The sequence below is a fragment of the Talpa europaea genome, assembly GCF_964194135.1.
Source record: "Talpa europaea genome assembly, chromosome: X".
In the NCBI taxonomy this organism is placed as follows: domain Eukaryota; kingdom Metazoa; phylum Chordata; class Mammalia; order Eulipotyphla; family Talpidae; genus Talpa; species Talpa europaea.
The window spans coordinates 7,488,512-7,760,338 of record NC_140081.1 but is presented as its reverse complement, the minus strand read 5'-3'; the positions used below and the strand labels follow the sequence as shown (position 1 = coordinate 7,760,338).

The following is a 271,827-nucleotide window of genomic DNA, read 5'->3' as shown; positions in this document are numbered from 1 at the left end:
CAGAGAAAATGTATGTAAAAAGCCACACCAAAATGAAATATAGTGAGGAGTCAGATTTTCTATTTCAAATAGCCCTGAATTTCCAGAGAGAAATTTCCAATTTCACAAGTCAAGTAGAAGGCTATTCTTGGAGTAACCCTGTCCTCTACCATAAGTGAACAATCTCTGGGACACTGGACAATGACTAAGTCATTCGTTCCCTGAAACAAAGCGAGGTTACAGTGCCAGGATTGCTACAGAACAGCTTTGGAATCAGACTCCCTGAGTTCAAATCCAAGCCCTGCCACTTACTTGGGCACATTTTTTTTTAAAGAAGCACATTTTATTTTTTTTTTTTAAGAATTATTTATTTATTTACACAAGAACTGGGGTACAGGCCAGATGCGTGGGAGGGTGAGAAGATTCACCAGAGACAGAGCGGGAACAGAACAGGCAGACTGATGAAATACACTGCTGAGGAGAGCAGCGGGCCCGACAGGAGAGTTCTGCCGTGCCATGTGGGACCCTCGCCGGGTTGGCTGGGATAGAACCCACGCTACAGAGGCTGCGGACTGCTTCCCAGCACGGCGCTTAACCGCCTGCGCCACCAGGGGAGGCCCACTTGGGCACATTTTTTAAACCTCTTGGAATCTGTTTTGTGTCTAGAAAATGGGGTTATTCACACCACACCACGGGTTATCTTTGCAGATTAGCTGTAAGTGAAAGCACCCTGCACAAGGTTGGTGTCCAGGACTACCAGGGGGCTAAGATTTTATCCTGCTTGCAAATGAGCTAGCCCAGCGCAGGTGGATGGGTGCGGGCCGGAGACATGAGGCTCCTGGGTCAGATTTGGAGGACAGATTGTTACAGCCATAACAGTTGTCAAATCAGCAGCATTTTTGCATCCTTTTCCCAACCCCCTACTCCCACAGGGGATGTGAAGAAGGTCAGAGACACCTGCATATGCAAGTGGCTTTTATCACAGGAGAGACGCTCTGAGCTTAGGAAACCTCCATCTGTTACCAGGGACAGTCAGCGCGCCCTCCTCTCGCTCCAGAGGGAGACATTGCCCGTATTATTACACTAGACGGCAAGCTGGCCCTTTGGTCTGGAGGGAGATACAATCTCAGTCTTCAAGGCTGGTTGCTGTACAAACATCCTTGAAAGGACAGTCAAGAATAAAGGGCAGCCAGGGTCTCTGCTTGCAAGATGCATAGAAATATGAGAGACCCACAGAGAATAATCTCCCGATGGCAGGTTCGCAATAAATAGTGGTTGGCATTGTAGGTGGGAAAGGGATGATAAAGAATGATAACCATTTCCCTGGGCTGTGTAGTGATGCCATTTTTCAGGCCCTCAAGCAACAGAGAACTATGCAAATCTTATAAATGAGGTTCAGTGTGATGCTATGGGGGAAAGGCTTTAAATCACATAGACGTGGGTTGAGACACTAGCTTAGCCACTCACCAGTGGGCAATCTTAATCGTTTCTTCTGCGATTCTCTCTTTCCATATCTGTAAAAAGGGGGTCCTAAAACAAGCTAAGGGCACTAAGGGCATGAATGTGTCAGACATAGAAAGAACATGATAAATGGTAGCTATTAGCCTTTGTGCCAGAAGTGGGCATTTATTAAATATTCATTATGTGTTCTTCATTCATTCATTTGGCAAATAATGCTTGCAAACGTACCCTGTGCCTGGCGTTGGGCTGGTCAGTGATGATACACAGATGAGCCGAGAGTGGTCACTGACCTTGAGGACAGCACAATCCAAGGGTGGACGCACTAATTATAGTAACAGGCAGCAGGTGACAAAGCAGAGGGCCGAACCAAGTGCTCTGAGAACTCAGGTGAAAGCCAACTCCAGAGAAGGCTGAGGAAGCTTCCAGAGAGATGATATTTGAATTTGGTTCTGACCACCCAAATTTAGCTTCAATCTGAAGAGCGGAAGAAAGATCCTGAGATAATTTGATATCCCCACATTCCCTGAAACCCAGACCGATCATCAGTCAGTCTTTACAAAGGGAGAAGGAAAGAGAAGGGAAGGAAGTGGAGGGAGAGAACACACCACTCGCAGCGGGGTGTCGAGAGTTGAGTGCCGAGAGTGTCCGGGGCTCATCAGTGACACCCTCTCCCCTGGGTTGATCTCAACCAAATGGGAACTAAGGCCAAAGAGCGAGCGTGCGGTGGTGAAAACATCACATTTACTACTGATAAAGCTGAGGTGAGAGATCATTCAGGCACCCGGTGCTGGCAAATTCTGTGTCCGGTGAGGGCCCACTTCCTGGCTCATCGGTGGCCACTGTGTCCTCACAAGACAGGAGGGGCAAGGGCCTCTCTGGGTCTCTTTTATAAGGCACTAATCTCACTCAAACAGGCTCCATTCTCAAGATCTAATCACCTCCCAAAGGCCCCGCCTCCTGCTACCGCCATATTGGGGGAGCGGTTTCAACAACATATGAACGTTGAAGGACGCAAACATTCAGTCTACAATAGGTGTTTTTAAAATGGCCGCCATCATTCCCCTCTCCCTATCCGTAGCCTTTGTAACGTGACTTTGCAATTTCTTCCATTAACAGATGAAATCTGTTTCCCTTCCCTTGAATCTGAGGGGTTTTTTTTGACTTGCTCCGACCAAGAGAATGAGGCGGGAGTGATGTTGTGCCAGTTCTGCATCTAGGCCTTCCTTGTGCATTTCTACTCACTCTCTTGGAACTCTGCCAGCTGCCGTGTGAACATGTCAGGCCAGCCTGGGGAGAACGAGAGACCAAGCAGGGCAGAAACAAGCCGTCACAGCTGATACCATACTGGGCCAGATGGCCCTGAAGCAACACAGCCACTGACTGAAAGTGCACGAGTGAGCCCAGCTGAGACCAGAAGAACCACACAACTGAGCCAGCCCGAATGCCAACGTACAGAATCATGGGCTAAATAAAGGATTGCTGCTTTAAGTCATTAAGAATTTTTTTCCTAAGTTTTGAAGTAGCTTGTTATGCAGCAAAAACTAACTGATACATAAAACAATGACTTCCCAAATAATCTCCCTGCCTCTAAGCTCACCAACTTCCCTCCATAACTACTAGCAATACAGCATACATTCTCGCAAACCCATCAAAAACTCAAATCTGAATTGTGCACTTCCCTACTTAAAAATCTATCAATGTCTCCCATCCACCACAGGATAAACTCAACTTTCCTAGACTTAGGAATAATTAACACCTCTTTAAAATTTAGTCCCAAACTCATTTCCCAGAATTCCTCACCTCCCAGCCCTCTCCACCTCCAACTTACCATCTGGACATGCTGTGCTCTCCACAGTACACGTTTCTCTGGGTTTTCCCTCTACTGTCCTCTCTACTAAGAAATTCCTCCTCCGTCTTCTACATATTTATGCCTCCAGAGCCTAACACTGTTCCTGGCAGAAGAGGTGCTTCATATATGTTGAAATGAGTGGCCAAATTACATTCCAAGAGAGTGCTATGAGCTAATTATAGTTACCATTTAAGAAGTTCTTATTCTTTGGCCAAGTACTGTGCACATGGCTTACATGCATGAATTTTGTTGTCATGGCAACCCTATAATATGTCATCACTATCATCATTCCCATTTTGCAGCTGAAGAAACTGAGACTGGCAGAAGTGACACAACTTCTCGAAAGATACTCTGCTAAAAAATGGCAGAGCTGGTACTGGAAGACCTGGGTACCAGGTCTGAACTGCTTTCCAGGACCAGCCCCAGCTCTACCATCCTCTATGCACCTGCTCCTGTTTACCTTTTACCTTATCCGCCCTCCCTGACCTTTTCTTTTTTTTTTTTTTATAGAGGCATGTTTATTTATTTATTTATTTGTTTGTTTGTTCTGTTTACACATGCACTGGGTACAGTCAGAAGCGCGGGAGGGTGAGAGAATTCACCAGAGCCAGAGTGGGGAGCAGAGCAGGCAGAAGGACCGAAGTACACTGCTGAGGGGAGCAGCGGGCGGCAGGAGAGGTCTGCACACCATGTGGGACCCTCCTCCAGTGGCCGGGGAGCAGCCGGGGATCGAACCTGCGCCACAGAGGCCGCGGGCAGCTTCGCAACCCAGCGCTCAACCGCTGAGCCACCGGGGAGGCCCTCCCTGACCTTTTCGATCTTGAACTTGTAATTAAATATTTAAAGCGTTTGTCACTGGTTAGTTCCCACTCATCTTATTTCATTTAAAAGGTGCCTTTCAAAGGGAAATTGGAAACAAATCCAAACGTATATTGAGGACCAGAATTTTAGGCACTGAGCTAAAGGATCTTCCCTGGAATCTAGAATCTTTACCTGGAAGAGCTTCTTCTCTTAGAGTTGGCAAACTACACCTTATGGGCCAAATCTGGTCCCCAGTCTGTTTTTCCAAATCCCTGAAGCTAGGGGGAAAATTTACATTTTTTAGAAGGTGTAAAAAAAGAATATGCAACCAAAATCTATATGTGACCCAAGAAGCCTAAATGTTTACTATCTGGCGTTTTGCAGACAAGGTTTGCCAAGCCCTAGATTCGACCATTCTTCGATCCATATTCTCCCCTGACTTGATTTGGGTTCCCCTACAGCAGACTCAGTAAAGGATTTAAATGCAAGACATTTGCTCAGGTGCTCATCCACCAGGACTGGGGTGGGGGATTGAAACAGAGAAGGGACGAGAAGGCAGTGAGTAAATTGGGCATTGTCAAACAAGGGGACCAGCTGTGGGCAACCAGAGCATGGACCTCAGAGGAGCTGTGGATGACAGTGCAGACGCAAAGCTTAGAGTCACCCCACCCTATCAGTCATCGGCTAAGGGCTACTCCCTGAAGGGTGTGAATTCCCTTGCACTTCCTGCCTGCCCAGAGCAAGGGTGGAGCAGGTTCCAATTATCAGGAAAACCGTCAGGCAAAGAGTGTGCAGGTGCTGGCACCAAGGCTTGCATATGCAGAAATGGTAAATGCCTGGGAGATACAGGTGGGGCATCTTGACAGCATCCTTTGCCCAGTCTTCTTTGAATAAATTATACTTCAAATTAAAAATTTAAATAAATTATACTTTTTTAAGTGCACCACAACTCACAAACTGTGTATAGGGAAACAGAACTGCCTTTGTTTCTTGCTCTAGAGCTCTGATCGCTATTGATGGTGCTAATTATACACATCTCAGTTTCTTCTTGTCTGAATTGCTTCTTTCGGGTACTTACAGTTCAGGCGTTCTGCTCCCGGATCAAGGATTCTTCCTCCCTTTTTCCCCATTATGGTGATGAGGTGCATTTTTATAGTTGGGTGAAGATGAGCTGGTCCTTCTGCTGCCCTCTAGGGATGGCCTGGGCCCCTGATCTCTTGCCAGCCTGCCCTGGGCTCCACTGAGGTGAGACTTGGTCTTTTGGGCATGAGGCTGGCGCCCCCTGCTGTTAATTGTGGCCCTTGCCATTGCCTGGATTCCAAGGTCCCCAGATTCTACTGTCTTCTCAAATACATCTGCCCTCTCAACGTTCCAGGGGGGCCAGGAGTTCTCTTCCGCCCTCTGAAGTAGGCAGAACTAGGAGGCTGCGGTTGCTTCACTTCTCCCCCATCAGCAATCAAAAAAGATAAACTCATGCCATTCGCAGCAACGTGGATGGAGCTAGAAGGAATGATGCTCAGTGAAATAAGCCAGAAGGAAAAAGAAAAATATCGGATGGTTTCATTTATAGCAGGAATATAGGGGAACCCAATGAGACATCAGGGAAAAAATAATAACGATACAAAATACAACAAAACAAAAACAAACCGACAATTATAAACCAGAGCCATCCTGCAGGGGAGGCGGAGGGAGAGGCCGCAGGAGGAGGGAGGGAGGAGCACAGGGGACTGAGGTGACGGTGCCCGGGTGCCTTGGGGAAGGAAACTCTATGGGGACGACACCTGAGCGGGGGGGAGCAAACATTGCTTAAAAATGAACAATGATGTAATATATATATATATATATATATAAATAAATAATTTTTTTAAAAAAGAAGGATGAAATGCGAGGCTGCCAGGTTTCCCTGAGATGCTTGTTCTCTTGGTGGGTGTGCCAGGCCAGGCGGCCACTTAGCCTGCCTTTGTGGCAGAATCCCAAGCCTTTGTGGGTGTCACTCCCACCCCTTCTGCCCCCAAGGCCTATTTGGAAAGGTGGGGGGTAGGGGGTGGAGGGGTGGGGGGTAGGGGGTGGAGGAGGCATTTGCATCTTTCTTCCTCTGTGCAGCTTCTTCTCCGAACTGGAAGTGTGTTCCCTCCGGGGTGGAGGCGTCTCCCTGACCACCCTGTGTCCCAAGCCTTCCTGCTCTGTGGCTTTTCCGTGGGCGACACTCTAAACTTTGATTTCTATTTTATAAAGGCCCAATTTGGGGGATCCTGAGAAAACCCTGTTCTTTCCCTTGTCAAGACTAGTGTCCCCATAGGGCTTTTAAAGCTTTTATTGAAAGTTCAATCTAAGCAATGATTACTTTGGAAGCCCCATCTAGGGGCCCGATCTTCACGACAAAAGAACAGACCGAGATTCTTTTTCTTTCTCTTTAATAAAAACTACCTACCAAAATGAGAAAAACAGACTTGGATAATATTTTAAAACATTGTCCTGGTATCTAAGCTAAGTTGGAGAATCAAGTCAGGGGAGTATTGGCTTTATTTATTTTTTTTTAGGTTTTAAAACTTTTTATTTGCATATTAAAAAAATTGTGCATTCCAATAATTAAAATCATTTGAACAAAAAAATGGCACTCTGATTAAACTGCATTGGACAGGCTGCAGGACACCGTGGACCAACGGGGTGTTTACGCTGGATTTCACTGTCGTCCCACGAGCTTCTTCCTTCGCCAACATGCCAGTTCTTTCCCTTCCCCGCAGCCTGACAGGCAGATGGGAGAGGCAGGCGCGCCTTCCTTGTCAGTAGTTCTCTTCGATGTGAAAAGGGGCAGCACAGTCATTCAAACTCGATCCAACTGCTTTCATGTTACAAAGTTAAACAGCTAAAAGAAGTGAACTAAGAAGGCAATGCTTGTGGAATGTACAGTGCATGCTGGTGGCCCAGGCCTCATTACGATTTGCCTGCTCGCTTCTCCTGTTCAATCGTTTCTTTCGAAGGCAGTGGGTTTTTCTCTTGCGTTTCTGTCTTCTTCAATTTCGACTTGTCGAATTTCTCAGTCTCGGCCATATCGGGTTTGTCAGTCATGGTTGCAGAGGAAGCGAGCGAGGCGCAGGCTGCGAGGAGCGTTGGAGCCGGGGTCGCTGTGGAGTCTATTGGCTTCTATTTTTTTTTTTTAAGATTTATTTTTATTTATTTATTTATACAAGCACTGGGCACAGTCAGAAGCACGGGAGGGTGAGAGAATTCACCAGAGCCAGAGCGGGGAGCAGAGCAGGCAGAGGGACCGAAGTACACTGCTGAGGGGAGCAGCGGGCGGCAGGAGAGGTCTGCGTGCCATGTGGGACCCTCCTCCGGTGGCCGGGGAGCAGCCGGGGATCGAACCAGCGCAGCTGAGGCTGTGGGCAGCTTCACAACCCAGCGCTCAACCTCTGCGCCACCAGGGAGGCCCCGGCTTCTATTTTTTAATGACATCTTCTCTGAGTAAATGAACATTGGTTTGCCAGTTATGAAAATATTGAATTATTTTCCAAGTAAATTATTGTTATCCAGAGGGGACTTTTGAAGGCGGAAGAAGAAAAAAATTTTGTAAATCCCTATTAGGTGTCTATTATTACTATCAAACACATTGTCGATAGCATTTTAAAAGTGTTTTCCCAAGATAGAAGATCATGAATTTAGAAGACAAAATTCTCATCACCAGTCATCATCCGATAGATCTAGAACAGCCACCAGAAGTCACATTTGCGTTCGTGGCAATTTGACAATGTGCACATGCCCTTACAATTTGAAATTGATTTTTTTTTTTTTTACTTAGAACACAATTTGAAGAAAGATGGGCTCTTTGTGTGGATGAGATTAGAGTGAGCAGGAGGTCCTGCTGAGCTATTTGAACAGCCAGAAAAGGTCCTTCACTACCTTCCCCAAGAAGGTGCAAAAGCGCTGAATATTTCACCACTAGCGAGTCATTTCTCTAACTTAGAAATTACCCTAATCAGCAATCCTCGTTTAAAGTCCTTTCATTTGTGTTACCAAATCTTTAAAGAGCACTATGTACAGATCATTGTACTAGGGCTCAAAGATAAGTTGGGGGTGGGAGTGGGGATAGATGAGGGAGAAGCAACAAATTAATCAACTGGTCAAGTCTGCAATACTTTAGTGTGACTTGATTTTTCCAGAAGATTTTCCTTTCTTCAGAATTAGGGATTAAATAAGAGCCTTGGATAGCTGCAGACAGAATAGGAAGCAGAAAGAGAAATAGAAGATGGAATTTGAGGGATGGGTAGAGAAGGTGCTAGAAACTATCATATAGAGTTCCTTGATTTAAGTTGTGATGTCTCCTCCCTCACATGCACACACATTTTAATATTTCTCAAGTCAGGATTTATCCTGCAATCTATAAATAGATTTAATGAGGCAGTGTATTTCCTTTTTTGTAAGTTATTACATTGAACTTATTATTAAATAGTGCTACTGTTTAATAGTACTACTAATGTAGTACTACCATTTAATAGTAGTACTACATCCCTGGCATGTAGTACCTAGAGATCAGTAATGTTTTGAGTTGAAATTTTTATTGAGATAATTGTAGATTTACATGAAATCATAAGCTATAAATCAGAGAGATCCTGTGAACTCTTTATCCAGTTTCCTTTAATGGAAACATTTTACAGAACCATAATACACTACCACAACCAAGACATTAACACCCACGCCGGGTACAGACCATTGGATTTCCTGGTTTTACTTGTACTTGTTGGGGTGGGGGTGCCCTTTTGACTCTGCAAGCAGCACCAGGGTGGTCGGCAAAAACAATTGGCTTACAAAGAGTGGGAAAAGGGAGAAAATGGTATGGTGTGAAGGTGATACCGTAATTACAGATTTTCAGGCCTAGTCTCCCAGCCAAGAACGATCCCAGGCTGCAGGGGCAGCGCTGAGTCCCAGCCACTAGACCCCCACGGGTTGGTGTCTCAGGAAGCCGCAGCAGGAACTTCATAGACGCTCAGGCCAGCAAGCGAGAAGAGGCAGGTTTGTTTAGAGAAAGAAAAAGTTTATTGAGGAGAAAAGGAACAGAAATAAAGTGGGACTCCCAGGCCATGAAACCAGGCCAGGGAGGGGCAAGGAAGCCCAAGTGGAGTCGTGTCTCAGGGAATATAGACCTTCTTTCCCTGATTATTCTAAGGCTCCACCAGTCTCTTTGTGATTGGTTAGTTCTCGTCTGTCTCACTTAATCTGCTACTGAGCAGCGGATCTTCACATTCCTTATCTTTCATTGTACTCCTTACGGAATGTCTTGTTGACCTTAGTCCTGGGATGTTTGTTATTCCCACCGGAGCCTTCCTTAACTCTCCTGAAGTCCCTGCACTGTCCTTGAGGCTGCCTAATTATCCCTAATTTTGCCTAGGATTCAAAAGCACCAGCAATGTTTGATATAAGAAATATTGGAAAAACACTAGTCACAAGATCTCAAGCAAACAAAATCACCCCTGACAGCCTCAAGGGTCATGTTTTTGAAGTGAGCCCGGTTGACCTGCCGGATGATGATGTTGCCTTTAGAAAACTCAAGCGAATCACTGAGGACTCTCAGGGTCAAGACTGCTTGACTAACTTTCATGGCCTGGATCTTACCCAAGATTAGATGTGCTCCATAGTCAACACATGGCAGACAGTGACAGAAATCATCTTGATGCCAAGACTACCGCTGCTTATTTACCAAAAAACAATCAGGTTGGAAGGGCTCTTCTGCTTGGCACCCACAGTTCCCCCAACCCGGACAACAATGATGGAAACTATGACCTGCCCAAGAGGGACACACAAGTGACTTGGGAGAGTAAATGGATCGCAAAGGGCCTTGGGGAGGACACCGCAAGGGTGAGCCCACCTACTTACCTGCTCCGTGATGTCTTGTTAGAAAAGTGAAAGTGGTGAAGAACCTTCATGGAAAAGCTACTGGGGATGAGACAGGTGCTAAGGTTGAACGAGCTAACGGGAATGAGCCGCCAGTCCAAGAGTCATTAAAATTCAGACTTTCAGTGGTGACAAATAAAAAGTCTTATTTGTGATTTTTTTTAAAAAAGATCAATCTACAGTGATAGAAGTTAAGAGTAGTGGTGGCGCATACAGGGAATGGGAGATGGTTACTGACGGAAAGGGGCCTCGAGGAACCATCTAGGTTGCTGGGACTGGTTCGCTATCTTGGTCGGGTGAGGGCTATTTGAGTATATACAGGTAAAAATTCATCAAGCAAACTCCTAATATGTGTACATCTTATGCCCTCTACTATAGAAATGCTATCAAATGTTTAAGTTTTTTAAAACAAACATACAAAGGAGAGTTGGTCCCTCATTCAACTCAGGGGACACTGGACCAGATCAATCTTCTTTCCTGTTCTTCTCCTCCTCATCGATGGATCTACAGACCCCACACGTGACAGAGCCAGTTGGCTGCTCCACCCAATGATTATTTGGGGGAGTGAAATTGATACAATAGTAGGCATAATTAGCGGGAAAGCAGTGAGATTGGCACTGCAATCTGAGGCAGGATAAGCACTTCACGCTAAAATGCCTCCAGAGACTTTTCCTGTCTCCTGTTAACAAAAGGGTGACTCATGCTGAGGCGGAGATGGAGGAATTATTTGAGCATGGATGATTTCCGCTCCCTTGGAAACTTGAGTTCAGGAGAGACAGAAACGCACGCGCACCCTCACACTCGCACGCACTTGCACACACCTACTTGTGACAGGCCCTGGTTCCAGAGGGATTTAAATACTCAAAATGAGAACTAGATAGAGATGTTAAGAAAAATTAGCAGGTGTATGTACGAAACACACAACACATGCATTTATTGGTTTCATTTGTCTATTTCTAATCTGAATGCAGTAAAATTCACTCTTCGAGGTCTGCAGTCCTATATGCTTGAACAAATGCATATGGTCATGAAACCAGCTCCACTATCAAGACACAGAATAGTTCCATCACCCCCAAAATTCCCTTGAGGTGCTCCTCTGTCATCAAGCCTTTGTCCCACGCAACCCTGGCAACAGCTGATCTGTTCTCCATCCCTATCTTGCCTATACTTTTGGAATCAGATAGTGTGTTGCCTTCGCGGTCTGAATTTTTTCACTTAGCATAAATCATCCATGTCGGTATGTGTATCAATAGTTCATTTGTTTTGTTGCCGAATAGTATTCTATGGTATGGATGTCCACAGTTTTTTAACCATTCACCAGTTGAAGGACATTTGGGCTATCCCTCATTTGGAGCAATTATGACTAAAGCTGCTATAAATGCTCATGTACAGGTTTTTTCGTGAACATAGGCTTTCATTTCTCCAGCAAATACCTAGAAGTGGGATTGCTACAAAGTGTAGGTTTAACTGTATGGTACACTAGCACACTATGCTCCAAAGTGTTGGGACCATTTGCCTTCCCGAGAGCCACGTATGAGAGTTGCATTGTTCCTTGTCAACATCGGTGATTTCACCTTTAAAGAATGTCAGCCATTGTGAAAAGCACAAAGTAGTACGGTGCTGTGGTTTTAAGCACATTTCCCTAATGGCAGGTGAAGGCAAGCAGGCTCTCATGTGCTCATAGCCATCCTCCTATCTTCTTTGGTGATGTGTCTGTTTCCTCATCTATAAAATGAGGTCACCCATCGTGCTGGCTTCATAGATGGTTGAGAGGGTGAAATGAGTCAGCATTTGTAAGCCCTAGAGAGTTTTAAATGCAGAGAGTGGAGTTTTAAAAAATAGAAAATTAGTTGTCTGTGGTGAAATTTACCCTGGCTCCGGCGAGCAGGGGCTGCCTACTGACAAAGGAGTTCATTCACCACCCCCTTGGCGCCGAGGCGCTGAGTGGGGCTCCTCCTTCCACTTCACACCAGAAAGTCCCATCGGATCGCTCAGCTGGAGGGCGGCGTCTCCACCCGGGAGACTTAAACTCTGCTTGGGAAAGTCTCTTCACCGCGATGTGTGAAAAGAAACCTTCCCTCCTCTCAGGCCTGGGCAGGTCTTTGAGCACCGGGGAGGAGAGAGCCACCAGGACCGGTAAGCCCCGGGCCGTAAGGGGTTTGCTCAGACACCCCTTCCAAGAACAGGATGGGAGCACAAGGAGCCGCCGACCCAACGCCCCCACCATCGGCGGGGAAGTAATAAATCTCACTGACCTGCCTCGGTGGCCACACTGCGAACACCTACTGGGTGAGCTTATCTGGATGAACGCAGCTCGCGCCCGCAGATTCGCATGTTCGATTCTCATAACGACCCGCTCAGGGACGCAGAGCGGGGCTTGGCATTCCCTCCTGTCGCACCGACAGGGAAACCGGGCCTGGGGAAGGGGAGGAGACGCCGGCCCTGGACTTTGTAGCTGAGAAGCGACAGACGAGAGGCTGGAGCTCCGAGCGCCTTCGACCCCCATCGCGTTGTCCCTCATGCCCTGTTTCCAAAAAGGCAGAAGGCATCCCGCCAGGGGGTGCGAGATGATTTAATCTGACATTTGCTGTATTCATTAGCAAAATGTAAAACCGGAGCAAGCTAGTCATTCGAAGCTTCCCTTTTCAATAAATTTTATTTGTTTAAAAATTAGTCAAGTTAAGGAAAATCTTAAGCAATTAGCAGCACAGATGGCAGATGGAAATGACGACGCTCCCCTCAGGACAGGAGGCTGGACACTGCTGTAAGGTGGCTGCAGAGAACACGCCCGGGCGAAGGGTGCCCGAGGCCTGGCTCTGTCCCTGAAGGGCTGCGTGACCTTGTACTGGCCGAGTCCTCTCGGGGTTTCAGCCTTACTCCTGCACCACCGGAGGGTGACTTCCAGTCACTTCTGGAGCCTCTCCAGCTGGAATCTGCTAAGATAGAAGCTTGGTGTTGTGTCCAGGAAGTGTGAAGGGCTGGTTTCTCTGGCCCCTTCTTCTGCCGTCAGCTTTAATTTGCCTGAAATAAAACCGACAGGAGGCCGCTGGATGCAGGGCACATTCCTCTGTGTCTGCTGCTCGGGAGCTTTCCTCAGGAGCGTGTGAGGAGGCCCCTTCTGCAGCCAGGATTCTCGTGTCCTCCCTCTCCTTGGCTCTGCACCCTGGGCCTGCAGCCTGCTCGCTTGGGAGGGGAGGCCGCGGCCGCTTGCGGGGTGGGGGGGACATGCCGCATGTGGACAAAGGAGGAGGCCGGGCATCTGCAGAGCCATCCTCCAGCAACGGAGGGGCAAAGGAAAGACTCGTAAGAATTCCGGCAGGGAGGGGCTCGGGGCAGCCCAAGGAAAGGGATTCATGACAGGCACACTCTGAATGAGATCAGGGTCAGTGGAAGGGCTTCTGGAAAGAGCCAAGATCCCCACTTGACTGTGTCTGACAGAACCTGCGGCTCGGTGCGTGGCAGCCGTCCCACCACTGGAGCAGATCGGCACTGGGACAAGAAGGCACAGGAGAGTCACCATGAGCTCAAGAAAATAGGAAGACACCCAGGGACCCCTCGATCTGCTTTGTGATCTTGGGGATGAATTTAATCTCTCTGTGCCTCAGTTGCCCTATCTATGAAATAGACATCATAACTGACACGCCCACAAGGTTACGGTGGCGGGAAAATAATACATGTAAAGCCTGGCACATGGGAAGACTAGCTGTTACCTTTTATGTTTTATATGTTTATACGGATCATTTCAGACCGGGAAACCAGTGTTCCAGTTTGGGCTTCAGTTTCCACTGGCGAAACGGTGATACTAACAGCATTCCCGAGACAAGAGCCGTGCAAAGATTCAATTGCATGAGAAGAGAAAGCTCAGAGGGCCCGCACCTTGAGGCCGCTCAATAAACACCAGCTGTGCTAGCCAAGGAGCCGCCCCACCCGCCCTCAACGAAAGCCTCGTTGCCCTGGCTACGGGGAGTGCGGCCAGCAGACGGGTCCACTGCCAGTGCCTTTGGGGGGCTGTATGTTTCTAGCAAGTTCTCCGGAGGCAGAGCCTCCCACGTCTTGGGCATCCCCAAGATCTTCAGCGCAGCACTGCCAATAGAGCAGGTCAGGTCGAAGCCTCGGTTGATGGACTAATTTGATGACATATTCTGGAAGGGTCTGGATGGAGGACACTTTGAAACACTTCAGGTGACGTAGCCTAACTCCAAGTTCACAGCAGGGGTGAGGCTGCCCTCGCCAGCATCTCTGGCCAACTTCAGAGGGATTTTTTTTGTTTTTAAGAGCACCGGCTTTGGGGGATCCAATTTAGTTCACATCAAAATCCGCGCCCCTCCCAGGCCTGGCTGGGAAGGTGGACACTGGCTTCGCGCTGACCTTGTTTCCAGTCAAGGCTGCCAGTGAAAATGCAGTCTTGGCAGATGTGCCCTTTCGAGAAGATTTTTATCTTACAGCACTTGACAGATTTTTCAGCCTCACTCTTCAATTTGAAGTTTCTCATATTACCCCCTCCCCTCCCGCCATTCGAGCTTGGGTAATTTTTCTCTAAAGTGACCGTTTCTCAGTTGGTGGTTGCATTCCAGGCTGGGTTAATGGGAAAGGCAGAATCGCCACATCTTGAATAACTTAAAGCCAAGTGAGGACCGAATATGGGATTGACCAGAACGTAGCACAGTCCTGGGCGGTGAGCAGGAGTTTCCACACCGCAGTCCGTGGAGCAGGGCCCAGGTCCAGCCCCCCGCGGAGCTGCATTGGGGGGGGGGGTGTGGGAAGATGCCTGCTGTGAGGCATCACACTGTGCGGCTCCTCTCAGGAGGTGGGGCCCATTTCCACACCCCTCGAATCAGGCTGGCCTTGTGACTCGTCTGACCAACAGAAGGCAATGGAAGTGTTTCTGCTGACTGCTAGCGCGGCACTCCAGAAGTCTTGAAACTTCCACTCTCTGACTCATGTGGACAGGCCTGGGCTAACCTGCCACGGGACAGGAGGACATGGGGAGAGTGACCCCAGGGCCCCAACAAAGGCAAGTACACATCAGTCCGTCCCAGCTGACCCAGCGGCTGAGGCAGATGCATGAAAGCCCCACCCAAGTCAGCCCTGCCTGGCCAAGAGCAGCCCAGCCGGGCTTCCGCCACATTGGCATCCTACACAACCAGGGCAATTAAATAAGTGAGGTTCATGCCACGGAGTTTCGGGTAGTTTGTTTTATAAGAAGATGGTAAAGGGAGAGCCAGACACTGGAGAGGCAAACAAGTAGAAGACCCACGTAACACAAACGTGACGAGTATGATTAAAGGGAAAAACCAGGGCGAGGAGCCAAGAGGTGCCGTGGATAGACTGGGAAACGCGCGTCAAGGGGAGACCTGTGTAAAGAGGCGTCATCTTTGTTGAGACCCGAAGGAGGGGCAGGCGTCAGCTCGGGGTATTCAAGCCAAAGGCGCTTCAGTGCGGGTTTAATTCCGAGCTCTCGACTCGTTGCGCTGGTCTGTGTCTATTTGCGAAAACATGGAGGGGGCCGGAGGTGGTTACGCTGCGCGAAGGAAACCGGAGGGAGAAAGACCGACGCCAGGTGATGTCACTCGTATATGGACGAGAAGGAAAGAAAGCAAAGGAACGCGCAGATCTAAACCAAAACAAACCCTAGAAATCTGACTGCAGAATCGAGACTACCAGAGGGGGAGCTGGAAAGGCGGAGCAAAGCAGGAGGGGCGGGTGGAGGGTGGTGGAGGACTGTGGGTGATGTGGTGGCGGGTGCGGTGTGCTAACATACACTGAAGAGGTGCGAACCTGCACCCCTAAATCACGTGAACACAGTGTTGTGAACCATTGTTAACCTCAGTAAAAAATACAATTTTTAAGGGCCTCCCCTGGTGGCGCAGCGGTTGAGCGCTGGGTTGCGAAGCTGCCCGCAGCGTCTGCGGCGCCGGTTCAATCCCCGACTGCTCCCCGGCCACCGGAGGAGGGTCCCACATGGCGCGCAGACCTCTCCTGCCGCCCGCTGCTCCCCTCAGCAGTGTCCTTCGGTCCTTCTGCCTGCTCTGCTCCCCGCTCTGGCTCTGGTGAATCCTCTCACCCTCCCGCGCTTCTGACTGTACCCAGTGCTCGTATACATAAATAAATAAATAAAAATCTTTAAAAAAATACAATTTTTAAGATGAAACAAAAGAAAAACAAAAAGCCTGTAAGGTGTGTTTTCAAGAAAGAAAACGAAGGCCAAAGAAAGTCAGAGATGGGGCAAATCAAGAGGAACCACTGTAGGGCTTTAAACAGGAGAGGGCCCAGCTAAGTTCCACCTTTCAGAGGTCACTGGCTGAACGCGGAGGACCAGCTGTGGGGAGCCCAGAGGGGCAGCCAGGTCTGCCGAGGGGGCTGTTGCAAAGTCTGGGCGAGAGAAGATAGTTCTCTTAGATGAGGGAGGTGGCTGCGCTGGTCGTGAGAAGGGGTCGGATTCTGGAATAATCTGGGAGGGCAAGCTTCTTTACAGCACATAGGCTGACTTGAAACCAAAGTCTGTCTTATCGTCCATCTGTCTAATAAACTTTCATTCGCTGGTATTGCTTTACTCTCCATATATTTCTTTCAAAATGTTTATTAAGGTGTTGTTAATAAGCATATAATTTACTCAGATTTTATGCCAGCTTCTTTTAGTTAATAGGTGTGTGAGGTTTTCCCCACACTTCAGAAAAAGAAGATCAGACAGAAATCCAGAATTTTGTTGTACGTAGAATAGAGTGTTTGGCTCACAATTCTTATATTCACAATTTTGTGACTAAGATTAAGATCTTATTCGGAAATTATTTTAACATTTTGCACCAGAATTCCCATTACAGTCTCCCAAGATGTCAATGTTTACGTATAAACCATTGACTTAAAATCTTATTTTTCTTAGAGGTTGGTTTGGAAACATTTGTTTGCTTAACAATTACTGAGAAACAGTATAGTTTGGTGATTAAAATCGTGGACTCTGGCGCCAGCTTCACATTTTCCCCCAGCCATGCATGGAGTGTGCGACCTTTGCATTGTTTTTCACTGAGGTGATAATAGCGCGTCCTTTAGGGCAGTGTCATGATTACGTTATTTACATGGAGGGTGCTTATAACAGCCCCTTGCGCATCGCTGCCATTCTTTTTTCACATCAAATGCTGTTAGGATGCTACTCCCAGGCCGGGCGTCTCTGTTAGTGTGATTATTTAAAAGGTGCCACATAGGGTTTCATTTAAACATTAACAAAAAGATGATTTTTTAGATTCCCACGAATCCAGCCTTCCCTTCCTCACTTCTGTCTCTGTGGGTGCCCACACAGGTCCGCTAGTGGCGCTCAGGCTCCTGCCCTGGGCCCACACCAGCCAGGCCGCGTCAGCTGTGGGCAGCGTGCGCACTGCAGGCCTCCACTGTGGGACAGTTGCTCTGCTCCCAAAGAGCCGGTGCTTGGTTATTCATGAGGTTGCACAGGGGGTTGGGGGGAGAGAGAGAGCAAGAGCTGGTTTGTCTCTTATGACCCAGCCTTGGAAGTCACATATTAACCACAACCAATATTGTACACTCTTAGCTGTCTGTCACAAAGGCCTCGCTGATATTCAAGGGGGAGCAACAACGTGCCCCCTTGATGGGATGGGACGGTCATAGTCCTGGAAAAGCATACAGAAAATAAGCTCATTCACAGATGCTAAGAGCCAGTCGGTCCAAGCCTGACTTGAGCCGGCCAAGGAGGCCACAGCCTCCACAAACAAAAGCCATAGGTCCACCTGAGCTGCTTTGATGCGGAGCTTTACCTGAATGGCCGTGCCTTCATCGGGTGGACCGAGTGATGCTGAGGGCCTGGGGGAGAAGGAAGCTCATGCTAATTGAGTGCCTAGCAGGCCCCGAATGCTTTACACGGAGCCGGCTGTGTGGATCAACCACCGTTCAGCTCGTGATTCTGTGGGACGACAATGTGAACGGGAGTCAGCTGGCCCGTTTTCTCTGATCCATGCACCAGCCAGCTGCGGCACTTTGGTTCTGCCAACCCCCCCCCCCCACCCACCCACCTTGGTCTCAAGCCCTTGCAGCAGGCTGGCCCAGGCTTGTTCATACAGAGCAGCAAAGCCCCTGCTGCAAGGCACTTTCGAAGTCTCTTCTTCTGTCACCATTGCTATCACCCCACTGACCAAATCACGTCACGTGGCCAGAGAAGATCCACAAGCATTGCGAGAGTGTGGGTACAGGGAAGGGAAGAAGTTGGGGCCATGGGTGGACTTACCACAGCATGAAATGTAAACATTTGGTGACCAACTTCTCCACAATTATTTCTCAGAGAAAAGAGGCATAGAGAGAGAAGCATCATGCTAGAGATGGTTTCTGCTTCCCCTCAGGGAGGCCAGTGAGGACCAGGAGCAAAGGGTCTCCAGGACTTGTCATCACACTAGAACAGCCCCACCTGTTCCATGAGCAGAACGAGAAGTCTAGGGACCATTTCCAGGCTGGAATGAAGGCAGCATGCCTGAGACAGGAAGAGCAGAATGGAAGAAGTGTGAGGGGGAAATTGTGTGACCCTGGGGGTTGGAGAAGGGTGAGTTTGGGTGTGTGACTGAGAGGCAGTCTGCTTAAGAAAACTGGATCCACAGCAAGGCTGCATGAGCAACAATTCTGGTGCTCAGCTACTTATCTATTTTTTACCTTGGGAGAGAGGAGAGAGGATTTTGATGAAGTTTTACAACACTTCACTTACCCACCCACCCAATTCCCTTTTGACATTTCCTCAAGAGAAAAAAGCCTGAAGTAGTCATTTCTTTTTTGTCTGTGTTTCTTCAACTGGGATGTCAGCCAAGACTGGATGTGCAGAACCGACGCTTACATCGGGGTTCCTCATACCAAATGATGATCCTATTTAATCCTCACCATCACTCCATAAGGTAGGGATCGTTATTCTTCCTTTGCAGGGGAGGGGGGGCAGAAACCAGGGAGGTTGGTGTGCTCGAGGTCACTTAGTATGCAGCAGATCCAGGATTCAAGTCTAGAACAATCTGATCCAAAGGCCATGCCCTTCCTTCCTGTCTCAAACCTACTAGAGGGTCCTTTCCTCTACAGCATTTCTTTTCTTTCAAAAACAGGACATGCTCATCATACCCAGAGATATAATCCAACGACGTATAAATATAAAGTTAATATTTTTATCCCAAGACCCTCGCTCCTCAATGTCACCATCAGGACTATGTTCCCTGCCTGCCCGACCCCATCTTATCAAGACAGTATGCATCTTTCTACACAATTCTCCACAATCCTATAAACATAGATAGGTTCAGAGCGGGTTAAATTGCTGTTCATTTTTGCAAATGTTAGATCATATTATAAATTACTCTGCAACTTGCTTTTCAACCTTAATGATACGCCACAGACATTTTTCTAAGGCAATTAATATAGATCTAATTGATCCCTTGGGGGAACTGTGCTGGTCACAGTATGGCTCAGATACACCATTTATGCAACCATTTTTCTGCTAAATGGATGATCTGGTGGCCCAAGTTCTTCTCCCCTACAGAAGCAGCACACAGACATTCTCATGCACCAACTTAGATGATGACAACTGTGTATCTATCTATAGGATAGATTCTGAAATGCAGGAGTTCAGGTTACCTATTACTGTGCAGCAAGCCCCTCCAAGCTAGTGGCTTAAAAAATAATTTATATTTTACCTCAGGTCATTTTCAATTTAGGAAGCAGTCAGCAGAGATGGACACCTCTTTTCTCAGTGCTGTCAGGTGGGACAGCTTGACTGGGGGCTGGAAGATTCACTTTCAAGATGGCTCACTCAGTAGGTAAGCTGGTGTCAACCACCAGTTGGGAGCTCAGTCGAAACTGGGACCTCTCCACTTAGGCCACTCGCAGGCTGCTAGGGCATCCTAACAGCATGGTGGCTGGGTTATAAGCTGAGTGCCTCGAAAGAACCTGGTGGACATTGCCTGACTTTTTTCCTAACCTAACTCAGAAATCATGTCCAGTACATTCTATTTGTGCAAGAAGTCACAAGCCTACCCAGAGACAAGGAGAGACTCCACCTTCTGATGGGGACAGTAAGGTTCTAGAAGAGCATGTGGGAATTACGAGATGGCTGCAACCATCTTTGGAAAACACAGCCCTGCCAGACAAAGCCCACGTAAGTAACGAGTGACAGCGCTAAGACTCCAACCTGAGCCTGTTTTCATTCCATAATGTCACATTGTGTTTCAGTGGTATTTGGGCAGAGTCATCTCCTGAGGGTTGAAACTGGGGTATGGAAACCAAGTCAAGGAAGGGGTGAACAGGGGAGCCAACTGTGCCTTCAACCTTAGGGAAATCAACCTAACAGGATCACCCAATGACTCCTGTTTCCAGTGAGTGCCCCTTCTGTCCAAAGCATGGCCAGATTAAAGATGAGGTTGCAAGGGGCCCACAGGCACTGCCTCACAGCCTTGGCAGCCAAGCCCCTTCCAGATGTCAGTCTAGCTCTGCTGCTCCCATTCATCACTTACTTACCACCTATTCCAGAAGGGAGATATCACTCAACTTTAATAGTTATATTATCATCCGCAAAAAAAAAAAAGTAAAAAAAAACAACTCAGATCTGCTTTTTGTTCTATGTTTTCCTTCTTTGCACATTATTTTGAAAGAACAGAGCAGTTCAAACCCAGAGACTGAAAGAACAAAAGGTCAGTGGGGGGCGGGAAAACTACCTACCACATAGACAAGGTTACACGGTCAGACAAAGCCCCAGAAGTAAATGCGTTATTGTGCAAAGTAAGGCCATGAGTATGCTGCAGGATATGAATTCCTCTAATGTCCTTGGGTTTTGGGCCTTGTTTATTTCTTCTATGATTTCTTCAAATGATGCCTCATTTGCCCAAAACATAAGCCATGCCTTTCCTCGGTTAGTATATAACTAAGTTATGAACATTTTGCCTCCAAAGAACAATCTCTGGCCTCCCCTTCGATTCTCCTACCCCACTCGAGTCAACTCCACAGCTTGACAGTTAACCCCTTACTGGAGTCCCAAATGTCTGTTTGTCCTTCATTCAAGAGGAGGAGGCGCAGGAACTGGACCCAGACCCTGAGAGCAGACACCTTCTTGGCCCATCTTCTCCCCTGCCTCCCTTGCTCCCCTGAAGCCCTCGCTGGAGCCAGCAGGAGAAGGTGAACAAGCCGAGGAGGAGACGCAGAAGGAACAGCAGCCAGGGCTTCCGGCCCCAGAGACGCAAATTCATGATCATTAGCCCAGCAAGAAGTTAAGCCAAAGGTCACCAACCTCTGCGTTACTGACTCTGCACACTTCGGGGCTGGCAGGTGGGCCCAGGAGGGCTTTGGAAAGGCCCACAGCTTGTGGCCCGGGTGCCACTTGGGTGCCCCTGGGATATGAGCTGGCTTCGTGAAGGTTTTCGGCCAAGCTGTGGCCGGCACCCTGGGTGCTCCTGTCTGGGCCTGTTCACTCTGGGCAGATTTTGGTAGAAGGTACTTGGGACTCAGAGGGGAGCCGACACGGAGCACAAGATGGGTTCTGAAGAGGGTTGACAGGGTGAGGTCTAGGGAGCAGAGATACTTCAGGGACTTATGGGGCCGTGGCCAGGACTGCTTTATGTTCCCTGAAATCCAACTGCCATCTTCATGGACATACAGCTAGATACATTTCCCAGCCTCCCTTGCAGCAGGTGTTGACATGACTGAGTTTGGGCTGATGGAACATGGACAGGAGTGAGCGCACGGTGCTGCCTTGCCCGAGCCAGGAAACCTCCCACAGGCCCTGCCCTCCCTTCCCCTGCCCGCCTCCCACAGGCAGAGGGTCTAGCGGACGCACGGAAGCCCGAGGAGGGCGACCGCAGGCGGGAAGAACCTGAGTCCCTCGTGACTGCAGGGCCGGGCCCCACACGGCGCGGGGAGCCTCGCGACAGCAGAGTCAGTATCTGGGTTCAGGCCCCGAGACGAACGGGGCGACAGCAGCAAACATTATCCACGTTACCTCAGCGGGAAACAACCCCCTGCCCTCTCACAGTGGGGCCGCCGACGGGCCTGCTGGCAACATCCTAATGACAAACCAGCCCACTCAGAAGCAGCCGCCTGGGATCCAGAACGTCCCTTCCCGGGTGAGAAGCCGGGGGTGAAGAACAAGGGCTCCCGGGCGGACAGGCCAACACGGGAGCTCCGGCTTTGCCACTGGCTCGTCGTGTGGCCTCGCGAGGAGGCGTCACCGGCGAGACTCAATCTCCTCCCCTTTAAAAGGGGGATAACCACATCTAGCTCCTGGGGTTACTGGGACCCTCGCGTTCCAAGAGGTTGCCATTCTGGCGTCCACGCCTCCCCGCACGCAAATGGATCCACCTTCAACAGGAGGCTTCCGTCGTCTTCCTTGTCCTTCTCGGGAAACGGGTGCACACTACCAGATGGCCCCATCATCGCCGGACAGTGTCTGACCTCGGGAAAATGTCAGACACGTAACTGACCAGGTGCAGGAGCAAGATGGGCCGGGCCGGCTGCCCTTCCGCCTCACACCGGGGCCGCTTGACCAAGGCCTTCACGCCACTGGCTGATCATGTTCATTTCCAGCTGCGTTTGGCTGCTCGGAGAACTTCATCCGCAGCCCTCGCTGGGAGCTGGAAGGCTGGCCTGGCCCCAAAGACACCTCAGCAAATCTGCTACCCGGCTCCAGTGGCGGGCAGCCAGGCACCTGGTCCCCGAGCCTCAGTCGTGCAGCTGTGAGTGACAGGCAGCGGGGAGCCGAAGCTCTGATGTGAGCATCTGCTTCTGCTTCCAGAAATGCAGCAGCGGCGGCAGCAGCAGCAGCAGCCTCCGCTGAAAGCAGCCGGCCAGCACGCTCATGCTGACGCCCCGCTGCCCGGGGCCCGCACCAGAGGGCAGACGCCAGGGAATGGATGGCTTCCCGGGAGAACTTAGCGGACTCAGTTGACGCCGGCGTTTGAGACGATTTGACTCCAGCCTGACCCTCGTGAGCCACTTCCGGAGCGCTGCGAGCAGAGAGCTGGGACGGCACGTTGCTTCCCCATCTGTAGACAGAAGGGCGCCCCCTCCAGGGTGGGCGGCTGAGCGAGGGGTCTCCGCCCTGGCTGCCCACTGGAATCCCCTGGGAGCTTTCGAAACTCCCGGTGCCCAGGCCACAACCCAGACCGATGGCATCAGAATTTCCAGGACAGGCACCCGGAGTCCCTAAAGCTCCCACGTGACTGCCCTGTGGCCAAGGGCGAGGGGTGCTAGACCGCAGCTGCCAAGCATGTGCCTTGGCAGGAGCCAGATGGCATGGCAGGGTTGGTGCACTTGACAGAGCAGGCACTCAACTCAGGAAAACGAAGCTGCTTAAAGCCTGTGCGTGGTAAGTGAAGGAGCTGGACACACTCCCTCCGTAACCCTTCCAGCCTCGTCTTCCTCCTCTGTAAAATGGGAATACTCTTAGCCTACTTCACAGGATTGTTGTGAGGATGAAACGACTCGATTTTATTTTTTTGCTTTTTACTTAATATGTGCATCTGGCTTCCAGCATGCCCGGCGGCTCTGCAAGCACTTTACAAATACAAACTTGTCTTGGTTCACTACACCAGCCTCCCCCGTTCCTCCCACCCCCAATACTGCCTGGGGGGATGGCTCTGGGGAGTGAATTAGTGATACTAGCCATCGCCTTTAAAATGTGTGAATTTTTTGACCTAGCAGAATCTTGTAAGTCACAAAAAGGAAATAATTCTGGGCATATGAAAAAAACGAATCACAAGTGTGATCACTGTAGTTTTACTTATAATGACAAAAAAAATGGAAACACTAATGTTCAGATACAAGGGATTCATTCAACAAACTATAGCACATCAGAAAAAAACCCTGAACTAGTGTAGCTCAGTTGTTTTATTGTTTTTGAGGGTGAATAGTTACAATTTGGATATTTATTATACCTTAAGAGACAAAGCACAATTGTTCATTTCTTGTGAAATTCTCTTGCCTCACTCTGAGTTCATGCTTGAGAAAAACAACAAAAACAGATTTGGTTTTACTGGTTATTGTCCATGTATGAAAGCAGCACTCCCAGCTGGGTGAGGTCATCAGGTGCTCATTCTGTCGTGCCTCTAGCAGACGTCCTGGCAGCAGCTGAATGCCTGGTGAATACTTTTTTTTTTTTTTTAATGGTCTGTGACTCTGATTCTAGGAGAGCTACTTTTCAGCTCTGTACACCAAGCAAAATATCTCTTGGTCAGAGACATGCAAATCTGGTCCAGTCCAGTCGAGGTTCAAATGGCTGCCCACCCCACAGTGGAAGAAGCTAGTTTTGCCTCCATCTGCACATTCACTACAGTCTTCATGATCCGTAAATGTGTCTGTACTTTGAATTTTCTTTTTCACTGACTGTACCATCCCCCTGTTTCCCTCAATGATTAATGAGTTAAATAAAATCTTTAACAGGTGTCAAGTTCAATTTTTTTAATTATGGAAAGTATAAATAAATGGTGTGTGGCAGGTAGATCTGATGGTGGCCCCAGGTTCATACCCTACACACTCCCTTCTCCTTGAGTGTGTGCAGAACCTGGGCGTTCCTCTAGCCAGGAGAATCCAGCAAAGGTGATGGGATGTCATGGAAGGCCACTCCCGTGTTAGAGCATAATAATTGCAGAGCTAGAAACCTACACATGGACATACATGGCTAGCCACACCAGGGAGACTCCTGCTGGTCTTGAGAAACAATTGCCATTTTGCAAACTGCCTATGGACAGAGCTATGCAGCAGGGAACTATAGACCACCTCTAGGCTGGAAGGGCAGCTTTCAGCCAACAGGAAGAAGCCAGGCCTTTGGCCTCAGGAGAAGGAATTCTGCCGGAAACCTGAGCGAGCTTGAATGTGTCTTTTTACCTATTTGAGCCTCTAGATGAGAATGCAGCCTGCCGAAAGCAAGATTCATCTTGGGAGACACTGAGACTCAAGCTAAACCAGGCCTGAATTCTTGACCCATGGAAACTGTGAGATAAGAAATGGGTGTTGTGTGAAGTCCTTGCATGCATGGTTACATGTTACCCTGAAATAGAAACTAATAGAGGTGTCATGGGAAAATCTTTTATAAGAAAGACATTTACAAAACATCATTGAATTACAAGCTCTGATTATAAAACAATATGATCTGACACTCATTCACACACACACACACACACACAAAACTCATATACTGGAAAGCTAATAATATTGTAGATCTTGGGATGACTTTTATTTCCTTCTTTTTGATTCTTTGTACTTTCTAAATTTACTTGCATTGTTACTAAAATATTAGAAAACATTGGAAATAAAAATACTGAATAAAAAGTAAAATAGTCAAGTGTGAATAGTGGTTACCTCATATGGGTATAATTATAATTCAGTCTGACATTCCAGGATTCTAAAAAGTTGTTTCATTTTTTTCGATGTTGAAGACCTGACGACTGGTGTCATTAAAGAGACTAAATAATCCTACTTAGTGTTTTTAATGATTGAAAAAAAAATCCCACTATCCTTGCTCCCGGATTTGAGAAGGAAAAATCACCCCCGTGGGGTCTGTCACATGTACAGATGAGGAGACCACACAGCGCTAACAGCACAGACTCTGGGACCTGGGGACCTGCATCTCAGCCTGGCCATGCAATTGGCGCATTTTCTGAAATTGGATCAATTACTTTTCCTCTCCTATAAGGTGGGAGGGTAAATCTACCTCATAGGATAAGGTGTTGTATTCATTAAGCTAGTGTACATAATTAATTATGTAGGTGTTCAATAAATGCTAGTTACTGTCACCATCACCATCAGTACTGACAACCAACCTCCGACTGTAAGCCAAAGCCAGTATTTCAGTCCTGGGGTTCTTTATTCGGCTGTTCTTAGGCTTTAAAATGAGTGCAAAGGAACGACATAAAAGTTATAATTATGGCATCTTAATTCGGATGTTAGAAGGAATAGCACGTCCCTTGCAAGGCCCAAAGCAGACGCCGCAGACACTGTGCCTGCTCACACACTAGCAAGAATAACAGGAGCCCTGAGCTTCTGCGGAGGTGATGCGGGCAGGGTGGAACCAGCCCTTTAAGGATCCAGGTCAAGCTGGTTTGAGATTTGTTACATGCTATAATAAGCTGATTAGTTATGGTATGTGGGGGGCCAGGTCTAGGTCACAGCTCTCTCTCAACATTCCGGGGGGGGGGGGGGTCTGGGCACCAGGTGGGAGGTGGATGCGCTCCAAGGCCACTGGGAAGGAAGCACAGCAGAGAAGCCACAGCTGCCGTTGGGGTAGCGTCAAGATCCAGGGAGCCTGGGCAGGCTGGAGGGAGGAGACATGGCACACTGGCTGGAGCAAGGAAGGGGCAGTGTCAGGGAATGGCCACCCCGGCTGCCGGGCAAGTGGCCAGACGTGCAGATGGAGTTGGGGCATCCTATAGCGTTTTCCATGCCTGGGACAGACCTGACCTGGGGGCTTTGTGGGGTGGAGGTGGGGGGAGTTTGCAGAGACTATGTCGACCACTGTTGCATTGGGCAACACCACACTGATAAAGAAACGGGAGTCGTGGAACAGGCTACATAATGCAAGATGCTGCTGGAGAGCAAGATCTTGGCCCTTTTATTGACACACGTAATTGGTTGTAAGGGGGAGGAGCAAAAGGAGATCAAGAGGAAGGAGATTAAAGAAAGGGGAAGGGTGTAGAAGATTAGGGATTGTGAGTCTGCCCTCCAGGCACTTCTTATCTATCTGATGACACACCCTAATCCCCAGCCATGGTTCTAATCTTATCAACAAGGTGCTCCACTGATCAGCTTCTGGGGTCCCTTGTCATACATCGGTCCTTGGCCCCCAGGGCGTTCCAGGTCATACCTCGTGATGTATAAGTCAGGAGTACGTGTTATGCATCGGTCCTCAGCCCCCTGGGCATTCCGGACATACCGCGTGAGGTACAAGTTATGCATCGGTCCTCAGCCCCCCAGGCATTCTGGACATACCTTGTGAGGTACACATTATGCATCGGTCCTCGGCCCCCCGGGTGTACCGGACATACCGTGTGATGTACAACCTTCCCAGTGTGGTCCAGCTTTGTGCTCTTGTTGGATTTGAAGGGCTGAAGGTTTGAGCTCCTGTTCCTAACTGGTTGGGCCATTTTGACCTTGTTTAGGTGACAAAATGGCAGCCGAATAGGCTGCCGAGGAGGAGCAGACCCACAGACCACCTGGGGAGCCGGCACAGCTGACTTCTCATGCCCTTTCCCTCATCCTCCAGCCTCAGTAGACAAGCTCTGTGTAGGATAAGGAAAAATGTCAGGCTTTTCTGCCCTCCCGCCATCAGGATAGATGATGGATCCTTGCGGTCCTGAACGCATGCCTGATGGCGGCACCTGGAGTGGGGTGTGGGCACAGGTAGATGGGAGTCACCTGGGCTGAGACTGAGCTTTTAAGGGCGGCGTCACGGGGACGCCAGGAGAAGCAGAGACGCAGAGAAGAGAAGTAGTAGAAGCAGAAGCAGAAGCCGAGAGAAGGCCGGAGAGCCCAGAGTGAAGACCTGCTGGGGCCCAGGAGGCCTGCCAGCCCACCGGCCCCCCAACACCCCTGCCTGCCGTGTGCCTGGTAATCTAAATAAAGAACCTGCAAAAGCCACTGAGGACTCCGACTCCAACTCCTCCTTTACCCGGTCTGCTGGATATTAGAAAACCTGCCCTGTGTCCATTCCTGACCCTACACACTGGTTCCTAAATGCAGCGGCAGCCAGTGAGAATGAGGGCAGACTCGGGCAGTGCTGGAGGGGTTGTGAACTCAAACAGAATAAGGGGAAGACCTCATCTCCCCAATCTTGAGACTTTTTATTATTTATTTTTTACATAATTGTTCATTTTTAAGCAATATTTGCTTCCCCCACCCCGCTCAGGTGTAGTCCCGAGTTTCCTTCCCAAGGCACCCGTGCACCGTCACCTCAGTCCCCCGTGCTCCTCCCTCCCTCCCCGATTCCTCTCCCTCCTCCTCCCTTGCAGGATGTCTCTACTTTATAATTGTATTTTTGCTTTGTTGTGTTTTGTACTGTTATTATTTTTCCCCCTGATATCTTATTGGGTTCCCCTATATTCCTGCTATAAGTGAAACCATCCGATATTTTTCTTCTTCCTTCTGGCTTATTTCACTGAGCATCATTCCTTCCAGCTCCATCCACGTTGCTGCGAATGGCATGAGTTTACCATATCTTCTTGATCCAGTCTTCTATTTTGGGGCATTTGGGTTGTTTCTTGAGACTTTTTAAATCCACTGGGGGACATAAACAATACGCATACACTAGAGTTGGTGACGCCAGGCCCCTGAGGTGGTGACTCCTGAGGAAGGCCCCTGAGGAGGTCTATCAGGAGGAGATAATGCCGTAAAGAAGGAGGCGCCAACTGCACCCAGTGGTTCAATATATTTCCATCTCCCTTCTGATCATAAATATGACAGGTGTGGATTGTAAAAGTCAGAGGACGCCGAAAAGAACAAAGAATGGTTAGTGCTCCCTCATCACTCTGCCCCCCAAAGGTGACCACTGAAAACATGGCAGCATTTCCTTTCTGCCTTCTTGCTATATTTTTATGTCACATGGCTGAGGTCACCCTGGATATTGATTCCTGGAGATCTAGAAGAGGCAGAGAAAATGGGGTCCAACTTCCTTGCTTATAGAGAAATGCAAGGCCCCAGGGAATCCTGGGATAGAGCTGAGCCCAGATGCAGCTGCCCCAACCTCGACCCCAGGCTGCCTTTACTTACCTCTTCTTCCTCACCACATACCGTGAATGCAGATGAGAAACTTTTGTTGGGGGCTGAGTGTTGTGGGGAGAAGACTGGGGTGAGGCCAGGAGTGTGACTGGGGGTGAAAAATTCACCATGAACAGAGTAGAGAACAGAACGGGGGCTTTATTGAAATACACTGCTGAGGAGAGCGGCGGGCGAGACAGGAGAGGTCTGCACGCGGAAGATTTAAGGCTTTCTTTTATAACCAGTTTTCGTGGCTTTCCATGACTGGGGAGACGATTTGGGCTGGTCAGTGCTGGGATGTCTGGTCTTCAGCATCGACCTTGGATAGAATGTGTCCTGGCCCTGCTTCCCCATTCAGGGTCAAAGTGATCAGCCTTAAGGCCTGGTTCCCATAGCAACCTTATCACTTCCCTTTATTTATGCAAATCTCCCAAATCTTCCTGCTTGGCCAGGGGTAGGGGCTGCATTTTAGCCTTATTAAATGATGCCCTGACACTGTGGATTTCCCAAATCAGTATGTGTACTAAAAACACTCTCTCCAGAAGTGTGCACTGTTGTGCAAGGAGGGAGTCACCCACAGGGCCACGTGGGAATGCAGGGAGTAACCGGGGCGCATCGAGAGGGCAGACAGAACCTCCAGCTCTGTTTTCTCCACGTGTCCTCAGGAACAGGCTCCCAATGTTCTGCGGGCCACCCCCCACCCCAGGCATGAGATTCCAGACTCCTCAGCCAGGAAGGTGGTTCTGCCAGGTCTCCTCCTGTGAACCTGATGGTCCACTGCAAAGGAGGGTGGCAGATGTCCCAGGCTCCTGTGAGCAGATGCTCAGGACTATAAAGATCTCCACTGAAGTCACACCTCAGTCCTTTACATTGAAGAGCAAAAACCCAACATCACCCTGTGGGTTCACTGATAATTTTGCCCCCATACAGCAAACTGGATGAGTGGCAGGAAGCTGTTGTGGGTATTCTGAGTTTCCATATGAATTTTGGAAAACATCTGCCAATTTATGCAAGAAAGGCAGCTGAGGTTTTTATAAGAATTGCATTGAACCTGTAGGTCGACTTGGAAAGTCTTAGCTTAATAATATTGTCTTTGAATTTGTAACAGGGGGGTCCCCAGGAAAAGGGGAGGTTCCAGGTTCCCTGTCCCACCCAAGGGAGGGTGGAGCTGAGCAGGGAGAGAAGAAGCTGCAGAGGAGACTGAGGAAGGAAGGAAGTAGGATGGAGAGCAAGAAGGAGACCTGGAGGAGGCACATGGAGCCGAGACACATGAAGAAACGGTGCTTGCCTTTTGGGCCTGGACCGGATGACACAGATGTGGGTGAGATCCGTGGGGAGGTGACAGTGGCAGCTTTTATCTTGATCTTGATTTTGCTCTTTTCCTCCCAGACTTGTCTGGTTGTTTCTGATCCTTTTCTGTGGGTCCCCACTAGAAGATGCTTTAGACTTGTGGCAGGCTTTGGGGCCTTTGTCTGGGCCAATCCTCTTGGGTGGAATTTTACCCACGAGGGGACGGGTAACTTTGGGTGCTTGATTTAGAAACTAGATTCTTTGCCTTTCCTGTGTTGTTCTCTAATTGTATTAAAGTTCCTTCCCATTAAAGGTCTTATATGTTTTGTCTTGATGGGGCAGATGGCAGAACATAGAGTAGGCAGGTTTGGGGGTTCTGGGGGTGCCCCTCTCCCTGCCCTGTAACAAATTCATAAACATGAGGTGTCCATTTAAGTCTTCATTACTTTCAATAGTGTTTTGTAGTGCGCAGGGTATAAACTTGCACAGCTCTTGTCCAGTTTATTACTAAGTATTTTATCCTTTTGCTTTTGTAAATGCAAGTTTTTAAATTTCACTTTCAGATTCTTCACTGCTAATGGATTGATCTTGTGTCCTGCAACTTTGCTGAATTTATTTAGCTCTAAGTGTGTGTGTATGTAAGAGACAGAGACAGAGAGAGACCACCTAAAGATTTTCTATATACAAGATGTTATCATATGCAAGTAGACAGTTCTAATTCTTCCTTTCCAACCTGGATACCTTTTCTGTTACTTGCCTAACTGCCCTGGCTAGAACAGTTAAATGTTGTCCAGTTAAATGTTGCCTAGAAAGAGCAAGAAGGGGACATCCTTGTCTTGTTTCTATTTTTAGGGAGAACAGTTTCAGCCTGAAGTATGATGTGTACTGGGTTTTCTACAAATGCCCTTTTTCAAGTTAAGACTGTTCCCTTCTATTGTTAGTTTGAGTGTCTTTATCATGAAAAGAGGTTGGATTTTGTCAAATGCTTCTTTTTCTACTGAGGTGATCATGCAGGGTATGTCCTTTATTAATATACTACATTGTTATACATTGAGACAGTCTCGCATCCATGGGATAAATCTCACATGGTCATGGTTTATAATGCTTTTTATATGTCAATTTGGTCTGCCATGTATTGGTGAGGATATGTGCACCTGTAATCCTGATAGATACTGCTTTGTAGTTTTCCTCCCTTGTAATGTCTTTGTCTGCTCTTGGTGTCAGCTACATGGTTGCAGAGGAATGAATTGCTGTTTGTAATTATCACCGCCCCCCCCCCCATTCATGCCCTCTGCCTGTGGCTTTGCAGCGCCTCCATCTAGAGGTGCGATAGACCTCCCTGATCCACTGACAATGTTGCTTATGCGCGTGGCTTTCTCTCACCGAGGAATGTGAATGAAAGTGAAGGTGCCAGTTCTGAGCATAGACCAGGAAGCTGCTGATGCTTCCACCTCATGCTTGTGCCCCTGCCATCACCACGAGAACATGCCCAGCCAGCCTGCTGGCCCAGAAAGGAGAGGGGAGACAGGGAGCCGACCTGGACTCAGCCTAGAGCTTACAGCCAAGTTCAGTCAAGCCCAGTCCATATCATCCAAAGTCAGCCAACCCACGGGTGTGTGGAGAAGAATAAATGATTTAAGCCACTAAGTTTCCCGCTGGTTTATTAGGCAACATTATTGACGTGCTAGCTGACCAACACAATATACGTTTTGATCATACCTTCGAGTCTGCCTATTCTGACACCTGGACCTCAAATGCATCTGCCAGTTATTTGTGCAACCACCACTTCCTTTCGCTTTCTCTTACAAATGGAAGTTTGCACACACACCCCTTCTGGACTACAAAGCCATTTTAGATTTTCGTCAGCTGTGGAACGAGTATCTGATAAGAAAGGCAACAACTACATTAGATTCAGCACGCTCCAGACAGCCCTCCTTTCAGGCAACCAGCCAGAAAAATTCTCCTCCAGACAACAGAATCTCAGAGTCAAAAGATCGGGCCTGTTTTGCAAAAGAGAAATGATCGGTTGTTCCCTCACTGAGAGAAGAGTCTGCAACAGGGAAAATGGTAATGGGAACCCCAGTTTCCACTCCCAGGATCTTCCTGCAGGCAGCTGGGGGTTTCCTGCGGAGCAACTTTCAGATCACACTTTTCTTACTGGACGACATTACTTGTGTGGAAAAAAATGTTTTCTGCCTCAGTATCTTTGTGGTCAAAACCTGCTCAGCTGCCTAGAGGTTCTTGGCCCTGAAAAACTGTAGACTGTGAGAAAGATATATGGGAGAATGGGCGTGAAGGTACTTGGTAACTTAATAGTTATTTCTAAAAGTGCTGGTGATTTTTCTGTGAACCACTGTATCCTGCTCAGTTAAATTTGTATGCTTTGATAAACTCTAATCACAGATGAAGATCGTTTACCTGATCATTAAAACAATGTTCAAAATGGAAGTAAGTATAGAAGGCCTGCTAATTCTTTTCTGGCTATAGGAAAGACTGTTTTCTGTGGTAAATAGATGTACATGAATGAATGTTTAAACACAGCAGCTCACCGTTCGATGCCCCTGCCCTCAATCTTAAGACATGTTTTATTTATGTAATTCTTTTCAAGAGGAGATTACATACATCAAAGAAGCGTTGATTTTTTTTTTTTCAATGAAAAATGAGCACGTTTTCTTGTGACCCAAAGGGAAAACCACCTACAACTGTTTGCGTGGGGACTGGCCGTCTATGCCCAATTCAGAATTCCTGTGAGTTTGTTTCTGTGAGGCAAACTGATATCTGCCTGTCCCAACTCCTATCATACCCTACTTTTTAGTTATCAGACCCCAATTTTATTCAATACAACTATGGTTTAGCTTAAAGATTACATTTCCCCATTGCTCTGGGGGCCAGTTGTAGCCAAGTGGCCAATTATTGGCCAATGAAATGTAAAAGGATATACGTAGAGCTTACAGGAAGTCTCCTAAGGCAGTTCCTTGAATTACCTCTCTCTTCTTCCTACTGCCTGAAGAAGAATGTGATGATTGGAGTCCCAAGTCACTGTACTGGACCACGAAATGATTGAGAGGAGGCCACATGCCAAGGATTAGAAAAGAAAATGAGCCTTACCAGATTTTCATGACAACGTGAAACCACCATACTAACCCTAGACTATTACCTCCATGTTTCTTTAACACGAGAAATAATTTTCCTTAAAGCTAGCTTTATTGTATATCATACATTAACCTTTTCTAGGTGCATGGTTCGATGAGTTCTGATTTATACAGTCATGTAGTCACCACCACATTCAAGATGTGGAGCATTTCTATTCCACCCCAAAGAGTTCCTGCAGGTTCCTTTGTGTTCAATCCCTTGTCCTATACCCAGCTGTTAGCAACCACTGGTTTGATTTCTGTCCAAATAGTTTGTCCAGAATGTCACATCATTGGAGTCAAACAGTATGTGGGTTTTTGTGCTTAGCTTTTTTCACTGAGCATAATGCTTTTGAGAATTGTCATTGCTTGCATCAGTAGTTCATGCCTTTTTATGGCTCAGTCACTATAATTTTACTCAGTCACCAGCTGATGGATATTAGGTAATTATAAATCAAGTTACTCTAATCATTTGTATACAAGTCCTTGCACTGACATAGTTCATTTCTCTTGAGTGGGATTGATGAGTTGTATAAATGTTTGTTTAATAGTATAAGAATCTGTCAAAACTGTTTTCACCCACCAGTAATTGCTCTGCCTCTATGCCAGCATCTGATAGTGTCAGAAGTTTTCCTTTCACCCATTCTCCAGGAGTGTAGTGGTATCTTGTGGCTTTAATGGGCATTTCTCTAATGACTAATAATGTTGGACATCTTTTTGTGTGTTTATATGTCATCTGTATTTCTTCTTTTGTAAAAAGTGTGTTAAATCTTTGGCCCATTTTTATAGTCTTCTTAGTACTGAGTTGTTATTGGGATATAAGTCATTCATGAAATGTGTCCTTTGTAAACATTTTTCCCCCTAAGTTCAACTTGTCTATTCATTTTCTCAGTGTCCTTAAAAAAAAAAAAAAAACAAGAATTTTACATTTTGATGAAGTTTAATTTACTAGATGTTTTTATGGCTTGTGCTTTCTGTTTTTGTATCCTACTAAGTGTTAAGAATACTTTGCCTACTCTAAGACCCCAAAGATTTTTCTATAATTTTTATATTTTAATCCTTACACTATGGTTTATGATATATTTTAATTTAGTTTTTACATGTGGTGCAAGGTAAGGGTTGAAGTTCACTTTTTTTTTGCATGTAGTTATCCAGTTATTCAAGCACTATTTCTTGAATGACTTCTTTCCACATTGAGTTAACTTGGCAACACAGTTAAAAATTAATTGACTATATATGTAGTGGACTATTTCTGGACTCTATAATGTTTCATTGATCTCTATGTCTATACCTATGCCAATGCCATGCTATCTTGATTACAGTAGCTATAACATATGTCTTATAATCAGGTGGTGTCTTCCAACTTTGACCTTTTGTCAAAATTGTATTGGCTATTTTAGTTCCTTTAATTTTCTATATGCATTTTAGAGTTAATCTATCAGTTTCTACAAAAAAAGAACTCCAGGATTTTGACTATAATTGATTTGAAACTACAGATAATTTGAGAAGTACTGACAACCTAACAATTTTAAAGCATCTGATCAATGAACATGGTGAATCAAGAGTTTGTTGTTACATGCAGTCAAGCCTAATGTTAACCAATACACAGGCATTCACAACTCTTTATGAATGCAGCAGTTACTCAATGAAAATAACTGGAGGTGTCAAAAGAACACTGGAGTCAACCTGAAAGAGCTTTCAACCACCAAAGGTGAAACAATTTGAGCAACAAAATAATCACCTCATCAGATTATAGTCAAAGAATAAAATAAATATCCATGAGTATATATTGATATAAATAACAGACTAAATTAATGGGGAAGACAAACATTCCTTATATTAGAATTCCAATTAATAAAGGCAGAAAGAATGAAGGAAATAGAAAATCACCCTTAGAACATTAGTAATCACTCCTGCCGGCACAACTCGGTGATGTGTGTGCACGTACCAACAGTCATCAGTATAGGCACAATAAGTGTGTTACACCTGTGCAGTTCACTAAATGTCCATCACACCATACTGTTAAGAATAAGATGTTTAGAACCACTACAGCCACTTGTGATCAGGAAAAGACAATTCTGAGGAATAACAACCTTCTAAAGATGGCAGAGCAAACAGATGGAAGGAACCTGGGTTCTGGATGGGTTAGCTTGCCAGAGAGCGAATCTGCCACAAATCACTCCTCAGGACTTTCTATTTTGCAAGAATAATAAGTTCGCCTATTAAGAAACCCTAAGGATGGATGCTTGCCAATTGCTTTTTATTTTGTTCTCTTTTATTTATATTAGCTGCCTGGAAGCTGCAAGGCTTCTGGAAATTTCCCTGAATGATTCCAGATACTCCCATAAACATTTTCAGGTAGCACAGCTTTGAAAACACCCCTCTTCTACCTGCAGAAACCAGACACACACTATTTCTATTATAAAAGCCAAGTCATGCGACTCAAGCATCCTAGAATTCCCAAAAATAGAGGGCAGAACAGAACACAGATCTTATCTGCAGTCCATGGGCACTTGGGATGCTAATGTCAGAAGGAATCTGACATTCAAAGGAGTGGCTTGCTTTCTCTAGTCCCAACAGCACTTCAATTAATTTAGCTTTTCTGTATATGCTGTTTAGGCCTCTTTTCACTCCTATGTCCACACACACACATGCACACACTCACAACATGTTCCTGAAAAAATGCTTTTTACCTTAAAAATCACCCAGAAATCACAAATCCCTTAGTTGTACAAACTTCCAGTTGTAAAATATCTCGTGGGAATATAATGTATAGCACGGGGACTACGGTTAATACGAATATCGTATATTGGCAAGTTGCTAAACAGCTCTTAAAGCTCTCATGGCAAGACAACGAATTTCGACAACAAAGACAACAAAAACTATGAATGGGGATAGTTGCTAAGGAGACTCAGTGGTGATCGTGATATGTATTGCGATCATCTCACAACCTCTACAAGTATCAAATCATTATGCTATAAACATGAAATTAGTCATGTTAATTATATCTCAATAAAATAGTGATAACCTCATTAAAAAAAAAAAACTAAACTCAGTTTAACCAAGCATCAAGGGGGAAATGCCTATTACGGAGAAATAGATCTCTATATCGTCTCTTCCCTTCACAGAGGCAGGCAAGGGACAAAGCAAAAACAGGGCAACAGGGAAGGCCTGTGCGCCCTCGGAGGTCTCAGGCGTGTGGCCACATGGCTCAAGTGCTGCAATTGGCCTGTGAGTGTTTTTCCCGTCGGTGATCTGAGTTGGAAATAACTGCCAACACATTAAAAGAGAGGCAAGAATTCTCTGACCAATGCTTTGCAAGTGAGTTCTGCTGTTCCTCAGCTCACCAAAACTCTTAGGTGTGAGCTTTGGTAACACAAAAGTTCTTAATTTTAATGAAATCCAACTTATCAGCCTTTTCCCTTTATGGTGATTTATATGCCCTGTTTTTTTTTTAAAAAAAAAAAAAAACAACTATGAAAGTCATGAAGATATTGTCTTTTGCTTTCTTCTAGAAGTTTTATTGTCTTACCTTTCATATTTAGATCTATGACCCATATTGAATTGATTTTTGTGCATGGCAGGGATCCAGCTCGATTTTTTTTTCCACGTGGCTATCCAATCGCTCCGGCACCATTTACTGGAAAGACCGTCTCCTCCCCGCTGAATTACGATGGCATCTGTATTGTAAATCAAGGGGCTGTATGTGTGTGGATGTGGATCTGGGCTCTCTTCGGTAACTTGATCTAGTTGTGTAATGTTTGCGACAATACCGCACACTTAATTACTGGAGCTTGATAATATGTCTTGAAATCTAGTGAAGTAAATCCTCCAACTTCGTTCTTCCTCAGGATGAACACTCAAAGTCGGTGCCTGTCCATTGTGCCTCAACAAAAAAGAAAACATCACAAAAGGGACCTTCTGGGGGCGGTTAGGAAGGCGTGATAATGAGCTTTGCTCAAGGCATCAGAAACCCAGCGAGACAGAAGCCACAGTGACGGAGGGCTCCCTTCAGAGACAGCACAGAAGCGTCCTCTGGGCGGCCCACGCCCATTGCTCCCCAGCACCGAGGCGGATGGGCCGACGCCAGGACTCACTTTCCTCCTGATTTGTGTCGCTCATTTACACTGCGGATCCTGGAGGTGTTCAAATAAATGGACTCTCGCATCAGGGCCTGTTGCAGTGGCTTTGGCCCCAGGACGGGGCGTCCCTGGGAGCGGCAAGGAGAAGCTATGCTGCTGTAACAGGGGCAAGTGGAGAGAAGCCCAGGGCATGCCAGGCCGGGTCACTCTTTGTGGGGGGGCCGCCCATGCCCTGTGGGATGCTGAGCAGCAGCCTCAGCCCACAGGATAACCTAGTTGCAACAATCAGAAGTTTCTAGATGTTGCCAAATGTTCTCCTGGGCACCGGGCAGAATGGCGCCCAGTGGAGAACTACCGACTTACACCTGGTATAGAAACAGAAAAGGTGCAGGAGCCGCACTGGGGCTCAAATGACTGGCAGGGCCCCCCCGGCTCCACCTCCCCTCAACCGAAGAAGAACCATGTCTACAGAGTGTGGGGGGAGGGCCACTTTGAGGGCGGCCTAGGCAGCAGGGAGCTGGAGCCAGCAGAGCAGCACCACACTCCCGGGACATCTCTCACATTGAGTACAAGGCCCGGTGTCCCCTGGAGCTGTGCGACAGGTGGCCTGGAAATGACCTGTTTACAAGCACCATCATCCTGGTCTCTAAATTCTGCCCATTCCCCCCCACACTGCCCACTACCCCCCGCCCCGCATCTTCCACACACATACACAATGTCAGCCTTGTGTAAACAACATTCAGGGAGAAACATTCAGGTCCCTCTAAGCAATTCCTAACAAGCTCACCAGAGCCAAAGAGATGAGGAAAAGACCTCAGCCCCTGAACCATGACCCCTGCCTCTCAGAACCCCACAAGGACTGAGATGCAGGCTCCCACCACACATGGGTTGAGGTTCAAGCCAATTTCATTTACATTTCAAAGGCCTGAATCACAATTCTCTGTATCTGTATTTAATTTGCATTGCTTTCCTTTATTTCATCCCCCAAGCATTATCTTTCTTCCCCTTGGCTTTCCTTCAGCCCTGGAGCTTTGAATAAATCTAACACAGGGTGGGAGGCTGAGCTCTGTTCCTCGGTGCTGGACCAAGAATGGGAGTGGTCTGTCCGAGGTAGAAAGGGGTGCGTTCTCTGTAAAAATTTAAAAATGATAAACAAAAAAAAAAAATCAGTCTGCTTTGATTATCACCATGCACCAGCAACACTAAAATTGTTTAGACATTGGTCAGTGATAAAATGCTCCTCTCAACCCTCCAAATAATGTCGGCCTATGTTTTAAACAATTACTGTGGTTACGACTGTTTTAAAAATAAATATCATAAGCTTAAGCAACATCAGCAGAAGACATAAATCCACACATAGATACATGTAATATTTATGTCTTCTTGCTGATGTTGCTTTTGCTTCTGTTACTACAGGGTACTCACAGGTGAATCTTAAAACTTTCACACAATTTCTGTGTCAATTCCTTTTTTCTGCCCAATCTGCCAAGAAAATCTCAGGGGACATAAAAGGATGGTACGGCTTGGTTATAGTACAATCACACACAATCTTATCCTCAAAGGTAAAGATCAATTTTAAGTTTGAAAGAAAAATGCGATGAGCGGGGAAATCAGCTAGCTGCAAACACAAACCACACTTCCAGATCACCTGATATTTGAAAAACAATATGGCAGGACTCTGGAGTTTGCCATGAGGATGCTACACTTGGGGGATTCTCTCCCCTGGGCTCAGGGATATTTCAGAAATGTAAATTCAACTGAGAACTCTTGTTCAAAAAAGTTGGGAGTTTCACACTTTCAATTTCTGAGCTCTTCATTTCTACATTCTTACAAGTCTTCTGGCCAAAGAAACAGAACATCCCTGTACTGCTTGGCTTTTCGGGGGCCCCTGATATCTTCCCCCAAAAGGGCGAGCCGCGGGTGGAAAGTCTCACGTCATCTACTCAGACTCCTGCCTACCAGGGTTTGGTCCCTTGTGTTCTGGGCTTCGGTCCTTCCTCCAAACATACGCCAGAAGATGTGTAACAAATCAAACTAAGAGGTTTGGTTCATGTCAGAAACACTAGTTTACAATCTTCCAGTGAAGCATTTCCTTTCTAGGGGGTAGGAAAAAATTGGGAGAACACAAATCACTCCTTGAATATCAGTGACTTCATGCATTTGTGCTTACATTTTGAAAGGAGCCTAATCTCAGGGTGCTTTCTGCTTCTCACGACACTGCAAGGCCTTCTATCTGGCCTTCGGCCCAATTCTTGCCACATCCTCTCCCCCACGCCACCCCCACCACTCTGTCTCCACCCATTTCAGCCAGAGGAGAATGTTTTGCAGTCCTCAGAATACACCATGCTTACCCTGTCTTCCCTTAGCATACACAGTCTCCACAGCCCAGAACACACCCTTCTTAGTTGATGCCTACACCTCTGCTAAGACTTTTCCATGAAGTCTTCCTGGATCTCCACAGTCTGAATTAGCTGCCCCTCCTATATGTTCTCAGAGTGACCAGGCCTTGTGTCTTCTGGTGGACACTGTGCTCACCACAACTTTTTTTCATGAGCTGAAGCTAGACTACATTTCCCAGTCTGCCTTGCACTTATAACTGCTATCATGTGACCAAGTTCCAGGAAATTAAACATGCATAGTGTCACTACTGTGAAGAGAAACTATTCTTTCTAGTCTCTTTTCTCCACACATGGGTTAAAAGGAGAAAACTTTTTAGCTCTAGAGGGAGAAGTCTGGGTCCCTGCATAACCACAAAGAAAATGGTACAATGAATACCCATTCACCCTGGACTGTAAGGTAAGAAAAATACTTTCATTATATCAAGCCAATGAACTCTTGGGGCTCCTTGTTATAGCAGTTTACCTATCCTAGTACATCCTAACACCTACCCTACACTGCACTGCAATTCATTTTAGGTCTCTGTGAACTCCTAAAGGGAAGGGTTTCTATTTTACAGGTCTCATTTCTGGCTCCTAACATAGTGCTAAATACATGGTAGGGACAGAGTAAGTATATATGGAAGGCAGGTCATTTCAGAGGGTACAAAAGCATGAACAGACACCGTAGCACAGCAGAAAGTCTGCCCTGGGAGCATTTTTATCCTTTGTTCTGAATTAGCAGAGACCTTAGATGAGTCAGTTTCACCTCATGCACCACAGTTTCCTTGGCCATAAAATGAAGTTGGCTAGATCAGTAGTTCAACTTTAGTAAGCACTGGCATCATTCAGAGGGCCTATGAACACAAAGTCAGTTAGGCCCACACAGAGCAATCCTGATTCAACTGGCTTTGGGTGCGTCTCAAGAAACGCATTTCAACTAAGTTCCCAGATGATGCTGACACTGTTGGTTGTGGGACCACACTTTGCTAACTACTTGCCTAGATGATCCCAGATCTCTTATCTCTAAAGTGAGTGACCCAGTGACCCACCAATGCTTTGGAATCCCCAACATCCAAGCTTATGAGCTAAATAATGGATAATTTTTCCAGAGTTAGTTTGGCCTTTAGATCTACCAGATTGGAAATACACTATTTGTAGCCTACCATTTACATCCACAAAGTGGAATAAAACCCCACCAGAGATAAGACTGGTACCTCCTAAGTCATTCAAATTTTAAAGGTAAGAAACTGCAACTGGGGTACCAGATCACTGGGTCAGGATTTCAAGCCAGCTCTTCCTGTTGCCTCCTCCTTCACCCTCCACGCCAGCAAAGAACATTGTTATGGAGATATTTTTGTGTAAAAAGAATACTGACAAATAACCTAGTCCCACATTAATCCAAGTTTTCAATTCGGTGGATCTTTACACTGTGAATTGGCCATGACATCCCATGATTGCCTGGTGTTGGCTGTGTACAGACACTGAAGGACCTAGCTCAGGTCACCAGGAAGTAAAAATAACCAACTCTCAGACTTTGATTTAATGGGAAAGACCTCCAATTCCTTTTCATGTCACCTGCATTTAGTGCACCCGATCAAATGCAGATCACAATGACACTAAGACTCCATAAAAGCCACACTTTGTTATCATACATTTATTTTTAACATAGCACCCCAGTTCACATCATGTACATTTTCCAAAGTTGGCGATTTTTAGCCTACTATGTTCTTCATAGAGTTACCAACAAGTGTGAAAAGAGGCAGTAAGGTTAGCTTGAGTCTACAAGTCACAATCGAAATATAGGAAACCCTGTATTTATGTTTAAGACCAGTATACATAATGTTCCCAGTGCTTAGCAAACAAACGAGACTGAGTAAAATATTAACACAACTTGTTAGCACATTATCATGAAAAGACAGTAGGCATCAAATATATACTTTGCCATTACTCATTTTACTGTTCATTGTACCTGTAGTGAAAAAATATACATTTTTTTACTTTCAAGGTTAAAATAGACCATCAGCTCATCTGTCCTGGCCCATAGCTACAAAGGTGAAAATGGCCCTTCCTGCCCCTGGCTCACTTGAACATCTTATTTGTGCTGAAGACAAAAGCAATGGTGCTAAAGAAAGGGTAGAGTCAGCTCCCGAGGTGGACGCAATGGAAGCTCTCACACAAGACGCCTTCAAACAAAACAACACAACACAACACAGCTCAGTTGAACCAAACTCCACCTGATGGGGCTATCACACCCACTTTTCCATCCTGCTAACTGAAGGAGTGTTAGGATCTAGTCTTGTCCACAGAGTGCTTTCAGGTTTTAAGTTTCCCTATGAGTTCAGCATCCTTCGGTCTTCAGGTACAAACCCACTTTCCCCAACCTCCCATGGCCATGAATTTAGCTTAGAACAAGAGAACTCACAAAACACAAAAAATAAATATTCTCCAACTGTTGAGAGCAGAACAAGGTTTCTGTCACTAGAACAAGTTCTTTTAATCAAAATCCTACAATGCCATTGTAGAAAATGTTCCTTTATCATCATTTGTTAGTCAACGTAGGAAGTAACTATACACACACCTAGAAGCAATGGTATGCCTGGGACGAGCGGCTTCCACTTGTGGATGGGCCATTTCGGGGGGCACTTGGAAGGCAGTCTCTGAAAGCCTATTTGGGGAAGGGAAGCAGCTCTTATGTTGCGCTTGCTTTGAAAAGCCTGGTCCTCCATGCCTGCTGTTCTCAGTTGCTCTTGGGAGGGTCTTCCCGGATGCACTTCTCACAAAGAAGCAAGCAGGGTGGCTCACGGGTAAGACTCACATTCCAATTGCCATGAATGACTGCTGCATTGGCACGGCTGGGCAGTCTTCCTTAGCCTATGCCGAAGGAGCAGCAAGGTATGCCAACCCAGAATCCAAAACCCAAATCCCCAATCTTTACTGGGAATTGGGCCCCACTGAGTCATGAAGACATAAAAAAAAAAATGAAATACCCATAACTCAAAATAAATTCAAGTGTTCCTTTTGAAATCAGAGTTTTAAAAAAGTTCACTCAAAACAGAGTAAACCAGTTGGAAAGAGAAACCAAAGCTACTAGTGTTCCGTTTAACTAGAAGAGAAAACGGCCTTTCAAGTGATAACTCATTTTGTCCCTATTCACAATGTTTAAACCACAGCCTACAGAATCCTCCTTGTCAACATGGGAAGATCTGGGTGCTATGACATTTCAAATTCTTTTTTCTTATATTTAAGAAATCACAGTCCCTTGGTGATACCTAGTCAGGAGGTGTGACTCCAGCGTGTGTGGAAAGAATGCTTTCAGCACCGAGGCGCTACACTGCGATGGAGGTCCTGCCGGGCTCAGAAGACGACATTGGCAATGAGCGTCTTAACTGCAAGAAACACGTCCATTTTTCATTCTCCCCTTATTGATCTTCTACACATCTATGATTACCTCGGTTGTGAGATCATTTAAGAAACAGGCTATAGAATCAAGTCACATATGAAGAGAACAATGCTTTATGATAGTTCAGACATTGGTAGGATATCAAAGGAAAATTCATGTTTCTGATTACTCACCCTAAAATATGCTGAAATTGAACAATCTGTGATCCAAGTAACCAAAGATATATTGAAGAAAACTATGACTTACTACACATTGAGTTCATTTCGATCACAGTAGTCTATTTTAAAAACAAACTCCCATCAGGAATACAGGAATGGAATCCATTCAAAGCAACAGCTGTCAAAAGTTCTGCCAACAAACTCAGAGTAATATATTGCATCATGAAAGGTGAGGTGTTCAGAAGAACAAATAGCTTAATCATATTCTTTCCCTTCAGATTTTATTTTTTGTTTCAGTCCAAGAGAAATACCTAAAACTCATTAAAAACATGTTTTCATATTTTAAAGCTGACTAAGTCAACAGAATTCAATATGGTAAATAGAAGAAACCCTTCTAAACAATTTTCAGTACTGCTAGGGGCTAAAAGACTTAACTTAGAATCGGGCTGACATCCCAGTTCTGCCACTAGCTACATCTCTCTCTCTTTCTGCATTCGTGGACCAGACCTGTGGCTTCTTAGGGCACACATGCAACCCGCAGGAGATAGGTGCAGGTCCCCAGCCTGGCACTCCATTTTCCAGTGAGAGCAAAATGGACATAGCTTCCAGTTAAGCTGCTTCCTCTCCCATTTAGGCCCAAAGCACTTTTCTAATATTTTGATAAAGCAGTTAGATCCTTCTAACTAATGCCAATACCTGCCTTGATGACATCATGCACCTCCATTCCAGATGGCCTACCTCTTGGTTCTGCAGGATAGGGGTACTACAAAAGCTACACAGCTATACAGGAAACACTATACAGGAAACACTCAGTCCACTAACAGCTCTGACTGCGTTTTCTTCCTTGGGACTACAGGACCCCTGTGGGGGAAGACACTTAAATAACAAGGTCATTGAACCGTCATGGTTGATTTACAGAAGAGGTATAATAGTGATTTCAAAAATCCAGCCATCCCATAAATCACATAAAAGACTCACAGACCGATTATCAGGAGTGATAATCCTAAATTCCAAATGCACACTCTAAGACAAGAGAAACAGAGGATGACCACGAGTTAGGTGATAATAAAGCTATAAGGATAGGTGTACGTGCCTATGTATTTGAATGTCTTCTAAAAATCTTCTAAGCAACTAATAAACGGTAGCTACTATTAAGTGTCATCAAGAAGGTTGAGTACAGGTATTCCCGGTGTGTGCTTTAATGCAATGCCTATCTGAAATTATTGGTGAGACTATGCAACTCATAGGACTTTCACTGTCCAATGCAAATTTTTCCCTTCAATGGTCTTCATCGAAAACCATTAGCTTGGTTTTCAAGCTGATGGAACAAAACCCCAACCTCCTCATTTGGCTCACTCTGGCATTGGCTTGATGGGGGAAAACATGTCAAAAGTTCTCATGCACAATACAGACTAACATTCCTTAGTGCCTATGTCTGCTGAATGGATGTGAAGTGCTATCCCGAGCGAGCACATACGCATAGAGAACAAGATAAAGCGCATACGCCAGCCGTGTCTGGACTGACTGTCCCAGAAGGCAAACATGCCGTGAAATGCCTGCCACGAGGACACTGCTGCACACTGTTGCAGCCCCTGATCTCAGCACGTGGGAAAAGAGGTTACTTTAAAAAATTTGCACGGATCTATTCCTGATCTTGGGAAGGGCTTGCACTTATCCAAAACCCTTCCCACAGAGCCTGGGGGGGGAAAAAATGCTTAAAGGGAAGGAAATCCAAGTTTTGTGATTTTCAAAATCAATCTCTCAAAATCCTTTAATATGCACAGAATAGAGTCAACAATTTGTTTTTCCTTGGAAAAACATCATCTGTTTGAGTCCTCCCCTTCTGCCATTAGAAGATTTGACGTGAAAGCATTAAATAAACGCCTACTTTTTCTAAAAGCTCTCCACTCGACTGAAATCAAGGCTCAATCCTCCATATTGCAAGCCTGTCCTAAGCCACTTGAAAAAGGAGCCTTGGCACACCCACCTGCTACCCTAAACATGCATAAGTGAGCAAAACGCACAAGAGACAGCGCTTCCTGCATGTGTCACATGTCACAGTGCCGGTGAAGCTGCTGTGCGCGTCCCTGCGAGGGGCGCTGAGTCCTGGCTCAGCGTAGGCTCGTGCAGAAGCAGCAGCTCTCTGCACTGCTGCAGGGCACCATGTCTGTGATTGGAGCTTTTGTTTTACAACATTTACACCGGAGTCGGTTGGGCTCCTCTGGACAGCCCACGAGCCAACGGCTCCCCAAGGATACACTTCACAGAGAACAAACTGTTATTTCTTCACACCCAATATACTCATCCTCACAATCCACGTTAAAATAACAAAGACAACAATAATTACCTAAGATTGTTAAATTGGTGGTAACCATCATTTCCCCCTCTTTCCCTGTTTGAATACATGGGTTCAGACAACAAATATTTATCGGTCCAAACAGTCTCATCAGCCTTTCCTATTTGATGGTGGTTCCCAGACTCATGCATTTACAGATATGCTGTCCCATGCAGGGTAAGAGTAGAGACCCGACAACTATGTCCTTACTCTGACTGGGCGAGGCAGTTAAAGCGGAATGGGCTTACCCAAAAGCTTATGTGAAAGCACTGAGTTGTCTGGCTCGATGGCCTAGTCTGGCTAAGTTAAACAGATCATTGGCAAAATGTCCACTTTACAGAGGTGGAAAGACCCAATAAGTCTTTGACATTCCATAGAAAACAATAGCCATGTATTATTTATAGCTAGACTGAGTATCAAAATGGCACTGGAGAAGCAATTTTTGGCATATAGGGGTGGGAGGACACAGTGCCAGTCTGAATCTGATGCTTTTGTTTTATTTTAGCTTTAGTTTTTATTATCATCATGCCAAAGACTATCTGGCAGGAATTCCAAATATGCAGGAAACCAACCTACTATATAGGATACATATACAAAAATAAAACAAGCATCCTGAAAGTACTGGATTATAAGGTTTTCTAAAAATTATAAAGTCTTTAAATAAATAATGCTCTAAATTATTTTTATTTCCTAGAAGACTGATTTTTTTGGTAAGGAGCAACATCTAACACCTTGAGAATTGGAGATAAATTCCACTGATAATTACAATTTCAAGTGTGAAAATCAGCTGTATTCTTTTCCACCACAATAAAATGCACACGTGAAGTACAAGAGAAAGGGTGATGTGGATTATATGCCATTGCTCACAGCTTTTGACACAATCAGACATCTATGACAAGTAGTTGGGTGGAAACATTCAAAGGAAAGATCTTGGCAGAAAAGGTCACCCACTGTTACTTGAATCTCGGGGGTCACAACACGGTGACAGGACGAAGTTGTTCCAACTGGTTTTCCAATGCAATCCGTTCTTGATGAACCTCCTGCACGACACAAATCAGAAAGAAGAAAAACAAAAAAGCAAAGGGGTCACTTCGTGGGTTCACCCCTACTTCACCAGGTATTAGAAAGAGACATAACCAGACCCACAAACACTTATGTGCCATGTGACTTGAGGACAAGCGGACTGGATGGCGGCATATTTAAAGCGGGTGACTAGACAAAGGAGGCTTCGTAGCGCGTGATCTCTGAAGCCCTTCCTGAGGATACGCCAATGAAACTGACACACAACTCCACCCTCTCCTGCCACTCTAATCTCACCTTCGGTTTTAACAGGACCAGTGGCTGGCAGAGGCTGACATTAGAATTTTAAACAACTGAGTGGGAGGGAGAGGAAAAGCAAAAGCAGACTCCTAGTACTGAGAGGCACGCACCAGGACTCAATTTTTATCTGCAACCCCTCCTTTATCTAGCCGAGCACCATACTCGGGCAGCACGAAGGACGGAAGGGTGCACTGGCCATCACACCACACAAGTTTCGTCCAGGTTCCTGCACAAAATATGGCTGAAGGCATGATTTCCTGGCTAAAGGCAGAAAACGGGATCAGCAACGTGCTACTGGAGAATTCACACGTCCAGCCCTAAAAGACTTACCAGCAGAGAGACTGGGGACACCGATTCTTACGTAGAATTGGTCAAGGTGGGAAAGAATTTCATATAAAGTCTCAATTCCAAGAGGCCCTGAAAGAACTAACGAGCTAATCAAGCAGAGCTCAGCAAGTGTTTATTCGCCCGCCCTCCTGCCCACCCTGCCAACAGCCTCTGAGCATCTACCATGGGCCAGATTCTGCTTGAGGTGGGATGTTCCCAGCAAAGCACAGGAGAGATCAGACCCATCCCCCCACAGCCGCGATACCCAAATGGCTAGAGAAAAACAATCAAGGTAAAAAAGTGGATACTCCCAGGAGAAAATAGATCAGAGGTGGGACAGAGAGCAATGGGGGATCCGGGAGAAAGGCAGAGAGGGTGGGAAGTGGAGGCTTCTCAGAGGTGATGCCATTTGAACGGAGACTTGAATGAAGTGAGGGGAGAGCCATGTGAAGATGTTGGGGGAAGATACTCAGGAAAGCAAAATGGCAACTGCACAGGCCGCAGGGGGAGCACGAACTCGGCATGTCTGATGAACGAAAGGCCTGTGTGATAGATAGAGCAGAGGCTGACATCAGAGTTCAGCGGGGGCTTGAAGAGCAGAATAAGGAGATTCATGATTCAAAGTGTGAGTGTGTGTGCGTGTGTGCAGTGGGGGGGTGGGGGAGACTGAGGGTTCTGAATCAGGAAAGGCATGTGATGTGATAAAGGTGCCAACGAACAATACCGCAATGATTATATTGCAATACATAAGTGTATGAAATCAACATGCTATACGCCTTAAAATTACACAAGCTGTACTATCAATTATATCTCAATAAAGCTGAAAAAACCAGTGAACTACCACAGGATCCAAGAGCCCCACTTCTGGGCACATATCCAAAGGATTTGAAATCAAAGAGCTACCCGCACACCCCTATTCACTGCAGCATTAGCCACGAGAGCCAAGACATGGAAGCAGAAAAACATACACACATGCAATGCAATATTATTCAGCTTAAAAAATAAAGGAAATCCTGCCACTGTGACAACATGGATGACCCTGGAGGGCGTTATGCTATGTGAAATAGCAACACCCAAAAGGACACCATTTCCGCGAGGAACCCAAAGTAGCCAAAACTCTGACAAGCACAGCAGCCCCAACGTAGTGTGCACAAGACAAAACCCCAATTTCAAAAATGATCGAATTGTTTCAAGAGACTTCAGAAGATAAAATATACAAAAGGTAAATAACCACAGAGAAAAGCGCTCCACATAATTAAGAAAAAGTAAAAATTGCATCACCATAGAACAGGCGAAATATAAAGACTAAAAACAGCCGATGCTGGTAAGAATGTGGGGCGAGGGGAGACCCCTACATGAGTGGTGGGAGTACGGAATGCTACAACCGCTGGAAAAAATGAGCAGTTTCTAATAAAACTGATCACACACACCACATCACCTACTAATCTTAATCCTAGATATTTACCCCAGAGAAAGAACATTATTCCCAGGTAAAGACTTACGCAAGAACACCGTGTTACTCAAAATAGCCAAAACCTGGATGTACATTGATAGAGTTGACGACCGAGCTGGCACGGTCACACAATGGAACGCCACTCAGCAAGAAGAGCGGATTCCTGACACGTGAGACAACAAATACAACTGTCAAAAGCATATTTCTAAGTGAAAGAAGCTTTGCGCAAAAGTACATGTTAAAGGACATCATTTACGATAAACTTAGGGAACAGCCAACACTGTGGTCTAAGAAACTGAGAACAGTGGTCGCCTCTGCGTACGTGGGGCAGGGCCTGAGTGGGAACATGAAAGCGTTCCCAGGGGTGACTGCAATGTTCCTGACTGGGATCTGGATTCTGGAAGCACATGCACTCGCTAACAACGCAGCGAATGCACCCTGGAGAGGTGTGCGTTCGTTGCATGCAAAATTTATATCATAAGCCCATAACAAGATGTGTGCTAAGGTAGTTAGGGGAAACACACAGGTGACGGCCATTTACTTGCAAACATGTCAAGCGCCAGACGGCCTGATGGACAGAGGAGCGGCCAGACAACGGGGGAGCACAAGCAGGGGAAAGTGCCGAGGGCAGAACCGAGCTGATGGCTGTGAAAGGGTTCACTGCATGGTTTCTCTCAGCTGTCTTTTCTGTTTGAAATGCTTCTTAATAAAACGCTGGGCCAAAGAAAGGACTATACAAGAAATCAAAGAAGAGAGAGCTGAGCGTGCTAAGGAGGAAGCGCAAGGAAAGCAGCAGGAAGTGAGGAAAGTACAGTGTCCCCAAAGCCAGTGAGCGAAGCGACTTCAGAGGAGGAATGGCTGGTTGTGCAGGATCCTTCCGAAAAGCCAACAGTATTAAAACCGGTCCGCTGGGCTTGGCCTTGAGGGGGCTGTCAGGGGAGGAAAGTGAAGTCACGCTGAAGTGGAGGAAAGAAAACTGCTGGCAAAAAAGTAAAGACAGTAAGTGAAAATGGTGCCGAAGAAACTAAGAGACCAGAGACCTGGGGCAGTGGCTGGAGGAGGCTGTGGGGTGAAGGCCAGTGGGCAATGCGGGGGCCTGTGTCTGTGCAGACGGGAACAATCAGAGAAACGGGATGTAATAGACAGACCTAGGGCCCCTGAAAAGAAAGGCTTAGGCGCCAACCCTCAGGACCTGCGGATGCGACCTCACATGGAATCATGGCAGACATCATCCAGCCAACCCGAAGTGATGCAACTACAGGCTAAGAAATGCCAAGGATTGCCAGCATCTACCAGAAGTGGGAAGAAGAAAGAAGTGTCGTTCTTGAGAGTGTTCAGAGAGCACGCACGGCTCTGCTGACACATGCCTGCAGACTCTGGCCTCCAGAGCCGTGAGAGACTAAACGCCTGTTACTTGAAGTCACCGAGTCTGTGGCACTGTGCCACAGCTGCCCGGGGACACTAATGTAGGAGAGCGTGACGGGGATGAGGAATCGGGGAGAGGTGATGTCCCCGAGGGCAGAGGTGATGTCCTTGAGAAGGTGATATGGAACCACTGCGCGGTACCAAGTGAGGGGCTGGGCTTCGATAGTACCAGGGTCACCTGCTTGCTCTGAGCAGCACAGCGTCGCTCAGAGAGGACCGAAAGAAAGGGCTTACCCAAAAGCTTTGAGTAGCAGAGAATACTTCAAACAGCCTTTGAAGGTGGGTGTTCACACCTCGCCCTCCTTTCAACTAACACACCCTATGCAGCCCACACATTAAAGTGTCCAGTCTCCCTCTAAGCATGTAAGAACCAGCCCATGGAAGTTAAAACACAGCCATCCTCGGCCTTCCAAATGAGAACAGAGGGGCAAGTCTGACCTACAGGGATGGAACCAGACGCTCAGCCAATGTTTGTCTAAACAAAACTAAGCGGCCAGATGAAAGGGCCAGGATGTAATAGACAGACCTCGGACCCCTGAAAAGAAAGGCTTAGGTGCCAACCCTCAGGACCTGCGGATGTGACCTCACATGGAATCCTGGCAGACATCATCCAGCCATGTCCAAATCCACGACACTCCTTACCTTGAGCTGCTGCTGGAGCTCACTGTTCAGCCGCGCCAGCACCGCGTTCGCCTCCTTGTTTTTGCGGATAGCCGTCTGGATGGCCTTCTTCTGTTTGGAGGACTGCCTGCGGGAGGACAGGCGGCTTAGTGGGACAGAACTCGGAGGTCCAGACCCTCGCAGGCCAGACCTCAACGATTCATGGGAAGTGCTAAACTAACAAGAGGCTAATGTCACAGGACTCCAAAAATAAAATCGTATATTCAGCGGCAGGCAGGCAGGCCCCACATGAAACAAATTTGTTGGGATGAATTATTTACACCTGCAGAAGTTTTTATTTTGTCACTTGAAGAAAAGCTATGAATTGGGCCTTTTCAAACACTTTGAATTCCATTTAGCCAAGACATTCTAATAAATATTTCTTCCAGGGCAGGTGGCCCCTGTGGAAAGTGCAAAGAAAACAGAATAGAAGAACATTCTCTTTAGCAAAATGTCTATGTTAATTTAGCCAGCCTACATAACTCTGCTCTGTTTCTGTTATTAGGCACGAATAACCGAGCATGAGTGTGAGGACATGCAAGTCCCGTCACCAGCACACACGTGCAGCAATAGAGAAAAACACAGACTCTTTTAACATCTATACCCCCAAGCCCAGTCACAGCAAATTCATAGAACAGGCCTAACCAGGGTAACCGCAGGTCGCCCTTTGCCCACTAGTCTCTGCTGCTACTGTTTGTGCAGCCCTGGATATTCCTGGCATCCTCTTTGCCCCACAAAACTGTCTACGGTTGGGATGATAAATCAACATGGTGTTAACACTATATCCTCATGCCCCACAACAAGAGTCATGAATTCTCAGAGGAAAATGGAAATGAAACCCCCTAGAAAGACAGACATGTTCGCAATCACTGGAAGACACTGACCGCAGCAGAGGCGGTGGGTGTTCACACCGCGCCAGGTGCCCTGCCAGGCTGCACACCGCACCCTCCCTTTCCACAACAAGTGTTGAGTTAAAGGTTGATTTTTCATACACATAGGCAGGGAAGAGACTTCAAAACATACTTTCAAAAAGATGAAGTCTGGACACCTGGTTTTAGGGTAAGACAGAGTAGACGCACTGCCTTCTACCCTGCCCACCAACAGCTGAACCCTGGACGGTGTATGTAAAATGACCCCAACCAAGGTGTGATAAAGTCACACAAGCTAGGGAGCTCAGTAGCCGGGGAGACACACAGCAGTAAATTTCCCGGGTTTTCTTTTTTGCCTCATATATTCCAAACTGGATATGGAGAAGTCAGCAGTCCAGAAATGCCAATGAGGACAGATGAGAAACATCCCTCCAAGATCTCCTCTCTCTAGCCAGAGGACTTGGAAGGAAGCAGCCATAGCAAAACAGAATTAGACACAACACCCCTCATGAATATAGATGTAAAATCTTTAACAAAATATTAGCAAACAGAATTCAGCAATATATAAAAAGAATTCTATACCCATGACCTAGAGAAGCTTACTCTGGGGGTACAAGACTGGCTCAGTATTCAAAAATCAATCAATGTAATCCACCCCAATAGCAGGTAAAAGGACAAAAGTCATATGACAGTGTAACTGATGCGGAAAAAGCATCTCATAAAATTCAATACCCATTTATGATTTAAAAAAAAGAACCACTCAGAAAGCTATGAATGAGGTGAACCTCCTCAAGTTGAACTTTTTTTTTAAGACTTATTTATTTATGCATATAAGAGCTGGGGTACAGGCCAGAGGTGCGGTGGGTGAGAGGATTCACCAGAGACAGAGTGGGGAAAACAACAGGCAGATCCACTAAAACACACTGCTGAGGGGAGCAGCAGGCGAGACAGGAGAGGTCTGCTGCACCATGTGGGTTGCTCCTGCGGCAGATGGAACTTGTGCTGCGGTGGCTGCGGTTGAGTCTTAACCCTCTGCGCCACCAGGGAGACCCTCCTCAAGTTTAACTTTTACCAAAAAAAAAAGTTAACATCATACTTAATGAAAAATTGAATGGTTCCCCTGAGATTAGACAAAGCAAGGATTTCTCTTCTCATCACTATTTTCAGCACAATCTGGAAGTCCTAGCCAGCACAGTCGTGTAAGAAAAAGAAACAAAAGGTACAGACATTGAGAACAAAGATATGACATTGTTCCTACTTGCAGATAACATGACAGTCTATGTAGAAAATCCCAAAGAATCTATAAAAAATGCCTAGATCTAATAAGTGATTTCGGTAAGAATCAAAGTGAGTTTGCAGGACAGATTAACACATGAAAATCAGCAGTATTTTGACATACTGACAATGAAACCTGGAAATCCAAATTTAAAATACAATATCATTTACAAAGACTCCAAATGAAATCATTATCAAAACATGTAAAGAACTTGCATGCTGAAAACTATACAATACTAATGAGAGAAATAAAATGGGATCTAAATAATGGAGAAATAGATCATATTCATGATCGGAAGACTCAGTAAAGCCATCAACTCTCCCCAGACTGGTACACAATTCCTAGTAATATCCCAGCTCAAGACAAAATTATTCTAAAACTTAGATTGAAAGTCAAAGGAATTACAAATACCGAAAACAATTTTGAAAAAGAACAAAGTAGGAGAATTAAAACTCTATAGCTAGAATACCCAGCAATCAAGTAGTAAAGACAGCAACAAGACCGTGTGGTATTGGCAAAGACACACAAACCAATGGAACAGAACAGAGAGCCCCAAAACAGACTTACACAAGTATAATCTATTTACTTTTGACAGGGGTGCAATAGTAAGCCAAGGGGGAAAGAAGAGCCTCTTCAAACGGTGAAGCAAGTCTATGGACAAAAAATAATAAACCTTGACCCAAATCTCATGTTACATAAAAATTAAACTGGTCACCGACTTAAATGTACAACATAAAACTATAAAATTTTAGAAGAAAACTTAAGAGAAAAACTACGGAACCAGGCGCTTGGTGAAGAGTCCGTAGGTGTGATACCAAAAGCACAATCCAGAAAAGAAAAAGAAATAAATAAATTAGACTTCATCAAAATTTTAAAAGTGTCTGCTCTGTGCAAGAGGATAAAAAGACAAGAGACAGACTGGGAGAAAATATTTGCCATCCACAGATCTGACAATTGCTTTACATGTAGAACATATAAAGACCTCTCAACACTCAACAGCAACCAAAAAAAAAAAAACCAATTTGATTAGAAAACAGGTTAAGGACATGAAGAACATGTCACCCAAGAGGATGGATGATGGCAAATACACACATGAAAAGATGGTCAACATCACAAGCCTTGGGGAAATGCAAATTAAGATCATGAAGGGGCCGCACTACCTATTAGGATCACTAGAATGAAAATAGTGATAATCCCAAATGGTGGTAAGAATGTGGGAGAAACTGAATCTGTCAAACACTGCTGGTGGAAATGTACGATGGTGCAGCCATTTTGAAAAACAACTTGGCAATTTCTTTAAAAACTAAACACGCACTTAGCACATAACTCAACAATCACACCCCTGGACATTCATCCCAGAGAAAGGGAAACATACGTTTACACAAGAACCTGTACACAGATGCTAACGGCGGCTGTAACTGCTGTTATACTGTCACACTGTTTGTTATACTTAACAACTAGACACGACCAAAATGTCTCCCCACAGGCGAATGGCTAAACAGACATGGTATATCCCTGCCGCTGAACAGTGCTTAGCAGTACTGACCGGACATGCGCGCAACTGCTTGGATGGACAACAAGGACGTTATGCCCCTTGTGAACCAAACACAAAGGGTCACATGCTGTGTGCTTCTACTTACATGACATTCTCAAAATGACAGGCATGGGAAACAGAACGATGGTTGCCAGGGGGGTAAGGAAGGGTGGGGAGGAGGGGTGGACGTGACTTCTGTCTCTTGACTACAGTGGTAGCTACAAGACGCCACACGTGGGATCGAATGACACAGACCCATACACAGGTACTGTCTTAATTCATTTTCTTGGAGTTTATATTGGTTAGGTAAAATGTAATTCCTGGGCCTCCCCGGTGGCGAAGCGGTTGAGCGCTGGGTTGGGAAGCTGCCTGCGACCTCTGCGGTGCCAGTTTGATCCCCGGCTGCTCCCCGGCCACCAGAGGAGGGTCCCACATGGCGCAGACCTCTCCTGCCGCCTGCTGCTCCCCTCAGCAGTGTACTTCGCTTCTGCCTGCTCTGCTCCTCGCTCTGGCTCTGGTGAATTCTCTCACCCTCCCGCGCTTCTGACTGTACCCAGTGCATGTATAAACAAGCAAAACAAACAAACAAATAAATAAATAAAACATGCCTCTATAAAAAAAAATGTAATTCCTGATTAAAAAAAAATGTAATTCCTGAGAGAAGCTAAGTGTAAGATACTCAGGACTTTCTTGCACTATTTCCTCAACTTGAATCCATGATTATTTCAAAATAGAAAGCTCTTTTAAAAGATGTTGATCATTACTCGATGCCCCACCATAAGCACTCATCAGGGTTCGTGTGTCCAGCTTACAACAGTGGCAGTACCTCCACCAAGAACCTCCACCCCAGACCGAGGGAGGGGCAAGAGCAGGCCCTCCTGCTCTGCAGGGACTGCGTTGATCCCCGACAAAGCTGGGAACAACTGTAAACATAGCTTCTAGAACTGCAGCACCGTGAGGCACTGGACACTCAAGCTTCTGTGGCAGACTATGCTCCAAAACCTATTCTTACACCTTCCTTCTAACACCATCCTCTGTTTGAGCTGGTCACACGGTATCCAACGAGAAACTGCCATTTCCCTGCTCCCCTTGCAGGTAGTCAGGTGAGGCCGCCTGACTGTGCGGCGTGTGCCACTGCCGAGTTAGGCCCTTGAAGGTAACCTGTGTTCTCTCCCTTCATCCTTCCTCCCTTTCTGGGGCCTGGAACGTGCTCGTGGTGAGCCATCTTCCCCCACAAGGATGAATGCAACACCCGGGCTGATCTAGAAGACCACAAGAAAACTGCCTCTGCCGCTGGACTACGTACCAAGTCAGACTTTCACATAAGAAAGAAATCAATTTCTGCGTTCTCTGAGTGCAGATGACTTAGGTTTTCTTCAAACAGCTGCACAATATTTTAAGGACTATACACTGGGACCTCTGGGTCCCAGTCAAGATGGGAAAAATCTTAACGTTCAGCCGGGGCCCTAACTTCTTCCTAGGAATGCCAAGGGCAGCTTCTAAACTCAACTTGCACTATCTTTCTCTACTTGGCAACGGTAGGTGAGTCCAGTTAGCAACACCATAGCCGCCCCAAGGTTGCCACGCGGGAGGAAGGGAAACAGACTGCCAACCACACTGCGCGTTTGACACAGGCCGGCAGACGGTGCCTACTGGCTCCTGGGAATGCCCCGGGCTGTCCAGGACAACTCCTGGCTCACAGAGCAGAGCAGCAGTCCGAGGCTGACAGCAGTTGAGGCACAGTACTGCCACACAGCATGCTCTGTCTCCAAGCTGCTCCAGCAACTCTCTTTTCCCAAAGTCCGTCCTCACAGACACCCGAGCCGTGGGGGGAGAAACCCACCACACCAACTTCTTCCTAAGAAAAACCCACTTATGTGCTTCTCGGCAGCTCACACTGATGATGAAACCTTAGAGTTGCTTATTACTCATATCCTGGACTCAGCAGCTCACCTGGAGAGAACATTTTATTTTATTAGTTACTGCGCCCTAAATGGAGCAGACAATGATGTTATTCAAAAGAGGGGTCGAAAGGCAAGGAAGGAAATCAAGCCAGCCCGAAGCCAACCATAGCCCGTTGGCTCACGTTAGGTCCTAGTGCTTAGAAAACCTCTTCCTATGTAAAAGCTCCATTAAGGAGATGAATCCGGTGTGACGACAGCCCGCAAGGGACGCTCCCCAAGGGTGTGAGTGTAAATGCAAGGCCTGACCCTGACATACGCCGCGGATTTAAAAGGAAGTTTCTGCCTCCCTCTCATTTGCGTGTCCTACTCACTTCTGGACGGTTGGATGAGGCTTCACATTTGCTACAGGAGTCGGCCCGCTGACAGGGGCAGAAGGTTCTTGGCTTTCTGTAACTTGATTTTCAGTTCGAAATTTCCTACGGATGGGCTTTGATGGAGGCTGAGAATACGGCATGTCCTGTGGATTAAAGACAGAACAAAAAAATCAAAAAGTTAAAGCAAATGTTCTCCGCCACCATGTCAATCCCCGTGGCCCTCTGGCCCCTTGCTCAGGGTCGGGGTGCTCTACCCACAGCCGGAGATACAGGGCTGATTCGCGGCTGGGCAAGAACTAGGCGCCTCCCCCCTGTGAGAAGGGGCCATATAGAAAAGCCTGGCAACAGCAGCTGTTGGCGAGGAGGTGGAGAAAAGGACCCTCATCCACGGCTGCTGGGAACGTCACTTGGTGCTGCCTCTATAGAGAAGAGTATGGAGATTCCTCAAAAAAAAAAAAAAACCCTGAAAACGGGAATACCATACTACCAGGTATCTACCCCCAAAATATGTAAACACTAACTCAAAAAAACTTATTCACACTTCTGTTTATAGCAGCATTATTCAAAATAGCCAGCGCCAGAATCAGCGAAATGCCCGTGGCCAGACGACTGGCTAAAGAAACTATGGACTACATACCGGATGGAATACCACTCAGCTCTTAAAAATGATGAAATAGTGCCTTTTGGGACAAAAAAAAATAAATGAATCTTGGGACATTTTGGTCAGTTAAGATTATACTAAGTGAAATAAGAAAGTGAAAGAGATAATGGATGGCCTCAGTCACTCGTGGGATGTAAATAACCAGAGAAAACAAGCGAGCGAAACAAGAATGATTCTTCGGATTATGAAAAATAAACTGTTTCCCAGACTGGACGAAGGGGCAGGGGAGAGCCTGGGGGGATGGAGCTGTGGCCCTGGACAGTGTGGGAGGGTGAGTGAGGCACATGCACACGTGGAGGGGTGAAGTTGTGCTCCCCAAGCTAGACAGTTCTGCAATCTAGCAGCAAATCAATCAAACATGAAGAAAGCAAAGCAGCGGAGGGACTTGGGCATCAGATTCCAGCGGGTCTTCACGCCTGCAGTCTAGGACCTCTTTTTGTCACTGGAAGTACACTGAGGTTGCTCCTGCGTACTTTGCGTGGCGTGCCTTTGCGTGATCCCAGTCTTTTTCAAATGCTGCGTGGGTCTCACCCACTGGGCCTTCTCTAACTGAAGACAAAACCGGCTCTGGTCTCAGTTTGGGGCATGTGGAAGTTTTCAAGTTTTCAAGTCTGTAATGGTCTTGTAGCGCGCTCGTCGTTCCCCGACCCCCTCTTTCAACATGAAGTCAAGCAAAAGAGCCAGTGTCTTCCGAAGGAGAGAGCTGACCTACTTCCCCGGAGGCCCTGCCTCGCCTGGGCTCCGGGGCCCAGGGCCCACTGCTTTTGATGGGAAGGACAAGAGGAGGGTGAGGTGGCGACGAGAGTGAGTGTGGTGCTTGCTGAGCAGGTGACAGGTGACTCAGTGACATGAGTGGGCTGAGGTGAAGGTGATGGGATGCAAGAGGAGACCATGGTACAAAGACAGAAAGGGGGAGACTACCCCTCCCCCAGGGTGCTCCTGGAGGCTCATCAGCAGGAGTGTGGAGTTTTGCTAAAAGCATCTGACCTGCCCCCACTGCACCTCTTCATCCTGTCAAAAGCAAGGCCACCACGTGTAGCTAGGAGGTTGAAGGCGGAAATACAAACTGTCAGTAACATCAAGATCAGGACCCTAATCTTCACAAAGAACCAAATTCCATGAGCTCTGGATCTTGCACACTCACGTCAGGATGTAAAAACCCTTGAACGGTAGATTTGCTAAGAGAGGCGACAAGCCCAGGACGGGCGCCTCAGCACACCACAGCGGCGCCCTCATGCTGGCCTTACCTTCTTTGCAGGACTACCTTCGGCGGCTTGGGAGGGGGCTCTGTTCAGCTGGGGGTGCAACTCAGCCTCCGAGGCCTGTTCAGACTGTAGCAAAAGATCACAAAGAGGATAAAAATGCATAAACAGAAGAACTGACATAAAAAGGAGCATGTGGGAAAACGGTCACCAACAGAAAGGATTCAGACCAACGAGCAGCCAAGCATGGTCAGACCCGCTCAGCCTTGTGGGTCCTACTCTTCCCTCTCACCCCTTTTGAGAATTACTCAACTTGAGGGAACGGAATCATGGCACCTTCTTCTATAACTGGACATACACTGCACTAAAAAATACCCAACACTTCTCAAGTTCAAACTCTTAAAAAAAGCAAGCTTATCGGAAAAAACAGGGCTGAGAAGTAACTTAAAAGTTTAGCGTGAACACTAACGAAAACATTACTCGCAATTTTAAGACTTCAATTTGAATAATCAATAATAAAGAAGCACTCTAGGGGAAGCGACTCCTTACCTTTAAAAAGGTGTGCATGTGGGGGAGCATGCGAGAGCAAGGGCTGAGGCTGCTGAGGGCGCGCAGCCTGGCGAGGCCTGCCCTCAAAGCCCTCTGGACACACGGCACCCGCAGCCTGCACACAGCACGGGCAGGCCACATGACGTGCTACTCCCCAAGTCCCCCACGCCCTAAAGCTTTGTGCACGTAGCTTGCCACACTACACTAGGCTGCAGTGTTAGCCGACCTTGCTTTCAGCTGCTGTTAGCCAGAGATGCGAAATGTTACCAGGCTGAGAAAAACCCTCCCTACGAGCTAACGTGACTTCCACATTCTAGTGAGCTTCATCCTCCATTTGCCCGCAAACTAGTCTGCACAATAGAAACACACACCACAGCACGTCACAGGGCCTGGGACAACATGCCCTTGTCCCAAGTTTTGCTAGTTTCGTTCACTTGTCTGAAAGCCAACGCTTGAATCTTGTGAAGGAAACAAATGTGCGGATTACAATCAAGAATGCAAGTGGCGGTCCTCTCCCACCTATCACCCCCCCACCTCCATGTGTGACAGCGTGTGCCCAGCCAGGATATGGCAAACCAGGATAATGACTGTTGGGACAAGGCTCACTGAGGTTGACTATAAGATGCCTTTAAAAATACATACAGGGCCTCCCCGGTGGTGCAGCAGTTGAGCGCTGGGTTGGGAAGCTGCCCGCAGCCTCTGCAGCGCCGGTTCAATCCCCAGCTGCCGGGCGAGAGTCCCACATGGCGCGCAGACCTCTCCTGCCGCCCGCTGCTCCCCTCAGCAGTGTACTTCGGTCCTTCTGCCTGCTCTGCTCCCCGCTCTGGCTCTGGTGAATTCTCTCACCCTCCCGTGCTTCTGCCTGTACCCAGTGCATGTATAAATAAATAAATAAATCTTTTAAATAAATAAATAAATAAAAATACATACACCTCAAGTTAGAAAGCTTCTGTACAGCAAAAGAAAATACAAGATGATTCAACAGACCCTACTGAGTGGGAGAAAATATACAATATAGTATGGATAAGGAATGACTATCCAAGATACATAAAAAAGCCTCATACACTTCAATAAAAAACCAAAATAACCCAATTAATAAATGGGCAGCAGATACAAACAGACAAGTCACCAAAGAGGACATCCAGAAGGCCAAAAGACACAAAAAAATGTCTATCATTGCTTCTTAAAAGAGAGGTGCAGTTTAAAACTGCAATGAGGGACCACCTGACACCCATGAGAACAGTTCATATAAAGACCCCCAACAAGTGCTGGAGAGCATGTAGAGAAAAAGGAACTCTATTACACTGTTGGTGGGAATGTGAGCTGGTGAAATCATTATGGAAAGGAATCTAGATTTATCTTAAACTAAGAATGGAAGTACCATACGATCTGGCCATTCCATTCTTGGGCAGCTGTCCACAGAAACCATCAACACAAAAACCCACAGCTTCCACAATACTCACAGCGGCATTATGCACAATAGTGTGGACATGGAAGTAGCCTACAGCTCCTTCCACAGACGAATGGATCAAGAAGATGTGGCACATACATACCACGGAGTACTTATACAGCCATAAGAAAGGGTGAAATGCATCTGTTTTCAACAAAATGGTGGGAATTTGAGAGATTATATGCAGCAAAGTCAGAACATTAAAAACAAACGCTGAACATTCACACAGCAGATAACATGACAACATCAAGCACTTCCAAAAACTAGTGGACATCAGTAAACATTCTGGGGGCTCTGGGTTAAGAGGGAGGGGGGAGAGGAAGGAAGAAGGGTGGTGAGGGGAAAAAACATAAGTATTAATATTAAAATATGAGCTCTCTATATGCATATATGTGTGTGTTTTAATATTTATGCTCCCCTGCCCACAAATGAGACATATTTTCATTCTAATCTTACAGTGAAAAGCATGGCTAGGTCATAAGCACTTGGAAGGCACTGCCCCATAGGATGTGGAGAACCTTCCTGGGGTTCTGTCTGTTCCCATGGTTGCTGGGACAGTATGGCCCCTGCTCAGTTGGCTTCTCACAAATGGGTATAGGTCCTCGAAAGCCTGAGCATCGTGGCTCACCACCAGAAGAAGGGTTCATTCTCTCATTCAATTATACAGATATTCTTTCCTATAGCTGATGTGTCACTTTCCAAGAATCCTCATCTCAGGTTCTGCTGCTAGGGAGCCAGACCTGATACACCAGGCAATACACTCCCCAAAGAGGGGAAGCACTTGAGTATGCGCCTCCTTGACTGGTCGGCATCTGCCTGTCTCTCTCTCTCCTCGCTTGTTCTGGACAAAAACAGCTGCTGTGCTGGGAGGACATTCAAGCAGTCCTAACATGGGTCCCCGAGCAAGAAAGTAAGGTCTTCTGTCAAGAGTCATGTGTCAGGGCCTCCCCTGGTGGCGCAGCGGTTGAGCGCTGGGCTTGCGAGGCTGCCCGCAGCCTCTGCACCGAGCACGGGTTCATTCCCTGGCCGCCAGCGAGGGTCTCACAAAAAAAAAAAAAAAAAGAGTCTTGTGTCAGAACCATCCCAGAGGCGATCGTCCTGCCCTGGTTGAGCCCTCAGATGACGATGGCCCTGGCTGACATTCTGCCCGCAGGCCAATGACAGACCCTGAGCCAGAACTGCCGAGATTAGATCAGTTGCTCCTCAATCTCTGACGCACAAACACTTAGAGATGATGCTAGTTGTTCTGGGCTGCTTAAAAGACCCACCAGTATGTCTACAGTATGCATCTACAGCAGGGCAGGATAAGGGTGAAAGTGGGGAGAGGAGCAGAAGAGCCGAAACTGGAGACAGGCAGTGGAGGGGATCACATGTGGTCTCACAGACGACGCACTTCCTTTTACTGCAGGGGGTGGAGGCCAGGAACTGCATTTACAGAATCTCCTCCCCACAGGGTTCCTGGCTGCTATGGAGAGTCACTCAGATGAAATCAAGAAGATGAAAGAAAACAGAAGCCATGTTATTACTTCCCTGGCAGTGACAGGAAGAAAATCATGGGTTTCTGCAGTCAGGAGATCTTGTAATGACTTCAGGCGACCCAAGCATCTTCAGCTGGTTCCTTTAGTTCTTACAGTGTCTTTATTTTCAGAAAGTTGTGGCACACCTGACTGTGGCCATGTTCCCTCCTGTTTGCTCCTCGAGCCCATTGAGTTCTTTCCATAAAGTACCTCATTGAACGAAATCGTTTCCAATGTGAGGTATCGAGAGTGGTTTCTGTTTTCCTGATCCTTGGCAGACACATTCATGTTGAGTATTTGAACTTTATCCTGAGGGTCATAGGGGCCACTGAGGATTCTGAGTAGGGAACTGATCTGGCTAGATTTGCCTCTTAGAAAGATTATTCTAGAGCCAGTGAGCAAAACAGGTTGGGAGCAACCCACCTGGGGTAAGGAAATTCAATCAGAGAGCTGAAGAAGAAAACAAGATGAGAGGAGATGATCATCTAAACCAGTCTGGTAGGAATGAGGGCGGGCAGATTTGAGAGCTATTTAGAGTGGTGACTGAACCATGCTCGGTGACTGATGGAATGCGATTAAGGGAAAGAATAATGACACGTGGAAGCCAAGTTTTGATCTTGGACAATGAATAAATGATTGAGAGAGAAAATAGTTTAGAGCAAGAGGGAAGAAATGTGGATGCACAAAAGCTGAATAAAATGAAGCAGATCCATCACAAAGAAGTGCTAGGATAACCCATCTATATTTTCTTACAGCAGTATCCCTCAAATAGGGGTTCCAGGGAATACCAGTTCCATGAATTACTTAGAACAGAGATTGGCAAATACACTTTGTAAAGAGCCAGGTAGGAAATGTTCTGCTTTAAAGTCATTCATTCTGTCTCCCTTGCAAACATGTAACTCTCTGGCTGAAAGCTAAAGTGGCCACAGACAACACAGTAAGTGGGCATGGCTGTGTTCCAATAAACTGTTATTTACAAAACAGGTGCTGGGATACAGTGGGACTACGGGTCACAGTTTGCCAGCCCCTGGTTCAGAGGGGAGAAGACTCTACAGATAAGCTCAGGAGACACTGGCGGTCTACTTCCCTCTTGGAAATTCACAGAACACACAGCGCCTCACTTGCTCGGAGGTTGTGTGAGGTAAAGGGAGGTGCCTGCTTTTGCTTACCCAGCAGTTCCAAATATACTCCCTTCAACTCCGTATTCTCATGTAATTTCTCTAAATATCCAGCAGAACTAATGTTCTGTGCAACTGAGTGGGAAACACTGACCTATAGTTTTAGAACAAAGGGAAAATATTCCGTTTGACTTGAATGCCAAATGCACGTTCCACACCCAGTCCTTCCGAGGAGCCTTCTTCACGGTGTTTGCAGCTCCAACTCCAGGGCCCCTGCTGTACTTTCCTCTCGACGGGGCCCAGAGTAAGGAGGCAGGGAGAAGTGGGGTGCTGCCCAGCAAGGAAGAGCTTCCTTCCTTCCCACCCCCCGCCGCTCTCAGCCACAGCAGCTGTTGTTGCTGCTGCCAACTACTTCTCTGCATGAATTTATTTACTGGGCGCCTTTAAAACCTTCTGGACACAAACACAATAGAAATCATTCATTATAATGGTTAAAGCAGATGAACACAACACTGATAAATTGCGGATTTTTAAAAAGTAGCTTAAAATAACATGTCCCAGATTTCCCGTCCATCCAGGCAGGCTGGCTCCATCAAGGCCCCACAGCGCCCAGCTGAGCCCAGGTGCGCATCTGGGCCACTGCAAAAACTTCAATGGGTCTTTTTCAGCCTTCAGCTTGTTCCCTGGTCCAATCCACCCTGCAGATTACCGAGGAATGCATTTTCTCATCAAAACACTATTTCCTCAAAGCCCCTTAATGGGTCCTTAAGCCCCCTGGTGCACAACAACCCTTCAACCAGTGAAAGATCGCCCATCATCTGGCGTCAGTGCACCCATGTAGGGCCTACTTCAGGCACAGAACTAGTGCCTGAATCTTCAACTAGATCAGGAATTTCCTCCCAACTCAATTCTGTGTGTTCTACCCCTTCTTGTCCAGCAGTTCCCAGATATAGCTGCACAGAATTAGCTGGGGAATTTTTATAAATTACAGACTTTTTGATAACTAAACCAGACTTCCCTAATTAAAATCTCCAAGGAGTAGAGTGTTAGAAACTTCTATTATAGCAAACTCCCTGGGAGATTTTATGTAGCCACCCCAAAACCAGTAGAAACCACTGGTGGTCCAAACTCTTCATTGAAGAGACAAGAACACCCAGGTACTCATCTGGAAAAGGCCACAGGTGGTCCAGCAAAAACTCAGTAGGCATCTTAATTGTTTTCTTGTCCATTTACTATGGAGGGGGTAGGGAGGTGGATGCCATATGGTTCCATCAATCAACAAATGAGTATGTGAGGCTGGGCAAAATCATCAGCAATTAGATTTTTGTTTACAAATCAAAAGAATCGACTCTCCTTTAAAAAATAAGTCGTCTAGTTGCAGAACTAACCGGTAAGGATTGGTGACTTAAAGTTTGTAATATTCATACAACTAACAGATTAAAAAAAGAAACTGTCGGCTACGTGTGGAATCTATAGAAACAAAACAAAGGGTCAGATAAAGTCAAACTAAGAACTAACCCTAGAAATCTGACTACAGAATTGAGGCTCCAGAGGGGGGCAGGCAAGAACAAGGTGGGAGGGCGCACCATGGACTAGGATGAAGGACTACGGGTGTTTTGGGGGTGGGTGGTAACAACACCTGAAGGGAGTGATCCTATACTTCTAAAACACAATGATGTAAGTAAGCCAAATTCGCCACAATTTTAAAAAGAAAAGGAAAAAAAACTACAGATTCCTTTATCACCAGATAATCCAAGCAGATTCCAAGACTGGGAATCCCAAAGGTACTGGCTAGATTCTAGGCAGATGAACAGAAAGTCCCCGGAGATCTTCTAGGGGATCTCCAACACCCTTTTGGTATGCTAAGTGTCGTTCAGTGCCTTTCACCTCACCCCCGGCTCTGCTATGTGAGGGAACACGGGAAAGTCACAGGCAGAGAAGATGAAGAGCCAACAGCACACTAGCTACAACAAACCCCAAGAGTCCATAACCAGTCTGAGAGAGTCCAAAGGGCAGAACAGCCTGCAGGGATGATTACCAAAATCCATGACCCATGTCACCTGTGAGAGACAGAAATAGAGCCAAAGTCTCAGTACCTGGAGGGCAGGGTCCATGTCTTGCTTCACTATCATTTCCCAATACCTATGCTGCATGCCAGCGAACAGCATGTCCTCTGACCAATGTGTGGAATGAGCTAATAATGAAGCCGATCCTGTTTCAGATTCAACTGGACAAGTCCCATGTAAACTGAGCCACAGAGCCCAGCAGTTAGAGGGCACAGGATTTGGAGTCAAATCCAGGCTTTGAACTTGCTTGGTATCTAATCAGGCATGTGCTTAACCTCCCCGAGCCACAATTTCTTCATCCACGTGAGGGAAAAATCCACCTGACTCCTAGCATTACTAAAGTTAAGGGAAACATCTGTCTAGAGTGCTCAGCACAATTATACAGTAACTGTTCAACGGTGGCAGTTACTATCATAACTAGGAGTGAAATTACAATTGGTGTCCTCAGGCATCATTTCTGCTATTGCAAGTAGCAGTCAATTCAACCTAAGAGACTTTTCCCCTCTTGTCAAAGAGATGAAAACCAAGACTGAGAAAGTCCCGATTCCAGTTTAGATTATAAACAGATCCCATAAAGCAGGCGATCCACAATCCAAACCCTTGCCACTGGCTATTTACTGCTACCAATATTCGCGAGCAGAATTTTTTTTTTAAATACAACCCCTTTCAGACTTTCAGCTTTCATGGCCGCCTCAGCACAGAAGTGTTGTGGCTCCCTACGGCAGGCCAATTCAACATTGGAGACACCCAGGGGAACACTGACAGAGGAGCTCAGGGAAATTTCGATGAAAGTAGATAATCAGTAACTATAGTGGACAACCAGTCCCTGGATAGAGCAGTCACGTAGCACAGTCCCCCAGGGATTCCTGGACCCTACTGGATTCTGGCAACATCCATGAAACAGACTTACTGTTACAACTAAAGGATTCTGGGCACTTTGGTCTGACAACAAATACTTTGACCATGACTAGGGTTTTGTCCTTCTAGTTTCAATTTCTAGTAATAAGCAGAGATCTAAGACAAGTTTGAGCACCAGTTTCTGCTCATCACATGCCTGAAACTAAATTCTGACACCGTCTGAAGAACCAGGGCCCTCACAGGTAAAGTGACTATGGCAGGAATCTCTTAGGATTCATGTTCCTCATTGCACAGGGCTGGAGAGACGCCGCACCATGCTTACGCCACACCAAACAACTCCCCAAACAGGCACCCTCTGCCACCACAGTTCAAAAGCATCTAGTTATGAGGCCTTTAGAAATCCTTTTTGCTAGTGCCTAACCTGACATCTATGGGCCTGGCAACAATAGCAAAAGTATATAAAAATTCCAAAGGGTCTCAAAGTCCTAGCCCCACTGTTATTTTACTACACTTGTAATGTTCAATTTCCTTTCCAGTTCCATTGTTCTGTATCAGTGATGGAGTGTTGGAATAACATCTTTCCTAACTACTGCTAGCTTTTACTTAGACTGTTATAAATATCCCCTTTGGGGTGACCAGCCCTTCCTGCATGTGCTATGTCCATCAGAGGAAGGTGGTTTTTAAAAACCTCCATTAGAAATAGCTGGCTAGAAAGAGAGCTATTAAAATTATGTAAGAAGTAGGAACCAGCCATAAAATTAATTCAGTATTGATGAGGATATGGGAACTGGAATGTGAACACAACTGATGGCACATAAATCAGTACAAACAGTTTGCAAAACTGTTTGGCAGTTGGGCCTCCCCGGTGGCGCAGCGGTTGAGCGCTGGGTTGCGAAGCTGTCCGCGGCCTCTGCAGCGCCGGTTCCATCCCCAGCTGCTCCCCGGCCCCCGGAGGAGGGTCCCACAGGGCGCGCAGACCTCTCCTGCCGCCCGCTGCTCCCCTCAGCAGTGTACTTCGGTCCTTCTGCCTGCTCTGCTCCCTACTCTGCCTCTGGTGAATTCTCTCACCCTCCCGCACTTCTGACTGTACCCGGTGCTTGTATAAACAGAACAAACAAATAAATAAATAAATAACATGCCTCTATAAAAAAAAAAACTGTTTGGCAGCATTCACTAAAGCTGAACATTTGCTTACCCTATGGCCCAGAAATTCTACTCCTAGGTATACACCCAAGAGAAATGAAATCATACATTTACTCCCAAACTTACACATGAATATGCATAGAAGCATTATTCTTAAATAACAAAATTTGGAAACTACCCAAATCTATCAACAGTAACAAACAGGGATCTATTTGCACATACAATGGAATACTACACAGCCATGATCTACAATTATACAAGATGCATGAATCATATTCCATATTTAAGCAGAAGTAGTCAGACACAAGAGTACATAGTGCATGGTTCTACTTATATAAGGTAGAAAACAAGCCTATGTTGTTAAAAGTCAGAATAGTGGTAACCCCAAGAATTAGGGCTAGAAACTAGAAAACTGCATTAAAAAGGCTTTCTGTGGTGTTAGCAATATTCTGCTTGGTTTCAGTCTTGATTACACACATTTAGCTTGTGAAAATTCACTGTGTTGTTTTTCAATGAACACTTTGCAATATGCATGTTATCATCCTTCAATAATAAAAAAAAAAAAAATCCAGTCAATTTCCTGTAATGTCCTTAAAGTGCCACCTAGTGGTGCAAGTTAAATAGGAACAAGCGGGAAGTTGCCAGAGACTTCAAAAATATGGCCCCATTACTTCTACATTTTTATGACCCCATTTCTAAGAGCATATTCTGGGATTGAGCTGGAACAGAGCCCTAGACTTAAAAAGGAAAAATAAAACCAAAATGCCCTCGTCTGCAAGGCAATCCTTACAGAGGACTGAGCAGCAGGTCTAGCATGGTGTATGCTCACCCCACCCTTCCCCATCCACCACCACCAGCCACGGTGAGTCCACGACACAGAGGTTGGCAAAGCGCACAAGTGGGGCTTGTTCTGTTGGGGGAGCTTTGCCAGCACACCAGTAGGTGAGGCCTACGGAATTTGCTGGGCAGGCACTTAGGCGAGTTGGGAAGAAAGAAACTATTTATCCTGTTTTCCCTGGACAGGACTGTTTTCCGCTTCCTTACCTTGAAGACAAGGCCTCAATTTGGTTCCTTCTAAATATGCTTGAGAAACAGATGGAAAAGAGCGCCCACTGCAAGCCTGTGAAGATGCGGGTTGAATAAAGGTTGTGTGCTCAAGACACTTTGGTAAAGCCCGAAAGACGGACTTGGGTCACAGGGAGCCCTCAAGGCAAAGCCACCAACTCTAGACACAGGCCTTGAGGTATGTGAGTGAGTTAAACAGCTCAGGGGGAGGCTTATCTGTCTTTCCATTGATTCTTCTCATTTCCATTATTTATGGAAACAAGTGATGATCTGGCTCTGGCCTGAAGGCTGTCGTGTGCTGACCCCTGATGAAGGCCAGCCTGTGAGAGGCCACAGGAGTGGGAAAGAGCACGATCCCACCACCTGTGGTTTAGTATGCCAGTCGGCCAGCGCTCACTCTGGCTTTTGACCACTAATATCTGGCTTTTTTGAGTCTGTTCTGTGTTTGCTAACTAGGCTGCCTTTTTCACTGGGCCTGTGGTAACAAATAATTATAACAGCTAATTTTCCTTGAGGGCTGGCCATCTGCCAGGAGCTTTCTAAATGCTTATGCATATTAACTTAATCACCACAACAACCCTGTGAAAGTAGATACTACCATTATCCCCATTTTATAGATGATGAAATTGAGAAACTTTGTTCAAAGACACACAACCAGCAAATGTCAGTGACAGGCTTTGAACTCCGAGTTCATGCTCTTGACTAGTCTGTCACGCTGCCTCCCTGGACACAAGCCTTTCCTGTTAACACCATAGCACATTTGAGTGCCCAGCCTGCTGCCCCACTTCCACGCTTGTTCTCCTCCCTGGTTACTTAGGAGTGCTTCCTGGTTTCTGTCACCGTGGCAGGGGTCAATGACAACAGACCCCGGGGGTAAACTGGGCTATTTTGTTAGTGACAGGAAACACGGTGTCTAGCTACTGCCTACAACCCTTGACAATAAATCATGCCGCAGTGTTTAACTGTGGCACCTGGAAAACAGGAGTTCTAGATATGCTAGGCGAGAGTTAGGCGTAACTGCTCTTTAGAGGGGGAGGAAGGAGGTAGGCCCTATGGGTGATGAACACATCACCCCCTTTGTGCTGCCATGGCTCTCAGCAAAATGTGGGCCCACATAAGCACATTCCATTAACACCTGATAAACTGATTAGATGAACTGTGGCATCTTCCAGAAAAATGATGCTAGCAAAAATAAGCTTCACACAATAATATGAGCACAAAATAATAAGTGTCTTCCACAATGCAGGTTTACATTTATATGGGCCAAAGGGAATCCAAAGGAAGAAAACAAGTCATTAGTAGAGGGGTGAGGCTAATTTTTAAAGAGGTTTCATAACATAAAATGCATTAACTCAGTTGTTAAGAAGAGAGAAGTTAAGAAAATAATTTTGAGAGGCCACAGCACAACAGAGCAAAAGAGGAGGAACTGGCACTCTGGGGCTAGACAAGCCAGGGTTAGAATCACAGTTTAAACTCTTATTTGTTCTGGGTGACCTTGGACAAATTCATGAAATTCTCTGTGCCTTAGTTTACTCATTAGCAAAATGAAGATAGCAATAGAACCTATTGCACATGGTTTGTGATGAGCATTATAAATGAGCTAATAGCTAGAAAGCCTCTGGCATGTAAGCACTGTACTGAAGGCTTGATAAATTAAGTGAAGAATCACAAAGTCTCTGTGGTTTGTATACCTTAAAAATCAACAATGAAATGCACAAATAATAGTGATTTATTATGTAAAAGTTCTTTTTGCTACCTTTTAGCAGGCAGGCTGAGGTTTGCACTTGGCCTTTTGCTATCCCAAATCTGGCCCACTGATCAAAATAAGTAGGCTATTTTGGTCAAGATAAATGTAAATCTATATTGTGGATGACACTTTTTAAAAATAAGCATTTTACCTTTATATAGGGAAATAATTCATATTCAGAAAATTATTGGTGGGCACAGACTGAAATTCTTATTAACCTTTGCTAAGTCAATCTATAATTATGTGTAATGAATGATTTTTTTTGCTCTTTAAACGGTTATTATTAAATTTCTTGCACCTCCCCAGAAATCTTTCCCAGCTCTCCCTTCTATAACAACTGGTTCTGTTACTTATACCTCTGATGCTCCAAGTAGTTTACTTCCACATTCTGAACCTCAATTTACTCTTTTATAAAATGATGTGCAATGACAGATGTGAGAGCACAAGCGCTGGAACAAGGATGCCCACTGTCACCACTTCTATTTAATTTAGTATTAGCGGCTTTGGCTAGAACAATCAGATGACAACAGGAAATATAAGGAATCCAGGTCAGAAAAGAAGTGAAACTATCATTATTCCTATATTGTATGTAGGAAACTCTAAAGACTCCACCAAAAAGCTTTAAGAAAATATAAGTGAATACAGCAAAGTGACCAATTACAAAAATTTGTTACATGTTTATATACAAACAATGAATGGGCAGAAAAAGAAATTAAGAAAATAATTACACTTACAACCACTTCAAAAAGAATCAAATACCTAGGAACTAACCTAACCACAGAGGTGGAGGACTTAGACAATGAAACTGTATGGCATTACTAAAAGATATAGATTGCAACATAAGGAGATGGAAAGATAGCCCATGTCCATGGATGGGAGAATCAATATAGTCAAAATGACTATTCTACCAAAAGCTATATATAAATTTCATGCAATCCCTATCAAAATGCCAATATTCCTCAAAGAAAGTGAACAAAAACAAATTATATATAACCATTTATTTATATGTAACCATAAGTTATGGTAACATAAATATGTAACCATAAAAGATCTTGAATAGCAAAGGAATTCTGAGGAAAAATAAGAAAAATGGAAGCACCATATTACTTATAAAGCAACACGAGTTAAAAACATGGTATTAGTGTTAAAATAGAAACATGGGTCAATGTAACGGAACTGAAAGCCCAGAGAAAAATCCATGTATATATTAATACTTAATTCAGGATAAAGGAGCCACAACCATAAAATGGGGAGAGTCTTTTTAACAAATGGTGCTGGAAAAACTGGACTGTCAATGTGAAAGAATGAAACTATGTCACTCTCTAACTCCATGCACAAAAATACATTCCAAACACATTAAAGACTTAAGTATAAGATCTGCAACAATAAAATATGTTAAGGAAAACATTTGTAATATGTTTCATGATGTCAGAGGGAGGTGGTCAAAACCACAATGAGATACCTCACACCCGTGAGAATGGTACATATTAAAAAGACCCCCAACAACAAGTACTGGAGAGGATGCAGAGTAAGAGGAACCCCATTACACTGCCGGTGAAAATGTAAACTGGTACAGCCATTGTGGAAAGCAATTTGGATTTACTTTTAAAAACTAAAAATGGAAATACTGTATTACCTAGCAATCCCACTCTTGGGCATCTATCCAAAGAACATGAAACCATCAGCTCCAAAAACTACATACTCTACAGCGTTTGCTATTATTTTCGCATTATTTACAATAGCTACAACATGAAAACAACCTAAGTGTCCACGGACAGAGGACTGGATCAAGAAGATGTAGTCTAGCCACACAATGGAATACTCTTCTGTCATAAAGAGAATGTTATTTATAGCAAAATGGAAAGAGTTTGAGAACTTTTGTGTGGTAAAATCAGAATAACAAATATTAAACATTTAGATTGCAGATAATTCAATAAAATACTTATAAAAAGTAGCAGACACTAACCAAGACAGGTATCTGGGGTTAAGAGGAAAAGGGAAGGAAGAATGAGATGGTGATGAGGAAAAAGAATTTTTAAGGGTCCAGCTACAGCTAAAAGTATGGTGTTTGGATTTCCTTATGTTACAGAAGAAAATGAATTTCACTAGTAGTAATCAACGATACATGCTTGTGATTTGTCATTTTTGTGCATAGTAATTATGATATAGATGTCTTAAGAATGTGGAAATTGGGCCTCCCCGGTGGCGCAGCGGTTGAGCACTGGGTTGCAAGGCTGCCCGTGGCCTCTACGGCGCCGGTTCGATCCCCGGCTGCTCCCCGGCCACCTGAGGAGGGTCCCACATGGCGCGCAGACCTCTCCTGCCGCCCGCTGCTCCCCTCAGCAGTGTCCTTCGGTCCTTCTGCCTGCTCTGCTCCCCGCTCTGGCTCTGGTGAATTCTCTCACCCTCCCGCGCTTCTGACTGTACCCAGTGCATGTATAAACAAAACAAACAAACAAACAAACAAAGCATGCCTCTATAAAAAAAATAAATAAAATTAAAATTAAAATTTAAAAAAAAAAGAATGTGGAAATTTCTGAAATTTTGTTAAGGAGGTTTTAGTTTAAAAACATAGGGAATACAACCTTAAAAAGAAGAGTATGGAACAGGGCCTCCCCTGGTGGCACAGGCAGTTGAGCTCGCTGTGAAGTGTCCACAGCCTCTGCAGCGCCGGTTCGATCCTGGCCGGCTGGGGAGGGTCCCACATGGCGCGGAGACCTCTCCTGCCACCCGCTGCTCCCCTCAGCAGTGTATTTCATCAGTCTGCCTGTTCTGTTCCCCGCTCTGTCTCCGGTGAATCCTCTCACCCTCCCGCGCATCTGGCCTGTACCCCAGCTCTTGGATAAATAAATAAATCTTAAAAAAAAAAAAAAACAGAAGAGTATGAAGCAGAAATTAGGAAAAATGAAACAAGAACATACTGATCTAGGAAAGAATGGAGTATGAAACCTGGAATCATACAGGGTTATTCAAAAATAATTTCAAAGATGATGATTTCACCCAGAGCCATCTAGATACATCATGATATAAAAAGATGAAACAGAGATTCAAGGTGTGTTAACAGGTATATAAACATAGCTAATTGGAGGGAAGGAGGGAGGGAGGGAGGGAGGGAGGGAGGGAGGGAGGGAGGGAGGGAGGGAGGGAGGGAGGGAGGGAGGAAGGAAGGAAGGAAGGAAGGAAGGAAGGAAGGAAGGAAGGAAGGAAGGAAGGAAGGAAGGAAGGAAGGAAGGAAGGAAGGAAGGAAGGAAGGAAGGAAGGAAGGAAGGAAGGAAGGAAGGAAGGAAGACCTGCAGGGATATGACAATGAGTGTTCTAAAGCCAAAGTCATGATTTTCCAGATGGAAAATGCACACCCCAGGAATAAATTTAAATCAATGCCCAGTCACATCACAGTGAAATTGAAACAGAACATCAAAAATAAAGTTTTAAAAGCCACGCTAGAGAAAAGAGAGTAGACTGACAACAAAATTCTCAGCAGCAACTACTACAAATGCCCAAGGAGAAAGTGGTAATACAGTCAAAATGCTGAGGAAAAATAGTCTTCAACCCCGAATTCTGCACACAGTAAAATTACCCTGGAAGAGAAGGGGCAATAGGGTTTACTATGCAGAGGAAACAGATGAAAAACATTCCTAGATAATATATTTCAGTACATTGTTTATTTGAACTTCATAATTGCTAGAGTTAAACTAACTATAGGATTATGCAATATTGCACGTCTTAGCACAAGTTCTGAGAACATGGTCTCTTAAAAGTAGCTTCCAAAGGTCATCTTATACTTACACAGCTTTGGATTTTATTCCTATAAAACTGTGGAGTAGAAGTGAATGTTTTTTAAAATTGTAGTTCTCATATCGGAGACTTTTTTCCCTTTATCCCAATCCTTAATGGAAAGAGGAAATCTTTCAAAGAAAAACTGCATAATTTCCCCACCAAAATAGCTATTTAAAAGTCTGCCAATTGCTTTGTAGTCTACCTCCAAAAGATACTTGACATTTAGGACTGAAATGTCTGGAACCCTTTTATGGGTACCTCAATTCACACACATGCTATTCATGTGTCTCCAAAATAGAGAATGTATCTGTACAAACATATTATCATAATATGAGATAGGTAAATTATAATTAATTACTTAGGTGACTTTAGACCCCTAGAAAGAGTTAGTGGAAATTCACTAAGGAGTTAAGAGCCTCAAAAGCCTCAGGGAAGGGGCACTGGCCAAAATAATGGCCAGTAAGTAATTCAAAAGCTAATCGCAGCAAAAGGCCGATGCCCGTGTTCCATGAACCTTCCAGATCGCCCTCAGTGAGCAGAGCACCTTACTGTCCAAAGTCTTCTGCATACTTTCATGCAATAAAATCAGGAAACATTTCTGTATTTGGCTTTCGCCACTCTTTTCTATTATTTTTCATGTAAGCATTTAAATGGGTTTCTAATATTCTCTTTGGTGGATACGCAATACACTTAACCAGAGCCTTCTCCATGGACATTTATGTTGTCTGTATTGGTTTTTTATTTTTATCAATACTACTAAAATAAATGTTACCATAGAACTTTTCATTTCTTTTGAAGTAGTTCTTAGGATGAAGTTTAACGGCATTTGTTGATAGCTGGCAAAACTTTGAGTGCTCCTTTTAGAAAAGGGGATTTATACTTAATCTTTTCTCCTCTATTCCAATGCCAGTATTTCATCACTATTTCCCACTCTCTCTTCTCCTTGAACTTATCACTATGGCCATTTCCTTTGCCTTTTGAATTTCTCACTCAGTGCCAACTATTCAAGAATAGTAGTTTTCAAATTACTTTAATAAATCCTTAAAAGAGAACTTGCAGAACTCTTGAGATTCAATCAACAGAGGTTGCTCCAAACCACAATTGTTTCTTCATGCTACATCAACCTGAAGCTATGATTAACTCTTTGAGTAATCTACGAACCAATTCTACAACTAGGGAACATCCAGTAAAATGTGCTGCCAAAGTTAATCTAGGGAAAATATCTTACACAAAACAGATGCATTCTATTTGAATACTCCACCTTGATAAATTCAAAACAATGATCTCTAAAACAAGAGATACATTTATCAGAACGTAAGTTTAATTTAAAAGAGAGACTTATTTTTGACCTGAGGTAACACAAACTTACACTCTCAGTTGGTCTAATTTAAGGCTTGTTAATTTTACTGGTCTTTTCAAAAAGACCCCCTTTAGTTTCATGATTTCTCTACTGTTTTCTATTCTCTATTGCATTTTCTCTACTCTTATTTCCTTCTGTTGGTTTGGGTATAGCTTGCTCTTCTTTTGACAGTTTCTTACAGTGAAAAGTTATTCATTTGGGATGCCTACTTTTGGTTCTAGTTCTATTGAGATATAACTGACACGCCATTCTGTTGACGGTTCAGGTGTGGCACATGCCTTGCTGTACAGACACTGTGACATGATTACCACAGAATGTTTAACTAACATCCATTTCCACCCATACAGTAAAAAGTTCCCTTGTTACTTTAAAACTCATCTCATGGGTCACCTTAGCCCTCCCATGAAGTCCTCTTGGTCTCTCGAAACTGAAAACCATGAACAAACTGCCTCCTCCACAAGGAGCCCCTCCTCCAGGGCTAGTTCAGTGCCCACTACGCCGCCAGTGAGGCGTGCTTGCAGTTATAAGGTGAGTGATTAGCAGTGTAAGTGGGAAAATTCTGAGCACTTTAGTCTACAGAGAGCCCCAATTCATCCAAAGTGGTAGTAACACAAAACTTAAAAGATAATCCTTTGTACCGGTAAAAAAAAGCTTTATTAAAGATAATTACAGAAGCTGTGGCTCTATCACATTTGCCTTAAGAAATGTGGCATAAGCGTGGCCCTATTAAAGGGATTAGCTAATAAAGCACCAAACAGGCCCTTAGCACAGACCAGCCCACTGGACGAGCACTAACTCTGTGGACGGTGTTTTGCTCCGCTTACGTGCACCCTAACAGCGAGCAGGCAACCCCACCAACTCTTGTTCTCCAGCGAAAGTTAACTCTAATCAGCTTTTAGTCATTTATGCTATCAATCAGTCTTTTCAAAAAATGCATCACCTCTTCAGAATGGAGCCAAAAATACCACGCCCTGGCCCAGGATCTCCACAGGGAAACATGGGGCGCACACTACCTGGCTGAATATATTCACGGGGTGCTTCATGAGCTTCCTCGAGCATAAGAAAGAAAAAGATCGGTTTCTCTGAATGTATTCCTTTTCCTAACTGCAGGGCCCCGTTTGTATAACTTAATCCAGATGTTCATGTCATAGCGCTACTCGGGACAAGCAGGGCTGGCTAAACTGCCTTCTATGCTGAAAACCTATACCTCATGTCTCTCACTTGGTAAAAGCAGAGATACACATTAGGTGTATATAGAAACCATCTATATGTACCTTGGTGCATCTGTCTGTACAAATTCTTCTCTCTTACATACTTAACACCTGCAAATAAATCATGATTGACCACATAGTTGTTCAACTAGTGTTCCTTTTTAGGGAATAAAATATTTTCTGGTTTACTACAATCTAGTCTCACCCATTTATCAACTGAAATAATATGAAAGTTTTAAATCCAAAATGATCTTACTATCTTCTCAGAGTCAGTAACAATTTAGTAATTTTAATTATACCAGGCTTCCTGGTTTCTGGCCTGGACCACAGTTTAAGCCCCATAAAAGATGGCTTTGTCATGAAAATATTTTTTTTCGAAAGTCAGGCTGGTTGTCTACATATGCCAAAGAACATTCAAAAAAAAAATTTTTAAGAGAGCAAGAAAGAATTCAGAGTGTTTCAGTTCTCTAAGGCGTGTTGAGAGGTGGCAAAAATGACCTCATGAGAGGGGCCTCCCTGGTGGCGCAAGGGACTGAGCGTCACACTATGAAGCAATCTGCAGTCTCTGCAGCACGAGTTCGATCCCTGGCCAGACAGGGAGAAACCACATGGCGCAGCAGACCTCTCCTGTCTCGCCTGCTGCTCCCCTCAGCAGTGTATTTCAGTCAGTCTGCCTGTTCTGTTCCCCGCTCTATCTCTGGTGTATCCTTTCACCCCCCACATCTCTGGCCTGTGCCCTAGCTCTTGTATGCATAAATAAATAAATCTTTAAAAAAAAAATGACCTCATGAGAAAGTAAGCAAGAAGGAACAGAAAAACAAGGAAGAAAACACATCAAATCATGACAATTTGAAATCCCAAGCTAAGTGCAGTAAACTTTAATTTTCAGCTCTTCTAGGGAAAACTATTGGCATAAGATAAAAATTTAACTTTCATCACACAATGGAGAGATGAGGTGACAGACGAAGGTTTGTAAATATTCTTACCAAAACCTTCAGGCTGGTGTATGGCATTGTTTCCTAGTGTGTGGCATTGTTTCCTAGGCACCAAGCCCTCTGGATAGCAATAGGTATTTTATGAATAAAGCAATGGTCACACAAGCTAGGAAATTGCCAATTTTGACAAAATGGACCAGGTTTGTGTACTATAGGACTTCAAAGCCTTTAATGGGCTCATATGCACCGTGATGCTCCCAGAGGGGGGTACAGCAGCTGCAGCCTGCAAATCTCTTACCACAGAGCCCTATTCATAGCTCCCAGAAGACTGATGTATCAGGAGCCACCTGGGAAAGCCCAGAATACATAGGTGTCCCATACAGATGGTCAGGGGAGCATCTCCTGGGGCCAATATGAGGAATCTGACATGGCAGAGACTACATTCAATCATGTTCTTCACCCATGGCCTCATATGTGGCATCTGTGTTCCACTTACAGTGGGGGAAAGGAGTGGCCCAGGGGTTTTCTGCCAGCATTTCTTACACACTGTTCTTGTAGTCTGAAATGGCCATAGTTAAGCAGCTGAGACAGAGGCTTGAGCTGCATGCTGGACTCACTGCTTACACTGTGATGGGAAATCTGGCTGGTTGACACAGAGGCCCATTCATTAACTGTGACTTGGGAATTCCAGGTCCCCCTGTCAGATCCTAGTCACTAAGTCCCCAAGCAGGCAGGAAGCCCACTTCAAGCAGCTCAGACGGGGACTGCCAAGAGCTGGAGGGCTTTTCACAACCAGAAAGGAACTTCTGCTGCTTGCACTGCAGAAAGTAAGACAGGTCTACCACATTTTCATCCAGGTGGCTAACCCATTGCCCTGCCCCAGTTCGAACTCAGCAGCGCCAGAATGTCCACCAATTCTGTTGTGACAAAATCTGGATTTGCCATAGGTATAACTCAGGAGCCTCGTCCGGTCTAGCTGCTTCTCAGGGGCATGTCCTTAACTGCAAGCACAATGGCACAATGGAAGCACCTTGGAGATGGGCCTTGGTTGGGGCACTGGGTATGTCACTTTGGCCAACCTGCTTAACCCCAGCATGCCTCACTTCCTCACCCGTTTAAAAAAAAAAAGAGTATCAGAACATCTCAAAGACTGCTGTGAAGACTGCACACAGAGGGCATTTGGCACGCTGCCCAGTCCACCATCAAAGCTTGGTACACACCACTATAGGAAATGGGCAGAATTACAATCAAGGAAATTCAGCTTGGGCAGAACCACTGCTTTGGCATCAGGAATCTAGCAGGGACTCAATAAATACTTGTTGACTAATGAACCACGATCTCTTACAGTCAATGCTGAGGTACTGAAAAGGGTTCTCACACGTTTATAGTATAAGTGGCTCAGGCTTTTAGTACCTTCAAATTGAAGCAAGAAGCCAATTCCTCATAGTATTTGCATCTCTAGGTTGAGTGGACACTAAAGGCCATTTAATTCTCTAAAAGAAGTACAAGCAAATGTAAAAAGATACTTCAGTGACTAAGCAACTCCATTCGCAAAGTGTACTGCGAACCCAGGGCAGTGAAGTAGAACTAGGCTGTTTAGAGAGAAATCTCTCAAAAATTTCTGCCAAAAGTCAGAGGGTCTTCCTAAAGATAGTTTCCCTCAGTAACAACTACCGAAAGGAAGGCTCTGTTGCAGCTTCACCCCACTCCCGACTGCGGCTTGCTTCCCATTTTCAATGCCACAAAAAGTGTCAATGATTAAGGCCACAGTATGTGTGTAAATAAGACAGAATTTATTAGCACAGGTTTGGGTGACACTCTCCTGCTCCTACCGTTCCTACCTGTAGTTCCAAGGGAAAATACTGTAACAGGGGCTAAATGGTTAAATTTATTTCCAACCCTACAGCACAAAAGAAAACAAACTCACCTAGCTTGCACTCTGAGGTTTGCCTTCACGGCAGAACTTGGGCCTTGTTTACAAATAATACAGTCTGAGAAAGCAGAAGGGACTAACCTTGAGCTGAGTCCCAAGCCAGCTAGACCCAAGAGGCTGCAAAGGCAGAGGAGGGGGCCACCCAGAGGCAGGGTCCCTCCAACAGAAGATCAGAACCCCAGTTATCTGAAGACTTCTTCATCTATGAACTACCCTGTGACTAGCCAATAAACTTCAACCCAGTCCATACTGCTTTGCCTTTAGTCCATTCCTTAGCCAGTACACTTAACTCCTTTTGATCTCAATCCAGTACCCCAAAATGTATATATAATCTCACTCCTTTTCTTAATCGGGGAGTCAGACTTCAGTTTATCTCCTGTCTTGAGGCCAATTGACTCACCATAAAGCTTCCCTCTTTTCTCAAAACCCAGTGTCATGGTATTTTGGCCTTGACACATGTCTGGGAGGAAGCCCATGGCTTGGCAACAATACTATTTGGGAGAGAACACAACAGGCTGAAACCCCAGCACTAAGCCCATGTTGATGACCACCCGTTTTTAGTTTATGCAGAATGAACACAGCTCCTAAGACACTGATAAAGCCTATGCACCCAGACTACACATACTATAGATTCCCTGCCCTCACCTGGAGAAATGTCCCTTCTTCTAGTCCTTTCTCTGAATGAAAATCACATGCAATTCTCTACAGTGAAAAGTCAAGTAGGACATCTTCTTGGTTGCTTACTAAGGGAATTTTCCCTTTCCACATGAGGTTAGGGGCCTGGCTAGATTACAAAGAAGTCAATCACTCTCTGCATCCAGATGTCATCTTGGGCATCTGACCTGTCAGTTCTGTGGCAATCAGCCCTTGCAAAGGAAGCACAGTGGTAGGACAACCTCCTTACTACCAAAGACTTTAGAAAATCAACATCTGTTTCTTACCTGTGATGGACAAGGTCTTGGAGGGAGTGCAGGTGGTGGAGGTAACAATCCTGACTTAGTAGCTAAAAATAAAAAAAAAAAACATACTGTTAAGGCACACCAAAGTGAAGTGAAACAAAACACCCTTCCACCTGTTAACTAGGAACAGCAATAGAATTTAACATGCTTAAGTTTTTTAAATCCACCTGAAGGCTTCATTTTTAAAAAGGAATACATATTGTCTCTAATTCCTTTTTATTTTCATTCTACCCAAAACTCAAGTATTGATGTAAGCTGTTGTCATTAAGAGAGTATGAACAAGGGAGACAGATATCCTTTGACCAAAAGACTGGAATCTACCACCCAAAAGACGGTCAACCCTCCCCCCACTATTGTGATGTTAACTATTTTGCTTCAAATAGTGTAGGCCTCTTGGCTTCTCCCCTATCTCTCCTGACCTCCTGGCTATCACACTGCTCACTGGCTCAGGGACAAGGGTACACAAACTAAGGGAGCCAGAATCCCAATGAGGCAGCTCAGCAACACTGTAAGTGAAGGGAGAAAAAGCAGTAGGGAAGGCTCAATGTGACAGACAAATATGTTACTTAGGGAGTCTTCGAAGTGTTCCATTTCCTTCTCTCTCCCTGATTCCCATTACCAGGAATAACTAAATCTGTTTCTAAAAAAAATATGGCCCCGTTTGAATGATCTTTTGAAAGAAAGCTTTAGTTCAGTTTTTTCAACTTTGGGAGATAAAGAAAAAAACTGAAATAAGCAAAGAACATCTGAATTGCAAATTAATAATGAAAATAAGCAACTGGTATGGAATTATAAATAAAGCTTAAAACCACACACAAGAAATAAATTTATTATCACACTCTAGCAAGTTAAACCACATTCTTTACAAACTCCTTAGAAAAATACACCATGATCTATATACCTCTATGTTGTTTATTTGCAAAATTGTAATGTGCGCTAATATTTGGGCAATTTTCTGTGCCTTAAAAATAAATCATAGCAATGTGCCAAGAACATGAAAGATTTTTCAAATCACTTTTGATTTAACCTAGCAGGATCAGACAAGCTAGAAGATGGAGTTCAGGGCTCTTTACAAAAGTAACTCAGAATAATTTCATAGACATTTCATTCTGAGCCAGTACACAGACAAAGTATATCCATGTGGGCCCATCAATGATTTCTCTCAATCTGTCTTTCATTAAAATTTATGAAACATGGGCTTTCTTGGTGGCCCAGGGGTTAAGTCTCAGCACTATCATTGCTGTAGGCTAGGCCTGAGTTCGATTCCCGGCAAGGAAGCTGACCTACATGGCGCAGCAGACCTCTCCTGTCTGCCTCCGCTGCTCCCCTCAGCAGTGTATTTCAGTCAATCTGCCTGTTCTGTTCCCCACTCTGTCTCTGGTGAATCCTCTCACCCCCCCACACCTCTGGCCTCCACCCCTGTTCTTCTACATAAAAATTTTTAAAAAATTTATGAAACACATCAATGTGTCAAAACTTTAGAGGTACCAAGACCTAGAACGGTCTTTGACTGCAAATCATGAAACAACAATGACAAAAGTCTCCAGAATTATCCATCTCAGGGCCCTCTCTCACAGGCTGTCATAGATTGGGCATTTAAATTACCAAGTACTTTAAAAACAAAATGAAATAAAACCAACAAACCAATCAGCGAACGCTTTTATGGGAAAAGGCTTGCACCAGAATGAAGTGTTAAAAATAACACTTTATTGACAAAAAAGGACTAAGAAATGGCAAGCCATTTAATCAAATTAACTTCAGCTTCCAGCCAGGATGGAGTAACAGCAACCAAGTTACCCTTCCACTTAAAACAGTCAAAATCAGAGGGAAAAAAAAAAACATAAGAAACTACTCTTCAAGACACTGGAAAAAAATATATGTTTTCAAAACACTAGAAAATTAGGGAACAAAAGATGGTAACCCCGAGACAGGAAGCAAACAAGGTGAGCCATGTGATTAAATATCCTGCTTTTGCCATGAGTTACTAAAAGCAGCACCTACATCCAGATTCATGTCTAATTAATTTCATTTACTGTTTTTTTTTAAAACAAATGTACTGACTTTATAAAAAATGATGTGCGTCAGCTTCTGAATATACTTTTGGATAAAATGATATCACCTATATTAACAGTAATTTTGTTTTTCTTTTCAGTACTTCATGTATTTACTTTTGGTCCTACAAAACAGGCAAGAACATCTACTGTGAAAAAAAATTATAATGGTTATATGGGCATTCTTACCTTCTCTGGATCTCAAAGGGAAGGCTTTTGCTATTCTACCCTTAAGTATGGTAACTGCTGTGTGGGTTTGCTACGGATACCTTTCAATGGATTATGAAAATCCCCATCTCCTTTTGAGACTTCTTGACATGATAATTTACTGCTGATTTTAACCAACGCTGCACCTGTCTCCACTGAGATGGTAATATTTCCTTATGTTAATATGATAAATTACATTGTGATTTTTTTAATGGGTTCCTTCTCTCTCTCATTTCTTGTGCCAGAAACCTGAAGGCATCATCAACCTGGGACCACTTTATACTAAAACTTTGGCTTGGTGTTGTGTAGGAATCCTACTTTCTGCTGTTGTGATATTTTGTTCAATGTTCAACAGTCAGACTTTTGAGCATACCCCACTTTACCTGGATAACTCAGAATACAGTAAGTGACTGGCAAGCATTTGTTTAAAGTAATATAAGTAATACTGGGTCATACTCCAGCCCCATATTAAAAAAAAAACAGAAAGATTAAAGCGGTTTAGAAGCAGTCAGATCCTCAGATTTCTTCCCACATTCTTCACAGCTTCAGCATGTTTCCTACTTCAGCCAAAGGCTAGAATGATTTTTTTTCTCCAGGGACGCCAGGTCCACCAAGGTGCAGGAACCATACTAAAAACAGGGGTATCTCTCTCTGTTCCTGCCCAGTGGCATCCCAAGATTAGAAGAATGTGTTACAGGGAATTGGACTGGTCAGGAAGATTCAGATACCAATGTCTGAATCTTGGTAGAGATCTCCACCAAGATGGAGATCCCTGCCAGATCATTCTACCATGAAGCCAACAGTTGACAAGTACCATCCATGATTCATATATTCCAAATCAATTTTTGAAGCCCTCATTCTTAAATGGATGCAGTTGGTAAAGTACTACCAAGTATCTGCAGAAAATTTTCTAATCCATGCTAGAGTATTAAAAATAGAAAACATTAACCTCAAGTCAACAGATCAAATTCTAGGAGAAAAAAATGTTTAATGTGTATTATTGATGTCACTGGAATGATCTTTCACTTTATTCCAGAAATATTTAAACATTTACCATATATTTGAGGTGTTGGGGGAAATATCAATGAAAAAGTAAGCAGGAAATAAAACTCAACTTTCATGAAACTTTCATCCTATTGATTAGACAGATAATGGAGTGGAATTTAGGGATGAAACTAAGGGAAAACCTTTTTTAAAAAAATATTTTATTTATTTATGCATACAAGAGCTGGGGTACAGGCCAGAGGTATGGGGGGGGTGAGAGGATTCACCAGAGACAGAGTGGGGAGCAGAAAAGGCAGACTGAGTGAAATACAATGCTGAGGGGAGCAGCAGGCGAGACAGGAGAGGTCTGCTGCACCATATGGGTCAGCTCCCTGGCCAGGAATCAAACTCATGCTGCAGTGGCGGTGGATAGCTTCATAGTGCTGAGACTTAAACCCTTGCACCACCAGGGAGGCCCTAGGGGAAAACCTTAATAAAAGATGAGATGCTATTTGCAAAGAGAAATTAATGGGTTGTTGTTGCAATGTTGTTGCAACATTCAAAAAAATTAAAAAGAACACTTGGAGATTAAAAACATGACACAGAAAGGATAAGCTTCATAGAAAGACAGATTCAAAGATAATCTGAGGAAATCTCCCAGAGAGTAATAATATCCAAATAAGTTCAACAAAAAGATCTACGAAAAATAACAAGAACTCAAATAGTCCAAGAAAATTTCCCATAAATGTGTTCCTAAATTAAAGGGGCCCACTGTGTACCCAAGACAATGGAAAAAAGCAAGGCACATAACAATTTCAAAATACCGGAATCAGAAGATTCTACAAATTTCCAGCAGGGGGCAGGAGAGAAGAGCAGGTCACATACAGAATATCAGGAATCCAAATGGTTTTAGACTTAATATACCACTGGGGCTAGAATTTACTGCAGCAATGCCACCAGAACTATTAAGAAAGCATTTCTAACCAGTGACTGTCTAATGCACACTAGCAGCCCATATGGTGGTCAAATAAAGGATATTTTTAGACATTTAAGGTCTCAAATTAAGCTCCATGCACGCTTCCAACAATCTACAAAATGATATCCTCTATAAAAAAAAAAAAAAAAGAGTAAACAAAGAAAGAGCAATACATGGGACACAGGGTAAAAGAGATACAGCGTGGGAGAAAGGGGAAGAGGTTCCTTGGATGACAGGTAGGTGCCGTGATCAAAATGATGTACCAGGCATAAGGACAATCACTTTAGATTTCTTCAAAAAGATGAAACTAGTATCATATCTCATGTGTCAGAATTTAATAAGAGAAACTTTAGAAAATTGAGGGAGTCTGAAACAACTCATTGAAAAGAAATGGATTGATTATTCTCTCCAAGTCAAATGAAAATCTGTGCAAGCAGATCATTTACTATATGGTTTACATAACCATAATAACAAACTAATTAAATGTTAATATAACCCAAATTATAGCTCTAGTGGGAAGGTGGAAGAAGCAAAGGGTACTGGGGGTGGGGAAACAGATGATGACTAAAATTTAAAAGTCAAGGGTCTCCCTGGTGGCGCAAGGGGTTAATAAGCACCGCACTATGAAGCAATCTGCAGCCTCTGCAGCACGAGTTCAATCCCCGGTTGGCCAAGGAGCAACCCACATGGCACAGCAGACCTCTCCTGTCTCGCCCTCTGCTCCCCTCCGCAGTGTATTTCAGTCAGTCTGCCTGTTCTGCTCCCCGCTCTGTCTCTGGTGAATCCTCTCACCGCCCCCACCCCCGCGCCTCTGGCCTGTACCCCAGCTCTTGTATGCATAAATAAATAAATCTTTAAAAAAATAATAAAATAAAATTTAAAAGTCAAGAAGAGGTGATAAAAATGTTACCTTTAAAATATGAAAGAAAGCAAAATAGTTAACATTTGAAAAATGCTGTGACAGAGCACATTCTCCCAAGTCTTGAGAATTATCAATGGCCTTGGAGGAACAACCCCCAGACTTCAGTTTGCCCCCTCAGTTCAGCATGGACCTCCACCACAGCAAAATATCAGTTGTGATTATTCACTTTTCCAGAGTCTTCCCTCTTTCCAGAAATCATCTCCCCTAACCTTCAGTCAACTAAGAGTACCCATTCATTTCATTTCACTCTGGATTTGGAGTAGCAGTAAGAAATTTCAGGATCTGGCCTACTTGCACACACAACTTCTAGAAGGACATAGGCGGAGTGGAGAGTGTGCCAAACCTCAGGTTTTCCCTCTGCTCTACACTGTTTTTATAAAATGGCATTTAGTTCATCCATCTTTTTTTGGTGGGCTGTTGCTGAAAACTCTCTTCCAAGTGTTTATGATTCTGTATTCATTTTCTTTAATGGTGAGAGATATTAATCTAGCTTCGTTCTACCGATTTGATGTCTAATTAATCTTCTGTCTCCCTTAACACCTAGGCACGCTGCCTTGTGTTTGGTAGCACTCACACAGTGGGGAAAATAATTGGAACTGCATTTAGTAAAATCCCTCCGCTTATAACATTTTCAATGATTTCAATCAAATATGACCAAACCAGATTTATGTATTTTATGCCACATGCACTCATTAACAGAAAAAGTACACCTTCACGTAAAGCGAAATTGAAAAAGTACTTTGGCTGAATAATCTAGTGTACACACGCATAAGATAACACACCTGTTGATAGCAACAGCTGCCTTCCCAAGGAAGGGGGGAGAGCACTTTTTCTACATACATTAAAAGCAACCCTACCCCGTGAAGCTATTATAGGTTTACTCCCAAAGTCTTACAGTTGATTTAATAAGGTAGGGTACTAGATAACAGCAAAGCTTTGTCTAATCAAAAACTTTTTATAACTGCAACTTGGGGTAAAATAATAAATACCCAAATCTTGAAAAAGATTTAAAAGTTCATGAAAAGAAATTGCCATTAATCCTAAATTCAAAAAACAGTAGTAATTGTCAGTGTTTATTAGATTTACTGACGATGTGCATATTCAGACACTGATCTCTGAATCTCAGCTTCTTTGTATTTTCATCCAAAACTCTAGTCACTAATTTTTTTAATCTTTTTACTTCATTATACTTAGAAATTACCAGGCAATTCAGATATTACTGTCTATTTACTAATTTCCCTCAGATTTTTACAAAGCCTCAAATCAATGAGTAAATGAAAACATGTTCCAATTTACTGAGAGGAAATAAAGCAGCAGATGTGGTAACAGAAAGCTCCAAGGAACAGAAAGCTGATTCTTAGGGGAGTGAAACTTGGAAACACTTCAGCTGTGGTAAGGGCCCCCCTCCCCAAATGAGGAATATTTTAAGAAGAAAACAAAAGCATTCAAATTCCAAAGTGGGGGGGGGGACACTTAAAAATGGAAAATGTTGAAAGGAGCCTGCCAGTGGGACCGCCTCTTTTTAAGCATCAATCAACTTGAAAGTAAGCCATATGCAAAGCTTCAAGGATTTCATCAGTAAGGCCCAATCCAATTCTTGGCAAGTTTGTAAAACTCGGTATTTCTTTGTAATAAACATAGCTCTTTCCTTGTCTCCTTTCTAATCACAAAAGCATGTATGAGCCCACGCTCATGCCCTGGCACCGAGCTGCCCTCAGGTGGGTGTATATGTCATGGACGCCTCTGCATTTGATCAGATGCCCTCCAGGAGTAGCGGTCCAACAATACCTGCCTGGATCCCTTGATGGCCCCCCACTTGCCCCCCTCCAAATACAAGCTCATTAAATTCTCTGTTAAAAAGAACCATTTTTAAAACCAGCTGAGAGCAGTGAACTTAAACACACCATGGAATTGTTCAACAGAGAAAATATTAATGGAAAACTAATGAAATCAAAGTCAATTCTTTCACTTTGCAGAGAGAAAATGAAGGCCTGCAGAAGCAAAATGGTATCAGCAGTACCACAAGATCACTGTGAAACATTTTGAACCTACAGGACAGGAAGTGGTAAAGAGCAAAAGAGGGCGCTGACGCGGGGGATAAGCAGCTGGATAGGGGTTACTCTCTCTTTAGGGGATAAGCACGAGAGAAGGGTCCAAAGCAAGAAAATACTGCAACTTCCAAGAAGGCATGCTTATGAATATGCTAGACACTGCAAACCCAGATAAATAAGATCTAGACACCACCTAAAAATGTGCCACTGTAGCCAATATTTAGCCTCCTGTGTCATGTGATCACCTCTTCACAAGACTACATATGGCTCCCCCACTTGGAAAAATATTCAGTGTGGCCCTGGCATAAGAATAGAAATATAGATCAACAGAACAGAAGGGTGGGTCCAGAAATAAACCTCCATATATTTACAGTCAAGTGATTTTCGACAAGGGTGCCAAGGCATGTCAATAGGGAAGGAGAGTATTTTCTAGGAGTGGTCCTGGGACAACTGGATATCCACATACAAAGAGATAACTAACAGGCTTACCTCATGCTACGTACGAAAGTTAAATCAAAAGAGATTTGAGATGTAAATATCTGAGCTAAAATTATAACACTTTTGGAAAAAATCAGGAGAAAAATCTTTAAGACCTTGGGTTAGGCAAAGATTTCTTAAATATAACAACAAAAGCATGATCCAAAAAGGGAAAAGCTGATAAACTACAGTTCATCAAAATTCAAAACTTTGGCACTTTTCATAAAGGAAATGGAAAGACAAGTCACATACTAGAAAATATTTGCAAATCACATAACGAATAAAAAAACTTGTATCCAGGGCCTCTCCTGGTGGTGCAGCAGTTGAGCGCTGGGCTGCGAGGCTGCCTGCAGCCTCTGCAGCGACAGTTCATTCCCTGGCCGCTGGCAAGGGTCCCACAAAAAAAAAAAAAAAAAAAAAAAAAAAAACACTTGTATCCAGAATATATAATGAACTCCAAAATATGCAACTAAACAATAAAACAGGCAAGTGATTAAGCAGACTTTTCACCAAAGATCTAGGAATCATTAACATGCACAAGATAAAATGTTCAACATCATTCGTCATCAGGAAAATGCATATCGGAACCAAAATCAGGTACCACTTCTCACCTACTGGGGTGGCTATAGTAAAACATAATTAAAAAGATGATGATTAGTGTTGGCAAAGATGCGAAGAAACAATAATCCTCATACAATGCTGATGGGATTGTAAAATGGTACAGATCCTCTAGAACAGTTTGGCAGTTTCTTAAAAAGTAAAACATAAATTTAACATATACCCAGCAATCTCACTCCTAAGTATCTTGCCAAGAAAAATGAAAACATGTATTCACACAAAGATTTGCGCACAAATGTTCATGCTAGCATTATTCATAATAGGCAAAAATATAGAAGCAACTTAGATGGCCATTAAACTGAAGAGTGGAGAAACAGAATGTGGTACAGCCATATCAAGGAACGCTATTCAGCAATTTTGTTCATAAAATATTGATACGTGCTACAACATGGATGAATTGCAAAAACATTATACAAAGTAAAGGAAGCCAGACACAAAAGACTCCATGTCGTATGGTTCTACTTACTACATGAAACGTCCAGAAAAGGTAAATCTGTAGAAATAGAAAATAGAGTAGTGGTTGCCTAGGGAAGGGCCTGGGAACTAACTGCAAACAGGCGTAAGAGCTATTTGGGGTGGGTTGCAAACGTTCTAGAACTGGATTATGGTAACAGTAACACAATATGACTAATTTACTAGAAATCACTCAGTTGTAAACTTAAAATGGGTAAATTTTATGTTCTATAAATTATACTTCAATAAAGAATAAGTAGGAATGGCCAGGAATGATGTGGAACTTTCGCCTCTCAGGCTAGTAATGATTCAGAAGATGAATGTGAACTGGCGCTGGCAGGCTGTGAGGAAAGGCTCTTGGACAATGTAGCGGAGGGTAAGGTGATGGATACAGTCTTCCACCGCCTCAGCACAGTGTGGTGACACATCTACATTCCAAACATCGAGGGGCTTCGATTCAGCAACACCAACAGGTAGGATTTAGGCCCAAGAAAGTTAAGTGGATGAGGAAACCAAGACCTGGTCGGGGAAGTCCAGTCGCTAACAAGCTCTGCCTCTAGGCCAGCAGTGTGGCCTGAGGTTTGAGAGTGGAGCCTTCCTCCCCACTGAGGAGGGAGAGAGAGCAGGGGAGGGGGAGCAGGAAGGAGCTCAAGAGAGGACAGAGAGGTGTCAGGAAGACACATGGCAGAGGTGAGAAGGAGGGGGGGTGAGCACAGGACCAAGGAGCAGGCTGGAGCAGGCTGGGCCCGGGCAGTGGGCGAGCTAGGAAGAGAGAGCTGGGAGGGGAAGAGGGAGAAAAATCTCCACACACCACCAACCAGGGCGTATCCACCTCATGCAGGCAGTAACGGAAATGAAGCTGCTCTCTCCTAGGAAACAGATGGTGAGCGGGGAAGCACAGGACACACGACAGCAAGCGCAGTGGGGCCCAGGTCATGGCAGTGACACATAAACACAAGTGCAGCGACGGCACTGGAGCCCCATGGTGCTCACTGGGTGCCCCTTTCGGACAGGTTTATATTCTACCTCACGCTTTCCTCACTTGCTAGAATTTTAATAAGTAATTTGTAGTGGTATGCAATACACTGAAATTTTGCATAATTTAAACAGAGCCTTGTATTTTCCTGTGAGAATTAACCAACATGGAAACAAATTAAGTAGATGCAATGACACCACCTGCTTTTCATACTACAGAAATGCTTGATTTAAGCTGCTCATTAAAATTTCATTTGTGTAAACCTGTACTGAAAGACAGTGGAATTGGGCTGTGAATACAGATGTCACCATCTCAGCTACTGTTTGGCATTTAACAAGCCAAAATACTTCTCATCCTGAAGGCCCCTCAACACTGGAGATGTCAAAAGCAGTTGTTGTAGTCCAGCTTCTCCCTAAAGCGGCCCCGAGAACTGGGACTTGGGAACAGGAATTTCCTCTGGAGCAGGAAAGTGAGACAGCATGGGGGGGGACGGAGAAAGGAGGAAGAAAATTCAAAGAAGGGGTGTGCTATGGCCGGCAACTGGGGCTCAGTTCCTGAGAGTCCCCCAAGGAACCACGGAGAACAATAAGTCACACCACTCCCCTGCAGGGGGTGGGGTCGAGGAGTCTGGGGGCTTCATCCTCAAACCCCTTTTCCTGGTTGATAGAGGACTGCTCTGGGGACGGGAAGGCGCTGGCAGGTGCAGGCCACGGGGCCACACACGGCACTGTCATCTCACCAGCCCTTACGGCTCCGGGAAGCGCTGACGCTACCCTGTACACCAGGAATCTGAGCTACAGAAAGATAAAACCTCTCGCTGAAAATCAGCCAGTAAGAGCCAAACTGGACACCAAATGCACGCTGGTCTCTTCCGCTGGGTGACGGACTAGTGTGAAAGCCTCACCACATCCATCCTTCAGTTCCGCGGGCACCTCCTCCCAGGCTGCCAATGGGCTGAGGATACCTGCACGTTTCCAGCCTCTCCTTGGAAGGGAAACACGTGGAGATAGCCGCCCTGGTTGTTTGAATCTTCTTGCTTCCATAGAAAAATTTTCTAGGTCATAATCCACAAGCCATGTGAAATTTTTATAGCATCATCACCCATGGCTACTCCCAACCCCAAATACCAGTTACTCTGAAAGTATGCCAGAATTGGGATCAAAGTATGGGGGGAAGTCCAAGGCAATTTTTATCTGATGAACTCATGGCAGAGAATCAGATTTCATAGAGAGTTCCAGATTTCAGTATATTAAAAAACAATCTATAACTTTACTGTGAAGAGAGCACTTTATTAGAACAAATAAAACATGCTGAGCTCTGCTGGGACATAGAGGTCATGCTAATGTGTGAGCCAAGGAGAGTCTTTTCTTGCTTTAGTTGAAAAGATAATAATCTGCAAATCACTAGCATCTGAGGCTGGCTTGATTTAAAATGCACAAAGACACAGACAAAGTTCCAGGAAATGACTATATTTCGAGCCTGCTTGCCTCTGTCCGTGGAAAGGCACTTGCTGCTCCCAAAATGACACTTGGGACAGTGCAGTCCCCGAGACCCTTTACTCAAACAAACGCACAATTCTCATCCATAGGTTCCCCAGGAGGACGCCTCCCACTTCACAGGGATCGGGGGGCAGACACGGGCCCCTCCAGCCTCCCCCACTCCAGTCCAGCTGTACAGCAGCTGCCTCAAGAAAGGCTGGCCCCCACAAGCCCAGAGTGGCCCCCCTGATGGAGCTCTTGCCCGAGATGCCAGCACCGGCCCCCTGGCCATCAGTCCAATGCAGAAAATGGAGCTCTTAGCACGCGACCCTGCAGGACACAGACTCTGCCATAAGGATAAACTGCAGATGGCTCTGGCCAGGTGCTGATTACCAAGATCTTTCACAGAAGAACTGTGTAAGTGTCTAAGAAAATGGCAGAAAGCAATCTTGTATACAAATTACCACGACGCTGAGAACAAGACCCCAGCCACACGCTCAGTGGTTGTCTGGGGTTGAAAGTTTTATCTTCTTGGTACAGAATTCCGTAATTCTTGATCCAGAGCAAGTGCAGGCAAGGGTCCAGACACAGGTGCTGTATAGCTGCCAGGAGCTATTCCCGCCCAAGAATACCAGCACAACACGCAGGCCTCCTGGACCGGAAATGGCCAGCTCTGCATTCGCAGGCCGCAGAGGCCCTTGCAGCAGACACCCCCTCCACCGACCCCGAAAGGAAAGGGAAGGGTTGGGGGTACAGAAGGGCACTTCACCTGACACACTGGGCTGGAAGACTTTATTCAGATCCAAGGAGGAGGCTCTGGAATGGGTTTTCTGTGGCCGCGGCGGCGGAGTAGGAGGGTCCTCGCCCCTTTTCATGGCCTCTTCTATGGAGGTGCTAGAGTAAGATCTGCAGCAAAACAAGGGAGGGCCAGAAGGGAGACAGCAGAGCTTTACTCTCTCAAGTTGGTCAGAAACGGAAACACCCCCAAGCTGAATTCTATTGTCCCTTGGGTGCCGCTATCTGCAGTAACGGAATCAGAATCTTTCTAACCTCTTTGTACTGTACCTTAGACCTCAGCTTACCCGAAGGGGAAGCTTTCTGTGAATTCCATTCAGTTTCTATTGGAATCGTTAATAAGAATAAAACATAAACTCTTCTGCTTCTGTATTTAATAGAATGGCTTCCTATTAACTAATTGCAGAACTTTTCTCCTGTTTACATGCAAATGACTTGGCAGGCCCAGATGGGATGGGGACAGATAAGCTGAGAGCTAAGATTCCAATGTTCAAGGGAATATGCCACACATGAAATTCAGGAAAGGAAAACGCACGTCAATCAGGTTGAGAGGTCTAGGGAGTGTCCACACAAGCAATATGGGTTTCTGGGAAGTTTCAAAGCCAAAGCCTCACCTTAACCTTCTCCCTCAACCTGCAGCAAGGCAGGACCTAACTGGGCAGCTTCTGCGATTATAACCGCAGTAATGACACTTGAAGAAAAAGGAACTAAGTAACTTGCCAAAGATCACATAGCTAGAAAACGGCCCAGGTTCCATTCAAACTCCAGTCTTTTTCTGTTCCTGAATTCCATTTTTCAAATGGAACCATTTCCAACACTGCCTATGAGTCAGGAAAGAAATGTTCTGGCAGTAGCGGTTCAACTGTTTATCAGAGACCTACTCATTTTCTAAATCAATTCAACTCAGTACATTCGTCTATGGCTTAGGAATAGGTTTCCAGATGGGCTCTCATTACGGTTTTCTAAGAAGAGGATGTGTACATCTGTTCTATTGAGCTTCTTGGCTAACTTCATGTCAAAATAGAAAATAACCTTTTGAGTCACAGATGTGTCCTAGAGACAAATTAACCTCAGAAAATTGTTCTTCGTATTTAGCCATTGGAGTGGCACTCAGGAAATTACAATCCATCAACTACTATTAAGTGTCTTCAATTCTTGGTAAAGTTCCTTCTGATATTTATTTCCCTGAACAAGTTGCTCAAGGTTTCTTCACGGTAGTCAAGAGTTTGGTTTGTCACGTAAGGTTGCAATCTTTAAAAAAGTCGCCAGAACAGCATGTGACACTGCTCTGATTGGGGGGGGGGTCCTCTATAACATCGCTGGCAAGAACGGCAAGGCAGGGCATGCAGAACTGACTGTATCAGAATCAGTATCAGTCACGTCCTCGCCCTATTAACCTCTTTTCAAAGCCACTTCCCCCTTGTAGCTATCACCCCCACAATGGGGTGGTGTCACACAAGCCATGTCTTTGGCACCAGCGCGCAGCAGCCACACTCTTGCAGCAGCGACAAGCATGGGCGCTCAGAGGCCCCACAGCACACTGTGTGTGCTCACTTCAAGATAGTGAACTCACCCATATTCTAAGCTTGAAATCTGAAGGAAAAGGACACCATGGGTCAGGCTGGGGGGAGGGAGGTGTGTCTAGGCAGGGGCAGGGCACACAGGGCGTTGCAGCAGAAAGTAAACGCTACCTGGATCGTGGTCTTCCTTTGAGACTGTTGGAATCCTTGGGAGTGGCTGAAACAAAGATTAGTCGTTGTTTACTTGGGTTTCATTTCTGCAGTTAAACAGGTTTATATATAGCACCTGGGCTGGTATAGAACACAGGGACAGGTAAATGTGAGGTACAGATCTCCCTGCAGAGAACTAGATGGCTTCCACATGTTCATGCTTTCAGAGTTTTCTCTCTAAAGCTAAAAGCACAATTAAAAGGAAAGAAAAAGCCACATATTTTTTTCTTTCATCAGAGCACTATCTAAGAAGACATTCTCAAATCTAAGTTGAGTAAAGAAGGAATTCTAATCTAAAAAGACAGCCCTCCCCAGGGATATCTAGTCATATAATGATGGGTTCACACTGGAGGGTTGCTTGGTCTGTCATGAGAGACAGGTAACAGTTAATTCCTTTGCCCAAAAATAATAGATTTGGAACCAGTCTCCCCTGAAGACTGGAAAGAACTCTATTGAGCTACACATTTTCTTTCCAATCAACCACCTAAGCAGCATGGCCCAAGTCAGCTCCCATCAGTAAGTCAAAACAAGGTATGAGCTTCTCCTGTAAGAAAATGTCTGGGCCTCCCCTAGTGGTGCAGCAGTTGAGCGCTGGGCTGCGAAGCTGCCCGCTGCCTCTGTAGCGCCGGTTCGATCCCCAGCCACCGGGGAGGGTCCCACATGGTGTGACAGACCTCTCCTGCTGCGCCCGCTGCTCCCCTCAGCAGTGTATTTTGTCGGTCTGCCTGTTCTGTTCCGCACTCTGGCTCTGGTGAATTCTCACCCCACCCCCACCCACCCCGCGCTTCTGACTGTACCCAGTGCTTGTATAAATAAATAATCTTTAAAAAGAAAGAAAAGAAAATGTCTTTGTATCCCATGTCTCTGTGACCAAATCATACAGAAAATATTATGGAATGAAATCATTGAACTGTGTTATTAACCATATGACTTTTCCTTGTCAAATTTAAATCATCAACTGACTTGCTCCCCACCAATACCAGTGGAGCCTACTTTGCCCTCCTAAGTTGCTGGGAGTAATTAGAAACATTTATAAAAGCATTAAATTTCTTTTTATGTTTTCGATCCTCTATAGGAGACAACTTTACAAACTGTTAGCTATGCTAAGATTTTGCAACTACTGCAAATTTTTAACCATAAAATATAATAAAAAGGGCCTCCCTGGTGGCCTAGGGGTTAAGTTTTAAGTCTCAGCGTTATCACCTCTACAGCCTAAGTTCAATCCCCAGCCAGGGAGGTGACTCACATGGCGCAACAGACCTCTCCTGTCTCGCCCGCTGCTCCCCTCAGCAGTGTGTTTCAGTCTGCCTGTTCTGCTCCCCATTCTGTCTCTAGTGAATTTTCTCACTCCCCTACACCTCTGACCTACACCCCATTTCTTTTATGCAAAAAATAAATCTAAAATATTTTTTAAAAAATCACTGAAGAACTACTAACAAGCAACAAGGAGAATAGAGTTTGTATATTGTCTGCACAAATTCTTCCAGAAAGAAAATGTCTTGCTGCATTAGCCATCTTCTTGCACACTGCTCTAAAGATAAAAAAAACCTCTTTGGTATGAAGCAGGCTGAATTTATGATAATCGTTAAAGCCTCTGAGGTAGATAAGCAGGCAGGAGGGCGCACTGCAGTGCTAACCAGGCACAGAGCAAAGCAGCAATGGTCAGCTGCAAAAGGGGCGTTTCCCCCAACCTGAGCTAGTGAGCACACAGGCAGCCTCCATTCCCAACCACTAAAACACTGCCAGAGCCCCGAAAAAACATGGGAAGCCCTAGGAGTCTGAGCCCTATGTTGCCCAGTGTTATGTACCCACCCTGCGTGTAGGCGGGAACCTTCCTCCCTCCTTCCAACCCCAGGCAGCCAAGGAAAGCTGCCAAGAGAGAGCCTCGCCTCCAGCCCAGCAGGCTGCCCTGGGACTGGGAGGGCAGTTTGTGACCAGACTCACCACTGCTGGGGCCACCCTCTGAGCAGGCTGCCACAGCTGGCTCTGTGCCCCTCTTCTCCCTCAGGCCCCACTGCTTTCCAGAAATACGTGAGTAGACGTCTTGGTAATGTGAAAATACTACAGTGTGGTGCAAAGCAAACGTGGTGGCTGTTAATTCCTGTGTCAGTTGCCATTATCTCAGCCTTTTGGCTGGGGTGGGGTGAGTGTGGAAGGAGGGGTAAACCCTGCTGGTGAGAGATAGACAAAGAGACAGGGCGAGGGACACGGTTGGGCAGTGGAGACCAGGCCAGGGGTTCTGAGGCCTACACGCTCCTCCTGGCCCTGACACTGCTAACCAGCTGTTGACTCTGAACCTCAGGTTCCTCACCAAAGAATGAAGATGATAAAAATGTGGCCCCATTCGCAAAGGGTGAGAGTAGAAGGTGAATGTACTTTGAAACAAAATTATTTGAGAATTGAAAAACACTACCGTTGCAGAGTGCTCCTAATTTTTGAAGCTTAGAGATCTGGTTTCTAATTGCTTATAGGACCGCAAAGGCGGTGCAGGTGGGAGCAGGTAATGGCAGAGAACTGCTCTACCTTATGAGGCCATGGGGTGATAGCTGGCAATGGGCAGCAGCCAGACTCAGCAGCAGCAGTGTGAATGCTACATGTGAAGACAAGCAGGCCTAAAACCCTCAGCATGACCTAGAGATATCCAGAGAAAGATCGCCACCATGCAGTATGCGCTGGTGAATTAGTCTGCAAGGTGATGCTAATTAAGAAATCTATCGGGGCCTGCCCTGGTGGCGCAGCGGTTGAGCGCTGGGCTGCGAAGCTGCCCACAGCCTCTGCAGGGCCGGTTCGATGCCTGGCTGCCAGCGAGGGTCCCACATGGCGCAACAGACCTCTCCTGCCGCACCCGCTGCTCCCCTCAGCAGTGTATTTCGTCAGTCTGCCTGTTCTGTTCCCCGCTCTGGTGAATTCTCTCACCCTCCCGCGCTTCTGACTGTACCCAGTGCTTGTATAAATAAATAAATCTTTAAAAAAAAAAAAAAGAAATCTATCAGCCTCCATTTATATATTATCTCAACAATTAAAAAGGTGAGGGTATGTGAAAAAATATGCAACAAGAAACATCCCCATTCCCTGGTAACACGGTCCCACCACAGTGTCACCACCATCACTGTTACTATTATTGCCACCAACCATGGAAGAAGAGGGCTCCAGAAACGTGCTCCTCCTTCCACTGCAAAAATACTTCCCAGGCAGGTCATGATAAATCTCTACACATTTCAAGCCAGAAGAAGTTGGGGAAAGCCATTCTAGCTAACTGGTCCATGAGCTCCAAGGCCTTGAAAGTCAGGCTCAGCTTTCAGGGCATGTGAATATCTATAAAAATGGCAAGGGCACGTTGTGTGCAAATTCAGGTAGAAGCCCAAGGACAGACTGTAGCTTCTCATGTGGGGAGAGAGAAGAAGGATGACAGCCCAGGCAGGCCCTCTTGGCAGGAAACAGAAACAGAACAAGAGGGAATGTCTAAAGTATAATTCTCCAAAAGGCGGCAACTCGACTCAGGTAAACTGGCCACGTGACATGGACAGCTGCGCAGAATTAGAAGCCACAGCTCGAAACTCCAGCACCTCCGACATCCCCGGGTAGATTGGGTATTCAATGCTCTTTTAGATGAGGGATTCCCTCACCTCACTCCAGACATAGGCAGCAGGGGAGGAAGGCACCAGACACCACATCACATGCTCCCAAGCAGACTGTGAACCACATTCGGTTTCACAGGGCGGCAGGCCTGACTGGTGCTGTCTGGCGGTGCCATATCCCAATCACTGAAGGATCTAACAAATGAGGTCTTTCTGAAGCGTGTGCCCAGAGAGTAACTGATGGCCCAGCTAAACCCCAGGGAGACAGGAAGCACTGTTCACCAAGTTAACTCTGCCAATATAAGTAGCTGTCATTAATCCCACAACATGAAGTTTACAAAAGCCTGGCAGCACCCACTTTAGCTGGAGAAATCTCATGGGAAAGAACCTCGCTCAGGTGTCTGTCCTAGACAAATTAAGATTTTCAGCTTCTGAATAAGGAACCCACATCTGTTTCAAAAGTCAAAACTAGGGTTGGGAATTCCTAACACTTTTGGAGTCATGGTTGATCTACAATCTCAATTTTCTACTTCTTCACCTGTCCTGGGAAAGGCAGTGATTCCCGAAAAAGGCTGTACAGCAGAGTCACTGGCAGCGGGTGGCGTCTGCCTAAGAATACAGATTCTCAGGCCCTGTCACTGAAATCAATCCTATATTCTCATTTATAGTCATAATCTCTTCTCTCCACCACCCCTTTCCTCTCCCTCCACCTGTCTATTTTACACTTCGAATGAACTTCATGTTTTGGAGATACTGTGTATTACAGAATAAGCCTCAATGTTATATTGACTCCTTTATTCCAACTTTATACAAATAAGCCCGGGATAATGGCTAACTAACCAAACAACCATGATTTACTTATTAAAATTTAAAAGAGAAAACAATAAAAGAGAAAACAGGGACTTTTTTCATGTCCTCATAAGCAGAACTCCAAATAGTGACGCCTTCCCTGGCCCATTTGTTTTTAACTAGATTCATCTGGGTGCAGTGACGCTGCCATGGAGAGCATGGAAGACGGGCCCAGCCAGCTCCACATTTCACAGACACGGTCCCAACTCTCCAAGAACCTGAGCAAACACGATTTTTCTTTTTCTCCTTGGAATCCACTCCAAGCACAAGCACATTTACTTGTCTTCCTGGCAGTGAAGTATAATAAAAATATTTGAGATTTCTGTTTTGGAAATGGAAAATGTCAACTGTGGACTTTTAGTTGATCTACTCTATCAGTTCTTTACACAAAAACCACAACGGTTGTTGAAACCATCTAGATTTTTTTTTAATTATTTTAGCTGCTTCTTTTATTTTTTTTAAAAAAGATTTATTTATTTATTTATACATGCACTGGGTACAGTCAGAAGCGCGGGAGGGTGAGAGAATTCACCAGAGCCAGAGCGGGGAGCAGAGCAGGCAGAAGGACCGAAGGACACTGCTGAGGGGAGCAGCGGGCGGCAGGAGAGGTCTGCGCGCCATGTGGGACCCTCGCCGGTGGCCGGGGAGCAGCCGGGGATCGAACCAGCGCTGCAAAGGTGCGGGCAGCTTCACACCCCAGTGCTCAACCGCTGCGCCACCGGGGAGGCCAAAACCATCTAGATTTTACACTTAGTAACAATAAGGTCCTAAATTCAAACTGGCTGCCTTTCAGTGAAATCTAAATTCAGAATTTAAAAAGAAATCCCTCTCTTCTTGTACCTGAAAAGAGGGTAGGGTTTAAAAATAAAAGGAAAAAGGCCTTCTTGTAATAAAACACAAAATATTTAGAGTAAAACATACTATCACAGATGTGCTGGTCTTCACAATGAAAGCATTTATTTTTTAATTAGAAATAATTACATACAAAATATATTAAAAATGATTTTCTCCTACCTGAATCCTTGGATATGTCCTTTGGTAAGGCTTCATCTGTAGTACTTTTCAAAACTAGCAGTTTTGTTTTGAAATAACCAGAGAAAAAGGAGGAGAAAAGGGGGAAAATGTAAAATTTTATTTCTGAGGCACATTACATTAATACAGAGTCCCCCCCTAAGCGGTCACTAATGAACACAGCATTACAATCCCCTGTGGTATTTTCAATTTTCCAAAGACAGCACCCTAGTGGCTAGGAGGGGCATGACTAGGAAATATCAGCAATTTCCCCCTCGTATTCCAGAGATTCAGACCAATGACCTCAGAATCCCCAGGCGTGAGACCCAGACTTGAGCATTCCTAGAGCTCGCCTGGTTATTCTAATGTGCAAGCCAGGCTAAAATTCACTAGAGATAGCTTCACTTGTTTTTTAGTTACCTTAGAGAAGCCTCTCATTCATGGGTATCGAATCACTATCAGACAGCAGAAGGAACACTAACTTGAGATTGAGAAAATTTTCTTATCCAAGTTCTTTTTCATATTTAGCCGTTCACTCAGCTCTAAATTTCAGGTGATAAAACACCACCAGCCTCCATTCAGTTTTACAAGGACTGAATAAAATAAGGTAAGAAGAAAGGAGCTCACTATTAGAAATCACTACGCAGAAGTATGGAGCTAGAGGTGGGGGGGGAGAGAGCTTCCTCCTGCTCTTCTAGGTATTCCCAGGCCCGCTCCTCCCTGTGCCGGATGGTGCCTGCCGCAGAAAGCACCATGCAGCGCCGTCTCTCCCCCACCTAATGGGACGTGCCAACTGTTGGCGGGCTCTACGTCACACCCCAACACCCAAAAGTCACAGAGATTAAAGCCTAGGAACAGAAACTCTCTCCAGAAGATAACTTCCTCATGAATTAGACCAGCACACAAATGTTCTGGGTTCACATCTGCCAACACATGATGTTAAGCTCTTGAATTTGTTCAGCTTCCAGTAATTTCCATTGTAAGAGGTCAGAGTAGACTGAGGGTCAGCAGTGAGTAAAGGGGCCTATGAGCTGGGGGGCTTCAGACACACACACTCAGGTGAACTATAGTTTCATGACAATCATTTGTTCATATACTGAGAACTGTCTGCATAAGCTCTAGAAGCCCGCCATCCAAAGAGACGTGAATACAGCAACACAGAGTGTCCTTACAGGAAGTTTCTTTCCATACCTTGTTTTTCATCATCAGTCATCTCTGGGGTCGGGACAGGAAAGTCAGCCATGTCTTTAATAGCTGTCTTCTTGGAAAAGAAAAGTAAATTAATTATATGGGTGCATTGGAAATTGAATGACACGCACATATGATGAAAATGCTTTAAAAGCATCACAGCTTGCCAGTTATTACTGTCTCCAGCAAACCCTGACATTTAATACTGTTTTATTCTTTTAAGTTCCTAGTGAGGTGTAAGTTAATTTGTATTGAAAAACTTACATATACAGAAGAAAGAATTATTCAGATTGAGCCCTATGTATAAACAGTATATGAAATTTGAATCTGGTGTGGGATTCAGTCAGAGAATCATGCAGCACTTGCCCACTCAATCACAAGCAAACCCGTATGGCATGTGCTTTTCCCACAAGCACAGAGAGACTTTGACAAGTAGCCCCATAATGCAGCTATTTGCCAGGATCTGTTTTATAGAGGAAGCTCAACCCTGATTCAAATAGCGTCCTTGGAGTGGAATAAAAGAATTTTATTGGACGAGCAGAACAAAATTTTCTCCTAATTCAATTATGAAGGAAATCTTCACTTACACTAATAAATATCCAAATGGATTAGTTTAAAATTCTGCATAAAATGTACTTTCTATGCATTCATTTCTTAGATGTTCTCAACACATATTCTAAGACTTCTCACAAGATTAAATGAAAGAATATATACATTTACATATGTAGCAAATTCTGGAAAGATAAAAATTGAACAGGGATTGGGTAGATGGAAGGAGGACTTGCCTTCTGACATTCTTTTTATTTTAAACATATTCAAAACAGTCAAATAAAGATAAATTGCAAAAACTTAGAGGAAACAGTGTAAATTCCTGGAGCTGTCCAAAAGGCTAATTGGTTTACCTCTCAGATTCTGAGCAACCCCAAAAGGATCAGCAATACTTCTGTTTTTAAACTGTTTCAAAGAAAGGGGGTTAAGAATACTGCTTAGAGGGGCCTCCCTGGTGGCAAAAAGGTTTAAGACGCAACCTATGAAGCAATACACAGCCTCTGCAGCACGAGTTCGATCCCTGGCCAGGGAGGAGACCCACATGGCACAGCAAACCTCTCCTGTCTCGCCTGCTGCTCCTCTCAGCAGTGTATTTCAGTCAGTCTGCCTGTTCTGCTCCTCACTCCATCTCTGGTGAATCCTCTCACTCCCCACAGCTCTGGCCTGTACCCCAGCTCTTGTATGCATAAATAAATAAATCTTTAAAAAAAAAAAAGAATACTGCTTAGAGATATCCTGGTTTAGGATTTAATCATTCTCAGGCAGGTTGTTCTGGCATTACAAAGAAGCATCCAGATGGAATTTCCTATTCAAGGTCCTCTAGTTAACTCTGACAGAATAGAAATGTACAGTGCCTTTCTTTCATTTTCTTCTCCAACTCTGATTATAAACCATACCCTAGAAGAAAATAATTTGAGTAGAAAATGGAGATAAAAAAGAAAGCCAGAAAAATGCTGTTGAAAATTTTAATATCTAAACAAATAGAAAGACATCCCATGCTTATAGGTGAGAAAATGAAACACTGTTAAGATGATGACACCTCCCAAATTCACCCAGTCAGTGCTAGCCTTCATTTTTTTAAGTTTTTGATTTTTTTTTAATTGCAGTAACATTGGTTTACAGCACTGATTTAGGGTTAGAGGATCACACCCTTCAGATCACATACCACACCTTTTTACAGAAATTGACAAGCTGGTCCTAAATTTCATTTAATCATGCAAAAGACTCAAAATAGTGAAAATATTTTTGAAAAGGAAGAACAAAGTTCAAGGACTGAAACTTGCCAATTTTAAAAGTTGCCACAAAGTTAGGGTGATGACGGCGGTGTGATACTTGCATAATGACAGACCTATAGATAAGTGGGATAGTGGGTCCATAAATAAACCCTGCATCTGTGGTCAATTTAATTTCAACAAGGGTGCACAACACCTGCCTTTTCAATCAATGATGGGACAACTGGACAGGCATGCACAAAAGAATGATGTGGGACCTCTTCCTCACAGCATGCACAAGGATGAACTCAAAATGGACACCAGATCTAAATGCAAGGTCCAAATCTGTAAAACTTTAAAATAGGAGGAAACCCTGGTAGTGATCTTATATTAGACAATGGTTTTAGATATGACATCAGAGCAGTATAAGAAATCAAAGGAAAAAATATATATATACATTAAACTTCATCACAACCAAAAAAATTATATTGCAAAGGCACTATCAAACTAAAGAAAAACCAAAGAAAGAAAATGCAGCAAATTACCTAATAAAGAGTGTTATGTCCAGAATATATAAAGAACACTTATGACTCAATAACAAACAACCCAATTCATAAATGGACAAAAGATATGAACAGCCATTTCTCCAAAGTAGATCTAAAATGGCTAATAATCACACGAAAATGTGCTCAACATCATTATCATTAGTCATCAGAAATTCCCAGTCAAAGCCACAGTGCGCTACCATGTCATTCCCACTAAAATAAAAAGGACAGACAATAACTGGTGTTAACAAGGATGTGGAACAATCAGAACCATCATACATCGATGGTGGAGGAATGAAAAAGAGGACATCTGCTTCGGAAATCAGTTCAGTTCAGTTGTTCTTCAGGAAGTTAACCACCAGGTATATGATGTGCCCATTTCAGTCTTAGGTATATACCCAAGAGACCTGAAAACATTCACACAAAAGTTTGCAGCACAAGTTTGATCCCCGGCCAGGGAGCTACCCACATGGTGCAGCAGACCTCTCCTTTCTCACCCACTGCTCCCCTCAGCAGTGTGTTTCAATCAGTCTGCCTGTTCTGTTCCCCACTCTGTCTCCGGTGAATCCTCTCACCCTCCGTACCCCTGGCCTGTACCCCTGTTCTTGTATGCATAAATAAATCTTTTTAAAAAATAAAATTAGATCATAGGACTAGTTCCACAACTTTTTAATGTACTAAAAACCACTGAACTGTATACATTGGGTGAGTGTGGTGCATGAATTATATATCAATAAAACTGTCTTTAAAAGAAAGAAATCCAGTAATCTAGGAAATACTGCTGAAGAGGAGTATAACTGAAATTATCTTTTTTTCTTCCTGGTTCATGGTTACACTTCAGTTGTCTTTTTAAAAAAATGTACCACTCAGAATCAGCTGCAGTTTCATTCACAACACAAACACCTATATGGAATTATACCAAAATCTATTTAAATTACAGGCATTCACAACATTATAAGACAGGTAGAAAGAATGATGCACAAATAGTTTAGAAGAACATGAAATATTTAACCATTGGCTATTAAAATGTGAACTATACTTCCTGAGTGGTCAGACCATCAACTAACCCAATTACTTGGCCCCTGAATTGTGTTTATTATCATTATCTAAAAGCACCCCCCACCTTGGGCCTCCCTGGTGGCGCAGTGGGTTGAGCGCCACGCTGTGAAGCTGTCCGCAGCCTCTGCAGCGCGAGTTCGATCCCTGGCCGGCCAGGGAGCAACCCACATGGCACAGCAGACCTCTCCTGTCTCGCCCGCTGCTCCCCTCAGCAGTGTATTTCAGTCAGTCTGCCTGTCAGTCAGTCTCTGTTCAGTCAGTCTCTGGTACATTCTCTGACCCTCCCGCACATCTGGCCTGTACCCCGGATCCTGTATAAATAAATAAATCTTTAAAATAAATAAATAAATAAAAGCACCCCACCTCAAAATAATAAGCTTTGTTGGGAAAGAGGTTTTGGTTTTGAGATTTGGGTTTTTTTTGTTTTCTTTTTTTGTTGGTTGGTTGGTTAAGTTTTGCTTTCTTGTTTGGACAAGGAAAAGCAAAGACTTGGTAGCTTTTAACCTACCCACCACAGGGGGCCAGTGAAAGAATACACAAGCGCCAAAGCAGGTGCGCACAGCATCCACCAGGGGCGCACACTGTCATCGAGGCCATCAGAGCGTGTGTTTAAAAAATCTCCATTTCCAGACCTCAGAGACTCCTGTGTATTTGTTCTTTCCTTTTCGAAAGATAAATTACCACATGGGGTAAAGAAACATGAGTCAGTAATTAATTTCTCCCAAAAAACAGCAGCATTTGTCTCTGTTAGAAGGACAAAGACCATCTGATACTATGGCAATATGGAACAAAATGTTTATCCAGAAAGAATAAGAATGTACAACACGTTTTGGTAAATCACCTACCAACCTCATAATTTTACGGAAGCAGAGGGACCTAGAGAAAAAACTGAAAACAGGGCAAGTGCCTAAGAGACCTGTAGAGGGTCAGTCCTGGCCTGAGAGACCTCTCCAGATACTGCCAGCAGCCCCAAGCACACTGAGGGCCAGGAAAAGTGGCTAATTATTGAATTGGCTTCTTCATCTCACATGCATTCTGCAGAAAAATAAAATTTTAACCAAAATTCTTCAAATGCATATCTACCACTCCTCCCGAAAGGATTTCTCCTTACGTCTTTTTCCCATGCGGAGAAACCTCTTGAGGAAAGGAGCAGGGGGACCATGAACAGTGACAGAGAGACCAAGGGAGATGTTACCACAGGGAGCGTGAAAGAGGCAGGCACATTCCCTCAGCGGGGCAGAGGATACCCCCCACAGCTCAGAAGAGGGGGTGCGGGGGGGGGGGTGTCTCTGAGCGCCCTCTGGGAAAGGATAAACAATCTCAAAGTTACAAGAAATTAAAGTCCAGCCTTGCATCCTGTCTTTGACTTCTATCATCCAGCGATGAAAAAACCAGAGTCAGAGGACGCTAACAGGAGTCTACGAATAAATCTGCACTTAGGAAACAATTCCAGATTATTTGGGGGATGGGAAGAGCAGGGATCATAAGCTGTCGTCCTAGCGATCAGAAGGGTGATCGTGGCAATGACAGTGCTAAATTAACAATAACCATGATGACTCCTGTTTACTGCCACACCCCGAACTAAGCCCTTGGCTGAGCCCCTACAACAACGGGCCAACACCATGGACATGCTCCAGGTTTCTTTTGGAAATCATCCTAATCCGTCGTCATTTGCTCCAAAAGCTAAACTCGGAGTCCAGAGGGAAAAGGAGGCTTTGAATGTGATTTGTGGCCTCATATATAGTCCTCAAACTTCTTCTCAAAACTGTTCAGGTTCATTAAACCTAATAAATATTCACTTACAAAAACCACAACTGTATAATGCTCACTTCGGAATTAAAGTGTAGTTTAAGTAAACAACAGCATTTTTTCTGGCTTAGTTTGGCTACCCCTAAATTTCACCTCTAGAAGGTCAAGAAACTAACTTGCTTATTTCACTATACCTTGCTTTACAGAGAAAAGAAGTTACAGATAAATCTGGTGTCTACATTTGAAAGGCTGAGCCTGAAACTAAGTACTTAGTATGAAGAGAAAATGATTTAAAAGTGGACTTTCCGGAGTTTGTAAAGACCAGCTGATACTGTGGCTAATGGACTTCATTCTATACACACCCTTACTTATGATACAAGATCTTTTACCTCCATCCGATTCAAGTCACGGCCTTGTTGGTTTGCTGGCATTGACTCAGAATAAGAGTCAAATAACGCACACTCCCACTTGGGCTTAGGAAAGGCTAAAAAGAAACAGAAAGAATACATAAGAAGATCTACTATATAGAGAGTGGTCATTGTTTCCTGTCAGCTTTTCTGTGCCGGCTAAATACAACACAAACTCCACCAGCTCCTGCGGACCAGTGCTGACTCTAATCATGGAGAGTTAGTATTTCAAATTCTTCACATCACAACCCGGTATTTCTAGCATCCTCATTTTATACCTGATGATACTGAGGAGCAGCAAAGCTAAGCGACTTGCTCACGGTCACGTAGCTGGAAGTAGAAGAGCAGGCACCTGAGCAGCCAGCATCCTAGGGACGAGGCTTCCAGCATTTCATGTCACATAGCAGTCATTTTCCATGTTACCCATCACTATCACGATACTTAAGTTTTAACCATGCTACTGGCATAATTTTAAATGGTAGTAACTGTGATGGTAGACATTATCTAAGGAAATGTTTCATCTTAGCTATTGTTGGAAATAGACAAGATCATGCAATGTGTGCCTAAGAAAACTTCACAAACTACTCGTTTCTTTTGGTTAGCCATTAGGAGTAACAAAAATAAGAGTTTTCCTCATGCTGATCCACTCAGCCCCCTTAACTAACAGTGAGGACATAAGAATCACAGGTTTCTCCCAACATCGAACAGTCACAGGCTGTTAGTTAAGGGAGCTGAGTGGATCAGCATGAGGAAAACTCCTGCCACTTGGTAAGTTAATACTTAAAACACCATTTCTTAGAAGCAGATTCTGTTTCACCACTTTGTCATGAAGTAATTACGAAGGAAATGTCTCAACAAGTAGAAAAGTTGTCAATATCACAAAGAGGAAAAGCAGATTGAGGTAGGCAATAAACAGAAGCCACAAATCAAATTTGCCAAGACCAGTTAAGAAATCAAAATGTTTTAAAAAATACTTTAATATGATGTTAAAAATGGATGGACATTATTTTTCATCCTTCCCCACCATCCCACCAGGATTTGAAATGCCAACTTCGCTCCTCAGTAGCACTAGCCACTAGGTAACAGCTACCACATGTGCAGCTGAATACAAGCACCTTGAATATTCAGGGACTTACTGTGGACTGCATTTCACTGATATCAGGTGGAGCAAACTGTGCCCTGGTGAATTTCTGACTATACCAAGTGGTCTCACTGTTTCCTTGGTAAAATCCAGCAAAACCCCTTTCCAAGTGCCATTCCTCAAAGCAGTCCCAAGAGTGGTTTTTACCAATCTCAGGCATTCTCTTTTTCAGTCTGTCAAACAGTGATCTGACTAGTATTACTTGACAGAAGCCTTACCCTGAATGGGTCTTGCTATGCAGAAGGCTAACACTTTCAAAAACTAAAAAGCATTCAAGTTACTACTAAATCTCTCTCCAGCATGTACCCATCCCTCCATCACCACTGCCACCTCCCCAGCGGGGCCCCCCTGTGGCTCTGACTGGACTGCTGCCATGACCTGGTCTTCTGGTTTCCACCCTTGACCCTCAAGACCTGGTCGGCAACCAGCATGATCATCTCAAACAGCAAATCTAACTGTGTGACTTCCCTGCTTCAAACACGTTGGCACTGCTGAAAATATCAAAAGGCCCGTAAATCACCAATAATCCAAATTTTCCTTCCAACTCTGCCCTTTAATGTTCACTGTTAGGGAAAAGGAACTATCTCTGTAGGTAAAAGTAAAGTGGCACCAGCTACAACCATTCCTATTTCATAGTTTTGACTGCATGATGACATCAATCAAATTTATACTCCTCACCACTCTAGTCAAAGACTGGATTAGATTTTTTTTAAAGACTAAATACAGATCAATTCGAAAACTGTTGGAGTAAGATAAAAGCTAAACTTTCTTAAAACTTATTACCATCCAAATAAACCCCCCAAACGAACAGGACCGTTCATATTTTGCACAGTCTAAAAACACAGAGAAGACCATTATAGTTCTGGCCATTGTCTTGAGCTGTATAAAGACAAACACGGGTGATAAAGCATTTAAGTTAACTGCTAAGCCCTCAGGGCTCACTTAACATATACTCTCCCTGAGTTTGATGAGGTATGACCACGTTTTATGTATAATTATTATTTAGGATTAATCCCACAAGCTCTGGAAATGATGTGCAATTTTTGTTTAATTGGAGGGTATGTGATGAATTCATCCGCTGTTTCTGTCTAGATGCTGACAGTCTCCATCAAAGGCCAGGAAGAAGCAGGGGCTTTCATTCCAGTGAAGGCAAAGCCTGCGGGGGGGTGGGCTCTGTCACAGCCACCCCCCTACAGCAGAAGCAGCCATCTGCAGCAGCAAAGGAATCATGGGGCTATTTCTCTTCTGTTGACACACTTTGTGCAAGACTTGCAGATTTGTAAAAATTTTATCAGCAACTTCTGAAACAGAACATAAAACACCTGGACACCTACCAAGTGACTTCTCACACAAGGAATCATGCCACTGGTCATGGGTTCCTTTACCATCCAGCCTCAAATGAAGGAAACAGTAAAACCAGGAAGTTAAGGGTGGTTGTGGAAGGTAAGACACCCAGGACTCTCCCCGGGGCTCCCAAGAGGAAGTGGTGATGGTGTAGACATAGCTAAATAGCCCCAGAGCAGACCACAGCCCTTTGGTCAACTACTCATTCCCACAGAGATGCAGAAGGAATTCCTCCATCACCCTACACTGAATTGGCTCTGGGACCCACGCCATCACCAAGATGGCCCTGGAAAGGTTAGTGATTCTTTGCCTTAGATCCAGGAGAAACAGAGGAGGGAGAAGGAGAGAAAGAAAGCAGGAAGGAGGAGCGAGGAGAGGGAGACAGACACAAAAGAGCAAACAGAGAAGCCATGCTACCTAATTGCAAGGTAATTCTTGGGGACCTGAGGGCCTCCACCTGTGAGGAAGGCCAGCAGGCGGGGGTACAGTCGGCTGCAGCTAGAAAGCAGCGGCTACCAGCCACGTCCAAGCCCTGAGACAGCAGTGGCTTTTGCTCTCTGAATCTCCCACTTCATACAATTTATGGGGACATTTGGGGAGATCCCAAAATGGTCACATTTTCTCCAACACGTTTACATGTCCCTGGTGCCAGATACATACTTGGTCTCTTCCCTTTGGTTTCGCCTCCACTCCCTCGCTATCAAATATAGAAAACCATTGCCTTTATTCAAGACTCGGAGACTGCAAGACAGGTAAGTCATCGACCACTTAGAATCCAGTGTCATTGCGAGGAGGGGCCCAGACCAAATAATCTAAGGCCTTCTCCAGATCGCACTACAAAAGCTATGCTCTATTAATGATGAATCGGATTTTCTTTAGACACTGCCACCTCTAGCAATAATCGTCCGTGACCAAGCTCACATATTTTCAAGAGACCTTTCCTGACAAGCAAGAAAGGTCAGGGTAAGCAGTACTCGTCTGCAGACCCTTCCCGGGGAGGCTGTGCTTCTCTGAGTAATGGGAATCATGTAAGTTCTCACTGCCTTTGAAAAGGGCCAGAGACACTATTACTTTTTCTAATCTTCCAAAGGTACTAATACAAACACTGGACGTACCATGACTCTTTCCTATCCGGGGGATTTGGGGCAACTGTTTTTCTCAGGAGAAAGTTATAGCCCAAACTTGTGGTGTGCACGAATGCTCTGGGTCTATCTGCTTGCAGCTACATGGGGGTATAATTTGCAAAAATCCATGCAGTGTACATTTAAAATTATAGCTCTTTGCACATTTCACAGTGAGTAATTTTTTAACATTTTAATTCGCTGTAAAAGTTGTATTCCATTCCATTGCCCAAGGCCACTTGGGAACACTGCAACATGCCCAAAGATGCTGAGTGAGCACTTGCCTGCAAGGACATCTTCCTCTTCGCTTTCTATCAGCGAGGAGGCTCACTACTTGCCTCGTCCACAATTTTCATGAAAGGATAAAACAATTTGGGGTCATCCACCCAGAGAATACTAGAATGGGAATAACAAACGGCTCACACTTACCCAGATTATCCCTATTATTCATGTTATAATTAAGATGTGAAAGTCTCGTATCAGTTAAAGGACAATAACTACAAAGAACTCCCCAAAGTGTCTGGACACCATCTTTGAAAACAAAGGTTTCTTATCAGATCTGGATGAAAAATGCCCAAGCCTCAGGACCGACGCAGAGTCCTTACCCGCTTGCAGGTAGTCTGGCTGCAGGGTTGGGGGCAGGCTTTCTGGCAGCGGGTAGCCGTTCTTCCGGGCCACGATGAGATGAAATGCAGCACAGAACTCCGGCAGGGTCAGAGCTCCATCACAGTCAGCGTCACTCAGTTCCCTAAATATGACAGGTGTCATGAGCACCGAACATGCGACTTAGAGGAACAGTCACTCAGTGTCCAGGAGCCCTGTGGGATCCCCAAACTCCTATGACATTTCGGGGCTACTTGGAAGGAAAATACTTGTCAACAGCATTGGCATCAGTGGCACTTTATAAAATGCCACTGGGAGGTCTGTTTTACAACACTGACGATACAAGAGACTATCGCACAAAAAGGAGTGGCGATGCCTAGAGTCCCATGCTTCATTCAGCAGATGCGTGGTGTGAAGAGCTGTGGATGTGGAGCTCGAATCAGATGAAGCACTGACCCGGTCCACCCACAGTTACCTGATCGCGGAAATAAGTTTCATTTTCAACCTTAAGGAAAAACCTCAAAGTTTTAAAGCCACAAAAAATAAATGAATGAATGAATGAATAAGAATTAAGACAAATAAGATAAATAAATAAGAATTAAATAAATAATTAAGAATTAAGAATTCCCTCCTGAATCTACCCAAAGGACATAAAAACATTAATTCACAAGGATACCTGCACCTCTATGTCTACTGCAGCACTATTTACAATAGGTAAGATATGGAAACAGCCCAAGTGTCCAAAAATAGATGTCTGGATCAAGAAAAAGCGGTACATATACACAATGGAATACTATTCAGCAATCAAAAAAGACAAACTCATGCCATTTGCAGCAACATGGCTGGAGCTGGAAGGGATTATGTTCAATGAAATAAGTCAGAAGGAAAAAGAAAATATCAGATGGTTTCACTTATAGCAGGAATACAGGGGAAACACATAAGGGATCCAGAAAAATATAATCAATAAATAACCAAAATTAACAGGCAACTATAAACCAGACATTCTCCAGGGCAGGGGAGGGAGAGGGATGAAAATAGGAGCGGGACGAGCACAGGGACTGTGGTGATGTTGCACAGGTGAACTGGTGGTGGGAATTTTACAGGGCCTACACCGGAGAGGAGAAAGCAAACATTGTACAAAAATGAACAATGACGTAAAATATATATAAATTAAAGCTTTTTTTAAAAAGATACAAAAAAAAAAAAGAATTCCCTCCTGGGAAAAAGACAAGTAAGCTCATCAAATATGAGTTGAATTCTGGTTTGGAGCTAAAACTAGCAACGAGGAAAGTGTGGAACCGAATGACACAGAAGAAAGGGAGCATCCTAAATAGGCCTATCTTGCCTCAGTCACTGTTCCCCACTGAAAGGCAGAGACCTATTTACTCAGCACAAAAGAAACCAATTTGCCAAGGTAACAAAGACCCCAGAAGCTCACCCAGGCTCTGAGGAGTAGAGAGATAAGTAAGTAAACTTGTGCGAGGACAAGCAGGGCGATGAGATATCAAACTGTACTAGGAAGATTCTACTATTTGAAAGAAAAATATCTAAAGCAAGCATCATAACTTTCCTTGAACTTTCACATCCTGCTCCCCTTCAAATGTTTAGAACTCACCAGCCCTGAAAGAGCAGCTCCCCAGGGTGAGGAGTAAGGAAAACAATTTCAAACGCTGACAGGGAGAAGCTTGCCCCAGTATGTCGCAACCAAAAGATAGGCAGCCTCATGCCAATAATGCAAGTCTGAGAATTCTGCTCACACACTGTGTTCTTTTTAAAACAAAATTTTTTTTTCCCTACCTTTGAAATCCAGTGTATAGCTTGCAGTTAGGAAAAAAAACAAAACAACAAAAAGCCCAGGTGCTCTCCTGCTCTCCAGTGCCTCTGCAGGTGTTTCTCTCCACAAACCTTTTCTCTCTGCAAAGCAGCAGCGGCAGCTCTTTCTGCCTGCTTATATCTGGCCAGGCATCTCCCCCTGTCCTCTTCCTAATAAACCTGTCCTTTGAAAATGTAAAAAACAAAAAAAAGGCAAACTAGATAGCTAGAGAGCCTAAATCCAGCTCTGAACACTGGTATGCACAGGATTATAAGAATGGTTTTCCAATAAGGTGCATAAAACATGACATGGAATTTTGCATCCTAGCATATATTTATAAATCTTCATGGAGAAAAGCTTTATACGAGCATGTGAACATTTTGAATCCTAGATTTAAAGCAGCCCAGTCTCCTGGCCTGTCATGAGGAAGAGCAGGCCACATGCAGCCTCAACCTCTGGAGCGCTGAGCACTTTCACGAATGCAAAGGAAGCCACGTGGTCCTTCCCAACACAACCCTCTGCGGCCAGGTCTGCAGCTGCAAGCCTGAACTAGGGCCCAGCTGACAAACAACAGCAAAATTTATGAAGCTCAGACGCAGCTAGAATGCTCCATCTTAACTTAATTCCAAAACATTTGTGGTTTTCTGTTCACCTGGCCTCATAAAATATTATCAAGAAAAGCTTTTCAATGTCCTCTGGTTACTTGCATCACACCAAGCAGAAAAAGCTGAAAGTAAAATACACAAGATGGAAATTCTCAACAGCCACACAACTATTTAGACTAATAAGGGCTCCAGATGAGGATAATAATTAGGACACTGCTTTTGAAATAGTATCTAACACTGAAGAGTGCCTGGCACGTAACAGATACTGCTCACTGTTCATTTCATACGTAACTTACTTGAGTATCTACAGCAACAAAAATCAAAGTTCTACTCACTTTCTTACTGTTTAAAAAAAAATCAAGAGATAAAACTTTAGGGCCCTCCCTGGTGACACAAGGTGTTAAACACAGCACTGTGAAGCTGTCCGCAGCCCATGCAGCACGAGTTCAATCCCCAGCCAGCCAGAAAGCTACCCATATGGTGCAGCAGACCTTTCCTGTCTCACCCGCTGCTCCCCTCAGCAGTGTATTTTATTCAGCCTGCCTGTTCTGCTCCTCGTTCTCTCTCTGGTAAATCCTCTCACCCCCTGAACCTCTGGCCTGTACCCCAGTTCTTGTATGCATAAATAAATCTTTAAAAAAAACTTTAAAAAAATCCAACAGTGGGAGCCAAAGGATGGATGCTTATGACAGTATCATACCATGTGGCATTAATTGTACTTACCATATATAGGAAAGTTCTGGAATGGAAAGCTTTGATTTGGTGAAGAAGTTCTTAGCCACAGAACCTATCAAGAGATATTGTTTAAGTAAATCATTAGGTACTTATCTAGAACAGTGTTTGTATTGCTATAAAAATGCATTCAGCAATCTCTACCACATAACCAGAAACACATTTATTCATAAAAGCAACGATAAATCATATGGCTAAAAACAACATATGAGCAGCTTTGAAAAGATTATGTAAATTAGAGTAGGGTAAAAGAAGCAATGACATACTTATTATGACATGCAAATTATGTAAATTAATTCCTGCTTCATTCCTGCAAGGTGTACCAAAAATATCTGCCAAAGTCTACTAAAAATTCAAAAGATAAATTTTGAATTATTAAAGTAAAAATATGTCAAGCACTTTTAATGAAAGAGAGAGAAGTAATACACAATCATGGTAGAAAACAGCAAAAAAAGAAGAAAATTAACACCATTAATCTTATCACACAAGCATAAAGACATCTTGGGAAAGAGTTTTGGTGAGATTTTAGATCTCTTTTGAGAAATTTATCAGGAATCTCTTGCCACTATCTTTATTCATCATAACTTTATGAATATCAATTGAAATCAGACATTCATTCATTTTACAAGTTATATATTGAATAGTTGTGAGTTCCAACTGCACTTAAAATGTCAGACCCAATCTTCACTGAGAACAAAATTTTTATGCTTTCAGCTCTTGAAACAGTTTCACAATTCAAACAGAATAGTCCAATCAAAGCCCAAAATCTATTCTAAACTGATAGTCAAGTCTTTCCTTGGCAATCACAAGGACCTAAAATAATGGATTATAATGGGCCCTGAAATAGACTTATTTTGATATTTTCACACTTATTTAGATAGATTATAGGATGAAAGTCAAAAGTGACCTACAAACCAATGAACCTTCTCCCCAAAAGCATCCCGGAAATAATGCTGACATATGACTATTGGTCATTGATACAGCCATCTTATCAAATATTTGTGAGAAAAGTCCTGAAAGCCTATTTGCCAGTGTGGTACTGGCATTATGTGCCAGATGAATGGAATAGAAATAAATTCTCACATTTACAGTCAACTGAATTGTGGTAGGGATACTAAACCCATTAAGTGAGTCAAAGAATAGTTCTTTCAGTAAATGGTGTTGGGACAATTGGGCATCAACATTCAAAACACATTTGAACCCTTATTTCATACTGTACACAAACGTCAACTCAAAATGGACCAGAGACCTAAATGTAAGATAAAACTATTTCCTTTCTTAAGAAGAAAATGTAAATAAACTTTCATGACCTCAGATTGGGCGATGATTTCATAGATACCACATCAAAAGCATAAGCAACACAAGAAACATGAGATGAACCAGATATCATCAAAATTAAAAATTTTGTACTGAAAAAGGCACTGTTAGAAAATAAAAAACAGGCCACAGATTTGGAAGAAATATTTGCAAATCATTTATCTAATAAGATACCAGTATCCAGGATAAAGAACTCTTATCACACAATAATTTTTTAAAACTGTCAAAATATTGAAGCGATATTTCTCCAAAGAAGATATAGAAATGGCCAGTAAGAACAAGAAAAGATGTTCAATGCCAGGGCCTCCCCGGTGGCGCAGCGGTTGAGCGCTGGGTTGCGAAGCTGCCCGCAGCCTCTGTACCCACAGCCTCTGCAGCGCCGGTTCGATCCCCGACTCCTCCCAGGCCACCGGAGGAGGGTCCCGCATGGCGCGCAGACCTCTCCTGCTGCCTGCTGCTCCCCTCAGCAGTGTACTTCGGTCCTTCTGCCTGCTCTGCTCCCCGCTCTGGTGAATTCTCTCACCCTCCCGCGCTTCTGACTATACCCAGTACTTGTATAAATAAATAAATAAATCTTCAAAAAAAAAGATGTTCAATGCCATTATTCATCCGGAAAATGCTAATCATACCTACAAAGAGATACCACTTCACATACACTAGGATAACTATATCAAAAGATAATAATAAATATCGGAGAGGATGTGTAGAAATGACAACCCTCATACACTGCTGGTGGCAATGGAAAATGGTGCAGACATTTTGGAAAACAGTCTGGCTGGTCTTCAAATGATTTACAAACACAGAATTACCATATGATCCTAAAATTCCACTCCTCGGTATACACCTAAGAGGGATGAAAGTTTAAAACCACACAACAGCTTGCTCACAAATAGTACAGCAGCACTATTCTTTTTTTTTTATTTTTTATAAATTTTATTGTTATATTCCCCATACAATTGCAGCCCCCCCATTCTGACCCCAATCCCTCCCCTCCCGCCCCCACCCCCCTAAAAGTGTCTCTGGTTCATAGTTTTTTGTTGATTTTGATTTTCACTTTCTTATATTCATTTTCCTGGTCCCTTATTTAAGTTTTCTAGATTCCTGCTATGAGTGAGACCATCCGGTATTTTTCTTTTTCTTTTTGGCTTATTTCGCTGAGCATGATCCCTTCCAGCGCCATCCATGTTGCTGCAAATTGCATGTGTTTATCTTTTTTGAATGCTGAGTAATATTCCATGGTATATATGGACCACATCTTCTTGATCCAGTCATCTATTTTTGGGCATTTGGGTTGTTTCCAAAGCTTAGCTATTGTAAACAGTAGCAGCACTATTCTTAATAGCTGAAAAGTAGAAACAACCCAAATGTCCATCAACTGATGACTGGATAGTTTAAATGTGATACATATCCACACACTGGAATTAGCCATCCATAAAATGGAAATAAGTTCTGGCACATATTATAAAACATGGATGAATTGTAAAAACATGCTATGTGAAAATAAATCAGGAGAAGACAAAAAACAGATGATTTCACTCCCATGTAGACTAGTAAGAAACAAAGCAAGAGAAGAGACAAAACTAAACCAAAACAAACCCTAGAAATTGCAAAACCGAGGCTACTCACTCAGGTAGGGTAGGGTGGGGACAAAAGCAGGGAAGGGCCCCAATGGACAGTGGTGCACAGTATTGGTGATTTGGTGATGGGTGTAATGTGTCAACAGGTATCTGAAGAGGTGTGAATCTATACCTCCCAATACATATACAGTGTGGTAAACCAATGTTGCCTCAATAATTTTTTTAAAGATTTATTTATTTATTTATACAAGCACTGGGTACAGTCAGAAGCGAGGGAGGGTGAGAGAATTCACCAGAGCCAGAGCAGGGAGCAGAACAGACAGACTGACGAAATACACTGCTGAGGGGAGCAGTGGGCGTGGCAGGAGAGGTCTGTGTGCCATGTGGGACCCTCGCCAGCGGCCAGGGATCGAACCAGCGTTGCAGAGGCTGCAGGCAGCTTCGCAGCCCAGTGCTCCACCACTGCGCCACCGAGGAGGCCCTCAATAAAATAATTTTTAAAAAACATCATGCTAAGTGAAAAAGGTCAGACACGAAACAGAACATTATTACATGACTTCATTTATATGCAAATCCCAGGGTAGGCAAATCTAGAGAGAGAGAAAGTAATGATTTTGCAGGGGTGGGGTGTGTTGGAATAGGGAGTAATTACTAATAGAAGGTGGAATGGGGGGATGAAAATATTCCAGATTGTGAGTATACTCGGTGAATATGCTCAAACCATTGAACTGCACACTTTCAATGGGTGGATTTTATGGTATATGAATTGCATCTCAGTAGTTTTTTTTTTTTTAAATAAAAGAGATAACAACTAATTGCAATATATGAACCTCTCTTGACCTTGGTCAAACTAATCTTTGAAGACTTGATGATAATAAAAAATTCGTTTCTTTTTTTAAATATTAATCTGTAGTTATGTTTTTAAGAGAGGTCCTATCTTTAGAGATACAGCCTGAAATATTTTCAAATGAGTCTAATAATTGCTTCAAAATCATCTAGGCTGAAAGAGGACAGAGATAAAGCCATGGGAACTGTGTGATAGGTGCTCTAGTTGCAGCTATATTTGAAACTCTGGCAAACCAGAAAGTTGAAAGAAAAATAAACATTCAGAACAACTACCTGTCAGTATTTAGCAAAACACCTGTATGGGTTGTGCAGACACTCTCCTAAGCAGAGAGTAAGTGAGCAACGATCAATAGGTGCATCTGGATTTCCGCTTATTTTTTTTAAATCATATTATCAACATTAATTTATTGTCTCTACAACAGTCTACTTCAGTAAAGCTATCACTGCTAATCAGAAAATGTCTGCATTTATACAACTATACTTCACTACACACCTTATTTCACAAGAGAAAATTAGTGTTAGTCCACACTTTAATAGCAAGATTAGAGTTTTCGAGGGTATATTGTTATTCTTCAAGTTTGAAGTATAAGAAGAAAGTTTTATGATTTTTTTTTTCTTCCAGATTAGAGTTTTCGAGGGTATATTGTTATTCTTCAAGTTTGAAGTATAAGAAGAAAGTTTTATGATTTTTTTTCTTCCAGACTCTTTCACTGTTTGGTTAGCCTTCAGTCCAGTAAAATGCAGGCACACAGGAATAAAATCAATTCCTCTCGGCTTGAATTGTATATGAGAACTCAACAGGAACACATATTTCTAAAGACAACTCAAAAGAACTGACATGTGGACATAAAAATGCTGGCCAATTTTCCTCCCATATTTTATCTCAGAAAACCCAAAGGCAAAAGATTTGAGCCAAAAAAAGCAAGCATGAATTTGAACTTCTAATGTGTATATAACATAAGGAGACTCGTGACACTAACTTTCAGAAGGCAACAGTAAGCCCTTGCTCTAACTTAATACAATGAGTAAGCAATTAACGGTGTCACCACGGTCCATCATTTCAAGAAGTGCTCCAGTCAATAGGGTACAGGGTGAGGACCAGGTTCCCCCAAGTTCCCACTTAACCCCTTTGAAAGGGAAACCTAATTTCCTAATGTCACTGTGAAGTGTTTTTTCTGCATGGTTTATGGTTGGTAAGACATTCAATCTTAAAGGAAAGCGAATTGCAATCACAGAAGGTTGTCATATTCATTCTGTGCGAACTATTTCCCAAGACATGGACTGTTCTTTATGTGAGACACTGATACAGGGACCTGCATTCTCACCCGTCAGGCTTCGTTACCTGAAATGAAGGAACTCGGGTCTGGCTGCAGAGATCGGAACTGATTGACATAGTACTCGCGCTGCTCTTCTGTTATCCTCCAGGGCTCTTCGGGGTAATTGGTGTTATCTTGTGGTTCTCTCTCCACTGAAAAGGACTAAATAAATAAATAAATAAATAAGCAAGCAAGCAAATGCTCAGAGAGTCTGTCTTTAGTGAGATGTCTTTCATGAAACACCAATAAAAGTTATCACTCATTTATTTTTCTCAAGTGAATAAATTTAAGTGACTCATAAGTAGAATGTAAACTTTTGAAGGGTAAATATCATGTTTTATACTTTTTTGTATCCCTCTGAGTTGCTAACAAGGTTGAGCAAGAAATATCAAGTACCTGGTAAATGATGAAAGCTTTTCAGTATGACGAAGGAAGGGTAAGAAAACACGCTCACTCTTACCCTCAATTATCCACCACATTTTGATCCTTTCAGATTAGCGGGGTAGACATTAAGATAATCTGGATTCTTGTGGTACCAGATAAAGTCTCAGACGGGGATGAAGTCTGTGTATCATCCATTATCATGTGTAATCAGGAAGCTATTTAATATCTTCTTGTGGGGGGCGGAGATAAGATGGATCCCTTAAAAATCATGAAAAACTACAAGTGCTATTACCACGTCTCTTTGTTCGGAGGTATTTCCATTACATAAATCTGGGAACCAAAAGCTCCAGTTCAAATCCCACGTCCCAGGTCCAAGGAAGCGAGACCACTGAACCTCTCAATCCACATATGTGAATCGAGGCTAAAACTTAATAATAACTCTGGGGGGAGAGAGAACAATAAAAAGGGTAACGAGGGGTGCATCACACCTGCCACTAGAGGGCGTGCAAGCCAAATTTGAGGATGGAAGGCTAGAAGGAAGCAGAGATCTACAGCAGGAGAAAACAAAGCACTGCTAGGCACTGGGAAAAGCAGCAAAAATGGTTTCCTCCCCTCGATCCTGAAACTCTGTGTTACCTGCCAAGGGTCACGTTCATGGAACCAAGAGGTGAACCAACAGAAGAGGGTGAGCTTCTAGGACAAAAAGGGACTACAGGAGAAATGGAGAAGTAGTAATGTCATCAGGCCATCACGCTGCCTGCTTCTGAACACACTAGCAAGAAACCAATCATGAGAAGGGCGCTCTGCTCACTGTCCCTAGAAAAGACAGCAGACAATCCCTGCCCCTTGTCCCCACCACCAGCCCCAACACACATACCATTCCAGGAAGTAATTTTTCCCAGGAACACCTGTTTTTCTCTAACAATATTCAGAAGAAAAAGAAGACCATAAAACTTTGAACTGTGATATAACCTTGAGATGTCATCTTTGAAGTTTTCATACTAGGTGGGACTGCACTAAAGCACACCAACTTTCTAAGCCTAAGAAGCCGCTATCTGAGTGAATACCTTAAATTCACAGAATGCTCTGAAATTTACACACACCACTACCTCAAAGGTTTTGAGAGGGAAGCAGAGCAGGTATTACAACCATGTTTCCAGATGAGGGAACTGAGGTCAGAGAGCAAAAGGTGTATGCCCATATCCTTCAGTGACTTGCGGGCAGCAAGCTGATTAAAAATCTGCTCAAAGTCAGGTTCTTACAAATCAGGATCTTTTAACTGGGCTGTATCCATCTGGATTTTTTTTTTTCAGAAACCCCTCATCATTCTGATAATAAACTATATAAATAAGGCAAGCAAGGAAGAACCAAAGTCAGTCTGAGCACCCCCATGGACCACCCAACTTTCCAAAATGCTCCCCCCAAATTCCAAAATCAAATTCAAATGCTCCAGCAGCAGTTTCTGAAAGCCCTGATGTCTGTCCCAGTTCCAGGGGTCGGACACAGGATGGAAGTGCCAGCGTGTGCTGCACCAGGTTACATACCATATCACAATACACTACAGCTCACAGGGGCGCTGCCCTCCGGATGGGCACTGACAGATATGGCTGGAATAAAAGAACCTAAAAGACTGGGCATGGGCAGGATTCACAAGAACGGATGCTTTTGAGTGAACAATTAAGATAGCAGAGATGGTTCAGGAAGCGGACAGGACGCGGGTGGGCAGCTCTGTCACACCACTGCCCTGCCAACGAAGGAGCAAAAATCCTGCCGGGTATTGACTACGTCTGCTCCCCCAGAACACACCCTCCTGCCTGGAAATGAAGCTGCCGCGGCCAGCTGCTGTTGCCGACGTCAGGCCATGTTTGTTGTCCAATCCCATGACCATCTGCTCTCTCTGCTTCCTCTCCCATGTTACCTCACTGCTGAGCGACAGCGGCCTCGAATCAGGGCCAGTCTATTCTGACAGCAGGAGTCAGGAATGGAAAGGAGAAAGTGATTCCTCTGCTGAAAAGCTTATGAAGATGACCTGTTGTCTAAAACAAAAAAAACAAAAAAACAAAAAAAACCACCTCCTCCACTTGCCTTCAGGTCCCTCATAATTCAGCCTCCCCCAGCTCACTCGTGACAGGCTTCTGACTGCCCACATGCTCGCTCCCCAGAGCTCAGATTTGTGTCTTCTTCCTAGAACATGCTTCCTCTGATCCCAGCCTGCCAAAATCCAACCATCATCAGGTTCCACTGCCCCCAAAGAATTGTCCAATGTCCCAACCATGCCCTCAGTCACTACAGAGGGCACTGCCCGTCACACAGCTCTGCAGTCTACCTCACGCCTGGCCTCGCCTGAGTCCCAGTGAGGGTGGGCGGGTACACAAATGCTGACTCTGGGATGCCTTAGCATAGAAAGCTCTTCCCTAGCAAGAACAACACAGGCCAAATGCTCGTTGTTGTGGGTGCAGAGAAGCAACAGAAAGATCCACAGCAGAGAAAGCAGACCCTTAACAGAGGCACAGCAGGGCCATGACGTAGACCACCGGCCAGGGGGACTTAGACTCGCGAGAAGGCAGAACCCAGCAGTGGCAGGAGCTGGGAGGCAAGCAGAGAAGTACTAGAAAGAGCAACGATGAGGACACCTGCCGGCAGAACAGAGGACAGTGAAGCAAACAAAGCCACGAGGGCAAAGCCACTAATGGCAGAACAGCATGAGTAACCAAGAACTCCCACTCCTCAGGACCACCGAGTCCCTCCTCGTCTCTCCCTTCTTGGATCCCCATGAGAACCCCAAGCCCTCCTTCTCCTTTTCAAGTATGCAGACTGGTAAGGAGAGGTCATGCTCCCTAATACCAAAAAGGCCTTACAACAAAGAGTAAGGGCAAAATATGGTACCTGTACACAGTACGGGCCTGCTGCTGGCTTCCAGTGAACATGATAACCTACCTGGCCCGTCTCTTTCCCCCTGCTGCTCGCAGCATGTTTTTAATTAATTTGATAAACTAAATTGATTTGAGCATTAAAAAAATATGAATCTTAGAACTATGATAAGAATCACAGTTTGGACATTTGGAATGTTCTTGAATATCTTCAACCTGGGTTTCAACCTGAAGGACCAGAGACGAAACATCTATTCCTTTATTCTGCAGGCACATCACAGGTGCTCACAGGCAGTGTGAGGCCCACTTCCTGAGCGGGTCTAGGGAGTTCAGGAGTATGTCTCCTACTGAAGAGATGCAGCAGCACTACTCTGTATCGTGCTTAATGAAAGAAAACCTGAAGTCCAAGCCATATTTTAAAGTTTGGATCAAAAGAAGTCCCCATCTGTCCTCCTATATATAGTATGCCCGTGGTCTCTGATCTCTACGGGGAGTCGCTAAGTTCCATATCCATTAAGCATTTCAGGAACAGACAGGGGCATATGGAAGGGGTAGAGCACATTCGACATACCCTTAGACCAAAATCCTGCAAAAGGCAGCTATGAGAAGCAAAATTATTTTACTTTGTGTCATAAACAGTGACCAGTGGGTCATTCATTCAACAAATACTTATTGGATACCAACAGCATCCCAGACACTGGACACTAAGGATAGACTAATGGACAAATAGATTCTTTTTCCCAGGAAGCCTTGAGTTCCGAGAGGGAGAAAGACCAGCAGGCCATCTCATAGCAGCTAACTTCAATGGTAAACAGAGCTTCACCTGAGGGCAGTCCCCAGACCACTGACATCAGCATCCCCTAAGGACGTGTTAGGATACAGAAACTCAGGCCCTACCTCACACCTAGTGAATCTTAAAGTTTGGAAGTGAAACCCAGGAATCTGTGGCTTAACATGCTCTCAACATGATTCAAAGCATACTCGAGTTTGAGAAACATGCAGGGCAAGGCAAGCAAAAGAAACAGCATTTGCAAAGATATCCCCCCAAAAAGAGGGAGAATGGCCACATTCTGAAAGTTGAGCTACATATAGATGTCACAGTCTACCAGCGCAGAGCGGGTATTAGTGGCGAGGTCTCAAAAAGGTCCAGACAGAAAGCAAGGTTTGCATCACGAAGGCCCAGGTACAACAGGCTAAGGGGTTTAGACCGTATCCAGAAGATAACAGGGAGCCACAGATAAGTATTAAACAGGACACAGAATGATCATATTTCGGTTCCAGAAAGATCACGTCAGTGAGGAGAACAGAGCGGGGGAGACTGAAAGGTAGGAAGATCAGTTAAGGCCTATCAGTCACCCGGGCCAAAGGACAAGGCGCAGGGGGCCACCCCCAGAGAAAGGCCCGTTCCAGAGTCGGGTGGGCAGCTCAGGACTAACGCCAGCAGCCAGGGGCCCAGATGCAGGGAACGATCTCCTCCAATGAACCTGAAAGTCAAATACAACAACTGACACAATTTTTCAGACAAAGATCTGAAAATTCAGTCACCTAAGGGAGGACGTGTAAGGGAAAGAGTGTAGGCATAAAGAAATGGGGGTCGACGAGCTGTGCAGCCTTGGGCTTCCACAGAGAAGCCAAAATCAGTGCACGCTGCACTTCCAAGTGCCCCCCGAAGCCTCCCCCAGTTTAACTCCATCTCTAGTGGTTTGTTGGTTGGGCAGAAGTATTTGCTACTTGGTGCCAATTGTGAGTCCTGCCAGCAGTTTTTAAGGAAAAAAATAAAAGGAGAAAGAGAAATCTTCCACATCTGTCTACTTAAGCCACATACATATGGTTCATTATACAGTTTCTCTAGACACAGGAGAATTAGATTTGCTTATATTTAAAACATTCAAACCTTTGGTTTTGTTTCAAGTGAAATGCAAATATTTGGCACTGCAAGTTATTATCTCTGGGGAGAACAGACTGTTTGTACTGAAAGAGACTTCAAAAGACTCATTAAAAAGTAATACTATTAATAAAATCCCAAAAGATGACATTTGCCCCTGAAGCATCTTAAAAATCAAGCATAGCTGAATAGTATGAATCGCAAGGAGTCGTTGTCAGGGAGAACTGAAGAAGGGTGTGTATATTTTTCCAGCCACTGAACATTTCTGTTTAGAATCTAACTCCACCCTGGAGGGGTCCTGTAAAGCTGCCGTCCAGTCATTTCACCGAAGGGCGCAATGATCTTTCACAGTGTCCTCCTGGTGCCCTCGTAAACAAAACACCTGGAACAGCAAAAACTCCTGCCAAAACACAGCGACCATGTGAGGACGCCTGCCCTGCTAGAATTGTAGAACTAAGACGGCCATGGTGCAAGCGCTGATGGAGACACGCTCCCACAGGCGAAGAGGCGAGAAGACACACCCTCAAGAGAAAAGAATGGCCACCAGGTGCAGAGACTAGACAACAGCCCAAGTAAATACTAATCTGCCCAAGCGAAGATCATGGGCCTTGAGGAGAGGAGAAGAGCCAAAGGCAAATGTGAATGGCGCTTGCCTGGAGGACGCCGGCAGCTGTCCTCTCCTCCATGCCCCCCGAGCCTGGCAGAGGAGTGTCACGGGGTGGCTGCTCACCCAGGAGTGACATTTTCCAGTCGCGTATTCCTCCCCCGCCTCCAGTTTCGGTGCAGCCAGGTGACTGGCATGTAGCCAAGGGGACACGAGCCCAGGGGACCTGCACCACTTCCAGGCGGGGCTCGCACGCTGTCCGCCTGCTGAGTGGGGCACGGCAGAGCCACAGGACAGGAGACCCGCACCTGAGTCATCATGGGCCTGAAAGTCACCTGCCGGCCTATTGGATGAGTGAGAAATACACCTCTTGTGGCAAATCATTAAAATGTGGGGTGTGTTTGTGATAGCAGCTATTACCATCACTAATCTACCCTTCGAGCAGGGCCCAAAGGAAAGGCAGGGGCCTGCCCAGTCCCAACAGCACAGCCGCTCCCGCGCTGAAGGAGGCTCCATGGCTGTGTGATGTGACCTAATGGTAGGAGACAAGTAGACAACCACTTCATTCTAATTTGCATGTCCAGGCAGACTACTGATGGGGACAACATGTAGGTGCATTTTAACAACCATCTTTCTACGTTTGGTTAATACGTGATTATCTTTCACAGACGCGGAGGAGATTCCCGGGAGGGTATAAGAGTTAAAAAAACAGCTTAGAGAGAAACTGGGAAAGCTGTTACAGGAGGAATGGAGAAAAGGAGAGCTCAGCAATTTTGTCTCAGCAGTCAACCATTCTATATTATACTCTACGCATCTTTTTCATATTCTGTCTCCCAGCCAACTCTCACTACACAAGGACAGGAATGTTGGCCAGTCTGATCCCGGCTCTATCCCCAGGACCCGGGAAAGTGCTTATCACGTGGGAAACGCTCAGAAAATGTTTGCTGAATGAGTGAACAAACAAATGATTAGACAAACTGTCGGGCCTAGTCCAAAGACAGAAAAAGGTTAACCTGAGCTCTGCTCTAACGATGGGAACTGAACTCTAGATGGATTTATCAAGCAATGCATCCAGTAGGTTAGAGGCTGGGCCCTCTCCCTGTGGAAGCTAAAGGCTTATGTTTTAATTTTTTATTTTAAAATAACGATGGATTCACAGGAAGTTGCAGTAAATAACTTCTGGATTTGTCTGTGGAGAAGTGAGTCAAAATTAAACCCTAACGGAGTAATGCCTTAGCAATTCTCTTCCTGGAAATAAATCCACAAAGGTGGGATTTAACCACATACTACCAAACGTACTCAGGGATCTAATGTCAACAGCTTAGAAGGCTGATTGCCAAACTGTAGGACTCTTGAGTCTAAAATAATCCACAGTTGTTACTTTTTAAGACAGACTAAGAAATTGTGAAAACAATCACCAGCCACTTCAAGCGCAGTCATGGCTTTGCTAGAGTGTAAACACCTGAAGCACATGACCTGTGTTCATCTTCACAACAACACCGAGCAGAGGATCCATTATTCCCATTTCGCAGAACAGGAAAATGAGGATTAAGGAAAGGAGGTGACTCACCGCCAGGTAACCAGTTGGGCGGGAACAAGAACGGAGAGCAGGGTGCATGCTCCAAGTCAGAAAGCTCAACAGGCCTCTCCCTCGCCCATCTGTTCATGCTGTACGAACGTGCCCGCTGCTTTTAAGAAAGGTCACGGCAATGCCTACCAAGTCACTGCAGCAGTATTAAAGCTTAAGGAGATGAACTCGGGATATGAACACGCTATACATGTATCTTCCTGCCCGTAACCTAGTTCAGCTGTAGATTCGATCAGCGTGTTATCAAAACTACACAGAGCACCACCTTCATTCTCATATACTTTTGCTTGTAAGCACCTGGCATGTTTTCACATCGGGAAAGCATCCTGTAATGACCATACAAGTATTCACTCGTTTCACTGCTATTCCAGTTTGTAGTACACTATTTTGACTAATGTAGAAATGCATATAAGGTCTTCAATTCTTCTAGCAGGAGCCAAGACATGCTGCTCTAAGAAGACATTTTGCCTTAACGACAGTCAGGATTTTGCTCTCTGCTTAGAAGAGGCCAGGGTAAAGTGAGAAATCAGCAGTGAAGCGGCAGCTTGGCCGTGGCTGCACCAGTGTTCCCAGCCCCAGCCTCCCCAGTTGGATGAAGCTAAGCTGCCTGTCTCTGCTCCTCTGTCCTCCCTTTAACACTTAAGGCAGCTTGAGGCAGATGGGAAACAGATGCGCCAAGAACTTGGCCTGAATTCAAGCCAAGCTTAAGAGAATCAGGCTACAGATTGGAAGTGTAAAAAGAATGCTGGTTCTGGAGACAGACAGACTTGGGTTCAAATGTGAGGCTGTCCCTTACTCATCATGAGACTTGGGCCATTTAACTTCTAAGCCACCAGCGCCCTATCTAAAGGTAGTGTATGGTTATGGTTGCGGGGGCCCTGCCCACCCCTCCAGCCTCATCTCCCACTGCAGGCTCTGGCCAAATAGGCCTTCTTTCAGTTCTTCAACTGAGTCTTTTCTCCATGACATCTACACCTGCTACACTGACTCACTCAACAGCCACTCCACCCTGCCAGCACAGCCCCCACACATGCGGAGGTCGGCTGGCTAAGACTGCACTGTCCAAACACCTTTGCTGCTAGAACCCCGGAAGGCCCTTAGGTTCCGCTAAACAAGCACGCCCACAGAAGACTGTTTAGAAGTCTGTCACATGGAAAAAGAGACGGGAAACAAAGCATTCATTTTGCTGGCCTAGGGCATGCCTGGTGTGGGGCTGAAGCTACAAGCTCTTATCTAAGCCGGGGGCGCACCCTTCAGCCACCCAGTCCTGCGTGTCTTGGGGAATTACACTTGCAAGCTCAGAATAAAGTCTGACACTTCTGTGCTTCCAAAGATCCAGTAGGCTATCCACACCCCTTATTATAAACCTCAATTTGCTTAAGCCAGCCAGAGTAGGCGCTGCAGGCCCTTCTGAAACTGGAGACCCACCCCCTTCCCCCAGGGTCTCCGGTGCTGGGCCTCAGAGCACTGCAAGCAGCAGTGGGTGGCGGGCATTTCACTGCCCACCTCCAGTGGCCCCACTAGGGCTGTGGCTGCCGGAAGAGGCCAGCAGTGATGGCGGACAGCAGAGGCTCCCAGGGCAGGCAGCCCCTGGGGCCAGTTCCAATGCTGTGGCTCCTCCAGCTGCAGGCAGTAGAGGGGGCTGTGGATTTGGTGCCTGGAACACGGGGGGCCCCGGACAGTGGACAGGACAGGGGCCAGCTTGGGGAGCCTGCGCTGACTGCACTCCTGCACGCTGAGTGCTGCTCGGATGGGACTCTGCAGGCTCCAGCTCCTAGACTCCCGACTTGTTTGCTTGGACTCACTCGCTTGGACTCAGTGCTTGCTCGGCCTGGATGCTCTCAGACACATCCGGCCCTGTTTCATCCTGTCTGGGCTCCTAGTACTGCACGAGCCACTCCTCGCCTCGCGGTGCCATCCTTCCCTGGCTCCGTGAGCCACTAGCCCTCCTTCCCAGCTCAGCAGAAGCATCACTCCTTGGTGGGACTTCTCTGCCTAGCCACCAAGGTGCTCCCTGCCTTTAGGGCAAATGTCAGCTTTCCCTGACACCTACAGAGCTGGGACCATCTGTGGCACAGCCCGCTGCCAAGCTTGAGAGCCAGCTCCCTGGGAGCAGGGGCCGTGTCTGCAGTCCTCAGGGTACCCCTGGCGCAGCAGCTGTCAAGCAGCGATATAGCCTTGCTAGTAGTCTACTTTGCAAGACTGCTGGCAGGACAGAGAGGCAAGCATGGGGGCTGCACAGCATCCGGGGCCAAGCTAGCAAGCACTCGGCAGGTTGTGACTGCCTGCTCGCCTGAGATGAAGGTGAAGACCAATGGGCCTGGGGACTGAAATGGTGCCAATGTAAAGGAGCCTTCCAGAGCCACAGCTTCATATATATTAACTAAGACCAAGGGGGATATACCGCAAAGAAACATCACTCTCCCTCTTCAGCTTTTAAACATACTGTCTGGGGAAAGTTCTTCAATGAGCATTTCCAGCTACACCAGAGAGGCTAAATCAGGGCTGTCTACCAAATCAATATGGGCCCTGCTCCTTACCAGGAAAGTTCTAGCCACCATAGCCTTTAATGCAGGGTCCACACCTGCGCCCACAAATTAAATGTGACCACTGCTCTCATCAGCAGCCTAACCACTGCATAACCATTACACGCTAGAATACAAATGGATGCTGACCGTTCCCCCCAGCACCCTTGCTAAATGGGCCCTGCAAGGCCTTCACGCAGCACCCCATCCAATCCTAACATTTACTGAACAAATGTCTTTTTCCTACAAGAATCCTTCTGTTTCTATGCCAGGGCCCCTCGAGTCACCACTCTTTCTGTGATTCAGTATCTCTTACTCTCATCTTGGAACACAAAACCTGCTTTTCACATAGGGGTGACCCCTGGTGAAGAAACCAAGCAGTTATGGCTGCTTTGGTTAAGAAGGGTACAGGGTAAATGCCAGAGGAGTACCAACCATAAAAGCCAGCTGATAAAGACTTTGGCTGAAAAAAGTACGTTTTTTCAAACATAATATTTCAAACATAATAAAGTACGTTTTTTGAAACACAATATTTCAAAAACAAAGGACTAGAAAATCTGAAAAAGAAGGCTAAGGTTGGTGCAGGAATGTAGGAGGAAGACTTGATGCCATGTGATCACAGAGGCCGTCAAGCAGCTGTGGATCCTCCACTGAGAACACACTGAGGCCTCATCAACCTTCCGCCCCTCGGGAGATGGTCAAACTGCAGCCAGGGTCGGAAATCAAGCGGGGAATGAATACAGTCAAACGAGATGTCAGGTCCAGAACAGGGCCTATGTATTGCTATGCAATTTATGAAACCAGTTCTTCCTGTGACACAGAGGCAAACCCTCCCTCCTTCCGTGTCTAATTCAGACCGAGAAAGAGGACGCAGGAGACTGAGCAATGCTGAGAGGCCACACACACCTGCACACGCTGTTGCCCCTGACCATCCCTAACAGCAGGAGGTTTCCTCAGCCTTGACCGCTACCCAGAACTCAGCAATCCCGCTTGAGTGCCACGAAGGGATCAACAAGAGCTTGCAGCTGCTGGCAGGCCTAGGGTCAGTGGTGCATCAGGCCGAGGGTTTGACTGCGACCGTGAGAAGTAAATGTGGAAGTGGCAGCGTGCTGACACAGAGGGGCCCTTCAAAGGGGCTGCCATCAGAGCCCTCAGAGAGGGGAAGGGGGAAGGTTCCAAAATAAGGAAGGGGAAAAATGGCTGAGGCCCTACTGGGGAAAAAAAAAAAACCCACAGAGGCCACATGATGCCCGGACAGAGAATTCTGGGACCTGAAAGAGCAACCCAGGCCTGTCCTGCCTCGTGGGCAATTTCCCCAGCCTGAGCCCTAGGGACGCGAGTCAGGGTGGCTGAGGCAGCGCCCAGGACGTCCTCTTGTTCACACACTGCTTTCTTCAAACTCAAGAGCACCGACTCTCTCATGACTCAACTCCAAGCCACCTCACTGGATGCCATCCCGATCTGTCAGCCATGACCTCTACTCTTCACCCTCTGCAGCCTGCCTGCGCTCGTGATCCTCCCAGCATCCTGGCCCCGTCGACCCACAGAATATCCCTGACACCAGAAAAAGTTCTCTCAGTACAGTGTCAGTCTCCCAGAAAGACTCTTTCTTCCAGTTTCCATCCAAACTCTTCCAATGAACAACTTGTTTGCAGTGATGATTAATTCTCTTCCAGCCTCATGAAGGCCTCTCCACAGAGCCCTGGGTGTTCGGCTTTGCCACCAGCCTTTCCACACACGTCTTTTCTATTTCGAATCATTCCGAAAGAATTCAAGGAGCAGAGAGAACTGGGTTCTGGCTATAGGTGCCAACAGTTAAGTCGGGGCAGAAACAGGACAAGAAATAAGACTGAGTGAGAATAAAGGGGGAAAGGAATCAACGAAGTTAAATAAATGTTTTGCAAGTTAGAGACTTCTAGATTAGTACGGTGGCTGCTAGCAGTGTCTAATAACCCTTCCCCCGCCTCTTCATTAAAAATTTTGCACCAAAAACAAGCAGCGGTTGAGCACTGGGTTGCGAAGCTGCCTGCAGCCTCTGCAGCGCCGGTTCGATCCCCGGCTGCTCCCCGGCCGCCATCGAGGGTCCCACATGGCGCGCAGACCTCTCCTGCCGCCCGTTGCTCCCCTCAGCAGTGTACTTCGGTCCTTCTGCCTGCTCTGCTCCCCGCTCTGGCTCTGGTGAATTCTCTCACCCTCCCGCGCTTCTGACTGTGCCCAGGGCTTGTATGTATAAATAAATTAAATAAATAAATAAATAAATAAATAAATAAATAAATCTTTAAAAAAATTTTTTTTGCACCAAAAACAAAGCCAAAATCCCCGAGCTGAATGGCAGGGTGATAAAATTCTCTGAATTCTGTTTGTCTTTATTTTGTCTTTGAAGCAGAAAGAGTAGTGAGCAGTGAGAACTCCAGAAGAGCATTAAGCTTGGCCTCTAGAAAGAGAAGACAGAGCAGCCAGGATAGTTAGGGTCTGGAAAGTGAGTGTCTTGCTTTAAAATAAAAGGGTTTTTCCCCAGTGAAATCAAGCTGAGATGGTATTTCCCTGCCCAAGCCTGTCTCACTGGAATCAGGTAAAAATATACTACATCTGTTACATATATAAGAATATCTGTTTGTTTATATAGACATAAAATGTCCCTGGAACGATACAAAATACAACACTGGTTGTTCCTCGGGTGAGAAACCAACCAAAATGGAACTCCTGGCTGAGTCTCACAGATAAATGAGCAGATGAGCAATGAACAGTTTTTTAAAAATGAAAAACTGGAAACATCACATACACAAGAAATATTAGAAAATTCCCACACCTCGCACTATCACTGGGGGGACAGGCAGACACGAATTGAAGCTAAAGAGAAAACCAAGCAACACCAGCGCGGATGAAGCATAAGGCTCCCAAGCACAGAACACGGACTCGCTGGGGACGGGCCGGGAGCTCCGCGTGGCCTGCTGTGGAGGGCCAGAAGCAGGCTGCTGAGAAGCAGTGAGCAGGCAGCAAACATCAGGGCCCTGCAGGCTGGGCCCAGGAGCCTGGATGGCAGGCTAAGCGCAGAGGGCAGAGTGACAGGTTCCAATCAAGGGAGTGGGATGATCAGACCTGTGTTCTTAGGGCTCTTTTGTCTGCAGTAAGGACAATGGATTTGAAGATGGCAGGAGTAGAAGCCGGGGGAGAGTGAGAAGTGGACAGAATAGGTTTGGTGACACCAACTGGGAGAACATTTTTGCACCCAACACTAATGATAAAGGACTGATCACAAAAATCAGCAAAGAGCTGATGAGACTCAACAACAAAGAAAATAATCCTGTCAAAAAATGGGCAGAAGAGCTAAAAAGAAACTTCTCTGAAGAGGAAATGCAAATGGCCAACAGGCATATGAAAAAATGTTCAACATCACTTGTCATCAGGGAAATGCAAATCAAAACTACCATGAGATACCATCTTACACCAGTGAGAATGGCACATATTAAAAAAACTAGCAACAACAAATGTTGGCGAGGTTGTGGAGAAAAGGGAACTCTTCTGCACTGTTGGTGGGAGTGCAAACTGGTCCAACCACTGTGGAGAGCTGTGTGGAGATTTCTTGACCTACTAAACATAGAGCTTCCATAGGATCCAGCAATCCCACTCCTAGGTATTTACCCAAAGGACACAGAAACATCAATTCCAAAGAGCACCTGCACCCCTATGTTTATAGCAGCACTGTTTACAATAGCTAAGCTTTGGAAACAGCCCAAATGCCCAAAAATAGATGACTGGATCAAGAAGATGTGGTACATATATACCATGGAATATTACTCAGCATTCAAAAAAGATAAACACATGCCATTTGCAGCAACATGGATAGAGCTGGAAGGGATCATGCTCAGCGAAATAAGCCGGAAAGAAAAAGAAAAATACCGGATGGTCTCACTCATAGCAGGAATCTAGAAAACTTAAATAAGGGACCAGGAAAATGAATATAAGAAAGTGAAAATCAAAATCAACAAAAAACTATGAACCAGAGACACTTTTTGGGGGGTGGGGGGCGGGAGGGGAGGGATTGGGGTCAGAATGGGGGGTTGCAATTGTATGGGGAATATAAAAATAAAATTTATTATTTAAAAAAAAAAAGAATAGGTTTGGTGACAGAGAGTGGCCTGAAAAAGAGGCACGGGTAGCTCAGAGAGGTATTCAGGAAGTGCAAGGGCCAGGATGTGGTAACCTAGTGGGCACCTGCAGGGAGCGCAGAGTCAGACCATGACCCACATTCCGGCCTGTGCCGATGGGAGGCTGGAGCCGGGAATGCAAGGGTGAAACTGGCGTTGTGAAAAAGACACGTTAAGAAAGCGAAGTTGTCTGACAGATGAAGATGGGGGGTCATCAGCCTCTACGTGGCTAAAGAGTAAGAGAAGTAGGCCCAGGGATCATCAACATTAATGGGCAAGTGGGAGGAAAGGGAATGGGACCAGGTTAGGAGGGGGTATTCACAGAAGCAGGAAGAAATCAGGAAAGGACGGCATCATAGACAACAACTGAAGAGATCATTTTGAGAAGGTGGTCAGTGCTAAAAAGCTCCCAAAAGGTCAGTGAGAAAAGGACTGAACACAGGGTAGTTTCTGGCAAAAAAAAAAAAAAAAGGCATAAACAGAGGCAGTGAGGATAGTGGGAGCAGGAAGGGGCAATCGTAAGTCCTAGGCCAGCAAAATTACAAATAACTACACTGTCTGGAAGGTTAGGATAACTTGGGAAAAGGAAACCACAAAATGACCTATAAACACATAATAATATGATGAAGCAGGAAAGAAGACTTCTCTCTTTACTAACCTTCATCAACCACCCACAAACATAAGCTACACTCTGTACTGGAAATTTCCAGGGGGGGAGGAAATGCAACATCTGAAAAAAAAACAATCGAAATTCCTCAAATATTAAGCAAAAAGACAATTCATTCGAACATTTTGGTGCTGAAGCTGGCATCAGAAACTCTAAAATGCCATGCCCATGAGCTGTAAGAGTTTGGCCTGTAGTCCCTAAAAGCCTCCTCCAGTGCTTAGGGACCACATCTCCTCCAAGCAGGCAGGAAGCCATCAGCACATCCACATGGCAAAGGGAAGGGAATGAGGTACTCCCGCCCATCCCATCGTAGCCTGTGCCCACTCCACATTAATCCCCTCTCACCAGGAACCTGCACTCCAGCTACCCTCATCTACATGACTAATGCAGGTTGGCATTTTGCTTTCTGGGACATGGAGTCCAGCCAAACCAAGTAGACAGGCATAAAAAGGAAACCTAAGAACTGAGAAAGAAAAACACATCAGCCATGAAAACCACAGACTGCTATCCCGAGAAAGGTTCCTTGCACTCATCCTAAGCAGAAGGCAACGCTTCAAACAGGAGGGGGGACCTCCACTGATGCCAACCAACATGAAGAGAAGCAGACAGTTGCCGATTATGACAAAGGACTGTTAGATCCATTCCAAGTCGTTCATGTTTCAGGAAAAGGGAAGGAACTTGCCCGAGTTCACACAGAGTTTGGTTGGACCTGGGTGAGAAGGTATCTGGTATTCTCTGCAGTGTAGCTTCAGGCCTTCTAATTGGCCACTTGCTACTAAATAAACACCTTTGCCAGTCCCAGCTCTCCTCAAAGCTCCAGACTCATTTTCCCTACCAGCTCTTCGACAACTCCCCCTGGTTATCTCAAAAGCTCATATCCCAACATCCACCACTAAACTCATGATCCTGCCCAAATACCATGTCAGTTTTTCATCCAGGGCTTCCTAGCTTAGGAGATGGCACCATGATCCATCCAGTCCCTGAGCCAGAGACTAAGGAAACACGACCTGTGTTTGAACTTCAATCCTACCACTTACCCGCTGTGACCTTGGGCCAATTGAATAAGGTCTTTGAAACTCAGGTTTTGTCATCTGAAAAATGGGAGAACAGAAATCACCTCCTAAGACAGCTATGAGTATGAAAAGAGGTGATGTGTGTAAAGGCTAAAAACACAGAACAGGTCTTTGTAGGTGCTGTTCCCGCCCTCTGCTTGCCTACTCCCCACAACCCTCCGCATCACCTGGCTAACACCTATGAATCCTTCTCATTACAAGCAAATGTTGATCCCCACTAGAAGCCTTCCTTGCTCATCCCCGCTTGCCAAGGCTAGGTCACAACACACACATCCTTTTCCATCCTCAAAGCCCAGTGCAATTTCTATTCACACCACATAGCATAATTATATATTTACTTTGCAATGGGTGGATTAATGATTATCTCCTCCAACAGCCTGTGAGTTCTGTGAGGGCAGGGACTAGGAAGCTTGGATCTCATTTTCGTACCCTCAGCACAGCACCTGACATTCAGTAGGTGTTTACTAAACAGTAGTTGAGGGAACTGCCCCAGAAGCATGTTCATCAGCAAAAAAAGAGACGTACATGAGAGAAGTCACAGGACGCCAATCCAAGCAAAAGCCCATAGGCATGCCATCCGGGGGCTGGGTACAAAGAAAACGGGGTCCAGGGAGCCCATCCCACCATGGTTCACTGTCTGTCTGGCCCTTCTAGCCATTCAGGATCTGGCTCTACAGCACTTGAATAAACTGCAGAGACAAGCATTGTCGCAGCCCAGAGCTTCTTCAGACGGCCCCAGTCTGGCCGACACCTTCCTAATGTAACCATTACTCTGCAGCGGGTGTGAGTCTCACGTTTAAAGACATATTTTTGTACCACAGGACCCCTAAATGCAGCCAACTCGTACATCTGGGGCTCAGCTGAAGAAACAGCTATCTGTTCCAACTTGGGGGGAAATCTCAGTTCTACTAGACCTAAGAGAGAATGGCATCTTGGCTCCTCAATATGGTACCAGTAAGGAATTTTCAAGAACCTTTTTTTTACTATACCAATGTAGCAGAAACTACATTGTAGTTTCTTACTTAACATGGACTCTAAGATAGAGCAAAGTATTATAAAGTATTATAAATTAATACTCATTCAAATTCTGGCTCTTTCACTTAATAGCTATGAATGAAACCTCAGACCCACTACTTGACCTCTCTCAGCCAGTTTATTCATATATACTAACAGATATAACAGTATCTAGACTGTCACAATTGCAGAAAACATCGGATACGGAGCCTATGGCTAACTTATTATCTTTAAGAAAGTTTTGTGCACAGACTACCACCTTGAAAAGCAGAGTTCTGTTCCTTGCCTCACACATTCCCAGAGGAATTCAGTGAACGCCACAATCTGCCTTAGATTTGTTTATTCTGCTCCAGACTTCCAGCCTGCTTCTTTATGGGACTGTCTGGCACCACCTTCTATTTCTAGTAGAACTGCCTGCGTATAAATGATCCTTCTTCCTACGTTGGACAACTGAAATGTTACACAAACCACTCTACTTCCTTTTATCTGCAGGGTCAGACAGTTTCTCATGTCATGCAGACACATATGCACACACAGACCCTCCTTTGAGAATATGACTTCCTCAGTATGGGAGACAGAGATACTACAAAAGACAACAGTTGCAGACAAGAAAAAAAACAAGAGCTCTTTATCCAAAGGAAAACACTGGGGAAAGGAACTTTTCTAGGCTGTGGTACATCCAGGAGTAACTGAGATATCACCTGTGCTCCCGCCTTAACATTTCTTTCATATCTAGCATATATAAAAAACAGTAGTTGCTGCCCCTGGTAAAATAACAGCTCTCCAGGGGCCTCCCTGGTGGCGCAAGGGTTAAGATGCAACCTATGAAGCTGTCCGCAGCCACTGCAGCACGAGTTCGATTCCCAGCCAGCCAGGGAGTAACCCATATGGCACAGCAGACCTCTCCTGACTCGCCCGCTGCTCCCCTTAGCAGTGTACTTTGGTCAATCTGCATGGTCTGCTCCTCACTCTGTCTCTGGTGAATCCTCTCACCCTCCCACACCTCTGGCCTGTACCCCAGCTATTGTATAAATAAAAAATGGATCTTTAAAAAAAAAAAGAGAGATTCAGGAAAAAAAAAGTGACATAACGAGATACACAATACTTGCATTTGAAGGCAGTTTTTTCTCTTGCATTAAACAAGAGAGCCCATTAAAAAGCTATATCCCTAAGTCAAGCTTATCTCCACTCTCCCACTGGCATAACCCCAAATCACTTACCCGGAGAAGGGAAGCCTGATGCCGAGGGGGCTTGGTTCCTGGGCCCACAGATGAGGGGCCCTCAGGCTGAACAAGGGGCTGTCTAGCTTCATAAGGAGCTGAAACAGCAAGAGGGAAAGTCAGCACAGAACATAAAGACTCTACCCCCACAATTATGACTTCACACGTGAACTGATACAGAGTCTGCTCTGACGGGAAGAATTAGTAATGGAATTAGACTGCATGTTCCTAAGGGTCATCTAGGACAAACCAACTTCAAGCTCCGGGTACAACTTCAGTAAACCATCCAAAGACATTCAGCCAATACATAATAAGGCAGGAGGATAGATCAGGCTAAGATTAGGAATAAATGATAAGGGTGGAATGGTAAGAACCTAAATTGGGATAGAAAATAAACCATGTCACACCACGGAATATGTGCCATGTTGTAAGTGTTCAAATTCTAAATATAAGGCAGTTCTCTATATACCCTCCTGCATAAAAGTCTTCCATTCATCATTTACCCCCCACAAAAGAAAACCAATATGCATTTTGGACACTGAGAATCAATATTATAGTTTAATTGGGGAAAATAAATGGCACTGCCTGCTTTACTTTTTTTTAAAGATTTATTTATTTATGCATACAAGAACTGGGGTACAGGCCAGAGGTGTGGGGGTGGGTGAGAGGATTCACCAGAGACAGAGTGGGGAACAGAACAGGCAGACTGAAGAAATACACTGCTGAGGGGAGCAGCAGGCGAGTCACGAGAGGCCTGCTGTGCCATGTGGCTGCTCCCTGGCCAGCCGGGGATCGAACTCATGCTGCAGTGGCTGCGGATAGCTTAATAGGTTGTGTCTTAACTCCCTGAGCCACCAGGGAGGCCCCTGCCTGCTCTCTTTAACAGAAAGAATGTAAGATCCAGAAAAATACAAAAATGCATTTTATGTTGTTTTATTATTCAATAACCAAACTAAAAATAATTTTGCTCCCCTTTTAAAAGCTTTTTAGCCACAAAAACAAGTGCATCTTTTCATTCCTATTATTTCCAAAAACATTTAATAATGACCTTGCCAACATGGCAGGAAAACAGTCAACACAACCAAGTAGTATTCAGTCCCAACAGAAAGGACAAATTATCACCCACGTTGAAACCACTTCTGATCTCTGTGGGTTAACAGTTCGAGGTTTTGAAAGTATATAAATAAGCAAAATGATTTCTGTAGCTTCCTTAGAAACAAACTTGGTTAGAAAAAGCAGAGCAGCCTTGTCACGGCACCACCGCTAGTGCAGCGTGGCCTTTCTGAGACAAAGAAGGGATAACAACAGCACATCAAGGACAACAAACCACTCTTTGACTCGCTTCTGCTTTTTTTCACTTCCTTCAAGAAAAATGGAACACAACATTATAACACATTAAAATCTCAAAATCATTGCCTGGCAAACCATTAAATGGAGTTTCAGAATCTGCAAAAGAGACACACAGAAAGCACGTGATCCAAGTCTTCAAACAAAAGGTCTCAGCTGGCAGACAGGTGTAGTCTCCAGAGGAGGAGATTTGACATCCCGCCATGCTAGTAGAATACCGAATTACTCTTCAGGCCAGAAGCGTTTAACGACAGAAAACCCTGCCAGGGTTGGGATACTAGCCTTGTGAGCTTTCCTTGGGAAGCTCACCCCACATGCCTCTGTTTCCCTTCGGAGGGAGGAGCTTCCGCTGCCCAGGAGGGACGAGCATGAGGGGAGGCCATCTGGCCTTCGGCTCCAGTCCTGCACCGACAAGGCCCTTACCTGGGAAGACAGACCATCTCCTCGGGAAGGCCTGGATGAAGACTAAGCTGCACAGGGGGCCTGGCCTCGGGGGCAGATTTTTCTCTTCCTACTCCTGTGGGAAGCCTGGCGAGCCACAGTTGCCTGTGACTGGAGAGGTGGGAGCCTCAGCCCAGGGGTGTGTGCTCTGATCTGTCAGGACCATGGCCTGACTTCCAGCCTCACTCCTCAACTGGATCTGAACTCAGGAGGTCCAAAGGCAGGTGATACCCAATGCCTCTACTTCCTTCCTCGCAAATAAAAACTAAAACATGCAAGTTGGTGCAAAATCACTTTTAGATCCCCTAACAAGAAGTTTAAGGAACTAGAAGTACCTTCTTTCTCCAAGGCAGGAGTATAAAAGAAGCCCTCAAGGTTTTTCATTCTGGACATTCAGTATTCAACTAGAACAGCGAAGACCAGTAAAACTGCACAATAAAGACAACATGTGCAGTCAACCCGATGAATGCCACTCAGAAGGTGACTTTCAAGAATACTTAAGAACTACAAAAATAAAACAAGTGCCAGAATCTAAAAACACAAAAGAAAGTACAAGGTCGCATTTGATGGCCTAGTATGTGCAGGACCTGCGCTAGGCACGTACGTTTATACTAAGGTCTCTCACAGGACCCCCCCCGCGCAGACCTCTAACTCAGAGATTATTCCATCTCACAATACGGGAGCTTGGAGCACAGACAAATGAAATGCCCAAATCTGCACAGGCTCGAAATGGGCAGAAATAAGAAACACGGGCCCACCAAGCCTACTCTCAGGCCCAGAAAACAGCCATCACAGCCCATGCCTTCCAGTGAGTGGATAACTCAAGCTGCTACATCAGAATAAGTGTGATAATGAAAAGCAGAACAAGCAGGCTGATTGTGAGATAAGACATTAGGTAAAAGTTGAAAGCAATTGTGTCTGGAAAGCAAAAACTGGTTGGGTTGGAAGGAGAATTGTTGCTTTTACTGTCAGTATGTATGCATGATTTCACTCTATGCCTGTGTTACTGCGCTGTAAACAGTTTTTAATAGGGACAGCAGTATCTGTCTCTGAGGGCTGTGGTCAGAATAACGCACACAAGGCCATCCACATGGTGTCCGCCCCATAAGTCTTCCCCAGTGAATGTGAGCTACAGTAACACCCAGAAGGTGAGAATAGCAGTTGTCCAGGAGGGGAGCTGAAGAGAGGCTCTTAATCAGACTGGTCTGAAGAGGATCCGTCTGAAAACACACTCACACATGCCCCACCAGCCAGGAGTCATGCAGAATCGTGGACAGGGAAATGATCCCAGAAAAAAATGTACCCCTGGAAAACTATCCCAGCAGTAAAACTCCTTTCTGAAAAGGCATAAATTAAAAATAACTCTGATACTGAGTCACTTTGTTTTAGCAGGTTTAAGATTTGCTAAAAAGGGCCTCCCCTGGTGGTGCAGGCGGTTGAGAACCATGCTGTGAAGCTGCAGCCTCTGCGGCGCAGGTTCGATCCTGGCCGGCCAGCAAGAATCCCACATGGCGCGACAGACCTCTCCTGTCTCGCCCGCTGCTCCCCTCAGCAGTGTACTTCGGTCAATCTGCCTGTTCTGTTCCCCGCTCTGTCTCTGGTGGATCCTCTCAACCCTCGCCATCTCTGGCCTGTACCACAGTTCTTGTATAAATAAATAAATAAATCTTTAAAAAAAAAAAAAGATTTGCTAAAAAACCTATGTAGATCAAAAAAAGATAGAATTCAAAAAAAGAATCCTGGGTTTGTCAGATGGGTTGATGGCACCATGATGGCAAGAGAGGAGAGTTAAGAAACACGGGAAAACATAGAAGTCTTAAAAGAAACTGAGTTCTAAAAACCTAGAGAGAATGAAGACATGGCCTTCCCTTACTTTTTTTTTTTAAATAATGTATTTATTCTTTTTTTTTTTAAAGCTTTATTTATTTATTTATACATGCACTGGGTACAGTCAGAAGCACGGGAGGGTGAGAGGATTCACCAGAGCCAGAGCGGGGAGCAGAGCAGGCAGAAGGACCGAAGTCCACTGCTGAGGGGAGCAGCGGGCGGCAGGAGAGGTCTGCGCGCCATGTGGGACCCTCTTCCAGTGGCCGGGGAGCAGCCGGGGATCGAACCAGCGCTACAGGGGCTGCAGGCAGCTTCGCAACCCAGCGCTCAACTGCTGCGCCACCGGGGAGGCCCTTCCCTTACTTCTTGACCTAAAAAAAGGAAAGCAGGCAGACAAAGGAAATCTTCTGGGAGGAAATGCACAGATAATATGAAAATATGAATAAACAAGGCTTGAAGTGAATAGGATTGATCAGAAGCAAAAATCACGAGATGGACTTAAGTTGCAGATAGGAAAACGTTCCCTTCCTTTGCTGAGATGGCGAAGTCTAGGCAGTGAAAATATTTGTAAACATTTTATTTATGAGAAATAAATTCCACGGTACAGAGACTTAACCGTCTAGCTGATGGTTAGCAGCACAAAACGGGACTCCATGAGAAGCAGACTATCCACCCAGACTCCTCTCTCTGAGTATGCTGTGCAAAGGAGAACCTGCTGGAAGAGCAGCATGTGAAATTGAAGGCTCATGATGTAGGAGGGAAACCAGGAAGGAGGAACAGAAACTTAGAAAACAATGTTTCAAGAAAAAAAGAGTGACAACCACAAGGAGATGTCACTGCACAGCTACTAGGATGGCAAATATTAAAGACACCAAAGCAAAGCAAGCACTGAGCGTGCCACATGCTGGCAAGAAGCAAGGCACCTCGCAAACATTGCCAGTAGGAGTATAGAGCCACCTTTGTCAAACTCTCTGGCAGTTCCTTATACACCTACCCTAAGATCCAGCAATTCCACTCATAGGTGCCAGGAAAATGACCGCACACGTCACATAAAGACTCATACACAAACGTGCATAGTGTCCTTATTCACAGCAGCCAAACACTGGAAAGAACCCAAATGTCTATCGACAGGAGACTGGATCATCAAACTGGGCCACATTCATGCAGTGGAACACTACTGAGACTGACAAAGACACTCCTGAGCCACACAATATGGATGAATCTCCACCACTCTGCTGAGAAAGATGGCAGACACATAAAGAGCCCAGTCATTCTACATGATTTCATTGACACAGAGTTCTAGAAGAGGCACAACAAATCTGTAGCAATAAAAACCAGAACAGTGCTTGCACTGAGAAGCAAGGAGCAGCTGGTGAGGGGCGCCTCTGGGGTGACAGGAAAGCTCTATTCTTGATCAAAGTGGGGCTACACAGGTGTATCCATTTGTCAAAACTCAAACTGAAGATTTTAAATACCTACATTTGATCATTTGTACATTTTACCTCACTTTTTCAAAAAGGATGTAAAAGAACGAAAGCATGGGCTACAGTAACACAGGTTGTGAAGAGGCAGGAAAGGTGGAGATCAGCTGGCTGTTTCCTTGCTGGTGGGGGAAAGGTCGCCTTGAATGGAACGAGGAAGGAATGGGCCATGAAGCAGACAGCAAGCACTGACACGTTTTTCAAGGACTGTCAAAGAGATGGGGTAGGGGGCCTCCCTGGAGGCGCAAGGGGTTAAGCACCGCACTATGAAGCTGTCCGCAGCCTCTGCAGCACGAGTTCGATCCCCGGCTGGCCAGGGAGCAACCCACATGGCACCGCAGACCTCTCCTGTCTCGCCGCTGCTCCCCTCAGCAGTGGATTTCAGTCAGTCTGCCTGTTCTGCTCCCCACTCTGTCTCTGGTGAATCCTCTCACCCCCCGCCTCTCTGGCCTGTACCCAAGCTCTTGTATGCATAAATAAATAAATATTTTTAAAAAATGATGGGGTAGAACTTGGTGACAGGCGAAACTCAGTGGGAATTCAAAACCAAAAACCAGGCACCGGGCTAGGCTTAGTACGCTAACTTCCAAGGCCAAATAAGACTAGGAAGAATAATAACCACAACAGAAATACTTCTTAAAATGGGGCAGTCAGTAGAAACTCTTAGAGGAAAATGAATTCTCAACCTGTCTCATTTCAGACATCAGTGAGGCATTCAAGTTGCAGGAGAGTGGCTTTTTTTTTTTTTAAACTATCCATTAACGACATTATCTTGCATCTGCATAGGACTTAATTTCCAAACAGATTTTATATTCATGTTCTTGCTAATTCTCACAACACCCTTACAGGGGACTATTACTCCATTTTAAAAGAGGAGAGGAAATCATGATTCAGACGTTAAATGGCTAGCCCAAGGTCACAGAGCTGATCACACAAACCCACACCTTCTGATTCCAGCCAAAAGCTATTTCCATTAAACCACCACTGCTCCGCTCTGCAAGCTTACAGCCTCTCGTCAGCCCAGCCAGCACGTTTTTATTTCTGTGTCTCTCTAGAAGTCACCACTCTGTTCAATGCAGCAAAAATCTACAGAAAGTGGGTCATTTTCAGCCACCGCCTACAAAATTAAAATGGGGAGTTATGGATATCCAGATACAAAAACCTTTAATTGGTCCTATCTAAAAGTAGGCGTCTGAGCCCCTGGCGGCCCAGATGCTGCAGTGTCTGTATGGCGCTGTGAGTACTGCAGCCTGGGCAGCCAACTCTGCAAGTCATCCTCAGAACCAACATATTTTACCACGACTATGGCCAGCAGGGCATAAACACGAGCAAGCAGGCACCCCGCAACTAGGTACTTTGTACATTTCTCAAAATACTGCCCCTAGCAATTCCCTTATTCTTATTGGCAAACACAAAAGCTAAATGTTGTCAAGTATGTGATCAGTCTTTAAAGGTTGAACCAAATCTTTTGCTTTTACATAGTTGTAATTTTTAAGTAGTTTCATAAAAGCAGTTATCGTAGAAATATGTTTGGTATGTTACTAGAACGGAATGACAATTCCAAAAATATAAACCTTTAACATGCCACGTATGCTTTACATGCCTGTAAAGCGAAATGTATGTATCAAGAATTAAATCATCTAGGGCCTCCCCGGTGGCGCAGCGGTTGAGCGCTGGGTTGCGAAGCTGCCCGCGGCCTCTGCGGCGCCGGTTCGATCCCCGGCTGCTCCCCGGCCACCGGAGGAGGGTCCCACATGGCGCGCAGACCTCTCCTGCCGCCCGCTGCTCCCCTCAGCAGTGTACTTCGGTCCTTCTGCCTGCTCTGCTCCCTGCTCTAGCTCTGGTGAATTCTCTCACCCTCCCATGCTTCTGACTGTACCCAGTGCTTGTATAAACAAAACAAACAAACAAACAAATAAATAAATAAAACATGCCTCTATTAAAAAAAAAAAGAATTAAATCATCTAAATAGCTATAGACAAGTCGAAAGATGGACTAGTTTGTAGAACAGGAGACACGGCCTAACTAAGATACATTTATTTGTTAAAAAACCTCACTGGAGAGTATAACATTAAATCAAGTCAGGTTTCCAAAGAGAGAGGTCACGAATCCAAGAGACACAGCGGCGGTTGGCCTTGCTGCTGGGTGGCGCAGTCTCCAGGCCAGCCTGAGAAGCCCTCTCACCTGGATGCATCTGCTCCGCGCTGCTCCGCAGCTTGCTGTAGCCATGGCTCAAGGGCACCCTCTGGTAATGAGGCGGGGAAGAGGGAGGAGAGGCCAGCGGCGACATCGGAGGGGACTGCGCTTCCTGCTTCAAAGAAGCAGAACAGAATTCATGGGCATCGCTGGAGAAGCCTGGCGCTCTGAGCTGCAGTTATGAAGTGTAACCAACCAACTCCACTGCTGGGGAGCAGGCGGACTTAACAAGCGGAGGGAATGTTTCCTCACAGATGCAGCACAGTAAAAAGCAGCAGCTGAGGATTTAAAAGTCTCCCAGAAAACAGTCCCGCTAGCACTCAGTTACCTGAATTCCTAAAATAAGCCTGAAACACTTGGTTATTCCAATAATATTTTTCTTTAGAAAATGAAAGACACTGATCACATGAAATATGTGAAATATTTCCCAATTTTCATCTCTTTGTGAAAAGATTCAATTTTCATTCATTAATAAAGGCCCATTTTCCGAATTTATACTTCTCTAGTCTTCTAGCAAATAGTAATATTAAAACCATACTTTAAATGCTTAATGCCAAATATTCTTGGCGCTTATCATGCCAGAGTAAAACACCAGCTTTTATTTGTCCACACTGAGAGACCGTAAAACAATTCATTTTGCATAAACCACTCTAAGTAGCATATTCCCAAACACTAGGAAAGAGCCTGAACAAGCTACAATTTGCATCTCAAGTCAACATGAACTTGATGCAGGGCCCTATGCGAAGAAATCAATCTTACTCTGCTGCTGCGCTTCCTACCTCCTTTTTTAAATACTACCAACAGACTGGTAGGTTTGGAATGTCTAAGTAACAAGGAAACAGAAAACAGAGGTGCTCTTAGTCTAAAAAAACATAGCCTGCGATACTAATAAAATATTCTTTTAAAGAAAAAGAAACTTTGCTTAGAAGTGTGAGCTCGCGGCCACTGACCGGCTGAGTGGGCCAGCAGACACCGAGCCTCAAGGGCCAGGGCGTGTCGCCATCTGTAGCCAGGGGATTACGGGCCTGGGAAGTTCCCTGCCACCCGGGGGCAGTGGCCCCTCATTCCTCTCCAGATGCTGGTGGGAAGGGACTGAAGATTCCCATAGGCTTTTTTTTTTTTTTTAACTGAAGTAACGCTGGTTTGTAACATTACACAGGGTGCAGGTGCACAGCTTCGTACTTGAGTATCCGTAGCCATGCGCGATGCTGATGCCCGCCCCACCCCACCCCCCAGGACCAGTCCCCATCCATTACCAAGCATCAGACCCCTCTCACCTGACAGACCCACCCACCCTCTTCCCCCTTCTCTTCTGCTCATCATTTTCCTTAAAAATCTAAGTGCTTGTTTTAACTTGTTCTCTGTTCATTTGTTTTGTTTCTTTCTCTCCAACTTAGGACGGAAATCATAGGGGGTGGGTGTTTCTCTTCCTGGTTTATTGCACTTGGCATAATACCTTCCAGACCCATTTACGCTGTTGCCTATATTCCTTTCTTCCCCTGAAGAACGAGTCTAAAATGCAGCAGAATTATGAAAGCAACAGGACGTGCAAAGGCCCGAGAGGACATGCTATACCCCACTTCACTATAAACGTGGGTCTTTTGCAGCAACAACTCAGCCACTAGCCAGCACTATCAGAGTGAGCTGTGTCATTTTCCAACTTCATCTTTTAATAGTCATTGCATTGTAGAACATTTGATTCAAGTCTTCTGAAAATACACATTTTTTGCCTTATAAAACAAACTATATTGACAATAACTTGCCTTCTCCACATGATTCAGGATCTTTATTAGAAGGATGACACCCTCAAGTTTACCAATGCTAACACCAGCTACCTTCACTTCTGGAATGTCATACTTTATTTTTTTTTTTTAACCAACCACCACCTGACTTGCAATTAGTGATCTAATTTTTAAAAGGCCATTCTCCCTATTCTTGTTCCTAACCTATTAAATGTGTAATGGCAGCATTTCCCAGGATGGCATTCCAAACATGCTCTCCAAGAAAGGAGTCCTTGGGAGAGAAGTTACATGGAGACAGGTCTCCAGGCCTCTCTGCAGGACTCGGCAGGGCCGTGAACATGCTAATGTGTACTGTGAGCTTCCAAGGCTGAGGACTGAGTCCTTCCCCCAAGAAGAAGGTATGAAGCCACATTCTCCAAACATATTTAACCAGAGAAACCTTTTCTCCAGACTTCTTTTTGGAGGAAAGGACATCTTGAAAACTCCTAGAAGTTACATTTCAGGGAACCCATTTGGAAATTACCGGAATCACAGAAATGTGCTACTTTAGTGGCCTTGCTCCACACACAAGTTTACTTTAAAGCGGAGGCTAAAGGTCCGAGGGGGGGGCTCCTGGTAATTCCTATGTGGAAAAGAAAGCGTTTACTGGCTCACTCCGAAGTCTGTAACTGGACTCCAGATGGCGAGATTTGCTGGAAGCTTGGCAGCAGATAGAAGGATGTGTTACTTGAGGTTTCCCGGTCAGAATCAAATGGACACACCTGATCAGACTGTACCTGTTTATCCTCATCGTCCATTCTCTTGAAGGTATTTTTTTCTGTGGCTAAGTATGGAATCTGAACCTTACTTCCATGCAGCTCAGCTGGGGTCCCAAGGCGTATGTCACCATCATTCTTTGACATCATAAAGCGAGGCAGCGGCAATTCTTGAGGACAAAAATCAGAGAAGCTCAAGTGAGACTTTATTTTAAAACTGCAAAAAGGGGAACTCGGTGGTCAAAAGATGAATCATTTCTGAGGAAAAATTCCAGAGCACTAAATATAGATTGTTTTTCTTTTGACACAATGAGGACTCTCATTCTACTGCCCTGCTATGGTTTTACCAAGGTGTTTGGTTTAACATTGTTAAATGTGGCCGAACCATCACAGAACAAACTCCAGCTTTGGATTGGTCTCCCACTTCAGCCTCCCACACAGCACTGAGAAAAAGGACGTGACACCATATGAATACAACAACAAGTGACAAAGGGTAGTAGGCAATACTTACATGGTGCTTATTGTATCAGACACTGTATTTAGATCTGCAAATATTAACTCATGTAATCCTCACCACTAAGACTCATTAGCCTTTCTGCTACAGATGTGGAACACCCAAGTAATGTCCCCAAGATCCCAAAGCTCATCTGTAGCAGACTGGCTCTTAACCAGTGTGCAGAGCTCCCCTCCACAAAAGGCCCCTCATTCCAAGGGCAAACTTACTGGGGAGAAGTTTCTTACCTGATGTAATTCCTTAAGGAATTTTCACACTCAAACGCCAGTTGTCTTTTCATAATGGAATAACAGAATAAGGAAAAGCAATCAGTCCAACGTTCCGTCAGATTCTACTGTCAAAACCATTAGCCGCACTCCCAGTGCTGCAGAGCTAAAGTGCAACAGTCTGGTACATTTACTTCTCTTTCAAATCTCTGAAAAAATAGTCTGAAAACAAACGATGCTTTGGCATACTTCTAGTTTCTAGCATACCAAATCACACAGTACAAAGAACTCTAAAAACGGGGATAATATTATGGATTAAGCATAATGATTTGCATCTGCATCCATTGTTCAGGATAATACTCTTCCGTGTGCCTTTGCGTTGCCATCAGTTCTCTAGTCCAAAAACACAGCTGTACTTGCAGTGATTAATGCAGTGCTACAGCCAGCTAACATCTCAGCAACAGCGAGCATGTATCCAGCTCCCCAAGCAGAGAAGGCTTCTAGTTCTCTAATATCCACAGCATGTTTATTTTTAGTTGCTATGTCCACATTTGATTCAAAGAAGTAGGCAATATGACAAAGCCCTGCGTGATCAATCCGCCCAGGGCCCAAGAGACATAAATAGAAATAACCAATCTGGAAAATTAAACCAAGACTCTCTTCTCTAAAGAGGGGATGGCTGCCATTTTCAATGTTTTCAAGCAGGAATGGACGTCAAAAGAAAAAAGGCAAGCAGAAGGAAAATGGAGATTCTCAGTAAGTGAAATATAAGCTAATCATATGGTTCTCTTTTCAGAGGGTGTTTGCTTCAGTCATCAAAAAGGATCTAAAAAGATGGAACAAGATCACATAAAATAATTTGCGATCCTGATCTGCCCAAGAGAGGATGACTCTACTTGCAAGCAGTACTTGAGGGAGAGAAAAAGTAAATGCTCAGCATTTGGAAGCTCCCTGACCAGTGTTTTACTGACATTCAATGGGTAATTCTGGAAACAACAGCACACAAACATGGTCTGATGAGTATCAACCATTACGCTAGGATTTAAATTGGGCTCCCAAACAGCCTTTGGGACCCTATTACTCCAACATTCTCCTGTTCTGCTAGGGCCTTTCTCCAGACCTGTTCACCCGGAGAAAGACTCTCTCTCTCCTGGAGAGCTACCAGTTAAAGACAAAATACAGCTCTATTTCCCACCTACTTTCTTTGGCTCTGTGGTCTTAAACAACTCTCACTTAAAATAATTACAGACATAGGGCCTCCCTGGTGGTGCAAGGGGTTAAGTCTCAGCCACTGCAGCAGGAGAGTTCGATCCCCTGCCAGGATGCTGACCCCCCGCTGCTCCCCTCAGCAGTATATATCAGTCAGTCTGCCTGTTCTGTTCCCCGCTCTGTCTCTGGTGAATCCTCTCACCCCCCAACACCTCTAGCCTACACCCCAGCTCTTATATGCATTAATATTTAAAATAACAATTACAGACATACATAATATTGTTATCATTGAAAACCTCAACGAAGGTATTACTTTCCCTTCAGCTTAAAGGTTGCAAGTTTCTAAAAAGTAAAACCCTAGATTGTAAAATTTCCTAGTTATTAATAGTGAAACTTTATTAGGAACTTAGTAGAGTATCTGTTACCCAGTGATGTATGTCAGGTAGTCACAGAAGACCCTTTCATAATAGTTGTATAGATTCTATTCTCACAAACTGAATTAGACTAGCATATAAGAACCACATTAATAGTTCAAATTAAACGTTGATAGGAGCCAAGGAGACAATGAATGCAGCCACCCAAGGCAATAATTTGTTTCACATAGCATTCTAGGTTATACTCTCTGAACAAAGCAATGCTGCATATATCAAATATAAATGTCATTTTCCCTTCCACAGAGAAACTATGACTCCCTTTTTTGAAACTTCTGTTCTAATTTCTAAATTTTAAACATGTGATCCTCTAAAAAAGTAAAGGAAAAATCCTTTATTTTCCCAGTTGACAGAGACATGGATATAAGAAATACTTCAAGTTCTTCAATTTATGAGAAAACATAAATGGCATAAATGTTGTATAAATGGCACATGACAACAGTCTGAGGGGGAACTGGGCAGAGTCCCTGTCCCCTCCGAGATGGCCACTGCTGTTCACTGTCCTTTAACATTGGTCATGGAAATATCCACTTGCATGTATAAGTACAAGTGGTGTAGCTAGACTAAAAATTAATTTTTTAAGATTTATTTTTATTTATTTATGCATACAAGAACTAGGGTACAGGCCAGAAGTGCAGGAGGTGAGAGGATTCACCAGAGACAGAGTGGGAAATAGAACGGGTCGTTCTCCTGAACTACACTGCTGAGGAGAGCAGCGGGCAAGTCAAGAGAGGTCTGCTGCGCCATGTGGGTAGCTTCCTGGCTGGCCAGGAATCGAATTCATGCTGCAGAGGCTGCAGATAGCATCACAGTGCTGGGCTTAACCCTGGTGTTGGGGTCCACATTCTTAGCCACTAGCTATACTGTCATCCTGGAAATTAAGATATTCTTTCTATCGCAGGTCTGAACATTCACCATGAAACTATGGCATCTCATAGCTGGAAAATGATCTAGAGAAAACCTTCTGGAATATGCACATCGTACAGGCGAGGCTCTAAGCCCAGGCCTTGTCTTAGTCATGTTAGTCATGCAGCAATATGGCAGCAGAGCTCCAAGGACAAAACTCCTACTACTTCCTGGGGGCCTCCCTTCTCTTCCTGCTACTCTTCCTCACCTATATTTATACCAGCTACTTGCAAGTTAACGAAAAGTAACAATGATAATGTTCTAAAATTTCAAAGTGAAGTCAACCCCACACATTTTCCTGAAGTGACTTTGGAAAAAACATCAGGTCTATCCTTCTCACCTCCTACCCACATTAGCTACCAGTTAATCTGGAAAAACCTCTTGCCAATTTGGAAACAGGTAGACTGACAGGTGGAGGTTGGAATGGGAAGGATGAGCTTGTAATTTTTTGCGGGGGAAGGTGACTAAGTTCCATTTATTGGCCATACCGAGGGGAGAACCCGGAATTTGGAGATGTGCAATCCTCCTGGATTAGGCTACTCCCAAGCAGTATCACTCTACTTTACCTTTTGGGGTTTTGCATTTCCCCATATGTAAAAGCAGATCATCTCTAGGTCTCTTCCAACATCCATCCACTGTGACCAGCCATACTCTGCTTTTCTCTGGTGAAGGGCTCTAAACTGGGGTCCGTGAACCAGAAACCCCGGAAGTTGAGGACATTTTTATATATAATATCAATTTATATTTTCCAGGGGAGATCCAAGGCTTTTAAGAACCCCGTGACAAAAACAGGCATGTAAATGAAGGCTGGGAACCACCTTCATTCAGCTCAGTAGGCTGGAGAGGGCTTCGGGGGAGGAAAGACAATAGGGCCAAGGACATGGTGTGGGGTGGAGGGGCAGGTGCACGAGAAAACACAATGGCCAGTCATATGATGGATCAATTTGTGTAGCTGAGCTTTGTCCAAATCCGCTCCAAGCCCTGTAGCAAAGCTGAGGAGAGAAGACTAAAGGAATCTACAGAGACAAAAAAGAAAGGGGGATTAGCTTGAACGTTAGGCCGAAAGGCTGTGCTGACCTTGGCCTAGTGGGAGATCCCAGTACAGTATCTTCCAGTCAAAATGTCATCTTGGTTTAACCTATCAGACATGACCATCAAAGGCATTCAACATACCGTGCATGTGTGTGCGCATACACACATGTACACATATGTGTACATATATGCGTGCATCCACCTCAGTCCCTAGCCAGCCACAGCTTTGCCTCCTGGGCTTCCTACTCCACTCCTGGGCTTCCTAGCCCTCCTTAAAGGGTGTTCCTTCTGTGGATCACCAAACTGGTTGTCACACCCAAAGGATTTCTCTCTGAGCTCCAAGAGAATGGAAAGTTTGCCAAATGGGCAGAGCACAGGGACACACACACCCCCATCTCAACTAAACCACGGAACCTCTGCCCTTTGTTTTTGCTTGGATAAAATAATTCCTGTTTACGGGAGGGAAAAATGCCATGGAAACTCAGATAAGCTTTCTCCACTGAAATAGAATTCATTGCTGTAAAACCCTGGTACATCTCTCTTTTATGAATTACAAATCAGGAGCAGAGCAAATGGAGAGGCAGCTGTAGAGTCCCTACCTGTCCTAAAAGTCTTGATCCAGATTTTACAAAAGGGTTTCTTCACCCCAGCACTGCTGACTGACATTTTGTCCTGAATAATCTCTTGCTGTTGGGAAAGAGACTCCCGTCCTATGCAGTAGAAAATATTAGCAGAATCCCCAGGCTCTACCCATGAGATGCCAGCAGCACCCGTTCCACAGCTTGACAAGCAAAACGTCCCGACACATTGCCAAATGCCCCCCTGAAGAGACAAAATCACCGGGGGTGAGAACAACGGTTTTATAGGTAAGTTGAAGAACCAAAAAGAGTTCAATAATTTGCCTTGGAATCTTCTTGGTGGTAGGCTGAAGAGCAGTGCTTCACAGACTTTGGGGTTTCACAAGACGGGAAAAATCCCCACCCCCCCAAAGAAATGAAAGGGATCAAGTTAAAGTGGCCAACATTCTGTTTAGCCAAGGATTTTAACCCGTTATTGCCCATTATCAATTTTATTATGGGACATTCAGCAAAAAGAATGCAACCAAAAATCGGAGAATTAAGTACATTTCATTTTATAAACAACTCACTCGTGTGTCCTAATGTTTTCTCCTTTCACTACAAACTGTGCCGGACGGCCAGAAGTGCAGGTACTAGTTTGGGGAACGCAGCCCTGTAGGCTGCATGAATGACATGACTGCACCACGGGTTCAGTGACCCCCAAAGAGGTGATGGAAGAAAGTCAGGCAGGTCATCAACCTGGATAAGAAAACACGAGCGAGTTATTACTCTCCCACACCAAGAAGAAAGTCAGCATGTCCTCCCGTTACGGACGGAGGCCACAAACTACTGTGGGCGCATGAGCGGTGCCCACGAACCTGTCACCCGCCAGAATCCGGCATTCTCACATGTTACAACTGCTGCAGACATCTAGAAGCATTGTTCATCCTCATCACGACTCCGAAAGGATAGTCGTTGTTTGGGTCCCTCTTAGATTTTTTAGTTAATACTTAAATAAACATGTATGTGTGCTATGTCAAAATCCTTTTTATTATCTTCGATTTAGCTTTGACATAATTTGAAGCTAATCCTTTCTAATCCTAGGTATGCCTGTACAACATTCTTCCAAGAAGGGGTCCGGAGATCTCAGGCTGACAAAGGGGCTCACAGCAAGAACCCTGCTGTGGTCCTGCCTCCGCCTGCCCTGAGGCCTCACACCCCCTCTCAGCCAGCTCCGGGAAGCAGACAGCGCCCAGGGGGTGTGTTCAATGCAGGGCTTCCTCACCAGGAGCTCTCTTTTGGTCCTCAGTGGGCACCCCCTTCCTTCTGCCCACCTAAGTCAGGGTCTTCACCATCTAGTTCACCCCACTCTGACCAGGCTGGGGCTAGAGAGTGCTTCCTGCCAATAGTTAAGGAGACGCTCTCGAGGCTGTGTAAATTCGGAGCCAGCCCTTACATGCCCCCTTAAATTATGTGCCCTGGTGGCCTCCTGACTCACCCCGGTTCAGGCCCCGGTATAACCAAATATGCTCCCAGTTTAAGCAAAGCTCTTGAAAACACCCCACTCAGCTTTCTTAGGAAGTCGTTACTCTCCAGCCTGGCTCCCGTAAGAATCACCTGGGGAGCTCTTTAAAAACCTGAAGTTCAGGCTGCACCCCTGACAAATTAAATGAGCATTTCTGGCAGTGAGCCAGGCACCTGTATTTTTTATTTTGCATTTAAAGTTCCCTAGATGATTGTCAACTGCAGAAGAGGCTGGGAACGAGGGCTTGAGGAAAAGGGCTGCTGTGAAAGCCGTCAGGAGCTCCAGATTGAATCTGGACTCCAATTGCTTAGCTGACAGAGTAACAAGCGATTAAGACTCACTGCCATGCATGAGCACCGTCTCCTCACTCACCCCACAAGCATGCTCTGAGTGCCCACAATGCCCTGCAGTGCAGGGCTGCCAGGTCCTCCTGGCCCTCGGCTGAGCTTGCAAACTACTGTGGAAGACAGCCCCCAAATATGGCAAACCTGTAAAGGCACGATTACCAGCTCTTACCAGTGCTATGCGGGACAGATGCTGAGAGAGAATAACAAGAGGGGGAGGCGGTCAGCATTACCTAACTGGCCGTCCAAGGACCACCTGAGTCCCAAGGGACCGATACTTTTGTTTTGACCTAAAATTTACTCCCGATTAGGCACTTTATAAATCTGAAAGGGTAGGCAGTAACTTATAGAAAAGTGATAGCTTGCAAATGAATTTCATCTTAGAATTAGTACAATAACCATGTTACAACTACATTTTCCTGCATAACATTAATAACTTTTGTATGTAATTTAGCCATCTTATTCCAGCACTGTCTTTCCATGTCTATTAATACTTCTGGCTCTTCTTTCTTGAACCAGCACCACTATCTGCTCACTCCTTCATGAATGACTACACTTGGCAGAACAGAAGCCACCTTAGATGGGATGGGAGGGACAGTCTCTGGATCCTGAAGGATGAGCACAAGCTGTGGGAAGGAGAGCGAGCAGAACAGAGCGCACAGAGACAAAGACCTGGAGATAACAAGGGCATGCCTTCTGCAGCAGGAAAAAAATGCCCAGAAATGGGTGAAGGCCGGTAAAGCTGGGGGACAGGTCGAAACAAGAACAGAGCAGTAGGCAGGGACGACAAGATGCAGGTCAGCACAGGGACTCTGAATTAGGTACTAAGTACAACAAGCAAACCAGTGCAGGGCTTTGAGGATACAGTGATCTGACGCTCATTTCAAAAAGATGGCTCTGCTGCGTGGAAAAACAGGCTGCAGTAAAGAAAGGAGGCCAGGGAAGCATTGTGACAAAAGCACTGTGCTGTCCTGAAGAGTGGCTGACAGGGCCTCGCTGGCAGAGGCAGAGAGGCAGAGGGAGTGGGCAATAAGACTGAAGCCACAAAGCCAGAACTTCTGATGGGTTGTATCAGAGAGTGAGGAAAAAGCAGGAATCAAGGCTGACTTCTAGGTTCCTGGCTTGAGCAACTAACTGTAGATGGTGGTGGCGACTGCCGAAGGGGGTTTGGGGTTAGCAGCCACAAATGCACGCGAATACACCTCACTCGTGAAGTAAGGGTGTGACACTTACAAAAAATAAGGGTGGAATCACAAAGCCCTGGGTGTAATCAGGGCTAACCTAGCCTTTCAGACCAGATCCCCAGAGAACATTCTCTTTGGCCATCAAGGTTTGTGTCATTAAACACTAAGCCAAAGAATTTCAAGCAACAAATTAGAGAATTCTTAATGGCAGCTCAAGGTCTAGCCCAATCTTGTCCTCATTCTCACTCAACATATATTAACTGCAAATAACTTTTACTTCAAAAATCTTTAAATGAAGGAAGAAAATTCAAAATTAACTATGAGTATAATACTATCTCAGCGGTAAACGGCAGCATCAGTGTTGGCAAAATACAACTGAAGAAGTCTTATATTTGTGAAAATGTGTTAATCCTTTATTCAAGTGATAATTTAGACAATCATTCCCCCTTCTTCCCCTGGAAATTAAGATCTGGCCACAGATCAGGTAAAAGACCTCAGTCTAACTTAAAATAAGCAACACGAGTGTTAGAAGTTTATTTATGGATACAATAAAGCATCTGTAACTCTATCTGGAGATAAAGTTGGAAGATATTATGATAAAGTCTAATGACTCTCATGATGGAATGGAAACTGTCAGTGACAACCACACATCCAATGTGAAGTAACTTGAAACTAATCAAAGCGAGTGACTTACAGCAGAGGCAGCCATGTCATGTAGAGATAAACGCCAAGCCTGCCACTGAAACAACGCTCCTTCCAGAAATCAATTCCAAAGAACGAATTATAGAATACCAAGGGAGGCCTTCAGGTCAGATTTTTTTCCCCATTCAGAAACTCCTCCATGATTACAGATCACAATTAGCACCTTATTAAACAGAAAGAATAATGGAGAAGAGGCCACTGTGCATAGCAATGAAGAGCAGGGAAACTGGAGGCTGCGCTCCTGGCTCCAAGTTCTATTAACCTTGGTCCCTGGGCAAATTACTCAATCCCCTAAACTTCAATTTGCACATCTGTAAGATAGGGCAACATCAATCCACATTAGAGACTTGGACGTCTCCCCTCCTAGCAGGCACACAAGGGAATACCATCTCCCCAGTCAACTCTGAAGCTCAGTAGAACCACATGACGTTTCAGCGATGCATTGTGAGCAGCAGAAACGTGAACCACACCCAGGCTCAAGCATTTACCTGCTAGAGTGAGAAATTCCAGTTGTGGCAAATGTGGGAACAGGTACCGTTGGAGGATCACAAGATGAAACAGCCAAGATCACAGAGGCATCAGCACCACATGGAGGGTAGCGGCCCTCAGGGGTCCCCGTGCGCCACTGCAGAGCAGGAGGCCAACCTCTGTTTTGTTAAGGCACTACAATTTCAACCATGTTTGTCATCACAGCTTATCCTGGGCAACTGACAGTGCCCAATGTAGCAGAATGTTGGGAGGCCTAAATGAGACAGTACCTGGCACACACTAAGCTTAATAAAGATTAGCAGGATGATGGCAGCCCCCGATGGGGAGTGTGAAAGAGCTTTGTTTCCCCAGGATCAAGCTCTCAGAATCTTCTCAGCTATTTGGAGTTACACAGGTTTGCCAGAGACTAACCATAAATCCAGAAAATTCCTCCTCCCACCCAAGTCTACCCGAGATGGCAGCAGATAGGTGAAGGCAGTTCAGTGATTTTCATCTCAAAATGAGGACAAGGAGGAAGTCCGAACATAGCTGTGTGGACACATGAAAGTCATTTGGATCTGAGCGAATTAACAGAAGACCTCAGCACGCCCCCTGAATCCCCTTCTTCATCCAGAGTTGTAAAGCCCATACTGAGGCAGTTTCATGGTGCGAGGGCCAGGGGCTTTGCTTTTCACAAAAGCACAGTGTGCAAAGTGCGCCAGAGCACAGTGGAAGGAGGTAGCGATGGCAAAGTAAGAAAACGTTAGATCAAAACTTTGAGAAGATAAATTCATTCTGCCAAAACACTGGTACTTGATAGTCATCCAAACAGCTTCAGGGATTGGAGAATTAAAGGACGGTCGCATCTGATATGACTGGCAGGGATGGCGGGGAGCAAAAAGGGGCAGCTCCCTTCAACTCTCCCAGTCACTCATCCCCTGTCCCGAACAGAGCCTTCGCTGAAATTCAAGATACCTCTAGAAGAAAATTAACCTGACAGTTAGTGTTTTGCCACAGGCTCTAGAATTCCTGTCCCAGTCTCTCCCCGCTAAAGAACAAAACCTATTTTCTTTTATTATTGAAATTTTATTTTTATGTTCCCCGTACAATTACAACCCCCTTATTTTGACCCCAATCCCTCCTTTCCCCGCCCCCCACCCCCCATAGAGTGTCTCTGGTTCACAGTTGTTTGTTGATTTTGATATTTTCTTTCTTGAGAACAAAACCTATTTTAACTGCAAGTCCGTTAAAAGGAGCTAATCTCAGGTCACTGTCTGAATTTTTTTTCCATTTGGAAAAGAAAAAAAAAACTAAACTACCTGCTAAATTTTCTTATTTTATAGAAAAGTAGGAATAAGCAAGGAGAGAGTCCACAAAAGCTTATAGAACATGCCCTAAACCTACTGAGAATGGTCCTCATAAGCCAGAAACCTGTCATGGACAATAAAATGCATAAATGTGAGCGACTTACCACATTTAATACTCTCTAACCGCACAGGGAGGCCAGACTGTGCTGCAGCAATTAATTTCAAGGCAACGTAAAACTGTGTTGGACCAAAATATCCAACCCGCTTCGCACCACACAGTTCTGTGATCTAAAAACAAACAAGAAAAACGATGCTGAAAACTCCATTTCATAACAGGAAAATGAGACAAGCTAGATCGTGAAATCTCAAGGATCTCACAGGTTAGCTAACCCAAGAGTTCCTGGAAAACCACAGTATACAAGTATGGGCTGGCTTCTTGCTCCACCAGTTCACAGGAAGGTTTTCAATTTGGCTACTTAAATACTACCAAGAAAAAGAGAGCAAAGATGGCTGTTACTCTTCTTACAGAGGAGAATGACTTTTTCAGGGGGTGGGGTAAAATGTACAAAGTCTAGAAAGTCACTGGGGTGAAAAGAGGATGGATTAGTCATTACCAGGACTTGTAGATTGTCCCAGGTGATCAAAATTCAAAGCGAATTATTTTTCAAGTTATCAGGCAAAACGATTTCCTAAGCATTAAAATTACATTCCAAATCCTATTGGCAGTTAAATATTCACTGACTTTTTGAAAGTTACTTCAAAGTAACAGATACCGGAAAATTCAAATAATAGTGAGTAAGGTTAAAGAACTAAAAACTAAAAAGTACTCCCCCCAGTTCCTTTGCCCCAGAGGAAAAAATGTATTCTTCTAGCGGTGTCCTATGCATACATACAGCACACACGTGTTTTTCCTGTTTATGCAACGCTTTATACAAATAAAATACCGTGTATTATTTTGTGACTTGCTTCTCACTTGGCATTATCCCTTGAATATTTTCTCCATCCACGCAGTTAAAATTACCACATCCTTTTAACAAATGCATGATGCTCTGCTATAAAAACACACCATGGGTTTTGTTTTTAAGTTGGACTTTATGGATGGACTTTTAGACTTCCAACAGTGGGATATCAGAAGCACTTTCAGAACAATCTATAAACCACCATTTAACTAGTCTTAAGAAAACGGCTATAAAAATTCCACTGGGATGTCAAAAAAAAAATGGTGGAATAAGGGCCTCCAAAAATTCCTCCATCACAGCAGTAAGAAAACTGGGTTAAATAATCAGAAGTCTGGAAATTAACCCAAGGCTTGCAACCCAAATTAACCCAAGGTTGAGCGCAGATGTGTCTCTGCCGCGCCTGCCCGTCCACGTGTCGTTCATTGCCCCCAAGTGTTCTCAGGCGAGTTTATTCAAATGTCTGTAAATGTTCATCCCAGGATACCTGGGCCTGGACTTGCTTCCAAAGGAAAGGGAAGAGCGGGGAGGGGGAAGCCTGCGTGAAACAAGTATGATCAAGAGTTGAGAATCGCTGAAACTGGGGGATAAGTTCACGGGGGTTCATTCGCCGACTTTGTACTCTTGTATGCGTCAAAAATTCTCCATATCCAAGTTTCTTCACGTCTCACATTATAATAATCTGTTTATTGCTGACCCCCATTAAAATGTCTCCTCTCCCAGGGCAAGGGAAAACTTCCATTCATCTCCCAGCACAGAACAGGCGCCAGGAGACAGTCAGTAACTTCTCAATCAGGTTGATGTAAACAACCCTCAGGAAGAAAAGATAACTGAGTTTTACAATGCATCCCTTAATGTAAATCAATAAATGATACATCTTAAGGTACAGGCTTGCCTGTAGATGAGGGAAAAAAACACCAACGGCATCCATGTAATTCCAATACTAATATAGTTGTCTTGCAGACAACCTAGTATCAAGAAATTGTAATCCTTGGTATGTGAACACTTTAACAAGTATTATATATTGCAGTCTGTTCATTGAGTACCAAGTTAAAATTCAGTTACTCCTTTACAGAACTACCACACCAACCTGGAAACCACTTAACTAAAGATGGCTGAAACTGCTGCTTAAATATTCACGCCCGAACTCAGAGACTAATGCCCTTGGCCAGCATGAGTAAACCCCCTGCTAACCTTGGAACCTGCGCTTTGCTACCATCCGCCAAGAGAATCACCACTCTGTGGCCAACAGAGAAAATACACACACAAGCGAGGAAGCCCACAGGTCACTTTTCATGCTCATTGTACACAGACCCGGCAGTACAAAGAACCGTGCCAAGAACTTTCTAAAATATTCAAGCTTCAAGGAAGATAAAGTGATTATAAGTCTTTGGCACTTACCAAAGGGAGTAAGCTTAAGAGTTCTCAATCCAAAAATCAGGTTTCATTTGTAAGGCTGTTTTGTTTATCCAGATTCAAAACGTTCTAAGTCTAAATTCTCCATGAAAGAGCTCTACACAGTGGGCAGACGTGTTTTAACGCAATCTAAAGAGAATCAGGTGGCGGTTTAGGCCAGCTCCTCATCAGCAGGAGGTATTTACATAATTGTTCCTTCAAACAGTCCAAGTTGCCAAGCTTCGCTCAAAATAAAGAAAAAATGAAAAGATTTCACACCTCTTCCTTAGTCTCAACTCCAAACCTTAACACTCTCAGCTGGCTCCATCTTAGGGTCCCCACTGAGCAAACTTCTAGTACAGAACAAGAACCTATGGACTAGGATTTGTTTTCTCAGGTGGAGGGAGAGATGAGGGGAAAGGAATGGATGAAATCAACTTTCTTACAGCTTCCAGATGTGCACTGAACAGTTGGGGTGCTGGATATGAATAAGAAAAATTCACCGGCCATTTGGGAGGATCCTGGATAAAGTTCTGGAAGAAGATTGAAGATCACTAAAATACCTTCCCTCCTACCTAATTCGAAACGATGAAGTGACTGTGCTGAGTAATCAGCCTGAGCACCCTCCAGTTTGCCTGAAATAATACTTTCTTTCCTGGTTGAAATGTAATAAATTATCAGAACTGTTCAAAGGTTTAAATAAGCTCCTCTCTTCCAAGTATTTTTAAAGACTTCCTTAGAAAGATTTAAAAATGTACAAAGTCTTGGTGGGAGAGTTGGAAGAATTCCCCCGGAGCACCGGGGGAGCACCGTTCTGTTCTGCCTCTGCTGCAGCTGCAAAGTTCAAATGCTCTGCTCTCCTCTCCACGGCTTCCACCCCTGCCCCCAGACGCACATGTGTCCGCCTCCCCATCCCCTCCAGGATGGCTGATTGAAACAAGAGGCCCACCCCATACACGCACCTCAAAATGGCTTCTAAGGGCTCCTCACAGCCTTGCCTGTGGAACCCAGAGCCCCAAGCGTGGCTACCAAGACATGCCCATCTGGCCCAGACTGCCTTTCCAAGGACCCCATGAAGTCTCTCCGCCCCTAATCAGTCATGCCAGATGCCAACTCATCTCTCAATTCCCAAGTGTCCCCTGCCTGGAAGCCAGGTGTCTCCCTTCTTCCTTACCCAGTAGGCTCATTCTTCAGATCACCTCAAGACCAACCTTTTTTTTTTTTAAAGATTTATTTATTTATGCATACAAGAGCTGGGGTACAGGCCAGAGATGTGGGGGGTGAGAGGATCCACCAGAGACAGAGCGGGGAGCAGAACAGGCAGACTGACTGAAATACACTGCTGAGGGGAGCAGCGGGCGAGACAGGAGAGGTCTGCTGTGCCATGTGGGTTGCTCCCTGGCCGGCCGGGGATCGAACTCATGCTGCAGAGGCTGCGGATTGCTTCATAGTGCTGTGCTTAACCCCTTGTGCCACCAGGGAGGCCTCCCAACCTTATTTTTAAAACCTCAGTCAGTTCCATTTGACATGTGTTCTGCATTCCCATAATCCTTTTCACTAGCTTTCTATCACATCCCTATCCTTGTAACAGCAAAAAATCGATGTTAGTCATTGTCCCCATTGTAGCTCATCTCCCTTCTCTGTCCCCCCAAGTGCCCAGCAAAAGGCAAGAGCGTATCTTCATCATGTGTATCCCCCAGGACTCATACTTTATGATGCTTGCTATATATTCTGTTGCTCAGTGAATGTTTGTTGAATTAATTAGTTTTCGCAGCCTGCTGTAGCAGAATCGTTCTTCTTTCTCTCATCTTGTAATTACCTTTACAAGTGGCTGCTAAAGTGGCTTCAGTCATCTCACCCTACATAGCCATCAGAATTCCCGCAGGAAGACAGCAGAATTATTCCGTCTGTCCCCTCCCTGTTCAGCTAGGAGGGTAATGACTGGGTCACAGTGGGAGGAAAGGCCCCGGCATGCTTTCTCCTGGCACGCTGCCTCATAACCACTTTCTCAGTGGCGCTTCAGAGAGGCACTGCAGGCGGCTTCCTCCAAGCCTCCTTCCATTCAGCATCCCCAAGGGGATGTCATTCTCCAAGTAGACAACCGCAACGTGAGGAAATATGGGAGAGAATTTGACGCTCGTGCTTATACATTCTCAGGAAACAGCTGAGGTCAGGACAACTCCATGTGGGCTTTGCTCTTCCTATTCATCTATATGGTCTAAAAATCAAGTGGGGTTCAATCCAGAAGGAAGCAGGTGAGCCACCCAAGAAAACCTGAACCCCATATCCAAATATCCAACATGAGGCTACCACAGTATTACAAGCCACCACGCCGAGGAAGAGAACAGATGTGCGGTGCTGGTCAGGGCTCCAGACAGAAGCCTGCTAAGCCATGAAGTACTTACTAGTTGAAAACACACTGGGCGCCTCCCCCACCGAAGGCACTGTGCTCAGGGCTATGCTGGGAAGTGAGCTCCAAGCACACCTAACTCTCACTGTTGCTCTCTCGACCCCTCTCCCTCCCATTTTGCTAAACCCTGTGAACAAGCAGATTACAGACCTTATGACACATCACCCCCCTTAATACCTTATTATTCACCTCCCAAGAACAGGGGTTCTCCCACACTGCCACCCCTTCATTACCACACCTAAGGAAATGAACATTAATACAGTATTATCACACAACGTAAGCCCATACTCACGTTTCAGTTGTCCCAAAAATGGCCTACAGAATCGGATTTTCTTTTTCTGGTCCAGGATTTAATTAATGTTCACACACCGCATTTTTATCTTGTATCTTCTTGGTTTTCTCCCTAATCTAGAGCATCCCCCTCAGTTCTTCATGACACCAAATGCTTTCAAGAGTTCAGGCCAGCTGTCCTGCAGAATGTTCCACATTTTGGGTCTATTTCCTTATGACAACACTCCAGTCAAACATTTCGGGCAAAAACCCCACCCAGGCACTGCAACTTACCTAGAGGTACAAGTCAGCATGGTGCACGGGACGTCAGAACACCTTGCCACCGCTATCCAGTTGCAAGACTAGCGATATAGTTAAGGTGATAACTGCCAGATCTTGCCACCAAAAAGACTTTTTTTCCCAAAATACTTTAAGACCATGTGAATATTTTACCCCCTGACAAATCAGCTTTTGAATCTGTTAAAAACGAATTCTAAGTCAGTCTAGCTAAATGACACCCAGCACCTCCAGAACTGAAATCTTAATGCAAAATCACAGCAAAGGACGGTTTTTATTCCATAGGGTATCATTACCTCCAGTTAATGCACAAATAAACACCCAACTCAGAAAGTGAAGAGGTATGTTCAAGGTCAGAGCCAGCACTCAAACCAGTGTGTGCCTGGACCCAAAGCTTATTAACTTCCGTCATTCCCAGGATCAGTAAACTAAGGTTCATGAGCCAAATCTGGCTCATTGACTGCTTTTGTGTGGCCCCTGAGCTGAGGATGGTTTTTGCAGATGAACATTTGCAATCAGTTTACCAATAGGGAATATTAGCTTTGAACTGCATTATGCAAAACGTTATCCCCTCAACAAGAAATCCATGCTTCTGGCTAGTAGACCTTCATTACCCAGAAAAAGTGTACTCTATTATTATATTTTGTCAGAAAAAATTTGTGGAAACTTGTTTTTCTTTTTTTTTAATGCATATCCTCGTTTTTGCCTCCTGGCCCATAAAACCCAAAACATTTACTACCTGGCACGTTACAGAGCAGGTTTCTAGCCCCTACATACCACACTGCCTCCCTGGCTAGACTGGGTATCCTCGCAGCCCCTTGGCAGCCATGCAGAAATAATCAGCTACACTACACAGAGTGGCCACTTCCACTGGAAGAAAAAAAGACATGTAATCGCTCCCATTTTTCTCCCATTTATGTACATTTCTTTCAGATTTTCATAAGCCTTTGAATAAAGGTCTCCTGCATTACTACTAATGTAGTACTTCCAACAGCTAATGGGACAGAGCAATAGAATACCGTATTTCAGAAAGGGGCAAAATCTACGTAGTAGTTCACACACTTAAATAACATTTTGCCTTTTTTCAGCTTTATTGAAGTATAATTGCCAAATAAAATTGTCATATTTGAAATGTACGATGGGATGATTTGACATCCTTATACATTGTACAAAAAGCTCCCACATTTAATAAAACATTCATCACCTCACATAATTTACCTTTCTTCTTTATGGAAAGAATACTTATGTTGCATTCTCTTAGCAAAATTCAGTCATACCACACAGTGTTATCTATCAACTGTGGTACAAGCTGCCTAGCAGAAACTCAGGCTTGACCCACCTCGTAACAAAGTGCAGACGCTGTTAGCATCTTCTCTCGCCCCCACTCCTGCACCCCCAGACCCTGGGAACCAGCATTATACTGTTTCTGAACTGCCTTTTTTTAATATTCCACATGTAAGTGGTACCTACCATTCAATATTTGTCTTTCTCTGGCGTATTTCATTTCCTTGCCTTTTATTTAAAAGGGAAAAGGTGTTATAAATCTTCATAACCATCCCTTAGAAACATCCTTATACATTAGTAAACACATAATGATCTAAAATCTCCCAACATATAAGCTATTCCCAAGCTACAAATCAATTTTGGAAGTTACATTATCTTTCAGATCCCCCAAGATGTCATTTAATTTAGGGCTGGAAAGCCTGTAATAAATTGTAGGCCAAATCCAGCCCAGATGCTAAATACAGGCTATATTGGCAGAGGTTATGGCCTAGATCCAGTTTGTCAGCATTCTACACCCGAGGCCCAAAGCTCACCCCAGTAGCAGGAAAGACGTGGAGGAGGGTAAGGAATCAGAACTTGTAACCTTGCTAGAAGCACAGATGATCCATTTATCTATATCCATAATAATTACAGTCAACCTTTTGATCTAGCAATTCTACCTCTAGGCTAGGAATTTATATTCCATTTTATACAAGTAAAATGATATGTATACAAGGTCTAAGACACAGGCTGGAAAAAATACCTAAAGGTCCACCATCTGAAATATTGCTTTAATCAATGTGCTTCATCCACATGGTAGAATTCTCTGCAACTCTAGTGGATGTTTGTCATATCCATGATTACCGATCATCTTTTTAAAAGCCTTTCTCGGGCCTCCCCGGTGGCGCAGCGGTTGAGCGCTGGGTTGCGAAGCTGCCCGCAGCCTCGGTAGCACCGGTTCGATCCCCGGCTGCTCCCCGGCCACCAGAGGAGGGTCCCACATGGCGCGCAGACCTCTCCTGCCGCCCGCTGCTCCCCTCAGCAGTGTCCCTCGGTCCTTCTGCCTGCTCTGCTCCCCGCTCTGGCTCTGGTGAATTCTCTCACCCTCCCGCGCTTCTGACTGTACCCAGTGCTTGCATAAATAATAAGTAAACAAATCTTTAAATAAATAAATAAAAGCCTTTCTCTATTTGGAGAAATTTCTCAAGTCCCACACCCCAGCTTGAAAGCTGAGAATCAAATTCCTAGGCTCCTTTGCAGCTTAACTGATACCATGCAACCAAGTCTCCTCTCATCAGAAACGTGCACACAAGACCTTGCTTTCCAAGTGACTGGTGCAGGGAAAGAAGCTGTGCTCAGAGCTTCAACTTTTGCAGGTGGGACGCTCAAGTGCTGCAGGGCTGCCCTGCTGGCTGGGGAAGGGGTGGCAGCAGTGGCAGGCAGTGTGGACAGAAGCATAGGTGGCTTCCACCAAACAGCACTGTGTGTGCTGTGGAGATTTCCTTCTGGAAAATTACATGCCAGCCTGTTCTCCAGGCCTCCCAATGAGTCCATGCAGTACCTGAAATCCTAATCACTTTTTAGCTTAACCATCTCAAGTGGATTCACTTGTTTGCCACAAGAGCCGCCATTTAAAAAGGAATGAGGAAGCTCTTTGTGTACTGATATGAGAAGATCATCAGGTTCAACTGTTGAAAAGAAAAAGCAAGGTGCATGACAGGGACCACAGCGGCTACCATCTTTCGAAGGAGGCTCACTCACCTGTTCACATGCTATCTCTGGAAACTGAAGCTAACAAACTCGGCTGCCGCCAGGGAAGAGACTGGGTTTGCTAGGGCACAGGGATAGGGAAGAGTAACTGCTTCATTTTATCCCTTTTGAATTTTGAATTGTGTGGTATTATTTTTAAAAATTGTAAAATTTAGAAAAGTTGTAAAAGGAGACACAACATAACCCCAAGTCAGCAAGAACAATTATAGACATAGGTCCCCACCCTCCCCCTCCCCCCTGTTCTAAGCATAGTTTCCAAATGAACTACCCATCTGCAGAGAATTGCACTGCAAGCCAAGCCCAGACTCAACACCCAACCACAGTGCTCTCTCCTCTAAGTTGCCAACACAGAACAAGGCAGTAACTTGCTTTATTAAAAAGCAAGTTATCTTCATCCAGAGTAGCTCTGTCTAGCCTGGATAACAGTGGGAGCTGGGGGCAGAGGCACCTGTCCACTCTTGGTCTCAGGTCTCCACTGGAATGAAGTGGTCAGACTAGACAGAACACAAAGCTTTTTCTAGATCCAAAAATTCTATGCAAGGGAAGTCTATGGGCAACAGTTAAAATTCCAGTGGCTCTCTACCTTGGGCGCTCAGCACCTCTACTTTGTATTAGGGTTCTCAGTGCACCAGCTGCATCTCCTACCAGGCTATAAGTCTCTTGAGGGCAAGTCCTGCACTTTTTAAATCATCCTTGCATGCACACGCACACCACACAGCACCCAGCTCATAGATTTTCTACTAGGCAGATTTACAGAATAAATTAAACATTCCTCCTGAGTTTCAACTCTTCCCTGCGCTAAGAGAAGCGCTACAACACATGTTATTGTGAGCTATGTGAACATATCAAGCTATTCCAAAGCAACTGTTTTAAATTTTAAAGGACCAGAGATACTACCACCTGATCCAAGGATAGCAAGAATCTTGGATGAGTGCAGGTAATTCATTTCAAAATCACCGGATTCCAAAAGAGCAAAGCCAAAGAAATACATGTTCCCTGCCCCCCCCCCCCCGGGAAAGGAATGGTAGAATCGACTGGAAGAACTAACATTTACTGAGGGCAGACTGTGCCAGGCACTGATGAATGCCAGGAATTGATGAGCTGAAGGGATCTCTCACTCTCTCTTTCTCTCTCCCTCCCCGCCCCCCCCCCAGCTAGAACCGAATTAAAATGCAACTACAGCTCAGATTACAAAAGAAAATTCACTTTTGGATTCTGGCCTAGGTTTCCAGGCTCTGTACATCACAGAACTGTGTGCAGCTGGAGGCAGAGAAACCTCAGGTGAACACAACACACTGCCAGCTTTACACAAAGCTCTGTTGGTTCTGGCAACTCAGAGTTCTCTCAGCAGCCAAAGGACTCGCTTTTCAAACAATTTATTTATCAACATGTTTCATGCTTTCAAAAGTTCAATTACAGGTTGCAGTTTTTGATGAGTTCATATTTGCTGGTTTCAGCCCATTCTGCATTTTCTATCTTTTATTTTATTCATACACAAGCACGCACACATTTTTTTTAATGATGCTAATGACATAGGAGGAGGAGCAAGGCAGGTCATTTCGCAGGGTGGAGCCTCCATGTATTATACACAGACCCTCAAAATGCTTCCAGAGGGAATGAACAAATGTGAGGCTCAGCCTCAGCCTGCGGCGTTGTTCTCCTTCTCCAGCCTAAACCTGGCAGAAGGGAGCTCTCAGATGGTGCTAAGCTCATAGGGAAATTTTGTCAGATTCCTAGGGAGGACCCTTACAGTAACAAATGCTCCTCTTGCTGCCCTGACATCCTGGCAACCTCCCTGGGGGAGGCTGGCCCCACTCAAAGCTAGCTACCACAGGGCACCGAAGCTGGAGACAGTTCCCAACCTTCACGACAATCAGCACAGTCAGTGCCCTGCATTCACCTGGGCAAATGCAGATGGACTTAAGAGGCACTGGCCAAGCAGCTGCAACACAGTCCAGCCTGCTACTGGTCCTACTGTGAGCTAATGGCCACACTCTATTGGCCAGACTCATCTCTTTTCAGGACCAAATCAAATCCCCTTTCTGTGTCCCAGCTATGTATTTTTTTTGTTTTAATTCTAGAATAATTATTTATATTGATTGGAAGACGGCTAGACAATGCAATTATTTATTTCACAGGAAGATTCTGTCCATCAGGGAAAGCATCTTGAAGTACAATACATCAGGTTTTTATTTCTTCTTTACATTATGATGGGGAATTGTTACTTACATGGAAAAGGAACACAAAATCCATTATATAGGTGTAAAAAAAAAAAAAAAACACCTGAAAAGACCTGACTCCCAAAGCATCTTATTTCAAACGACAGGAATGAGATGAAAGGTGAACTAGATTCCTTGGTGGGGCATAGAAAGCAGACAAGGAGCTCAGGAAATTAAATCCTGTTTCAAACTTGGCACATTAAGGGACAGAAAGGCAGTGGAAGAAAGGTCTGAAAATGTCATCTCAAGCTACAGAGCATGCTGGTTTAAGCCAAGCAGTCCGCAAAGCAACAAGACTGGAAGGGTTAGAAGTCAAGTTAGCAGTGACTGTGTGGCCACCTTACCTACTGATCTCTAATAACCTTCAGAACGTCACTTACCTTCCCTCAGTTGCCCCAAATGTTAGGAGCTTCAAGGAGATGTGGACTGTGTCCCAGCTATAAATGTTCAGCCTCTTCCCACTCAGCTTGACACCTATCACTTTAAGACCTGGCCTTGCTCTGGGAAAGCTAGGAAGGGACCAGAGAAATGCACACCTCTGGGCGGCCTCGGCAGACCTGCAGCCCCATCATCACAGAACAGGTCCGGTGAGGGTGCTGGATGTTGGGTGCCTTGAACTACACCACACACTGTCCTGATAACCAAATCCTCAAACTTTCCCTGCCCTTGAATGGCTTGCCAGTCAGCTGTGCTTGCCAGGAAGATGATCCCTAAGGCCTAGGCAGATCTCTTACCTCCTCCCTTGAATCACCTGTAGACAGTGTACTGTAGGCCCAGATAGACTTTACATTGCCTGACCTGTGCAATCCACCCATCCATGCTTAACTGAGAGTCTCACCACAATGAGTGAGCTGAGGTCCAGGCCTGATTTCTCCCAAAATGTTCCATCCCAAGGACAGTCCACTCTCTCAAGTCATGCCTAGTGAGTTAACAACTTAGCCACCACTTGACACAGAAAGAACAGTCCCTGCCCTCAAGGGGTTTACAATCTGCTGTGGACTGAATGACTATGCCCCCCCAAATTCTTATGCTGAACCCCTATCCCCCAATGTGATGGTATTAGGAGTGGGGTCTTTGGGAGGCGATTGGCATGAGATGAGGCAGTGAGAGTGGAGCCCCCATGAATGGGATGAGTGCCCTTTCAAGAGTCACAAGCGAACTTGCTTCTTCTGCAAGCCGCCATGTGCAGACACAGCAGGAACTGAGTGACTTGAACATAGAGGAGGGCCCTCACTGGAACCTGACCAGGCTGGCACCCTGATTTCAGACTTTCAGCCTCCAGAACTGCAAGAAATAAATTCCTACTGTTTATATAAGCTACTGGGTATACGGTATTTTGTTACAGCGGCCTGAACTGACCAAGACATGATCTGATGCAGGGTGGGGGTGTCTAAGAAGTCTGCAAAAAAGGATTGGCATTTCTCAAGCACCGGTCCTCTGGGCACTACCCTTTACTCTTTTATGTATCATCTCTAATATTTAAACTAATCCTATGTGGATGGTTTTGCAGGAGGAACTTCAGGATTCAGAAAAGTTATTAGGGAACATCTGGAAAATAAGAAACCACCGGAAGTAAAGAGAACTTACTGCCCAACAATTTAAAAATATCACATAAAGCAAACTCACTGTGGAGACAGACAGTCCCTTATGTTCACTGAGATACCATTCATTCGGTTTCCTTAGGTGGCACACTGTGGCAGTGAATGGCGTTTCTTTGGGTTCACCAACTGAAAGACACATACTGTTTGCACTCTGGCAACGAGCGATACATGCAAATTAGGCCCCACTGCTTCCTGGACTTCCAAAGGGCCATCGACCCACATCTGTGAGAGAGGGAGCAGGTGGAAAGGGTACAGCCTCAGAACTGAGTATTTTTTCTCAATAGAACCAAAGAACGCAGCACAGAGCTGACTTCATCATAACTGCGCTGGAACCAACCGAGCTAACGAGCACGGAACAAAAACTGATGGGCATCTGCCATTTGCCCTTTGGCTGCCCAGTATCAGAACCCCTTGCCAATGTTTATGAAATTTTCCACCTGCCTTCAGCAAAATTACGCTAGAAATGTCAGATCATCACTTTCCTGGTCTCTTTCCTGATCTCTTCTCAATCCACACAGGACCTAAGCTTGGCCAGACACACCCCCATGGAGAGGGGGAATATGGGGAAGGGCTACGAGGGAGCAGAGATAGATCATTGTTTTCTGCAACAGGAGCAACAGCCAGCTCCAAGGTGCCAGGCGTGCCACACCCCACATCCACAGCCCAGTGCAGACAGTGCGTGGTGTAGTTCAAGGCACCCAACATCCAGCACCCTCACCAGACCTGTTCTGTGATGATGGGGCTGCAGGTCTGCCAAGGCCGTCCCCGAGGTGGCATTTCTCTAGTCCCTTCCTAACTTTCCCAAAGCAAGCTGGCTGCCCAACACCCTGCCGCTGAACTGTTAAGTCGCCTACAGGTAAGCTGCTACTCCAAGATTGTGTTACTAAGGCTCCTGGGTGTTACAGAGGAGAGGTCAAACGTGAGTCCACAGCACCCACACTTGACTGAATCAAGTATCTACTGCTGCCGAACAACCACCCCAAAACTTTAGTGCCTTAAGGCAATATTTATTTAGTTCATAATTCTGGGGGTCAGCAATTTGGGCGGAGCTCCGCTGGAAAACTCTACTGATCTGGGTCAGACACCACTGTTCTCACTGGAGGTCACGTAATGCTTCAGCCATTGGCTCTCGGTTGACTAGATGCCTCCATTCGCCTCTCGGCCTCCTGGCCTGAGAGCCTGGACGCTGGCACATGGTGGCAGAGTTCCCAAAGAAGCAAAAACTGAAGCTTCAGGCCTAGACTCAAAACTTTCACAAGGTCATTTCTTCCACATTCTATCATCAAACCAAGTCCCAAGGCCAGGACTAAAGGCCAGACTCTACCTCTTGAAGGGAGTTGCTGCAAAGTATTGGGGCAATCTGTCATCTGTCATACTGTCGGGGGAGAAGGAAGCGCGTCACCAAACAGTCTATGGTAAAGCGCCCACGGGGAAGCTGTCACAGTGCACATCGCCTTAGGGACTCCCATGCATTCACATTTCTAACATGCAGAATCTGGGCTCTCGCCACCTTTCCCATCCACCACCACTAACACCAAGCACTCATTCAACAACAGCTGAACAGAAGCAATAAATAAGCATAGCCTTGAGCCTGCCAACTCTGGAGGCTATCAGCAGTTGCAAACAGGTCGGCCTCCTTGAGATCCCACAGGGTGGGGCGAGCTAAAGATCACGGACGAGAGTCATATGACATCGGACACCAGCTCTGCATCTTGCTTTCAACCTCCACTTTCCTCCCAAAAGGCTCAAAATTATCATTTCCTGCATCAGAACAAAGAGGTATGATCACTTTGGGCAGAAAACTAGTTTGATTTTAAGTTACAGAAAATCCTAATATAACTTTAAGGAAATCTCTCAATAAGCTCTGCTCTGAATTTGTTTATTAGGGTTATAAAGAACTTTAACTATATCCTCATCCAAGAGCGACTCAAATTGGCAGACCCCACAAACGGAAACTACATGTTTCCCTGACAACTGCTGAACTGAAAAAGGAAGGGCTCCTGCAAGAAGTCTCCATGGAAACCACCCAGTTCTTGCATCCACCATTTGCCTTATATTTTGGCTGACATTCCAGCACCTCAAATCAGCAATAAAAACATTAGGAACTTGGAAGGGCTTTAGAACGATGAGTGTCTATGCTAGTTACAGTGAGATTTTCCAGGAAAAAGAAGGCGTATTCAGTTGAAATGTCTCAGGACACGGGTTAAGAAGCCTCTACATGTCCAACGCATTTTTGAAAAGACCCAAACAAGGGCCTCCCTGGTGGCATAGCACTACCAAGCTATCGCCAGCCACGGAAGCACAAGTTCGATCCCCAGCCAGGGAGCTGACCCACGTGGCACAGCAGACCTCTCCTGTCTCGCCTGCTGCTCCCCTCAGCAGTGTGTTTCAGTGGCTCTACCTGTTCTGCTCCCCACCCTGTCTCTGAATCCTCTCACACACGCGCCTCCTCCCCCCCTCACCTCGAGCCTAGACCCTTGTTCTTGTATGCATAAATAAAAATTAAATAAATATTTAAAACATAAAAGACCCAAACAGGGTTTAAAATGGTGTGCTGGTTTCCCTAGGGCTTCTGTGACAAAATACAGCAAACTGCATGGCTTGAAACAACAGAAATGTACTGTCTCACAGTGGTGGAGGCAAGAAGTCAACAATCAAGGTATCAGCAGGGTTGGTTTCTGAGGGAACCAGTCTAAGGGGAAATCTGTGCCATGTCTCTCTCCTAATGTCTGGTAGCCCCAGTACTCCTGGGCTTATAAAAGCATCACTCCAATCTTAATCTTCACATGGCTGTTTTCTTATAAGGACATCAGTCATACTGGCTTAGAGCCAACCCCAGCCCCACCATGACTTCATCTTAACTTGATGGCATCTGCAAAGACCTATTTCCAAATAAGGTGACATTCTAAGGCACTAGGGATTAGACCTTCGACATCCTTTTTTTGTGGGGGAGGGCAGGGGCAATTCAACCCACAATGCACAGCTATTCAATAAAGCATTTGGTTTTACCTATTCACTGTCTGTTACAGCAAACTGGCAGCGGGTTCTTACCTGGCCAGACAGTCACACCTAGCTACAAGGAAATCCAAGCAGTGTACCCTTTATTGTGGGCAGCCATGTGCCCAGCTTAAAACTGAAATTTCTACTCCAGAAGAGGAGATAATGGTCAAGGGACAGGTAGAGATCTATAGCACATAAGCAAAGAAAAAAAATCACTCAGAAAAAAAAAAAAAAAAAACACAAGTCCAGCCTCCAGATACTCTAGCTCTTAGGTGAAAACCCAATGCAAAAATGAGATCATAAAAGCTAGCAGAGCCTGGAAATGACCTTGGAAGTGAAGTGAAGAAACTGGCTTGTAGCTAAGAGAAGACCAAAGGCAAAAGGCACTCAAAGTGCATACAGTGAATAAAATCCCAAATTAGAAGCAGCTGAGGAAAAAAGTCAATCATACACCCACATAAAGGACTTTGATGGGCACATGTAACTATTTCAGAACAAAACTGGGCCTTAGAACACCACCTAATGCAAGAGTGTTACATTATTTGTTGCTCCCAATTCCTCTGATCCCATCCTTCTAGATCTTGGTGTGGTGTTGTGTTGTTTTCTTACATGCTTTTTTTTTCTTTAAAGATTTATTTATTTATGCATACAAGAGCTGGGGTGTAGGCCAGAGGTGAAGGAGGGTGAGAGGATTCACCAGAGACAGAGTGGGGAGCAGAACAGGTGGATCCACTGAAATATACTGCTGAGGGGAGCAGCAGGCGAGACAGGAGAGGTCTGCTGCGCCGTGTGCATTAGCTCCCTAATGGGGAACCGAACTCATGCTGCAGTGGCCAAGAATTGCTTCACAGTACTGAGACTTAACCCCTTCGCCACCAGGGAGGCCCCTTAAGTGCTTTTTTAAATTAAACTTTTTATTTTGAGATAATTGTAGATTCACATGCAGTTGTAAGAAATGATATCTAGAGATCCTGTGTTGTGTGTGTACCATTTACCCAGCTTCCCCAGTGCTACACAAAGAAAGCTATAGCACATCACAACCAGGATGTTACTTTGGTACAGTCAAGTTAACAAACACTGCCATCATTAGGATCCCTAATACTGCCCTTTTATAACCTAACACCCCTCCAACTGCTGACACCTCAATTCCCTGTGAATCCTGTAATTTTTCTCCATTTGCATAATTTCATCATCTAAAGAACATTATATAGGGCCTCCCTGGAAGCACAAGGGGTTAAGACACAACCTATGAAGCTATCCACAGCCACTGCAGCACGAGTTCAATCCCTGGCCAGGGAGATACCCACATGATGCAGCAGACTTCTCCTGCCTTGCCTGCTGCTCCCCTCATCAGTGGATTTCAGTAAATCTGCCTATTCTGCTTCCCACTATGTCTCTGGTGACTCCTCTCACCCCCCGCACTTCTGGCTTACACCCCAGTTCTTTTATGCAAAAAATAAAATTAAAAAAAAAAGAATTTTGAAAGTTACTTACATATTACATATAATCCTTTGTCACATATGTGATTTGCAAATATTTTTTCCCACTTTTCACTGTCTCTTAAGAGTCTTTCTCAGAACAAAAGTTTTTAATTTTGATGAAATCCAATTCATCATTTTTCCCTTTTATGGATTATATTTTTGCTAACAGGTCAAGTACTACTTGCCTAGTCGTAGGTCCCACAATTTTTCTATTTTTTCTGTGAAAAAATTAGTTTTATGTTTTACATTTACATTTGTGATCCACTTTGTTTTTTTTGTGTAAGATGGGAGAGTTGCTCTTCAATTAATCCACAATCTTTGTTGAAAAAACTATCTTTCCTCATTGATTCGCTTTTGCAATTTTTGTCAAACATCAACTGGGCATATTTCTGTGGCCCTATTTCTAGGTTCTTTTTTGTCTGTTTAATTGATCTATGTATTATCTATCCCTCCACCAATACTATGCAGCCTTGAAGCTAGGCAGACTAATTCCTCCTACCTTATTTTTACCCCAAAATTCCATTTTTTCAAAATTCAAATTGTTTTAGCTATTCTAATTCCTTTGCTTTTCCATGTACATTTTAAAATAATCATATCTATATCTACCCAAAAAACCTTCCAGGATTTTTTTATAGGAATTATATTAAATCCATGTATCAATTTGGGAAGAACTGACATCTTTACTATGTTGTGTCCTCTAATCCATAAACATGGTATGTCTCTCCATTTATTTGGATCTTCTTTGATTTCCCTTTATCATCACTGTGTAGTTCTCAATCACACAAGTCCTGTTCATACTGTTAGATTAACACTATTTTTTTCAGCAACTATAAATAACATTGCCAATTCAGTGTCCACATGTTCACTGTTAATAGCTAGAAATACAACTGATTTTTTTTGTTTTTTTCTTTTAAAAAGACAATCATGATTCAACATCTCGATCAGACTATTATATTTATAACAACCAACAGAATGGGTACAAAAAATGTACATTAAAACCCTTTGTTGGAATGCTTTACAGCTTCCACAGAACAGAACCTAAAATGTTATACATTTAGTCACAAATACAGTCCCCGAGATTTTTTTTTAAGATTTATTTATGCATACAAGAGCTGGGGTACAGGCCAGACATGCGGGGGGTGAGAGGAGTCACCAGAGACAGAGTGCAGAGCAGAACAGGCGGATCGACTGAAATACACTGCTGAGGGGAGCAGCGGGTGAGACAGGAGAGGTCTCCTGAGCCATGTGGGTCACCTCCCTGGCCGGGGATCGAACTCGTGCTGCAGTGGCTGCAGATAGCTTCACAGTGCGGCCTATTAACCCCTTGCATCACCAGGGAAGCTCCAATCCTCAAGATTTTTGCCCATGTGCGTGAGTGTTGTCTAAAATGTCTTCTTTGCAGCAGCAAGGCCCTGCCACCAATGTTCTTGGCTGAGTTCACAAATCTGCTGTAACCTGTAGCTTCCCTGTCACTTCTCTGGCTCTCCTCTCCTGCTAAGCTTTGTTTCCTGGCAGTTAATTGAAAACTTATGCCAGTGCCAAGGCTGCTACTACTGCTGCTAGAACCACCACAGCCACCTAGGTTTCGTGCTTTGCCAACATACTGGCCTCTACCACCATGAGAGCCAGAGCTTCTGCCTCCTTGCTTTTTTCCTTTCATGGGTACAAACTTTAAAAATTGATTGTTATAACTGCTCAAATGATTACAGCTTCCACCACCTCCAAAATTGCTTCTATCACCATCAAATCCATTGTAGCCATCCCCACTGCCACCACATCCACCACCACCACGGCTCACCAAAGCCACCTAGACCACTGATTTCCTCCAGGAGCAAAAGCTACTGTTCCCACCAAAACTACCTCCATAACCATCACCAAAGTTTCCAGAGCCACGCCAATCTCTTTGGCTGAAGCACTGGCCATCTCTTGCTTAGATAGAGCTTTCCTGACTTCACAGTGTGGTATTTCTGAATGACGGTCCTGTCTACAAAACTCATAGTCATCAAAGGCTACAAAAACAGTCTCTCTTCTTGCAGGTGCCTCGATCAGTCATGATTTCAATCACTTCGATTTTTCCCATACAGCTTAAGATAATCTCTTAGGTATAGTGTCCTCTTTAATGTCACCAACAGAAATCCTTTCAACAGTTAAGCGGACACCGGGTCTTTGAGAATATTCTCTTTACACAGTCCTCTGTGGTTCCACAACTCTGCCACCCACTTTGTGTGGCTCCGCCTACCTCCTCCGTGGCGGCATAAGTGACAAATTCAAAGCTTCTGAAGAGCTTGGAGTTTAATATATATAGTACTAAAATACAGGGCACAAATAACATAAATTGGGAGAAGGGATAAGTGGAGTTAAAGGTTGCTGCACTATCCAGGAGAAGGATAAAAATAAAAATGAAGGGTAATAATTTTTTGCCAAAACATCCCCTAAACACATACTCTTAACTTCAGAAGGCAAAAAAACCTCCTCTTCTCACTCCACTGTTTTGCAGTCAAGTCAAAGCAGAAGTAGTCACCCCACTGCTACCTCTGGGCAGCAAGATGCTACATGTCCATAATAAGTCCCTCCTTAAAGTATCTACAAGGATACTGCCAGTTCCAGATCATCCATTTCCAGACTTCTCACTGCCAAGGGGACTGACCAGCCTATCCTGACTTGGCTGGGAGGAAGGAGGTTCCCAGGATACAGGACTTCTAGTGCCAAAACGGAGAATGTCCAATTGGTCACCATATGCCCACCTCCAATGGCCCAAGCTAGCGAGCAAGCCACCAAGTGGACAAAACTCACCCACAGGTGTCATTTATAATCGCTTCCCCAAAGGTGCCTTTCATATACACAAACTCCTTGGCTCTGCAAAGGTGCACTGTCAACAAGTCACCTGAAACAGAACTTATGGAAATCTTGTCAGGTGGTTCTCCTTGCTTTCTAGATCCCAGTACACTATTGAAAAATACCAGTATGTAGCAGAGAAACAAAATCTATTTTAATCTAACAGTTTGGGAAACTTCCAAAGAGCATTGACCTGAAAAATCTTGACAGGGCAGAGGAAATTGATTTTCTACCAAAGTCATGCAGAGGATTAGACTCAGATTTAGGTCAATAAAAGATTTATATTCCAGCCAAGTCTCAATATAACATGATGCACAGATGTAAACATGCTTATGAGCTGACATAACTGACACACATTAGAAAGTCCAAAGTAAAAATCAGCTCTTAAGAATGCTGGTCCCAAAGGTAAAGCCAGTACATAAGTAGTATAAAAACTTCTGCACTGAATCACAGCATAATCGGTCTTTCAAATGGATTTTCATAATTCATGTTTATTTTTCATTCTGGCCCCTTTGCAAAATGATTGCCCACAAAACCTCAAAACCAGAAAAGTATCAGACATGCATTTATAATGATCAAAAAATTTCTTAAAATTGGTAAATGAATATCTTAGACTTAGAAAAACCTCCAGCTGCCTGACTGTCAAATATTAGGCAACAACTCGACCCCTGTGCTACCACCCAGAATATTTTGAAACTACACCTCATTTTTTATTTTAACCACTATTGATTATGGTAAGATCTCCCGTACACAGCTACACTTAAAAACCAAACACAGTACTGTTGAGCGGCTTGACCTTGACTGGCCTGCCCATCTGCAACAGGCAGTGCGCATTCATCACTCTTCTGGCTACAGTGAAAATTAAAATTAAAGTTCCCCCTTTCACAGTGCACTTCGGTTTTACAATTTTTCTTCAAAATCCTGAATGTTTTAAATCTTCCTGTATCTAAGAGAGAAAAGATGATGCACAGGATGTCAAGTCAACAGATGAAGTCAAGAAAAGCTATCACCGTGTAAACGAAGCGTGACATTAGGATAGTGGACGTCAAGAATGAAAGTGAGTGAGCCAACCTCAGTGCAGAATTGGTCACATCCAACTGAACACAATTTTGAAAGAAAAAGGAAAATACATAGAGGAAGCAAAAAGCTTTAAGCCAATGCAATCAATGGTGGTTAAAAGTGATGGCTGATTCCTGAGGTGGAAACATTTTATTTCATGGTTGCACGACTGGACACAGTAAATCCACATACCTCTGTACCCAGTCAAGGTCCTTCTTTTATTCTCCAAAGTGCAAACGAAGTGAAATAACAGAAGTATAGTTAGACTGCTTTGGAAAGAGAAGCAGTTAACAATCCCAACTTTCAGTAAAACCCATTTCAACCTTAAAGATAGATAGAAAAACTTAGTTCTGAATTTGTTTAAACAAATCCCCTAAGAGTTGCTTGAATTGCTGGAAACCACACATTAACTGGAAAGGGATGCTTCCCAGCAATAGCTGAATGAAAAAAGGCAAGGCTCCTGCAAGAAGTCTCCATGGAAACCACTCAGCCCTTGCATCTACCATTTATCTTATATTTTGGCTGACATTCAAACACATCAAATCAGCAATAAAAACATAAGGAAGTTGGAAGGGTTTTAGAAAATGAAGAATTCGGTATTTGGTACAGGGAGATTTTCCAAGGGGGTCAGGGGGGTGGGGGGAAGCAAGCACCAGCCGTCCAACTCTCAGGACTCAAGAGGTTTCTGCTAGTTCATTCCATTAAAAAGCAAATTCCCCAAATGAAGTGCTTGCAATATAGCTTTTATAGTAAGTATTTTATTTTGCCAATTCACTAAATGTTTAGAAGAGCAAATTTATATTTGCATTTACATTGTGAATGATTTGGGTACTCTAAAGTATGAAATTCTAGTTTGGAATTTTAGATTATGAAAAGGGAACGCAGATGACGTCACCGCGCACGCCAGAAGCACACGCCGGAAGTGACGGCCGGCAGCAACGGCCGGCAGCGTGGCAACGGGCAGACAACTACCTTTACGGGGTCTCCCCGCAGCCCAGCGTCGTGGTCACAGAAGAGATGAGATGTGGCCGGAAAGACGGAATGATTATAAAAGATTTCCAAGAAAACGTGTGCCTCCTCGAGGTCATCGCAATGACGGCAACCATAAAGTAGGCAATACTGCGCCGAAGAAATCACCGCTGCTCAACACAGCTGGTGAGGGAAGCTACCGTAGATATTACAGTGATGTTGATTACCGAAACTATGACGGCGGCCGCAGTTTTTGTCAGGATCGAAGAAGCGCGGTGTCTCTGGATCAAAGAAGCGCTCTTCCTCTCGATCGCAGAGGCGCGGTTTCTCAGGATCAAAGAGGCGCTCTTCCTCTCAATCGAAGCGCTCTTTCTCTCGACCGAAGAAGCACGCTCTCTCTGGATCGAAGGAGCGCGCTCTCTCTGAACTCTCTGAATCGAAGAAGCGCTCTTTCTCTCGACCGAAGAAGCGCTCTTTCTCAGGATCAAAGAAGCGCTCTCTCTCTCAATCGAGGAAGCGCTCTCTCTCTGGATCGAAGGGGCGCTCTCTCTCTGGATCGCAGAAGCGCTCTCTCTCTGGATCGAAGGGGCGCTCTTTCTCAGGATCAAAGAAGTGTTCTTTCTCTCAATCCAAGAAGCGCTGTTACTCTGGATCCAAGAAGCGCTGTTTCCCTGGATCCAAGAAGCGCTGTTTCTCTGGATCCAAGAAGCGCTGTTTCTCTGGATCGAAGAAGCGCTGTTTCTCTGGATCGCAGAAGCGCGCTTGCTCTCCATCAAAGAAGCGCTCTTCCTCAGGATCAAAGAAGCGCTCTTTCTCTGGATCGCAGAAGCGCTCTTTCTCTCCATCGAAGAAGCGCGATTTCTCAGGATCAAAGAAGCGTGCTTTCTCTGGATCGCAGAAGGGGTCCACCTCACAGAGGAGCTGAATCTGGCAACAGGTGGCCAAGAGAGGATCATTCCACCCGCCGAAAGCCTGATTACAGAGATATGAAAGAAGGCGCCAGAAGAAAGAGCTCCTACACTTCCGATTATGTGAGGGGTCGCTCTCGTAAAAGAGATACTCCTTTTCTCAGACAACCACCTGTAGGCCAAAAGGATTCTCCACACAGCAGATCTCACGCCACTGTCGGCAACAGGAGCTACTCTCTAGAAAGAAACAACCCGTACTCTTTTCAGCAGCCCCAGCATAGAAAGTCCATGCCTGCTGGTGTCTCCTACGAACGGCAGAATGAAGAAAAGCCAGGAGAAGGCAAAGAAACGCCTGTTCAGTCATCGAAAACATCGAGACACACTTCAAGTTCCTCAGCAGTAGCTTCATCGAAGGTGTTAGACACACCCAGTCAGCTGACTACCAAGGAACTCCCTGAGGCTGCAAGCAAGTGGGCTGCTGAAAAGCTGGAGAAGGCAGATGAGGGAGCCTCACCTGAAATTGCTGAGTATGAGTCAGGCCCCAAGGCACCATTATTAACTGACCAGCCGGAAGAACCCGAGTCCAATGCAACACACGGCAAAAAATTATTTGAAGACATTCTGCTAACCAGTCGTTCTAAAGCCATAGCATTCAAAACCAAAGAGATTGAACAGGCGTACCGGCAGGACTGTGAAACTTTCGGGATGGTCGTGAAAATGTTGGTTGAAAAAGATCCTTCATTAGAAAAGCATATACAATTTGCATTGAGGCGGAATTTACAGGAAATTGGTGAGCGGTGTATCCAAGAACTGAAGCGTTTTATTGAAGAGTATGATGCCTCTACTCAAGGCGCCTCCGGTCAAGATTTTGGAGGCCCTTGTTAGAAATACTTGCTCAGGAAAAAAAAAAAAAAGTCTCTAGATCCAATGTGACATGTCAGAATTTTGACTTGTGGCCTTTTTGACTTTGCATGCTTATCTTAGACTTTGTTACTTCAAATATACCATCAAAAAAAAAAACTGAGTACTTTGGAATCTTAGAGACTATTTGCTTTGAGAATGATTCTCATGCTGATAAAACAGAGCACTTACATTTCTAGAAGACACCGCATAATAAAATTCTGTTTACTGAAGAGATGAACTCAATGTCTTCTTTTTTTTTAAAGATTTTATTTATATAAGAGCTGGGGCACAGGCCAGAGGCACGGGAGGGTGAGAGGATTCACCAGAGACAGAGTGGGGAGAACAGACAGACAGACCGAAAGCACTGCGGAGGGGAGCAGCAGGGAAGACAGGAGAGGTCTGCTTCGCCATTTGGGTTTCTCTCTGGCTGGCTGGGGATTGAACTCGTGGTGCAGAGGCTGCGGCTTGCTTCATAGTGCAGTGCTTAACTCCTTGCGCCACCAGGGAGGCCCCAAAGTGTGTATTTTGCAAAACGTTCTTGATTTAAAAAAAATTTGTTAGTAAATTAAAAAAAGAAAAGGGAAAACAAATTTTTTTAAGATTTATTTATGCATACAAGAACCAGGGTATGGGCCAGGGATGGGGGGCGGGGGGGGGGTGTGGGCATTCACTAGACAGAGGGGGAGAACAGGCAGACCGAAAGCACTGCTGAGGGGAGCAGCGGGCGAGACAGGAGAGGTCTGCCGCGCCATGGGGGACCCTCGCCGACCGGCCGGGATGGAACCTGCGCTGCAGAGGCCGCGGACAGCTGCAGAGGCCACCAGGGGAGGCCCCGACATGTAAGTCTTAAACACTATTATATATAAGTGTAAGAGGGGGTAATTTGAGATGAATGATAAGGACTTTTTAAAGTTGAAATTTCTTTAAAAATTTTCTAATTGAAAGAGAAAAATCTCGACTATAAAGTAGTAGGGGGGTTTCATTCTTCCGTTTGTCCATATGCCCCATCTCAAGAAGGAAAGTGACTGACTGATCACATGCCCATGATGAAGCCATTTATACATTATGCCTTGTTCATCTCTACGTGTGGTGCAACAAGTTAGCTACACTGCTGCAGACCTTGCTAGGGGTTCTTCCCCCTGAGAAAGCGTTCTTTAAAAAAAAAACAAAAAAGCAGAGCAGGCAGGGAGCCCGACCACCCTTCACCAAGCCGTGTGTGAAAACAGTGAACAAGCTGTCCAGATCACAGGTTAGTGAAGAATCTAGCAATGAGGAGAGTCCATTTCCTGGTCACTCCCAGCTGCCCAGTGGCGTGTGTCCAAAATATGTAATGTTGTGTGGCATTAGTTAGGAAACCTTAAAAACCATGTTTGTTTTGACGACCCAATTTCCTTATCCTCCCATCCTCTCTCCATTTCTTGTGACCTCTGTGGATAATATCTAAAGAGCTACCACAGAGTGGATAAAAATTACATTAAGATCCTTTTCCGGTTCATAAGCACGATGACTGGGTGTTCACGCGACTGTGTGAGATGTGCCGCCCTTAAACCTTGTTACGACGTCGGCACATTACCCTTCTGACGTTAAAAAAAAATTACATTAAAAGCAGAAAATAGCTGTGTAAATAATTATAGTGGATCCTATAATGGGGGGGTCTCAAAATAATGGGGGCATTCCACAAATTTAAAAAATAATTAAAGGCGGCGACTATTTTCTTAAGTTCCCTATATAAAAGCACATTGGATTTTTATTTTTGCCATTTGTATGTTGTACATAAGCCAACCCCCACCCATCATCTCTGATGAGGATAAATATTCTAATCCAGGATCCAGTTTCTTCAGTCAAGATCTCCTAAGTTTGAAAATAAAACTTGAGAAACTACCATTGAGGCAGAGCAGTTGTTTACATTGTTGAAATTAATTATACTAGAGATGTTTTCCTCACAGATGCATTTAAATGTAGCTTCAACAGAAAATTTTTTTCTTCCTGTTCCCCAATTATATTCACCACATAAAGCTGTTTGTAGCTTGCTATCAGCATTACCCTGAGAGGCTTGTCAGTGTTAAATATGTTTGTTTTTTCTAAGCTGTTTGTTTACTTTCAGGATAAACAAATTCAGATGTGTATCAGAGTGTGTATTTTTTTAAAGATTTATTTATTTATGCATACAAGAGCTGGGGTACAGGGCAGAGATGCAGGGGGGGCGAAAGGATCCACCAAAGACAGAGTGGGGAACAGAACAGGCAGACTGACTGAAATACACTGCTGAGGGGAGCAGCGGGCAAGACAGGAGAGGTCTGCTGCACCATGTGGGTTTCTCTCTGGCAGTCTGCGGATAGAACTCGTGCTGCGGAGGCTGCAGATTGCTTCATAGTGCAGTGCTTAACCCCTTGTGCCACCAGGGAGGCCCCAGAGTATGTATTTTGCAAAACAATCTTGATTAAAAAATATTTGTTTGTAAATTAAAAAAAGAAAAGGTAAAACAACTTAAAATTTATTTAAGATTTATTTATGTATGTATACAAGAACTAGGGTACAGGCCAGAGGTACGGGGGGTGAGAGGATTCACCAGAGACTGGTGGGGAACAGAACAGGCAGATTGACAAAACACACTGCTGAGGGGAGCAGCAGGTGAGACAGGAGAGGTCTGCCGCACCATGTGGGTAGATCCGTGGCCGGGGATCGAACTCATGCTGCAGTGGCTGCGGATAGCTTCATAGGTTGCGTCGTCTTAACCCCTTGCACCACCAGGGAGGCCCCCAACAACAACTTAAAATTTTGCAACTATGGAAGTAAGGATCCTGCACATGTGACAGCCAGCCTCCAAATGGCCCCCAGTAATCTCCAGAACCTGGTTTTCAGGATGCCCTTGTGTGGCCCTTCCCCACATTGTATCAGGGTTGTCTGTGTGACCAGCAGAATGTGGTATGCAAGGGAAGACTTCAGAATCATTGGCAGTCTCTACCACATGATTACGAAAACAAGGGGGGGTTAAGGGTTTTATATAATTTATTCCATTTACTCTTAACACCCCTGCATTAATCAAGATAAACTAGGTTACACTAAAACAGTTTATTTCAACCTTGGCACTACTAACCTCTTAGAGCAGATCATCCCTTAAAGCAGACTGTGCACTATAGGATGTTCAGCACTAACTGGAATACAGGGTGTTACCCACTAAATGCCAACAGCACCTTCCCCAGTTGTGATAATCAAAGAAGTCTCTAAACTATGCTCCAGGGTTGGGGGGTGCAAAATTGCTTCCACGTGAAGATCACAGTGCTAAAATATCAAACAGCCACCAAATCTTAATGGCTTAAAGTGACTTCTTTCCCTTGTTCCTACTACAAAGGCTATTGGGTATGGGGACTCTGCCAACATCATTTTCATTCTGGTGCCCAAGCTGATGGAGCGGTGTCTCCATCTGAAACATCGTCAGGCACCGTGAAGGGAAAGAGATGCAGCAAACTACATGCTAGCTCTTAAAGCTTCTCCCCGGAAGAAGGCAGACATCATCTCACCTCACAGAGCACTGGACAAAGCACATCTCTGGCCAAAAACGATATCCAGAGAGGGACACTGAACACTCATAAGCAACTATGCAGTGTATCAACCCCTAAGATATACAGAGGTTCTAACTTTTTATACACAAAGAAAGATGTTCACAGGTAACCTGACAAAACTCACACCATGGTCTATGAAGATTCTACCCATATCTACCCCACAAACACACACACCAAAAATCAATACCCTCTCCACTTTAACACTGGTTTACAAACTGCTCTGTGGAAGTGAATAGTGTCCAAAGTGCTTCAGAGATTCTGTAACATTTCATTCATTTGCATTCTATTTTTTTTTTTTTTTGTGGAACCCTCACCAGTGGCCAGGGAACGAACCGGCGCTGCAGAGGCTGCAGGCAGCCTCACAGCCCAGCGCTCAACCGCTGCGCCACCAGGGGAGGCCCTGCATTCTATTTTTTTTAATATTTTTATTCCACTCCTCAGCACACAACCAAGAGAACTAAAAGGTGTTAATGTCCACATAAAAACTTATAAACACTCACAGCAGCAGTATTCATAACAGGGAAGAAATGGTAACATCACCAAATGACAGTCATTTGACGAATGGATAAACAAAATGTGGTATATCCATTAAAGTGGAATATTACTGGGCCATAAAAGGGAATGAAGTGCTGATACATGCTACAACATGGACAAGCCTTAAAAACATCATGCTAAGTGAAAGAAACCAGACACAAAAGACCACATGTTGTGTGATTCCATTTACATGAAATGTCCGGAATAGACAAAGCTATAGAGACAAGTGTATCAGTGAGGGGTGACTGCTAAAGGGTATGGGGTTTCATATTGGAGGAAATAAAAAATGTGCTGAATTTGATTGTGGTGATGGTAGCACAATCCTGTGGAAGTACTAAAAAACCACTGAAATGTATGTTATAAATGAATGACATGTGTGATAAAATTATTACTCCCCAAAAGAGTCACCACAACAGAAACGTGTTTGTATCCATTTTTGTTGTCATCCTATTTTTCCAGATCACTGTAAAATAAATGTTATGCAATTTTTTTCAGCTACAGAGGTTGGCCATACTTTGAAGAACTGCTTCCCTACAGGGGGGAACAAGGAAATATAACTTGCGAACAAAAGAAGGCAGAGGACCCACATTCACAAACTTGGTGGAGAATAAAAATGAATTTGAAGTTTCATAAAAATGGGGGGTTGGAGGTTTTTGTTTTGTTTTGTTTTGTTTTTTAACAAAGTAACACCTGTCACAGAACCAATTACCCCCTGCCTGCTTCTAAGGCGCACTCCTACAGTATTCTGCTACAGAACACTAAGGGACTACCAGTCCTGCTTCGATGATAATGGGGCTGGCCATAACTAAGTGACACATCTGAATGATGCTCTCACATCACAGAAAATTCACTGTCGCTGGGGAAAAGCCAGTTTCGGCATTGTGTTTAAACCGCTCCCCAGGCAGCCTGTGCGTGTTGCCTACACTGGAAGCCCCAGCCATGAAATGACACGGTTTCAAGGCTAGAGCTCCAGTCACTCCCCTTCGGGATAAAGCCAGAGAACAGCTTCACAGGAGTCAGAGTCCCAATTCCCACAAAGCAGCCCAGCTCCCACATCAGCAACACAAGAGACTGTGGCATCGACAGGGGAATCTTCTGGGAATCTGACCCCAAACCACAAAGGAAACCTTTCTCCTCCCCGCCCCCACCCAAGGATTTAACATTGTTCTACTGAAGGAGCCCACCATAGACCCAAAACCTTTACTTCAACTTCTGTCCCCGGCAAAACTTGTCCCCTGAAGATAAATGATCAAATGCAAGACAAAGATATCTGCTTGCAAAGTATCGGGTTGTCAGAAAACTCATGACACATTTTTGCTTGAAAAACAGAAAAAAATAAATCGTGACTTTTCCAACCCGATACTTTGTAGGAGCCACAGATGAGTGAGCCAACAGATAAGAATTCCCTTTTCTTCTTTTTATTTTAAGATTTTTCCATGAAAAGAGCTTAAGTAGGAAACTGCTTTCTTAGATTGTGGTTGTAAAATTAAGATAGGCTAACACGTGTCGTCTATACTCTACCAGAACACTGGCTCTCTTTTTTTGTACCATGGAACCTCTGGAAGTGTGGGGAAATTTTATGAATCCCTTTTAGGAGTGACACTTTTAAACGCAAAATATAGATATATGATTACAAGAGAATTATATTAAAATAGTTATTAAAAATTATACTAATTTGTGATGGTCATATATATGTACTCGTTACAGCATTAAGTATCAAAAACTAGTGGAAACTAAAACTGCCCACACTTTGAAGTAGCAGTTAGCACATGATATGTCAAGATATGTGCAACAGCTGTGATGCACTAGGAAACTGATTTATTGATGACAAAACCACAGGGGGGATTAACAGTGCTGTGATTTGTTGCCTGCATTTGTTAATTGATGAAAATGTTAAATATCCATTGTTAGTCAAAATAAAGATGTATTCTTTTCTCCATCCAAGGTCAAGTTCCCTTTGAATTCTAGCCATAGGTCCTTTGGAGATCTGGGAACCCAGATAAAGAATCCCTGTTTAAAATGAGTAATAGAGGACTCCCGGGTGGCGCAGGGGTTAAGAGGCAACCTATGAAGCCACTGCAGCACAAGTTATGTCATTTTTGTCAGCTCCCCCAGCCAGGGAGCTACCCATGGCGCAGCAGACCTCTCCTGACTCGTCCACTGCTCTCCTCAGCAGTGTATTTCAGTCAGTCAGCCTGTTCTGTTCCCCACTCTGTCTCTGGTGAATCCTCTCACCCCCCACACCTCTGGCCTGCACCCCAGTTCTTGTATGCATAATCTTTTTTAAAAAATCAGTAATAACCTAAGGATATGAATCCTTCCCAGAAGAATGTAAATTTTAAGATGTCTGTAGATACCATTTAAAATGTTTTCTTTATAAACTACATAGATAAAAAAGGGGTTGTGATTTTTTTTATACTGCCAATGTCGTGTACCCAACACATAAGCAAACTTATATTATCAAATAAATAACATCTACACCTGGAATAAAAGATGTAATCCATTTCATTTTTATTCTGGAGTCTCCTGACATAAATCCTATTGTTAGACTTGGCTGACTGCCTTGAATTTTATCCGGACTAGCCCTTAACGATGGGAGAGAAAGAAAATTTTTTACTACCCCAAGAATTTATCTTCCACCTACCTCCTACATGCCTTAAGATTGTTCTCAGATTTCTTAATCAATATTGAAGCAAGTAAAATCTCCTGTGGCTATGAATTTTGGCACGCTTAATGGTATCCATGGAAACACCCTAATTGAAAACATTCAGTTCCCATTGGATCATCTTATCCCATAAAGCATTTAGGAGAATTCATTTAAATCCTCTCACATATTTGACACCCTATAAAGAGCCTTTCAGTGCTAGGTAATACATACATGATATGGAGGGAAACCTGTAAGCTGAGCATTTGAAATAATTCCAGAAAATTACTTATGGGCACTCAAAACACTGATTGGGATGTGTTTGCAATTGCTGGGTCAATTCAACATTTTGTCTGAAGTCAGAAAAAGCTCATCAGAAATTTTATTTTTATTGCATTAAAGACTAGCCATTTAAGGTACACCACAGATGCTTAGATGTCAGAAACTGGGTGCCACTTGGTGCTTTCTTTCCTCATAACTTTGCCTCTCATGTTATTGAATGACCCATAATGTTCACTTAGGGTCAGCATCACTTCCCCTATTTTAAAGATCCAGTGCTACAAATAATAAATACAAGGTCATTTAAAAAGTTCCCACCTGGGCCTCCCCTGGTGGCGCAGGCAGTTGTGCGTAGTGCTGTGAGGTTGTCTGTGGCCTCTGCAGCGCAGGTTCGATCCCGGCCGGCCGGCGAGATGCCCACATGGCTCAACAGACCTCTCCTGTCTCACCCGCTGCTCCCCTCAGCAGTGTGTTTCAGTCAGTCTGCCTGTTCTGCTCCCCGCTCTGTCTCTGGTGAATCCTCTCGCCCTCCCGTGCCTCTGGCCTGTACCCCAGTTCCTGTATAAATAAATATCTTTTAAAAAATTAAAAAAATTAAAATTTAAAAAATAGAAAGTTCCCACTCTACTCGTTCTCTCTTGTTCCAGGAGCATCTGCTTTGTGTCATCCGTCAGTACCGGGGGGAGAACGCGGAAGACTCAGATGCTTCCTTTAAGAAAAGTCATTTTACCTTCCGTACCTCTTCCTTCTTATATGCAACATGGAGGTGAGGAGGCCACACCGCTCTTCTACCAGCTCCTCGGGAGGAGTACTACCCTTGAACCCGCTCCATCCTCAGCAACTCTCCCCACAGCGATGCTGATCCTCTCAGTGCTCCAGAACTCACTCAACAGGAGGCGTTCAAAACAAAAAAGAAAACAGGGAAAAAAGGGCAGAGAGAGAGAATGGCTACCAGCCAAGGCTGACAGAGTTTCAGTAAGCTGGGACTGGAAAAGCTGCACAAATATATTTACTATCAAGATGTTTCAACTTATTATTATCCCCTTACTTTTATGTGTAAAAAAAGGTCTTCTGAGCTCACACCAGATGGCCAGGAGAGCGTCAGGAAATCATTCCTGAAGGGTGGTAGTCAGTTCATCCAAAACAAGACAAAAGTTGACCCTCCTGCTATTTGGACAGCCCATCATGCCCTCAAGTGTTCCTTCTCTGATGCAGATTTCTACCCTGACTGGATCATAAATATGACAATAAAATGATAAATATTACATTCTGATACCCAAACGTTTGCCAATATTTTATTGAATTTAAAGCAGAGGCTGTCATTTCCTTCCCACCCTAATGTAGCACAGCTCCCCAGGAACCGTTATGACATGAGAAGCCCAAGCTGTGTGGAGAGGGCCGGGAGGATGAGATACCACAGTGGAGAGACTGGCCACAAGCACTGAGGAGCCAATCCCAAGAGGGAAGAGGTCACCTTGGAAGTGGAAGCTCAAGTCCCAGTCACCCAACCAACACCACTCAGAGGACAAACTGCCCCACTGAGACATTCTGAAATCCCAGACGGACAACACTGTGAGAATAGTTACTATACGCCACTGAGTTGGGCTGAGTTTTCAAGCAGCAATACAGAACCAAACCAAGACAGTCATCACCTCTTTCATGAGCTTCGGTACCACCTGAGAAGTAACAGGGAGGTCACTGACCTTTCTTCAGAGAGGAGTAAAAACTGAACACAGATCCTTTCAGTTGGTTCAGGGCCTCAGTTTAATCCTCAGGAAGAAGTTAGTTACGGCAAGATGTGGATAACCTGACTTCTGACCAATTCACCCTAAAAGGAAAGGCCTGGGCAGCACTAATGGAGAGGCTACCTCAATCAAGTAAAGGTCGCCCAAGAGCTGAACCTTCACATAAATGGCCTCTGGCCTCCAGGGATGCTCCCTCACTGTGCAATCTGGTCAGTAGGTACCTAACTAACAATGGGTCATGTGAGCTGTCAATATACTAATGTCGTCCCAAAAGCAGGTCATTCACTTGCTTCCACATAGAGCCCACATGAACCAAGGAATCTGCTAACAGTCTCAAGGCCTTGTCAAACTTGTAAAGGAATGAACAGACACCCAAGACCATACAGCAAAAAACGAGGTAGTTCCTCTGGGTGATTTTATTATCTGAGTTATTTGTAAATCCACAGTTGCTTCTGCAGCTCCAGCAACAGGAACAAGTGGCCATGTTCTTTGTATTCTACGGTACTATTAAAATAGTTCTAATAAATATTCCTAACACAGAAGAATGATTGAGAGTGGGTGAGTCCTCAAAGAACAATGAGGAATGTTACTAAAAATAAGGAGTCCTTTCTAGCACGCAAGGTGTTTTTTCACAGCTTTATCCCAAAGCACCCTTTGGAGAGAAGTTAATTTTGTGAAGTTCACTTTACAGACAAGGAAATAGTGATCACAAAGACGGCAGTGGGAAAGTGCTTTATGAACCCTGGACCTCTCACACAGCTAGAATGTATTCCAGTCAATAGTATCAGTACCCAGCAGGCCAGGCACAAAAGTCTGAATGATCTGAGTGTCTCCAACTGGTAGGCAGTCAGATCAAAACTGTAAGAGACAAGTGAAACTCTGGTCTGCCACCCTAGAGGAGTAATTCCACGTCTCCTTGGCCTTGTCCCATCCAAAATATCCCAACCCCAAAGGTAAAAATTATCAAACTAATAATTATTCCTGTTAACTTTCAGAATAAAACTGCTTCCCTTACTGGGATTTGGAGTAACTATGCAGTAACTCATGCCAAAATCCAGAAATTGCCCTGTATACTTTTATCACAGTACTGATATGGGAGCAAATGTCAAGTAACCTTATTCCAGATAACACAGGAAGCTGGTGTTTATTCTGAAATACTGTGGTAGCATATAAAGGAGGTTACTAGGAGCTAGAGGAGGGGAAATGGTGAATTGTTATTCAGTGGATACAGAGCTTATGTTTAGGGTGATGAAAAAGTTTTGGAAGCAATAGTAGTGAGTGGCTGAGTAAATGTACTCCATGCCACTGAATTCTACACTTCAAATGGGTCAAATGTTAAGTTTTATGCATATTTTACTATAATAAAATTTTTTTTATAGAGGCATGTTTTCTTTATTTATTTGTTTGTTTCTTCGTTTGTTTCGTTTATACAAGCACTGGGTACAGTCAGAAGCGCGGGAGGGTGAGAGAATTCGCCAGAGCCAGAGCGGGGAGCAGAGCAGGCAGAAGGACCCAAGTACACTGCTGAGGGGAGCAGCGGGCGGCAGGAGAGGTCTGCACACCATGTGGGACCCTCCTCTGGTGGCCGGGGAGCAGCCGGGAATCGAACCGGTGCTGCAGAGGCTGCGGGCAGCTTCGCAACCCAGCGCTCAACCGCTGCGCCACCGGGGAGGCCCCACTATAATAAAAATTTTAAGCAAGAAAATGCCGACATGAAGAAAAGACATAAACGGCTAAATCATGCATTAACATTTCAATGGTAGAAAATGACTAAAAAAAGAAAAGTTACATCAGCTTGAATTTCAAGTTAGGTATATGTCAATCTGAAGAGTTTTGAGAGACTTCAAGCATAATTTTTGTTTTTATTGAGGTAACACTGGTTTAAAACACTGTATGATTTATAGGTACAGGATCACAACTCTTCAGCTGTGTGTCACCACACCACACCCACCACCAGGCACCCACAGTCCTCCACCATATCAGGCATAATTTTTCAGCCTAAACACTGTTACAAAAGGCTTCACAATATTAACCTTGCTGGTATTTCATATGTAGAAACACTTCAGACTTAGACAAATACTTTTACCAAATGTCAAAATTAAAATCACCAATGAGGGGCAAAGAGACATGAGTGTCTCCTGATGCATTCAATACCTGTGCATAATCTTTGTCTAGCAATGAGAAGCCACCAACCCAAATTTACTACATTGTGTCACGAAAATATCATTGTTCAAAATGTCAATGTCACAAAAGACAATCTTACAGATTACTTCAAACCAAAGGAGACTATAAAACCATGACAAATTCAATATGTGGTGCAGTGGGTTGAGTACAGCGCTGTGAAGCTGTCCGCAGCCTCTGCAGCGTGGGTTCAATTCCAGGCCGGCCAGGGAGATACCCACATGGCGCAGTAGACCTCGCCCGCTGCTCCCCTCAGCAGTGTCTTCGGTCCGTTTGCCTGTTCTGCTCCCAGCTCTGTCTCTGGTGAATCCTCTCACCCCCCGCATCTCTGGCCTGTACCCCAGTTCGTGTATAAAAATAAATTAAATCTTTAAAAAAAAAAATTTAATATGTGGATCTAAGGCTGGCTCCTGTATCAGGAAAAAGTAACATGATTCCTAACAAAGAACACTTTGGGGACAAGTGATGAAAATACAGACTGCAAACTAAAGTATGCTATCAATATTAAATTCCAGAATTTTAATAATTATATGTACTTATGTACAGTGTGAAAATTTAATACTCCAGTGAGAAATTGTTGAAAGAGGATCTTGACTAGATACTGTGAGTCTAAGAAAAAAACTGTAAACATTGTCATCTACATAGTCAAAGCGTTTTTCGCAGGGGTATGGGTGAACAATTCTGAACTCACACTACATGTACACTAGAATTAAACAAAAAGAGAAAGATATGCTCAAACTAGTAAGGCCTAATGAGATCACAAGCACACAACCTAAAGTCAAATGATTTAAGTAGACAAACAGATATACATACACAGAGAGGAGGAAAAAAACAAATGTGGCACATGGTGAGTAAATCTGGGTAAAATATGTACAAAATTTCTTGGTACTATTCTTGCAACTTATTCTCTCAGCTTGAAATTACTTCAAAATAAAAAGTTTAGCCTGGGTCCTTGAATCATGGCAGAAAACCGCCTGCCTACATATCAAAAATAGCCACAGTGGAAAGCAAGCTTCTGTTGTGTTAAGCCTCTGGAAATTTAAGCAACAGAACTTTATGGTAATGGAGCTTTGCTTCTTGTAGGGCCCAGCCCTATTTTGCCTAATTAAATATTAATCACAAATACTCTAAGAGATGATGCACAATGATGCACCGATGAATGCTAACATCTTTAATAGGCAAGTCTCAGAAGCAGCAGGGTGTACACATAATCTCTCAACACGTCTCGGCCAAGATTCTTCAGGTCCAAGGGAAAGAGTAACTTTGCAGGGTAGAAGCCCAACAGGCACAACTGAAATGGGACCAAGGCTAATAAGCACCAGTAATAAAGACATATCAACATCATGAACTCCATGATACAGTGCACTAAAAAGGCACATCGTTTTTCTAGTAATCTTGCCAAAAATGTACGACCTTATTCACATAAGAAAATATCAAACAAACCCAAATTGAGGGTTTGAATATTCTACAAAATAACCGATCAATTAGCTTCAAAATGGTCACGGAAGACAAGAAACTGGTACAGATTCAACAAGACTAAGGAGAAGTAACAATTAAATGCAATGTGGGATCACGGATAGTATTCTGGAACAGAACTAGAGCACCAGTGGAAAAACTGATGAAATTTGAATAAGCTCTGTACTCTAGTTAATAATATTGCACCAGTGTTAACTTCACATTCTTGGTAATTGTGCTGTGGTTATGTAAGATGTTAATGTAGAGAGCAGGATGAAGAATATAAAAGAACTCTGTGCTATTTTTGCAACTTTTCTTAAAGTCATTTTCTGTAAACTCATCTCTTGAGTGACTGAATATTCCTATTGGACTAAACAGACATGTTACCCTCTACTCCCACTCAAAACTCAGAACAATAATGCAGGGCTTTAAAAAAGGCTTAAACCTACAAGAAGAAGGGAAAAAAACAAAATTATGGAGACCAGGAAACAGATGGACATATAGCGACTGCAGGAAGTGGAAACCAAGGAGGTCAGTTCATACAACAGACTCTGGGAGAGGACCCAATTCCCTCGGAGGTGTAAACAGAGCTAGAAGCAGGAGGATGACAGCATTGCAAACCCAAGACACCATTATTTCAGGAAGCACTGCCAAATAAGACATGGAACAACACCACTGAGCATTTATCTTAGCCCTTTAAAGGAGCTCTTTTTAAACGTAAGATTTTGCATTCGTCACTCATATATACATAGAAAAGAAAATAAGGAAAATTAATTGTCCAACGTTTTCCTGAAACTTCTTCGCATTCAGAATTGGACAATCTGGTTTTTTTTAAATAAAAATAGCTTTTATTGAAGTTATTATTTATTTTTAAACTTTGCTACAAAGAACCCCCATATCCTCTTGAATCAAATTTACCAGCTGTTGGTCTTTTGCTCGATCTATACGTATTTATAGGTAAGGGATATGACATCTGCAAATCATTCTCAATGGCTTAGGGGAAAAATATGAATAGATAATATAATTAAAATACATAGAATATATATGGACAATCTTTCACAAAGTAGTCAATGTCCATATTTTTCCTCTGTGCCACTGACAACATCCAGTGATGCAGCATTTCTTCAAAGAATCCATAAAAAGGAACTGGAACCATAGTACGCAACTTTGAAATTATGTAAAGCTAGACTACTTTTGACTCCTGCTTTGAGTCCGCTGCAAGCTTTGACGCAATGTAAGACACCATCAACTGTGAAACAAATCAACACAGTGTAGTACTGACATAATGATAGAAACACAGGTCAATGGAACAGAATGGGTAGTCCAAACATACACCTTTATATTTCTGGCCAACTGATTTTGGCCAAGGGTTCCCAAACTATTCTATAGGAAAAGAATGACGTTAAGACAACTTTGCAACTAGGACAACTGGATGTCCATTAAAAAAAAAAAAAAAAAAAAAAGAATGGAGTTGAATCCATACCTCGGCACCGTATTAAAAAATGGATCAGGGGCCTCCCTGGTGGCCTAGGGGTTAAGGCTCAGCCGTATTACCACTATGGCTTGGGAGTTTGATCCCCGGCCAGGGAGCTAACCCACATATGGCGCAGCAGACCTCTCCTATCTCGCCCTTTGCTCCCCTCAGCAGTTATTTCAGTCGATTCGCCTGTTCTGCTCCCACTCTGTCTCTGGTGAATCCTCTCACCCCCTGCACCTCGGGCCTACACCAGTTCTTACATGCATAGATAAATAAAATAGCCCTACAAAAAGTGCTGCAATAGGGCCTTCCCCTGGTGGCGCAGCAGTTGAGTGCTGGGTTGCGAGGCTGCCCGCAGCCTCTGCAGCGCCAGTTTGATACCCAGCCACCGGCGAGGGTCCCACAAAAAAAAAAAAAAAAAAAAGTGCTGCAATAAACATTCTTATTTTTAAAAAAAAGACATGCAAATGGCCTAGAAACACAAGATATCATCAATAGTTTCACTACTCATTAGGGGAATGCAAATTAAAACCATAATTAAATGCCATTTCTCATCCACTAGGATGGATATAACCAAAAAGACAATGACACATCGTAACATCCAACAAAGGGTTAATACACAAAATGTATAAAGAACTCACAAAACTCAACAAAACAAACCACCTGATGAAAACACCAGGAAAAGATGCAAATAGGTATTGAATGGCCAACAGGCATGTGAAAAGATATTAATCACATCTTGTTCTTAGGGAATTATAAATCAAAACAATGAGGGCTCAGTTCATATCTGTGAGAATGGTATTATACAAAAGACAAGAAACAGCAAATGCCGGAGAGGAACCCTTATACATGGGTGGTGGGCATGTAAATTGGTACAGTTGTAATGGAAAGCAGTATGGAGATACCTCAAAAAACACAAACCCAGGGCCTCCCTGGTGTCCGCAGGCAGTTGAGCACTGCACTGTGAAGCTGTCCACAGCCTCTGCAGCACGGGTTCGATCCCAGCCAGCTAGCGAGAATCCCACATGGCGAAGCAGACCTCTGTCTCGCCCACTGCTCCCCTCAGCAGTGTATTTCATCAGTCTGCCTGTTATTCCCTACTCTGTCTCTGGTGAATCCTCTCACCCTCCCACACATCTGACCTGTACCCCGGTTCTTGTATAAATAAATAAATCTTAAAAATACAAACCCAAATATCATAGAATCCAGCAATCCTATTTTGGGTATTTACCCCAAACATACTAAAACATTAATTCTAATTCAAAGAATTAGAATTCAATATACACCCCTCGTGTATATTGCAGCACTATCTACAATAGCCAAGTGCTGGAAATAACCTCTGAGCTAACTGACAGGTAACTGGATAAAGGAAATGTGGTAATATATGCGCAGTGGGCTATTACTCAGCTATTTTAAAAAATAAAAAGGGCCTCCCGGTGGCACAGCGGGTTGAGTGCAGCACTGTGAAGCTGTCCGCAGCCTCTGCAGTGTCAATTCGATTCCCGGCCAGCCAGGGAGATACCCACATGGCATGGCGGACCTCTCCTGTCTTGCCCGCTGTTCTCTTCAGCAGCATTTTCAGTCATCTGCCTGTTCTCCTCCCCGCTCTGTCTCTGTTGAATTCTCTCACCCTCCCACACCTCTGGCCTGTACCCCAGTTACTGTATAAATAAATAAATCTTTTTTATAAATAAAAAGATGAAACCCTACTATTTGCAACAACATGGACAGAGCTAGGGTGTATTATGCTTAGTGAAATAAGCTAGATAAAAACAGACACCTTATGATTTCACTTCTATGTGGAATATAGAGAAAACAAACAGCTAAACTAAAGCAAATGTTAACTTTTGTTTTGTTTTGTTTTTTAAAGATTTATTTATTTATGCATACAAGAACTGGGGTACCATCCAGAGATGCGGGGGGGGGGGTGTGAGAGGATTCACCAGAGACAGCATTAGGCAGATCTACTGAAATACACTGCTAAGGGGGGCAGCAGACAAGACAGGAGAGGTCTGCTGCACCATGTGGGTATCTCCCTGGCTGGGGATCGAACTCATGCTGCAGTGGCTGCAGATGGCCTCAGTGCTGTGCTTAACCCCTTGCACCACCACAGAGGCCCCGCAAATGTTAACTTTTAGACAATAAAAGCAGTTACCAAAACGGAAGGAAAAAAGACGTGCCTAAGTCGGGTAAAAGGGGACAGCTGGCTGATGAAGGCTAGAGCTGGACTTTCAGCATTGAAGTCAATGTGGTAATACATGTTTATTTTTTTTAAAGATTTAATTATTTATGCAAGCACTGGGTACAGTCAGAAGCGTGGGAGGGTGAGAGAATTCACCAGAGCCAGAGCGGGGAACAGAACAGGCAGACTGATGAAATACACTGCTGAGGGGAGCAGCAGCCACAGCAGGAGAGGTCTGTCGCACCATGTGGGACCCTCGCCGGCTGCCGGAGATCAAACCAGCACTGCAGAGGCTGCACCAGCAGGGGAGGCCCTACATGTTTATTTTTAATGATGCATGCCTGAGTTTTACGTTGTAAAGCAATGTTAAATAAAATAGCAAAAAATGGAAATGCCTATAAAGCACAGCAATTAGATAGCTGGCTAATTATGATAGTCATACAGCCACAGAAAAAGCACTGATAACATGCTACATGAATGAACACTGAAACACTATGCTCAAGTCAGTCACAGATGACTACATATCATATGACTTCATATCTATATACATTGTGTCCAGAATAGGCAAATCAATATAAATAGAAAGTAGAGCTGTGGTTGCCTGGGGATACTGAGAGTGCAGTGATTGCTAGTGGGTACAGGGGCTTTTTTTGGGCAGATGAACATATTCTGGAACTAGATATTGAATACACTAAAAACTGAATTGCATACTTTAAATGGGTCAGTTGCATGGTATATGAATTAAATCTCTATAAAGCTATTATTTAAAAAGTGGGGAAATGAGACAATGGTGAAAACTTCTTTGTTAATAATTGCATAAATGTTTCAAAGTTGATTATGTTGAACATATTAAATGCAACCATATGAATATAGAAAATGTAATCATTATCACATACAGGACTTATTAAATTAAAATAGCACAATCAGTCCAAATGGCTTAAGGATTATTAATGTATCCATGTTTATGTTGGCTGAAAGCCCAAAAGTAGAACGCAATATAGTTAGAAACAAACAGAGGTGAGGGATTACAATTACTGTCCTAGCAAAGAAAACATTTAACTATTAAAATAATAAAGTCATTACTCTCTTTCTCATTTGGGAAGGGTTATAAATATTTGTTATGATGAAAAAAACCAATGTGTATAGAAGGAGCGCTGAAATCAAGTCTACTTGAGATATGCCATAGTAGAAGTAAGCTCGGGAAAACAGTAACACTCAGGGGAAGACTGATTACACTAGCACCAATGAATGAAATACACAGAAAGTTCCAAGAGTAACACTGGACACGCAGCAAGCCACTGAACGACTGCTTCCAATATTATAAACCAAAAGTCCTATGACTCCTAGAGGAAAGGCAATGATTCTATTTGTACAGTTGTGCAATGCATATCAGAATTAGAATGATTACTTTATTAAGTCTAAAATTCCCAGCCAAGGTATGTTCTCCAGAGCGTCTAAGTCTCAAAACTAGAGTAAATTTTATTTCGGCAGTAGGAAACTGTTATTCACATGTAAGACAAATTTCTAGAAGAAAGGTGAGAAGATGACCCAAATGTTTAAAAGCGACTGCTCTAAGACATTGCCTGAAGGAATTTTGAAAGAAAAACTTAGGATTAGGCTCAGATTCCACCCTTGACTATATTGGGAGGTCGGAAACTAAACCCAGCAGGAAGAAGTGAGGCTTACCCAGGACCTGTTCCTTGGTGCAGAGTTCAAGGCCCTCGATTCCACCTGACCACTTGCTACGAGTGGGTGGTGAAGTACAAGGCACTTAGGCTGAACCATGTGTTCGAAGAATGAATTATCCCTACTTGCCCCCACCCAATCTTGAGCTGCACATCCTGCAGCGCCAAGAGTGGAGAAGCCAATTACCTATTACAATGAGAGCTGGCTCCAATATTTCCCTGACCTCCAAAAGAAGGTTTGCCATTCACGATTAAACAGCCCTAGCACCTGTCTCTTCCAGAGAAAACTGCATTTTGAGAGTGAAAACTCAATACTCATCATGACTTCGCAACTTTCAACAATGGAATTCTGGGAAATGGCTCCCGACAAAGCACCCTGCTATACATTTACCCAACCACCTGTCACCAACATCACCCTCAAACACAAAGGGCTAATTTTATGTAGTACACTACAGAGATGGAGCTACCCCATTGCCATGGCAACAAGTTTTCCTGAAAATATGCAGCCCATGAAGAATGCAAAAGAGGACAGGGCTATTTCCTTGCATTTGCCTTTACTCTTCAGTACATGAGGAAGATCCTAACACCTTGCTTTGCTCCACAGGGCCTCAGTGAGTCTGAGCAGTGTGCCAAAAAAATCATGTTTTGGCGTGAGCATGAATCCCGATAGGAATCCTAGCCTATCCTCCTATCCTTTCCACTGCTCTGAAGAGATTCATCTCCAGGCCCAGGAGGGCAACCCGCCCCACCCTGGGCAGCTATACCCAGCAGAATGTCCAAGGGCACCACTCAATTACTGTATTTCCCCCAGTGCTCTGAAAAAGAAAACTCCAACCCATGGAAATGCCCCACTCTGATCACAAACTACAGATGCGCGCATGCATGCACACACACACACACACACACACACACACACACACAGAGAGAGAATGAATTTCACAGTCCTCAAGGCTTCCTTCCCCAGAGAAGTGGAAGAAGCTCCGAGGGACTGCTCGGTCCTATCCAGTCCTCTCCTGCCGCTCCTGGGCACCTAGGCCCTGCTTAGCACAAGCGGAGTTCCCTGGCTCCCCACAACGGCTGTGCCCCTTTCTCCCCAGGAGGCAGTGCTTCCCAGCCCAGCTAGCAGTGGCTACTAGTTTTTCCATCATTTGTCCCCAGAGCCACCCCCAATCCTTCAAACACTTTGCCCAGGTTGCCCTCCTGGGCCAGGCCCCCTGCCTCTGGCTGCCAGCCAAGAGAGGGAAAGGAGAGGCACTCAGCACATGAGACACGAGGAGAGCTGGTGATGTGTCCCCCACCCCGCCAGCCCTTCCTTGGCTGTGTTCTTCTAGACTACTGTTCGTGTGGGAAACCCCTTCCCCAGCTCTAGCAACCACGTGCCCTCCCCGGGCCCTTCGGATCTAGGGAGCAGCATGGCTTCCTGCTGATACCGGTCTTGTCATTCTCGACATTTCCAGTAAAACCCTCCCAGCACGCCATTCCCAACTCCACCACGGGTGTGGGGTTCCCCCACATCACCGAGCTATGCTGTGATGCCAGCTGGGAGGCCTGCAGCTGAACTCAATTCTGACACTATCTACTTGGGGGTTCACTTAGCTCCCACAGGTTAAGGGCTCAGTGCCACAAGACCACCGCCCCCACTTCAGAAGGCAATCCCAAGTCCAGTTGCCTCCTGTACTTCTGACCAACTGGCTATAAATCAGAGGTTCCAGGACCCCCTCCTTGGGTGCAAGGAACATGCTAGAGCAGCTCACAAAACTCAGAACATTATACTTACCAGACTGCCGGTTTACTAGGAAAGGCCATAGCTCAGGAACAGCCAGATGGACGGGGTGCATACAACAAGGATGGAAAAAGGGTTCCGAGCTCCCATGCTCTCCCCAAATCTCCACATGTTCACCACCCCGGAAGCTCTCCGAACCCTGTCCTTCTGGGGTTTTATGACATAGGCAGGATTAATTAAATCACTGGCTATTGGCAACTGACTCAACTTTCAGGATTATCTCCCCTCTCCAGAGGTTGGGGGTGAGGAAAGGAGAATGAAGTTTCTACCCAGTAATCACACAGGTTGATTTCCTGGCAACCAGCCTCTATCCTGAATTGGGGTTCAAAAGTCACCTCATTAAGACAACAAAAGACACCTTTATGGCTCTCCTCACTTAAGGAAATTCCAAGAGTTTTTAGAGCTCTATGCCAGAAACTGGGCAAAAACCGAATACATATTTTTATTATAAATCGCTATACACACAGACACAAGGACTCACCCCACTATGCAAGAATTCCAACATTCACACAGAACTGCTCTAACAGCAACAGCCTCTTCACTAAGGCTCACCAGGAACCCTCCTTTTCTTTTTTAGTTTGTCTCCTCAATAGCGATCAAATTTCAACCCAGATCATTATAAAGGTACTTGCCAGAAGTCACTTAATCGATATAACCTTAAGCAAATGATGGTACACCTGTCCGGTGGCTTGGTTTCGAGAATTAAAGGAGATGAGCATTTCACAAGGCAAAGAACAAGGCCAAGTATGTGGCAATCAGTGAATGAGTACTAGGTGCTACCATGACAGTTTTCACATGCAGAACCAGAAGAGATCTTCTCCGAGGGGACATCTGACAGTGTTTGGAAACATTTTTGGTTGTCACAACCAGGGAAAGGAGAGGTACTGGCTTCTATTATGTGGAGACCAGAGATGCTGCCAGAATCTTACAGTGCACAGAGCAGCCCCCGCCACAAAGAATGATCGGGGCCGATATGTCAGTAGCACCAAGCCCAGATGGCTTGAAAATGTACCCCCAAGTTATAGAGATGTCAATGGCCGACAAATTAATAAAATTTGAGGGGAAAAAGAATCTAGAACATTTACTTACTGAATGTCGTGTGCCTGGCTTCCATACCATCTCTCAGTAATAAGGCTACAAAAGGTACTAGAATGCAAAGGAGAAGAGTCAAAAAAAATTTAATAATTTCAAAGAGACCCTAAAAAAAAAAAAAATCAAAAAGTAAGCACACCATTTCCAGGGCCAAAAGCTGTTGGTGTATAATCATCTGTTTTTCAGAAGGCTGACCCTCCACGAAGGGAGAAACAAAGAGATTATTGTACTAAATATGTTCTTTTGAAAGAATTGGGGCAAACATTACACATTTTAAAAAATTGCCTTAAAAAAAACCTCTTAATTGCTGGCATTTATGGGATTTACTTCAATTAGTCAGGAAATTAACACAGGTGAAACACTTAATTATCCCCAGGAGGCGGAACAAAGCTACTTTTCTGTAAACCAACAGCAAAGTGTTACAAATGAATTAAGTCAAAGCAAGCATTTACTACTAGCCTAATGTTAATAGCCTCTCCTGGTCTTGAATTAAATTGGGGAAAGCCAGGGTGATCACTTCCTTCAAGCCCATGTTGTAGCCCGTCTCCCAAGCAGAGAGAATACTGGTAAATAAAACTGGCGCATGCTCCCGAGGGGCTCTCCAGGGTCACGCAGAGCTGAGAGGGCCCGAGAGAAAGGTCAGGGGCAGAGAACTCAGCCGACAGAGTAGGGGTTGCAGGATGAGATTTGGGGGGGAGGCAGCTGAGCTCTTTCACCCTGGGCTCCCTGCCACCAGCAGCACTGGAGGAGGAGGGACCACCGCAGCCTCATGGCACCGCACTCCTGACCTGACCTTGGACCAATGATCTAGAAAAAATGGAAATTTCTATTCCCGATACCGGGACACCTGGCAACTCTTCCCAGAGGGCTTCTCAGACTTTTGTTGTACGGGCAGTCTGTGTGAGCCTCTTCACAGGGTAATTGTTTTAAATGCATAAAATCCAACACTTAAAACACACAAGATCATAAAAATTATCTTGAAATACAGCTATCAAAATATTTTTAAAAACACAACTGATAAAGATCAATGTGTGTAGAACTGTTGTAAATTATCATTGAACTACCTGCCATGATTATCATAATAAAAAATACACTTTCTACAGGTGACAAAGTCACTGGCACTGCTAATACTGTGATTTGTTGCCTACATGCATACTAGAAGGATTTCAGTAAATAGGTATGTTTTCCCTACATCTAAACTCACAAACTCCTGAACTGGACCCAAGTTAAAAGGGCCTGCTTTGGGGCTGTATTCTCTAAATGGGTATGCAGGGCATTCACATCTGCGTTGCCCTCCTACTAGTTAAGAGAAAAAAAAATTGCCTAAAGACTAAAATCGAAAATACCCACGAAGATACATATTTGCCACTTCTGCTTGGCATAAGAAAAAGAATTATGTATGAAAATGTTTTTTTTTTAAAGATAAAGAAATTTGGAAAGAGTGGTTGAACAAAAACATTCTGACTCCCCAAAGCTAAACAAGTAGTTTTCTGCTTCAGACAAACTCTGGAAGGCAACTGTGGTGCAAAATATCTAAGGTCACCCCTCCATGAACACTAATTCTCACTTCCTAGTGACTGTGCTTGTGTATTATCTCCCACCCCCCGTGTCCCCCGGAGTGTGGGCAACTTGCTTCTAACCAACAGAATATGGCAAAGGTGATGGAATGTCACTCACCTAAGCCAGCCAGAGCGTCTCCCAGAGGCCTTCAAGAAGCAAATGGCCATGCTGCGAACTGCCTACAGAGAGGGCCCTGGGGCCGGGAACTGCAGGTAGCCGTCAGTCCTAAAGTCACAAAGAACTGAATTCTACCTACAACCAAGTGAGCTTGAAAGAGGTCCCCAGGTTCCAGAAAAGAAGGTACGCAGCCAGTGCCTTGATCCTGCCTTGAAAACCCTTGCCATCTGACCACAGACCACGGTTGCCTTTCCTGCCCATATTAAACCCCTGCCATGTTCCCAACTCCTTCTGACCGCCTCCAGATTCCTTCCTGAAAGATAAACCCTAAGAGGGCCTCCCCGGTGGCGCAGCGGTTGAGCGCTGGGTTGCGAAGCTGCCCGCGGCCTCTGCAGCGCCGGTTCGATCCCCGGCCACCGGGTGAGGGTCCCACATGGCGCGCAGACCTCTCCTGCCGCCCGCTGCTCCCCTCAGCAGTGTCCTTCGGTCCTTCTGCCTGCTCTGCTCCCCGCTCTGGCTCGGTGAATTCTCTCACCCTCCCGCGCTTCTGACTGTACCCAGTGCTTGTATGAATAAATAAATCTTAAAAAAAAAAGACAAGAAAAACCTTTTAAAAAAAAGATAAACCCTAAGACTCATGTGATGTCTAGAACTTGCGTCAGGATACTAGAGGGGGGAGAAATAGGTGGGGGTGCAGATGAAATGGAACTGGCTCTATACTGGTGATTGCTGAGTCTGGGTGTCAAGCACAGAGGAATAACCCAATGTTTCCATCTACTTGAGATTTGCCATTTTAAAACGATAAGAAACAAACACAGGAAAGCCTAATCCATTAGCTCTAAGGTCCTCTGATACGCTCAAGAAAATCAGTGTGCATTTTGCTACCTATAAAGGTACAGTTCCTGCTTGTATATGTTCTGTGGCAGTCTATGTAAAGAAAAATGCTTCCCACTTTCCTTAGGCATAAAGGTCTCTACAGTAATATCAGATGAGTCTCTGTAGAGCAAGTAATGAAGAGTTTTTTTAAAAAGATTTAGTTTTATTTATGTATGCATACAAGAACTGGGGTGTAGGGTCTCCCTAGTGGCGCAAGGGGTTACGCACCGCACTATGAAGCAATCTGCAGCCTCTGCAGCACGAGTTCGATCCCCGGCCAGCCAGGGAGCAACCCACTTGGCGCAGCAGACCTCTCCTGACTCGCCCGCTGCTCCCCTCAGCAGTGTTTTTTCAGTCAGTCTGTTTGTTCCCCCATTCTGTCTCTGGGGACTCTTCTCACCCCCCACATGTCTGGCCTGTACCCCAGCTCTTGTATGCATAAATAAATCTTAAAAAAGAACTGGGGTGTAGGCCAGAGATGTGGGGGGTGAGAGGATTCACCGGACAAAGTGGGGAGCAGAACAGGCAGATCTACTGAAATCCACTGCTGACAGGAGCAGCGGGGAGACAGGAGAGGTCTGCTGGGCCTGTGGGTAGCTCCCTGGCCGGGCGGGGATCAAATTCATGCCTCAGTGGCTGGCAATAGCTTGACAGCACTGAGACTTTAACCCCTGCGTCAGCAGGGAGGCTCATAATGAAGTTTTTTTAAAAGGAAACATAAATGAACTAGAGTGACATGTGTCAACATGGATGAACCTCCAAAACATAATGAGAGAAAAGCAAGCTGTGAAGGTTACAGTACCAGACTCCTCATTTTAACATGACAACCCAGACAAAACAACAAATTGTTTTAGTCACTCACACTCTCTCTCTCTCTCACACACACACACACATGAATGAAAGTATCAAGAAATTTTCAAACCATGCACACCAAATACAGGACAAGAGTAATCTCTGGGCTGGGGAGGGGAAAGGAGCCAAAAAGGGATCACAGGAAACTTGCACAATAACTGAGCTACTGATATTTCACTTCTCATGCTGAGCGACAGGGAGTTATTTGTTGGGGAACTAGCTTTGCACATATGAAATATTATAACAGTCAGTAAGCAATGATTATGCAAATGTCCTCCGCTTAACCACACTACGGTTTGGCTCTGGAACTTCCTATATCTGCAGACAATCATTGTCTTTTAGAATAAAAAGAGACTATCTAAAACAGCACATATTCCTACTTACTAAGTATGCTGGCGTCCAGCTCCCGAAGCTGTATGTTACAAAGGGATAGAAGCATGCAAAAACAAAAAAATATTTTCATCCACATTAAAGAATTCTGGCTGATCATTTAACCATGGAAAAGCTCACAAGAACTTTGAGAGGATTCACCGGAGACAGAGTGGGAAACAGAACAGGCGGATCAACTGAAATATACTGCTGAGGGGAGCAGAGGGCGAGACAGGAGAGGTCTGCTGCACCATGTGGGTTGCTCCCTGGCCGGGGATCGAACTCATGCTGCAGTGGCTGCGGACAGCTTCATAGGTTGCATCTTTTTTTTTTTTTTTTAGTAGAGGGCATGTTTATTTATTTGTTTGTTTGTTTTGCTTGTTTATACATGCACTGGGTACAGTCAGAAGCACGGAGGGTGAGAGAATTCACCAGAGCCAGAGCGGGGAGCAGAGCAGGCAGAAGGACCGAAGTACACTGCCGAGGGGAGCAGCGGGCAGCAGGAGAGGTCCGCGCACCACGTGGGACCCTCCTCCGGTAGCTGGGGAGCAGCCGGGGATCAAACCGGCGTCGCAGAGGCCGCGGGCAGCCTCGCAACCCAGCGCTCAACCGCTGCGCCACCGGGGAGGCCCCATAGGTTGCATCTTAACCTCTTGCGCCACCAGGGAGGCCCTCAACCATGTTGTTGGTTTTTTTTTAACTATTCTCTTTAATGTCTAAGAGTTAAATATCATAAAAATGAAAAATAATTATAATGACTACTCGAGATAGCACAGTATTTTCAGAGACTAAGACGACAACCAAGAAAATAAGAAAGAAATCTATAGTTTGTTAAATCATTACATCAAATATAAAACCTGCCAGGTTGAAGTTGGTGTTTTATTCCTTGATGTTATTATTTCAAATCTTACCCAAACTCTGAGGGGAGAGGGGTATATTTACATGGTATCTACATTCCCTGAGGGCAGGGGTTTTGTATTTGAATTTTTTTGCTGTAACCTGGGCAACTAGGACACTAACCACCAGCAGCACAACAGAATACTGTATTGTCAACCCCACACGTGATTGCCACCACACCCTAAATTGTCACCCTAGTAAATTGCTGGCTTTTGAATATCAATGAGATACTTCCCACCACACCCTAAATTCCCACCCTAGTAAATTGCGGGCCTTTGACTATCAATGAGATCCTTCACAAACCTGGGACACCAATCACTCCAAGTTGGTAGTCCACTGTCTTGAAGTATTAAACAAAAACTACCCGTTTCTTAGACATTCATATTTTTTCTTTTTTTTTTTCAATTTTCTACTCTTCACCTAATATTTGAATCCTGCTTTTAAAATAAATCAGCACATTAAGATATTCTATAGAGGCCAAATAGCCTTTAAAATAGGTGGTTACGATGCATTAAAATACAATTCAAGATGGCATATGGGCCTCCCCTGGTGGCGCAGGGGTTGAGACCTGGGCTGCGAAGCTGCCCGCAGCCTCTGCAACGCCGGTTCGATCCCCGGCCACCAGCGAGAGTCCCACATGGCGCGCAGACCTCTCCTGCCGCACCCACTGTTCCCCTCAGCAGTGTACTTCGTCAGTCTGCCTGCTCTGCTCCCCGCTCTGGTGAATTCTCTCACCCTCCTGCGCTTCTGACTGTACCCAGTGCTTGTATAAACAAACAAACAAATAAATAAATAAATCTTTTTTAAAAAAATACAATTCAAGATGGCATATGAGCATTTGGAAAGATTCTCAACATCATATGTTGTTGGGAAAATGCAATTAAAATGAGATACAAGTACCTACCCATTACAATGGCCAAAATCCAAAACACTGACAATGCTGGTTGTAGCGGCAGGAAGGGCCAGAGCAGGTTCTCTATGACCGGAGCAGACCGGGTAAAGGAGGAGTCCTGGAGGCCTTTATTGGGATTTTCTGGGTACACGGCAGTCAGGGGTGCCGGGGCGGGGGGCCAGGAGCCTGGCAGGCCTCCCGGCCCCCTGTAAGTTTTCACTCTTTCTAGGCTCTCCGGCTTTCTCTCGCGTTCTCGCTGCTTCCCTCATGGTTCTACTGGCGTCCCCGTGAAGTCACCCTTATAAACCCAGTCTCTCAGCCCAGGTGCACCCACTTACGCATGCCCACACCGCACTCCAGGTGCCGCCATCAGGCATGCCTTCAGGACCGCAGGGATCCATCATCCATCCTAATGGCGGGAAGGCAGAAAAGCCTGATGCTTTTTATTCACCCTACACTGGTGAAGACACGGAGCAATAGGAATTCATTGCTGGGGGAATGACAAAAGGTACAGCCGCTTTGGAAGAGAGTTTGGCAGTTTCTTACTGAACTTACTAAGTAACCAAGCTATGGCGCAGCAGACCTCTGGCAGCGGCGGGATGGCGCAGGGCAGGTATTCTGTGACCCGAGCAGGCCGGTCAAGGAGAGTCCTGGAGCCCTCAGTGGCTTTTCTGGGCCTTGATTGGGATTTATCAGGTCCACGACAGGCAGGGGTGCCGGGGGCCAGGAGACTGGTAGTCCTCCCAGCCCCGGGTGAATCTTCACTCTTTCCTGGGCTCTCTCCCGTGTTCTCTCGTGGCCTCTGCTTCTCAGCTGCTTCTGTTCTCTCGCTTCTTCTCGTTCTGATGGTTCCACTCTTCTCGCACCCCATGACGCCGCCCTTATGAGCCCAGTCTCTCAGCCCAGGTGTACCCACCCACCGATGCCCACACCCCACTCCAGGTGCCCGCCATCAGGCATGCATTCAGGACCGCAGGGAGCCTTCATCCATCCTAATGACGGGAGGGCAGAAACGCCCGCGGCTCCCCTCAGCAGTGGATTTCAGTCAGTCTGCCTGTTCTGCTCCCCACTCTGGCTCTGGTGAATCCTCTCACCTCCCGCACCTCTGGCCGACACCCCAGTTCTTCTATGCATAAATTTTTTTTTAAAAAATAGACTTAACTAAATATAGGCTTACCACAGGATCCAGCAATCACGCTCCTTGGTATTGACCCAAAGAAGTTGAAAATGTAGGTGCACATGGATTTTTATAGCAACTTTAACCATAACTGGCAAAAACTTGAAAGCAACCAAGATGTCCCGCTGTTGAATGGATCAACAAACTTTGAGCATTCAGACAGGAGTAGTATTCAGCTCTAAAAAGAAGTGCGCCAGCAAGCTACAAAAACAGAGGGATCTTGAATGGCTAAGTGAAACAGCAATCTGGAAAGGCCATACACTTCATGATTCCAAGTCCAGGACATTCTGAAAAGGGCAACACTCTGCAGACAGTGAAAAGATCAGTGATTGGCTGGGGCAGAGGGGAGAGAAAGGGAGGCATAGAAATGGTGGAACTCCAGGGATCTGAAGAGGAAATGCTCTGCTATAACGGCGGGTGCACATCCGAGCCCAAGGGACATGCAACTCCAGGAGTGAACCCTAGGTCAACTATGGCCTTGGGGTGATTATGCCGTGTCAACAAAGGTTCATCAAGTTTAACAAATACATCACTCTAGGGGGAGATGCTGATAATGTGCCTGTGCAGGGCTGGGGGTCTACGGGAACGCTATGCACCTTCCCCCTCGAGTTTTGTAAACTGTTAAAACTACTCTGAAAAAAATAAATCTATTTTTAAAAATAACATACAAATATATTTCAACTAAAAAAAAAAAATCCCTAAGATAGCTCAATTCCACACCAAAGTAACAGGTGCAATGGTTTATTTTTACACCCAAGAAGACAAAATTAAGTATTTTTACAGACCATTTACTTCAGGTAAGATTTTCGACCTTCCTGGAACATTATGGTCATCTTAATTATATGCTTATTAGGAAGAAAACCTGGCTGCTAGTTGCCATAGAAACTACCAGGGCTGACTAGTACCTCCTTGAGTTGAGCAGTTATACCTGTTGGGCCACTTAATTCTGAACTTACAGGTTCCTGTTGAACAGGGAAAGGCTAAAAAGTTTGCATTTGTTTTAAAGAAAGCCTCAGACACTCATGAAGGACTGCAAATCAAGGTGAATGGGAAAGAGGCTTGTGCACACACCACCCTCCACACCATCCTTGCCCCATACCACCAAAAGTGGTAAAAATTAGGTGCCTGCCTGCTGCTGGTTTTGTTTGAATCTCTTCTGATTACATTGCCCTGCCCAGGATGCCTTTGATGTTAATTTTCACCTGCCCGAATAGTGGATTACTGCAATTTTGTTAGATTAAAGGGTAAGGGTGTCTTCTGCTTTGCTCGGCTGAATAAGGGAGGTTAAAGCTCTGAGAGATTTAGTACAAGGAATCTTCTAAGGATGTCCCCTTTTGCCAGCTTTTGAAACAATTTTTTGCAAGCAGGTTTCAAGTAGACATCAAGAAGTTAATCTCATTCATGCAAAGGTACTGGCTCTCTTGGGTTTGTTTGTTTCAATCACATGTACCCCTAGGGAGCAGGGATTCTAACACCAGGAAAGGCCCCTCTCAAGTTCCTTGTGAGCAGTCAACCAACATGTCAGATTTCATATGCCCCCCTTTCTTTTATCACATTCCAGGTATTACTGACCACAAAATAAGCCTGAACAGGTACCCAACTGTCCCTTACTTGCTGTGTGGCCTCCTTCACTTATCCCTTTTTTCAGTTGAGAAGTTGCAACAGCGTTTGGTAAGTTTGTTACCTATTCTGAACACTGCGACTAGCCATGGTCTGTGTTCAGACTCTGACCATTTTCTCTACCTGGTCCGGCTCAACAGCAGTGGCAGAACTGTCTACATAGCAAGGACTTTTCAAGGGACAAAGAGCCAAGCTCAGTTGTGTGTACTAATTGCTGTTTCAGAAATCCCAAATTGTAAAAGGCGAAAGAGTACAAATCGCTATAGACAAATGCATGCTCCCGCAGGATAAAAGACAGTCTTAAGGAATGAAAAAAATACCTGCCAGCACAATGATATTGCAAGTGAACCATAAAACCCTCAGTATTCCTTTGGAACTAGATTTTAAAATACCAATCGCCATTCCGAGTTTTCCGTTGGTGGTAATAACTTTCCTACCGACTATTGCTTTTAAGAAAGACTTCATTTCTAAAGGACTGTGGGTGCTTGGCTTGTGGGGGTGGTGTGGTAACATGCATCTGAGGAGGTGTAAATCTATTCCCCTAAAGCATGTACAGTGCTGTAAACCAACATCACCTCAACGAAAAAGGAAAGAATTAATAGTGAAACTATGGGGTGGGGGATGAGCTCCATTTGACATTTTGGGTCTGATCTTAAGACTGTTCTCCCCATGCCGGGTGGGGGCATCAAAAGAGACAACCAGTCTTTCTGCAAGATGCAAAGAAAGCACAAAACAACAGCGTCTGCTAAGGAGCATCCCATTGCCTCCTCGTCTTCCAGATATGGAGCAGCCAAAAAGAGGTGCGCAGGCCAGCGGTCACTTTGCAATGCTAGTGGAAGTCCAAGTAATAAGATGCAAAGTACAAGTGTCCTCACGCTGGACGTGTCGCGTGCACCGCTCGCCCCGAGCAGACAGCTGGCTTTGGCTTGACAGCCCCCCCTGGCTGACGCTGAATAGCCCCCGTTCCCCTGGTTCTGCAGCCTGTCAGTAAGGTTTTGCAGTTTCAAATGTTCCGAAATAGATGGGCGGGTGGGTGGGAGGGAGGCAGGCAGGTAGGTAGAAGGAACATGTCAGCAGGCGACAGAGCGGCCAACCTTCAGCCGTGGGCCGCCGGCCCTGCAGGGACGCGCCCTTGGAGTTGCCATCCCGGCGAGGTACCGCGAACGCCCACCGCTTCCCATCCCTGCAGCAGGAGGGGCGGCAGCGGACATCAGAGGTGGAAGCACCACCAGCCAACGCCAACGCGACTTCCAGAACAGGGCAAACTTTGGGTCCCGGCGACCGCGGAGCCCCGGAGGGGAGCGGGGGAGGGGCAGGCGTGTCAGGTCACCTCCGGGGAGGAAGCCGGGAGCGCAGCGCGGAGCGGCGCGGGCACCCGGCGGCCCCCGGGGGGACCGGAGCGTCGCCTCCCTCCCCGGCGGTGCAGCCCCCTGCCCGGCGCCCGGACGAGGCCTCCGGGGTCCCCCGGCCGCCGCGCGCGCCCCCTGCTTCTCCACAGCCGCCGGGGCGAGGGGCGCGGGTACCCACCTGGTGCAGCGTCTCGGCGGGCAGCTGCGACGCCCGGAACAGGTCGGCCACCGGGCCGGCGGCGGCGGCGGCCAAACCGGGGGCGGCCCTGGCGGCCTCCGGGGGCCCCCCGCCTGCGGCGCCGGCGCAGCGCGCGAAGAGCTCGGAGTAGCACTGCTGCTCGCCCTCACTCAGCAGCGGCGGCCCGGAGCCACCGCCCCCGCCCCCGCCCGCGCCCGCGCCCGCGCCCGCGCCCGCCGCCGCCTCCATCGGGCCGGCCAGGGGGGCCGCCGATCTCACCCCGGCCGCCGCCGCCGCCGCCCGCGCTCGGCCTGGGCCGCCGCCGCCACCGCCCCCACGCCCCGCAGCTGCCGCGCGGCCGCTTCCTCCCGGCGCGCGCCGGCCCCGCCCCCGGGCTTGAATGTTGTGCCTCCGCCGCGCGGCACATGGAGACAGGCGCGAAGCCGGCCAACCGCGGCCCCGCACGCCCCGCCCGCCCCGCCCCGCCGCGCGCCCCGCCCCGCCGCGCCAGGTAACCCGCGCCGCGCCGCCCGCCCCGCCGCGGGTCACCTGCTCCGCCCGCGCCGCCCGGCTGCAGAGGGCGGGGCCCGCGCCCCCGGGGAACCGCGCGGGTGCCCCCCAGCTGGAGAACGGCGGGTGGGGGGGGACTGGCGGTGGCTTCTCCCTAGGGCGCTGGAGCAGGTGTGGTGCCCGCGGCGCGCCGTGCCCTTCCCTGCCCGGGGACGCGGCGGGGGGAAGCTGCCCAGTCCCCGTCCCGGAAAGCTGCAGCCCGCGGGTCTCCGTGGGGACGGGGCCCAGGGACGCCCCGTCCTTCCAGGTGGCGACGGGCTTAGGCACCTTCTCAGGCAGGGCTCGAACCTGCAGTTGAGCCGCAGACTACACAGTAACATCACGGACTGCGAAATACTACAGTGCCACGGCGACAAGGGCCCTTTTTGGAGATGCTGACGTCCAGCCCCTGGCTTTCCAGATAAGGAAACGGGTTTCATTTTGCCTTCATTCATCCCGCACGGGGTGATTATCCGCTGGGCAGCAGATTTGCAGGCGAGGGCCTGGCAGGACACGCATCAGAGACACGGTCCTAACGCTTCAAACGGAGCGATTCTCTCGGTGGGAAAACACACGTGCTTTAAAAAAAAAAACTATGACACTTGTCCAAGTTCACACCAAAAGTCCACCCTGCACCCACATCTTTAGAAACATAATCATGAGCTCTCCCAATGCCTCCCTATTCTAACGCACATACACTACATTTTGAGAAGTACTTGCTCCAACCTCCGCCCGCCCTCACTACTGCTCCAGTCACTTTTAAGTAAAATTCAGAAAAGAAACGACTGGAAGAAAAATGTCCACCCCACTACAGCACTGGATATTCGAGAAGCAGGCCTCAATATTCTCTTTTCCTAAAGTTCTTTTTTTAAATGTTAACGTTCCCGGGAAGAATGCGTGTGTGTGTGTGTGTGTGTGTCTGTGTGTCTGTGTGTCTGTGTGTGTATGCATTAAGCCTCACTTGGAAATACTAACCCAAAGGGGGAAACAATCAGTCCAGGGTTAAGCACTAATTTAAAAAAAAAAGTCGATTTTGCATTAATAAAGAGTTTATAAGTCTTCATCTCAAATAGTTTTATTATAAGTGAAAACAAAACAAAAATCTCAACAAATACCACCAATGATAGCAAATATCTTTTGGTATTTTGATCAACTCAAAGATCAAAGATAGGAAGAGACAACGAAAAAAAAAATCAGATGGTAATGACCAAAAAAAGGGTGTTCGGGGATAACTTAAGAAGAAAAAAGAAAAATTACGTCAACTCATAAATCATGGCCAGAGTAATAGTTCCCTTTTGGAATCTGAAGAAGTAAGAGCATCCACTCCAAAAACAAAGTTCTTACCACTTCACTAAGATTTCCTTACGCTGCATTTTGCTTCAGACTTGCCAGAACAGAATTAAGAAAGCAACAGGCTTGGGGATGAAAAGACAGAAAAGGTAGATGAAGTAAGGACCAACAAAGACTACCTTGGCTGGGGAATTTTCATTTCAAAATCTCACACCCAGTTGAGTATTTCACACATCGGTTATATCTTGTCGCGAAAACTGGAAGCCTGGAGATCATGTTTATTCTCTTCTACGAATCACTTGTACTCGGACTTCTCTGAGAATGGTTGGTGGTTCCAAAAGATTAGCAAGGGATCCACTCTCTTTGATAAACGCCAAACCCTACTTTGCTCTGTGAGTCCTTGGAAAAGAACGGTGAGGTGGAATAATCACTAACATTCATAGAGTGTGATCTATAATTTTTCAAAGCTACATTAATCTCATGTAGGCCTGTCCATAACTCTGAAGTAGGCTGGGAAAACGTTTTTATCTTCATTTTTTTTTTCTGTTCTGTTGCTGTTAGGGAATTGTTTTTTATGGGTTTTTCTTAGTTTTGTGGGGTTTTTTTAATATTTATTTATGCATACAAGAACTGGGGTGTAAGCCAGACGTGCGGGGGGCAGGGGAGAGGATTCATCAGAAAGAGTGGGGAGCAGAACAGGCGGATCTACTGAAATCCACTGCTGAGGGAGCAGCGGACTAGGCAGGAGGGGTCTGCTGTGTGATATGGGTTGCTCCCTGGCCTGGGATCAAACTCGTGCTGCAGTGGCTGGGGATAGCTTGATAGTGCTGTCTTTAACCCCTGCACCACCACGGAGGCCCCTTGCGTGTGGTTTTTAATCTACTTGGTAGATGAGAAAAGGGATACAGAGATGGTGAGATCTGTCCAACTGAGTAGTAGACTCGGAACTGATCATTACTCAACTCAGTTTAATAAATTTCAGAGATACTTATTAAAGTACCAGATACTGCAGAGATGGGTGGAAAGTCTCGCAGCTGTGGCTGTGCAAGATCTCTAAGACAATCAACGCTTATTGGTAGCACCAGAACTATTGCCTGTGTCTCTACCGGAATACTGAGAGGGGTTAAGACAAATATCCAAGATGTGTTGCATTCAAGGAGGCTGCTGCCTCATTGGAAAAGACAAAACTAACATAACAAATAAAAACAATAAAAGACAATATATAATTAAGTGCTAAATTGTATACCCCGGCTAAGTGCTGTGGGAGTTAGAGCTGAGAAAAAAATCCAACCAAAGCTCAAGCAGGAAGGCTTGATGAGGGGGCCCAGGGGGATGCTGAGGAATGGGGGAGACCTGGGTAGCAAAGGGGCAGACAGGGAATCACAGGAGAAGCAGGAGCCCACAAAGGATTGGCACCAAGGAAGTGCTGAGTGAGGCCCTGAAGGCTGGGGCAGGAGGGAGGGACAGTTTCTGAAGGGCTCTGGGGTGCCAGAAGGAAGCTGCCCAGCCAGGAGTGACCACACACCAGCTATGCTTAAACCCAGGACACAGAAGGGGAAAATGGCATTTTTTAAATGTTTTAATATCTAAGGAATGCAAAGTACTGTTCTTTATTTCTACAACACTTTTTTTTTAAGATTTATTTATTTATGCATACAAGAGCTGGGGTGCAGGTCAGAGGTGCGATGGGGGTGAGAGGATTCACCAGAGACAGAGTGGGGAGCAGAACAGGCAGATCCACAGAAACACACTGCTGAGGGGAGCAGCGGGCCAATCAGGAGAGGTCTGCTGTGCCATGTGGGTTGGCTACCTGGCCAGAGATCTAACTTGTTTCAAAGTGGCTGCGGATAGCTTCCAGGTGCTGAGATTTAACCCCTTGCGCCACCAGGAAGGCCCTACAACAATTATTTTTTTTAAGATTTTATTTATTTATGCATAGAATAACTGGGGTATTCACCAGAGACAGGGTGGGGAGCAGAACAGGGAGATCCACTGAAATCCACTGCTAAGGGAACAGTGGGTGAGACAGGAGAGGTCTGCTGCGCCATGTGGGTAGCTCCGTGGCCAGGATTGAACTCAGGCCATCCTGGTGGTAGCACTAAGACTTAACCCCTAGGTCACCAGGGAAGCCCCCTACAAGACTTTTTTAAATAGAAGCAATAGTTATCACACTTCAAAATAAACACTGATAATGCAAAAAGTAGAAACACTCATCCCTTAAGCCTGACAGTAAACAAGAACATTACAGAAGAGAATGGCTTTATACTTTTTTGCAGTTCTAAGCTTACATACATGATTTTGGGACCATCATGGCCAGAAAAGCCAGAATAATGTTTTCAGGGATAGCCAAGTGAGAGTCTTGAAGTTAAGCTTTTTCCCTTTTAAATCCAGTGCCAGTGGCCGGCATGAAGCTGACAGCTTACCTGAACAAACTCAGAACAAGGAAGAGCTTTGAAAGCAGGATCAGAAACCTGGGGCCAGTTGCCTGGCTGTGTATGGCTCAGCAACTGAGAATGGGTTTTACATTTTATCAATGGTTTAAAAAAATGAATGCTTTCTGTGCACTGAATAATATTTCGGGGCACATGAAACTGATAGGAATTTCCCATTTAGTGTCATTAAACTTTACTGGAAGACAGCCTCATCCAGTCATGATGTGTTGTCTGTGGCTGTTTTCTCACTACATGGCAGAGTTGAGCCATTGCCTAAAATATTTGCTATTTAGCCCTTTACAGAAAAAGTTTGCTGACTCCTGTTCTCAAGCATGAAAACCTAATATTTTTTTTTATAAATTTTATTGTTATATTCCCCATACAATTGCAGCCCCCCCATTCTGACCCCAATCCCTCCCCTCCCGCCCCCGCCCCCCTAAAAGTGTCTCTGGTTCATAGTTTTTTGTTGATTTTGATTTTCACTTTCTTATATTCATTTTCCTGGTCCCTTATTTAAGTTTTCTAGATTCCTGCTATGAGTGAGACCATCCGGTATTTTTCTTTTTCTTTTTGGCTTATTTCGCTGAGCATGATCCCTTCCAGCGCCATCCATGTTGCTGCAAATGGCATGTGTTTATCTTTTTTGAATGCTGAGTAATATTCCATGGTGTATATGTACCACATCTTCTTGATCCAGTCATCTATTTTTGGGCATTTGGGCTGTTTCCAAAGCTTAGCTATTGTAAACAGTGCTGCTATAAACATAGGGGTGCAGGTGTTGTTTGGAATTGATGTTTCTGTGTCCTTTGGGTAAATACCTAGGAGTGGAATTGCTGGATCATATGGAAGCTCTATGTTTAGTAGGTCCAGAAATCTCCACACAGCTCTCCACAGTGGTTGGACCAGTTTGCACTCCCACCAACAGTGCAGAAGAGTTCCTTTTTCTCCACACCCTCGCCAACATTTGTTGTTGCTAGTTTTTTTAATATGTGCCATTCTCACTGGTGTAAGATGGTATCTCATGGTAGTTTTGATTTGCATTTCCCTGATGACAAGTGATGTTGAACATTTTTTCATATGCCTGTTGGCCATTTGCATTTCCTCTTCAGAGAAGTTTCTTTTTAGCTCTTCTGCCCATTTTTTGACTGGATTATTTTCTTTGTTGTTGTTGAGTCTCATCAGCTCTTTGCAGATTTTTGTGATCAGTCCTTTATCATTAGTGTTGGGTGCAAAAATGTTCTCCCAGTTGGTGGGGTTTCTCTTTGTTTTTGTTATTGTCTCTTTTGCTGTGCAAAAGCTCTTTAATTTGATGTAGTCCCAGCTGTTTATCTTTGCCTTCACTATCACTGCTTTGGGTGATGTGTCTGTAAAGATGTCTTTGATGTGCAAATCACGTAGTGTTTCGCCTATATTTCCTTCTATATATTTTATGGTTTCAGGTCTTATGTCTAGTTCTTTAATCCATTTTGAGTTGATTTTTGTGTATGGTGTGAGGTAGTGGTCAAGCTTCATTCTTTTGCATGTAGCGACCCAGTTTTCCCAGCACCATTTATTGAACAAACTTTCTTTGCTCCAATGCATATTCTTCGCTCCTTTGTCAAAGATTAGTTGACCATAAATCTGTGGGTTTATTTCTGGATTTTCTATTCGATTCCATTGGTCTGTATGTCTGTTCTTGTTCCAATACCATGCAGTTTTGATGATTATGGCTTTGTAGTATAGTTTGAAGTCTGGGAGTGTGATGCCTCCATTCCCTTCTTTTTTTTTTCAGGAGAGCTTTGGCTATTCGGGGTTTTTTGTGATTCCATATGAATTTCATCAATAATTGTTCTATTTCTTTGAAGAATGACATTGAAATTTTGATTGGAATAGCATTGAATCTGTATATTGCTTTTGGAAGGATGGCCATTTTAATAATGTTTATTCTTCCAATCCATGAGCAGGGGATGTCTCGCCATTTCTTTGTGTCTTCTTCTATTTCTTTTAACAGTGGAAAACCTAATATTTTTTGCAGGCTACAGCTGACTTGACAGGCCACTTGCAGGGAGGCGGTATGGAGGGAGAATTGTATTTGACTTCTCTGGGGTTCACCATTTTCATGAGATACTATAGATTGTGGCTCAAAGATTGATGAACTCTGAAAATTGAGGGACTGACCAATGTAAACACTAAATCACTTTGGTTGATTTTATTATTTTTTTTAAAGATTTATGCATATAAGAACTGGGGTACAGGGCAGAGGTGCAGGGGTGAGAGGCTTCACCAGAGACAGAGCGGGGAGCAGAACAGGCAGATTGAGATACACTGCTGAGGGGAGCAGCGGGCGAGACAAGGAGAGGTCTGCTGCGCCATGTGGGTAGCTCCCTGGCCAGCTGTGCTGCAGAGGCGGCGGACAGCTTCATAGGTTGCGTTTTAACCCCTTGCACCACCAGGGAGGCCCCCTTTAATTATTTTCCTTTGCTGTAAGTGAAGAAAGGAAGATCTTTAACAATATGAGAAGGAATCTTATTCCCCTGGTCACATTTTTTCACTAGAAAGTTTCCTCTCTATTCCCAGGGAAGAATGTTGACGAAGTGACATTGGGGCTTCTCCCAGCTCATCTCCCTCTTCCCTAAAGAAGAAGTGTAGGAAGGAGAAGAAATTGATTTTTCTGGGTTCAAACGTCATTTCTATCCCTATTGTTTTCTGTCTCTCTCTTCGCCCTCATTCACCACCACCACCATCACCACCACCCCCCCACCCGAATTCTCTCAGTAGTTAAAAAAAAATGTTTTCTGTGCACTGAATAATATTAATTATATTAATTATATATCAATTAATTAATTAATCATTTCTAAAATAGCAAGTTGTCTAGTCTGGGGAAGACAACTTCCTGCTTGTTTGCCCGGAACAGGAACAAGATTTTGGAGGATAATTATCCTAGCCATATCTTTTCATGGTGCTTTTTTTAATCACTCATAGTACTCAAACATAGTGTTAGAGCTTTTTTCTGTTTTAAAGGAATAAGGAAAAAAATGTTACTTTGGTTATTCAGCACCTCAGTCATCACTGAGTTGAGCAAGGATTATCATTGAGTACATTAATGGAATTCTGAAAATCAGATTTTCAGCTATTTGTGTTTCTGAACAGTGGACAGGGTACTCATTAGTCAGGGAAGGCTAACTACTGGGACAAACCACCTGAAAACTCTCCATGGCTTAGCACTTCAGTGATTTATTACTTGCTCATATCACAGCCCAACAAGGATCTGTAAAGGGGTTGGTGTCTGGGCATTCAAGGATGCTATCTAGTAACACCCCAATCCCCTGGGACCTCAGAGTCCTCCACTCTGTCCTCTGCACTTGGCAGTTATACAAATGAAGAGGGAGTTCAGCAGAGCTGGAAAGAGAGAACACAAAGGACCTTTCGCCCAGGGGGTTTATGGGCCAGTGACAGAGGGGGCACTTATCAATCACCAATGCGTTCCATTGGTTAGAACTGTGTCATTTGGGGGCCTCCCTGGTGGCGCAAGGGGTTAAGTCTCAGCATTATGAAGCTTCACCAGCCACTGCAGCATGAGTTCGATCCCCGGCCAGCGAGATGACCACATGGCACAGCAGACCTCTCCTGTCTCACCCATTGCTCCCCTCAGCAGTGTATTTCAGCAGATCTGCCTGTTCTTTTCCCCACCCTGTCTCTGGTGAAGCCTCTCACTCCCCGCACCTCTAGCTTGTACCCCAGCTGTTGTATGCATAAATGAATAAAATAAATCTTAAAAAAAAAAGAAAGAAAGAAAAGAACTGTATCATTTGACCATACCAAACTGCAAGGGAGTCTGGGAAATGTAGTCAAGCTGTACACCCAGAAAGAAGAAATGGGTTGGGGGACCGAATAGCCAGATTTTGCCATTATTACCATGCAAAATGTCAACCTATTGTCGACATAATGGTTCACTGCCAAGATTCCTGTCACCAGGCAATGTACCCATCCGTAAGTGCTGTCTGCTAATGACTCACAGCTGCTTTGTTCTTTGGAGACTTGCCCTCAGCCAAACTGGAGCCCCTTCAGGGAGGTTCCACCTCCAGGCCTCCCACAGAGCAACCCACAGCCTATGGCCAACTGACAGGAAGTATAAAAGGCCAGCTGAGACCTCCTCCCTCTTTAGCTTCTGCTCTGCACCCCTCCTTCCTCGCATCCTTAGAGCTCTTCCTCCATGAAACAAGAATCCCCATCACAGTTTCTGCTCCCTGAGAACCCAACCTGAACCGGTATTTTACATCCAAGAGCAACACAGTTCACATCTCATAAAAAAGACACGTGCAGTACAAGCCATGCTGTAAATATTTAAGCACCCTCGCTAGAGCATATGTGGCCTTATATTCCATAAACAAAGGCCGCTGGACCAGCACTGCAAGGAGAATTCCTTTATGGTGAAAATAGATTGTGGCCTCATTCTTCATTTTTGTCTCCTGCCCTTTTCTACTTTCACTCAGTTGATGATGTGGCTGCTGGGTTATCTAGGATCTGAGTCTCAGCCTTGAGATGCTAGAGACGCATTTCTCCCTCCGGATGAGGTATCGCAGGCCTTCCAGCTGCGCAGGCATAGAAATCAAATTCCAGCTAACTGATTTATGTCCGCACAGTTATCTCTTCTTTGAACCCTAATTCTCATGCACATAGCATTCCCCTTCCAGGTGCAAAATTCTCTCTGGAGATAATTTCTAAATAAGAAAACTACTTCGCAAATGTAGAGCCACAGAAACAAAGGAACCAAGAAAAAATGAGCCTGAAACAACCTTTTAACAGTCAAAGATGTTGACAGCAATGGTAGCATTTTGAGGACAAGGTGTATGTCTTAATCATCTAATAGTCCATAAAAGATTGATTTAAATCAAGGGAGAAAGCAGAATTGCCTGGAAAGTACTAGAAATACAATAGCGAAGTATCCTTCCAAGATTTCCTCTCAGGAAAGGCTTACTTTTGCCTTGACCATTAAATCCCCTCCTAGTTTAAATCTACTTTCATAACATGATTTCTTTTTTTTTTTTAAGATTTGTTTTATTTATGTATACAAAAGCTGGGGTGAAGGCCAGAGGTGCAGGGCAGGAGGCAGTGAGAGAATTCACCAGAGACAGAGTGGGGAGTAGAACAGGCAGACTGACGGAAATCCACTGCTGAGGGGAGCAGCGGGCGAGACAGGAGAGGTCTGCTGCGCCATGTGGGTCACCTCCCTGGCCGGGGACCGAACTCCTGCTGCAGTGGCTGTTGACAGCTTCATAGTGCTGAGACTTAACCCCTGGCACCACCAGGGAGGCCCCTACTTTCATAACAGGATTTCATCCACAACTTCCTATCTGTTTACTTTTTGACTTATTTCTTTAATTCTCTAAAAGTTTCAGTCAGTCACTAAAACCTTAAATTTTTTAAATTTGATTATTTTTTCTTTTATTTGGGGGCTACATTTTTACTCCTCCATGTATGCACAAGTCCTACACACCCTCCACCAAATCACCCCTGGCAATACCCCCTTTACCTCCCTTCCCCAAAACCTTAAATTTTAGTTTAGCTGCTTCCTGATGACTTTGGAGCAAGCACTGTAATCTCAATAATACTTTCCAAGATAGGGGCCTCCCTGGTGGCCTAGGGGTTAAATATCAGTGCTATCACTATGACAGCCCACTCCAGCAGCCTGAATTCTATCCCTGGCCAGGGAGCTAACCCATACATGGCGCAGCAGACCTCTCTTGTCCCGCCCGCTGCTCCCCTCAGCAGTGGATGTTAGGAGATCCACCTGTTCTGCTCCCCACTCTGTCTCTGGTGAATCTTCTCACTCCCCGCACCTCTGGCCTACACCCCAGTTCTTCTATGCAAAAATAAATAAATTCTTAAAGGAAAAAAAAAACTTTCCAAGATAACACTGTATAGGTTTGGCTGTATCTTGGAAATGTTTCCACATCTATTCTCATTTCCAGTTCACACAGGAATCTGGTGGAAAATATCAGCTTTACATTTAGGTAGCTGTCCAGAGAACATGATTTCAGGGGCTTAAAATATGGAATTATATTAATAATCTATGGCTGTATGATGGCAACTTGAACAACATATTACCTCACCCTCTGATGGACAGGAATTCGAGAGTAACTTAGCGGAGTGGTACTGGCCCAGGGTCTCTCAGGATTTGCAGTCCAGCTGTTGCCCATGCTGGACTGGGACTGGCGGACAAGAACCAAGAAGGCCGACTCACTCAACTGTGGACAGGAGGCCTCAGTTCCTCCTTGTGTGGGCATCTCCACAAGGCCGCCTGAGTGGCTTCAGGACATGACAGCTGGTGTCCCCCAGAGTCAACAATCCAAGACGGAGTGCTTCCGAAGCCACGCTGTTGACGACCCAGGCACAGAGGTGACACAGCACTTCTGCCACATCTGATTTGTTAGAAACAAACCACTAAGTCCAGCTCACAAGCGCACGAAGGGGAACTGAGCTCCCTCTCTTCTTCTTCCAGAGACCCACTCAGATTTGCAAAGTGCTTTTTAATAAGGTTTCATATTAAGTTGATTAAATTAAATTGAGTTCCAATTGATGCCATTCTATTTATAACTTGTCTTTTTGCGTTTGGCCAGATTCTGCTTCAGGTTTATTTGTGCAAATAGCCCAGGAAGTCACCGGTGCCCTGCAGACAACAGCCCAGGGCTCACACCCATCTTGCTGTCCTCACATGGGCAGACGGTGTTCCTATTCTGGAGCCTTTGTGGGGCCTGCACACCTTTGGGACCCTGTGCTCTAGCCACGCTCTTGACCTGGGTTTGAGCCTTGGTGTTTGACCAGGAGATCCTGAGACCCTTGATGATGTAGCTGTGTGCACAGGTCCCACACTAAGGGTAGGCGGTGCAGGTCAAGTCCACTGAGCTCGCGGTACCACCCTTAGGGATGTTAGCCTTGACTTTGGGCTTGACAGGTACTGACAGCCTCAGCCCATGCACTCATGGCCTTGGCATTATTGGCCTCATCTTCTTCAGGACCTTCTTGTGCTTCTTGGCAAAGTGCATGTTCCTTAGGAACTTGGGGTCCACCTCCTTAAGAGATTCCTATGTTTGTGATAAGATTTTTTTTTTTTAAAGGTAATATTTTTTTTTTTAAAGAGGCATGTATTTTTATTTATTTATTTGTTTGTACGTGCACTGGGTACAGTCAGAAGCGCGGGAGGGCAAGAGAATCCACCAGAGCCAGAGCGGGGAGCAGAGCAGGCAGAAGGACTGAAGTACACTGCTGAGGGGAGCAGCGGGCGGCAGGAGAGGTCTGCGCGGCATGTGGGACCCTCCTTCGGTGGCCGGGGAGCAGCCGGGGATCGAACCAGCGCCGCAGAGGCCGCGGGCAGCTTCGCAACCCAGCGCTCAACCGCTGCGCCACTGGGGAGGCCCTGTGATAAGATTTCTTGATGCCACTTCGGTGCCATTTTCTGGATCGGTTGTGTGTAATGTGGTTCTTCGACTACGCCATGCCTGCACCGAAGCCCGCACCTCCCCAGGCGCCTTGAGCCAGAATAGTTTATTTATAACCCTGCAATGAGAACAGACAGGATTTTTTTTTAATGCATAGCCATTATGTTAGTATATTCACTTTTTAGCAGTGATTTCAGATTCACTAAAAATGGCAAAAATAGTACAAAGAATTTCTATATAAAATTTCACAGATTCCCCAAATGTTCCCACATTTGCTTTATCATTCTCTCTTTCATTCTATATATACTTTTTTCTGAATCATTTGAGAATAACTTATAGAAATATCCCGTTATCTCGAATGCCTCAGTATATATTTCCTGAAAACAAGGATAGTCTCTTACATAACCACTGTCAAGTGATCAAAATCAGGAAAGTAACTATCATCTAATCTATAAACTTTATTCAGTTTTCACCAATTGTCTTAATAATGTCCTTTAGTGGAGGCCTCCCTGGTGGTGCAAGGGGTTAAGTCTCAGCACTATGAAGCAATCCACGGCTACTGTGGCATGAGTTTGATTCCCAGCCAGGGAGCTGCCCACATGGCACAGCAGACCTCTCCTGTCTCGCCCGCTGCTCCCCTCAGCAGTGTATTTCAGTCAGTCTGCCTGTTCTGCTCCCCACTCTGTCTCTGGTGAATCCTCTCACCCCCCACACCTCTGGCCTGTACCCCAGTTCTTACATACATAAATAAATAAATCTTTTAAAAAAAAAAGAAGTGAGTGAAATATCTGACAACTACTGAGATTTTTTGTTAGTTTAGAATGTAAATGCAAGAGGTGGTTCAACACATCTGGGGGGTAACACCTGCCTTCCTTGTGCACTGGAAGATATTTCAGTGTGTGTTCATTTTGAGGATATTTACTTCCCACTTGGTGTATTATCTTCCCAAGACTCCGCCCCTTAACTGAAATGTGAACGGGATCGGGAGCACCCAGTAATAAACTGGATTGTTTTCTAAGCTTGATAACCTCTTGGGGGAGTATGTGTTTGCAAACAGTTTCCATATTAGCACACATGCCAGCTCGGTAACTATGAAAATAATCACACTGGATTAATGAAAAAAAAAAAAGAGTTGATCGCCTCGTAATTATTTTGAAAGCAGAGTACTGTTTCCATTTTGAAAGCAGAGTACTGTTCTTAAATTGATAGGAAAAGACCTTAATACACAATAAGACTTTAATCCCAGGCCTTGCACAACAGAAAAATTGGACACATTTTTGAGTTCATGAAAATTCATTCTCAATTTTGACCTAAAACAGCTGTTTTATTTATTTAAGTCAGTGATGATTAAAAAAAGAAATCACCTATTCTTTCTGGAGTCAGATCCTACCTAGCAAAGCCTTGGCAGATTTCTCATCTTTTAAGAAAGCACTATTAGAAAACTTTTACAAACCTGTTATGTCCCCAGGAATTGTTCTTAACAACTGCTTTAGCCAAGTATATGAGAGTTCATCAGATATATAGCATGACCCATCAGGATGGCTAGAATCAAAGAGACACAAAAACAAGGGTTAGTGAGGATGCAGGGAAACAGAAGCCTTACACGCTGCTGACAATGTAAGATGGGGAAGTCACTTTGGAAAGCAATCCGCCAGTCCTCAAAAAGTTACACACAGTTACCGTGTGACCAAGCAATTCCACTCCTAGGTTTCTATTCAAGAGAAATGAAAACATAGGTAGGGCCTCCCGGGTGGCACAAGGGTTCAAGTCTCAGCGCTATCAAGTTATCCTCAGCCACTGTGGCATGAGTTTGATCCCCGGCCAGGGAGGTGACCCACAGGGCATGGCAGACCTCTCCTGTCTCCCCGCTGCTCCCCTCAGCAGTGGATTTTAGTAGATCTGCCTGTTCTGCTCCCCACTCTGTCTCTGGTGAATCCTCTCACCCTCCGCACCCCAGTTCTTCTATGCTAAAATAAATTTTAAAATCTTTTTTAAAAATTTTCTGGAATTAGGAGTGATCTGGACAACCTTGGGAATATATTAAAACACACTGAACTATACACACTCTGAAGGGAGAATTTCATGGTATATGTTTATGTTTCAATAAAAAAAGTATATTAAAATACATAGCTGGACACTACCACCTCCAGTATTTCCTTGTAGGAGCAGTAGTGGGGAAGCCAGCTAGTTTCTCTCCTTGCCTAAGTCATGCTTGGAATTTAACCCCAGCCTGTAGCACTCTACTCTGAGGCAAGCAGGCAACACTTCTTGCTGGGTGCTGCCTCTCTTTTGCCACTTCATTACATCCTGCAAATGCCAGCTTTGCCTTGGCCTGTGTCACTCACACGCAAACACAGCAGTGTAATGTTGAGCCTTCTCCAGCGGTGCCTGTGCTAAATCTGGCCTCCCCCTGCCTCTTTTTTTTTTTCCAAAAAGATTTTATTTATTTTTGCATAGAAGAAGTGGGGTGGGACCTCCCTGGTGGCGCAAGGGGTTAAGCACAACACCGTGAAGCTATCTGGATCCCTAGCCGGCCAGGGAGCTATCCACATGGCACAGCAGACCTCTCCTGTCTTGCCCGCTGCTCCCCTCAACAGTGCATTTCAGTCAGTTCTGCCTGTACCCCCGTTCTTGTGTGCATAAATAAAAAAAATCTTTAAAAAAAAGAACTAGTGTGGCCTCCCTGGTGGCACAAGGGGTTAAGACGCAACCTATGAAGCTATCCTCAGCTTCTGCAGCACGAGTTCAATCCCCGGCCAGGGAGCTACCCACATGGCACAGCAGACCTCTCCTGACTCACCCGCTGCTCCCCTCAGCAGTGTATTTCAGTTGGTCTGCCTGTTCTGTTCCCCACTCTGTCTCTGGTGAATCCTCTCAACCCACACACCTCTGGCCTGTACCCCAGATCTTGCATGCATAAATAAATCTTTAAAAAAAGAACTGGGGTACAGGCCAGAGGTGGGTGGGGGTGGTGAGAGGATTCACCAGAGACAGAATGGGGAGCAGAACAGGGTACAAGGGCTCAGTTATAAGCTAAATAAGTTCTGGGGGCTCAGGCAGCATTCCCACTGTGACTATGAAGGTGTTTCTTTTCACCCACTCTCTCCCTCTGCAGGGCAGCAGCCTCCCTGCCTGCCTGTGCCCCTTACCATTTTGGGACTTCTCTTCACTGACCTCCCTCAGCAGAGGCAGCTCTCCTCAAGGCCGCCTGCCTGCAACCATGCAGGCCTTCCTCAGCAAACCTGTCCCTTTCGGGGCAGCCCTTCCTGCCGCTTGTGTCTGTGCAAGTGTCCTCTACTCTCCTGTCCCTTTCCCTAATAAACCTCCCCTTTAAATATAAAAAAAAGTCCTGGGGGCTCAATATACAGCAAGTGGTACTGCAGGTCCTCCAATAACCTGCCTTCCTTATTCTTTGTTTTTCAGTCTCCAGGGACCAATGGAAGGACTTCGAGGACTGACCGTACTGTACTGCATACTTGAAAATTGCAAGAGTCAACCTTAAAAATACCAGCCTGGGGGCCTCCCCTGGTGGCGCAGTGGTTAAGCACTGGGCTGGGAAGCTGCCCGCAGCCTCTGCAGCACCGGTTCGATCCCCAGCCACCGGCAAGGGTCCCACATGGCGCACAGACCTCTTCTGCCGTGCCTGCTGCTCCCCTCAGCAGTGTATTTCATCAGTCTGCCTGTTCTGTTCCCCGCTCTGTCTCTGGTGAATCCTCTCACCCTCCCGCGCTTCTGACTGTACCCAGTGCTTATATAAATAAATAAATAAATAAATAAATAAATAAATAAATAAATAAATCTTAAAAAAAAAAAAAAATACCAGCCTGGGGGCTGCTAATATTTGGTAATTCAGTGTTGATGCCCATGGCTCTCTCTCCGGTTGTCCAGGCTTTGTTGTCCCCCACTCACCACCACCTTGGTTGCCCTCTCTTGGCTGAGTTTGTCTTCAGATCATTGTTTATGACTGGAGTCCACAAAAGCAGCCTCAGGGGGAAAAGAAACCATCGTGTCCACATACATAGAGTAAATCCCAACTGTCAGACGCATTATGACTTTCACAGAAACTTCAACTATCATCACAAATCCTGAAACTTACACATTCACCATGAAGACTGAATTGATCCGTCCCCTTCAGCTAGCCCTGGGCTGGCCGTCGTGTGCACTGGATCTCAGCTAATGTATTTGTCCATCATTTGCGTTTTATGACTGATGTTTGGCCAATTCACATTTTTCATTGTAACCACGGTGCTTCATCACTGTCCCAATTTGTGAAAATGGATCAGCGGTCCACTGAAGCATGAAAGCAGTGAAGAAATTTCTCTAATACTGCAGTGCAGAATGACTTTATGAATGCAAACAGTGCAGAAGAGGTCAGGGAGACTTTAAAGGACTTCTCAGTGCTGCTGGGACAAGAGAATCTGCAAGGGTGATGGGCAGACAGGAAACGCAGGAATAAGAACTACAATCATTGCATGAAATTGAGATCTCGTCTCGAGATCCCTGTGGTGTGCCTGTTAGGAAACTGTCAAGTCATGGTAGGAAGCCACTGAAACCTTTGAATCATTTTCATAAACAAAACACGATGACCTCTCTGGTAAAGCAAGTGAGATTTTCCAGAAAAAACTCAAGTGTGTGTTCCAGGATGTTAAAGGTTCAAGTTGTACTCCTGCCAAGAAGTTTATAAAACCACTCCCATGGAAAATGGAATGACATGTAGGCAACACACTCGGATCAAATGAGCTTGTTTTACATCACCTAAGATCAAAGGCATTCTGTGTTAACCAGCCCTGATTATGCTGTTTATGTGACTGCAGGGTTCACATTACAGCCACTGGTCAATATCCTCCTGACATATGCAACGAGCATATAGGAGGGAGAGGCGCTCACTTTTCCTTTGGTTTCTCTCTGAACATCCTTATTGACAAAAGTGGTTCCTCGCTAAGGTAACAGCCGCGGTGGGAGCCAGTGGCGGGGAACACAGGTATGCAGTGACTCGGGCTTTGCCCGGTGGGTGAGACGGGCGGCAAGTGACAGAAACACAGCCCAAAGGGCCTTCAGCCCGAGAGCAATCACAACTTCATCCAGGCACTCGAGCCATTTCACCACTCGTTTGGTCTCCACCGCTCCTCTCCCTCTTCTGTTCTGTTAGTGTCACTTTCAGGCTCCAGGGGGCTCCAACCGCACAGCTCTGGCGGGAAGGCCACCTTGCCACACTTCCAAAGCCCCAGCTAACATCTACTTGAGTCTCACTCACTGTCTAATGGGTCACATGCCATCTACACGCCGGGGTCTTTGGCCAAGGGAATGCAGGGCTTTAACTGGCCACTCAGTGGTCATCATCTCATCACCCATCCCTGGAACTGAGGATGAAGCCAACTCTCACCAAAGCTCAGACTGAGATGCAAGAGGGGGTGGACTGGTTTTCCAGAGGAAAGTCAGGGAACTATACCAAGCAGAGGTCAAACGAATGATGGGCAGGGAAGTGAAAATAGAGGTCGACTGTAGCTTGTGAATAAAAGGATGGTTTTTTCACACTCCTGTATTTGCTCAGCGTGGCCCGTGTCAGCACTAGGTTTCTTGATTCAATGCAGTATCTAAATAAACTGCAACCCCTTTTTCTGCATGCTATGACCATGACAAGGAGCATGTGCAAGCCAGCCTTTCCATACTGGAGCACATTGACAGTCCAGAGGAAAACTCTCACATATGCAAGACCAATATTGCCAGCAAAAACCATCTGTGCATATTCTAAAGCATGTTGCTTTCCAAAGAGCAATTCAGTGATGCATTTAATGCAACAGGTAGTCTGAACCTGCAACTCAAGGTCCAAAACATGGTGGTGGCCAATGTTCAGCATGAGATATGAGACTGAAGATCGACTGAGGTACAAATGGCTCAATCCCCAGAACTTTGTGAGTGCGTGTCTCTCTCCCTTGCATGAGTTTCTTCATTTAATAAAGAAACCACTATTATATTTATTTGAGAATCCCATACAGTTCTAGTTCAACAAGGCAGATGGATCTCATGCATGTATCCTGAGTTCCTCTGAAAATCCCAGAAAGACGGGAAAGATAAGTGCTTGTCAGGGGAGAGCCAATAGAAGTAAGATGATCCATGGCACAGAACCCCCAGAAAAGCTTCACAGCTAGAGGGAGCCAGTCCTCTGAGGTAGGCTGGGGGACAGGGTGGTGGGTGGAAGCCAAGAATAGAGTGGGTGAGAATTCTTTCCCAGGAACAGCTAGATTCCAGATCTTCACATATTCCCAAGCAAAAAATGTATGTAAAAAAATTTACAGGGCCTCACTGGTGGTGCAGGCAGTTGAGCACAGCACTGTGAAGCTGTCCGCAGCCTCTGCAGTGCGGGTTCCATCCCGGCCGGCCGTGGAAATACCCACATGGCGCAGCAGACCTCTCCTGTCTCGCCCGCTGCTCCCCTCAGCAGTGTATTTCAGTCAGTCTACCTGTTCTGTTCCCCACTCTGTCTCTGGTGAATCCTCTCACCCTCCTGCATACCTGGCCTGTACCCCGGTTCTTGTATGCATGAATAAATAAATCTTTAAAAAAAAATTCACAGAAGTTATTAATGAAGAAACGTGCAGCAGGGCCTCCCTGGTGGCGCAGCGGTTGAGCGCTGGGTTTTGAAGCTGCCTGCAGCCACCGCGGCGCCAGTTCAATCCCTGGCTGCTCCCCGGCCACCGGATGAAGGTCCCGCATGGCGCGCAGACCTCTCCTGCCGCCCACTGCTCCCCTCAGCAGTGTCCTTCGGTCCTTCTGCCTGCTCTGCTCCCCGCTCTGGCTCTGGTGAATTCTCTCACCCTCCCGCGCTTCTGACTGTACCCAGTGCTTGTATAAATAAATAAATAAATCTTTAAAAAAAAAAAAAAAGAAAGAAAGAAACGTGCAGCATACCTAGGCTGGTTAAAAGATCATTTGAGGCCACTCTCCTGCCGCCTGTGACTACTCAGGTGTTTCTTCTTCTTCTTCTTCTTCTTTTTTTAAAGATTTATTTATTTATTTATACAAGCACTGGGTACAGTCAGAAGCGCCACGGGAGGGTGAGAGAATTCACCAGAGCCAGAGCGGGGAGCAGAACAGGCAGACTGACGAAGTAACTGTTGAGGGGAGCAGCGGGCATGGCAGGAAAGGTCTGCGCGCCATGTGGGACCCTCGCCAGCGGCGGGGCATTGAACCGGCGCTGCAGAACCTGCGGGCAGCTTCACAGCCCAGCACTCAACTGCTGCACCACGGGGGAGGCCCTACTCAGGCGTTTTTTCTAAGAAATCTTTTCCCTTTGCAAAGCAGCAGTGGAAGCTCTCTGCCTGCCTGTGTCTATGCAGGTGTCTCTCTTTTCCTTATAAACCTGTCCTTTAAAAATGAAAAAAATAAAAATAAAAAACTTGATGTGTGTATACTCACATACAGAAAACATGCTAAAATAGGGCCTCCCTGGTGGCGCATGGAGTTAAGCACAGCACTATGAAGCTATCGTCAGCCTCTGCAGCACAAGTTCGATCCCCGTGTGAGCTACTCACACGGTGCAGCAGACCTCTCCTGCCTCGCCCCCTGCTCCCCTCAGCAGTTTATTTCAGTCAGTCTGCCTGTTCTGCTCCCCACTCTGTCTCTGGTGAATCCTCTCACCCCCTGCATCTCTTGCCTGTACCCCAGTTCTTCTATGCATAAATAAATCTTTAAAAAAAAAAAAGAAAACATGCCAAAATAAGTTAATTGAGCAATAGCACTTAAACTATTAAAATCCCACAGGACAATAAAAACATAATCTTTGGTATGCTCATTTCTATGGGGCAGGTCCTGTCTATTGGACAAGAAGCCACGAGCGAGTTTACTGAGTATGAAAGGAGCATGCCCAGGGACACTTGCCACATCACAGGGAAAGCACTTTCAACCAGCCTCTTTCCTTGTTTACATGTTTTGGAAAATTTTTCTTAATCAGAGAAACAAACATCTCTTTTAAAAGTCATTTTTTTTTTTAAATTAAGGTCTAAGTATGTAGGGATAGAGATAATTTCCCCCCAACTCTTAGGGTTCTTCTCAGGCTGGTGGATAATCCTATTAGCCTCAGAGTAAGAGAAAAGAACAAACTTCATTACATATGATCGGAGAATCTAGTTGGATGTAAATTCTAAAATAGTTGGGGTAAGAGGGTATATAGCCTAAGCTAATGAAAGTGGTGGGGGCATGGAGCTTCAAGGAGAAAGTAGGGGGCTCACATGATGGCAAGAGGGGGGACTCATGGCAAAGACCAGATGCTCTGTCATATAGGCTTCTCCCATAGAAAGGTTATTTCTGGAGAGAACCCGCTGTCTGTGCCACACACACAGTCTTCATTCTTCTAGATAGTTAAGGGAGTGGTGAAAGTAAGGGAATTGGCAGGGCCTGGATTGACCTCAGCTCACATGCCAAGGGACGTGTCTTAGGGAGGCCTATTCTGGACAACTTAGGAAGGCCTGTCCTTCAGTTGACATACAACATATTACTTTCAGGTTATAACATGATTCGACATTTATATATACTGCAAAATGATCATCACCTTAAGTTAAATTTACACTTGTCACCACATAGTAAAAAATGTATTTCTTCTTGGGAATAGAACTTTTAAGATCTCTCTTAGTGACTCCCAACTATACCACACAGCACCACTACCTATGGCCCCCAGGGTGTATGTGACATCCCATTATTTATTTTACAACAGAAAGCTGTGCCCTTTGACCTCCTTCACACATTTTGCCCATCCCCTTCACCTCCCCTCCCCCACCCCACAATCTGTTCTTTGTGTGGATGAACTTGGTTTTTGTTTTTGAAAGATTTAAGATTTATTTTTATTTATTTATGCATACAAAATTGGGGTACCGGCCAGAGGTGCAGGGGATGAGAGGATTCACCAGAGACAGAGTGGGGAGCAGAACAGGCGGATTGACTGAAATACACTGCTGAGGGGAGCAGCAGGGAGATAGGAGAGGTCTGCTGCATCATGTGGGTAGCTCCCTGGCCAGCCTGGGATGGAACTTGTGCTGCCGTGGCTACAGATAGCTTCACAGTGCTGTGCTTAACCCCTTGCACCACCAGAGAGGCCCAAGAGTCCACTTTCTTTGCCACTGTGTGCAGTGATGGCCAGATCACCGTTAGAGCACACTCCCTAATAGCTTGGGGTCCCTGGGTGCCCCCAGTCACGCACCAACACTCTTAACTCTGCCTCTGTCCTAGGTCAGCATAATGCTTATCCCATCCTCATGTAAAGTAATTTCATTTCTCTCTCCTCTGTCTGTTAAAGTCACTATTTAGGAATAAACCTGATTCCCAACTCATTCAAGGGGTCTGCTTTTTAATTTGCAAAAACCTCATTTTTCCTCAAAAACCCTGGCATTTGCCGTGTTGTCCCATACCGGCTCTCACTTAACCAAATAAGCTGTTGAGTGAAGCTGAGTTTACTGCTTATTGCAGGAAGGATGATCACTTACCTTCAGTCTTCTAATATCTCTGAGGGGTGAAGGGAAAATGGGTGAAAGGTTTGGGGCAGGTCTGATCTAAGGCTGATCTTCTCGTGGAGGAGGCCTGATTAAGACTGAGCAATTTAAGATTGAGATATCATGATGCAGTAGTTTTAGGATTGATGGACAAAGTGAAATAAGTCTTTCTGTAACAGGGTGGTCCCCCAAAAAGGGGGAGGTATTGTTAGGGGGAACAGGATGTCCTAAAGCTAATTCCATACAGGCTTTGTGGACTCACCCCCACCCCAGGCCAAAGCCAAAGACACTGGGAACTCCAAATCCCATCCCCACCCAAGGGAAGGTGGCTGGGACCTGAGGGTGGGGTGAAGCTGCCAGGTTGGTATAAAGCCAGACACGTGGGCTTTGGAGGGGGGTCCCCCATTTTGGCTCTCCGCCAGCTACCAGCGTCCGGCCAGCTCGGAGAGTGCCTTTGGGTTTCCAGGTCAGCGGATCAGGTAGGACGCATGAAAGACTTTATTTCCCTATTTTCTCCCTGAGTTGTACATTTTCCTTCTTTCCTTTTCCCTTGTAAATAAACCTTTTATGAACCTTTTGTGTGTGCCTGCAGTGGAGTATTCATAAGTCCCTTGTAAGCACGCGGGTGAGGACCCACAGCCAGGAACCCGTTCAATATATGGGCTGCTCTATAACAGTTCCAGGTTCCCTGTCTCACCCAAGGGATGGTGGAGCTGAGCAGGGAGAGAAGAAGCTGAAGAGGAGACTGAGGAAGGAAGCAGGATGGAGCCAGGAGGAGACCTGGAGGAGGCGCATGGAGCTTAGAGACACGTGAAGAAACTGCGCTTGTCTTTTGGTCGTGGACGGGGTGACACAGATGTGGGTGAGACCGTGGGGAGGAGACAATGGCAGCTTTTATCTTGATTTTGCTCTTTTCCAACATTTCAATTAAATTTAGAGAAGAGTTTTCTACCACTATCTTATGGAGGCTTGGAGTAGAAAATTTGGGATGAAGGCCTCACAAGACCAGAAATTGGAGGTTGGGGTAGAAATGATTAACACAGTCGTTAAACCAATTATAAAAATTTTAAAAATCCTTATGCACAAGAAATCTTGAGGCTTGGATTGCTCTAGAAAATTCCAAGGAGCAGACCAGATATAGAGCCGTGAAAGAGAATCACTGGTCCTTACAAATTAGCCCAACCACACCCTAGAAGTGATTGATTTAACAGTATATAACAATTTCACAAAGGAATGAACCTGTCCCCCCAAAAGAACACTATATCTGAACAATTTCTGCCCTGGCAATGTTCAGTTTTCCTGCCCAAAAGCATCCAGGCAGGGAGGGGGCGATTTGCTTGGAGAGACGGCAGCCACTTGAGAGTCAACACTTCCCCATTGTACCCCTACAGCAGTTTCCACCATGCAACTGAAGGGGAGCAAAAAAAAAAAAGAGACCACCCCAAAATATGCCTCTTTTGGCAGAAGATTTACATTGAGCTATTATTCAAAAGGAGCAGACTCTGCAGACGCTCTGAAAAACAAGGGCAGAAATTACCTTGAGTAAGAGATATTTACATCTCCAAGGGGAATCTCCATTTGTAAAGGTGCCTCCTCCCGAGCAGGCAGAGGAGGACTAAGACTCCGAGGAACTGTTTTCAATGGAAAAGGTTTCAATTGAAATCTGCATAACAACCAAACCCCGGCCCACCTGGCTTTGCTGGTGACATCCCCCAACTGGTTTCCCCACCACCAACACCACCACCACCACCACCACCAAGCACAACCCTTTCTCTTTTTTACTGAAGATGGCATTGAAGGTGATGACTTGGGGCTTTGGGGGGAGTTACTCGGTTTTCCTGGGTCTCTCCCATGTACACAGGAGCTGTGCATGCTCTTGGATTTCAGTGTGTTTATGTTCTGCTGCTCTTTTATTACAAGGAGTCTCAGTCCAGTACCTAAAAAGATAGAAGGAAAATTACTTTTCCTCCCTGACACAATTATGATTTGACAAGGTTGCAAATGAAGCAGAGGCCCATTCTCAAAGCAAAGATGATGGGCCTTAGATTCGTTACTAGTTTCAAGAAGTCTGTACGAATAGAACCTCATTTTTCTCACTTTTCATTAAAAAATACAAACTTACAGACTTTGTTGAAGCACCCACCAGGTCACCTCTTGATCACACAAAACTGGGGTTTATTAAAGTGGCTGAGTAAGGAAGGGCTCCGAGTTCACAAGTCTCCAACAGTGACTTAAAAGAAGGCAGTTAGGAAATCTAAATAGATCTAGGGCTTTAGGGCTGGCTCAGGTGGTTCTGAGGCTGGACCTGTGAGAGGGCAGAATGAAGAGCACCCCAGAATGCCCAAACCTGCCTGCTCTAAATGGGTTCTGCCATCATCCACAGAAAGACAAACATAATTTTAGTGCATTAGACCTTCAAAAAGAAAAAGGACTTTAATGGAAATAGTGTTCAATAGAAAAGAGAAAGAATATAATTCCCAAATGAAACACCCCAAGTTCCCCATTCCCTTGTGGGTAAGTGCCCAGCCAAGCAGGGTTGGCCCAAAGTAGGGTTGTTAGGGGGAAAAGGCTGTCCAAAAGCTTGCCACAAGCCTAAGGCCCCTTCCGGCGGGGCCCCCCACTAAAGGGGGAGAGAGGCCAGGCAAGTCTGGAAGGAAAGGAGGGAAATCGAAGTACAAGTCAAGATAAAGGCTGCCACTGTCCGCCTCCCCACCGGTCTCTCACCCACTTCTCCTTCAAGCGTCTCCTTATATGTCCCCCAGATCCCTGGTGCAAGTCCAAGGCCAAGAAGCAAGCACGGCTTCTTCACGCGTCTGCTCCACAGACCTCATAAATCTCCTAGTCTTATTTTTCCAGCTCCTTTTTAGCCTCTCCTCAACGCTCAGCTCCACCCTTCCACAGGTGGGGCAGGGGGCCTGGAACCTCCCCTTTTTATGGGGATCACACTGTTACAGTCCTTAGGGAGTGAACTTGTGTCAGAACTTGTAAACCACACAAATTGCTGAACTTTGGAACCCATGGGTCTGAAAGGGCTGATGTTAAAACAATTTAAATTTAGGCAGGTTTTATTGCAAGTGTGTGGTTTGCCTTCTGGAACAGTTATGTTATCCATTATAGGAAATTCTGCTGCGAACAGCATTCCCACATGCCATTGAAAGGACATGCCCTCATCATCTTGCCCATTTCTAAGTTTTGCATATTTTTTCTTTACAAAAGTAAAAGCTGTGCACTAGGGGCCTGGGAACAACTTGAAATGGTGCGGGGTGACGCTTGTAGATCCAGCTCAGTGGTCCTGACAGCCCTGTGCTGAGTTGAGTAGGATTTGAGACCCTATTTGGGTTTTTTTTTTAAGATTTATTTATTTATGCACACAAGAACTGGGGTACAGGCCAGAGGCGCGGGGGGTGAGAGGATTCACCAGACTCAGAGCGGGGAACAGAACAGGCAGATTGACCGAAGTACACTGCTGAGGGGAGCAGCGGGTGAGTCAAGATGACATCGGAATTGCCTAGTCTCCCAGCCAGGAACGGATCCCAGGCTGCAGGAGCAGCGTTGAGTCCCAGCCACTAGACCCCCATGGGTGGGTGTCTCACAAAGCCGCAGCAGGAACTTCGCAGACGCTCAGGCCAGCAAGCGAGAAGAGGCAGGTTTGTTTAGAGAAAGAAAAAGTTTATTGAGGAGCAAAGGAACAGAAATAAAGTGGGACTCCCAGGCCAGGAAACCAGGCCAGGGAGGGGCAAGGAAGCCCAAGTGGAGTCGTGTCTCAGGGAATATAGACCTTCTTTCTCTCATTATTCTAAAGCTCCACCAGGCTCTTTGTGAGTGGTTAGTTCCCGGTGGTCTCACTCACCGCCTAAATGTCTCTGTGTCCCAGCCCTTATCTTTCTTTCTTCATTGCCCTCTATTTGGGATGTCTTGTTGACCCTGAGGTCATAAAGTAAGTCCCTAATGTCATAAGTCCTGGGGTGTTTGATTAGTCCCCTTTGGAATTTGTGGCTCTTATCTCTTGAGCCTTCCTTAACTCTCCTGAGGCCCCTGCACTGTCCTTGAGGCTGCCTAGTTATCCCTCACTTGCCCTAGGAGTCAAGGAGAGGTTTGCTGCGCCATGTGGGTTGTTTCCTAGTGCAGTGCTTAACCCCTAGCACCACCAGGGAGCTTCCCCCCCACCCCCCCGCCCCTTGTAGGTTTTTTTTAAGAAGGAATCCTGTGATCTATCACAACATACTTTCAGGGTCTCCCCTGTGGTACAGCGGGTTGAGCGCAGCGCTGTGAAGCTGTCTACAGCCTCCACAGCGCGGGTTCGATTCCCGCCCGGCCCGGGGAGATCCGGCCCAGGGAGCTACCCACATGGCTCAGCAGACCTCTCCTGTCTCACCCGCTGCTCCCCTCAGCAGTGTATTTCATCAATCTGCCTGTTCTGTTCCCCACTCTGTCTCTGGTGAATCCTCTCACCCTCCCGCGCCTCTGGCCTGTACCCCAGTGCTTGTATAAATAAATCAATCTTAAAAAAAAAAAAAAATACTGTCAGGGTACTTCCTGTTCTGTAGAGATTGGAAAGTTAAAAGCTACACTTTCTACATTTCCCCGAAACTAGTGTCAAATGAGCCTTGGATTCTGCAAATGTTACAGGGCAGGGAGAGGGGCAGCCCAAACCCCGCAAACCTGCCTATTCTAAATGGGTTCTGCCATCCACCGCATCAACACAAAACATAGGAGACTTTAATGGGAAGGAACTTTAATACAATTTGGAAACAATACAGGAAAGGCAAAGAATCAAGTTTCTAAATCAAGAACCCAAAGTGACCCATCCCCTCGTGGGTAAAAGTCCATCCAAATGGGATTGGCCCAGGGCAAGGCCCCAAAGCCTGCCACAAGTCTAAAGCACCTTCCATTGGGGACCCACAGAAAAGGGTCAGAAACAACCAGACAAGCCCGGAAGGAAAAGAGCAAAATCAACATCAAGATAAAAGCTGCCATGGTCCCCTCCCCACGGGTCTCACCCACATCTGTGTCACCCAGTCCATGACCAAAAGACAAGCGCAGTTAGTTCACGTGTCTCTCGGCTCCATGCGCCTCCTCCAGGTCTCCTTCTGGCTCCATCCTGCTTCCTTCCTTCCTCAGTCTCTTCTTCAGCTTCTTCTCTCCCTGCTCAGCTCCACCCTCCCTTGGGTGGGGCAGGGAACCTGGATCCTCCCCCTTTCCTGGGGACCCCCCTGTTACACAAAGAGTTGCTGTGAAGCTAGCATTAGGCCTCCCTGTGCTGGCAGGGATCTTGGTCCCAGACCCTGAACTTCGCCAAATCCCTCGACGGCGGCTATGCATGTCCTCCTCCGACTTCACGAGCCAAGTGAGATCCTGCCACCAAATCCCCTTAGCAACTTAAGGGACTTCCGGCTGGGCTCCTGCCACTTGCACCCAGAAGTGATACATCTAGTGGCACACACACTAGGCTGTGTACGATGTCGGGCCCTCACAGAGACTCCTGTGAAAATTAAAATATAGAAACCCTATTTAAATGATGCTCACATCAGTATAATTTCTGCACTGAAAAGATGCAGCTCTCCTGCCCACCTGTGACTATGCAAGTGCCTTGCCTCTCTCTCCTTTTCCTAATAAATCTGTCCTTTTCAAATGTAAACAATAGGGGCTACCTGGTGGCATAGGGGTTAAGTCTCATTGCAGTGGCCTAGTTCAATCCCTGGCCAGGGAGGTGACCCACAAGACGCAGCAGACCGCTCCTGTCTCTCTGCTGCTCCCCTCAGCAGTGTATTTCAGTGGATCTGCCTGTTCTGCGCCCTACTCTGTCTCTGGTGAATCCTCTCACCGCCCCCGCCCCCGTACCTCTTGCCTACACCCCAGTTCTTGTATGCATAAATAAATAAAAATAAATCTCAAAATAAAAAAACTAACAAATGAGAAGCTACCACACATCAAGCTCCCAGTTTTCTCCAATCAGCTCTTTGATTACAACAGCCCCCTTAAAATCTATATAAGTTGGTTCCAGTGTTTGCTCTAAGAGAAGGATGCGTGTGAGACTATGTTGTAGAGCAACCCCGATACAAAACGGGGTGCCTGACTGTGGGTCCTCACCCGCGCGCTTAAAAGGACTTATCAATGCTCTACCGCAGGCACACGCGAAAGGTTAATAAAGGTTTATTTACAAGGGAAGGGGAAATGAGGAAATGTACAGCTCAGGGAGAAAAGTGGGAGACAGAGTTTTAAATGCGTCCTACCCGATCCACCGATCTGGAATCCCAAAATGGCGCTCTGAGAGCTGGCCGCGAGCCAGGAGCCGTGAAGCCAGGAGGCGAGAGACAGCGAGAGACAGCGAGCCCGCCCAAGGTCCACGTGTTTGGTTTTTATACCCAACCTGGCTGCTTAACTCCACCCTCAGGTTCCAGCCACCCTCCCTTTGGTGGTGAAGGGATTTGTCTTTCCCGATGTCCTGATGGCTTTAGTCTGGAGTGGGGGTGGGGTCCACAAAGCCTGCATGGGATTAGCTCAGAACATCCTTTCCCCCTAACAAATACACTTTCCAAAAGGCCTTTTTTGTTGTTGTTTCTAAAAACTCCAATAAATCCATTTTGTTGGTGAGGTAACTGGTGTTTGTTTGAGATCAACATCCAAGATTAAGAAGCCCTACTGTGAGGACTTAATAATTTATCATTTTACTTCGAGTGTGTCTACACAAGACTGAAAATCTAGTAGAAGAGGTATACAATCTTTATCCATATGCCTATAGTCAAGTGGCTATAAACAAACAGGTTGGAAGGTTTCAGAAAACTAGCATATCCCCTAATAAGTCACTTGCATATATAATTTGGTCTTGATGATTGCTTCTTGGGGGATTGAAACCAAGAGAGCTCCCCAAAACAATATTCCAAAAGAAAGGAAGCAGAGCCCCCAGTACTCCTAAAAGTAGGTCCAGAACTGGCCCAGGCTCACTTCTGCCACACACTATTTTTATTTTATTTTATTTTATTTTATTTTATATATTTTTTACATCATGTTTCATTTTTGCACAATGTATGCATTGCCACATACTATTGTTTAACTCAAGTCACAGACCAGACGAGTCTGGAGAACACTAGGGCATGAATATTGGGGGCATTTTTGAGGTCCAGCTACCATAACTGCATATATGCTATACCACCATTCTAAAAGTTATTTTTAAGTCTATCGTTTGGAAAAGCTTTGCACTCTGGAGCTGGAGGTGGGCTGTATACTAGGGAGACAGAGCATCAGAGAGAGACACCCCTTGAGGACACCATGTGTGTTCCTGCCATATGGCAGTGTTGAAAGAGGGCTTTGGAAGCACTGCTGCTGCTCGTGTTTGCATCTTATATGGGCTTAACCGTGACCTAGATGTATTCTATTAACAGAGGCCGCTCCTCTGTCAGCTCGGCCTCGAATGTCGCCTGGTGCTTAGGGCTGGGTAAACGAAGCCTGGGCTGAGACCAGCACAGTTGATTTCAGCTGATAACACCTGCGAGCTCTTGTCGTGAAACTTTTCAGGTTAATCAATATTTGAGTTCAATATAAACAAAAATCCAATCTAATTAAGTAATTACATTGCATCATATTTGGCAGTTAGAAAAGCCAAGCACACCAGTATGCTCTCTTTCAAAAAATTAAAGAGGGAGTAAGACTGAAAAGAGACAATTTTTTTTTCTTTTTTTCATATACATTGTGCCTTACCAACAGGTGCTTATAGTAAAAGGATAGAGGGAAAGCTAAGTCAGGAAATGAAAATAAAAGTGGAGGCCATAACGGTAGCCTTTACTGAAAGGCCAAGGTGAGGGTGTAGTTAAGCCACAAGATCGTCAAGTTGATGGGTGGTCCACAGAGGAGCCGGGCCAGAGGTGCAGGGTGGGCTGGTAAAGCACTACCTAGAGGGCAGGCCTTCTTTGAAAGACCATCATTTACTCTGCTGGCTGTCTCAGCAGATATTTTCTTGGATGGGGAGAGAGGGGCAGGGCTCTTACTTTGAAAAGTGAAGTATAACTGACCTTGAATAAAAATATAGTATAAAGCAATGTTACCTCAGTAAAAAATTTATTTAAAGAAAATAATAATAGGGCCTCCCCTGGTGGCACAGCGGTTAAGCGCTGGGTTGTGAAGCTGCCCGCAGCCTCTGCAGCACAAGTTCGATCCCCCGCCACCGGAGAAGGTCCTACAAAAAATATATATATATAAATAATAATAATAATAATAATAATAATAATAGCCACACAGCTTTTAAGTATGCAGCTCCATGGGAATTGACAACTATATCCCCATGTAACCAGAACCCTAATCAAGACAGAAAGTTTCCTTGTGCCTCCTTCCAGTCAACCCCATGCAATCCCTGATCCCCTCCAACCACTTTTTGATTTTTATCACCAAAAGTTAATTTTGCTTATTCTAGAATTTTATTTACATGGAATCTGACGGGATGACTTCTTTCATTAAGCACAATATTTTAGGTCTGTGTTCTATTTATTTATTTCCTTGTTATTACTCAGGAGCAGTACACTGTATATACAGCACTCTTTGATAATCCATTCTCCTGTGGTGGCTATGTGGTGGATATGTGAGTTGATTCCATTTTGAATCCCTGATGAATAAAATTGCTATGAACCTTTTTATAGAGTCTTTTTGTAGACGAACGTTTTTCAAGACTTATGAGAAAATACCTGAGACTGGGACTCAGGACCCTTGAGGAGATAGATGTATGTCTAACTTTAGAAGGAATGGACAAAAAGCTCTCCAAAGTTTTGCCATTTTACACTCCTGCCAGAAGTTCAAGAAAATTCCAGTGGCTCCACATCCTTACCAGCAGTTGGTGTTGACTGTCTTTTCCATTTTAGTGACTGTAGCAATATCTCAGTTGGGTTCAAATTCCATTTCTGTGATGACTAATCACGTTGGGCCCCTTTTCACTTATGTTAGGAAGTGTCTGTTTCTAATGCCTTGTTTGAGCTGCCTTTTTTACAGCATGCTTTATCCCCCTCAAAGAAGCAGTTACCCACATCTGCTGCCTGAGTTTTGTGATGAAACAGATCAATTCAAGCAGTATATTTAGCCAATACAGCTTTGTGTACAGTCCAGTTTCCCTGCTAAAAAGCAAACACCCTTGTTCAAATAAATCGGTATGTAAAATGCTGACTGTAGTATTTTATTTCTAACTGTGGGGTTTCTGTACATACTCTAAGAGAACAATTTCACCACAAGCGCAGCTAGAGTTATGATCTATCATAAATAAATGATGTTTTTTTAAAAAAAACAATCTATTTGCTTTTAAATGAACTGTGGCCTGGGGGAACATTGCGAATCATAAGTCTTTCTATTCCCACAAAATGAGACTGAGGCTACAAGCATATATAATTAATCAATGGGTCTTAAAAGGCTTCAGAATGGCTGGCATGAATTAACTGTACAGTCTCATTAAAGGATGAATAAGAAAATTTTATTTTCACCCACAACAAAGTGTTTCAATAAAATCTCATGAAATCAAGTCTTCCATAAAGGAAGTCTTGGATTTCCTTTTTTTTTTTTAAGATTTATTTTTATTTATTTACGCATACAAGAGCTGGGGTGCAGGCAGAGGTGCGGGGGATGAGAGGATCCACCAGAGACAGAGTGGGGAGCAGAACAGGAGGAGCTACTGAAATCCGCTGCTGAGGGGAGCAGCGGGGAGACAGGAGAGGTCTGCTGTGCCCTCTGGGTAGCTCCCCGGCCAGGGGTGTTGAACTCATGCTGCAGTGGCTGGCGATAGCTTGATAGCACTGAGACTTTTAACTCCTGCACCACCAGGGAGGCCCCAAGTCTTGGATTTCTGAGGTAGGTTTGCACCAACTCACCGTGCACTCGCCCATGGCCTAGATCTGTCTGGATACTTCAGGGCCGGTCGGTTTGAATTCTTGATTTTCTACCTTTGTTGGTGAAGATTCATCACTGGTGCTTTCCTGTGCTCTCAGGAACTTCCTCATGTACAATGTAACCTTAAAAGTGAGGGTAGGATGTGTACGATGGTCATGAGGTAGGTCTCCTTCACATAAACTTGACCCAAGAAATCTCTTTTTCTTCTTATGGATCAACTGCAGCATGTGCTCACGTTACAACATTTCAAAGTTTTCTGATTTTTGCCTACACTCCTTCCATCTGGACTCATCATTTTCTGTGCTTCTGGTACCGATACTAATGTGTTCCTTTTTCACGATAGCAACTTGCTTTCTCTTGAGTAGCTCAGTCACCTAGGACTCAGGCATCTCAAACCTTAGGAATCACCTGGAGGGCTTGTCAAAACTCCAAGTCTAAATCGGTCAGTCAGTTGGTTGGTCGGTGGATGGATCCGCAGTGGGTCCAAGAAAGACCCTGAATTTCCAGAAGGTTCCCGGGAGAGGCCCATTCTGTTCACCCATGGATTGTCTTGCAGTCTCCGGCATTACAGAGAGCAAGGGTGACAAAACAATCGTAACCTTGTCACTGTTTTGACTTACATTCAAATGTAACTTACCATTACCAATTTTTAGCAGACACATTTCACATATGGCAGATGATGTGCTTTGCCTGCCTGGGCACCCTCTCTCTTGTCCCCTTACTGCTGTGCACCTTGTGTTTGTTTATAAAACTCCCATTCTATTCAGGCAGCAACCCAGCCTTGGCTGTTCTGAGCCCCTTACATAGAGTCTTTCCCAGAGCCTCTTGCACCTAAGTGTGGCCATGGGACCCACCACTAGTCCGTGGGATAAGATGAACCTTTTAGTCTTCTAGAATGTTTCTGGGAAAGCTTTTATTTTCTTGCTAAAAGACACTGTGATGCAAGAGATAACTTTCCCCCTTGAAATCAAATTAACTCTCAATAGCCAGGCACCTCACTGACACAGTCTGTATTCATTTGCTAGGCCTGACCTAACAAATCATCACAAACGTAGTGGCTTAGAACAACAGAAATGTATCCTCTCAGTTCTGGAGGCCACAAGTCCAGAATCAAGGTGTTGCCAGGGCTGCTTCTCCTCTCTGAGCTTCGGGTGGCTGCAGGGTCTTTTGCCCTCTGTGTCTCTCTGTATGTCCTCTTCGCTGTATTTTATCAGGACACCTAGCTTTGGCCCTAGAGCCCACCCTAAAATAGAGTGACCTCATTTTGACACCCTTACCTTAATTACATCTCTAAAGCCCCTTGTTCCAAATAAAGTCACTTTCTGAGGTTCTAGGTAGACATATCTTTTGGGGAGACCCCATTCAACCCACCATATAGGTCTCTCTGTCTTTTTGGAGGGAGAGCCTTCTTTAGCTCAGATTTAACATTGGGGCTTATGAAATACAGGACATTTGAGAAAGGACTTCTTTTCAGTCCACCATAACCACGGTCCAAACTCCTACCTCCTTACAAAAGCCCTGCTAGAGCCATTCATTCCCTGCCAAGCTCAGCTTCCATGACTCCTAAGGCACACCATGCTTTGTTTACAAGTATCCTGTGGCTTCCCTGTTAAAGGAGAAGAAAGTCTCCACCACTGCCACCCCTCACCCCTTGGTGTCCCCAGTAGGCCTGATGTGGGGACCAATGCAAAATGAAAATGCATAGGTCCTTGTTCAAAAAGCATGAAGAACTTCAAGAAAGTAACAGCAGAGCATTAAACCAAGCACAGGCTTGTGTGACTGCGTCAGTCGCTTACCCACAGGTAAGCCACCCTGCTTCCCAGTTTCAAAGAAACCAACTATTGCCTCCCTGGTGGCGCAAGGGGTTAAGAGGCAACCTATGAAGCTATCCACAGCCACTGCAGCACGAGTTCAATCCCCAGCCAGGGAGCTACCCACATGGCGCAGCAGATCTCTCCTGACCCGCCCGCTGCTCCCCTCAGCAGTGTATTTCAGTCAGTCTGCCTGTTCTGTTCCTCCCTCTGTCTCTGGTGACTCCTCTCACCCCCACACCTCTGGCTTGTACCCCGGTTCTTGTATGCATAAATCAATAAATCTTTAAACAAAACAAGGAAACCAACTATTCCTTCCAAATCCATCACCATTTCCCCCTCCACTCTCTGTCCCTCTGGGAAGATGAATGAAACATAGAATGAAGATTAGGAATATTACCTAAATTTAGGGTTATCTCCAGAAACAGCCTTTCTATCAGAGAAACCTATCGCCATGGCAGGGCAAACATGTAATTACAGAGCATGTGCTCTTTGTCATGAGTCACCGTCTCCTCCTTGTGTGAGTCTCCTCCCCTCCCCTGGAAACCCCAGGCCCATTCCTTAGCTCAGGAAATATACCCTCACTTTGCCCCGCTGGCTTCGGACTCCACATCCATGTACATTATCCACGTGCATGTACTTAAATTTGTTCTTTCCTCCTACTAAACTGTCTGATGGTAACTTGAATGTTAGACCTGTCCTAGAGAACCCAGGGGGCTAAGGGGAAATTTCTTCTCCCACTTTACAATAAAAAGAAGTTTTCAAATGAAAGGGTCTGGGGCCTCCCTGGTGGCACAAAGGGTTAAGCGTCAGGAATATGAAGCTATCCACAGGCGCTACCCACATGGTGCGGCAGACCTCTCCTATCTTGCCCGCTGCTCCCCTCAGCAGTGTATTTCAGTCAGTCTGCCTGTTCTGTTCCCCACTGTGTCTCTGGTGAATCCTCTCACCACCACCTCCCCCACATCTCTGGCCTGTACCCCAGTTCTTGATGCATAAATAAATCTTTAGAAAAAAAAAGGGTCAAAAAACTTTGTTACAAAAGGGTGGGATTTTTTTTAAAAAGCACCTTAACATGTTCTGAGGATCCTGAAAATCATGAGGATGGGTCTAGAAGTTAAAAACAAAGAAACAACATAACAAAATAAAACAAAAAACAACCTTCTGGCAAGATATAATATTAACTTACTCACATGAATTTAAATGACTTTTTTAAAAAGTTCCTAAATGTCTTATGGAATAGGGAAGTTTATGATGAAATTCTTCTGGTTTATGTTCTAAAAACTGTCACCAAAAAAAATTTTAGCTTTGCAAAGCCAACCGCAGCTGAAATGCCAAAAGAAATGAGAACTAAGCAATTTAGGATGTTAAAAATAGAAGATGTAACAAGTAATAGTATCACCTTGTTCCCTGGTTTTGCATTTTTATTTCTCTCAAAAACACAAGTGTGAAAAATAGCAGACTGCTAAGCTGTTTTGAGAGATGGATTTGTTATAACACTTAGTGGGCACCCTTTCTAAAGGAAACTGACAAAGTTTTAATTTTTCCACCTAAGTGAAGTTTTCTACATTTACTATATCACCTCAAACTGACTTTTATTTCTTTTGGGGCTACACAGCTCTATATTTCTTTTCTTTTTTCCACAGCTTTATATTTCTGCTTTCAGTATAAATAATACCAGATTTTTCCCCACAAAGTTTGTTTTGAAGTTTTCAGAATTTCAAATTCTCTGTTTCACAAAATTAATAAAACAAAATATATGTGAGTTAAAAACATGTTAGAGTGAGTCTGTTAATACACAATCCTGCAACTGTGTATATAACTCACAGAAATAAAAGTAAACATTTGCCCCATGAGAAAAAAAATGCATATATAAATATGCATATGAAAAAGTTTAATTTTACTAGCTGTTAAATTATCCCCTGAAAAATATGTGCAAGTAGCATGTATATGAAAAATACCCAATTTTACTTGTGATTTTAAAATGTATCTTTTTTCCAACCTCTCCTGACTCTCCCAGCTCCTAGCCCTGGCACACTCTGTTTTTACATGGGTTTTCTTGATTCCACATATGAGTGATAGCATGCAGTCTTGACCTTTACCCAGCTTATTTCATAGCATAATGCTCTAAGATTCACCCATGTTGATAGAAATGGCGGGACTTCCTTCTTTCTTGTGACTGCATAATGTTCCATCGTGTGTACATAGCGCATTTTCTTTTCTTTTTTTTATTTAATGAAATTGTACTGATTTATAAAACCGTAATGGTTTCAGAGGTGCGGCTTCACTTCTGTGCCTGTTTAAGACTCACCTCGCCTGCCACCCATGAACTAACCCAGCATCCATGCCGCCGCCGGGTGGGTATCCACTACCCCTTCCTCCTGCTTCCTTTTCCCATCCCTCTGGGAATCGCTATCTTTTTCAGAGTCTAAAGATATTTTCATGGTAATTTGTTAGTTTGCTTTTTTTGGTTTTTATATCCCATATATGAGAAAAGCTATCCAGGAATTATCTTTTACTTTCCTGATTTATTCTGCTTAGCATAATCACCTCAAGCTCTATGCATGTTTTCACAAACGACAGGATGACCTTCTTTTTCATCGCTGAATAATATTCCATTGGATATGTGTGTGCATGTCACATTTTCTTTATCAGTTAATAGAAACTTGGTTCTTTCCACATTGTGGCTATTGTGAATAGTGCTGCAGTGAACATTGGGGGTGCGTATATTTCTTCAATAGACTGTTTTCACTTCCTTTGGATAGATACCTAGAAGTGGAATTGTTAGGTCAGACTGCAGTTCTATTTTTCATTCTTTTACGACACTGTTTATGATTTAGAGGAATAGGTTCACACATACTCGGATGTACAGCATGACATCACCTCCACCACCACAGCACCCATAGGCCTTTACCCTAGACCACTGCCCCCCCTTGTTCCCACCCATACCTTACCTCCCCCTCTACTTTTAATTTCTTAAGGAACCTCATTCTGTTTGCCACAGCGACTGTGCCAGTTTACTTTCCCACCAACAGTGCACCAGGATTCCCTTTTCTCCTCATCCTCATCACTCCTCTCCCGTCTTCCTAAAGATGTCCATTCTAGCAGGGACGTGGTGGCAGCTCATTTAGGTTTTGCTTTGCATTTCCCTGATGATTAGTGATGGTGCGCACCTTTTCAGCTACGTGTTGGCCATCTGTATGTCATCTAAAAACAGACATTAGGGGCCTCCCTGGTGGCGCAGGGGTTAAAGCCTCAGTGCTATCAAATTATCCCCAGCCACTGCGGCATGAGTTCAATCCCCAGCCAGGGAGCTGACCCACATGGAGCAGCAGACCTCTCCTGTCTCGCCTGCTGCTCCCCTCAGCAGAGTATTTCAGTAGATCCACCCGTTCTGCTCCCCACTCTGTCTCTGGTGAATCCTCTTACCCCACACACACACCCCTCTGGCCTACACCCCAGTTCTTGGATGCATAAATAAATAAAATAAATCTTTAAAATCCACTAAACTTAAAAAAAAAAAGCAGACATTAAAACAAATTAACCAAAAAGTCATCATCCAATAATTGCCCACTAAGAGACTCTAGAGATACAAAAAAAAAAAAAAAAAAAAAAAGATGCAGCCCCCCCACCTTTGAGGATCATGGCGTCTACAAAAGGAAGACAGGCATGTTAGCAAACGACTATTACAAAAGCTGAAATCTGTACGTGGTTCTATCAGTTACACAGTAGGAGCTTGTCCATTCTACCCAAGGGACAAGGCGGACTGCCTTGGGAGGCACACCTCGCTCTGTCTTGAAACATGCTCACAATCCACAGTGCGTCGCTGTGTGGGCCTCAGAGCGGGTGGCTATTCCCATTGAGAAAGCAGGAGCAATAATGTAGGATGAGAAACAGCAAGGGGAGTTCCGATAACCACAAAAAGCTCAAAGGCCTGGTGTCTATGTTTTTGAGTTGGGGGAAAGGTGCCAGTGAGATAATGTGGGAGAGCTAATTAGCTATTGGAGGGGTAGGCTTCACCCCATAACCCTTTAGCCCCTCTCCCCTAAAAGGGGAAAAAGAGCTCCCAGTGCAGATGGCCCAGCTGAGCCATTCCCAGTCTGCAGGGACTCAGGCCTTGCCCATACCCGGGTGGAAAAGAAGGCCTGACTAGTGTCTCAGCTGCCTGAAACAGTCTTCCTGACTCTCTGTGCTCAATCCCCCACATGCCAGAGGGAGGAAAAAACCTTCACTTTGGTATTCATCCCATCAATCCTGAGAGCCTGCGACGGGACAGGTGCTGGGCTATGCCTTGGGGACAGGACGGTGAGGAAGACACGGGGGCCTAGTATTTTGGAGTTTACAGTCTAGCAGGGGATGATGATAAAACAAGTAAACTGGCAGATAAAGAGAAAGTTCACACAGCGTGCAAAGCACCAAGAATAAAGGAGAGTGTTGTATTAGAGTGGAAAATAATAGGGAGGGGGCCAGCTTAGATTGGGGCTCCCTGGAAAATTACACTTAAGCTGAGACTGAAAAGGACAGAAGGAGGGGTGGGGTCAGGGTGTGGAGAAGCAGAAAAAGAACAATAAGTTCAAGGGCTCTGAGATGGAACAAAAAATTGGCAAGTTCAGTAAATCAAAAGTCCAGAACATTCTTGGTGAGCAAGAAATGTTCTTTAGAGACAGGCAGGAGTCCAGTGTTTGGTGACTTTAGAGACTGTTGTAAGGAATCTGCATTTTACTTAAGGTAGAATGAGAAGATACTGAAGAGTAAAGTAAGGAAGAGAAATAACCAAATATCCCTTGATAATTTGGGGATAATGAATTGGAATGGTTAGGGGTGGTGGTGGAAAGACCAAGAGGAGGCTGTGGCTCTGGAGAGGCGAAAGATAACACTTGTTGGGAATGGGCTGGTGGCTACAAAGATCTAACAAATATTTCGGAGGTAGGAAAAAAAATGCCTTAAATATCCACTTTCATCAATGGACTTGTTTCATTAATAAAAATGTAAATAGCACTATGGCAAATAAAAGAGAATTCTAGAAAGAAAAGACAAGATGGGGAGAAGGGGGCAGGGAAAACAGTGGATGGAGAGCACAATGGACTACTGGGTGCTTTGGTGGTGGGAGAGCTATGGTGACTACACAGGAAGGGAGAAATGCTACACTGTTGGGCCTTCCCTGGTGGCGTAAGGGGTTAAGACACAGCACTATGAAGTTAGCCGCAGCCACTGCAGCACGAGTTCGATCCCCAGCCAGGGAGCTGACCACATGACGCAGCTGACAGACCTCTCCTGTCTCCCTGCTTCTCCCCTCAGCAGTGTATTTCAGTAGATCCGCCTGTTCTGCTCCCCACTCTGTCTCTGGTGAATCCTCTCACCACCCCACATCTCTGGCCTGCATCCCAACTCTTGTATGCATAAATAAATCTTTTTTTAAAAAAAAGAAAGAAATCCTCTACTGTCAAAAAATTAACAGAGATGCAAAACAATGGTGAAGGAAGGAAGGAAGGAAGGAAGGAAGGAAGGAAGGAAGGAAGGAAGGAAGGAAGGAAGGAAGGAAGGAAGGAAGGAAGGAAGGTTAGTTTACTGTTACAAGTGATTTAAATCTAAAGAAATTATCCTGAAGGACTTAGCTGAATTATGGTAAAAAAGAAAAATTGTGAGAACTGTTATATAAGTGCCATCAGATTTGGAAATAAACATCATTCTAATTCACCTAAAATTTAAAAAAAAGGTTATATTGAGGCACTTATAATTGGATGGCTGATGACTCACAAAATGTTTACTCATTTAAAAATATTTTAAAAAAGAAATTGTTGTTGGATTAGATGTAGAAGGTAGACTCCAGCATGGCTCCAAGGTCTAGTTCTGGACAAGTGAAGTTTGAGATGGGCCTCATCTTCCTGACTCTGGAAAAGGTAAACACAAGATGGTTCCTGATGAAAATAAAAGGGACAGATTGACATAACAATTTGAGAAATAATAAGAGTGGGGGGAAAAATAAAATTTGTAAAAAAAGACTTTCCAAAATTAAAAGTACCCAGAACTGTTGTGTTTATTAGAGAATTGTTTCAGGAATCTGCAAATACTAGCACTCCAAGCCAGCATCTTGTAAGATGAGTAAGTGAATGGAATTTACTCGCGCAAACTAAACAGCTAATATGGGGAGACGTTAGGATTATGTAAATTGTAACAGCTGATGGTAAATGTAGGAAGAGACTGCCTTCTTTTTTTCGATGACCTTGAGTCAGGCAGTAAATGATTGTGTCCCGCTCCAAACCAGGTCTATTCTGGCTGATGATCCGGGAGCTCACGGCCCTGCAAACCAGGTATCTGCCAGTAGGGGGCGCTAGAGAGAGACTGTAAGGCTGAAAAAAGAGGAAAAGGCTTGCTGTTCCTCCGTGTTGGCTCCCTGCACCTTGGCAGGGGCACTGCCTTCCCGCAGCGTCTTTGAATCCAGCTGGCAGCTTTCCCAACAGGTACAGAGCCTGCTTCATTGTCTCTGCACCTCAGCCCCCGAGCTGGCAGCTCCAGTTGGCAGCGCCCCACCCCTGAGGCCTGGGCTCCAGTCCCCTCCTCCATGTTTCTAACTTTAGTAATTCCAACCTCTTCCTGCTGATCACTCAGCCACGACAACTTAGATTCTGTCCTTTCCTAGTTAACGATTCTTTATATCAAATTCTTTTAAAAATCATAATCTATTGTTTATTTTAGAACTGAATAGAGTTCTAACATGTCTCTTTAGCAGTGATTTTTCTAGGTTGTCTTAAAGCTAAAGGGATAATTGTATTTTTTTTTTAAGATTTATTATTTAAAACCTTCCTTTGGTGAATGGACTCCCATTGGGAGGTGGGTGTGGGGTGCTATCTACAGTTGTTGAGGTGAGAAACTACCTCTGAAAACTATACAGCGTTGTAAACTAATAAACTTGTCAAAGTAATTGAAAAATCACCCTGTCAGAATTACAAACATGAGGAAGAGTTTGAAATTAGATGTATTTAAAACTACTTGGCCACACCAGTCTTTTTTTTTTTTTTTAAGATTAAAAACAAAAGATTTCTTGGGTCTCCCTGGTGGCACAAGGGGTTAAGCCACAGCACTATGAAGCAATCTGCAGCCACTGCAGCACGAGTTCAATCCCCAGGCAGAGAGCTGACCCACATGGCACAGCAGACCTCTCCTGTCTCGCCCGCTGCTCCCCTCAGCAGTGTTTTTGGTCGTCTGCCTGTTCTGCTCCCCGCTCTGTCTCTGATGAATCCTCTCACCCCCTGCATCTCTGGCTACAACCCAGTTGTTGTATGCATAAAATAGATCTTTTTAAAAACAAAAACAAAGTTTTCTTTTGCCTCAATGATAGAACACAACTCAATTTGAACTGCAGACATAAGGAGAGCCTTTTACAGGTGACCTTTCTGTTTTCTTTTCCCCAGAACTCATTTGTTTTGCAGAACAGAAACTCTGGAGCCTTCCACCAGCACCTCCTCATCCTCCCCCTGCTCCTGGCAACCAGCAGGCCACTCTGCTCCCAGGTGTTTGGAAGGTTAGATTCTGTGTACAAGTGAGATTGTGCAGTCTTTATCTTTTGTTTAAATAACTGGTGGGTGGGCCTCTCTGGTGGTGCAAGTGGGTAAGATGCAGCCTATGAAGCTATCCACAGCCTCTGCAGCATGAATTTGATCCCCAGCTGGCCAAGGGACTACCCACATGGCTATCCACATGGCACAACAGACCTCTCCTGCCTCGCCCGCTGCTCCCCTCAGCAGTGCATTTCAGTCAATCCTCCTATTCTCTTCCTTACTCTTTCTCTAGTGAATCCTCTCACCCCCTTCCCCGCACCTCTGGCCTGTACCCCAGTTCTTGTATGCATAAATAAATAAATCTTTAAATACACGGGCCTCCCTGGTGGTGCAGCGGTTGATCGCTGGGTTGCGAAGCTGCCCACAGCCTCCGCGTCGCCAGTTCGATCCCCGGCTGCTCCCCGGCCACCGGAGGAGGGTCCCACATGGCGCGCAGACCTCTCCTGCCGCCCGCTGCTCCCCTCAGCAGTGTGCTTTGGTCCTTCTGCCTGCTCTGCTCCCCGCTCTGGCTCTGGTGAATTCTCTCACCCTCCCGCGCTTCTGACTGTACCCAGTGCATGTACGAACAAAACAAACAAATAAATAAATAAATAAAAAACATGCCTCTATTAAAAAAAAAAAATCTTTAAATACATACATACATACATAAATAACTGGTGGGGCTTGTATCTCCTGACTGACCTGTCTGAGAAATGAAAATTATCAGCCACTGTCACTTAGGAATATGGATGCTAACTCCTAAATAACTTAAAATTTACTAAATCTTAGTAACCTTAGCAGCAAAATAGCTAGAGGCCTATCAGGAGGCCTTGAAATAGATGGTTCTGGAGAACAGGCCTATCAGCCAACCATTCATTCTTGCCTCCATGCAGGCCACAAGATGAGTTGAAATGGTTGAAAATCAGCTACGGTAATTAATCCCTTGAATAACAACATTTTGTTCAACATCATTTCATTATAAAGTCAACACCAGCTGACGTCAGATGAAACGCCTAGGCCTGGTTTGGTTATGTGCCATTTCATTTGACATCGCGGTTTCCAAGAACAAGTGGATGAAGTTAAGGAGGACCCACTGTATCCGATAACAGACATTTATCAAGAAATATGTAAATAGGGGGCCTCCCCTGGTGGCGCAGGCGTTGAGCGCCGCGCTGCACCGTGAAGCTGTCCACAGCCTCTGCAGCGCCGGTTCAATCCCAGCCAACCAGCGAGGGTCCCACATGGCGAGGCAGACCTGTCCTGTCTCGCCCGCTGCTCCCCTCAGCAGTGTACTTCGTCAATCTGCCTGTTCTGTTCCCCGCTCTGAGGTGAGAAACTACCTCTGAAAACTATACAGCGTTGTAAACTCTCTCACCCTCCCGCGCATCTGGCCTGTACCCCGGTTCTTGTATGAATAAATAAATAAATCTTTTTAAAAAAAGAATATGTAAATAGGGCCTCCCTGGTGTCGCAAGGGGTTAAGACGCAACCTATGAAGCTATCCTCAGACACTGCAGCACAAGTTTGATCCCCGGCCAGGGCAACACCCACATGGCGCAGCAGACTTCTCCTGACTCACCCACTGCTCCCCTCAGCAGTGTATTTTGGTCAATCTGCCTGTTCTGTTCCCCATTCTGTCTCCTGTGACTCCTCTCACCTCACACACCTCTGGCCTGTACCCCAGTTCTTGTATGCATAAATAAATCTTAAAAAAAAAAAAGAACATGTAAACAACTCTTCCAATTCCATAAGAAGTCCAATGATGCACTTTACAAATGGGCCAAAGATCTGAAAAATCAAAGACATTTCACCAAAGGGGAGAAATGAATGGCAAAGAGCATGTGAAAAGATGTTCAATGTCATAAGCAAACTTGTGACAAGCACAGGGACGTGCCACTTAACAGCTGTAAGCATGGCTACAATCACAGAGACAGACAAAAGCAAATGTTGGGAATGTAGAGAAAATGAACCTTCAGACATTCCTGCCGGGAACGTAAAATGGTGCCGCTGCTTTGGAAAAGTTCGGGTGTTTATTAAAAATGTAAACGTAAATTTACCATTGGGCCCAGCAATCCCAGACTTAGATGCATATCCAAGAGAAATTAAACATGTCTGTGCTCAAACTTGTATTCAAACGTTGATAGCAGCATTCTTGATAATAGCCCCAAACTGGATATAATCCAAACGCCCACCAACCAACGAATGGGCAGACAAAACACAGTGTTCTCAGGTGCAAGTCTTTGAAGAAAACTGGACTGATGATTGTCTCTTTCTTATTTGCCAGCTTTGAAAATAATCATGTGATTTTCTAATATTCACCAAAGATGAGCACTGACTCTTTCAGTGTTGCTGTTTTTGTGTTATCATGATGAATTCATCGATTGATGACTGCTTGATGCATTTAATTTCTATTGTTTTTAATATTTACCTTTTTTTAAAGATTTATTTATTTATTTATACAAGCACTGGGTACAGTCAGAAGCGCGGGAGGGTGAGAGAATTCACCAGAGCCAGACCGGGGAGCTGAACAGGCAGACTGACGAAGTACACTGCTGAGGGGAGCAGCGGGCACGGCAGGAGAGGTCTGCGCACCATGTGGGACCCTCCCCAGCCGGCCAGGATCGAACTGGCACTGCAGAGGCTGTAGATAGCTTCGCAGCCCAACGCTCAACTGCCGCGCCACCAGGGAGGCCCAATATTTATCAATTTAGTCAAAGAAGTGGGGTGTAGGCCAGAGGTATAGGGAGTGAGAGGACTCACTAGAGACAGAGTGGGGAACAGAACAGACAGACTGACTGAAATACACTGCTGAGGGGAAGCAGTGGGGAGACAGGAGAGGTCTGCTGCGCCATGTGGGTAGCTCCCTGGCCGGGGATCAAACTCAGGCTATAGAGGTGATAGCGCTGAGACTTAAGCCCTAGGCCACCAGGGAGGACCTAGTTTCTATTCTTAATAGATTTCAAATAGGTACCTTTGTACCTTATTTTACATATTCTGTAAAATACAGGAAAGAAGAAAAATGTCACCCATAATCACGTGCACCAGAAGCAGCTCACTTAACATTTTGCTTTGTTTTCTTCTGGTCTTGTTTTACGAATGTGGGTCTCTTGGGCGTAAAGATAGGAGATGCCAAATATTTCAGCATTTCTCCCACATAAATGTGAGCACTGCCTTGTGTTAATCAGAAATGGTCAAAGCGCAAAAAGCCCATCCAGGCCTCCTAAGAGGCAGTGTGTTGGTCTGGCTGACTTGACAATAACACGATCATTTTCCCAGGAATCTTGTGGTCCAGGGGTCTGCAGTCTAGTTGGGAAGAAAATAGGATTATAGATAATTCTAATTCAAGGCTAAAAAAAAAAAAGCATTAAGTGCAGTGAAAGGAAAATTCATTGGGGGTTGAAAGGAAGGAGAGCTGATTTCTGCCGGTCATGTTGCCCTTCTGGAACGCCGCCTCCTCAGGCTGAATCATCTCTGTGCTGTGGCATCTCTTATGATGTTACTATGGTTATCCAAGGAAGGAAAGAAGGACCCTACATGAGTTCTTTTTTTTAAGTGAGGTGACATTGGTTTACAACACTGTCTATGACTTAGGAGTACAGGTTCACACCTCCTCAGATGTATGTCACCGCACCACCCCCTTCACCAAGACACCCAGATAGTCCTTTACCCTAGACCACTGAGCCCCCCACCACCACCCCCTACATGAGTTCTTGACCGTGGCTGCACCTCAGAATCATCTGGGAGGCTTTTAAAGATCTCAGGTTGCACCATAGACCATTATGTCAAAAATTGAGGGGAGGGACCCAAGCATCAGCATTTTGAAAAAAAATTCCCCAGTTGATACCAATGAGCAGCCAAGGTTGAGCTGGACAGTCTACTGCTGTACCCCTGGGCTGAACTCTGGAGAGACACTTCACTCCCTCAGAGCAGGCTCCTTTTACCTAGAGTTCTCCTTGAGCATGTTTGTTCATTCAAGCAGTTATGAATCAACACGTTAGCCTTTTGAACTCGTAACTATTTGTACCTTATTAATTGCCCCTTCTGACAGAACTAGGGGACTTAAGATGCAAATGAGAACTGCAGGTTCGAGGCAATCACAAAGTTAATGATTTATCCTCCCTGCTGTTGCTGCGGAAAGATGACTCTTTGATAAAACTTCTGTTTATTTTGAAAGCAAAGGAGATGCTTGTTTATAAAGAATGATTCTAATCTCCAGTGTACTCATCTAGGATCTAAAATTGCAGCCACCTTGAACAACATTTGTGCTGTGAGGTACTTTCAAACTTACATAAAAGTTGCAAAAATAGTACAAAGAAATGCCACCTACCCCCTCACCCAAATCTATTGTTTTTTTTTTTTTTAAGATTTACTTATTTATTTATACAAGCACTGGGTACAGTCAGACGCGTGGGAGGGTGAGAGGATTCACCAGAGACAGAGCAGGGAGCAGAACAGGCAGACTGATGAAATACACTGCTGAGCGGAGCAGCGGGCGCGGCAGGAGAGGTCTGTTGCGCCATGTGGGACCTTCACCAGCGGCGGGGGAGTGAACCAGCATTGCAGAGGCTGCAGGCAGCTTCACAGCCCAGTGCTCAACCGTTGTGCCACTGGGGAGGCCCCCAAATATTGTTAGCGTTTTTACTACATTAGCTTTCTCTCAGACAGATAGATGATAGCGTGTTCAATGACAGTGATAAATTGATTGATAAGAGATAGATGATAGACATAGATATAGTTTTGATCCTTCTGAGAGGAAATTGACCATGCTCCTGAAATCCCTATGTACTTCAGGGTCTATGTCCAAAGAACAAAACACTCACTTTCATGACCAACTTTCAGTCGGGAAATGTAATGTTGATACAATTCTGCCATTCAATCTACAGTTCGTATTCAGACTTTTCCCTTGGTTCCAATAATGTCCTTTCTAGCACTTTCTCCCATTCTGCCAGCTAATGCAAGGGACACATGGTATTTAGTTGTCAAGTCTCTAGGCCCCTTCCACCTGAAACAATTCCCCAGCCTCCTCTGTCTGCGTTGACATTTGAGGTGGTGAAGGGGACAGGCCATCAAGTTGTGGTTGTGGGGGTGCCGTTGTGCAGTGGCCTCTGGCTGGGTTTGCTAACGCTATTAGGTGATTAGGCATTTTTTGACAGAATGCCACATAGGAGATCTGGTGTCCTTGGGGCACCACATTAGGTTCACGACATCAACTGGAGCCTTTATTAGGTGAGATTGTGTCTAGTGTCTGCAACGTGTCTCTACTGCAAAGTTACTAATTTTCCCTTTGCAATGTCATTTTGAGGGACTTGCAGGGCTGGGACTAAAATGAGGTGAGAGACTTGGGGCACAAAAGTTTAGGAGACACTCAGTTGCAGGGGCGCACAGGGGCTAACCCAGCCCATGGGTAGAGATTCCCCCTATCCAGACACCTTGACACATAAGCCATTCACCTGCCCTTGCTCGGGTCCAGGAGGAAATCTTGCAGTTTCAAATTAGGTTATCACGTTTGCAAACTAAAATTGAGACCAAGGGCCTCCCTGGTGGCACAAGGGGTTAAGACGCAACCTATGGAACAATCCTCAGCCACTGCAGCACGAATTCTATCCCCAGCCAGGGAGGTGACCCACATGGCGCAGCAGACCTCTCCTGTCTGTCCCGCTGCTCCCCTCAGCAGTGGATTTCAGTAGATCTGCCCCACTCTGTCTCTGGTGAATCCTCTTACCCTCCTGCACATCTGGCCTGTACCCCAGTTCTTGTATGCATAAATAAATACATCTTGGAAAAAAAAACATTAAAATTGAGATCAAATAGTCAAATGAGAAGAGGAAGCCTGAAGCACAATCCAGGGGGATGGGGAGGAAGCCACAAAGGCAAGGCTAGTGGGAAGGGCCTGCTGGCAGAGGGTCCTGGGGGCTTGGAGCAGAGGGAGCCGGGCAGGAGGGATGCCCTGTGGGCCTGCTGACTGGACCCCTCCCCTCTGTCCATCTCTGCCCCCTCCTGTCTGCCTCCACACAGAACCCGAGTGTTTGTGTCTTTAAACGTGGAAGGCCCATCTTGTCCTCCCCTGGAGAAGCTAATGCCCCCTCACTTCTCCCATCTTCCCCATGGCAACCAGGCCGTTCACCCACCTCCCCTGGGGGACATTGTGCTCCTTCCCTCGCTGGGAACGCGTAGTCCCAAAGAGCCACCATGCTCGCTGCTCCCTCCCCTCCTCCGGGTTTCTGCTCAGCCTGGGGGGCTCACAGCCACAGACTCAAGCATGTTGCTTTGTTTTCTCTACTCCCTGCCACCAGGGATGTGGAAGCTCCACCAGGATGGGGGCAGGGGGCAGTTTTGCTCACTTCTGGATCCCCGCTATCTAGAATATGCTGAGAAAGAGATCAGACCAGTCTGGGAGGTCAGCTGGAGCTAGTTGCCTCTGAGTTTGGAAGAGCATAGATTTACCATGAATCTGATCAAGCTTCAGGAAAGGTCCTAGCAATGTGTTTGCAAGGCCATGCTTTAAATTTTCAAAAGAAAATGCTTCCATTGCAATCAGTGCAAACCAGGGTCCCCTATGGTGCCCCTGCAGCAGCTTGTGCTGCAGCCTTTGTGCTGGGGAGAAGCCATGTTCCCTCAACGGCAGGGTCGCAGGCTGGTGCCCAGCAAACGCACCTTGTAGGCCACTGTGGGAGGCAGAGGTGAACCGGCAGTGATGTTTCTGAGGCGCTGAAGATTCACCCAGGCACGTCACTGATCTGACCCCCCACTTAGATGGCATCGCCACCAGATTGCCTTCTCCCACCTGCAGCTCCCCGTCCCCACTGCCTGTCTGGCTGTCTGAGGCCGCTTGGGGCTCCGGCACAGGCTGGGTGGCATTGGGCTGCAGAGAGGCTTCCACCAGCCTCCACCAGCTCCCTACTGTCACGCACCCCTGGCTCCAGGGACTGGGCCCTGCTGCGCTGCCCACCCAGACTGATGCACTTCCCCTAGTGCTCAGCGGCACCCCCATGGCCACATTGGGGGGCCCAGCTACTGGGGAGATAAGTTGGAGACTCATTTCCCTAAGATTCCGAGGGAACCCACTGCCAGAGAACATGGGGCAATGGGTGAGGTTTTAGGGCACCAGGTCCCGAAGCCAGTAGTGGACAAGAAGCGTGGCTTGCATATGACTTCACTCATGTGGGGGAGACAAGGAAGCCAAAGGAAGGCAGGGAAGAGACTCAGATTATGAAAATAAAATGGTGGGCACCAGGGGGGAGGGGCAGGGGTGGGTAGATCGGGTAAAGGGGGTCAATTGTACGGTGATATGTGCAATTGGACTTTTGGTGTGGACCAGGATGTAGTCTGCTCAGGCGTGGAAGTCTGATGCTGTACCCCCGAAGCCTGTACATTAGTATAAACCAATGTTACTTCAATGCGTTTAGGAAACAAAAACAGGGTTTAAAATGTACAGACTCAGGGGGCCTCCCTGGTGGGGCAGGGGTTAAAGGCAGCGCTGTGAAGCTCTCACCAGCCGCTGCAGTTAGATCTCCTGCCAGCCAGGGAGCTACCCACATGGCGCAGCAGACCTCTCCTGTCTCCCCGCTGCTCCCCTCAGCAGTGTATTTCAGTCAATCTGCCTGTTCTGTTCCCCACTCTGTCTCTGGTGAATTCTCTCACACACACACCCCCACCCCGCACCTCTGGCCTACACCCCAGTTCTTGTATGCTTAAATAAATAAATCTTAAAAAAATAAAATGTACAGGCTCAGAAGCAAGTCTGTGGCCAGTTCTTCGCATCATATTATGTAATTTTCTTCAGATTTGAGTTTTTTTCCCTTCAGACTTGGTGATGATCCTGGCACTTGTCAACTTTTAAACATTGGTAATTTGTTATCGTTTCTCTTTTCATACCAAAGAATTGCTCACTTTCATTCCTAATGGTGTATTATTAAGTTTGGACAGTTCTGGAATATTTGGACTCTTCTGAAAGAGGACCCCTGAGGCATAAGCTCCAGGATCCGGGCCACCTGGGCCACCCCCTGATCGTATACATCCAGTGGATGTATAAGCTGGATACACAAGCTGGATGGCTCTGACCTTGGCAGAAGGATCAGGCCTGCGCCATGAGGGCAGGGGCCACGCAGCCTGGGAGTGATGTGACATTCGGGGAGTTTTTCACAGTGGTTGACATCATCTCAATAGCTTCAAACCAGCCACACTGGGAGTATTTAGACCAGAGAAACTGGCAAATGCTACATATCAAATCAGGCCTTCCTCCACTCCCAGCCCCAGAGAGCTGGCTGTTAAACATATTTCAGCCAAGTGATTTCCTGGATCATAAATCTTTTTTTTTAATTGCAAAAAAAAATCATCTTTATTGCGATATAATTCACATATTAATTGCACATGTAAATGCACAATTCAATCGTTTTCAAATATTGACAGGTATGTGCAACCATCCTCACATCCATTTTAGAACATTTTTATGACCTCAAGAAAAAACTGTGAATACTTTAGCTGTTACCCCCTTTATTCTCATCTCCCCCATTCTGTCCCCAAGCAGCCACTCTTCTGTGCTCTGCATCTAGAGACCCCCCCCAACCCCCCCAACCCCCTAACCCCCCCAACCCCCCCCACCCCCGTTATGCGGGAGGGAGGGATGTCCCTCTTGTGAGTGACTTTTTTCTTTTTAAAGGGAAAACTGTTAGATTTATTTAAAGATGGCAGACTCTGGTCTGCACTTTATGGACTATTTAGGGGATTTTCCCAGGGTAATTTCTGTCTATGAAAGATTTTTCTGGGTCATAAACCTTCATGAGAAAATATGCTCAGAATTAATTCACTCTCAAGTGTGGCCGAAGAGAAGGGGGCAAGGAAGGGAGGAAAGGCCAGAGGAGCCCAGAGCAGAGGCGGCTGAGGAGCTTTGAGAACCTGAGGAAGAAAAATGAAGAAAAGGATGGGAAAGTCTCCAGACAAACAGAACCACCTCCCCCTCCCTAAGATTAGGACCCTGCTGACCTTTGTTTGGGGGGGGGGGTGGGGGCACTGCAGCAGAGAGTGCACTTCTGGGTTGCAGCCCGCCCCTTGGCCGCTTGAGGAAGCCCTGATGGTGATGGACGAAACTCCATATTCTAAGCTGGTTTGAGAATCACCAGAGAAGGCCTCGGCCTCTGAGGGAACTTCAATATGTACATTAAAAAAAGAGATGGATCAATATTTTCACTGATATTCTCAATGACATAAACCTTATTTCATCCGCCTAAGGTGTCACAGTTACCCGACCCGCCATTGTTTTATATATTGAACAAGAAAAATGCTGCTGACAAGACCTTGACGGGGCATGTCCAGCAGGGTGAAACCTGATATTAAAATGCGAAACATACTATCTGAGGAATGAAGAGATTCTAGTTCTGGAAGGGCAAACCAGCTCCTCAAGGTCATAGGCCTAGCTAGTGACAGAGTTGAAAATGGAAATCAGTTAACCCCCTGCCTGGATGGGAGTTCATGTGAGAGAATCTCATACAGCAGGGGTGGCAAATAAGGGTTAGCCCGGAGGCTCCTTCTAACTCTGAAATATGACATGCTGAGATGTACTCATCATCCTCAGGTAAATCAGGAAATGGTACGCAGGACAGAAAGGAGCGCTTACTGAAAAGGCCCCCCCACTTTCAATCCTTGATAGGAGGCTAGATTTCCAGGGTCTGTTATACCACCTGGAGAGACATTTATTGGTATGTAATAGGTTCTCAAAAAAGATTAGATGGGTCTTTCTGGCTTGGTGGCTATCTGGGTGACCTTGGACCAGTTCCAGACTCTCCGGAGTCTGCTTCTGTGTTCATAAAACAGGCGTGCTGGGCCTCTCCGTTGGCGCAGCGGGTTGAACACCGAGCTGTGAAGCTGTCCGCAGCCTCTGCAGCGCGGGTTCGATTCCCGGCTGGCCAGGGACATACCCGCATGGAGCTGCAGACCTCTCCTGTCTCTCCGTCTGCTTCCCTCAGCAGTATCTTCGCTCCGTCTGCCTGTTCTGCTCCCTGCTCTGTCTCTGGTGAATTCTCTCACCCTCCTGTGCCTCTGGCCTGTACCCGAGTTCTTCTATAAATAAAATAAATCTTTAAAAAATAATAAAATAAAATAAAACAGGCGTGTTAATGTCCACCGCTCCAGTGCAAACTGAGGGGCAAACGAGAAGGGTAGGGAAGTCTGCCTGGCACAGTAGCTGGCCCATGGGGCACATCCATGTACACTTCCCTCACCTCTTAAGGTATTGTTGTCAGATTCAACGTTGTTTACATGTCAACTTCCTAAAGTCATTCAGAAAAACCACTATTTCAATGGAGTCTAGTGGTCTAGATCAGTGCGGTCCAGTCTGGTAGCCACTGGCCCCAGGTGGCTGTTAACCTTCCTCATTAAATGAACTAAAATCAAAAATTCATTTCCTCAGTCGCATTAGCAAATCTCAACAATTCATATCTCCACTTACGACTAGTGGCCGGCAGAGTGCACAGCACAGAGGCAGAGCTCTGCCATCATCACAGAAAGTTCCACCTGACCGTGCTGCTGGACACCACACAAGAGGACAATCCTGCTCGTGGGTTTTCCCCCCAGCCCAAGTAGGGGTGAAGGGTGGTCCCAAACATTTTAACCTGGACCAAACTCCACGGGATCAATGTATTTGTGCGCCCTCTCGTGGCTGAAGGTGAAACTAGTCTGTACGTGAGGTGCAGCGGCAGGTTTACACAGGGCTGGGCTGAGAAAGTTTTTTGGTGGAGCCCGTAGAAAGAAAAGCCACATCAGACAGTAGATGCATTTCAAATGCTCTAGAAGTTACTATGGAAAAATCTGTGAAGGTCTGGCCGTGTGACCATATTATTCCTAAATCTCAGTATTTTCTGAACTACCGAGGCTTGGGAGATAAACTCTCCCTGATGAAAGCCAAAACAGAAACACGGAACCTTACAAGTCAGGAGAGACAAGCAGGGTTAGTGGACGAATGCGCCTGGCAGCTGGGAACAAGCAGGCTGGAACCTGTGGCTCCCAGTGTGGGGGGTGGGCAAAGGGAATAAACTGAGACCCAACTTCTCACTGGATGGGGGGACTCTGGTTTCTGGGTGGCTGGTCACCCTTCCGGCCACTCCCCTACACAGCTGGCAGATCCCAAAAGTTTACTCCTGCCTCCCCACTCACTGGGCACGCTTTTCTCACACTTGCAGACAAACAGATGCGAGATGGAGGGGTAGGGCACCCGCCGGGGCAGGCGGGAGCTGAGAAACTGCTCAAGTTTCTGCCCATGAGTTCCAGGCTCACAAGAGACACATTAAAAAGCGACCTCTTTGTGAAGGTTCATTTTTTCCTGGAGAAAACACGAATACATCATGTGCATACACACACACACACACACACACACACACAAAATCAGGGAGTTTCGGGGTTGGTGAACACAAGGGTGGGCCATGGGGAGAGGGCCTGGAAGCCCACGTGCCCTGTCCTCAGGCCTTGCCATCTGGCCATGCAGAGTCATCTTTTTATAATAAAAACAGCAACTTCTAAGAGATTATGCCTCTGCTCAACTAAGAGTTCCACATCATAGAAAAAGCTGGAAACCCCTCTATTCATTTTATGAGGACAGTACAGCCCGGGATCCAACCTTGAGGAATATGCAGCAGGTCCTCAGAGAATGTTGTTTTGTTATAACATTGATGAGAACAAAACAATCCCCGGGGACTTTGAAAGAAATGACTGTTCATCCAGGGCCTGATTTCATTACGTTACCCTGAAAGTCGCAGTTTCCAGGAACCTATTGAGGATGTTAAGTGAAGACTTACTGTGGTGGGTTAAAAAAAAGAGAGAGAGGGAACACAAAAGACCAAGGGGCCAGATGAAAAACTATAAATGAAATAATGGCGAACAGAATTCAATAATACATTAATAGAATCACTCGCTATGATCAAGTAGGATTTATGCCAGGAATGCAAAGACTTGTTTTTCAGATCATTTTATTAAAAAGGAAATAAAGTACACAGATGTCATTTACTCAAGGGGGTAGGAGGGCAAAAAGGAAATAAAATAAAATCTTATAGATTTTTTTAAAATCGTAAAACAGAGAGTAGGATAAAGAAAGTAATGATTACCCAGAATCCGGTCATCCAAAGAGAATCGCTAAGCCAGCTAACTAGGTTTACTACACACTGGAGTGCTCCCTCCCCCACCAGTTTACTTAGCTTTAAAAGATATGCAGTAAGCCATGCCACAACCAAGAAGCAGCTGCTTCCTGGGGCCTGGCCAGGGGCTCAGGCTCAGCCTCTGGGGCCCTCCACCAGAGAGCTTGCTCAGCTGCGAGCCTGGAGCCGGGTGCAGAGTGCTCGGCCCAGGGAAGCCACCCCCCCCCCCCAATTCAGCACATGAGCCTACAGTCTGATGGGTTCCTTGTCTCTGAGGGTAAGTGCCAAATCACAGCCCCCTCCCCCCCTGTGCAGCTGCAATGTATCAATCAGGAGTTTCACAAGGAATGTTCCCGAAAACCAGGTACATGCTGACCAGCTAACATTCCACATTTATCTTTGCTCACTCCATTGGGGGAGCCAATATACAAAATGTTGCTTTTTCTTTTTCTTAAGTAACTTTACTGAAATATAATTTACCTACTATGTAAGTCATCCCTTTGAAATCTAGACTGGGTTTGTGCAATTGTCAACACAATGTAATTTTAGAGGGCCTCCCTGGTGGTGCAAGGGGTTAAGCACAGCACTATCAACCTATCCGCAGCCTCTGCAGCACCAGTTTCTTTCCCCGCCCCAGGGAGATACCCACATGGCCAGCAGCCTTCTCTTGTCTCACCTGCTGATCCAGCTGTTCTGCTCCCCACTCTGTCTCTGGTGAATCCTCTCACCCTTCCCCTTCCCCCCCAACCCTTGCACCTCTGGCCTACACCCCAGTTCTTATATACATAGATATATAAAAATAAATCTTTTTTTAAAAAAGCCTTTTGTCTAAGGAAGGGAACTAGGGCATGGACATAAAAGCACACTATGAGAGACAGAGATAAAATGTTACAAAAAAAGATTGAATTGTTTACAGATATGAGCAATGGGATAAAGCTGCTCATAGACTTATTTAGCTAGACTAAGGTTTTTCAAGCTTAGCACTGTTGCTATTTGGGAGTCATTCTTTGTTGCAGTCTTAGGCACTGTAGGGGAGTTAGCAGCAGCCGGGGCCTGCTAGATGCCTCCCCTTCTCCAGCTTTGACAATCAAAACTGTCTCTGCACATTGCTAAGTGTCCCCTGGGAGGGGAGATGGCCCCTGGTGGAGAACCACCAAGCTAGGCCTTACATCATCGTTTATAATGGCTGCATAGTACACTCCATGGATAATCTACCCTGTAATTGCACATTCCTCTCGTGTCCAATTTTCCACTAGTTTTATAAAACATAACTTGTAGGGTGGACACATCAGCTTCTTGGGGTAAATAGCTACATCATGCCGGGTGTTTTTAATTATAAAAGTTATGTATATGACTAAACTTTTTCAAACAATTTGGAAGATGAAAGGGCTCAATTTCTCAATCCCACCTCCCCAGAGATACAGCCTATGGTATGCCAATCTTCACATTTTTTCAGGAGCAAAGAGGTAAGGCCTTGTTTTAATGCATTTTTATCATGGCACGTGATGATTTGGTCTATTTGCTGCACATTTCATGTAGAGTTGTCTAAGCCACTTTTAAAAAACTGGTCTTAGCCCATTAGTGAAATCAAATTACAGGGTCATCATCAGCTTTTTTCAGAAATGAAACAGAACAGAATAGATCAGATCAGAGCGTATTATACATAGCAGGGGTAGGTAATGCTCTGTGAGAAATTTGTGGAAGGAGGGCAGGGTGGGAGACTGGCCCATAGAGAGAGATGTAAAATGTATATATTACTGGGGGCTACAGTCCAAAAAAATTTTAAAGCCACTGCTTTAAGCAGTCTAAATATTTATTTAACATTCTTTTCTATAATGGGAGTGAGGTGGTGAATGAGGCATGCCTATTTTTTTCTTGGCTAAAATAGAACAATTATATAATGTAAACAAAAAATACATAGTGCTAACAGTCCTCAGAAAAGAAATACGGATACACTTACTGAGTATAAGTTAATCTTAATTTAAAGTTCAGGCTCCAGGGCCTCCCTGGTGGCCCAGGAAGTTCAGCGCTGTGCTGTGAAGCTGTCCGCAGCCTCTGCAGTGCGGGTTCGACCCCGGCGGGCTGGCAGACCTCTCCTGTCTCGCCCACTGCTCCCCTCAGCGGTGTGTTTTGTCAGTCTGCCTGTTCTGTTCCCCACTCTGTTTCTGGTGAATCCTCTCACCCCTCCTGCACATCTGGCCTATACCCCGGTTCTTATATAAATAAATAAAATCTTTTAAAAAAAAAAGGAAAGAAATTTAAAAAAAAAAAAAAAACAACCCCCAAAATAATAAAGTTCAGGCTCCATTACTTCAAACTGTCCTGACTTCTTAGGAATGAAATGATTCAATAAGAGGGGGCCTCCCTGGTGGCGCAGGGGGTTCAGCACCCCACTATGGAGCGGTCCGCAGCCTCTGCAGCATGAATTCAATCCCTGGCCGGCCAGGGAGCAACCCACGTGGCGAAACGGACCTCTCCTCTCTCCCTGCTGCTCCCCTCAGCAGTGTGTTTCCGTCAGTCTGCCTGTTCTGTTCCCCGCTCTGTCTCTGGTGAATCCTCTCACCCCCTGCAACTCTGGTCTGTACCCCAGCTCTTGTATGCATAAATAAATAAATCTTAGGAAAAAAAAAAGAAATGATTCAATATGAATCGTCCCCACTGCTTTTATAGTTTGCAATTTAACCAGCACTGCGGTGTATATTAAAGTGGTTGCTGGTGTTTTTCAGTCTAGTTCTCTTGTACCTCTTTCTTCACTCGGTTTGATTCATTAAACATCACTATCAAATATTTATGAGTACCCATGGGGAACATGGAACACGGTGGCTTATATAAATATCTCACGTCCCCTCGGCGAGTAGAATGGCAGTTGATGTGTAGTTCATGACGCTCTTGAATGTGACCTATTGACTTTACATGATTATATAAATCTTTCTGTTCATTTAAGACTAAGCTCTTGTGCTATTAGCTACAAGGCACGGACAGTTAAAGGAGGATTTTGCTGAAATTACAATATAGAGGGGTAAGAATTCTCCCACAAGTTAGAATAATCCCTCTAACTTGAAAGACTCACCGTATTTTCAGTGTCACTGAAGCAAACTGGATGCACGCACAAAATGGCCTTCAAATTGGCAGAAAACGTCGACGGACCTACTGACAAGCTTTCCCTAAAGATCACCAAAAAGACTTGATAAAGAAAACCTGTGAATAGGAGCCTCCCTGGCGGCGCAGGTTTTAAAGACAGCGCTATCAAACTATCGCCAATTACTGCAGCCGAGCTTGATCCCCGGCAGGCCAGGGAGCAACCCACATGGTGCAGCAGACTTCTTCTGCCTCGCCCGCTGCTCCCCTCAGCAGTGGATTTCAGTAGATCTGCCTGTTCTGCTCCCTACTCTCTCTGGTGGATCCTCTCAACCCCCGCACCTCTGGCTGACACCCTAGTTATTGTATGCATAAATAAATAATCTTAAGGAAAAAAAGAAAACCTGTGAATACTTTGCGTCTCTTTGCCAGAACACCCACCACCGAGGGATGCCAGCTTAGCTGATCTCCCAAGTCATCTGGGAATCCACATCGTGAGAAAAATCATTAAGTGAGGGCCTCCCTGGTGGTGCAGGGGTTAGTCTCGGGCCCAATCAACCTATCATCAGCAGCCACTGCGACATGAGTTTGATCCCTGGCCAGGGAGCTACCCACATAGCATAGCAGACCTCTCCTGTCTTGCCCACACCTCCCCTCAGTGGTTGTATTTCAGTAGATCTGCCTGTTCTGCTCCCCACTCTGTCACTGGTGAATCCTCTCACCCCCTTCCCCTCGCCCCCATCCCAGCACTCTGACCTATACCCCAGTTCTTGTATGCATAAATAAATAAATCTTTAAAAAAAAATAAAGTAAAATGTAACCTTCCCCTGCCTGTGTCTGTTTCACTCCTGGGCAAATTCTCCTTGTGCTGCTGAAAGGGGAGCTCTACTGAAACTTTTCTCAGGTGCAACCCAAGGACCCCCCACTCACTGAACCCCACATTCCATCAAAACTACATCATCAATGAAAGTCCTTTGTCTGGGGGCCTCCCTGCATACAATGAGCGCTGGGTTGCGAAGCTGCCCGCAGCCTCAGCGGCACCGGTTCAATCCCCGGCTGCTCCCCGGCCACCGGAGGAGGGTCCCACATGGCGCGCAGACCTCTCCTGCCACCCGCTGCTCCCCTCAGCAGTGTACTTCGGTCCTTCTGCCTGCTCTGTTCTCCGCTCTGGCTCTGGTGAATTCTCTCACCCTCCCGCGCTTCTGACTGTACCCAGTGCATGTATAAACAAAACAAACAAACAAATAAATAAATAAACATGCCTCTATAAAAAAAAAATTAAAAAAAAAAAAGTCCTTTGTCTGGTTTCTAAATTCTCCAGTTTTATAGATTCACACTTACACCTATGATCCATTTTGAGTTAATTTTTGTAAAAGATGTAAAGTCTGAGTCAAGATTCCACTTTTTGCCGGTGGATGTCCAGTCCTTCCAGCATTGTTTGTTGCAACAGACTATCCATTGTCCATTGAATTGCCTTTGCTCCTTTGTCAGACTTTTTAGCAACATAACCAGTTGTTGCTCTCATGTCATTTTTCCTGACAAACTAACTACAACTATGTTTAAGGGAATTGTCTCTGGAGTCAAAGACCTAGTTTTCTATGAAAACTTCTTCAGCTACAAGTTGTGCGATCACAGGCACGCTATCACTGGCAGCTTCCGTGTCCTCAGCTGTAGAACAGGTTTGATAATAATAGGAATGATAACCACCACCAGAGCTATTTTGAGACAAATTAGGTGATACATTTGGCATATAGTAAGTGCTCAATAAATGTTAGCTGTTATTATAGTATTCTAAATTTAACCTGCTTTCTGCTTCAGGGGCTTACCATCAAAATATAGCAGACAAGGAAATACACTATTTTTCTTCATTTCTAGACAGCATTCTAATTTTTTTTAAAGATTTATGTGTGCATACAAGAACTGGGGTGTAGGCCAGAGGTGCAGGGGGTGAGAGGATTCACCAGAGACAGAGTGGGGAGCAGAACAGGTGGATCCACTTACATCCACTGCTGAGGGGAAGAGCTGGCGAGACTGGAGAGGTCTGCTCTGCCATGTGGGTAGCTCCCTGGCCGGGGATTGAACTCATGCTGCAGTGGCTGCGGCTAGCTTCATAGTGCTCAGACTTAATCTCTTGTGCCACCAGGGAGGCCCCTCCCTTCTAATTTTTATAAAATCGTGTACCATTTAGTTTTTCTTTTCAAAACTACATTCTCTGTAAAATGTATAGTGAAAGAAAACAGATCAGTGGTTTCTCTGTGTCTAGAGATGGAGGGATACAGGAAAATTTGGAGCGTGATTGAAATGTTGTTTCTTCAGTATATGGTGCTTTCCTGAGTATTTACATCTGTCAAAATGTGGTGAACTGTGGGGCCTCCCAGGTGGCCTAGGGGTTAAGTCTCAGCGCCATCACTGCTAAGGTGGCCTAAGTTCAATCTCCTAGCCAGGGAGTTGCCCCACATATGGCCCAGCAGACCTCTCCTGTCTCGCCCGCTGCTCCCCTCAGCAGTGGATTTCAGTAAATACACCTGTTCTGACCCCCACTGTCTCTGGTGAATCCTCTCACCCTCCGCACTTCTGCCCTGTACCCCAGTTCTTGTATGCATAAATAAATAAATCTTTAAAAAAAATGTGAAATGATGAAATATTCTCTCAACAATAGAATGACTTTCTCTGGCTTTTCTTCCAACATATTTTGAAAAGCAATTTTCAACAGGAATTTGTAGATGACCTTACAATGACAGACCTTTCCATGACTAAGATAGCTTTACATTAATGCTGGTTTCCTCTTTGTTATAATCAAACAAAACAATCTCACTGTGTACCTCCCGCACCTCATAAATATGTATTAGGAGACAAATTTCTAACTGATGCATCCATAGACCATTACTAAGGGCCAGAGAACATGTTACAGGTTTGAAATCTGTGCCCTCAGGTCTTTCAGCATGAAGTACAAATAATGATGTAATTTACATTCAGCCACAGATATACTGAAAATTTCCAATTTACTAGGGAATCTATTTTCAAAAACCATCACCGATCCCTTTAAAAGCAAAGCATGCTTCTCTCGTGGTTATTTACCTGCCACCTAGTAACTCTAACCCTTTCGTTCTGCTCTGTGATGCTACTAGTCCAGAACTCTGCAAAATGCTTTTTGCAAACTCCTTGTTGCCCCACTTCTTTCCTTTCCTTTCCCAGCCCTAAGCATGGTAGCTGCTTCTTGCTGTTACTAACACCAGCCCGAGGGGTACAGGTCGCAATGACAAATATCTGGGTTACCTTATTGTCCCCTCTTTCAGCCTCCTAACACCCAATTTCTGTATTGAATCTGCTCTACTGGAAATATTTAGCATGACCGTGTTTTCCTGTATAGCTTTTACACAATTCCACACAGAACTTGGCCATTTTTTCTAGAACCTATCTGTCTAACTACAGGGGTCCTTATTCAGGAGAATAAGGAGAATAATGTTCCTTATTCAGGAGAATCTGTGGCCAAATTCAGGACTCGAAGGAGGATGAGGAGAGGGTTAGATTCTTTGGTTGTAGATTACAAATAAACACTTAGGCTAGCCTCAGAAAAAAAAAATGGCATCTATAGAAGGCTATGAAGAACTCAGAATCACAGGAGTGGATTGGGGAAGGTGGGGCAATGAAAGCCCTTCCAGAGATATAGGAATGGAAACTTATGGAATGCACCTAAGGGTGCTCCACCAGCTTGCATCCACAGAGCCCACATTCCAGGAATTGTGTGGCTCCCCTTCACCAGCCTATTCTTTGGCTGGTGAAGAGTAAGATATCCTGATGGACAGTCCTACCAAACTGTAAGAAGTTTGAAGAAGGGAGAGTAACTCAACCAAAAGAAATTTAGCATGCCATTTCCTGGAGAAGGAAGAACGGATGACAGCCAGCAATTACAACCAACTTTGAATGGAGTGAAGCTCAGAAGAGGTCTTCAGTTATAAATTACAATGCACTGTGTACTAGAGCTTTGAATAAAAGAACAATACAGGGGCCTCCCCAGTGGTGCAAGGGGTTAAGTTGCAGCACTATGAACAGCCGTTCGATTCCAGCCAGGGAGGTGACCCACAGCAGACCTCTCCTGGCTCGCCCGCTGCTTCTCTCAGCAGTGGATTTCAGTCAGTCTGCCTGTTCTGTTCCCCACTCTGTCTCTGGTGGATCCTCTCACCTCTCCACCCCCAGCACCTCTGGCCTGTACCCCAGTTCTTGTATGCATAAGTAAATAAAGCTTTTAAAAAAGAAAGAGAACAGGGCCTCCCCGGTGGCATGGCGCAGCGGTTGAGCGCTGGGTTACCAAGCTGCCCCTAGCCTCTGCAGCGCGCCGGTTTGATCCCTGGCAGCCAGGCAAGGGTCCCACAGGGCGCGCAGACCTCTCCTGCCGCTCACTGCTCCCCTCAGCAGTGTACCTCCGTCCTTCTGCCTGTTCTGCTCCCTGCTCTGGCTCTGGTGAATTCTCTTACCCTCCTGCGCTTCTGACTGTACCCGGTGCTTGCATAAATAAATAAATAAATAAATGAATGAATGAATGAATGAATAAAAAAGAGAGCGAGAGAGAGGAGAACAATGCACTTGGGGTAGAATGCTCAGAGTAATATTTCTAAAAGAAGGTGCTGCACATGAAGCTTCCTTATCACTATGTGTGGACTCGGGCAAACCCAGGGGGAGTGTCCTATTCAATATTCTTGGTTTGACAAATATTTATTTACTACGCCCCAGCGATCCTGTCTAAGCCTCAGGGGTTCTGGTCTAGGTCATTTCCTTTATTCACTGTCACCAGTGCTAAGCTCAAGTTGCTTAACACTAACAGCCAGCACAATGGGGTAGGCCGGCCTTTCAGAAATCCAGAGGGAGACCCCACAAAGGTTAAATATTTATGCATTCATAACTGTAAAACAATTACTTCATTTTACCTAATAAAATAACACAACAGCAAATGAAAACAAAGCACAAGTTCAAAAAGTAGTGTTTTCTAGCATAATTCTCAGGCAACCCTTCTCACATAATTGCATTAAACAACATTTTAAGAGAAATTACTTGTAATTTTATCACACTAAGATATTACTCACCTACCATTTCTTTATATGCATTTTCTAAAATGTGTGGGATTTTTCCTTTTCATAAATGTCTGTCCAGTGGAGAAAATTTTTAAATTAAGCAATATGTGAAGAATAAACTAACCGTCATCCATAATACTAGTAACCAAGACACAATAGCTATTGATGTTTTTTTGTGTATTTTCTTTTACTCCTAATGGATTGGATGAAAACAATTTGGCCAGAAACAAAACTGGTATTCTTTAGCTTTGCTTTTCCTTGTGTAATTTTCAGATTTTTCTGTAGCAAGCCCTGCTTTTGAAATCAATCAAACAAACAAATAGGTAAGAGTGAGAACTCTGTCCTTCTCACTCAGGCATCTCCAGGTCCCAGAACACAGTTTGACACACAGTAGGTACTCCAAAATGGTTTTTGAATGGCAAAAATTTTCGCCAAAAACCAGTGAGACCAACCAGGGTTGCTAATGAACACAAAATCACACTGCAGCTGTGCTGGTTATTATTTCCCGCTCTCATTCATTTGGTGAACAGTTCAATTTATGCCATGCGATCTCTGTTGCTGTCTTGCTAGAAGACTGAAATCGAATTTCAACTCCAGCACACTCCCTGGTGACGTGACCTTGGCCAGAAACTTCAACGCTCTCTGTCTAAGCCACCTCATTTGATAAGCGCTAGTCTGGGTGCTGGGGACACACCACAACAAAGGGTCCGCCCTCAATTTACATTCTGGTTAGGGGAAAAAGCCTAGGAACAAAC

At 45.0% G+C, this 271,827-nt stretch overlaps 3 protein-coding genes across 5 annotated transcripts; 1 reads left to right on the top strand and 2 right to left on the bottom strand.

Moving 5' to 3' along the window:
• Nucleotides 1-7,024: 7,024 nt before the first annotated feature.
• LOC311187100 (thymosin beta-4-like) lies at nt 7,025-7,701 on the bottom strand (the record flags this gene model as incomplete). The annotated part of the gene is made up of 1 exon (XM_084258350.1): nt 7,025-7,701. Exon 1 carries the CDS (start codon nt 7,157-7,159, stop codon nt 7,025-7,027), a length of 135 nt encoding a protein of 44 aa, XP_084114476.1. The 5' UTR covers nt 7,160-7,701.
• A 38,725-nt stretch (nt 7,702-46,426) lies between these two features.
• On the bottom strand, nt 46,427-210,671 carry REPS2 (RALBP1 associated Eps domain containing 2; the record flags this gene model as incomplete). 3 transcript variants are annotated; one of them, XM_084258093.1, is made up of 18 exons in its annotated part: nt 46,427-46,495; nt 50,623-50,728; nt 56,595-56,740; nt 58,506-58,589; nt 80,131-80,192; nt 92,111-92,247; nt 93,828-93,873; nt 99,308-99,361; nt 100,496-100,565; nt 105,995-106,089; nt 110,224-110,366; nt 113,363-113,426; nt 118,454-118,589; nt 136,406-136,503; nt 143,686-143,812; nt 146,216-146,364; nt 156,744-156,867; nt 210,423-210,671. In XM_084258093.1, the coding sequence occupies 18 exons, from the start codon at nt 210,669-210,671 to the stop codon at nt 46,427-46,429; spliced, it is 1,959 nt and encodes a 652-aa protein (XP_084114219.1). The 3 variants fall into 3 exon arrangements, with proteins under 3 accessions (XP_084114219.1, XP_084114220.1, XP_084114221.1); XM_084258094.1 differs by having other exon boundaries at nt 143,686-143,809; XM_084258095.1 differs by lacking the exons at nt 92,111-92,247; nt 93,828-93,873; nt 156,744-156,867; nt 210,423-210,671 and having other exon boundaries at nt 100,496-100,562; nt 143,686-143,809; nt 146,216-146,341.
• Nucleotides 179,288-179,897, top strand: LOC311186918 (periphilin-1-like; the record flags this gene model as incomplete). Its single annotated transcript, XM_084258146.1, has 1 exon — nt 179,288-179,897. Exon 1 carries the CDS (start codon nt 179,301-179,303, stop codon nt 179,895-179,897), a length of 597 nt encoding a protein of 198 aa, XP_084114272.1. The 5' UTR covers nt 179,288-179,300.
• Nucleotides 210,672-271,827: the final 61,156 nt, after the last annotated feature.